The 221,329-nt window shown below is 38.1% G+C and overlaps 3 protein-coding genes and 1 pseudogene across 8 annotated transcripts; 3 read left to right on the plus strand and 1 right to left on the minus strand.

Annotated features, from left to right (window-relative positions):
* Positions 1 to 3,689: 3,689 nt before the first annotated feature.
* On the plus strand, positions 3,690 to 31,202 carry CHMP4C (charged multivesicular body protein 4C). 2 transcript variants are annotated; one of them, XM_055284839.2, is made up of 5 exons: positions 3,690 to 4,233; positions 24,643 to 24,820; positions 27,053 to 27,167; positions 29,829 to 29,982; positions 30,167 to 31,202. In XM_055284839.2, the coding sequence occupies exons 1-5, from the start codon at positions 3,873 to 3,875 to the stop codon at positions 30,229 to 30,231; spliced, it is 873 nt and encodes a 290-aa protein (XP_055140814.1). In that variant the 5' UTR covers positions 3,690 to 3,872; the 3' UTR covers positions 30,232 to 31,202. The 2 variants fall into 2 exon arrangements, with proteins under 2 accessions (XP_055140814.1, XP_055140815.1); XM_055284840.2 differs by having other exon boundaries at positions 3,923 to 4,233; positions 29,829 to 29,949; positions 30,185 to 31,202.
* Positions 31,203 to 71,751: 40,549 nt separating this feature from the next.
* SNX16 (sorting nexin 16) lies at positions 71,752 to 114,908 on the minus strand. 5 transcript variants are annotated; one of them, XM_063643361.1, is made up of 9 exons: positions 114,689 to 114,902; positions 112,405 to 112,648; positions 112,178 to 112,317; positions 101,994 to 102,080; positions 95,921 to 96,069; positions 87,482 to 87,551; positions 75,260 to 75,396; positions 74,546 to 74,665; positions 71,752 to 73,764 (listed from the first exon to the last, which is right to left on the minus strand). In XM_063643361.1, the coding sequence occupies exons 2-9, from the start codon at positions 112,550 to 112,552 to the stop codon at positions 73,668 to 73,670; spliced, it is 948 nt and encodes a 315-aa protein (XP_063499431.1). In that variant the 5' UTR covers positions 112,553 to 112,648; positions 114,689 to 114,902; the 3' UTR covers positions 71,752 to 73,667. The 5 variants fall into 5 exon arrangements, with proteins under 5 accessions (XP_063499431.1, XP_055142603.1, XP_055142600.1 ...); XM_055286628.2 differs by lacking the exon at positions 114,689 to 114,902 and adding an exon at positions 112,764 to 113,898; XM_055286625.2 differs by having other exon boundaries at positions 112,178 to 112,648; positions 114,689 to 114,908.
* LOC129486554 (heterogeneous nuclear ribonucleoprotein A1-like) lies at positions 79,848 to 81,537 on the plus strand (annotated as a pseudogene).
* A 22-nt stretch (positions 114,909 to 114,930) lies between the features above and the next one.
* On the plus strand, positions 114,931 to 195,163 carry LOC129485833 (uncharacterized protein C9orf85-like). The gene is made up of 3 exons (XM_055284841.1): positions 114,931 to 115,205; positions 144,837 to 144,953; positions 194,013 to 195,163. The coding sequence occupies exons 1-3, from the start codon at positions 115,064 to 115,066 to the stop codon at positions 194,048 to 194,050; spliced, it is 297 nt and encodes a 98-aa protein (XP_055140816.1). The 5' UTR covers positions 114,931 to 115,063; the 3' UTR covers positions 194,051 to 195,163.
* The last annotated feature ends 26,166 nt before the right edge of the window (positions 195,164 to 221,329 follow it).

Here is a 221,329-nt window from a genome sequence, read left to right on the forward strand (position 1 = left end):
AGGCTGGTCTCAAATTCCTGAGCTCAGGTGATCCGCCCGCCTCGGCCTCCCAAAGTGCTGGGATTACAGGCGTGAGCCACTATGCCCAGCTGAACCTCAGGATCTTTAACTTCTTTCTGATCGGGGATGAACAAAGGTATGAAACACATGAATAAAGAGCTATGCAGGCAAAACCCAGTCATAGGCACCATCTCTCTTCATTATGAATTAGGGTAATCAAATTTTAATTTTGCAAAATTATAATTTTTTAAATCATAGCTACTTTTGTACTCAAGTGTGATTGAGTATTATATATGATGGATATTTGGTTCTAAGAAACAGAACTGCTGATAAAAAGAATGTGTACATGCTTGTTGAGCTGCTTAATAAATAACTATTTGATGATGAATTCTGCAGTATGTTTAAAGGACAATCCTTCTTCTTCTGTTGCTTTAGAGAGTTCATTTGGCATTGTAAAAGTGGACATAATTTCAAGGGGTGGCCAAAATCTATCAATTAGCCTGACAACTAGGTCTTTTTAACAGATCTATAAATTTTCAATTTCCTTTGCCCTGTTAACCATGGTAAATCATCCTGAAGAAGATCATTCTTTTGAACAACAGCCTCCTTATTAGCCGAGATCAATTGAGATTAGAAAATGAAAAATACACTAGATGCTAAGAACTCTTTATGAAACCACATTTGTAGGATGAGTATTGAATGAAGATTAATGTGTTATTTTCGGCTTCTAAATCAGTGATTTAAAAACTTGTTTTCTACATCCCACTGCTGGATTAAACACTAATATATATTTGGTTGGTTTACTTGTTTGCAAGTATTATCTTTTCCTCTTTGAGCTTATGTATTAATGGAAGGAAATGATTTTTAATTTAAATGTATCTTGCTTTGCACACCACATGTGTTTCTGAAAGAGCTACACATTAAATTGGTTAAATTGATTATTTTTTCCTATTGAATTACAAATTAATGACTAGCTTCTTTGTTTTAATGTCTGACTGATTTTCATTTGCTTTTTGAATAAAATACAGGATCCTTAGCACATCATGTGGACCTTACGTGATCTGGACTCTGTCTACCTTTGTAGGCGACCTCACCATACTCTCCTACTCTCCTCTTCTGTCTCCAAGCGCCAGCGACAGTGACCTTTTCTCAACCCCTAGTACTTCAAACTCAAGATTTTTGCGCATTTTGTTTAAAATTTTAATTCTCCAACATTCTTTGCTTTGTTTTTTAAAATATAGTACACATAGTACATTGCTTTCTTAATTGTCTGTCTTCACTTAGCTAGAAAGTAGGCTCCACAAATGAATGTATTTTTGTCTTTTTAGTCACTGCTGAATCTCTACATTTAAAAGTGATGAATAAATGAATGAATAAATTGGTAAATGAATAAGGAATTCCTTATAATGGAATACAAATTTCCCTTCTCTAAAACCAGGTAACTTCTATTCATCATTCAAATTCTAGCTTAAATATCACTTTTTCAGGCCACTCTTCTTTGACCCCAAGACAAGGTCGAGTTCCTCTATTATTTACTCTTAGAGATCCTGTACTTCTCTATATAATTTATTAGAACCCCAACTTATAAAGTTTATTATTTGTGAGATAATTTGCTTAATTTCTGTGTTCTCCCCTAAGCTGTAAGCTCTGTTGGGACAGACAATGTTTCCTACTCTTACCTGTATCCCCAACACTAGCACAATGCCTGGATCATGGAGACACCCAATAAGCATCAGTTGAATGAAACCATGGATGTGTGGATTAAGCAATTCCTCAGTTATAACTTTGTATCTCTGTTCTACTGTCCAATGTTCTCACAACAAAAAAAGTAATTAATGAACCCCAAAGAATGCCTTAGTATTCTGGATAAGTTCTTATTTAAATGTACTCCTCCATGAATTCAATAATGCTTGGAAGATCCCTTAAAGATAATGCCTAATAATTACCTCTTCACCCCATGCTATTTAATTAAACAAATACTTAATGAGTTTTTCCTCTAGTCCAAGTTGCACAGAGGGAAATACCATCATGTAAATAGTGAAAAGAGCATGCGTTTTCAAACAGAAAGATCTCTTTCACTTTTGCTGCCTGTTAAATTTGGTTAAGTTATCAACTGAGCCTTGGATTCTTCATCTGTCTAACAGAAATAGCAAAACCTATTTTGCAGGGTTTATGTAAGGATTAGTGATAAGCATATATTTATTGATAAGCCTGACATATAGTCAGTGCTCAAAAGATGGCAGCTGTTATTACTGTCACTGGAAGGTAAGCTCTTAGAGGGCAGACTATACTTGCATTCCCTGTACCTTACACTCAATAAAGGCTGGTTAAACTGACTAGCAACAGGAATAATAGCAGAATATGTGCTACTTCTCAACTCTCAAGGGCCTTAAAAATCTAATTAAGAAAATACACTCCAAAACTTATTCATGAAATATTTAGATAATAAAGAAAAACAATACTTATTACAACTTATAATACACGTGAAATTAGAGCAAAATGTGTGTTACAGACCATACATGCTTTACATGGCCAGCCAGGAAATGATAGGAGGTGGCTGGCTGCAGTTACTGTGAAATGATAAGTTCACGTGTTTTTGTGTTAGAAGATGTTTACTGTAAACCTCTTATGAAAATGTTCAATTTCTTTGGCAAAATTTTATGCTATCTATACCAATGTTGGATAAATAGATTAACTTGCTGCTTTGTGTTTGTACGCTTGCAGACAAAACTGGGTTATTGATCTTGGGTATCAAGGTGAATTTGTCAGAGTAATGGGTGTTTTTTTTTTTTCTCTTAAACAGTGGCTGGCTAACAATCAAAAATAGGTTCTGGTAATGTTGGGTAACATTGCTCAAATAGGGCTGCATTATGCAGAGCACATGGCAATCCTTGAAAAGTAAAACATAGATAATTCCACTTCTTTGTAGTGTGATTGGCACAGCTTTGCAGTAGTATTGCATCATCTATAAGCATTACATATGGCTGCCCTTTCATCTTACTAAATTCTTTGCCAGCAGATCTAATAGATGGGCTGATATAGTGAGCATGAACAAAAGAATGTTTCTCTTCTCCAGGATATTCTCTACTTTTTGTTACTTAGGTATCTATGTAATAGCATTTGACATAGAGCCAAACACAAGGGCAGCCCCATTTAAGGTCTTTGATACATTGACGATCATTCAGAAAACTTCAGATTCCTAGTTATAGAATTGAATCCAACCACCGACACACTCCAGAAGTCCTGACATTAGGAAAAGAGATGGCCACCATCTTTCACCCACTTCAAGTCCTGTAAGGATGGTCTAGAATCTACTCTGTGCCAACTAGCATCCAGGCACCCATCGACCTGCCCGGACTACCAAATGCAGAAACAAGCCCAGTAGGAGCAGCTGCTCCTAGCTTGCCCACACACCTGCATACTAGTGGCAGACAAATATCCTGCAAGCCTTTGTATCCACACACTCATATCTACATGACATACACTTAGAGGAAAAGATCTGAATATTCTTATTCACAAGAACAGAGGCCTGAATACAGGAACGCTATGCTCACTCACACACAAAAGACACCCATGGAATAAAGCATTTTGCATATCCAGTCTTGCGCACTTACACTTTCAGGTCCTGCACAAGACCCCTGGTCATCGGTTTGCTTTTCTTTGAGCCATTCACAAACTAGTTCCTCGTTCCTGGGACCGTCCCTAGTGTGGATAAAAGCCAACTTCCCACAGTCTTTGTCGGTCTTTTCAACTTTTCTCTGCTCTCGCTCAACTCCCAGGGGGCCGGGTGGCGCCGGCCAGCCGACGTCCCAGCGGTGCCCTCCCCGCCCAGCCGCTGTGCCGCGGGGCGGGGCCGAACTGGCAGCCAGGAAATGCCCCTGGAGTGTGTGTCACCTGTCCAGGACGACTTGTTGATTCCCAGGAGCGTCGCCTTTCCGGTCTGGGTCCCCGAGAGGGCTGCCTTGCTCACCTGTCCCCTCGGCGCGGCCCCGGGGAGCTCCCGAGAGGCCCCCGGGATCGCTCTCCCTCCCAACTCCACAGCAATGAGCAAGTTGGGCAAGTTCTTTAAAGGGGGCGGCTCTTCTAAGAGCCGAGCCGCTCCCAGTCCCCAGGAGGCCCTGGTCCGACTTCGGGAGACTGAGGAGATGCTGGGCAAGAAACAAGAGTACCTGGAAAATCGAATCCAGAGAGAAATCGCCCTGGCCAAGAAGCACGGCACGCAGAATAAGCGAGGTAGGCTGGGGTCTGGCCCACAGGCGGGAGCCCATCTACCTCTAGCCTTTCCCTTGAGGACAATCGGCCCACACCACTGAGGTCCCCAGGTGGCCAGGTTTGCTCCTGCAGTCTTTTCTAGGAACTGGTACTGACTCTTAGGGCACTGACTAGAGTGAGTTGAGCTAGACGCTGGCACTGATGGCAAAATGTAAGGGGCCGCTAAAAATCTCAGTAATCAAGATGAACAATGCTTTAATACAATACCAAAAGGACTCAGAACCAATGCCAAAAAAGAAATGATGAAGAAAACATCAAAATTTTAAATAAAGATGGGATTGGTATTGATTTTTTTCATTTGCCTCTAGCTCTTATATTGTTATGTACAGCACTTCTTTATTTAAAATTATTTTTTATAATGTGATGATTTGTTCATCGTGGATTTTTTAGTATTAATTTTGAATTTTAAAAATATTGCATTAAAATATTATTTGTCTTGATTACTGAGTGTTTTTGCACCCCTGTAAATTTTGCTCCTGGTTCAGCTTTTTCTAGGCCAGCCTTGCTGACTCCAACACTAACCATGAAGTTTTCTGCTGTATGTTTGCATATTAAATTACACATTTTAACTTGCACGTAAGTCTTCAGAAAAGGATATTCTAGTACGTTGTGGTTTACCTTGCTCCTCAGCTGTGGAAAGCTTTAGCTGGATGTTTGGCAGTTGAAGTCTTAAAAAAAGAAGGTAGAGGAATTAATTATTAAATTTCCTATCACTGACTTTCGGCACACACAAGAGACTTTGAGTCAGTAATGATTCTTTCTTGGTGTTCCTGTTGCACCTTGAACACCTGTTCTTTGCCAGAGGTAATTGATTTCTTCAGTATACAGCTCCTTCTACAGGAATACCTCTAAACAGCACCTGTGGCACAGATGAAAACTCAGTGAGAAGTTGAAGTGATTTGCTCTTGTAACACCAGGTTAATGGCAGACCCAGAAAAGGAAGTGGCAATATAGGACTCTGCTTACCACCAAACCCAAACATTTGCATCCTCAAGTTGGGCTTCTTTAGTCATAATGAAGCCTTGGGAAGATTTGGCTCACTCTACAGGATGCTGCCATTGTTTAATGCAGGAAAGGAATGATGTCTCAAGGAGATGACCTTGAGAACTCTGCCTCTTTCCGTAAAAGTGTGTCAGCTGCATTTATGCCCACTTACTACCAACAATAAAAAGGCTGTTTTATTGCATACAACTTTTGTCCATATTATAGCCTGTTTTAGAGGTAAGTACTGATTTCTACTTTTACTTTGTGTCTGAAAATATTCTGGGAAGTTATTCAATGGCAATTTCTAAAGAAAGACCATGTCATTATGGCTTGCTAAAAATGTTGTTGGTCATTTTGTTACTTGGCCCTTCCTCTTCAGTTTGATACACACTCTGACATTTGCTTAGTGTCTGTCAAGGGTTTTCTTCCCTTTGCCATCTATTTGGATCTGTGTATAGCTTTGTCTACCATGGTTGCTCAGCAAATATTGGTGGTGGTGGTTGTTGTTTTGAGACAGAGTTTCACTCTTGTTGGCCAGGCTGGAGTGCAATGGTTCGATCTTGGCTCACTGCAACCTCTGCCACCCAGGTTCAAGAGATTCTCCTGCCTCAGCCTCCCGAGTCGCTGGGATTACAGGCATGTGCCACCACACCCAGCTAATTTTATATTTTTAATAGAGGCGGGTTTTCTCCATGTTGGTGAGACTGGTCTCGAACTCCTGACCTCAGGTGATCCACCGCCTTGGCCTCCCAAAGGGCTAGGATTACAAGCATGAGCCACTGTGCCCGGCTGACGTTGGTTTTAAAAATCTGAAAAATTGACCATTTCCTTCTAGGAAGTGGTAAAAATGTAAATTTGCTTTCAAAGACAGAGTGCAAAATAATGTGGGTTTTATTGATTTTTTTCAGAAGTACTCTTCAATTGGCAATGCACAAAAAATCGATCTCAATTTGACTTTATGAATAAAGACAAAAAATTTAAAGACAGTGCTAATTAAGACTACCAATCTAACTTCCTTAAATCAAGAAAGTTATAGATGCAAGTATGAATGGCAAATAACTTTTCTTTTTTTTTTTTTTTTTGAGACAGGATCTTACTCTGTCGCCCAGGCTGGAGTACAGTGGCAGGATCTCAGGTCACTGCAGCTTCCACCTCCTGGGTTCAAGTGATTCTCCTGCCTCAGCTTCCCGAGTAGCTGGGATTACAGGCATGCACCATCACACCCAGCTAATTTTTATATTTTTAGTAGAGACGGGGTTTCACCATGTTGGCCGAGCTAGTCTCAAACTCTGGACCTCAAGTGAACCTCCTGCCTCAGTCTCCCAAAGTGCTGGGATTACAGGTGTGAGCCACTGCGCCTAGCCCTAATTTTAAATAGAAAAGTCATTAACTCTGTCCTCGGAAGCTTCACTAATGTCAGTGTCTAGAAACTCCCAGAGCTTCTAGAGTGACTCTGGGAGTAAGAAGAGGCTGGTTAGCATGAGGTCATCTGTAATCTAAGCTATGGAAAGAATTCAATCTTAGGCTCATGCATTGGTAACACGCTCAATATCAGAACCTTCTAAATAAACCAGATAACTTCATATACTTCGTAACTTCGTATACACAGTTAACTGTCTTCTGTTAGCCACCAAGTGATATAAAATAGTAAAATAAAACCTGATATACTTACTACTAAATGGCCCCTGTGTGGCACAATGCCGTTGCTAGAATGGCTGTAATTTATATGATAATCAGGGTGACATAATTTATGTGCAATTGAAGTTTTATTATTAGAGATGGTTGGTCAGCTAATATATTCTCTGAATGGCTAGGTAGCATTATACCAGAAAAGGCCACACTCCTAGCCACTTCACATTCTTCAAACATCAATTTCTCTACAACAACAGAAGCTTTGACAGCATTCTAAATGTCAAAATGAGTTTTACTGGTAAAATGAAAAACTTTTAATTAGCATAATAAATGTTAGAAATGGGGCAGGACATGGTGGCTCATTCCTGTAATCTCAGCACTCTGGGGGGCTGAGGTGGGCAGATTACTTGAGGTCGGGAGTTTGAGACCAGGCTGGCCAACATGGTGAAACCCCATCTCTACTAAAAGTACAAAATTAGCCAGATGTGTTGGTGCGTGTCTGTAATCCCAGCTACTTGGGAGGCTGAGGCAAAATAATTGCTTGAACCTGGGAGGTGGAGGTTGCAGTGAGCAGAGATTGCGCCATTGCACTCCAGCCCGGGCCACAGAGTCAGACTATGTCTCAATAAATAAACAAACAAATAAATAAATAAATGTTAGAAACGGAATCTCACTGGTGAATTTTTTTGAGACAGAGTCTCGCTTTGTCACTTAGGCTGGATTGCAGTGGTGTGATCAGGGCTCACTGCAGCCTTGACCGCCAAGACCCAAGTGATCCTTCCACCTCAGCTTCCTGAGTAGCTAGCACCACAGGCACGCACTACCACACCCAGCTATTTAATTTTTCTTTTGTATAGGTGAGGTCTCTCTATGTTGCCCAGGCTGGTCTCAAACTCCTGCGCTCAAGCAATTCTCCTGCCTCGTCCTCCCAAAGTGCTGACAAGAGCCACTGGGCCTGGCCTCATTGGTGAAATTCTACGTATTCTAAATATGTGGATTGCTACAACAGTTTAGAGACACTTCCAGTACCTTCCCCACCCACCCCCTGTATGAACAGGGTGAATCTACTAGATGTGTAATTAACTTAACACTAGAATGGTGCCTGAAACTAGATCTCAAATCAGTGCAGTGTCCAGTCCTTAGTTTAGGTGGGTTTCTGATGGTGTGCACCTCTAATAGGGCACAGCACCTGCCAGGGAACGTTGCTGTCTTCCTCAGTGAGCCTTTCATGCAGGGTGAATTGGAGCACCTCAAAGTACCTAGAGTTGGGACTTCATTGAGCTCATGGGACAGGTTGGCAAATTATTTTTTATGCTTGCCAGTGTATGTTTGTTTAATAATGTATATGCAGAATTTAGTCTGAAACTTGCTTTCATTACAACATCACAGCAAGGTAGTACAGGGGTAGCTAATTCTTCTCCCTTCAAATTTATTTGGCAGTCACCATCATCATCCAGCAAAAAGAACTTGAGTAAACATGAATAAATTGATTTTGCAACAGTTGCTATCCAAGGCTCTATTGATCCAAAAGAGTAACAGTTGGAGCTTGAGTTATAATTTGGTTAAAAACTTTAGGAGGCCAGAGATTCTTGAATGCAGTTTATTTAGATTACTATGCTGTAACTCTTGCTTTATAGGTGGTAATCTACTTTGTGGAAAAGCAAACTTTTTATATATCATTTAATTTTTTGTTCTACTTCTTCTGAGCACTGTATCTTAAAGTCACCTGGATGCATGGGGCCCACCCCCATTTATTCTGATATAATCGACTAGAGTGGGGATCAGGCATCTGTTTTTTTTAAAGTGCCCTCACCTGATTCTGACCTGTGGGCCAGGATTAAGGATGGGAAGCCTAAACCCATAGGAATGTTAAGGAGGTGGAAAAACAAGATCTGTTCCTATCCCAGTGCTTCCGGCCTTGGGAGCTAAAAGGTATCAATATCTCAGCACACTGCAGAACTCTCCTGCCACACTGATCTGGCAATACACACCTTACAGGTCACTATTCCAGCTTTATTTATTTATTTATTTTTTGCTTAAATATAATATCCCAATCCATTTTTTTGCACATTTAATAGAAAGTATCTTGGTGTTGTAGTTAAGAGCCTGGGCTTCAAAGCGGACAGCCAAATAAAGTCCTACGTTTGATTTCCATCCCTGCCTGGCCACTTAGTAGCTCAATGACCTTAGACCAATAATTTGACTTGCTTCATCCTGTTTCCTTATCTGCATAATGGCAACGATGACATAAATCCTCAGAGTTGTGGGGATGAATGACATTATTGGGTAAAGCATTTAGTGCAGTGCTTTATAAACATTAGCTCTTGGTACAAACTAATTACATTTTTAAAAGCTGTACTTAGCCCAGTTTTTGGCCAAATTTGGTCTTCTGGAATACCGTCAAATAAATCTACTTCATCTGTTCTCTGAAGGCCTTTCACATATTTTATGACAGCAATCAATTCTTCAAGTCTCCTGTTCCTTGCCTACCTTTTTTCACCCTCCTCAGTGACTCCTTACTGTGCTGAGGTTTTCTCACTAGGGGCAGGTCAAGGATGAGGCAGGTGAGATGCCTAGGACACAATTGTGTGACCTTGAGAGTGAGTGCTTCCTTGCAGTTTGCACCCTACATGCCTCTTTTCCCCCTCATCCTACTCCTAGCTCTGTTGCTTGCCTTATCCCAGGCTTAGCAGCAACTCCAAATATGTAAATATGTGAAAATGAGTGGATATAGTGCGGGGTTATTTGTGGGCTGATGAGGATTAAGGGTTGAGATGGAGAGAAAGCAAACTTGGCCAAAACCCCTACTCAGTATCATTATACATGATTCCAGTGAAAATTGGGTTCAGAGGCTGTTCTACCTCTTCATCAGGTGTCCGTTTGGTGAAGTGGGTCTCAGGGACAGAGAGTCCTCTATTGAATAAGCTCTCTCACTTTGAAGCCTGGGCTGTATTGGTAAGGATGAATTTGCTTTCAGAATCATGATGTGGACTTGATGTTCTTCGGAGAGAAGGAGTGTGCACAATCCCACTCTTAGCTCAGTGGGAAGAACCTCCTCGGTCTCTTAATTTTGCTTTTTATCATAGTTGTCATAGAGCTCAATTCTGCAGTCCTCAGACACTGCAGATCAGAAGGACATCTGTGTAAAGAGATTCAGCTAATTGAATGTCAAACTAGTGATAGCAAAACCATGGCTCAGGTAAAACGACACAGCCATAGACTGCAAGAGCTTGATGGAAGTTCCCCTGGGAGATATAACTTACCTAGTAACCTCCATTCTTAAGACAGTCTCTCAAAATGTGGTACTCAGATCACCTGCATCAGAATTCCTTCTGTATATTTCACTCATAAATATTCACTAAAGATTCTAATTTAGTAGGTTAATTATAGGGTCCAGAAATCTGGACTTTGAACAAGTAACTCAATGACTGCTCCCCACTTTGAGAATCTAGGAAGTATTATTCAATGAGCTGTTAAACTGGAAGGGATTACTCTCTATTTATCCTGTTTTCTTCTTCACCCATTCGTATTGTTTCTCCCTTCCTCTATCATCACTCAGATAATTGGATGAAATATCTATCCATCTTTCCCTCTGCTTACTCTTTTTTTCTTTTTCTTTTCTTTTTTTTTGTTTTTTTTTTTTGAGATGGAGTCTTGCTCCATCACCAGGCTGGAGTACAGTGGCGTGATCTTGGCTCACTGCAACCTCTGCCTCCCGGGTTCAAGTGATTCTCCTGCCTCACCCTCCTGAGTAGCTGGGACTACAGGTGCGCGCCACCAAGCCCAGCTTTTTTTTTTTTTAATGTTTAGTAAACATGGTTTTCACCGTGTCTCAGAGTTATCCAGTATTCAAATTAGAATCAGTCATTAAAATGCATTGCTTTGTGTGCCTTTGATTTTCTGATTGTTTTGTACCATACTCGGTATTCTAAGGCCTGGGGGGTGGGGGTGGGGGTGGAAAAAAAAATCTTATCCCTGGGGCATTAACAACGAATACCTAAGCCAGATCTTACTCCCCAGTCAACTACCCCTCTCCTGGAAAAGATAGATCAATGGAAACATGATCCTCCCCTCAACCTTCATCCCTAATTTCCCTCCCTTACCAGAAGCTCCACTTGGGCTTTCACCCCACAGTGGGGAAACCTGAGGCATGGGCACCTAGCCCTGGGAACCCTCTTCACTTAAGTCGTTGTTTTAAACTTTGAGCTTCCCCACTACCTCCCTCTCTTCTCTGAGCCGTTGCAAGGATCCAATATAGACTAACACTGCACTTGCACCCTTAGTTACTGGCCAGCACAGAGTGGCCTGGGCTTGTTATTTATTTTGTTCTATTAATACAGTCTCAATTTGAATATGATTTTTCAGATACCCATTTCACTTGCTTTTTTCCCATTGGATGTGGAAAGAGTTAAAACTCCCAGCCAAATTACTCCCCACACTCCCGTGGAAATCAATATGTTCAGCTGCATTTAGTATTTGACATTTATTTCTAGTAAATATCCTCTTATTTTCAGTTGTTTTAGAATTAAGATTTTAATTCCAATTTTATTGTCTTATATGCAAGCTGTTTCTTTGAGTTAAATTAGCCACAAATTTGATCTGCAGCCTCTATCGTTGTTGTAGAAGTTGTTAAAATATTGAATAAGACAGAATCAAGGACAGAACCTTGGCATGCTACTAGAGACTTCATTTCAGGATGGCCTTTGCATGATAGCAACCGTGTTTCATCTGCTGAGGCAGCAGTCCCCAACCCTTTTGGCACCAGGGACCAGTTTCTTGGAAGACAATTTTTCCATGGCTGTTTGAGGGGGGGTAGGGGGAATGGTTTTGAAATTAAACTGTTCCACCTCAGATCATCAGGTACTGGATTATCATAAGAAGTGCACAACCTAGATCCTCACATGCGCAGTTCACAATAGGGTTCTCGCTCCTATGAGAATGTAATGCTGCTGCTGATATGACAGGAGATGGAGTTCAGGCGGTAAGGCTTAACGGCCTGCCATTCATCTCCTGCTTTGCAGCCCAGTTCCTAACAGGACATGAACCGGGGTTTGGGAACCCCCGGAGCTAAGGCATAATCCCAGTTCGACAGATCAGCACTCAATGAATTCAGATGTTCATCTAGCTATAAATACTCCTGACCCACATTTCTAGTCCTTATCATCTTATTTCTCCAGCTTTTTCTCTTTTATTCAGCAATGCCCTCAATATTTCTTGTGAATAATATTCCTAAAACTGAACTATATTTACACTCCTGGGGTTCACAAATGCTGGCTTCTGAACTGATAGTGTGTTACCTTCATCAGATTCTCTGGAGAGCTTTTTAAAAATGCCACACCAGGAGATTCTGTTTCAAGGGATCTGGAATAAGGTTCAGGATCTTGGTACTCAAAGACTGGGTGATTCTGAAGTGTGTAATGCTTGGAGGCTAGTGGATGAGCTACAGTTTTTCCTTGAGTCAGTATCCAGCAACCAAAAGAAAAGAAGCCTATGAAATTATTCTGGTATTTTTCATAGCTGTGAACTCATATTGGCTTAGAGTAATTATCATCCTCTAACTCCTCAGAAACTGGAGTATTTTTGTTCTAGAATTTTGCTTTTAGTGTGTGTGACACAGTTTGCTGATGGATTGTAGCAACTTCTAGAAGAGCAATTGCTACTGTTTCTTATGTTATATAACATTATGTCTGGTTTTTTTTTTCATGAATTTGGAGCAGTATTGTAAATATTTAAACATTTATTATTATTCATTTAAATTCCACAAGGATGAAAGGCATCACATTGGGGGAAATATTTACATTAAGCAAATAATATAATTCCCTTCATTTATACTATTTTGCAGTTTATTGAGTCAACCAAAATAAGGTAGAATAAGTTAGAAAAGGTATTACTAACATCATGGTTTGACAAAGTCATAGGATTTACACAGTTTCAAGGAATTATGGCAAGAGAGTACTGTGAGCTTACCTACAGATGTGCTTAGTACTACTAGTTTATTTCTCAGTACTTAGGACCACTTATTTCAGGTGATTTTTTAATATAAGAGAAAAGTACCAGATACTCTAACCAGTGATAAATAAGACAAGGGATCTAATACTCAGTTAAAAAAAATTATAAGGTTTGGCTTTGGGGGTCAGCTTTGGAATGGGTAAGAAGGATCTATTTTGACATTCATTTTTTGTACTATGCCTAAGTACATGTGAATCTATTTGTACTTTTAAGGAATAAAATTATCACAGAACTTAAAATATACAGATGATATTGTTGATTTATTTTTAAATGTCACATTCTCAATCTGCTTTAGTAAACTTAACTAGTTTCATACTTTTCATGCATACTGGTAATTTTAGTTTCTCCTACCTTCTCTGCTTATCATGTGATAGAAGTTTTAACAAATACACAGTTTAAAAGTTTGCAGAAGAAAAAATAAAATTAAAACAAACAAAAGTCTGAATTAAGTATGAAACATACAGTATGCCACTCTTTGAATAATTGACTTTTCCTGTACTAGACATTTTGATTCTTTACTTCGAGCAACTGGTGCTGACAGGGAATTGCTCGTTGGAAAGAATTAGGGCCCTGTTCAAAGCTTCTAAGATCACGGTTTAAAGCAGTAAGAGCTATTACACCCAGACCAATGGCTCTTTTAACCACTGCTAAACCCTTTTTTCAGGTATTTCTCATTTATAGGAATTTCCAGGTAGCTAGAAGCCCCCACTACTATCGCTCTGCACAACCTCCATCATCTCTTCCCCAATCTACTAATCTAGTGACTTAAAATACCAACACTGTAATCACTACTTGCAAAACAAAACAAGCCCCCAAAAGCAAGCAAACGAGAAAGGTAATTTTAAAATTACGGGCAAGGAAAAGTAGGTCATTCTCTGTTAACAGTTGGGAAGCCTTGCATTAAAAGTTAAATTCTTGATTTAAAAATTAAAATTCAATGTAAACTATCTAGCTTAAATGCAGTAAAGTTTGCATGTGTATGTTTAGCCTAGATGGAAATTTAGAGAAATAAAATTATGCAACTAAATATTTAACAAGCACTTTAGACATTTTATTCTTTATTTAAATATGAAGTCTTAGTGAATCTTTTTGGCTCTATCACATGGTGTTATATGCTACATAGTCATACTGGGTGCGTCTTATTTGCTGTAGCAGTAACGTTGTTTAACAGGCCTTGCTCGCTTAGCAGTGCTATTTACATTATCATTTCTTTCCATATATTTAATATATATAAAGTGAAAGTAAATATAACCTTGGAGTTTGAACAAAGATTTTTTTTTTTTTTTTTTTTGAGGCGGAGTCTCGCTCTGTCGCCCAGGCTGGAGTGCTGTGGCGCTATCTCGGCTCACTGCAAGCTCCGCCTCTAGGGTTTGCGCCATTCTCCTGCCTCAGCCTCCCGAATAGCTGGGAATACAGGTGCCCGCCACCACGCCCGGCTAATTTTTTGTATTTTTAGTAGAGACGGGGTTTTACCGTGTTAGCCAGGATGGTCTCGATCTCCTGACCTCGTGATCCGCCCACCTCGGCCTCCCAAAGTGCTGGGATTACAAGCGTGAGCCACCGTGCCCGGCCTTGAACAAAGATATTATTGTAACTCAAAACTTCTACTGTGTTAACTGTAGAAAAAAATTATGATCATGGTCAACTAATTTGCAAGTATTTCAAAGACCCGATATGTAAGAGCCTATGCTTTATCATTTTGTGAGCAGTTTGAAAATGTTTATTTATGAAAACTATATTGATTTGTTGGTGTTAACTTGTATTTGAAAACATTAAAGAATAGTATAGTTCATCATGAATTTCAAGGTAAATCTATTCTTAAAGAATTTCAAATAGAGTTAACACGGGGAGCTATATATTTTTTTAAGATTTTTTGACGTTAGGGGCTCAAAGGAATAGTCATAGAACCACAGACAGTGAGAATTGAAAGGGGCTAAAGGAATACAGTTTGCTGGTTCTCGAACTTCACGTGGTAGAGCATCTGCAAGCCACAGGCACAGTACTATGATATATTGCTGCATCATATGACTAAGGAGTACTTTTTTACAAGTAGATAATGGAATCACATTAAATATATACATAATATATTATATGTAATAAATTACATCTGTAGGTACACACATCTACTTTGTAAAATTAAGCATAATTACTTTGTAAAATTAAGCATAATCAGCTATTTCTGAGTTTTTCTGTTAAATATATAAATATGGTTTCGTATTTATACTTAAAAAACATTCTAGATGATAACAGGCCCACAAAGTTTACCAATTTGTGGGGTTATTAATAACACTAGCAGCAAATAAAAAACTCATTTATTCAATTAGTTATATATTCTGACTGGTAACAAACAATTAATTGGATTTTTACGAAGAATATCAAATAGATTTTAATTAATGTATTGGTATGTTGGTCAAATATGTTAATTTCTCTCGCCCAGCAATTGACTTCTGAAGCAATTAACTACAAGAGATAAGAATTTTAGTGAGTATTTAAAATAAGTCTTTTATGCAAGCATTTCTTCCTTTTTTGACAACTCAAGGCACTTTTAGATCATGAACTTCCTTTCTCAGATTTACCTTTTTAAATATTCTCTTGCATGATATCCTGATAGCAAGAATTGCCTCATCTTCAAAAACAACCTCAAGCTCTTTAGAATGAGGAGCATCATTTCTGTTGGAAAATAACCTTAATTTCCTTTGGCCATTTGCTATCTCTCTGGAGAAGAGAGAGGGCACTGATCTGCCAGCCTATTTTTCTCCTCTTTTATACTTTATAATATTAATCAATCACCTTTTTTAAACATAAAATTCAGTCCAAAGTTACTAGCTTGCTTATAGCAATATTGCACTTCCAAATGCCCTTAGAATATCTCTTATTTACTTTCTGCAATCTCATTCCTTTTTACTGCTTTCTCAGGCATCTGCTTTAGCATTATATAATCCTATATATCACTGTTGTGTGTTGGTCTTCTTCTAGATTGCTATTTACCCTCCATGTGACATTTAATATTGATGAGACCTCCAAAAATATGGAGGTTACATATAAGATTCAGCTGCTGTGGCAAGCAGGAGTGCAAATCTTTAAAACGAAGATGTGCTCTATATTTGAGGCTTATAGTTCCTAATTTCTAATATATCTCAGACAGAAGCTTTTCATTGGTATGAGATTTGTAGTAGGAGAAAGGGTTGGGGGATAGAAGGAACCCATTGTGTAATACCTTTTTCATCATTCATGTTCTTTATTTATCAGTGTGTTGAGTATACATATAGACAGTCACTGGGGACTTTATCTACATAGAAGAAATGTAGCCATATTTCTTTCCATATATGAAAAGAAATGGTAATGTAAATAGAACTGCTCACCGAGTAAGGCCTGTTGAACAAGATTATTGCTACAGTGATGTCTGTGAAGCCTTCCCTTACCCTCCAGAGAGAGCCCGTAAATTACTCTGTGTACCCACTGCACCTCGTACATATCTCTTCTTATTCTCCTCTACATCTTCTCTACTACTTGAGGTAAAGAATGTAACTTACACATGTTACTATCCCTAGGAACTGTGCCTATAGCATAGTAGGTGCTTAATAAATGCTTGCTGAATGATGAATAGGTGATTGCCCATTTCATATTTTGTCTCTCTCTGAGACTGTAGCCTTATTTCTTTGTCATTCCAGTGCCTAACACAGTGCCAGGCATGTCATAGATCTTTAATACATACTTGTTAAGTGGCTGAAATGAATGAATAAAGAGTATTTTTTAAAAGTAAAAAAGTTCAGTAAAATTCATAATGGGATGTCTCTGGCCAAATGCGTGTTAAAATTTTCTAATATTTCCCCAGTTATTTTCAATCTAACCTGTGACATTGAGCAGATATATTTTGTTTTTATTCCATTTGGGAAATGTCTATGATGATGCTTATTCAGATTGCACTTTTTGAAAACCAAAACAATGTGCCATAAATAGAAGGTATTGTTTAATTAATGAGGTGATTTGTATATGAGTAAGAACAGGGCTTACACTAAAGTTCCTCAAATAAAACATAATCACGAACCTTCCCAGTTAAAAGCAAAAACTGACATAAGCAATTACGTGTGACATGTCTCTTAAGCATTCTCATATCTGGGCTTACTCTTTAAAGCCTCATCTTTTAGCCCTTCTCTAGAGATCATTCCTGGGACAGAAAAAAGCTATTATAATGCGGTTTCACCTTTCAAAAACAGGTTTGTCTGTGTTCACTGGATATGATGGTTCCTAAAAGGTTCTTCCTGTGTGCTGACTAATAGATTAACAATGTGCACATTTATGCACCCCAAATGAATAAAGAACAGGTTGACTTTTAAAACCAAAATGCCCTATTCATTACATGAGCAATGAAATTCAAACTCTTTTCTGCTAGTTTAAATTATTTGGCATAAATGACTGAAAGCCTTCCTCCCTTGGCAGCATAGTGGAGTTGCATAGGAATAGTTAAATTTTGGTTCAAATGGGTAATTTTTGCATTTTAGTTCCAATCCCCAATGGGCTGCAGTAAGAACTCTTCACGTATCCTGTTAGCAATAGTACATAAAGGACATTGTTCTGCAACTCCACTGCTGAAGGAATATTATCACTGTTACGCAAGGAGACAAAACTCCTGGCTGTTTCTGTAGCACAAAGGAATACAGTAGATTCCTTTGTCTTAGAAAGAATGTTGTCCAGATCTCATCAGCTGCTTAAAAGCACATACAGGAGTTTGGAAGATTGAACTGCACCTTCTACACAGGTTAAATTTCATGGCTCTGAAAATGTCCTTTTTGGCCAAACCAGGAACAATGCTTGATTTGCAGCATTTGTTGCATGCCTTTGAAAAAATACAGCTGCTTCTTTCCCAAGTTGTTTATTAGGGGACAAGGTTAAGGCCTGTCCAGCTCATGATGTATCAGTGGCATCATCATTTCATACAAGAAACAGCTCACTGAGAGACTCACATACACTTCTTGGCTATTTGAAACAAAAGCCTCCTGTCTTAACGTTTGGGAGAAACTTAACGTGCCAGGCAGAAATCATAGTAAATGTCAGGTATCCTAGGACCTGATCCAGCCATGCAGAAGTTACTGGTTTCATTCACACAGGTATTTAGAAAAATGTAAAGTAGCATGTAAAAATTGGGGAATTTTGCATGGAAATCCAGATTTCTTGCCTCTTTTGAACATGTGGTAGGCTGGGACTACAGATCTGCAAGGCAGCCTGGCACTGAATCCCAGCAGTGCTGCTTCCATTAGATCAGGTTTATGCTCCCAGGTCACTGGGGTCTCCAGTTCTTCCTCTTGACTCCCTTATACTGAGGCCAGTGTCTGTTGCTCTGTATTGCCACCATTGCACTAGTTTTTATTTTTATAGAAGAGAAACAGCTCTCTCTTTTTCTTTCTTTCTCACAGGAGAAAAAAACAAAGAAGGCCTTTTCCCTGACCTTCTAGCTGCTTCACTTAATTTCATTATCTGCCTGGCTCATTCTGAGTTTGGGACTCTGGTTGGGCCAATATGTAGTGTGTGGTATGGGAGTTACAGTGTAAGTTGAGATCCCAAGTGTTGGTGAATTTTAAAAAATTTCCCAAATATTTTGAAAAGCAGAAACCATATGCTAACATAGGTGTTTAAAATTATGTTTAAACCAGAGCTTATTATTACTAATGACTAACAATTGTAAGGTTCAGTGTCATACCATGAGAGTCCCACCATGTGGTTCTGACAACCTACAAAGGAAATGATGCTGATAAAGATCCCTAACATTTAGTAATCACTCACTATGTGCCACTGCACGAAACATTTTATGAATGCTATTTCATTTACTTCTCAACAACTAAATGAGTTATATCTCCATTTTTCAGTAAGCAACTTATGTAAAGCCACATAGCCTTACATGTGAATGAGGGAGCCCAGATTTGAAGGTAAACAACCCTAGAGCATGATGTTCTATTGTTGTCTTCTAGGTACTATTGTTCTTGTCATGCAGGTGAGGGAACGTCACTTAAGATGAGTTCAGGTCATGCATCACGATTATTACACACAGGTACTAAGTGGTTTAGGTAGAATTAAAACGTAGGTCTAGAGCTTCACAGCTCTACCCTTTACACCAATTTGCTTTTCTAGATTTTCAGAAAGTTATCTAAAATTAATTTTTACTAAGAAATATGACATATTTTTAAATGGAGGACTTAAAAAAGTTGCTCAAAAAAAAAAAAGAGTGATACCTTAGGGTCAATGGGTACCAATTCGGTTCCAAATATGTACAGACACTGAACCAGCCTGACGAGATAGGGAGGACATGCACTCTGAAGATTCCACTTCCGGGTACGTTGGGTGGGGATGTATATTTGGAGTTTAGCTTCATAGGATACTTTGCTGAATAATACTGTTTGCTGTACCTATTGAAATGTAGAAATGTTTTGTAATATTATGTTTCTGTTATGATGAGGTATGGTAAAACAAATGGGTAATTTGTTATGCAGTAGTCTCAGAAATAAGATATGCAAGCTTAGGGCTGAGTGCAGTGGCTCACACCTGTAATCCTAGCAGTTTGGGAGGCCGAGGCAGGCGGATCACTAGGTCAGGAGATCGGACCAACCTGGCCAACATGGTGAAACCCTATCTCTAATAAAAATACAAAAAATTAGCTGGGCATAGTGGCGCATGCCTGTAGTCCCAGCTACTCGGGAGGCTGAGGCAGGAGAATCGCTTGAACCAGGGAGTCGGAGGTTGCAGTGAGCCAAGATTGCGCCACTGTACTCCAGCCTGGTGACAGAGCGAGACTCTGTAAAAAAAAAACCAAAAAAAATGCAAGCTTAGTAATTATGAATGTTGTATAAATTGCTACTATTTATTTAGTTGCTACATCCTTACCATTCACAGGGACTACATAAGGTGTTTTCCATAAATTATCACTAATTCTTATAATCACCTAGCCTGATATAATCCCCATTTCCAGAACAGCAAACTAAAGCTCAAAAAAGGGATGTGACTTGCCCAAGAACATACATCTGTGAAGTCATGGAAGAGGGATTCACACTCTGGTGTTGAAAGGCTACACTCTTTCCATTATATCATGCTGTCCTTGTTCTATGTGCAAAATTATCAAATTTATTCACTTAATATCTATTCATTTTATTTCTGTAAAATGGCCAATATCTACTCTTGGGATTCTTGTGAGAATTAGATGTCATAAATCACATAATGCACATAAAGCCCTTATCACCAATTTAACATATGGCAAATGCTCCATAAATGTTAGTTTTTGTTATGTATTTTGTTGGCCAGGTGCCAGGAACTGGACAAGGTGCTGGGGAAACAGGTAAATAAGATGCTGTCTCTTTTCTCCAAGGGCTTATAATTAGGCATAGTAGAGGTGAGGTAGAATAGATTTCAGAAATAATTCTACTATAGTGTGATAAATGCACGAGCAGATACGGATCCACAGGTCAGTTGGTCATTCTCCCTGTGTGGTGGAGAAAACCCTCACACAGCTCTGATTTAATGTGGTAAGCCTTTTTTTTTTTCAACTTTTATTTTAGGTTCAGTAGGTACATGTGCCGGCTTGTTACATGGGTAATCCACATTGTTGGTGTTTGGTGTACAAATGATTTTGTCACCCAGGTAGTGATCATAGTACCCAATAGGTAGTTTTTTGACCCTTATCCTCCTCTGACCCTCTCCTCTCAATTAAGCTCTGGTGTTTATCGTTGTGTCCATGGATACCACTCCCACTTGTAAGTGAGAATGTGCAGTATTTGGTTTTCTGTCCCTACATTAATTCACTTAGGATAATGGCCTCCAGCTGTATCCATGTTGCTGCAAAGACTATAATTTCATTTTTAATGGCTGCATAGTATTCCATGGAATACACATACCACATTTTATTTATCCAATTCATGGTTGATGGGCATCTAGGTTGATTCCTTGTCTTTCCTATCGTGAATAGTGCTGTGATGAACATAAGGGTGCATGTGTCCTTTTAGTAGAGTGATTTATACTCCTTTGGGTATATACCCATAATGGGAGTGCTGGGTTGAATGGTAGTTCTGTTTTTTTTTTTTTTTTCTTTTTTTGAGATGGAGTCTCGCTCTGTCGCCCAGGCTGGAGTGCAGTGGCGCAATCTCGGCTCACTGCAAGCTCCGCCTCCCGGGTTCACGCCATTCTCCTGCCTCAGCCTCCAGAGTAGCTGGGACTACAGGCGCCCGCCACCACGCCCGGCTAATTTTTTGTATTTTTAGTAGAGACGGGATTTCACCGTGGTCTCGATCTTCTGACCTCGTGATCCGCCCGCCTCGGCCTCCCAAAGTGCTGGGATTACAAGCGTGAGCCACCGCGCCCAGCCGGTAGTTCTGTTTTAAGTTCTCTGAGAGACTTCCCAACTGCTTTCCACAGGGGCAGAACTGATTTATATTCCTTCAGGTCCGTATAAGCATTACGTTTTCACCACAATCTTGCCAACATCTGTTATTTTTTGACATTTTAATCATAGCCACTCTGACTGGTGTGAGATGGTATCTCTCATGATTTTGATTTACATTTTAATTTGATATACACTTCTCTAATGATTAGTGATGCTGAACTTTTTTTAAATATGCTTGTTCACCACATGTATGCCTTCTTTTGAGAAGAATCTGTTCATGTCCTTTGCCCACTTTAAAATGAGCTTACTTGTTTATTGCCTGTTGAATTGTTTAAATTCCTTATAGATTCTGTATATGAGACCTTTGCCAGATGCATAGTTTGTTAATATTTTCTCCCATTCGGTAGGTTTCTGCTTACTCTACTGATGGTTTCTTTTGCCATACAGAAACTTTAATTAGACCCCACTTGTCTGTTTTTGTTTTTGTAGCAATTGGTTTTGAGACTTTATCATGAAATCTTTTTGCCAAGGCATATGTCCAGAATGGTATTTCCTAGGTTTTCTTCTTGGGTTTTTATAGTTTTAGGTCTTATATTTAACTCTTTATATCATTTTGAGTTGATTTTTGTATGTGATAACAGGAAGGGGTCCAGTTTCAATCTTCCACAAATGACTAGCCAGTTATCACAGTATCATTTATTGATTATGGAGTTCTTTTCCCATTGCTTGTTATTGTTGGTTTTGTTAAATATCAAATGGTTGTAGGTGTGTAGTTTTTAATTCTGGGTTCTCTATTCTGTTCCATTTGTCTATATGTCTGTTTCTGTACCAGTAGCATGCTGTTTGGGTACTATAGCCTTGTAATATAGTTTAAAGTCAGGTAGTGTGGTACCTTTAGCTTTGTTCTTTTTCCTAAGCATTGCTTTGGCTATTTGGGCTCATAATTCATTCCCTATGCATTTTACTATATCTGTTTTCTAATTCTATGAAAAATGATGTTGTTAGTTGAATAGGAATAGTATTGAATCTGTTAACTGTTTTTTAACAATATTGATTCTTCCCATCCATGAACATGGGATTTTTTCCATTTGTTTGTAGCATCTCTGATTTCTTTCAGCAGTGTTTTGTAATTCTGTGATATGGTTTGGCTGTGTCCCTACCCAAATCTCATCTTGAATTGTAGTTCCCATAATCTCCAAGTGTCATGGGAGGGACCAGGTTGAGACAATTGAATCATGGGGGTGATTCCCCCATCCTGTCTCAATAGCAAGTTAGTTCTCACAAGATCTGATGGTTTAATACGGGATTTCTCTCTTTGCTGTGCTCTCATTCTTCTCCTTCCTGCCTTCATGTGAAGAAAGATGTGTTTGCTTCCCCTTCCACCATGATTGTAAGTTTCCCAAGACCTCCCCAGCCCTGCAGAACTGAGTCCATTAAAACTCTTTCCTTTATAAATTAGTCAGTCTCGGATATGTCCTTATAGCAGTGGGAGAACGGGCTAATACAGTAAATTGGTACCACAGGGAGTAGGGCACTGCTGTAAAGATACCTGAAAATGTGGAAGTGACTTTGGAACTGGGTAACAGGGAGAGGTTGGAACAGTTTGGAGGGCTCAGAAGAAGACATGAAAATGTGGGAAAGTTTGGAACTTCCTAGAGACTTGTAGAATGGCTTTGACCAAAATGCTGATAGTGATGTGGACAATGAAGTCCAGGCTGAGTTGGTCTCAGATGGAGATAAGGAACTTGTTGGATATTGGAGTAAAGGTCACTATTGCTATGCAAAGAGACTGGGGGCATCTTGCCCCTGCCCTAGAGATGTGTGGAATTTTGAACTTGAGAGAGATGATTTAGAGTATCCGGTGGAGGAATTTCTAAGTGGCAAAGTGTTCAAGAGGAAGCAGAGCATAAAAGTTTGGACAATTTGCAGCCTGATGATGCAATAGAAAAGAAAACCTCATTTTCTGGGGAGAAATTCAAGCTTGCTGCAGAGATTTGCAGGGAGATTAAAGAGGGAATTACATCTATAAAACAAGAATAGGCTGCCATTTAAAAATGAGCAACTAAAAAACAAGTTTTTAGAAGTGAGAAACATAATTTTTTTAAAAAGCGTAAAAAAGTAGAATGAATATAGCTGAAGACTAAATTAGTGATCTGAAAATAAAGTCAAGGAATTCTCCCAGAATACAGATCAAAAAGACAAGGAGGGCTGGGTGTGGTGGCTCACACCTGCAATCTCAGTACAAACTGTAATAAAAAACTGGCATATTAACAATATAAAACAAAATGGAATTCAAGGCAAAAAAAGAATGAATGGGATAGAGAGTAATACTTGATTACAATAAAATCCACCAAGAAAGTATAATGGCTGAGTCTTTGTGCACCATAGAAAAAGCACTGGAATGAATCAATCAAATTTGTTGCAATTAAAAGAAGAAACGGACGAAAACAGAAGAGAGATTTCTCTCCAAAATCTCTGTTGTGATAACTTACCTGCTTTACTTTGAAACCATAAAACCATTTGAGTTCTTTTGCCAATTCCATTTAATTATCACTTATTTTCATATTAACATTCTGCTGCTGCTCTTTTCCTGCTCTCTCCCTAAATGCATTATTCAAAACAGATATTTTAGGGCCTTTTTTGGTTGCCTTCCAAGAGGGCTCTACTTGTTTGGTGGTTTTAGAGTGAGGCAAGTTAGGTTATCTTGTTAAAATGTTAATGGGAAGATTATTTGGTTATCATTTCTCCGAAGGCCCTGCTTTTTTCTCTCACCGTTGTGCCATCTAATCCTTGAATACAACTCTAGCATCGCTGAATTCATGGAAGCTCACAGTTGGATGTAACCTCAATAGCCATCTCAAAATCATTTCAGACCAAGACATAAAGCTCAGCATTCTAAGTTCTTGTTGCAGCTACCACTAACTGTCTGCCTTTAAGCAAGTCGCTTCACTTCCCTGGTCTCAATGAACTTGCCTTTAAGAAAATGGGGCTAGAATCAACTGCCATTAAGGTCTTTATGTTTTCTAAAGGTTTACTTTTCTATTGTATGATTTTTACTCATATTTTTAATTATGACCTTTTCTAAAATCTGACATTGACAAAACATTTCTATGGCATACGTTTTGGAATAGGAAAACTGACTCCATCTGCTTATACTTGCCAGATCTTTGGAAGAAAAGAATAATAAAATGTTGGAGATGGTACAAGTTGGTATAGGTAATTGAGAGGACAATATGAGTTGTTTATTTCTCAGGTTTATTTTGGTATACTCATTGTCCTTAATTATCAGCAGGTCTAAGTCCATAGTGGTGCTGAGCAAACATCTCTTGATTTAGTGTCTCTTTCTCTTTCTTAATAAATGTGGCTTCTCTCTTATTTAGCTGCATTACAGGCACTAAAGAGAAAGAAGAGGTTCGAGAAACAGCTCACTCAGATTGATGGCACACTTTCTACCATCGAGTTCCAGAGAGAAGCCCTGGAGAACTCACACACCAACACTGAGGTGTTGAGGAACATGGGCTTTGCAGCAAAAGCGATGAAATCCGTTCATGAAAACATGTGAGTGACTCTGGTCTCCCTCTGAATCATAAATTCCCTCAGTGTTGGGAAGAACCTTTGGAACCATATGATGATTTTGGCAGGAATGGGTTTACTCATTTGAGGCTCTTTGACATGTTGAATAAAATACTGTCTCAGAGAAAGATTAAAGGTTACAGTAACAACAACAAAAAAGACCATGAAAAAAGAAAGGGCATTCATTTTTGCCTCTAATGTTTCCCAGTTACTTTATGATTGTTGGAAACTGTACCTGTAAATATTTTAATTCTACAGTTTAAAAAAGGCTTCGATTTCAACCTGTGTGAGGGTGTTGGATTTATAGGATAGTGGCTGTCAAACTTTGGAGGGACTCAGAATCACCTGGAGAATAAATAAAGAGCACACAGATGCCCGGGCTACTTGAACTTGCGAAGTGTTTGGGTCCATGTGATTCTGATGCTAACCAATGTCTGAGAACCACTGACACAGAAGAATAGTCATGAACATGGATTTGGGGGTCAAATTTTCTGGGCTATAATCCCAGGTCAACTGCTGACTATCCCTTGGGCAATTTATTATACTTTATTCCTTATACGTAATAAGGAATTATTATTCCTTATAACGTAATAAGGAATTATTATTCCTTATAACGTAATAAGGAATTATTATTCCTTATACGTTATAAGGAATAATTATTCCTTATATGTAAATTAGAGATTATAATAGTACTTACTTACCTCGTGGTTATTGTAAGATTCGATGAGATACTAGATATAATGCACTTAGTATATATAGTTCCTGGCACAAATTGAGCACTCAATAATTAATATTCACAATTTGCTTTACATTCACACTGGGAAATATGCCTGGGACCTGATCCTTTCCTGATACTGGACGTGATAGTGGAACCTGGGGCAAGGATGCACAAGAGCAATGAGTGCCTAAGAGATGTAGACAAATTTCGGTAGAGTGGGAAAAGGTGAAAATGGTGGTGGCTGGGGGCAGTGAAGACAACCTTGCTAACATTTTCCTTTCTGAATAATTCATGAACAATCAGCCTCCATTTTGACAGCTTCAGGGAGACATTAGATTCATTATCAGAGTCAAAATTCTCTATTGCTTTTGGATACTAAAATGTGTCACAAAATCAGCCTTTCTCTCCAGGCAGCTTGGCAGCATCATACCATTGTATTACATTTGACAAAAATTTGTTCCCAGGCCCAAAGTTGAGCCGTACATTTTTTCATATTCCTTTTAAAATATATATTTGTTTTATATTCAGTATAAATAAACTAATAAGGTTTAAAGATAAGGGATAGTCAGAGGGAGGTAAAAGTATTCTTTTTGATTATTGCATGAAAATATGTCAAAATAGCTCTTACAGAGTCAGAGAAACTCACAAAAAAATTACTTCCACTGGGAATCAAACTTTTGGTATTTAGGCGACTTAATAATGAGGGACATTGTCACTTCTCTTATATCCAATCAGTCTGGCCTAGTTTCAGAGTTGGAGGAATTATTCAGAGACAAGCTACTGTAGAAACATACCAGAACCTGGCATGTAGACACCGACATGCTTAGGCGGTTGTTTAGGAGCCAGTGAAGCTCAGGTGTTGGAAAATGTCTTCAAAGCGGCTGTCCATCCTGAGCAAGTGGCTACCTAGATTTATTTGCTGCAGTTGCTAATTCTTCTGAGGGCTGTATAGGTTTAATCCTGCTCTCTTTAGTAACCTCTCAGGGCATCACCGCTATGCAAAAACCCTCAGGGAGCCAGGATCTCAGAGCTGCTAAGCGTAACAGAAAATAGATCTCTAGACCCAGCATTTAGCTTCAACAAAGGGCTGCTGTCAGATAGGGGCTCCTAAGAGCTGCCAAAGCTCATCTAGTTACAGTGGTCCTGGTGGTCTGTGGCAGTGTTTCCTGCAGAGTTGATACACAGCAGCACGTATTTAAATTTGTCATATGCCCTACCAGACAAAATTGCAAAATGGGTCTATAAATACTGATAGTTATAAAATACTTTTATTTTTAGTGAGTTCCAAATGTAATAGGTATTAATGTTTATAATATATGGATTATTAAGTTTTTTAAATATGTTATCTTTAAAGTTTATAAATATCATTAGGAATATTTATCCTACTCAAATAACTAAGAATTTATATTAAATGAATTGAATTTTTTATATAGGATTATATCTAAATTCATAATTATAAGTTATAATTCTAAAATGTTCAACAAAATATGATTTCCCAGGGATCTGAACAAAATAGATGATTTGATGCAAGAGATCACAGAGCAACAGGATATCGCCCAAGAAATCTCAGAAGCATTTTCTCAACGGGTTGGCTTTGGTGATGACTTTGATGAGGTACGTAACCCAACATGAAGAATGCAGGATTGTGGCTGCTATAAAGAGTAGCTTCTCGTCATATACAGTAGGCAGGTTCCCTTACTACTGAAAGAACAAGTGATATTTTAAGAAAGGTACTTCTCTTAAGAGAAAAATAAAGTGTTAGTAGCTCTGATTTAAAGGAAAGATTAATATAGTTTGGCAAACAGCCACCTAGTTAAGTTTTCAGCTATTAAGGAAAGAACAGCATGTGATTATGTAAAGTTGATGACTTTTAATGGTTGAAGCCTAAACAGCCCCATTACGAGGAACTGAGTGCTCGCACATCTGGGCAAAACAAAGTAGACTTCATCATTCTGCATGAAACAGACGTATCATGCTCTGTAGCTGTTAAATTAGAGGTTAGGCTGCCTCTGTTTATTACTCAGGCTATGAAACCAAATAAATGTGGAGTGGCATTATTAACACACACATTCCATTTAGATTAATCAGTCTAATAATACAGACAGACTATAATTATAATGGTGATGTCTGCACTGTGAATTTCAGTTGTTCTGCTGAAAGCACACACAAGTAGGATTGGTACACATTTAGAAACATTTCCAAAGCTTGGATTAGCATGGCAAAGAATCCAACTTCCTGCATCTATGTGATGTTAAAAATAATGCATTTAGCAGGTAAGACCTGGTTCCATGGAATCCCTAAAAATGAGAATGGGGTATCAATACCTTTTAAAAATGGTGTAGACAAGGGGTCGGCAAAAATACGGCTTGCAGGCCAAATTCTTCCCATGACCTGTTTTTGTATATCCCATAAGCTCAGGATGGGTTTCACAATTTTAAAGTGTTGTAGAAAACAATGACAACAAAGGACAGTATGGGGCAGAAGAAAACATGCAGCCTGCAAAGCCTGCAATATTACTATTTGGGCCTTTACAGAAAAAGTTTTCCAACTCCTGATGTAGACTAGTAAGCATCTAATGAGTACATTATGATATGGTGGAAAGGAATCTGGGCTTATGTGGACTTCTGGGCTCCATCATTTGTTAAAAACTTTGTTTAAGTTCCTTTTACTTTTCTGACTCTTAGTTTTCTTATCTATGATAATAAAGATTATTGGATCACTGGATTATCTCCAAAACATCTTAAGTTCTAAAATTCTTTTCTCAATGGTCAAATTAGTGTTTGGTACCTAAAGGATGAAAATGATGGAGGAGATGATTACTCTGTTGTTATCATATTGCTAAAGAAAATATTAATATGTTTCTGCTGCTGTTGATAATTATGATGCACTATTGGCAATTCTGGGCATACATTTGGCATAGGATAGCTTGTTCTGCCATTACTATATTTATGGTATTTGTCCCTAACTGTTTTGTGAGCAGAAATAGGACACCAGGGTATTCATTGTGATGTGATTTTATTCATATAGCCTGTGGAGATCCATCAAGTACACAGCTATATTGACTGTGCTATTTCATATGGCCCAATGCTCTACACCTTCATATTTTATTTTCTTTTGATGAGGCAAATTTAATAGAGGTCAGACAATCTTTAGCTTGCTGCAATTCTGATACCCACTGACTTACTCAAATGTTGTGGTTGGCTTAAATATCTTCTCTCTTTCCCCACAGTGTTATTACTCTCACTTTAATATTGGATAATTATTTGTTTATGTGCCTTCCCCCGACATTTGAGTGTAAGCTCCTTGAATATAGGGAGTGTTGATTCAACTTTGCATCCCAACACTGAGTTCAAAACCTGTCCAGGAGTGAGTGCTCAATAAATTTGTTGAATAATGAATGAATGAATTCTCTCATTCGTTATTCATCCATGAAAGAAAAATCTACTTTGTTGAATATAAGGTGTCCCAAGTCATTTCTAATAGTGACAACCTCATAATTCCATCAATGACAAGTTCAGTTGTGACTCCCAAACTCTCTCTGAGAGGGGTTGGACTCTACTTGAGGACTTACGGAGCCAGTGAGATCTGAACTATCTGGGTCATCTCAGAATTGGCATAAGTTGACTTACATCTTTAAGGTCTCAAACTAGCCTTATCTCTCAAAAGTTTTTAGGACAGAGAATAGTTTAAGATTAAACCGGACTCTCTCAGACTATTGCTAAAAGAAAGAAATACAGTATACCTATCTTGAATTGAACTTTTCTCAACCCAAATGCACAGCATAATTTATATTGGCTTTGGTGATTTGATAAAAGAACCATAGCACCTTTAATTCTTTTTACTTTCTGTATGTTATGGTTTTGCTATGCCTGTTGTTTTATTTCCAATAGCATTAGCCCAAAGAAAAACATTTATTTCCACCAATTAACATTTTGTGGATTCTAAACAGTAGAAAAGAACACATTGGAAAGATGACAGGCAAGGTGTAAGTTTCCCAGAAACTGTGGGGAGGTTATATATTCAGCTAGCACAAATTACTTGAATGGCTGTTTACTGAAGTATTAGAAGATTAACTACAACAAATTTGCACAACCCAGAATATTCATTTTTTAATCATTGCTCAGTGTTGCAAAAAAGACTTAGTTTTAAAATAAATATTCCATTTCACTGAGTTCTCACATATCAATTGGGTAGCAGATGTTCTTGTTATTGTGTTTGAGGAAACCCATGTCTTGAAACGTTAACTCCATAATTCTTCCTTTCTCCTGTGTTCAGGATGAGTTGATGGCAGAACTTGAAGAATTGGAACAGGAGGAATTAAATAAGAAGATGACAAATATCCACCTTCCAAATGTGCCTTCCTCTTCTCTCCCAGCACAGCCAAATAGAAAACCAGGCATGCCCTCCACTGCACGTCGATCCCGAGCAGGTCCGTTACCCAGCTCAACTACATGTGGTCAGATAGTTGCCTAAAATGATAGCCAGGCCCATTCTTTTCAGCACATGTTTTTGATTTCATATTGAACACATGTTTATATGTAATTCGTACCTGTTTGCTATGCTGAAAGTGTGAATGTCACCAATTACCAATTTTTATCTATTTTATGTTCCAGCATCTTCCCGGAAGGCAGAAGAAGAGGATGATGATATCAAACAATTGGCAGCTTGGGCTACCTAAACTAAAATACGTTTTTGATACCTAAATTAATGAGCTGTAGATAAAATATAAAAAATGTTTTTGCCAAGTTCAGAAGTTAACAAAGACTCTGCTTTATAATAATACTGAATGAATAATTGTGTTTTAAGCCTCCTAAGTAAAAGTAAAAAAGGAGTCATGTATATACATAGAATCAGTGATGGAGGCCAGGCACGGTGTCTCATGCCTATAATCCCAGCACTTTGGGAGGCTGAGGCAGTTGAGGCCAGGAGTTCGAGTCCAGCCTGACCAACATGAAGAAACCCTGTTTGTACTAAAAATACAAAAATTAGCCAGACATGGTGGCAGGCACCTGTAATCCCAGCTACTTGGGAGGCTGAGGCAGGAGAATCGCTTGAGCCCAGGAGATGGAGGTTGCAGTGAGCCAAGATCATGCCACTGCACTCCAGACTGGGCAACAGAGGGAGAGTCCATCTCAAAAACTAAAAAAAGGATACATTTAGTATAGCCGGGGGCGGGGAGGGGGGAAGTAACGTTATTTCCTATGAGAATGATGTGTATCCATGTACCCATGGTAAATGTAAATACACTGTGTTTCTTTTGGGAGCCCCTTCTAGTAGAGGAGTCTTATATGAGTCTCTACATAAGTAGTTTCACTTGAGTTTTGCAGTTTGAAATCTTAAAGGAGCTTTAACTGACATTTATTATACCAATTACGCTTGGAATGGAGCAATGGATGCATTTCCCAAAACATCTGAAAGCACTAACAGCTTACATTGCTGAGTGAGAATCTCCTGGGTGTAATTCAGCCACTTAGGGAACTGCGTGAACACTCCCAGGCCGTTATGATGCTGTTATGGCTTCAGTGTATAAATGCATGAGTGTTCTTTCTGTTCTGTTTTTTGCTCTCTTGTACATTTATTTACACTTTACAGAATATTCTTTGTAAATACATAAAAATATTGGCAATTAAAAGTATATCTTGAATACAATGTTGGCCGTTATTATTTTTAAATGAAAATAAATTACAAAATTATGTATTGCCCATAATAGATCATGGACCATCAAATGACAAATATCATTAATAAGATATTTTAGTATTCTCTACATTTGCTTACCAACATGGTGGAATGGAAAGAGCACTAGACCCAGGTAGGAGTCCTGGGTTTTAGTCCCTGCTCTGACACTAACATGAGCCTTAAACTCCCTGAGCCTTTGTTTCTTCATTGGCAAACCTAAGGATTGGACTGGATGATTTCTAATGATTCCATCATGCCACAGGCCTTTTGCACATTCTGTTCTCCTTGGCAGTCTTCCTACTCTGCACAGTGCAGGTACCAATCTTACTTATTCCTTAAATCTTAGTTAAAAATGTCCTTGTTTTGGGAAACTTTGCTTGATTGCCCAAACTCAGTTTTTCCCATTATATGCTATTGCAGTGCTCTACCTTCTGTCATTTCTTATCATGGTTTATATTACATATTTACTTGAATGAATCTTTAATTATTGTTGCTCTTCCCTGCTGAGCTATGCTAACCATGAGGGCAGGGACTGCATTTCTTTTAGTTCAATAGTTGATTCCCAGCATTCTGCAGTTTCTCATCAGCAGGTAATCAGTCAATATTTATTAAATGAATGACAATTAACAGTTTATATCTTTCGGGCCATGATAGAATAACAGGACCTAGATTTACCTTATGCTCTTAAACAACTGGAAAACTGGACAAAATACAGGAAACAAAATTTTTTCAGACATTGGACAACAGGCAGCACTGGGCAATGTTTCCCGGGAAGGGAAACCAGTAATGTGAGCACTTCCATGGCCCCAGCCCCTGCCTACATAGGGAAAGGGAACCCAAGTAGAGCCTGGTGGTCTTGCTGAGTCGAGAAAATTTGTGGGGAAGAGTGCTAGAAAGGAAGTTTCTGTAGAGATTGAGAGAGAGAGAGAGAGAGAGAGAGCCATAAGCAGGAGGGCATGAGCCATCTATGGTCTGAATGTTTGTGTCCCCATCCTCTAAATTCATGCATTGAAATCCTCACCCCTAAAGTGATAGTATTAGGTGTGGGGCCTTTTGGGAGTTGATATCATGAATGATGAATGAGATTAGAGCTTTTATAAAATAGGCCCAAGGGAGCTCACTCATAGCCTTCCTCTATGTGAGGACACAATAGGACACAATGAAGAAGGTGCCATCAATGAACCAAAGAGTGAGCCCTCACAAGACACCAAATTTGCTGACATCTTTACCTTGGACTTCCCAGACTCCAGAACCATGAGAAATAAGTTACCCAGTTGATGGTGTTTTGTTATGGCAATCCCAGAAGATAGAGAGAGAGAGAGGGAGACAAAGAGAGAGAGGGAGACAAAGAGAGAGAGAGAGAGACAAAGAGGGCAAAGTGGTGGGAGGGGGGTTGGGGGAAGAGAGAGAAGGAGAGGCAAGAACTCTGGAACTCAGCAGGAGAGTACTTTCAAATCTTTCTCTGAGAACCGATCTGCATACATGTGTGAGGAAACTACTGACACCAAGAAGAACTGCTGGAAAGACAGGCAGATCAATCTCCAGAGCACACACAGGTCCAGAAATAGCTTATATGCCCACTAGCCAGAGTGGAAAGACCTCCTAACACAGGGGGCATTAGGTTCAGTTCACAGAAGGGTATTGCTTCAGTAGTGGGGCCATATTACACCTAGACTAAAGGGCACACCCCACAAAGCCTGAAAGCAAACCTCAAAAGTATCAGATGATTCCAATTGACTAAATTTTTTTTTTAGAGAAAAGCCCCTAAATACTTAAAGAAATATAAAAACTATCAATTAACAATAACAAAATGAATAAAACCTTGGCATCCAATAGCATAAAATTCACCAAGTCCAGCACTGAGTCAAAAGTGTTCAAGCATGCCAAGAAGCAGGGAAATAGAATCCATAACCAGGAGACAAACAATAGGAACAGACTGTGAAATATGTCCAAGAAAGGAGAGGAAAAGCATGATCGTGTTGAAGAGAAAAGTGGAAAATATTTTAAAAGACCCAAATTGAAGTTCTGGAGATGAGGAATACATGATCTGAAGTGAAAAATGCAGAATATCATGGATGACATTAACAGCAGATTGGACACTGCAGAAGAAAAGATGAGAATGGCCATCATTAAAAAGTCAGGAAACAACAGGTGCTGGAGAGGATGTGGAGAAATAGGAACACTTTTACACTGTTGGTGGGACTGTAAACTAGTTCAACCATTGTGGAAGTCAGTGTGGCAATTCCTCAGGGATCTAGAACTAGAAATACCATTTGACCCAGCCATCCCATTACTGGGTATATACCCAAAGGACTATAAATCATGCTGCTATAAAGACACATGCACACGTATGTTTATTGAGGCACTATTCACAATAGCAAAGAGTTGGAACCAACCCAAATGTCCAAAAACGATAGACTGGATTAAGAAAATGTGGCACATATACCCCATGGAATACTATGCAGCCATAAAAATGATGAGTTAATGTCCTTTGTAGGGACATGGATGAAACTGGAAACCATCATTCTCAGTAAACTATCACAAAGACAAAAAACCAAACACCGCATGTTCTCACTCATAGGTGGGAATTGAACAATGAGAACTCATGGACACAGGAAGGGGAACATCACACTCAGGGGACTGTTGTGGGGTGGGGGGAGGGGGAGGGACAGCATTAGGAGATATACCTAATGCTAAATGACGAGTTAACGGGTGCAGCAAAACAACATGGCACATGGATACATATGTAACAAACCTGCACATTGTGCCCATGTACCCTAAAACCTAAAGTATAATAATAATAAAAAAAAAAGAACTTGAAAAGAACAACAAAAAAAGAAAAGATGAGTGAACTTGAAGACATAGCAACAGAGACAATTCTAAATAAAACACAAATAAAGAAAAACACTAAAAAAAAAAGGGAAAAAAGAACAGAGCAAGAGTGAGCTCTGGGACCATATCAATCAGCTTAACATGCAGATAATTGGAGTTCTGAAATGGTGATGGTGGGCTGGGTGGATGAGGGGCGATTTGGCAGAGGAAACAGAATAGAAAAAAACCTTTGAAGAAATAATGGCCAAAAAGTTTCCAAATTTGTTAAAAATTATAAACCACAGTCCAATGAAACTCAACATACCTCAAGCAGAAATCCCTGTTCCTTCAATAACAAAAGTTATTGTGGAATGTTAAAATGTCGAAATCTCATGAGTGAAGTCTGGGAGATGTCTGAGTCTCTCCTTACTCCAGTTAAAATACACATACCTAGCTGGTTTAGCTAGACCTGTGAGATCCAAAGAGTGTCCATTAACCACATGAAATGAGCATTCAATAAATGCTAGTACAATTGAGAAACTGAATTTATAATTCCATTTAATTTTCGCTGGTTTATATGTAAAAACTGACACGATTCATTTATTAAAAAACTTTAAGTATGTTCAGAACACCTTGGGTATGTGAATTGACTTTTTATTTTTTCTTTCTATTTATTTATTTATTTATTTATTTATTTATTTATTTATTTATTTATTTGATATGAAGTCTCACTATATTGCCCAGGCTGAACTCAAACTCCTGGGCTCAAGCAATCTTCCAGCCTCAGCCTCCCAAGTAGCTGAGACTATAGGCATGTACCATTGAATCTACTTTTATTTTGAGATGGAGTCTTGCTCTGTCACCAGGCTGGAGTACAGTGGTGTGATCTCGGCTCACTGCAACCTCTGCCTTCTGGGTTCAAGAGAGTCTCCTGCCTCAACCTCCTGAGTAGCTGGGACTACAGGCGCGTGCCACCACACCCAGCTAATTTTTGTATTTTTAGTAGAGATAGGATTTCACCATGTTGGCCAGGATGGTCTCAATCTCTTGATTTCGTGAACTGCCTGCCTCGGCCTCCCAAAGTGCTGAGATTACAGGCGTAAGCCACTGTGCCCGGCTGAATCTACTTTTTTAACTGCAAAATTTATGAAGTCTTTATACAAACCAAGTACTTCAAATGGAAATTTGCATCTCATTTAAAATGCACTCTAAGTGTGAAACACGCATTGGATTTCAAAGACTTAGTATATTAGAAAGAATATAAAAATATCTCATTAATAATTGTATATTGATTACACGTTAAAATACTATTTTAGATGCATTCGGTTAAATAAAATATATTGTTGAAATCTATTTCACCTAGTTTTTAAAACTTTAATGTGGCTCATGGGAAATTTAAAATTACATAAGTGACTTACATTATTTTTCTATTGAGTATTCCTGGGCAAGACCAAATCCTGGCTACCAGCAAGTATACAGGTAATGTATAACTTGAAATACTAAGATGCTAAAGTATTAAAAAGAAATGTTTATAAAACATGGTATTTTACCTTGAAATGGAATAAAAATACTTTGACATAAATCATAATGCTGCTCCTCTGTTGACAATAAGGAAGAATTGAAACATGACAGAACAGTTGTAAAAGTAGATCATCTTTGGACTGAAAGTTATTAAAAAGAATAAAGATATTAATCAGACTTCTAACAGCATTTTTGTTAAAGCATCCTTAGAATGGGTAGACTTGTTTGGAAGTTATAAATTCTGGTATGTTTGCTAACAACTGGTCCTACCTCTTACAGGGACACCTCAGTGGTAGACCTCAGTTTGGGCAGTGCTGGATAACTAGTCTGTTGGCATTCTGTCTTTTTAAATAAAATTTTTTCTAATAAATAAGGTTTTTGTTTTTCTTTTTGGTTGTAGAAGTGCATTCAAGATAACTTAAGAGAAAAAGTTGTATTTATTGGAAGGGATTTGGATATTCCATAAATGAAAGCAATGTTTAAAATGCAAAACTGAGGAGGATCACAAACCAGGGAGTTCTGGAGGTCAGGGTATCTCTGGAGTTACTCCTTCTGAGTATTCAACTCTAGTGAAAGTAAGCTATCGCCATTGTAAGCTGTTCTACTCAAGAGTCAAATTCCAGATGCAGAACATTTGATTGGCCAAGCTTGGTTTATGTAACTGCCTCTGAAGTCAGCCATCTGAACCCTTATAAACTGAGAAGCAGGAAGGAGGGTGGCTAAAGTATAGTGAAGATGATCCCACTTGAAGAAAGGGGAATGCACATTGGCCACCTAAAACCTAAAAACACCACCTACAACAACAAGTGTCTGTGCAATAATGGAGAATAATTAAATCTGTATTGCAGTGTTTCTTCATTTTTGGCAAACATAGAATCTGAGCAAAGACTTCTTTAGCAGAAACTGGGGTAGCAGATAGTTTATACACTGCAATTGTATGTGTCCTACTAAAACAAGATGGACAATGTATTAAAGTTAGCAAGCACAGCAAAAAGAAAGAAGAAAAAAAGGAAAAACCCAAAGAAGCTAGGACTAATAAAGATATCTTAGTACCATTATATTACATCCTTAGGGAATAAGTTGATAAAATGTTAGTCAATTTCTATTTTATCTCTCCACTTCCTTTCCCCCATCTCCTGAATTTAAGATGGACATTAATATTTCCATTGGAGAAAATGTTTGTTAAAGTAGCTAAAATCCTCTTCTAACTTCAAATTCGCTTTGCATCATTTGTTTATTTGTTTACCAGAAGTTTTATTGCACTATATACAGGATACTTGAGCCATTTTTTCAGAAGAAAAATGCTCAGTATACATAAGAGGAGTACAGAGAGGGCAAAGCAATGGAGTTGTTACTTAGAAAAGAGATGTACAAACTCTGAGCAAGTAGGCAATGCTTCTGATTATGAACTGTATTTAATTATGATATCAGAAGAATTAAGTGTTGCCTTTCAAGAGTCAGAAAACACTCCAGTTTAGGCTTCTCTGTGGTGCACTGAAAGAGTGACATGTATGTGATTATTTTGATTATATAAATACACACATATACACACATGCATAAATATGTATGTATGTAATCTATGCTTAGATGCAAATTTTATATACTTTGTGTATATTGATACAATATGTACGTGTCCTGTGCTCTTTTGATAGTCTACTGCTCTTTGTCTTCAATTGTTTTCTTGTATTTTCTTACTCCAACATTTGCTTTCTTTCATTTGCCTCATAAATGCAAATCTTTCCCACATTTTCCATGATTTAGTTATTTGTGGTCTCTCCCTTCTATAGTCTCTGTAGATCTTATTTTAAATTATAACTTTAACTATCCCTTCTATGGGAATGATTTAGAGTTCATATACAATTTCATTCACTCAATCAATATTTATTAAATATCTGTTATACCCTAAGATCCAAGCTAAGTATGAGGATTAAAGTTTAATAAAACATGGTCCCTGTCATCATGTATATTTATAGCCATGACCTCTATTTCAAGCTCCAGTAAATTAGAACTTGGAACTTAGAGATTTCTTCTAGTTTTCCTGCCATCTATTCAATAGCAGTATCTTTGTCTTAAAATCTATTTTGTCTGATATTAGTATAACTTCTCTAGTTCTCTATTGGTTACAGTTTGCATGGAAACTTTTTTCATATTTTTACTCTTAACATATATCTGTGCTTTAATCTTAAGTATCTTGTACACATCTTATAATGTATCACGCTTTTTTATCTATTCATCAATTTCTTTTTCTTTCTTTCTTTCTTTTTTTTTTTTTGTGAGATGGAGTTTCACTCTTTTTGCCCAGGCTGGAGTGCAATGGCACAACCTCGGCTCATTGCAACCTCCGCCTCCTGGGTTCAAGTGATTCTCCTGCCTCAGCCTCCCAAGTAGCTGGGATTACAGGCGCCTGCCACCACACCTGTTTAATTTTGTATTTTTAGTAAAGATGGGGTTTCACCATTTTGGCCAGGCTGATCTCGAACTCCCGACCTCAGGTGAACTACCTGCCTCAGCCTTCCAAAGTGCTGGGATTGCAGGTGTGAGTACCTTGCCTGGACAATTTCTACCTTTTAATTAGAGAGTTTAATCAACTGATATTTAATGAAATTACTATATCTGCTATTTTTCTTTTTGTTTTCTGTATGCTTACTGTGGTTTGAATGTTTGAGTTCCTCCAAAATTCATGTTGAAACTTAATCCCCATTGTGGTACGATTAAGACGTATGGTGTTTTGGAGCGATTAAGTCGTGAGGGCTCTGCCTTTGTGAATGAGATTAATATCCTTATAGAAGAGGCTTCAAAGAGCTGCCTGGCTCCTTCGACTCTTCTGCCACGTGAGGACACAGCATTTGTCCCAGTTTCCTCTTTTGTTCTTCTGCCATGTGAGGACACTGTGAGAAGATGCCCTCCCCATACACTGAATCTGCTGGTGCCATGATCTTGGACTTCCCAGACTTCAGAATTGTGAGAAATAAATTTCCATTGTTTATAAATTATCCAGTCTGTGTTGTTTTGTTATAGCATCATAAATGGACTAGAGTGATATGTCTATTTTGTTCATTAATTCCTCCATTTGTTCCTTATTTTGGGTTAAATATATTCTGAAATTACATATTAATTTTTATTTAATTTAGCTGACCACTAATGGAACAGAGACTTCAAGGGGTACACAGAATGAAGAGTGAAGACTTACAGAATTAGTTTAGAAAAGTAACTAAAAAAATCTACAACAAGAAGCAACAACAAACACTATGGAATGGGTTATAATATTCAAATATATACTATTCCTAATATTACTTTCAGCAAAAAAATATGAGACATGCAAAGAAATCCAAGAAAATATGGCCCAGGCAAAGAAAATATATTCCACAGGAAAAAGTACTATTTAATTTTTTTTACTACATATTTTTGGATTATTTTGTTAGTGGTTCCCTTGAAGATTACAATTAACACCTTAATTTATAACAAACTAGTGTAGACTAATGCAAATAATTTCAATAGTATACAAAAACTTTATTCCTATAAAACTCCATTCTTTCCCTCTTTTATGCTGTATAAGTTACATATTTATACATTATGTGCCCATCAACTAAGTTTTATAATTACTGCATTATGCATTTGTTTTTTAATAAAATTTTAAAAGGAGTTATAAAAAATGCATTAATACTCTCTTTTATAGTTACTTATGTAGTTACCTTTGCCAGTGTTCTTTATTACTTCATATGGATTCAAATTACTATCTAGTGTCCATTTATTTCAGAGTGAAGAACTCCCTTTAACATTTCCTGTAGGGAAAGTCTACTAGCAATAAACTCCCTCAGCTTTTGTTTATCCCGGAATGTCTTAATTTCTCCTTCATTTTTTTGAATAACAGTTTTGTTGTTTTGGTTGATGAGTTTCTGTTGAGTAATCTGTTCATCTTTAAGTATCTCTTGTACATGATGAGTCTTTTTTCTCTTGCTGCTTTCAAGATTCTCTTTGTCATTGGCTTTTGACTGTTTGATTACAATGTGTCTTAGTCTCTTTGAGTTCATTTTATTCACAGTTTGTTGAGCATGTTAGATATTTATTTTCATGTCTTTCATTTGGAAGGAGTGTGATCATTATTTCTTCTTTCTGTTCCTTTCTCCTCTCTTTTGGGGGTTCTCATTATGTATACATTGGTAAGCTTGATGGTGTTACATGGGGCTCTTGGGCTCTGTCCACTTTTTCATTTTTTTCTTTCTGCTTCTTACACTAGAAAATTTTAATTGTCCTATCTTCAAATTCATTGATTCTTTCTCTGCTGGCTCAAATTTTCCATTGAATCACTCTGCAAATTTTTCATTTCACTTATTATATTTTTCAACTTTGGAATTTCTATTTAGTGCTTTTTAAAGAATTTCTTTCTCTTCATTGGTATTTTCTGCTAGGTAAGAAGTTTTCTCATGCTTTCCTTTAGTTCTTTAGAAATTGTTTTAGCTCTGAATATATTTGAAATCAATTACTTAAAATCTTTGCCTAATATGTCCAACATCTGGTCTTCTTCAGGAGCAGTTTCTATTGATTGTTTTTTTTCATATGTGTGGGCCATATTTCTTGGTGTGGCTCATACTTTTTGTTGAAAACAGGGTATTTTGAATGTTACGTATTTGAATTTTATAACCTATCCCTTAGTGCTTCTTTTTGTTGCTTCTTTTGTAGTTGTTCATTCAGCAAAATTTCTGAACTAATTTTATGATATCTGTATTCTTTGTTGTATATTCCCCAGAAGTCTCTCTTCCATTAGTGATCAGCTAATAATTGGACAAAGATTTCCTTAAATACCTGGAACTAAAATATATTGTATAAAACAAACTTTGTATAAAGTGATGAGTAACACTCTCTACACCTTTTATCAGTTCCCAGTGATAATCTAAATGATTCCTTAACATTTCAGAAAGACTCTCGTTGCCTTGAATGTGACATGCAAAGTCTGCACTACATGGGAAATAAAGCTTATATTTGATTTATGCATTCAGCTGTTAATGTACCCGTCACCAAATACTACTTGATGAGAGGTGTTGTGAATTTAAACAAGACATGGATTCTGCTCTTAGACAGATCACAATCCAGTTGTGTGACTCTGGGAAGTTTCCTTAATCTCTCTGAGGCTTCAATCCTTCCATGACACAGTAGGAATATTATTGTCAATCTCATTGGATTGTTATGAGAATTAAATGGGAATATGTATGTAAAGATAGTGCTGTATCTGATACCAAGTTAATGCTTAATAAATGTTTTCTCCCTGCACTTGTCTATTCTCAGTGCAACAGAGGAACTTTAAGTAGCAACTATCATCATCTGCCATGTGCTATTTATATGCCAACTGAGTGCAAAAGGTCTCATTCAATATTTTATTCAGTTTATTTAAAAATGACTATGAAGTAGGTGTTAATATAGTAGTTATTAATTGATTAACATAAGTAGTCATTAAAAGAACAGCTGAAAGTGGCTCAAAGACATTAAACAACTTCCTGATGCCACGCAACTGCTACATTGTTTGAATTCAAGTCTCCTTGAGTCCAATATCTACATTCTTAACTCCTTCCCTACTTTTTTGTTGGTACAAGTGCTTTCCCCACAAAATGACACAAACATAAAATTCTTAAGGAAGTAATACTTCCAGAGTTGTAGTTCCATAGAACCGATGGAAAGACCTTTTCTTGCCTTTCTTTGGTTGCAGAGGGCAACAGAAAGCCAGAAGGGTCAGCATGGCAGAGAGATGGAATATGAAAAGAGTGAGTACCCCATAGTGTCAGCTTAAATTCTAGTCTCTCTACTAACATTTCTCCTAGAAATTTATTTTAATTTGGACAATGAAAAATTACATAGGTTTAACACTGTGCAATAAGCTTCCAGGAAACTGAGCCAGACTGACGGGCTCTTGATGTTTTAATTAACTAATTAATTTTTCTGACAGTTTTTAAAAGAACATTCCTTAATTTTGCAAAGACAGAAAGCAAACCTCAACCAAAAAATTATGACAATAACAGTTCAAACACTGGTAAAGAATGCTCCCTGCAGCACCTATTTGAAAAGTTAGCCCTTCTGTAGCTTAGTTCTTAATCAAAGTTGAGAGTTCAAGATCAGAAATATGTATGTACATACGTATGTCTGTATGTACACATATATAATTTTTATTTACCTTCTGGGGTACATGTGAGGTTTGTTACACAGGTAAACTCGTATCACGGGGGTTTGTTGTACAGATTATTTCATCACCCAGGTATTACACTCAGCATCTGCTAGTTATCTTTTCTGATCCTTTCCCTCCTCCTCCCCTCTATCCTTAAGTAGATCCCAGTGTCTGTTGTTCCCCTCTATGTGCTCATAAGTTCTTATCATTTAGCTCTCACTTATAAGTGAGAGGATGCAGTATTTGGTTTTCTGTTCTTACATTAGTTTGCTAAGGATAATAGCCTCCAGCTCCATCCATGTTTACACAAAAGACATCATCTCATTCTTTTTTATGGCTTCATATACCATGGTGTGTATGTACCATATTTTCTTTATCCAATCTGTCATTGACAGGCATTTAGGTTGATTCCATGTCTTTGCTATTGTGAATAGTGCTGCAGTGAACATTTGCTTGCATGTGTCTATATGGTAGAATGATTTATATTCCTCTGAGTATATATGTAGTAATGGGATTGCTGGGTCAAATGGTAGTTCTGCTTTTAGTTCTTTAAGTTCTTTTAGTTCTTTACTGCTTTCCACAATGGTTGAATTAATTTATGCTTCCACCAACAGTGTATAAGTGTTCCCTTTTCTCCACAACCACACCAGCATGTTTTTTTTTTTTCTGACTTTTTAATAATAGCCATTCTGACTGGTGTGAGATAGTATCTTACTGTGCTTTTGATTTGCATTTCTCTAATTATCTTTGATATTGAGCTTTTTTTATATGCTTGTTGGCCACATGTATGTCTTCTTTTGAAAAGTGTCTGTTGATGTCCTCTGACCAGTTTTTAGTGGGGTTGTTTGCTTTTATCTTGTAAATTTATTTAAGTTCCGTATAGATGCTGGATATTAGACCTTTGTCAGGTTCGTAGTTTGCAAATATTTTCTCCTATTCTACAGGCTGTCTGTTTACTCTGTTGATAGTTTCTTTTGCTGTGCAGAAGCTCTTAAGTTTATTTAGGTCCCATTTGTCAATTTTTGCTTTTGTTGCATTTGCTTTTGTTTTCTTTCCAAGATCATGTTTTAAAACAAAGGTTTAAAGGTATTTGAACTGTCTTTACTCTGGTCTGTTTCCTGAAGAGATCTGTTGGCAGGATCTAGAGGACTCTGCCATAGCCAAAGGCTTCAGGTGGCTATAATGCTTGAAGTCACCAGCACAGATTTTAACATCCAGGAAGGCTAAACTTGTGGCATGGACAAGTTCTGGGAAGATCTACGGTCATTAGGCACTCATGAGAGCCTTTTTTTTTCTTCTCTTCTCTTAAAATGTTTTTCTTTTTAATTGCTTTAAAGGTATTTAGAAAAATAACAAATGAGATGTGGATCAGGCTTGTGTTTAAGAAGAAAAAATATCATTGCTAAAATGTTGGGTTTCTAAAAGTGTTGTTAAATAAAACAAAGCTTAAACTTAGAGAATGTTTGTGTCCCGTTTGAAGTAATTAAACTTACATTTATTGACTTGATCTTAAAACCATGCACTTTAGAATATAATTTTCCTGCCCCTTCATGGCCAATAGACTAGATTGTGAGGTTCTTGAGGGCAAGTACCCTAAACAAATAGCACCAACCAACTAAACAGAAAAGCAGATGAAACAGTGAATTGACAAATATTTGTTGCGTGCGTGTGCTCAGTACCTATGTTTTACTAGCTGTGTGAGTGTCACAGGATTTCCTGGGGAGCAGAGTCTGAGATGCAGAGAAGAGTGCATGAGGCTTGTTAAGGAGTGCTTTTGCAATTGCAACAACAGCAAAAATTGACAAAGTGGATCTAATTAAACTAAAGAGCTTCCATACAGTAAAAGAAACTATCAACACAGTAAACAGACAACCTACAGGATGGGAGAAAATTTTCACAAACTACGCATCTGACAAAGGTCTAATACCCAGCATCTATAAGGAACTTAAATTTACAAGGAAAAAAAACTCCATAAAAAAGTGGGAAAAGGACATGAACAGACACTTTTCAAAAGAATACATACATGTGGCCAACAATCATATGAAAAAGCAGCTCAACATCACTGATCATTACAGAAACGCAAATCAAAACCACAATGAGATACCATCTCACACTAGTCAGAATGACTATTATTAAAAAGTCAAAAAATAGCAGATGCTGGTGAGGTTGTGGAGAAAAAAGAATGCTTATTCACTATTGGTGGGAGTGTAAATTAGGTCAACCTTTGCGGAAGACAGTGTGGCAATTCCTCAAAGACCTAAAGACAGAAATACCATTTGACCCAGAAATCCCATTACTGGGTATATACCCAAAGGAATAAAAATCATTCTGTTATAAATATACACACATGCATGTGTTCATTGCAACACTATTCACAATAGCAAAGACATAGAATCAACCTAAATGCTCATCAATGATAGACATGATAAAGAAAATGTGGTATATATACAATGGAAAACTATGCAGCCATAAAGAAGAGTGAGATGATATCCTTTGCAGGGACATGGATGAAGCTGGAGGCCATTATCCTTAGCAAACTAACACAGGAACAGAAAACTAAATACTGCATGTTCTCATTTATAAGTGTGAGCTAAATGATGAGAACACATGGGCACAGAGAGGAGAACAACATACAGTGGGGCCTATTGAAGGGTGGAGGGTTGGAGGAGGGAGAGGATTAGGAAAAATAACAAATGGATACTAGGCTTAATACCTGGGTGATGATATAACGTGTACGACAAACCCCTATGACACATGTTTACCCATGTAACAAACCTGCACATGCACCCTGAACTTAAAATAAAAGCTATAAAAAAGAGTGCTTTTAGCGTTGATGTCTTTTAAAGAAAGAAAAAGAACTGAGATTGGATAGAGGAAAAGTCACGTCTCAAAGGAGGCCTCTGAGCTGACCTCATGAGATACTCTGAATTGACAGCTCAGATGATGTAATCTCTCATAGGGGTCAGTCATTGAATGTGCCCCAGAGGGCATAGCCTTGGGTAAAGAGTACCATGGACAACAGTCCACACAGAAGAGGCAGTAAGACCTTTTTCTCTTTTTTCTTTCTTTCTTTTTTTTTTTGAGACGATGTCTCGCTCTTGTCGCCTAGGCTGGAATGCTATGGCATGATCTCGTGTCACTGCAACCTCCGCCTCCCAGGGTCAAGCAATTTTCCTGCCTCAGCCTCCCGAGTAGCTAGGATTACAGGTGCCCCTCACACGCCCTGCTAATTTTGGTATTTTTAGTAGAGATGCGGTTTCACCATGTCGGCCAGGCTGGTCTCAAACTCCTGACTTCAGGTGATCCGTCCGCGTCAGCCTCCCAAACTGCCGAGACTACAGGTGTGAGCTAGCGTGCCTGTCCAGTCTTTTCTTGAAGGAGGATTTGGAAGGTACATTACAGCTTCCGCCATGGTGACCTCAGATAATTTAACTTTGTTGACTTTGTTGGCCCTCATTTTCTTCATTTATAAAATAAACGTTAAAAATATCTTCGTAGGGTCAGTGTGAAGATTAAATATAGCCATACATGTAACATCTTTATAGTCCTTAGCAGAGGGTAAGAAGTGTTCCCCATTATCATATTTTCTCAACTTCTCCAACAAATATAACAATTTGTCTGTAGGGCATTAGGTTTTCAGAAATGAACATCAACAGTTTCTGCCCTCAGGAAGTCTAGTAGGGGAAGAGGCAGACACATAAAGACAATGGAATGCAATGTGATCCGTGTTCTAATGTTGCCCACATGCCTTAAGCTGACCTCCTGGGTGACCTGTTGCCTAAGCTGAGGACTGAAGGAACTAGCCTGAGGAAGTGGTGAGCAGTAGCTAAGGCAGGGAGGTGTGGAAAGGAATGTTGATGTCTAGGATGGCTGGAAGATTGGGTGAACAATGGCAAGTGGGCCAAGAGATGAAGCTGGGAGGTTCTAGAAGCCAGATGATGAAGGTCTTGATATCCTCATGTAGGAGTTTGGATTTAGGCTGAAAGCTCTGGGGAGTCAACGAAGGATTTTTAGGTGGTGATCAATTTGCATTGTACGAAGCTCAATCTATCACAAAAATACAGAATTTACTGGAAAGGGACAACAGGGAGAACCACTGAGAAACTGTAGAAATCATCACGGCAAAAGATGATGAAAGGGTGAACTGAGAGTGAAAATGGGATTTGGGGGAGGTCAACGGGGAGGGAGGAATTATAGTTATCCCCCAGTTCTGGTTTGGATGGCTCAGCAGATGGTGGTACCATTTTCTACGAGATAAAGGATTTTAGGAGGAGGAGCAGATGCAGGTGGGAGGAAGAGGATCCGTTTGGTTTTCAACATCAAAGTGGAGATATTTAATGCCAGTTTATTACTGTAGGGCTGGCACTCAGGGGATTATCATCTGTAGAAGAGCCAGGGTTTGGAGTCAGCAAATTACTTCCGTGCAGAGAAGAGGATAGAGTGGAAGGGGGCTGGCTAACATCCAGTTGGTGGAAATTGCAACTGAGGAAGAGAAGTTGGATAAGTAGTAGAAAATCCAGGAAGTTTCTCAGTTTCTATGATGTGTTTGACATTATAGAAAAATGTCCAGTTTTCAGCAAGTCAAGTAGCAGCTTTCTACATTTAAAATTCTTTGAGCAAAGCCACTTCTTTCAATATACTCTTCCTCTAAAGGAAAGTATGGAGTAAATAAGAGAGATTTTACTTTTCCAAAATAAGGTGACAAAAAGTTATTAACCATAACCTTTTCAGAAAACTAGCTGAAGTAAAAAAATTGAGCTAAACAATAAGGAAAGTTTTCAGAAAAAATAAACAGAATGTGAGAAAATATAAAAGGGTAATATAAGGAATGGTTCTGGTACACAGTTATTAAAATCTGTTTGAAACAAACGTATCTCAATGGTGTGTAGCTGGATTCCTAGTGAAAAACAGATAAAACAATAGAAATGAATAAATTGAAAGTTTATTAAAATTCAACATTCTCAATAATAACCTTTAGCATTTCGAATATGAATATTTCTAAGGAAAAGGTCAACTTCCTTTGAAAAGGTCAATGGGAAAATTTACCAAAATATTCTACAGTAAATGAAATACACTTCTATTTAGGATGTTTGAGAGCTAGATAAGATGAATATCCTGATGCAGCTAGGACGCCTTTTCAGATGAGGTAGTCACCTTGGGATATAGCTCATTCAGGTCAAGCAGGCCCATAAAACAGCAGCCCATCACCAGGACCTTGGGACTTTCTATTTATAAAGTTCCCGACGCCTCCCTTGGTAGTTTTTTCCTCTACAAAATGTTGTCATTGCTGCCTCTCGTTGTTACCACTAGGCGGCACTCTAAGCTCATCGCCAATGCGAGGACCGAGCACCAGCTAAAATCGGAGGCAGGCATCTCCGTTGTGCAAAATTGGTAACCGTTTGGGTTTTATTCATCGAAACTTTAGAATGGAAAATGATTGTTTCTAAACGAGGCAACAAGGCAGGCCATATGGTTTGACTGCGTCTGAGAGTATATGGTCTTTGGAATCCTGTTACTGCGTCGTCTCCCTCTAGGCTGCATCATCTCAGACCAGGAAGGCAAAGCTGTCGGGGACAACAACAGGGTTGCGGTGACACCTAGGGGGGCCTCTCCTCCTCAGTGCTGGTGCCTTGGGACTATAGGACCCGGGAGATGCTTTGGTCGCTTGGGAAGTCTGCTATTGCTTATAAAACCCAAGTTTATAAAACCCAAGGATCTTGCCCAGCCCTGCGTATGCGAATAGAGGTGACTTCTCTAACCCGCAGCCTCAGAAGGAACGCTTTTCACTCCAAGAGGACAGAGGGGAGGCCGCGTAAGGGACTGTAAGTGGCTGTGGGGCTCACATCCTAGTTAATTCGGAGAACAGCTCCCCTCACTTCGGAGGTTGCAGGCACTGAATTAAGCTTTCTGCATTCTTCATTGCATTTCATCTTCACAGGAGTCTCTTAGGTAGAGTGTATTATCTCTACTTTTATAAATGAGGAAATGCAAGTTCAGAGAGCTTCCCTGTAGCTTGCAAGTTGCTAGGGTTTGGGCTGTGTATGGTTTTTCTATTGTTGCTATAACCAATTACCACAGACATAGTGGCTTAAAACGACACCAGTATATTATCTTATCTCTGTAGATCCGGGTTCCCTTGGCTAAAATCAATGTGCGGTAGCATGCATTCCCTAGGGGAGGATCTGTTTCCTAGGGCAGGATCTGTTTCCTGGCCTTTTCCAGCTTGTGGAGGACATCCGCATTCCTTGGCTCATGGCTGCTTCCTCCCATCTTCAAAGCCAGCAGCTCTCTGACCCTTCTTCCATGGTCATATCGCCCCACGACCATAGCCAGGAAATGTTCTCTGCTTTTAAAGACCTATAGAGTTTAATGAGGCCCACCCAGTTAATCTAGAATAATCTCTCAATCTCAAAGTCCTTAACTTTATCAAATTGTCCAAGTTCCTTTTGGCATGTAAGGCCACATATTTACAGGTTCTGGGGATAAGGATGTGAACATCTGTGGGGGCGGGGAGGGGGCGTTATTCTGTCTACCATAAGCAGGAAAGTTTTTTTTTTTTTTTTAATTTTAGAACTTACTTCTTAAAGCAAATAGGAAATAGGCATTAAAATCGAGTCATAGAAAGAAAACCGATAGGGTCAAATCTCTTAGGCCAACGATGAAGTGTGAACAAATAAAAAGGAAAATTACAGGATTCCATAAGTAAAATACATGATACGAGTTGAGTACAAATCACAAAAATTTGAAGCAAGAATAGGATAGCCAGGAAAAACTGAATTTATTTGTGATTTAATGCTTAGTGAAATGTGGAGCAATTGACTATGAAGACAAAAACAATTATTCTCAGAATTTTAATGTATTTAAAGACAAGACCCATGCAGAGAACAACACATACTGGTCTTTAATTTCCTTTCTTTCTTTCTCTTTCTTTCTTTCTCTCTCTCTCTTTCTTTCTCTTTCCTTCCTTCTTTCTTTCTTTTTTCTTTTCTTTTCTTTCTTTCTCTTTCTTTCTTCTTTCTTTCTTTCTTTCTTTCTTTCTTTCTTTCTTTCTTTCTTTCATCTTCTTTCTTTCTTTCTTTCCCTCTTGCTCTCCTTCCTTCCTTCCTTCCTTCCTTCCTTCCTTCCTTCCTTCCTTCATTCTTTCCTTCCTCCCTTCCTTCCTTCCTTCTTTCCTTCCTCCCTTCCTTCCTTCTTTCTTTCTGACTTTTATGTTCAGAGGGTACATGTGCAGGCTTATTATACGGGTGAGTTGTGTGTCTCAAGGGTTTGGTGTACAGAGTATTTCATCACCCAGGTAATAAGCATAGTACTGACTGGTAGTATTTTGATCCTCACCCTTCTCCCATCCTCCACCTTCAAGTAGGCCCTGGTGTCTCTTGATCCCCCCCTCCTCCTTTTTTTGGTCTATGTGTTCTCAATGTTTAGCTCCCATTTAGAATTGAGAACATGAGGTACTTAGTTTTCTGTTCCAAGCAGTGAAGCTTAAGTAGATAATTGTAGTTTATTTTCATGAGTTGTAGTCAGTTTATGAGAGTAAGATTATGTTTAGTATTTTGATTTTATATAAATATAAGTTAAGATGTAAGACTTATTTCTTGTTAACATGAAAGCATCTAACCAATCTGTATAGTACCTTCTGAAAATCTAGCTAAATGTAATTATACAAGATTTATTTATTAAACTCCTACTGTCTCTCAGGTATATTAATTATGTGGTGGTCATGCAATGGTAAAAAGATAAGGTCTCAACCTTTAACACAGTTGAGAAAAGGGAATTATATAAACAAATAAGTGTAATGAAGTGATATTTGTGCTACAAGAGAAACCTGCACTAAAGAAAGTTACATTGAAGGAGAGTTTAAAACTAATATTCTACAAGTTCTCACCCAGCCATCTACTCACTGTGCTTAGTCAATGTCTCTCTAGTAGCCCCTGTGACAAGGAGGAATAAACCTTCCCAAGAATGTGTTATATCCACATTAAACTATCATAACCTTTGATTACTGTGTTTCTCTTCTATATATTGAATGTCCTGTCTGAATTTGGAAAGAATCTCTGCAGATTGATAAGAGGGTGGAAGGTTCATGTTCTGGTTTGTCTGAAGGAGGAAAACAACTCTTAGATGAAGATTCATTCACTGAGATAAGTCATGATTCACCCATCGTGTGCCTCCCTGCATTTGTGCCTGTTGGGTCTTTGTTCGTCAGCTGAGGCTATGATGTGCCCATGGGGCAACCAGGGGATTGGCTCATTAACCCTCTCCCAAGACCTCACACAGAGAGGGTGAAGAGCACTGGCTCACTCTCTGCTGCTAAACCTGAAGAGCAGGGGCCTCAATCCTTCTTTAGGAACCTGTCCTGGAAGTGAACATGGAGTCTGGGGACAGAAGAGGGGAGTTGTGAAGAGACAGACCTTTTTAAGAGTGGCTGTGATGTCAAGGGAGGGTGCTGGATATTGTCTTGCCCCACCTTCTTCCTATGTCTGATGGAGTTTCCTCTCTAAGTAGCCATTTTATTCTGCTGACTCACCCTCTAACTCCTGGCCTTATTCTATCCTGTCTCAGGGTCTGTGGTGTAGTCATAGCACCTAACGAGGTAGCACTCGTTTAGTGAGATCGGGGTGACTCTTCATTCAAAAGCTGTTGGGCCAGTGCTTGCATGAATGGCATTGGAATGGGCAGCAGTTTCACTATAGGGAGGTGGGTATGATGCCTGCAGCTACCTCAGGCTGGGTGGAAGTTGTTGACCCTTGGCTGATAGTATTAAAATGTGACTCAGCCATCTCCTTCATCATCCTAGGCCCAAGAGGTAGAACTGGAACCTGGAATCAGGGATGAGGCTTGTTAGGTAATATCGGGTACCTTAAAAAGATGCCGTACCTTAAGATGGGGCTGGTTCCGGGTTCTTCTCCCCTCCTTGACCGGGCACTGTCTGAACCCGCCAAAGGAGGGCCAATCAGAAAGAAGCATCTCCCGCCTTCCCTTGGGCCTGCCCAAGCCCAATCCACCTAGGCCCAAGGGATATAAAACCCAGCACACCAGCAGCTCTCTCTCTCTTCTCTTCCTTCTCTGCTCGATACCTCCAATAAAGATCTCTTGACTGCGACTGGTGTAGTTTGGTCTTCGCCTGGCCCCTTTCATTTGTGCCGTGACTCGTATCGGGACTCCCCACCCCCTCGGTGGGACCCCGATCCCTTTCGGGCTCAGTCCAGACCCCGGCCGGTCTTCTCTCATTCTCCTGTTCGCCAAGCTGTTCTCCCAACACCGGCCTTGTCTCGGTAAGTCTTCCCCTCTGGGGTCTACCTCTCTAGGCAGGTGAGAGACCCTACGAAGCGCCTCGCCTCAAGCCCCTAAGGCCACGGTAGACCCCAAATAGCAAAACTGGCCCACATATCCCCTAGACAACCAAAGCAAATGGCCCACTTATGGGTCTCTCGATCCTAACATTCTCCAGGACCTCTACAATTATTGCGAGCGAACAGGAAAATGGGTAGAGATCCCATATATCCACAGCTTCTTTCGCCTACGGGATAGACCTAACCTTTGTCTCCCTTGCAAACTGCAGCAGCTCCTTGCTGCTCTTAAACCGCCAACCTCTCCCTCTGCCCCTGACTTCGACCCAGCTGACGAACCCCCCACAAAGCACCACCCTCCGCTGCACCCTCTGGCCGCCACCCAACCAGAAGTCACCCAGCCTCCCACTGCTCCCCCCCTCCATGCCCTCAACCACCTATCCTGTCAGCCCCGGCATTCAGCACCCCCACCACTCGCTCAAAGTCACACCCCCCCTCCTTGCCCCCCTTAGAGAGGTGGCAGGAGCTGAAGGTATTGTCCGAGTCCACATCCCCTTTTCCATGGCTGACTTATCACAAATAGAAAAACGCCTAGGCTCCTACACTTCCAATTCTGCTTTATATATCAAAGAATTCCAATACCTCATCCAAGCTTATAGCCTTACCTTCCATGACATCTATATGATTCTCTCTAACACCCTCCTCCCCGAGGAGCGTAGGCAAGTCTAGGAACAAGCTCGAACTTATGCAGATGAGGTTCATCAAACAACCCCAGCCCTACTGCTAAGGAGCGCAGGCAGTACCTGAGCATGATCCCAATTGGGATTATAACACCCAAAATGGAGTATCAGCCCAAGACCATTTCGCTACTTGCATCATACCTGGTCTACGGAGGGCAGCTCAAAAGGCAGTTAACTTTGAAAAACTTCATGAAGTCATATAGGATAAAAATGAAAACCCGTCCGCTTTTCCAGACCGCCTTACACAGGCACTCCAACAATACACCAACATAGATCCCGAAACCCCAGATGGTAGGCAACTCCTCATGTCCCCTTTTTTTGCTCAGAGTTTTCCTGATATCAAAGGTAAACTAAAAAACTGGACAAAGACCCCCTCACCCCTCAAACCGAGATCTTAGCGACGGCATTTAAGGTGTATCACAATCGAGATGAGAAGGCAAAGAGGCAAAAGTACCAGTTACTGGCACAAGCCCTTCAAGCCTCCCCTCGATCACACGGCCATAAGTTGTCATCTGCCCATCCATCCCAACGTCAGCCCCCAGGGCCCTGTTTCAAATGCAGAAAGGAAGGGCACTGGATCTGAGAGTGCCCAAATCCCAGGCCCCCCAACCGGCCGTGTCCTAAATGCCACCAATCTGGCCATTGGGGCGTAGACTGCCCCGACTCCTGAAGGGGGGCTGGGCCGGCCACCACCCCAACTCCTGATCTTCTAGGATTGGCCATTCAAGACTGACAGGGCCTTGGGACTTCCTTCGCGACACAAATCATCACCACACAGGAGCCCAGGGTCTCTTTAACAGTGGATGGACATCCCATCACCTTTCTCTTAGACACCAGAGCTACTCTCTCGGTTTTAAGGGAATTTTGGGGTGCCACTTCCCTCTTTGGATCTCCCATAGTTGGGGTTGGAGGCCAAACCATACGTCCAAGAGCTACTCCTCCTCTCACCTATCTAGGAGTCCTCCTTGCCCATGACTCAAAGGCCATCACCCTAGACCGAAAGTGCTTCATTAGAAGTCTTCCCATCCCAAAAACCAAACAAGAGATACTCTCCTTCTTAGGACTAGCAGGCTACTTTAGAACTTGGATCCCAACTACTCTTTATTAGCAAAGCCCCTATATGAGCTCTTCCGAGGTACCCCATCCGAGCCTGTAGAGGCCACAGTCAAGCAGCCCTTCCTGTCACTCCAACAGGCACTACTCAAAGCTCCCAGCCCTACATCTTCCAGACTTACAACAACCTTTCATTCTATATGTACATGAGCACAATGGCTTGGCTCTTGGAGTCCTAGGTCAGATGCACGGATCCACCTTTGCGGCAGTTGCATACCTAGCCAAACAATTCTGAGAGCGAACTCGGCCCGCAGGGAACTGAGTTTTCTCCTTTCCTTCCTCACTCATCCGGCCTGGGTTTCCTCCCTTCTCTCGCTCAAAAAATCCTGGTACCAGGTAACCCACGGCCCTCGGCCTTACAGAGGCCCATCAGTTCTTTCGTTTCGGTGATGACCGGCTCGAAGGTTCTGACTCGCAACACGGCCATCGGCTAATAGGGGGCGCCCTGTTCAGCCAGCCGCCGTATACATATACCCCTTCCTCTCTCACCATGGGAGGCTCTGCATCCCTGCCGGCCGACTAGACCCCACCATGCAAGGGTGGGCCCCCTGCCTTCGGGCCCTGGCTGCAGCCTACCTACTAATTCAAGAGTCAAAGAAATTAACGTTTAGGGCAACTGTTGTCATTACCTCCCCCCATCAACTCAAGGAACTCCTGAAATACAAAAGTCTACAAACACTTCCCCCTTGCCGCGTACTGTCTCTCCTAGTTTCCTTCCTGCACGATTCCGCTGTAACTTTCCAAACATGTGCACCCCTCAATCCTGCCACCCTCCTGCCTGTCTCTCCTTAAACACGAACCCACAAACCCCTCTAAAGCCAGGCACGCCCGTACCCCACAACCCTCTCACAGTTCGCATTTCTAAAACACCCTCCCTTCCTACTATTCCTAAGACGTAAGCTGCCGCCCTCATGCCTGCTCCGAGCCCACTCTTCTGACTCTCCGCCTCTTACATCTTCTTCTACGGACCCTCGTCTGCCAACAGGCCCCCTTCACAACCCTACTACCTGTTCACCCTCAAAGAAACCTACAACGCTAACCGGAGGTCACACACCAGTGTCATCAGTTACACCCGATGCTCCATCGAAGCATCCTCAGTAAACCTTCCCCTCCCTAAACTCACCATAATAAATAGCGGTTAGGACCCTTATTTCCACATGTTCCACTTTGCCATTTGCTTTCCACACCAACAATCCCGCAGCGCCTGTAAAACTGAATGGCCCCAAAACTATGGGTGTCCCTGGACCAGCTGTGTTATGAGTTAAATCACCAAAAAAACAGACACACAGACCCCATTCATATATTACGTCACCAAAACAATGCCTCATCTCGAGCAATTCACATCACTGACCCAGCCAACGCAATCTGGGGCCAGGCAGCCACAGGGGGAATATACCCAAGCAACGCCTGGTCTTATCCAGCACAAACTATAACCATCACCCGTACCCTAAAAACTGACTTCCAACAGGTTCTAGCCAAAATTAACACACATATTTCTCAAGGAGAGACTGAACTACAATCCCAGCTACACCCACAGGCCGACACAACCTCCATACAGGCTTCCTGGCTTCTGTTCCTCAATCAAGGATTACTACTATTAAATACCTCTCAGGTCCCTATTTCCGATTGTTTGTTATGCGCAAACATCAACAAACCCCCTCTTGCTGCGATTCCACTCTCTAGCTCCATAAACACAAGCAACTCTTCCCCCCCGACCACCGGCTTTGTAATCTCCCATGTCCCCCTCCTTGCCAACCTCAGTGTCCCTATTCCTACCTGTTACAACACCAGCTACCACCCCCCATCGCCCCACAATGTAACATGCAAACTGTCACCCCCCCCCCCCAACTTTCCAGCTCCAGACGGCCTTTTTTTTTTGGTGTAACGGCCATTAATTCCTCTATCCCTGGCTCCTGCATACCCACCACACTAGTCCCTCAACTCACATTGCTCTCCCTCTCTGAAGGCCTTCAAGCCTATCAGTTTGATCACCCTAAACCCAACTCTCCTGAGGACTGTCGGGAAAAAAAAAGCAATCTTCCTATCATGCTTGGAATCTCTCTAACAACCTCTCTCGTAGGTATACAGCGTATCCCAATTTTCAGACGGCCATTGAGGAAACGGCTCAGTCTCTAGCCGCCCTCCAACGACAAGTCACATCTCTAGCTGGTGTCACCCTTCAAAACCGCTGCGCCATTGACCTACTCACAGCCGAAAAAGGCGGCACTTGCATCTTCTTACAGGAGAACTGTTGTTATAAACTAGCATTAAAACCTACATCAGATAAAATGTAAACTAATGAATGCTAGCACTACTCCCTCCCTTTGGGAAACCCTCAAAACCCCCCTCTTAGCTTGGCTCCTTCCCTTTTTAGGCCCCCTAATGGGTATCCTCGCTTTCTGCGCTCTACTCCCCTGCCTCATTAAGTTTCTCTTCCATATCTAACCAAACATTTAACCAGCTTCTCCTCAGAAACTACCAACTTTTAGCCACCAGCGAGGATGGGACAGATTCCACAGACGGGCTCACAACCTGCTAACCCAAGCCAGTCATGACAACTGCCAACCGATTCCACAAATTTCTCAACAATCTCCACGCTGACAGCTGGCTCATTGCCAACCCATCCCTGCCCCTCAACTGGCTCACGGCACTAGAGGATCTATACCTACAAGGAACATTACCCCATGCACAACCCTGACAGTTCTCCCTGTGCCCCCTCCCCACAGAGCCCCCACTCAGCAGGAAGCAGCCAGATGAATCATGACGCCCATTTTCCCCCATTTAAGAAAACAGAAAGGGAGGAATGTTAGGTAACATGGGGTACCTTAAAATGGCACCGAACCTTAAGATGGGGCCGGTTCCGGGTTCTTCTCCCCTCCTTGACCGGGCACTGTCTGAACCCGCCAAAGGAGGGCCAATCAGAAAGAAGCATCTCCCGCCTTCCCTTGGGCCCGCCCCTAGCCCAATCCACGTAGGCCCAAGGGATATAAAACCCAGTGCACCAGCAGCTCTCTCTCTCTTCTCTTCCTTCTCTGCTCGATACCTCCAATAAAGATCTCTTGATCGCGACCGGTGTAGTTTGGTCTCTGCGCAGCCCCTTTCAAGTCTGAGAACTCTCCTTCCACTGGCTATGGTGGAAGTATAATTCACAGATAACTGCCCTGATCCATCATCCATGAAATGTTTACAGATATAACCAAATACAGGAGACATTTGTATGAAATAAAGTATCATTAGCCTGGGAGCCAAAGAGCTTTGCTTTCCACTCACTGTGTTCATGTCACCTTGCTGGTTTGTGATTTCATCTGTAAAATGAGAGGTTTGGAGCAGAACACTTGGCAGGCTCCTCAGGCATGAGCATTCTAGGGTTTGAATCTGGCGAGGTAGATGCTGTCTGCAAACTGTCACCCTATAGCCACTTCAGGAGAACTTTCCAAATCACAGTTGCTTCTGTGGGAATGGCAGGCTTGCTATGAAAGGAATTTTTTCCCTGAGGGTCAGTGTTGACATCTACTTTCTAAAGTACTTCTAGTTATGAGAGTCCCTGGATCCACGTTACTTGAGAGCAGATTATAAAGTATTAACTGACTGGGATCTCAGACTTCCATATACCCTATTTTGAAATGTTAATTCCAAGACTGGTCACAATCTGCTTGTATGTAACAAATATCTATTGAGCCTCTGTGGTGTACACTCCAGCACTGTGATGTGATAAGCAGTGAAGGGTTGCTCAGAGTCAGCCTGCAGTGGTAATGGACTCGAGATAAATGAGTTCAGCCCAAGGTGGTAAGTGGTCCACCACAGGAGGAGGTTACAGGTGCTACAGGGCTAACTTCCTGGTTATTATGGAGTGAATAGAGCATGCAGAGCTGGGATATAGCATGTCCCAATCTGGGGCTCTGGGTGGGGATTGGTTGGCAGAGGAGACTGGAGAAGTAGTGGGTTAACAAAGGGCCTTGTTCATCTAGCAAATGTCAAGCCCGTGCCCTACCATGCAGTAGATGGTCAGTAATGTTTGCTGATTGAATGCCTGGATGTATACAGATTACAAAGTGTTGAGTAATTGAAAGCAATGCCTAAAATGTTTCTGAGGTGTTTCTGTAGACAGAACCCAAGGTCAGCAGATATTGTGTTTTTGTTGCCATCATTTTTCTAGAAACTCCATGCACATAAACAGTAATCTCAACATGGACAGGTATATTGGTTGAATTAAAGGGAATTCTTATTTCAGTATCTTTAAGTTCAATTAACTTTCTTAGAGTGTATCCTTCCACTTCAACAGAAGCTACTGACCAAAAAAAGTGGAATCAAGCTTACTCAAATAATATTTACTTTTAAACATTTTAAAGTTTAAAACTCCTAATGTAATTGGGTGAGGATCCAAATAATGTAGAAAGGCACACCGTATGTTTAGTCACAGTGACCATTTTGTATCTTGAAAATAAATTTAGGCAGTGCCTTTCATATCAGCTTTTTATGCCTTGACAACACACAAAATCAATATTATTTTTCTGATATGTTTGAAAGGTGAGACTGAGCCAAAAGAAAAATGTTTCCAAGAAAAAGCTTAAGGGAATTTATGACCTGACCTTAAATAGATCAACCTCCTTAATTTCTCTATTTCTTTATGTCCTTAAATACCATTCTTATTTGCTTGATGCATTTACATAGGAAGTTGCATTTTAACTTTCAGTGTTTATAAAACAATTATTAAGCATTGCTTAATAAAACAAGATTTACTGGAAAGCCTTCAGATGAGATTTCCCTAGCTAAGTTTTGGCTTTCTTCTTCTATAGAAAGAAAACGTACAGCAAATGTTGTGTTTGAGGGTTTTGAGGTGGGAAAATGTTTAGAACACTCATAGAGCTGAAAAAGACTAGTATGGCCAATGAATCAGAAAAAGCATGACAGGAGATGAGATTGAAAAGATGAGTTCCAATGTATTGTCAACTTGGGTGCAATGAAAATGTGTTTCTGTGAAGCTATCTATTCAAACACAGAGCCCATCATCACCAGGTAGGTCTACAAGCTACTATAAGACTGTGGATAATTCAGCATTGCAGGTAGCTTTTTCTTGTTTCCAGACTATGACTGAATTGTTGTCTTTTCTTAGCAGCTTAGCGGGCACTGGATGAGGCATAAATCTCTGACTGGCAAACATTTTTATGTGGGCATGCAAAACACACACTGCCCCACTTAGCACCTGCACAACATCCACACTGACCTGCGGTGACAGTGAGGTTTCCTGAGCCACAGCAGATGCCAAGTGCTCTGTTGAATACTTTACATTCTCTTTACCTGTTCTTCTTTCAATAAACCAGATTGGGGGGCACTATTATTGCCTCCCTTTAAATGAGGGCTGAGGCTCAGAAATGCGAAGGAATTTGCCCCACTTGTTAGAAAGCAGAGTCCAGACTTTAAGTCTGTGGAATTTTATAGTATACTCTGAACTAGAATTAGATTAAGAGGCAGGTGAGCTTGGAAGGTTGTAGGCTGTAAGAACTGGGGAAAATTAGAAAACATTTTACAGACATAAAATGCTTAAAAAAGTAAACTCAATAGATTTTTTTTTTTTTTTTTTTTTTTTTTCCTGAAATGGAGTCTCACTCTTTCACCCAGGCTGGAGTGCAGTGGCACAATCTCGGCTCACTGCAACCTCTGCCTCCCAGGTTCAAGTGATTCTCCTGCCTCAGCCTCTCGAGTAGCTGAGACTACAGGCCTGCGCCACCACACCCAACTAATATATATATATATATATTTTGTATTTTTAGTAGAGACAGAATTTCACCATGTTGGCCAGGCTGGTCTCAAACTCCTGACCTCAAGTGATCTGCCCACCTTGGCCTCCCAAAGTGCTGGGATTACAGGCATAAGCCACCAAGCCCAGCCTCAACAGATTTTTTAAAAAGATGTTGAGCAAGGTATTATAAATGTATCCATGTAAGCAACATCAATCTTTAATGAGTAATTATCATCTAGCTGAAAAAGGAAAGGCAATTGTCTTTTATTTTATTTATGCTTTTTAGTACATACAATAAAGGTCTTATTTAGAACATAAAGTTGTTCACATACTACAAAAGCAATTTCCCTAAGACTCTACTAAAGGAATAAATCCCTGGTGCACCAAGTTGAAGATTAGAGGGCTGGCACATACAAGATTATAGGCCTTCCAGACTAAGTGACTGCCTTCTTGATTTGTCTGGCTCAGTTTTATCTGCCGTATTCTCCTAGTCATCTTTCTTTCCTCTCAGCTGCTTGAGTCCATATGATATTGTAACTTTTGTCTTCTTTTACCATGCATACTTTTATTAATTCAATTGGAGGTAAACCCTCACTTCTTCTCTGTCTTCTGACTCCTCTTCAGCCACCACAGGAATATTTTTATTCCATTTTAAGTAAAAGCACAGCCTTTATTTTGATTAACAAGCATAAAATTAAAGCTAGTGATTGATAGACTTATGCAAAACAAAAAAATTAAAAACCTGTGCAATGTTTTTATAAGCCCCTGTGCAGCAGGCCATGATATAAAAGAAACCCTTACAAGGCACTAGTTCAACCCTTTAGGGTTGATATGCTTCACCCCAGCCTCATTACACAAAAGGCAGGGAAGGACCCAGTGGTTGCATTCCTCCTGTGCACTGTGGGAACCACCAAACCTGCAGTCAGCTTCCATGAGGAACCAGGAAGGATTTGGGAAGCTATCTCCTTGCTTACTTATATCCCCAAGGCCTAAATCTTTTGCCTTGTTTGTTGACCTATTAAGTTGAGGTGGACAACTCTGCCCAACTGTAAAAGCTCTTTGTGTTTGACGTAGCTTACTCTGAAATCTCCCATTAAATTCTGCACAAAATTTCCACTTACCTTTTATTTCTAATTAAACTGCTTTTTCCAAGCCCCATGCATCTAGATAAATATCTGTAAATGTTATTTCATTATTCTTGTTTAATTACTAGTTCAAAACCATTGTGTCCTATTGAAAACATTACAGACTTCCAGTATTTCATAGATTAAAAAGTTATTTTAAGTTTAGTTTGAGAAAGCACTGTTTACTAATGTGTAACTTGGAAATGAAATTACAAAAAAAGTCATTTGTAACCTGGGTAGACTCTATTTAAGCCTTCAAAATTTAAGATTATGGTGAACAACTGAAATAAAATGGTCAGTTAATGGATGACATTAGGTCTGTTCACCAATATCAGTTTAATGAAATATTTATGCTGTATAGTTTAGGTATACAGATGGACTCTTCTTCTGAATGGCCAAAGATTATTGTAGTCAGCAAAGGCTGAATGTCAGATTCTACCCATTCATGAGTGCCTACTATGAGACAGGCTGCGTTTAGCATATTCACACTTTATTTAGGCCACAGCAATGCCATAGCTTGGATGGCATTATCTTCCTTTTATAGGAAACAGAAATGTTGAGGAATTTGCCATAAGTCATATAGTAGATGGTGGGGCAATATACATATTAGTTTTTATTAGTTTAAAAGTAATATTTAAAAATTACAAAGTAATACATGCTTATTGTAGAAAATTGAGAAAATACAGATTCATGAAAAGAAGAAAATAAAACTTCATAATTTCATCAAGTGGAGATAACCACAGGTATTATATTTATTCTTTCTGTATACAAATGCATAAACGTATATCTTTTTACTTGTAAAACTGAAATTATAGTTTTGTAATTTGCTTCTTTCTTTTAGTGGTTGTCTTAGTCTGTTTTCCATTGCTACAACAGAATACCACAGACTGGGTAATTTATAATGGACAGAAATGTATTTGGCTCACGGTACTGGGTACTAGAGGCTGGGAAGTCCAAGAGTGTGGCACTGGCATCTGGTGAGAACCTTCTTGCTGCATCACAACATAGCAAAAGGCATCACATGGCAAGAGAGAGCAAGGAATTAAATTCAGCTTCAAGCCCTTCTATAATCAGCATTAATCCATTAATGAGGGTGGAGTCCTCTTGACCTAAACACTTCCCATTAGGCCCCACCTGCCAACACCATTGAGTGGGGATTAAATGTCCAGTGCATGCTTCGTGGGGGACACATTCAAATAATAGAAGTAGTGTATCATGAATATCTTTAATCTTCCTTTTTTATTTTTTAAACTATTATTTTAGGTTCAGGGGTACATCTGCAGGTTTCATGCATAAGTAAACTTGTGTCATGGGGGTTTGTTGTACAGATTATTTTGTAATTCAGGTACTAAGCCTAGTACCCATAGTTATTTTTTCTAATCCTCCTTCCTCCCACCTTCCACCTACAAGTAGGATCCAGTGTCTGTTGTTTTTCTCTTTGGGTCCATGTGTTTTCATTGTTTGGCTCCCAGTTAAAACTGAGAACATGCATTATTTGGTTTTGTGTTCCTGTATTAGCTTGCTAAGAATAATGGCCTCCAGCTCCATTTGTGTTCCTGCAAAGGATATGATCTTGTTCTTTTTTATGGCTGCATAGTATTCCATAGTGTATGTGGACCACATTTTCTTTATCCAATCTGCCATTGATGCACATTTAGGTTGATTCTATGTCTTTGCTATTGTAAATAGTGCTACAGTGAACACACACTTGCATATGTCTTTATGGCAGAATGATTTGTATTCCTTTAGGTATACAACCCAGTAATGGGATTGCTGAGTTGAATGGTATTTCTGTTTTTTCTTTGAGGACTCTCCACACTAATTTCCACAGTGGCTGAACTAATTTACACTCCCAACAACAGTGTATAAGCATTCCCTTTGCTCTGCAATTTTGCCAGCATCTGTTGTTTGTTGACTTTTTAATTATAGCCATTCTGACTGGTTGAGATGGTATCTCATTGTGGTTTTGATTTGCATTTCTCTAATGATCAGTGATATTGAGCTTTTTTTCATCTGTTTGTTGGCTATATGTAAGTCTTCATTTTATTGGGTACAAAAGAGTTCGCAATTTTATATGCCATACAGTATTTAACAAATCCTCTAAATACTTAAAACTTTTTAATTGAAGTATTTGTGATAAATGTAATGCACATCCTTTGAATTAAATCTTTACACATCACATATATGTCATTAGTTTAAGTTCATAGAAATGTAATTTCTGTGTTAAGGCTATGAGTGTTTTTAATGGTTTTGCTACATATTCCTAAATCAGCTCCAGAAATATTCTTAAAGAAATTTGCACTCCCATCAGCAATGCACAGAGTTCATTTCCATATACTCTAGGGAGAACTCTCTTTTCACAACACATTCTTGCCAATGTAGTGTCTTCTTGTAGTTGCAATTATATTTCTTTGATTGCTAGTGAGATCAGTTTTTTTCATTCTTTAAATTTCCTCTTAAAGTTTGCTTTATTTCTTTATTGATACATTGCAGTTATACATATTCATGGAGTAAAATTTGATGTTTTGGTACCGATATGTTATATAATAATCAAAACAGGGTATTTAGCATATTCATTATTATCCCATACATTTATCATTTCTTTGTGGTGAAAATATTCAAAAGCCTTTCTTTTAGTTATTTTATAATATGCAATGACTTACTCTTAACTATTGTCACCCCACTTTGCAATAAAACACCACAACATATTCCTTCTAATTGTAACTTTCTTCCAGTTGACCAACAGTTTTCTGTCTTCCCTAGCTTCCTCTCCTCCCGAGTCTCTGCTTCTAGGATATCAACTCCTTTATTTTTCAGATTCCACATATAAGTGAAATAATATTATATAGCATTTGTCTTTCTGTGTCTGGCTTATTTCATTTAATATGCTGTTTTTCAGGTTCATCCATGTTGCCATAAATGGCAGGAATCTTTTCTTTTTTATGGCTGGGGAGCATTCCATTGTGTGTGTATGTGTGCATATAACATTTTCTTTATCCATTCATCTGTTGTTGAACACTTGGGTTGATTCCATATCTTGGCTATTGCAAATAGTGCTGCAATTAACATGAGAGTGCAGATCTCTCTTCAACATACTTATTTTATTTCCTTTGGATATATTACTAGTAGTGGGATTGCTGGATCATATAATAGTTTTATTTTTAATTTACTGAGGAATCTTCATACTGTTTTCTACAGTGGCTGTACTAATTTACAATCCCACCAACAGTGTACAAGTGTTCCCCTTTCTCCACATCCTCACGAACACGTTTTCTTTTGTCTTTTTGGTAAAAGCCATTTTAACTGGAGTAAGATGGTACCTTGTTGTGATTTTGATTTGCACTTCCCTGATGATTACTGATGCTGAGCATTTTTAATGTATCTATTGGCCATTTGTATGTCTTCTCTTGAGAAATGTTTACTAAAGTTTTTTGCCCATTTTTAGTTATTTGTTTTATTGTTGTTGAGTTGTGGAAGTTATATATATATATACTAGATATTAATCTCTTGTCAAATGCATAGTTTGCAAACAGTTTCTCTCATTCTATATAGAATGGTTGCTTTTTCACTGTATTGTTTGCTGTCAAAAGCTTTTCAGGGCCGGGCGCGGTGGCTCACGCTTGTAATCCCAGCACTTTGGGAGGCCGAGGCGGGAGGATCACGAGGTCAGGAGATCGAGACCACAGTGAAACCCCGTCTCTACTAAAAATACAAAAAATTAGCCGGGCGTGGTGGCGGGCGCCTGTAGTCCCAGCTACTCGGAGAGGCTGAGGCAGGAGAATGGCGTGAACCTGGGAGGCGGAGCTTGCAGTGAGCCGAGATCGCGCCACTGCACTCCAGCCTGGGCGACAGAGCGAGACTCCGTCTCAAAAAAAAAAAAAAAAAAGCTTTTCAGGTTGAGGTGATCCTGTGACCTCATTTGTCTATATTTTTGCTTTTGTTGTCTGCGCTTCTGAGATCTTATTTTAAAAATCCTTGCCCAGTCTAATGTTGTAAAGCATTTGCCTTATGTTTTCCTCCAGTAGTTTCATAGTTTTGGTTTTACATGTAAGTCTTTTTTTTTTTTTTTTTTTTTTTTTGAGACGGAGTCTCACTCTGTAGCCCAGGCTGGAGTCCAGTGGTGCAATTTCGGCTCAGTGTAAGCTCTGCCTCCTGGGTTCACGCCATTCTCCTGCCTCAGCCTCCCTGAGTAGCTGGGACTACAGGCATCTGCCACCAAACCTGGCTAATTTTTTTATATTTTTGGTAGAGACGGGGTTTTACCATGTTAGCCAGGATGGTCTCGATCTCCTGAACTCATGATCAGCCCGCCTCGGCCTCCCAAAGTGCTGGGATTACAGGCATGAGCCCCTGCGCCCGGCCCACATGTAAGCCTTTAATTAATGAATTTTGGATTGGTTTTTGTCTGTGGTGAGAGGTATGAACCTAATCTCATTCTCTTGCATGTGACTGTCCAATTTTCCCAGCATCATTTATTAAAGAGACTGTCCTTTCCCAATTGTGCATTCTTACATCTTTGCAGAAAATCAGTTGGCTGTAGATTTGTACATTTAGTTCTGAGCTCTCTATTCTGTTCCATGGTGTATGTGTCTATTTTTATGCCAGTACCATGGTGTTTTGCTTAATATAGCCTTGTAGTATATTTTGAAGTCAGGTAGTGTGATGCCTCTAGCTTTGTTCTTTTTGCTCAAGATTGCTTTTGCTATTTGGGGTCTTTTGTGGTTCCATACAAATTTCAGGATTGTTTTTTCTATTTCTGTGAAAAATGTCAGTGGTATTTTGAGAGGGATTGCATGAATCTGTAGATCATTTTGGGAAGTCTAGCCATTTTAACAATATTAATTCTTCCAACTCATGAACATAGAACATTTTAAAATTTATTTGTATCTTCTTCAATTTTTAAAGTCAATGTTTTGTAGCTTTCAGTGTACAGTTTTTTAACCTTCTTGGTTAAATTTATTCCTAAGTATTTTTTTTTGTAGCTACTGTGAATGGGATTGTTTTCTTGATTTTTTTTTGATATCTTGCTGTTAATACATAGAAACACTGCTGATTTTTGAATGTCGATTCTGTATCCTGCAACTTTACTGAATTCAGTTATTAGTTCTAACAGTTTTTTGGTGGAATCTTTAGGAGGTTTTCTCTATATAAGATGATGCCATCTGCACACAGGGACAATTTGACTTCTTCTTTTCTAGTTTGGATGCCTTTTCTTTCTCTTGCCTAAGTGCCCTGGCCAGGACTTCCAGTATTATGTTGAATAGGAATGGTGAAAGTGGGCATCCTTGCTTCTGGTCTTAGAGGAAAAGCTTTCAGGTTTTCCCCATTTGGTATGATATTAGCTGTGGGTTTGTCATAGATGAACTTTTTAAACTATTACATATTATTAAAACAAGCAAAGAACAAAGATAAAATTTTGTGATATTGTGCTATAATTGTATCTCCCTTGACAGAAGAAAAATACCATCTTCTATGATAACAAATTAATTATGGAATGAAAAACGAATTATCCGGATGAGATACCTGGGTCCATCAGGTATATTTCCATGGCGCTTGTCACCATACTACACATGGAGCCATGTGTTTCTGGTATTCATTTAAGTGCTGCTAACATATGAGTCCCTAATATGTTTTAGACCATTACACTATGGCCAAGGGATGTGAAGAACAAGAGGGGAAATATCTCCTAATTAATCTGACTCAAATTCTGTAAGCCATTCCTCTCGCCTGAATTTTGGACTATTGTATCCAACTGCCTGATGGAAAGCTCCAGATTGCCTGCCATATTTCAAAAGCAGCATGTCCCAAACTGCATCTACCCTCTGCCGCCCTAAGTCTCCTCCTCCCTCGGTAAGTCTCTCCATCAGTTAGTAGCACAACAATCTCCTGAGAATGTCAATCCCCAAGACTTATAGTTTCTGTCCAAATATTTTTTGCCATTGACTTCTATTTTTTAAATTATTATTATACTTTAAGTTCTAAGATACATGTGCAGAACGTGCAGGTTTGTTACATAGGTATACACATGCCATGGTGGTTTGCTGCACCCATCAACCCATCATCTACATTAGGTATTTCTCCTAATGCTATCCCTCCCCTAGCCCCCCACCGCCTGACAGGCCCCAGTGTGTGATAGGCCCTGGTGTGTGATGTTCCCCTCCCTGTGTCCATGTGTTCTCATTGTTCAACTCCCACTTATGAGTGAGAACATGTGGTGTTTGGTTTTGTGTTCCTGTTTAGAACAGAATAGTTTGCTGAGAATTATAGTTTCCAGCTTCATCCATGTCCCTGCAAAGGACGTGAACTCACCCTTTTTTATGGCTGCATAGTATGCCATGGTGTATATGTGCCACATTTTCTTTATCCAGACCATTGGCCTCTTTTATCTACTACTGCCTTAATTCAGGCTTTTAGAATCCTAATTATTCAATAAATATTTTTGAACACTGTGTTCCAGATTCTCTTCTAAGTAGGGAGGGGGACAGGATTTAGAGAAAAATCAACAAAGCCCTGCCTTTGCAGGGAAAACTGGGGAGGAGAAAAGAGAAAACAGATAATAAGAAAGTAAGTAATAATTTTATTTTATTTTTTGAGACGGAGTTTCACTCTTGATGCTCAGCCTGGAGTGCAATGGCACGGTCTTGGCTCACTGCAACCTCTGCCTCCCAGGTTCAAGCGATTCTCTTGCCTCAGCCTCCCGAGTAGCTGGGATTACAGGCGCCCACGACCATGCCCAGCTAATTTTTGTATTTTTAGTAGAGATAGGGTTTCACCATGTTGACCAGGCTGGTCTCAAACTCCAGACCTCAGGTGATCCACCTATCTCAGCCTCCCAAAGTGCTGGGATTACAGGCATGAGCCACTGCATCTGGCCAGTAAATAATAATTTTAAGATTAAATTTGGTAACTGTTTTGAGGGCTCTTTTAAGTTGCCCAAAGAGGAAAAATTTAAGACTTGAAGAGGAAGAGCAAGACAAATAGCATTCCCAGACAAAAAGTTAGGAGTCAAGAGAGCTTGAGACTCAAAAAATGAAAAGGTAGCCATGTGGGCTGGCATTAGAAAACAGTTTGCAGAGGTGAAACCATGTTTGAATGCCAAAAAATAAAGAAGTGTAAATTTTATATTAATGCAAGGGGCAATCTTTGAAAGTTTTTAGGTAGAAAAAAATCGATGTGATTTAGATTTTTCTAAAAGAACACTGTGGCTCCTGTAAGAGGATGGATTATAGTTGGGGCAGAAGTGGAAGTAGAGAGATCAGTTAAGACTATTGTGGCCGGGCGCGGTGGCTTACGCCTGTAATCCCAGCACTTCGGGAGGCTGAGGTGGGCGGATCACAAGGTCAGGAGATGGAGACCATCCTGGCCAACATGGTGAAACCCTGTGTCTTGTAAAAATACAAAAATTAGCTGGGCATGGTGGCGCGTGCCTGTAGTCCCAGCTACTCGAGAGGCTGAGACAGGCCAATAGCCTGAACCAGGGAGTCGGAGGTTGCAGTGAGCTGAGATCACGCTACAGCACTCCAGCCTGGTGACAGAGCAAGACTGTCTCAAAAAAAAAAAAAAAAAGAAAGTAAAAGAAAAAGACTATCGTAATTGTTCATTTGAGATAGTTTTGTGACAGTGGAGATGAAAAGAAGTGGATAGATTTAAGGTATAAGGGAAATAATCCCCACACTCTCCAACCCTGGAATACATACATAATAGGCTTGTCACAGTTCTCTCTTTTCTCTATAAAATGTGCTGCTCACACTCATGGCACCCTGAATGCTTGTGACTAGTAGCTTCCTTTTTAGGACACCTGGGTATTTCTCTTCCACCCCAAGAGAGATGGATGATTACCAAGAATTAGTTTTGTTTCTAAATTTGTGCATATCTGTTGTATTTTAAAAATTTTAAATATTTATTAATAGTATATGAACAATACTACTTGAGTAGACTGGAGCCAAACTTTCTGCTGGGTATGGTCTTCTGTCTTTTAAGAAAGCAACTAAAATGTGCTAGAATTGTTTTTTTGACAATCTTTGTCCTCCTTTTTGACCCTCACATCTCTATAGTTTACCAAGCTTACCTCTATGAATTTACCATGAATATCTGTGCCACATTAACCACATGATGCACAGTCATATATGTGGTTTGCTGGAAATACTCTCAGAAGTTAAGGCATCTTTGATTAGTCTAACAGATGTTTCTCTCTCCTTTGGCTTTCAAAAGAGAAACAACTTTTCTCCTTCGCTAACAAAATGTAAAATATTTTCCCAGATAGATGTTTCTTGTTTCACATAGATTATCCTGTATAAAGAGCCATATCACTCTGAACTCCTTGAAGGGATCATGTGTTTCTTAATAATTTTTATTAAGTTGTGCCAAAACATGTTTGTCAAGTGAACAAATAAAAGAATAAACTAATCTTCTGAACTGAGAAACATCTTCGTAAACATTTAATGATGCTATATGCATATCATACTGTTATGGACTGTTTATGTCTCCTCCCCAGTTTTATGTTAAAGCACTAACCCCCAGTGTGGCTGTTTTGGAGATAGGGCCACTAAGGAGATAAATAATTAAGGTTAAATGAAGTAATAAGGGTGGGTCCCTGATCTGATAGGAACCATCTAATTATAAAAGATGCAAAAATGTTTGTTCAAAGCTCATGCACACAAAGAATAGATTATTTGAATGCATAGTGAGATGGTGGCGGCCTACAAGCTAGAAGATAGTTCAGAATGAAACCTACCTTGCCAACACCTTGATCTTGGATGTCTCAGTCTTTAGAACTATAAGGAAATAGATTTCTCTTGTATAATCCACCCAGAATGTGGCATTTTGTTATAGCCGTCTGAGCAGACTAATACATACACACACACACACACACACACACACACACAGAATATACAATAGACTGCTTTCTGTTTCATACATATTTTGTTTACCAAAAGGAACCTCAGAGGTACGGGACTCTGAATGTCAGATATTCTCTCCCCTTTAGCTTTCAAGAAAACCATTTTTTTCTCCTGTGTCTTTGCTGACAAATGTCATAGACATTTTTCATAGACGAAATAGACTTTTTTTGAAAACCTTTTTTTTTCTGAAGTTTTAATCAAAAATACAATTTTAAGGTAGTCTTTATCTTGGTACAATTAACACAAAACCTACAACTTACAGCTGCTTGGCAAGTGGCCAGAGTCTTTGTGATTCTCTTACCCTTCCCTCAGGTTTGTCACACTCATGTTTGCAGATGGTTGCCATAGGAGCTCTGAACATCATCTGAGGTCAAAATGAGAGGAAGGGCGAAAGGCTGTATTAGCAGCGTTCTTGCCTTATAGGAAAGGACTTCCCAGAAGCTACCAGCAGACTTCCATTTATCTCATTGATCATAACTGTGACAGGCTCAAAGCTAGCTGCAAGTGCAGCTGTAAAAACAAGTATTTAGTTTTTATCATTCCTATCTAAGAGGTGGCAAAACAGAAGAGGAATATAAGTATCTGTAGTGTTAGCCAGTGAACAGTCTGCTATCCAAAGGAACTATTATAGAAGTGGACTAGCAGATCAGCTAATTCTAGAGTCCTCCAGTTATAGGTTTAATAATCCAAATGTGGGGCTTTACATTTCACACCTTAGTCACTATTTGACTACTGGTAATGTCTTTGATTACAATTAGCTAGGCTGCAAACATTATTTAAGATCTATACTTACTCTCACCATATCTATTATAATAAAATATTATTAGGTATACATTGGTTGCATTGCTTATTGTGTGGAGACAACACTGATCTAGTATTCTGTAAATTATGTACATAAGAAAGTGACAAGTGAGGTCTGTTCTAATTTGAGGCTGAAAACCATGATCATGACTTCATACTGTGCTCTAGTCAAAAATCCATCTATAGCTTACCATTAGCTAGTATTTCTAAATGCATTCCATATTCAGTGATCTTCTTTCAAGGCGTTTTTTTTTTTCTTTCTTTTTTTTTTTAAATAGTATCTCGCTCTGATGCCCTGGCTGGAGGGCAATGGTGTGGTCACAGCTCACTGCAGCTTCACCTCCGGTGCTCAGGTGATTCTTCCACCTCAGGAGCTGGGACTACAGGCACAGGCCACCACATCTGGCTAGTTTTTTGTAGGGACGGGGTTTCTCCATGCATGCTACCCAAGCTGGTCTCCTGAGCTCAAGCAATCCACCCAGCTCGGCCTCCCAAAGTGTTGGGATTACAGGCATGAGCCACTGCACCTGGCCCCCAAAATATGTATGTTTTAATAGAACAACTTAAGTAGGAAAAAAAAATGAAGAAGATAAAAAATAAGTCATGATTACAACAGAAAAGCATAACCATACAGGTGAACTACAATTTGGCCTAGAGCTGCCCAAAAGACAAAGAGGAGCAATAAAGAGAGCATTAGACTCTTTAAGATGAAAACAAATCCCAAATGCCCATCAAGGATAGACTGGATAAAGAAAATGTGGCACATATACACCATGGAATACTATGCAGCCATAAAAAAGGATGAGTTCATATTCTTTGCAGGGACATGGATGAAGCTGGAAACCATAATTCTCAGCAAACTAACACAGGAACAGAAAACCAAACACTGCATGTTCTCACTCATAAGTGGGAGTTGAACAATGAGAACACATGGACACAGGGAGGCAAACATCACACACTGGGGCCTGTAAGGGGGTGGGAGCCTAGGGGAGGGATAGCATTAGGAGAAATACCTAATGTAGATGACGGGTTGATGGGTGCAGCAAACCACCATGGCACGTGTCTACCTATGTAACAAGCCTGCATGTTCTGCATGTGTATTCCAGATCTTAAAGTATAGTAAAAATAAAATTAAAAACCACTAAATACAAAAAAGAGGGAAAAACAAATTAGGCTGGTCGCAGTGGCTTACACCTGTAATCCCAGCACTTTGGGAGGCTGAGGCAGGTGGATCACCTGAGGTCAGGAGTTTAAGACTAGCCTGACCAATATGGTGAAACCCTGTCTCTATTAAAAATACAAAAATTAGCCGGGTGTGGTGATGTGCACCTGTAGTCCCAGCGACTCGGGAGGCTGAGACAGGAGAATTGCTTGAACCTGGGAGGCAGAGGCTGCAGTGAGCCGAAATTGCGCCACTGCACTCCAGCCTGGGTGACAGAGCGACTTCGTCTCAAAACAAACAAACAAAACAAAAACCACACAACCCTCCCCTGAAACTCAACTGTTCAGGAGAAGCACATGTTTTGCTGAGATCAAGACCCAAGAGAAGTTTCTCCTATGGGTCTTCATAAAGGGTACACTATGTGATATATTTATAGTAGCCATTAGCCTTAAAAACACATGTATTGAAAATATATGTTTTGATGACTGTTTGCTATTAGGAGCCAACAGCATAGAAACAAAGTGTAATGCAGTACCAGTAATTCTATGAAGAGCCAAAATGTGGATCAAATATGTAGCTCTCTGAAGATTTCCTAGAGGATAAAATTTAGATTCTTCTCTCTGCTAGTTGGGAATACAAACTTGTTTTATCATAATCCCCAAACTCATGTGTTCCTGTAAGTAATAAAATCCATTTCAAAACCAAATTATTTTTATACCTAAAGCCACTGTTCCCTTTTAATATCACAGACTGAACTAGACTACATAGATAATATAAGCATCGTTTTCTAAATAAATGTGCTGTAAATGGCTAATCTCAATGTAGTACATACATTTTAAAATGCGGTTTTATGGTTGTACTAACTATATGTAAACTTATTTTTAAAAGATTAAGTTAAAAGATTATCCACAAAAATGTTGTTTCAGTTACATTCAATTTTTAGAATTAATATAGGTTATGTTAAAGTGCATTGCACCTATTCACAAAGACTTTCAAAAAATGATCAGCAATATAAAGTGTAAACCTAAAAAGAAAATCAGACTCATTCCACATCTGTGAAATTCAGCACTTAAATATAATTCAATTTACAATAATTGTAAAAGATAGGGAGAATATAGAAAATGGAGGGGGAAATGGTATTCAACATATGAACAACACAGCTACTGTTGTAGTGAAAAAATAATTTATTAAATGAACATAATACTGGGAGTAAAATGCATTATAAAAGTAAAAAAAAAAAGTAAATTATAAATATAAATAATAGTGGTTTACCTAATTAACAGATTTTTTTCTTCATCCTTGCAGAACTTTAAATATAATCTTCCAAAAAGCCAGATTGAAAAAGTGGGTGGTTCACTTTAGAACAGACAGGCAACACTATAATATCTAGAATTTGGCAAAGATCTGTTATATAAGATTCAGAATGGTACTGATGAAATGATTGTTCTTTTTAAGCCTTTTGTAAGTCTAGAATAATAATTTTAATAAATAAGCAGATCAATTTGTTATATTCATTTCTGTCTCTAAGGATAGCAAACATATTTCTAATACACATTGTGAAAAATGTTCTGAGAGCATACCTGTGTACTTTGACAAAGACTAAAAATTTTTGGTTATTTGGTAAAAAGTGATCTCCTTTTTACTTCAAAGGTTAACAACAGCCATTGAATGTGTTGATATATGTCAGTAGAATTTTAAACAGCCACACCTTAATATATACATCAAGATACTGATAAACTTTTAGATAGTAAAGAAAAAAATGGAGATTGTTATTCTATTTCCCCAGTAAGTTTCTCTCAGTTTTTAGAAAGCATACCGACTGGGACTACAAAATGCCAGCATGATTACAATGCATATTAACAGCAATATGCAAAACAGTGAAAATAGAAAATAAATAACTTCATCCTATAAAAATGAAACAAGGCACTTTTAATGACTGTACACAAAGCTAAAATAAACAAACATTTTTTCATAAAGCTGACTCAAAGACCCTAGACGACTTTTGTAGAAATTGAAATAGTAAAGGCACTACATAATTCTTTCTCCTAACTCTACTTACTAAAGAAATCCACCAATTAAACTTGGCACAAAAGAGTTTAATTATCATAAAGTGCATCACTTGGCTAAATATATTAAAAAGAAAATCAGCCATAATACAGTATAACAACATCGTCACATATATAGAAATAAAAATGCAATGTCGGGAGTCAAGCCAGTTAGGAACTTTGCAGTATATATGGCTTTTTATTTTCTTTTTTGTATAAGCCCCTATTTATTTAGAATCTATATTTTCAAAAGAATATGCCTTAACAAAAGGAGGTAGTATTCTGAAAGAGGGAAACTCACTAAATCTAGGTAGAGATAAAGATTATGTGGAAACTAAACAAATGTAACATATTAATAACTGTGACACTTATTAAAGTATTTTGATATTAATGAATCAGCTTTTAAAATCAAGGCTATCTCATCACTTTAGCTATATGATTACAGCTCTTTCAAGTAGTTTTCCTTTGGTACTAGAAAGTCATTTTTTTTTCTAAAGAGCATTAACATTTCAAATAAGCAAATTTTATTTAGAGATGGTAAACATGTAAACATTAAAAACTCAACCAAATTTTATCTTTACTATGATGGTCACTGATTTAAACTATTAATGAAAATATGTCATGTCAGAGATATAAAGAAGAATATATCACCCAGATAGTAACATGCAATTAATTTCCATTTGATTAATATAATTGGTGATTTAACACACATATATACACAGTAGTTTGGAGCAATATATAGGCAAAACACCATAATAATTTATGCACAGCGTTTAAGAATGTGGGCCTTGATAACAGAATTCCAACAAGATTTTTTTAGTGTATTAAATATAATTGGATAAAATACAATTAAAAGCAGCAGTGAATATACTTCCTATCTCAATAACTTAAAAAAACTTCTTTATGTAAACTTTATACATGTGCATTCTTGCTCTTTTCTATATGTTTTACAGTTCTTGGTTCTTCTTTTAAAATAGTATTTGCCACTCTTCTAAATTTGTTGAATAGTCTAAATGGAGGGAACTGCTTGTGATATATTAGTCTTCTTCAGCATCATATGCCACTTCTGCTACTTCTATCTCTGATACAGCATTTTCAGGTTCATTAAAACTTAAGCATGGTTTATTATCAGCTCTGCAAAAAAAAAAAAGGAACATGATGGGATTGGATGCATGCTATTATTTCATTTCACTATTACCTTTAAAAATCTTCTACCTTATAGAAAAAGTATTTACATACTTAGTGTAAAAGTATTTAATGTAAAAGAGCATTTAAACATTCAATCAGAAATTTGATATATTTAAGTTGTCATTGCCAGGTAAGACCTTTGGAGATAGGTTTTTAAACTCAGCTCTCCAAACTACCATTTACCAATAAAAATCTACTTGGTAATTACCTTTATCAACATAAAATTATTCTCAGAATTATAGTCAACCATTGCCACTAAACTATTAGCAATTACCTTGGATTTGTATGCAATAAAAACTCTATGTGCTTTTAAATTCATTACCTTTTCATCATTCCTATTAGGTAAGAAGGGTGGTTTGCTATTATATTATAGTATCCTACTTTTTCAATGGAAAAAGGGTGATATTGAGGGAGATTAAGGTAATCTGTTAATATTTTAAAAATTAATTAATTACCTGAGTCAGAGGCCAGTTAATGCAGACACAGCTCTAAAGTAAGTAATGAGAAAACTTACAGCCTGATGTCAAAGACACTTTTTATTTTTAAAGTGTTTTTATTTTAAAATATTTTAGGAAGAGCCTAAAATATCTCCAATTCATTCTCTGTTTGCTTAGCAGATTCATGATACAGTAACACTGAGTTCATAAAAAAATACTCTATAGAGTATTAGAATCACTTTCCTCCAATTATTCAAGAATTAAGCTATCATAAATGAAATATTATATACCTAGATTCTTCATCCAGGACATCTTGATCAACCTCAAGTGCAGAGGACTCCACCTTTAGGATCTGTTCACCTTCTGTTTCTGACACATCCAGTGATTCTTCAGGTTCTGAAGACAATGTTCTAAAAGTATGTTATAGCAACAAGTTATTTTCTATGAACAAAACAGGCATATGTTTAATGTTGTGAATACAGGTAGTAGCTATAGCAGTCTTTAGCTGTTACGTCTTAATGTAGTTACATAGCTAATAAACAGCTCACTTTGGAAGTCAACAGAGAAATTAGTAGCTATGATTAATTTAAAATGACTTTAGCATCAATTCAAGATATGCTGATGAGATGGCAAACCAGAGCTTTCGTATGTGAAAAGCTGGCACAAATGCCTAGAAACTAAGATGTCACTTAAATAAAATAATGGTATTCCATTTAATAATGATTATTTATTTAATAATGATTTAACAATGATTAAAATGAATAATGTTTACCTTGTTGAACAGTTAGTGGCTTATTTTCCTGATGTTTCCCATCCTTCAATGTTCAAAATTTATTTAGCAAAATTATGCTAAATAAAGCATAATTTTCCCAATGAAGTATGCCAAAAGCCTACAACTTTCAGAATCAGAAAATTCCTAAATCATATTAAAATATAAGGGGCATTTAGCCCACAGTATTAAGGGTTGAATTAGTCAGAGTAGAAATACAAGTATCACAACACACCTGATTCTGTTCTCTAAAGTGTCTATATGAAGTTGCTTCTCACTGAGCAGTTTCTTTAGTGATTCCATCTCCTTTTGTTTTTCAAGTAGTTCTTTCTGTAAGCGGTAGTTTGTCTCTTCTAAAGTTTCACAGAATGCCTTAAAAAAAACAACAAACAAAACTAAACACATGCAGAAAAGGAATACAATTAATTACAAATGCAGCATCTTTTTCAAGAGCATTATTGAAGAGTCAAAGAACATAGACAATCAAAATAATAGTATGAAACTCCAAATGATTTGTTCTCTACCCTCATCTTTTTAGGTCACTGGTATCTTAACTTTCTTAGTTCCCATCCACCAGGGGGACATAATTACAAGTTCTTTTTCTTAAGACTTATAGTAGTAAGCTAGTGTGCCTGAAGTGAGTATGTAATATCCCTCTAGTGTAGAACTGGGATAAAAAATAATTGGCAACTACTGCTTTAGTTTTTATTCTCTTTAATCTACTTTTGCCTAGTCATACATGATTACACTTAAAAAAAATCAACTGTGGTTGATGCCATTTGTATTAGCTCAGTAGATATACTACTGTAATAGCATTTTGGTAACCTTGACACTTGGGTTTCAGTACCAGGATGGTACAAGAAATGAGGAGTCAGGTACATTCTGGGAAGTAAGTGATAAAAAATGATAGATTCAGGAATAAAGCAAAGACCCTAAAGAGCCCATTAATAAAAGTCACTCAACAACACAGAAAAACATCAAGAAAGATTGTTTGTCTCAATCTGGTTTCTAGGTGGGTGAGGTAAAGTGTCACCTGAAGAATCTAATCTAAAAAGCCTCATATGGATTTTGGGAAAAATAATGTATCATAAGGAAGACAAATAAAAACAAATATATACATAAATACAAGATACTGAAGTTGCAAATACCAAAATCAAATAGAAGATCTCTAAAACACCAGGAAGACAAACCAGTTTACTATAAAATTGTAAGACAGCAGGGAACTGAGAGTGGATGTCATAAAACAAATCTATGTCAAAGGCAGTGGAAAACACTTTAAAGCACTGAGAAAAGTAATTATCAAGGTAGAATTCTACACTCAGTTAAATCGTACTTCAAGAATGAAACAAAATTAAAAGACATTTGAACATCAAAGATCTAAGCATTACCAATACACACTCACTGAAAGAACTATTAAATTATGTACTTTAAGAAGTAGTTAACTGAATCCCAAAAGAAAGATGAAAGTAGGAATGGTGAGGAATGAAAGTGACAAACACTCAGGTAAATCAAAAGAAACATTGACTGTGTGAAATAATAACGATGGCCAACTTTGAGGAGGGCTGTAAACAATCTGTTTCCAAAATGACCATTAAATAAAAGACAATGACTACAGAAGTTAAAAACCAAGAGCAGAGAACAAAGAGAAAAACTCATTAAATAACATGAGAGGAAAGAAAGGAGTAAAAAAGCATTTTATAAAGCAGAATAAAAAGCACAAAATAATAGAAATAAATACAAATATATTGGTCATTACCATATATAAAATAAACTCAAAACTTAACAGATTTTTCAGACTGTATTAAAAAAAGTATGATGTTTAAAACAGCCATATTTAAAATACAAAAGTAGAAACATACTTGAAGGCAACAGACAAATGTTAGCCTTTTCTCCCCTACCAAAAGTTGTAGTTTTCTTAATATCTGACAGAATGCAGTTCAAGGTGATAAACATTATTAGGCACAAAGAGTCTCTACCTAATAATAAAAGTAATAATTCACCAGGAATATATTTAAATGCATAATTACAAGAAGAAATTGAACAAATCCACACCATAAGGGGTAAATTTGACATAACTCTTGGCAATTAATGGATTAAATAAAAAGAGTTAAGATTAAAAAAATTTTAACAATACAAATTAGTAAGTTTGAGATGATGAACATATATTGAACTGTGAGTCTAACAATTAAGAAATACATATTCTTTTCAAGCACACATGGAAAATTTAGAAAATTTATCACATATGTGCAGATCCCAAAGACTGCGGAACACTGTCAACAATAACCAAGAAATGGTGTCAGAAAGAACATGATATCTGAAAAAAATGCAAATAGACTAAAAAACAGTCAATAATATAAGAAAAAAGTGCTTGAAAAATTAAAGAGAATTCTAAATTTATGGAGCAAACAAGATAATAGAACAATATAAAATATGAAAGAGAATGAAAATATTAAGACTTGTGAGATGCAATTTGACTGTTATATAAAAGAACTGCATAATACCAGAAACAACTGAGAAAGCATCCAATTCAAGAAATCAAAGAACATACTAAAACCAAGTATAAGAAAGGAATTAAGAGACAGGAAAACAATTTAATCAAGAGAATCAAAAAGGCAAAAAGTGGTTCTTTGAGAAGACTATTAAAATACACCAAATCCAAGGAAAAAAGACCAGTGGAAACACCAGTGAGATTCAAAGTGGATATATAACTAAAGATATGTTAAGAGATGTTCAAAAGTCATGTGATACTACTAAGAACAACAGTTTCGCGGTGGCTCACGCCTATAATCCCAGCACTTTGGGAGGCTGAGGCAGGCGGATCACGAGGTCAGGAGATCAAGACCATCCTGGCTAACACGGTGAAACCCCGTCTCTACTAAAAAATACAAAAAAATTAGCCAGGCATGGTGGCGAGGGCCTGTAGTCCCAGCTACTCGGGAGGCTGAGGCAGGAGAATGGCGTGAACCTGGGAGGCGGAGCTTGCAGTGAGCCAATATGGCGCCACTGCACTCCAGCCTGGGCCACAGAGCGAGACTCTTATCTCAAAAAAAAAAAAAAAACAGAAAAAAATGTATTTTAAAATCTATACAAAATGGTCAATTTCTAGAAAAATACAGATTCTCAAAACTGAAACCTCCCCAAATAATCTGAATAAACTACAGACATTAAAGAAACAGAATCAGTTGTTAAAAAATCTATTATAAGACAAACTAAAGAAAATATCAAATTCAGATTGTTTTACAGGTGAATTCTAACAAACGCTTAGGGAACAACCAATACGCGTTTATTCAAATGGTTCTGGGTAACAGAAAAAGAGGGACTATTCCTTATTTTATAAAACTGGTATAATTTTGATGCTAGACCCAACAAAGGGCAGTAACAGAAATAAATATTACATATGCCAAAATTCTAAATAAAATCATTACAATTCAAATCCAGTAATTAAAAAAACACATTGAATTTGAGTTAATCTCATAATCAATGTTTTATCATCTGAAAATCTATGAATGTAATTTACCACACCAATAGATTAAAAAAAAAACGATATGATCATCTATACAGATGCAAGTGAAAGCATTCACACACACACATCCCTACAACCTCTTAGCAAACTAGAAATAGAACTTCTTTAATCTAAAAACAACAACAAAAACAATAAACAAATCAACATAACTCACAACTACCACCAGCCTATAGAAAATTCCATATCCAACAGCAAAATACAGGATCATTTTCATTAAAGTTAGGATGAGAGGAAAAGGATGCCCACCATAATGGCTTCAATTAACCTCCAAAGAACCTATCTAGCAAAATAATACAGAAAAATGAAATGAAAGATATTAAGTATTAGGAAAAAACACATTGTTAATATTGCAGGGGATATGATTACCTATATGGAAAATCCAAACAGATCTATAAACTAACAAGAGAATGTGACATACAAAATAGATATATAAAAATCAATAATAAAACTAGTTACTTAGAATGTAATAAAAATACCAATTATTTCATCAACAAAAATGATGAGAAATCCTATGGCTTTCCCTAGAAGAAAAAAATGTAAACTTTTATTGAAGAACTTAAAAAAAACCCCTCTATATGCAAAGATCTATTGATAGGAAGATTCAATACTATAAAGATACTCTTCAAAATTAATAAATAAATGTATTAAAATTCCAAACAAAATGGCAATAGGATTTTTTCATGGAATTCACAAAGTTCTAAAATTCATATGGAAAAGTGAATAGCCAACTTGAAAGAATAAGGGCACCCTTGTTCTGCCAGTTAATAAGATTATTTAATTATAGTAATTAACACAATATAGTACCAGCAGAGGGATGAGACTACTAAAAATGAACTGAGTGGCCCGGCATGGTGACTCATGCCTGTAATCCCAGCACTTTGGGAGGCTGAGGTGGGCAGATCACCTGAGGTCAGGAGTTCAAGACCAGTCTGGCCAACATGAAGAAACTCCATCTCTACTAAAAATACAAAAATTAGCTGGGTGTGGTGGTGCGTGCCTGTAATCCCAGCTACTCAAGAGGCTGAGGCAGGAGAATTGCTGGAATCCCAGAGGCAGAGGTTGCAGTGAGCCAAGATGGCGCCACTGCACTCCAGCCTGGGTGACAGTGTGAGACTGCTTCAAAAAAAAAAAAGAAAGAACTGAGTGACCATAAACAGACCCATTCACACTCAACTATTTAGAAGAATTACTAATTAGTGCAGTAGGGATGAACTTTTCAACAAATGAGGTTGGGATCACTGGTCATCCATACAGAAAATGTTAAATCAATTAAAAGACCTTTCTGCCCGTGGATGCTGCCGAAGAAGCATCGTTAAAGTCTCTCTTCTCCCTGCCATCATGTCTAAGTCAGAGTCTCCTAAAGAGCCCAAACAGCTGAGGAAGCTTTTCATTGGAGGGTTGAGCTTTGAAACAATGGATGAGAGCCTGAGGAGCCATTTTGAGCAATGGGGAACCCTCACAAACTGTGCAGTAATGAGAAATCCAAACACCAGGCGCTCCAGGGGCTTTGGGTTTGTCACATATGCCACTGTGGGGGAGGTGGATGCAGCCGTGAATGCAAGTCCACAGAAGGTGGATGGAAGGGTTGTGGAATCAAAGAGAGCTGTCTCAAGGGAAGATTCTCAAAGACCAGTTGCCTACTTAACTGTGAAAAAGATATTTATTGGTGGCATTAAAGAAGACACTGAAGAACATCACCTAAGAGATTATTTTGAACAGTGTGGAAAAATGGAAGTGATTGAAATCATGACTGACCAAGGCAGTGGCAAGAAAAGGGGCTTTGCCTTTGTAACCTTTGATGGCCATGACTCCATGGATAAGACGGTCATTCAGGAACACTATACCGTGAATGGCCACAACTGTGAAGTTAGGAAGCCCTGTCAAAGCAAGAGATGGCTAGTGCTTCATCCAGGCAAAGAGGTCGAAGTGGTTCTGGAAACTTTGGTGGTGGTTGTGGAGGTTGTTTCGGTGGGAATGACAACTTTGGTCGTGGAGGTAACTTCAGGGGTCATGGTGGCTTTGGTGGCAGCTGTGGTGGTGGTGGATATGGTGGCAGTGGGGATGGCTATAATGAATTTGGTAATGATGGAAGCAATTTTGGAGGTGGTGGAAGCTACAATGATTTTGGCAGTTATAACAATCAGTCTTCAAATTTTGGACCCATGAAGACAGGAAACTTTGGAGGCAGAAGCTCTGGCCCCTATGGTGGTGTAGGCCAATACTTTGCCAAACCATGAAACCAAGGTGGCTATGGTGGTTCCAGGAGCAGCAGTAGCTATGGCAGTGGCAGAAGATTTTAATTGGGAAACAAAGCTCAGCAGGAGAGGAGAGCCAGAGAAGTAACAGGGAAGCTACAGGTAACAACAGATTTGTGAACTCAGCCAAGCACAGTGGTGGCAGGGCCTAGCTGCTACAAAGAAGACATGTTTTAGACAAATACTCATGTGCATGGGCAAAAAACTCGAGGACTGTATTTCTGACTAATTGTATAACAGGTTATTTTAGTTTCTGTTCTGTGGAAAGTGTAAAGCTTTCCAACAAAGGGTTTTAATATAGATTTTTTTTTTTTTTTTTTGCACCCAGGCTGTTGATTGCTAAATGTAATAGTCTGATTGTGATGCTGAATAAATGTCTTTGTTTTTTAATGTGCTGTGTAAAGTTAGTCTACTCTGAAGCCATCTTGGTAAATTTCCCCAACAGTGTGAAGTTAGAATTCCTTCAGAGTGATGCCAGGTTCTATTTGGAATTTACATACAACCTGCTTGGGTGGAGAAGTCATTGTCTTCAGAAACCTTGGTGTAGTTGAACTGATAGTTACTGTTGTGACCTGAAGTTCACCATTAAAAGGGATTACCCAAGCAAAATCATGGAATTATTGGTTATAAAAATGATTGTTGGCAGATCATATGCAATATATTTAAATTGAGAAATGGCACCAGATAAAAGTATAGATGGGAATGAAGCTTGTGTATCATCCATTATTAGGTGTAATCAATAAACAATTTAATTCTCTCAAAAAAAAAAGACCTGAGTATGAAAAGCAAAAGTTTACACTTATTAGAAGGAAATTTAGGAGAAATATGTTTATGTGCTGGTGTGTAGGGAAGAACAAGAGCCACAAAAAATGTGACAAAGAATGTGGAGCAGGAAATTTACAGAAGTCCCAAACAGCTACTATAGAAGATGCCAGACCTGGCTGGTACTCAAGAAAATTGGGCTAAAATAACAATAAGATATTATTTTATACCCATCAGACTGACAAAAATTAAAAGATTGACAATACTTGTATTAGTGGTGATATAGAGCAAAAGGAAAATACATTGTTGATAAAAGTACAAACTGATATAACAAATTTGGGGTGTAATTTTAGCATATGCAGTGAAGTTGAAGAGAATATCTAACAATGAAACAATTGTATTCCTAGGAAAGTACCTTTAAAACCTCGGGTTTCTTCTAAGATTAACATCCATCCCAGTGAGAGAGGTACCTTAGGAAAGATGTATATAGGAATGGAGACTGTCCTTAGAATAGTCATTGGAAGGCTATATTGATATAAATTTCCTTCTGGGATAGAGATCTAACAGTTCCATCAGGACAGGAAAATCTGCTAGCACGTGATTCTAAGAAAACAGCTTCCTTATGTATTACAATTTAGGTGGAGAATAGATGGCTTAAGAATTTTGCTTTAATTATTTGTACTTATAATTCATATAAAATATTAAAAATTATAATTTATTTTGAATTATAAGCTATTCATTAATGTTAATATAGTAAGACCTCATTTCTTCCAATTATATTATCTCCATACAAGTAATAGATTTGAATTTTCCCATAAAAAGGTAGACTAATTTATATCCCTAACCTTAATTCCCTCTTTTAGTACAAGTATATGAGGGGTAGAAATGACTACCTTAAATAGGAAACAGAGAAAAGTAGGTTAAAGATTTGCTGAACTGAGTATCCTTTGAATAAGTTTAATTTCACACTCCAAGAAATGTGGGTTAATAAGTCATTTTGGGATTTTTCTTAAAATGAGAGGCTGCTTAAGTAAGTCTGCTGACAAAAAGAGATATATATCTCATTAGGTTACTGTAGATTTTACTTTGAAGGAGAGGAGCAAACACAGAATTTCTTCATTCACTGTTCAAATAAACACATATTTTCAAATACACCTGTAGGAAAATGCATTTATTTTAGAGAAAGAGTCTAGGAGATACATTCCATATTACTCTGTTGAGTGTATAAACTTAATATTGCCTTGTGATTTATTTAAATCAGTGGTTCTACACCAGGAGCGATTTTAAACTCAGAAGACACTTGGTAATGTCTGGAGACATTTTTACTTGCCATGAGTGGGAATGCTATTGGTGTCTAATATGTAGAGGCCTAGGATGCTGCTAAATATTTTCAATGCACATGTCAGGCTGTGCTTTAGCCACGGCCACCAAAAAGTTATCCAGCCCTAAATGCCGATAGCGTGGATGAGAAATCCTAATTCAAATCAGCTTCCACTCTTCCCCTGCCAAGTTATGATACTTGACACATACTAACTAATATATATTTTGAACTAAGAACATTAAAAAGATATTCAAATTATTATTTTTATTTGTAAAAGGACTGATTTAAAAATTAAAAATGAACTAAAGGCTGTCTTGCAAGAAGAAAGAATACTATACTTTAAAGGAATAAAAATCCTGGAATCCTTGAGCTGGAAAAGGAGTGATAAACACTTAGCTTCTTTAGCCCAATGTTCACTTAAAATAAAACTCAATTTTCTGAACAGATTCTAAATCAAAGAGACAAAATGGTAGCCAAAAGGCTGAATGAAACCCAGAAGCAATGATCTAGCCAGGATTTAATAGGGAGTTCTGGGAAACGATATATCTATGGGGCCTTGATAAGCTTTCCACATAGCCTGAGACTCAAGCCACACAGGACAACAGAGCTCATATGCATGTATAGAATAGCAGATGGGAAAGGATTCAGCAGAAACTAAAATCTACGTTATACTTGAAAATGACCTTAACTTTAAATGCACTCCTTAGACTATATACAGATCCACTACCAGAGTGTAAAAATCTTACTAGTTTGAGGTATAAGCAAAATTTATGACCAACTGTTGACTGAACATTAAGCTATGCAGAAATAAAGAAAGCCAGGCTTAAAAATAAAATGAGGAAAAAAACACTGAGAAAAGACACCAGTGACCACACATTGCTGAGGAGACAAACTTCACAGATTTAGTCCAGGCAGGTTACTAAACAGACAGACAAAATAATAATAACCACTATAGGAGGCAGAGATTAAGAATCAAGAGTGGCTACAGTATATCACCTAAAACATCTTGTATTCAAAAAAATATATAAAACACTCAAAGAAACAAGGTCAATCTAAGCATACTCAGGAAAAAAGGAAGTCAATTGAAGCTATCTCTAAATGGCCCCAAATGTTAGGCATATCAGGCAGTGATTTTTAATGCAACCATTACATACATGAAATAAACTAGAAAAAATTGAATTAATGATAAGGATAATGATAATGAGTCAACAAATAGAAAAATATCAATAAAGAGAAAGAACAGTTAAAAAATAAGAAATTGAGAATTTTGGACTTGAAAAGCACAGTAACTGAAAAATTAACAAGAGGGGCTCAACAGGAGATTTAATATGACCAAAATATAAATCTGTGAATCTGAAGATTAATAGAAATTTTCCAATCTGAAGATCAGAGAAAAAAGCAATTGAAGAAAAATGAACAGCACTTCAGACACATTTTGCACAACATAGAGTATACAAATATACAAGTAATGAGAGTCCTAGAAGGAGAAGGGAGAGAAAAAGGGAGTGAAAAAGTATTTGAAGAAATAATGGCTAACGAATTCCAAAGTTTGATATAAAACATTAATCTGCCAAGTCCAAAAAGCTCAATGAAGCCAAAGCATGAGAAACAGAAGGAGATCCACATCCCAATACATCATAATAAAACTGCTGAAAGTCAAACAAACAGAGTATCTTGAAAGCAGCAAGGGCAAAATGGCTCATCATGCACATGGAAACAATATAAAGGTTGATTTTTTTTTTTTTATCAGAAATAATAGGGGCCAGAAGGCAGTGGAATGACACATTCAAAGTGCTGGAAGAAAAAAATCTGTCAGTAAAACTATCTTTCAAAAATGACCATTTCCAGCTAAACAAAGACTGTGAGAATTTGTTGCTAGCAGACCTGTCTTACAAGAAAAACTAAAGAAAGATTATGAGACCGAAAGGAAGTGATACTAGATGATCACATCAACCTACAGGAAGAAATGAAGAGGGCCAGAAATAGTAAATATGTGCATTAAATAAAATAATCTATGAAATATATTTTCCCATTTCTTAAGTTCTTTAGAGCACAAAAGACTGTATAAAGAAATAATTATTGCACTGTATTGTTAGGTTTATAAGATATATGTAAAATAGATAACAATAGCAACACAAAGAAAGAGGGAGGAAACAGAGAGATATTGGAGCCAAGTTTATATTTCACTGAAATATAATACCTTAAGCAGTCACTGAAAAATAAGAAAAAGTAAAAAATTCTACAGAAGAATCAAAATGGCATACTAAAAATTATTTTACACAAGATAAAAGGAGGAATGGGATGGGGACAGATGAGAGAAACAGAAAACAAATTGCAAAATGGCAGATGTAAAAGACAGATGTCAGAAAGAATAACAGATCAAGACCCAATTACATGCTATGTAGAAAGGATGGATCTTGGGTTGAAAGATACAAACAGATTGAAAGTAAAAGGATGGGAAAAGATATGCTATGCAAACAGTAATGATAATAGAGCTGCAGTAAACAAGACAGTATCATACTGGCACAAGGACAGGAAAATAGATCAACAGACTAGAATTAAGAGTCCAGAAACAAACCCTTCTTTTCATGGTCATTTGATTTCTGACAGAAGTGTTAACATAATTAAACAAAAGGAACTAAAAAAAATTAAGATAGGTATAGGAACTTAAGACCCTTACCTAACACCTTAAAAATAATTAACCCAAAATAGACCATAAACCTAACTGTAAGAGCTTAAATATAAAATTAAAAAAATATATATGAGAAAATATTTGTAATGCTGGGTTAGGCAAAGAGTTTTTATAATACAATAGCAAAAACATAAGCCATTTAAAAAGGTGACAAAATAAACTTCATTAAAATTAAAAACTTTTTCCACTTCAAAGAATGCCATTAAGAGGATGAAAAGACACCTACAGACTGGAAGAAAATATCTACAAATTGTATCTCTGATAAAGGATTAATACCTAAAGTAAAGATTTTACAACTGAATAAGATAAACAGCCCAGGTTTTTTTAAAAAATGGGCAAGACATGAACAGACATTTCATTGAAGAAAACATGAATGGCTAAAAAGCATGTGACATGATGATCAATATCAAAAAATCATTAGAAACATGAAAATTAAAGCTATAATTAAATATCACTACCTATCCAAGAGAATGGCTATAATCCAAAAGAGAGATAATATCAAATGTTTGTGAGGACATAGAGAAACTAGAACTCTCGTACAGTACAAGTGAGAATAGAATACAGCAACTTTCAAAAACTTTATTGGTTTCTTTAAAAAGTTAAACCTGTTACATGATCGAACACTTCTACTCTTAGGGAAGTAGAATTTCTCAGTCCATGAGAAATAAAACCATATGTTCACACAAAACATTATATGAAATTGTTCATAGCATTACTCATAATATCACAAAACTGGAAACAATCCAAGTATCCCTCAATGGGTGACTGGATAAACAAAATGTCGTATATGCAAACAATGAAAAACCATTTAGTAATGAAATAATTATAGAGGATAACATGGAATACCCTCAAAAGCAAGCTAAGTGAAATAAATCAGGTGTAAAAGATTGTAATACTGTATATTATATATTAGGCAGACTGTATATATAAAAGTTATATATATTGTAAACTAATACACACACACAAACACACATTGTATGATTTTATTTATATGAAATATCCAGAAACGGCAAATGTGTAGAGAATGAAAGCAGATCAGTGGTTGCCTTGGGCTGGAAGTGCAGACTGACTGCAAAATGGCTTATAGGAATTCTTTTTGAGGTGATGAAAATATTGTAAAATTGGGTTACAGTGATGATGGTGTAACTGCTCTATAAATTTCCAAAGTATTAAATTGTACATTTTCAGTAGAATAGCAAACAACAAATTGGTCAATATTATGGATGAAAATATTACTCCAATAAAGCTGTTTTAAAAAGGCCATGGCATTCAATCTAACACAAAGAACTGACTCAGCTTGAATGAAAACATTACAAATCTACCAATTAAATCTGTTCCATTTAAATGCCATTAAACATTTGGGGAAAAAACTTGCATAAAATCCTAGCTAATCTACTATTACCAAATCCGTTTTGTGAATCTAGGCTATTGCTTCAAGAAACAGGACACTTTAACACGTCAATTAATGTAATTTGAGAGGCATCAGGCACGAGCTAAACCGATAACAAAATAATCACTCCTACCCTTGAAGTTTTAAATTTGATTTTAGCTGTACGTTTCTCATTTTGACACTCAAATGGAAGAAAACTCAGTTTACACATAGTATTATTAAATATAAAAAGGTCCCCCAAATCATTTTTTGAAACAGTAAAAATAAATAATGCAGGATTTAATTTTAGAGCTTTATTGACTATAAGACATGAATTTTTACTTTTTCACTGAGCTAAGTCTATGTATTTCACTGAAAGCAACCTTTGACTCAAACATTGAAAGCTTTCTGTGCAAAACTACCATAGCATGAAATTATAATATTTTGCTGCTTGCTATTCCATTCAAGAAACAATGTAGTTATTGTACTGTATTATTTGTTCCTCTTTTCATGTGCTATATAATACAGCACTTACCCTGCTTTCTTCTAGGCTATCAAATGGACCCGGTGGATCATCCAAACAAAGAAATTCTCTCACTGCAAGGCTTTTCAAAGGAAAAAAAAAAATGATCTGAAGTACAAATAAGTTTGCAAAAGATAGCAAAAAGCAAAAGTTACTTTGAAGCTGTACAGTGTTTTAAACAAGTTAGTTATGTGTTTTCATAGAAGTAACTAAATATAAATATAAAACTATAGAAGATGCAAAGATCTTAAGGTGTTTTCTAAGATCTTAGAACATAAATATCACAAATGTATTGTTATATACAAACTATAGGACATAAAACACACTTCACAATAATGGTTCAAGAGACCAACATAGTGAATAGCCTCTTTATGATTTTCAAAGACATATTAGTCTGAACTAGTCCAAGTCATTATCCTTTTATGAATAAATGCAATTTCTAATTTATACCTCACTTGTTTTTGTTTCAGTAGATGCTTCTAAAGTGACCAAAAAGCATTTACTCTCAAACAAGTTAAAGACTGACCTTGCAATCATGTTTATTATATTAATTTACTTAAATATTTTCCCTAGATAGTTCGAGAGAAAAAATTCTAACCATCCTATCTCTAAATGACCACAAATTTTAAAATAATTATTAAAAAATGATATTGTTATGCTTATATTTTGCTATTATCAGAGAAACAGGTTAAGGAGGTAGATAACCAAACTTCCTTATAATAAAAATGCCTCCCTGCCTTTCTAAAAAGCAATTTTGGACTGAGAGACAACTCTTATGTACACCTCAAAATATAAATGTGGATCCTTATTTTAGATTTGCAAAATAAAATCTTTACAAATTTCCTTTTACAAAGGATTTTTTTTTTTTTTTTTAAGACGAGTCTCGCTCTGTTGCCCAGGCTGAAGTCTGGAGTGCAGTGATGTGATCTTGGCTCACTGCAACGTCCGCCTCCTGGGTTCCAGCAATTCTCCTGCGTCAGCCTCCCGAGTAGCTGGGATTAGAGGCTCCCACCACCACGCCCAACTAATTTTTGTATTTTTAGTAGAGATAGGGTTTCTCCATGTTGGCCAGGCTGGTCTCCCACTCCCGACCTCAGGTGATCCGCCCGCCTCAGCCTCCCAAAGTGCTGGGATTACAGGCAGGAACCACCGTGACCACGCCCAGCCAGGATTTCTTGATATACTACAAAAAAGGGGATGTCAACTTACGCTAAAAAGGGAATGGGGCTTTTGGGTTCAGATTAGGCCAGACAGGTTGATGATGTCAGGAGGTGTCCATGAAGAGTTAAATGGAATTTTACATATCTTATTGTATTTAATATGCTCACATATTCTATTGTATTTAATTTTCACAACAATCATGTAAGATTAGGATAAGTATTGGATCTCTATTTCACAAATGATACCAAATTTCAGAGAGGTGAAATTACTTGCCTATTGTCAGAAAGTGCAGGTGGTAGAGCTGTACTTTCAATCTGTTCCCTGAGTGTGAATATGTGTCCTTTTCTACCTTTAAATTCTTTTGTCTTATGCTTTGGTTCATTTGGATTCTCCTTGCTGGACACTTCTCTCTGAAAACATCTGATTTATCTGCATCCCTCTCTAGTCGTGGCCTCTAGTAGAACACTGCAGTTGGTCTGATAGCACAGAGTAAACAAGGTCTTCTGATGTAGATATTATACTTCTATCCACCCATTATTTATACTGGGGCACCTGCTATTACATACAAATGACTCCTAGGAAATCAATTATCTGGGATTGAGAGGTCAAGTTTGTATGAAACCCTGAGGAAATAGCACTTAAGACTGAAAGCAAACTGCTAAGAAATATAAGAAAGGTCCTGTTTAATACTTTCAGTATATGACAAATGTGAGACATTATTTTCTTACAGTTTTATATTCAAATTTCCTCATACTTTAATGCTGCTTTTATGTTTACAAATTACTCTATTGGACTGCTACTGCTAGGAAAGAAAAAGGGGTAAAGGAGTACACATATATCCCTTTTTATATCTTTGGTTTACAGTAGAAATTTAGCCAAGATGGACAGTGAATGTTGACAGTGTATCCAGCTGGAGGAATCATTTTGGAGTGGTTATTCTGTTTCATTCACCTTCCCTAAAAATCTTTACGATCTATGGCTCACTAGTGTTCTACTTAAATGAAATCCAATGGATTCTTTAAGTTTTTATCCATATAGTTCCAAGGTTATATTCTATGCTTTACTTTCTTTAATCAGTAGCAGAATAAAATTTGAAACTGGCTTTGCAACTTTACATAAAACCTTTTCAGTGGCTCATTACACTTCCTCTGCTTCAACAAGACTCAGTCAGTAAAGAAAGCAGTCAATACCCTCAAACCCTATTTTCTTTCTAAGGAGAGGACACACAAGAATCTCTGGAAGATGGTAGTAATTGAGAAAACAATTCCTTTCTTCTTGGAAATTCTGATAGATTTTTCCCCCTAGGAAAGGAAACCCTCACCCTTGCTTGAGAATCACTGACTACATAACTTTATTTAGATCCAGTGAATATTTATTGACTGTCTATGTGTGCCATTATTCCTTTTATTATCTGGAATACATTTTTACTGTGTTTGGGAAAACTATTTTAAAATTGGGATCAGGTGTTGACTAAATTTACTAAATCCCTCAGCATTGTTTTAATTATCAGAGCAAATCTGTACTATAAATTCATCTCTTTCTTTGATTCTCTTGAAGTTTTTTTTTTTAAAAAGAGTTTTACTGTATTTTCAAACTATGCTCTTAAGAACAACATATTTGACTTTACTGCAAATTTTATAACTATCTGTAATTTAATTTCTACCAAAATAACATTTTGTAGCAAAAACCATCCAACCAACCTTAGTAATGTGTTGATTCTCATGACAGCATTATATGAACTACTGTATAGATAATTTTATAAAAATACTAAGATTAACTTCTCTGAATATCTTAAATTTTCTTTTTTTAAATTAAAAAATATAAAAACAATTTAGAGACATTAACGATTACATTTCCTGTGAAAAGATAGTTCAGGTTGCAAATGAACAAAAGCTATCTTTAAGTATTCTTGTTCAAGTAGAGAATTATTGAATTTTTTTTTTAACCAGAAGAGACCTAACTTGTCATCTAATCAAACATATCCCATTTAATAATTCCCTCTTTGATACCACTGATAGTTATCTACTCTCTTCAAATAGTTAAGATAAACAGAAATCTACTTTTTCAAAAGGCAGAACATTTTTATATTGGACAGCTTGAAATGACAGGTAACTTTTTAAAATCTGAGCTGATAGTAACTTCCTCTAACTTCTTGCTGTTATTCCTATTTTATGTTAGCCTTGCTATTCAACAAAATGAGGTTATTAGACCAGCCAGTATCAGCATCACCTAGAAACCTGTGAGAAATGCAAAATCTTCCCCTCACGCTTGCTGAATCAGGGTCAGTATTAACAAATCTCAGGTGATTCACAGGCACACTACAGTTGGAGAAGCACTACTCTTAAATATACATGATCAATCCTTCCTTCCAAAAACAATCTTTCAAATCTTTCAAGTATGTAAAGACGGCTATCATATCTCCCAAGTAGTTTTTTAAAAGAATATTCTCATTTCTTTCAATTGTTCTGTCATATTAATGTTTGGATACTATTTTCTTTTCTTTAAAGCCATGAACTGCTATTAATCCAGATCCATCCTGAACTTTAAAAAAATAGATGTAGAATTAAAAATACTGAATTTTGGTACTGAACCCCTTACAGATAAATGATAATGTGAAGACAAATACATAACTTTAACTTCTGAATTTTGAAAAATTAAAAAGAAAAACATGGCATATAAGATATATGTGAAGTACTTCTAAAAATGGAGAATGGTAAAATATTTGCTGTGCTGATTAATGACATAATAATTTAAAAGTAGTTCAAGACAGTGTAAAACAAACAGTTATATTTTAACTAAGACTGTGCAATGTAAGGCTATATTCACCTTGATAAACTGACTTGCATGTTGTTCCTGGTACAAGACCTGTACCTTCTTGCTTCTGCATTTTGATTATGATATTTCCTATCATTTGCAAAGTCCTTCTTCATCTTTCCTTGCCGGTCCAATGATCACTAATTCTTTAAAGTGCAGTTCAACTATCACCCTCTGCGAAGCCTTTTCTAATTTTCCTAGTCAAAAGTTCTCTTTTCCACCTTTAAAAGAGATCTAACTATCCATTATGATTTCTGGGGGTATGTCTTCTTTCTATTCAGTTTTTTTTAATAGGATGAGTATCTAACTCATTTTTATATAGTCAAAACATCTTTTAAATAGTAAGCTCTAAATAAATATTTATTGAACAGATAAAATCTCTAATAAATCTGTTTATTATGTAAGTATTGTTTTTATCTGCATCCTTACTTTGAACTTTCTAAATAAATCTGAAAACAACATTCTTTTAAAATATTCAAATCAATAGTCCTTAACATCCATTCACTTTGTATTTTCTTCCATTTCTGCTTTGTTAAGAGTTGGAGAATATGTAGCATTAAAGGCTGCCCATTGTGTAATGGTAAGTGCTTAGCCAAGAGGAAGGTTAAGAATTAACTTTGTTGTAAGGTGCTAAGGATACAAAAAGTGAAAGAACAATTAATAAACAATTAATATTAACGTATAAACAATATCAAATAATTATTTGGCCAGCTAAAGATACTAAGCTTTTTCTATGTTGCCATTCCAACTGTACCAGAATGCTAACAGGCATCCCAGCAGGTAATATGCAACTAATTTATGTTTTTATGTAGTGATTTTTACATGCAGTTTTATGTTTTCATAAAGAAATGCTGAGATTTTGTCTTTTTTCCTTTTCTCCCTTAGGAGGGATTTCCCCTCTTCCTTTTTAATTGTAAAAAATGAGAGAATCTTCTTTCACTCTTCTCCTACCTTGTTGGATACAATCAAGCTTTTGTCTGATGAACTACCTTATACTCCAACTACTATTTGAATTTAGATTGCAGAGATAGTTAAAATCTTGGCTGTGCAGTACAACAGTAATACTGATGGCAGAATCAGTGCAATAATTTAGTCTGTGATACATTTAGAATTAGGTATGTATTTTATAGAAGGAACAGTAGTGAGGGATGAGAAGATATAATCTCAAAAAATGTAGGAAAGTACTGTGCTAGTTTTTTAATGGATCAACCATCCATTCATAAATATTTGGCAACCTGAGACTTTCTATATACTTTCTAATTATTTGTTTCTGACTCAATCCATCTTCCTACCCATAATCTTAAGCATTCCAGGCTCCCCAAATCCCACTCTCAGTATTGCTTGATCATTGCAAACAGCGCTGATCTCCCCACTTCTTTTAGTTCTTTTTACTTTTATAAACTGTATCATACCAAGTAGCAATTCACAAATGTCATTATTTTGTTGAAACAGGAGCCTAATTTCTCTAAATGAATTTTAAAACCAGTGAGTATATATCCCCTCTTTTATACCCTTTAATACAGGGCAAATGCTAAGATTTGCTCTGTATGAATAACCCTTCCTCCTCTTCCCCGACTCACATTTTAAGCAATATGTTAAGAAGTCTCTTACACTGTGAAATAAAAAATGCTACTCATCACCTATAAAAAAAATAGTGGGTACCAAGGCACAAGTACCCTGCTTTTGATTGAATTGAGGTTATCTTCCTGCATTCCCTAAATGCCTGATGATATACGACAAAGGCAGGTAGGCTAACAAATGCAAGGCATACTAGATTCTTTCATGCAAGATTTCTTAGAACGTTTAATCCTCTAGGGATATCAAATGAAACCTTTCCCCAACTTATTTGGCCAAGAAACCTTTCTTTCCCTAAAACGCCTATTTATGAATTGAGCAAGACCATTACCACTGTTCTGAGCTATGCAGCTTTAGAAATGACAGGATCTCAAATGGCCCTAGTAATCTCTACTTTAGCAACTAAGATCTATTATTAGTATTTTAAAAATAGAGAATTCATTTATAGAATACGTTTGATTTTAATTCACCACAATATTTTAAATATAGAGACATAAAGGTTTACCGAACAAGGGATAAGAGAAAAGGGGAGAGGATATGTCGAATTCTTGGTGGTAGTAAAAGTCCTCTTTTACGGTATGCTACCAAACATATTTTCTTCCAAGGCTTTCTCTATAATTTTGGTGTTTACTGGTTTTTATTCCTGCTTTGTGTGTCTGAATTAACACTAATCTTTTCTCTTTTTTCTTTTGAGATGTAAAATAAATAAATAAATATATATATATATATATATATATATATATATATATATATAAAGTGGGGAGCACTAATGTTTTCACCACCTAGACCACATAATCGCTAACTCTGTCACATTGGCTTCAATTTTTTTTTTCTAATACACAGTATATCAGTGAATATCAATAGTTCTATCATTCGTTCAAGAAATACTTATTGAGAACCAACTATGTTAACACTGTGCTAAACATTAGAGATTGGATGGTGAATAAAATAGCCACATGACTTGTTGTTATACATCTTACAATCTGGTGGGAGAAAGAAAAATATTGACAGAAATAATTATAAGCTGAAGTGCTATGAAAGTGAAGTACCAATTAGCCTTTCTCAGCTGGGATTCCAAGAGAGAACTGACCCCTACTGATAATGATTTAAGTGATTATTGTCTCAATTCTATTGAGACTGGCACATAGCTAGTATCATCTTAGAATATAGGAAATAAGTTAATTCATTACCTATGGGTGATGAATGGTGTCTCAAAGCATCAGAGCCAGTTGAGAAGGGATGGTGCAGACTCTGTGACAGAGAACTGACCTAGTGTTTGGTGGTGGTGGTAGTGGTGGTGAGTGGTCAGTCAGGAGGCCAGTTACCTAAGGAAGTGCAGTTTGTGTTGAAAACTGAAGGATGGGTAAGGTACAAGGTCAGGGTTGGGTGGGGTAGTAGTGTGAAAGGCTGCCTTTTCAGGAAATATCATATTTGAAGGCTCTGAGAAACAAGGAGCAAGCTGATTTTGGAGAATTAAAAGATGACCAATATGGCAAATGTACAGAGAAGGGGAGGTGGGCAGGAATAACAAAACCCAAGGTTGGAAAGAAGGCAGGTAGGCAGGGACCAGAAAGAATACTGTAAGTCAAACTGCATCACAAAGATCACTGTGGCTCTACTGGGCTATAGTAGTAAGAGGGGAGGAGGAAGACCAGTGAGAAAGCATCTACTGTAATTAAGGTGAGAGATACTTGCTTGGACTAGGGTAGTGATGGCAGGGTTGGAGAAAACTAGACAGACTTGAGTGGTACTTGCAAGGGAAATGTTAAGGGTAGTGAAGGATGTGTTAAAGATGACTCACAGGTTCTGGGTAGATGATGCTGCTGCAAATTGGAGGAAAAAAGTCTGCAGACTGAACTTTCAAATGTGTTTTCGGTTTGACATAATTTTGAGATATCTGAAGATGTCGAGGAGACAATTTCATATATCAATCTGGAGTAGAAAGAATGGGTTTGGCTTGTAGTTCCTTCGTTAAGAGAAAAATAAGGGAGGATGGGCAGAGACCTTGAGAAGCCATCAGGCTTATGTGGCACACATTGAAAAGCAAGATGTATATATGTATGTATATGTATATATATATCTGTATATATATGTGTGTATATATATCTATAGATATATATATATATCACGTGTGTGTTATGCAGGAAAAAACTTGATACACGTAAAGGTTGAGAAAAAGAGGTAGAAAAAATTAGATAGAATGGTTTTCTTAATTTGTTTTCCATCCTCATGTCAAAAACTGCTCAAGACAGTTACAGGCCCAAGTTATCTATAAGCTATTGCTACATTGTAAATGTTTTCTACTTTTTTTTCAAAATAGTTTAAATTTATCTGATAACGTAAGTTCCAAAATTAGATACTAGCTGATATTAAACCACTAAGCAATTTTCTTGTAAATATATTCTGAAGCAAAAAAACCCATATAGATCTGTTCTTTTCCTTTTTTAATGCTGTTTGGTATTTTCACTCTACCTTCTATGTAAATTAAGCCAACTTCACAATTTTAATATTTTTACACTACTTTGGAGAAATATAAAGAATATTACCCTTACATAGTATCATAGTAACCAAAATTTTACTAATATGTAAGTGGTTTTGTTTAAGTCATTGCTAAAATACAAAATACCAAAAGTTTACCTTTGGGCGGTTTAGTACATGGTACACTGGATTTTTCACTTTACTGACTATTTAAAATAAGCTTTGATAAAAATGAAATGTCAAATAAAGTCCTTCTTGAAAGAAAGCAAGAAAATCCCTTGTAGTACTTTGTTAAAGAAGACAAGTAATTATACTCCAACCCTGTATTTTTGTGCTTAAATAACTATGATCACAGATTTATTCTTTAATTTATGCCAGTTATTGGAATGCTTTTATAATCTCTTATTTCAATTCGTTACATACCAGTTAGCAATGTCCTTGTGAGCTACTAAATTTTGAAGAAACGCTTGTAATCCTAATTGTCTATCTTCTAAAAAGTCAGCATTGTAATTATCTTTAAACCAGCGTTTTGGAGGAAGTGCTAGCCGAAAACCTGGAAACATCTCTTTTAACTGAAAAAGAAGAAAAGAGCAAATACAATGTTTAACTCAAGCACTATCAATTCTACAAAATCTATCCTGTTGACTACATGAAATTATTCATAAGTTTAAAATAAAAGAATTAAATTCAGTTAAGCTTTTTATGCCTTGTTTTATTTCTTGTTTTCTATCAGTTGTGTATACAGAAGAGTTCCAGTCTTTCCACATCCTTGCCAGAACTTGGCATTGTCCATTTTTTGAATGTTAACCATTTTAGTGGGGGTGTAGAACCATTTCATTCTGGTTGGAATTTGCATTTCTTTGCTGACAAATGAAGTTGAATATCTTCTCATCTGCTTATTTGCATTTGAGTATCTTCAATGGTGAATTATGTATTAATTTTTTTAGCACCTTCCCTTTAAAAAAATTAGGTTGCCTAAGTTATAAGAGTTCTTTATATATTTCAGATACAAGTCCTTTGTTAGATACATGCATTACAAATATTTTCTCCCAACTTGGCCTGACTTTTCAATTTAACAGTCTTAAGAGAGCAGATTTTTTTTAATTTTAATGTTATTTAATTCATCCATTGTTTCTTTTATGGTTTATGCTTTTTTTTAGATCATAAAAAAATTTTTGCTTACTCCAAGGCTGTAAAGATTTTCTTCTATGTGTCTTTCCTTAAAGTTTAGTTTTAACTTTTATATTTTGGTTATGACCTATTTTATACATTTGGCTTAAATTTTACTTTCTTAGGGAAGACTTTCCCAACCCTGTAAACTAGGTGATGTCTTCCCTTCTACATCCTGTTCAAGTTACCACAACTGTGTAACAAATTACCTGAAATCTCAGTGATATAAGATAACCATTTATTATTATTAATTATTAATATTATTAATATTAAGCTCACAGATTTTTTAGGTCAATAATTCATATGAGGTACAGTGAGGATGATATGTCTCTATTACACAATGAATTCAGGCCTCAGCTGAAAGACTTGAAGGCTGGGTGCTGGAACTGTCTGAAGTTCACTCACTTACATCTATAGTGGATGATGCTGGCTGCTGGCTGAGAACTTTGCCAAGGTTGTCAGCCATAAGCCTAACACTGGCCTCTCCAGGTGTCTTGGACTTTTCTTGCAGCATGGAAGCTGGTTTCAAAAGGGAGCATTTCAAGAAAGCAAGCCAGAATGAAACTGTGCACTTCTTGTAATCTAGGCTTAAAAGTCACACAGCATTATTTCCACTGACCTCTATTGGGTTGAGTAGTCGCAAGACCATCCAGGTTCACGGGGAGGGGAAATGTATTCATCTCTTGATGGGCAGTGGCAAGATTCAGGAAGAGCATATGGGACTGAAGATACGCTGTGGCCACTTTTAGAAAAGACAATCTGACACACATTGCCAAATCATGAATTTATTTCTTTAATGACATCATTCACAATGTAAACAGCACATTTAATTTAGGCTGTCTTAGTAGACCAGTGATTCTAAACTTTGGCTGCCCATTAGAATCACCCAAGGAGTTTTAAAAGATATTAATCATTGTTTCCCATCTCTTGATAGATTAGGATTTAATTAGTTGAAATGAGGCCTGGGCATTGTAATTTTAAAAAGCTTTCCAGGGGAATCCAAAGTGTAATTAAGATTGAGAACCATTTTACTACACTACAATTATTATGCATGCCTTAGTCATAGTTCCATCTTTTTTTTTTTTTTCTTTGAGACGGAGTCTCGCTCTGTCGCCCAGGCTGGAGTGCAGTGGCACGATCTCGGCTCACTGTAAGCTCCGCCTCCCGGGTTCACGCCATTCTCCTGCCTCAGCCTCTCCGAGTAGCTGGGACTACAGGCGCCCGCCACCAAGCCCGGCTAATTTTTTGTATTTTTAGTAGAGACGGGGTTTCACCGTGGTCTCGATCTCCTGATCTCGTGATCCGCCCGCCTCGGCCTCCCAAAGTGCTGGGATTACAAGCGTGAGCCACCGCGCCCGGCCATAGTTGCATCTTTAATGTCTAGCATAGTGCCTGCGACATAACAAGCAGTCAACAATATATGTTCAATAAATGAATGACTGAAATGAATCCACATATGTTTGCATTTCTACACTTAAATATAAAATGAATATCACAACTACAAAGGAAAAATGTACTGCATAAAATAGTGGAAAAATGGTAAATTATAACATTCTGTGTATATTTTATAAACGTGAAGATAAAATAAATAAGGCAAAAACTAGAGAGTAACTTAGATAACTAAAACCTTAATTTGATTTCAAGATATAACTAGATATTTATGGCCTTGGAGCTTTGATATTTAATGTATCTGGAAAGAAAATAAAATAACAAAAGTCATGAGGGAAATGAAAATAGGCTTTTTATTAATTTTAAGCTTTATAATTTAAATTATAAAAACCAATTACAATTTAAATGGTTAGATTTTTTTTTCCCTTAAAAAATTGTCCACAGAAAAGAAGGAGTTGTCCCACAATTGGGTAATTCAAGAAGAGGAAGATAAGGGATAGAGAAAATAAGATCCAACAAAGGAGAGAAACGAAAAAAAAATTGCCAGAAAGACGGTGAAAGGCAATCTCAGGATGTCACTTATGAAGCTCATATGGAGGGCAGATCAGTTTAGGAGAGAGCAGCGTGACTCAAGAGACAGACATGTAGAGGAATATCACTGAACTTGTTTTTAATGTGAGGACTGAATGCCTGGTTGCATCTGCCACCGATTTTTTATATGAACCTGGAATGTCTTGACAATGAGTTGGTAAGGTCCTGCTCTCTCTCTCTCCCTATGCTCTGCTGCCTGGAAGCAACTGAGAACAGTAATTTTACCTCACAGAAATGTTCAGCTTTGTCCTACTGCTGTAACCTGGAAGTAGAAATATTGAGCTTAAATTTTAAATAGAATTTAGGAAAAAAACTCACTTCTCATGGCCATATTTCTATAATCAGTGCATCTTTCAGTCCACCCTAAAACCCTGCCTGGTTGCCCCAACTCTGATAAGCCCTGTGCATTCCAGAATTTGCTCATGACTTTGTCCTCTGACTTCCTCAGCAGAGGCTCTTACCACTCCCAGAGAAGTTGAAGTCAGACCATAACCCAGGAAATAAAAATAAAATAAAAAGAAAATATTAATGTTCTATATACATGTTCTCTTTCTAAGCAGTGTTATTTTAGCATGTTCAATAATTTTTGTATCACCAATTAGCTATTTGTACTTCACAACTATATAACTGGGAAATGTAAATTCCTTAAAGTTAGAATCACATCTATATAGTTTCTACATAAGAGTAACTCCAAATTCCTAGCACAATGCTGAACTCTATCTACTCATTTCATAAATACTTCATGATTGATTTTATAAAATGAAAAATCCTAAGCTTTTTTTTTTACAATTATATCAATAATAACTACAATTTAAACTGTGTGTCTCTTAGTGTTTGACATACTTTTTTAAAATATTGCCAGTAAAAGCAAGTGATGGGTAGAGCTCTTTCTGGTACCTATAACACCAACATAAACACTTATTAATTTTAAATGCCCATCTTGGAGGATCAAGGAGATATTTACTAAATTTAAATTAAACTCCTATCATCTTTTTTCTAAAAGATTTATCTAACTTTCAGCTTGCCTAAGAAAATACTTCAGCAATGAAGATGAAATCTAAAGAGATAATAGGAAGTAAACACTAAATAACAGTGGAGTCTGAAAAGAAAAATAATGTCATAAAGGATTAAATAGGTCTACAATGAAACTGAAATTAGTCTGCATGATCAAAATTGTAATAATTTCATTAAAAGCTAAGTATTCCACTTAACTATCAGGTAACTTCATGAATTGCTTTTGTCTTTCTGCTTGTTTGGTCATTTAAAAAATTAACAGAAGTACAGAATTATAGATTTTAAATTCATCAGTATAATATATGAAGCTCAGGAACAGTAAATAAAATTCATATATAATTGTAGGTATACATTAGAAATAACACTTTATTGTGGCATATTACAAGAAAGCATCTTAACCAAATCTTAAAATGGATAAAATAATTTAGCACTCCATATTTTACCTTTTCATTTAAACTGAGGTTTTTACAGTGGCAGAAAAATTTGGCAGCTAAATAACTACAAAGTTACATGGGTTTCCCATCACCAAACAGGATAAAAATATACTAACTTTAAAGCTTCAAGAATTCCAAAGAAGGAGGAAAGGAAAAGTCACAAATGGGAGAGAACAGGACCAGTACAGCTTTCTTATTAAACACCTGTCAAAATTGGAGAGTAATTTCTGCATGTTCTAAGATCATCTTACTTGGCCTCTCAGAAGCATAATAAACTGCTTGCTTCTTTTAGATAAATGATTTTTCTCTTGGCTTCCAAAATATCACACCCTCTGCCTCCTGCCCCATCTAAATTTCCTCTAGCTCTGGGGACAAGGCAGCTCTTCTTTGGCTACTATATTCTAATAATAATTTACTTAATTCTTCACTTTTAGAAATTTAGGTTGCTTCCAACTTTTAACTACTAAAAGCAAAGTAAAACCCAGATAAACAAAACAATATACAAAACACTGTGGTAAGTGTCCTTAAAGCTAAATATTTCCCATGCTTATGACTACTTATATATGATAAATCCTAGAAATGTGATTATTATGTTACATTATGCAAAGCTTTTGGGTGTCCCCTAGGAAGATTCATACTTCCAACACCGGGTATTATCATTTAAATACGTCAGCTTGACAGGTGAAAAAGAGTGTCTTAATTTCCTTTTCTTGGAGTATCTGTGATATTAAGTGTTTTCCAGGTTTATTGATCATTTATGTTTCTTCTGTGAATTATCCTGCTCATACTGTTTGTTGCATTTTTTACTTTGGGGTTCACTTTCCTAATTTAGTTTTAAGGGTTCTTAATACACTGAGGTTTATTATTCTTCTGTTTTGTATGCACAGTAGACAGAATTCTAGATGGTCCATGACCTTTGCCTCTGGTGTTACTTCTGTGATTTTATTATGTTACATAGAAAAAGGGATTTTGCAGCTGTAATTAAGGTTACTAATCAATTGACCTTAAGATAAGAAGATTATCTGGGTGAGCCTTATCTTACCACATGATCCCTTTAGACTGTTTTCTCTAGCTGGTGGCAGAGGAGAAAAAGAGCTTCAAAGTACAGGAAGAACTTGGCTCACTGTTGCTGGCTTTGAAGATGGAGGGGCTACGTACAAGGACTGAAGAGCAGTCTCTATGAAATATGAATGATTTTTGGCTGACAATCAGCCAGGAAACAGAAAATTTGGCCCTACAACTTCAAGAAACTAAATTCTGCCAACAACCTGAATAAGCTTGGAAGGTAATTCTCCCCCAGAACCTCCAGATAAGTGCCCAGCCCAGCTAACAGCTTGATTTTGACCTTGCTTGATGCTAAGCAATGAACCCAGCTGAACCTACCCAAACCACTAAATAATAAACAGGTGTTATTTTAAGCAACAAAGTTTGTGGTAATTTATTATGCAGTAATAGGAAACTAATATAATATGTTAAATATGTTTTTGTTCATTATCTTATAGACATATATAATTTTATAATAATTCGAAAGATCTTACACATCTTTTTCAAACTCACAAGATAATTATTTATATTTCTGTTGGCAATTTTAAAGTTTCATATTTTTATTTTTAAAATTTTTTACAAAAATTTTTATTTTTAAAATTTTTTACAAAAATTTTTATTTTTAAAATTTTTTACAAAAATTTTTATTTTTAAAATTTTTTACAAAAATTTTTATTTTTAAAATTTTTTACAAAAATTTTTATTTTTAAAATTTTTTATTAAAAAATTTAATTTTCTTATGAACTAGAATGGATTTGACTCAATTAACAAAGAAGAAAAAATATAACAGAAGTATAGGAAATAGAAAAGAATTCAAAACTGAAATGTTAGTTTGGATTTATTATAGTACTTACTTTGTCATTAAGCCTAGAGAAGTCAGTGTATCTTCTGAAAACTACCCAGCTTTCTTCTGGGGTTTTCTTTACTAGTATTTTATACACCTATGCACAGGAAGAAAAAGAGACAGAGAGAAAAATATAAAAGTAAAGATATTTAAAAATTCAAGCCAAATATTTTTAAAAATTTTACTTGATAACCCAGACTATAACAATTATTATGTAAAAAATATCAAAAATCATTTAAATTATCAAAAGTACAAATAATCAATGCAGGCACCAAAAGCCAGATTTTTTGCTTAGGAAATATAACAGATTTGAGACAAAACGCTTTTTCTGAGCACACTAACAATAAACTCATCAGCTTCCAAAACATGATTTATGTCAATATATTCTAAAATTGATTAAAAAATTATACTTGAGGAAGCTATGAAAAATAGCCACTTTTGTTCTACACAATTTTAAACTTAATAACTATCAAGCAAAGTTTTCAAATAAGTTCAATGTTTTTATTGTCAAGAATAAAATATGGAAGTCCTAGCCAGAGCAATCAGGTAAGATATAAAAAAAAGGCATCCAAATAGGAAAAGAAGTCAAACTATGTGATTCTATGCCTAGAAAATCCTAAAGACGCTGCCAAAGGGCTCCTGGAACTGATAAAGGACTTCGGTAAAATTTCAGGATATAAAATCAGTGTTTAAAAATGAATAGTATTTCCATACACCAATAACATTCAAGCTGAGAGCCAAATCAAGAATGCAATCCCATTTACAGTAGTCACACACACAAAAAAACCCACCTAGGAATACATCTAATCATGGAGAGGAAAGATCTCTACAGGGAGAACTACAAAACATTGCTGAAAGAAATCACAGGGCCACGTGTGGTGGCTCACACCCATAATCCCAGCATTTTGGGAGGCTGAGGTGGGCGGATCATGGGGTCAGGAGATCAAGACCATCCTGGCTAACACAGTGAAACCCCGTCTCTACTAAAATACAAAAAAAATTAGCTGGGCGTGCTGGTGGGCGCCTGTAGTCCCAGCTACTTGGGAGGCTGAGGCAGGAGAATGGCATGAACCCGGGAGGCAGAGCTTGCAGTGAGCTGACATTGCACCACTGCACTCCAGCCTGGGTGACGACAGAGCGAGACTCTGTCTAGGTGGTTTAAAAAAAAAAAAAAAAAATCACAGATAACACAAAGAAACAGAAGAACATTCCATGCTCATGGATTGGAACAATCAGTATCGTTAAAATGGCCACACTGCCCAAAGCAGTCTACAGATTCAATGGTATTCCTATCAAACTACCAACATCATTCTCCACAGAATTAGAAAAAAACTACTCTAAAATCCACATGGCACCAAAAAAGAGCCGAAATAGCCAAAGCAATCCTAAGTGAAAAGAACAAAGCCAGAGGCATCACACTACCTGACTTCAAATTATATTATAAGGCTACAATAACCAACAGCATGGTACTGGTACATACACAGACATATAAACTAATGGAAGAGAATAGAGAACCCAGAAACAAAACTGCACACCTACAGCCATCTGATCTCTGACAAAGTTGACAAAAATAAGCAATAGGGAAAGGATCCCCTGTTCAATAAGCAGGGCTTGGATAACTGGCTAGCTATATGCAGAAAAATGAAACTGGAGCTCTATCTTTCACTATATACAAAAATTAACTCAAGATGGATTAAAGATTTAAAGGTAAGGCCAAAACTATAAGAATCCCAGAAGAAAACCTACGAAACACCATTCTGGACATCGACCTTGGGAAAGAATTTATGACTAAGTTCTCAAAAGCAATTGCAACAAAAACAAAACTTGATGTGAGACCTAATTAAAATAAAGTTTCTGCACAGCAAAAGAAACTATCAATGGAGTAAAGAGACAACCTACAGAATGGGAGAAAATATTTGTAAACTATGCGTCTGGCAAAGGTCTGATATCCAGAATCCAAAAGGAACGTAAACATTCAAGGCTGGGTGCAGTGGCTCACACCTGTATCTCAGTTGGGAGGCTGAGGTGGGCGGATTACTTGAGGTCAGGGGTTTGAGACCAACCTGGTCAACATGGTATGGTGAAACCCCGCCTCTACTAAAAATACAAAAATTAGCCAGATGTGGTGGTGGGTGCCTGTAATCCCAGCTACTCAGGAGGCTGAGATGGGAGAATTGCTTGAACCTGGGAGGCAGAGGCTGCAGTGAGCCAAGATCAAGCCACTGCACTCCAGTGAGTGACAGAGTGAGACTCCGTCAAAAAAAAAAAAAAAGGAACTTAAACAATTCAACAAATAACCCCATTAAAAGTAGGCAAAAGACATGAACAGACACTTCTTAAAAGAAGACATACAAGCAGCTAAGAAACATAAAAAAAATGCTCAACAACACCACTCATCAGAAAAATGTAAATCAAAACCACAATGAGATACCATCTCACAGAAGTCAGAATGGCTATTAGTCATTATCATGACAGATGCTGGTGATGTTATGGAGAAAAGAGAACCCTTATACATTGCTGGTGGAATTGTAACTTAATTCAGCCACTGTGGAAAGCAGTTTGGAGATTTCTCAAAGAACTTAAAACAGAACTCCCATTTGACACAGCAATCCCATTCCTGGGTATATATCCAAAAGAAAATAAATTGTTCTACCAAAAAGACACATGTACTTACATGTTCACTGCAGGAACTACTCACAATGGCGAAGACATGGAATCATCCTAGCTGTCCATCAAGGATAGATTTGATAAGGAAAATGTGGTACAGATATACCATGGAATACTATGTAGCCATAAAAAGAATGAAATCATGTCCTTTGCAGCAACATGTACAGAGGTACAGGCCATTATCCTAAGTGAATTAATGCAGGAACAGAAAACCAAATACCTAATGTTCTCACTTATAAGTGGGAGGTAAACATTGGGAACTCATGGACATAAAGATAGCAACAATAGACACTGGGGACTCTTAGTGGAGAAGGATGAAGGGGGGAAGGAGTTGAAAAACTGTTGGGTCCTATGCTCACTACTTGGGTGATGGGTTCATTAGTATCCCACAATATACCTATGTAACAAACCTGCACATGTATCCTTTGAATCTAAAATGAAAGTTGAAATTATTGTAAAAAAGGGCAAAATATAAGCTTGAAATGCCAAAAAACCCCAACTGAATAAAATTTACATTTTTGTAATTATGTACAATTATGTAGGCTACTGAATAGAAAAACTTGGTTGAAGCAAGTCAATGTATTTTTAAAAGCACCTAAGGAAAAAGTGGATTCTATTTTTTACAAGTATGACTTTAGAATGTATTAAGAGAAAGTGTTATTTGTGACAGGATCTCAGAGAAACATCTACTAGTTTTGATATGGTATTTTGCACTAAGCTAGATATAGGCACATACGAGATACTCAATAAATATTTGCTGAATAAGAAACTCTCTTTAAAAAAGTAACTTCTTTTCTGGACATTTGCTGTGCAATAATTTTCACTGCAGCTCTAGAACTGCACTTTTGGTCACACATGGCAATTGAGCACTCAATGTGTGACTAGTCAAAATTGAGATGTGCTGAGTGTGCAACATATACACTGAATTTCAAAGATTTAATGTGAAAAAAGATGTAAACAGCTTTTATTAAAATGGTCTAATACTAACTACATGTTAAAATGATAATATTTTGGACATATTAGGTTGAATAAGATATATTAATAAAATAATTTCACCTATTTCTTTTGTTTTTTTTTTTTAATGTAGCTCCTAAGAAATTTAAAATTACAGATGTGATTCACAATTATGGCTCACATTATACTTCTATTGGACAGTGCTGCCCTAAAGACCATTCATTAGTTAGGGACTATAGATTATCCTTACCCTTTGATTTTTCTCCCATACAAACTTCTCTTTCAGCTTTTAAGGGAGAGAATAAGGAGGAGTTAAGGATAAATCCTTTAGCTTTGAAGTTAAAAAAAAAATAAGCAATTTATCTTTGTAACATATAAGGGTGGGAAACAAGGTTACTTGGATACTCTTTAAAGTCAGCAGAAGGTCCTGATCTAAAAAAGTTGCAATGGGAATACCAAAGAAATTCTTTTTAGGAGTCACTCATTAAAAGAAGAGAGAAGTCGACTTTAAAACTTTTGAGTATGAATGACTGATACAGGATAAAAGTGCACTTCATATAACAATTAGGTTTATCTACAAATAATACATACTGACTTTATTTTCTTGTCTTAGAAAATGAACTCCCCCTACTAAATAAGCTACTCTCCACTGTGGCCACTGAATACTCCTGTTTCTTTAGGCAAGATAAAGTATGACTTTTGTGTTCTATCTCTTCTAGAAAGTGCTCTTTCTACTTGTTTAAGTAGTGCTTTCAATGAAAACTTTATGAACAGTACTGATCATTCCCTTCTCTATATTCCAATAACTGTCGTTGTTTCTACTCTTTACTTGAAGCTTCATATGTATTTCCTTGTACTGTTTTTATTTTACTGTAGTTGTTTTTGAATTATAAAATATATACAAAAAAGTGTGCAATTCATAAGCATACAACTTGACAAATTTCACAAAATGAACACATCTATGTAACTAGTACTATGAGTGTATTAGTCCATTTCATGCTGCTAATAAAGACATACCTGAGACTGGGCAATTTACAAAAGAAAGAGGTTTACTGGACTTACAGTTCCATGTGGCTGGGGAGGCCTTACAATCATGGTGGAAAGTGAAGGCACATCTCACATGGCAGCAGACAAAAGAAGAGAGCTCGTGCAAGGAGATTCTCATTTGTAAAACCATCAGATATCATGAGACTTACCCACTATCACAAGAACAGCATGGGAAAGACCTGCCCCCACTGTTCAATTACCTCCCACTGGGTCCCTCCCACAACATGTGGGAATTCAAGATGAGATTTGGGTGGGGACACATTCAAACCATATCATTCCACCCCTGGCCCCTCCCAAATCTCATGTCCTCACATTTCAAAACTAATAATGCCTTCCAGACAGTCCCCCAAAGTCTTAACTCATTTCAGCATTAACTCAAAAGTCCACAGTCCAAAGTCTCATACAAGACAAGAAGTCCCTTCTGCCTATGAGCCTATAAAATCAAAAGCAAGCTAGTTACTTACTAGATACAATGGGGGTACAGGCATTGGGTAAATACAGGCATCCCAAATGGGAGAAATTGGCTAAAACAAAGGGGCTACAGGCTCAAAGTAAGTCTGAAATCCAGCAGGGCAGTCAGATCTTAAAGCTCCAAAATATTCTCCTTTGACTCCATGTCTCGTTCATGTCTGGGTCATGCTCATGCAAGAGGTGGGCTCCCATGGCCTTGGGCAGCTCCGCCCCTGGGGCTTTGCAGGATATAGCCCTCCTCCTTCCTGGCTACTTTTATGATCCATGGCTTTTCCAGGTGCATGGTGCAAGCTGTTGGTGGACCTACCTTTCTAGGACCTGGAGGATGATGGCCCTCTTCTCACAGCTCCACTAGACAGTGCCCCAGCAGGGACTCTGTATGGGGCTCTGACCCCACATTTCCCTTCCACACAGCCCTAGCAGCAGTTTTCCATGAGGGCCCTGCCCCTACAGCAAACTTCTGCCTGGGCATCCAGGCATTTCCATACATCATCTGAAATCTAGGCAGAGGTTCCCAAACCTCAATTCTTGACTTTTGTGCACTCGCAGGCTCAACACTATGTGGCAGCTGCCAAGGCTTGGGGATTACACCCTCTGAAGCCACGGCCCGAGCTCTATGTTGGCCCCTGTCAACCATGGCTGGAGCGGCTGGGACGCAGGGCACCAAGCCTCCAGGCTGCACACAGCACAGGGACCCTGGGCCCAGTCCACAAAACCACTTTTTCCTCCTAGGCCTTTGGGCTTGTGATGGGAGGGGCTGCCATGAAGACCTCTCATATGCCCTGGAGACATTTTCCCCATTGTCTTGGGGATTAACATTGGGCTCCTTATTACTTATGCAAATTTCTACAGCCAGCTTGAATTTCTCCTCAGAAAATGGGATTTTACTTTCTATTGCATTGTCAGGCTGCAAATTTTCCAAACTTTGCTGTGCTTCCCTTATAAAACTGAATGCCTTTAGTAGCACCCAAGTCACCTCTTGAATGCTTTGCTGCTTAGAAATTTCTTCCCCCAGATAACCTAAATCATCCCTCTCAAGTTCAAAGTTCCAGAAATCTCTAGGGCAGGGGCAAAATGCCACCAATCTCTTTGCTAAACATAACAAGAGTTACCTTTGCTCCATTTCCCAACAAGTTCCTCATCTCCAACTGAGACTACCTCAGCCTGGACTGTAGAAAGAGGTTTATTGACTTACAGTTCCACATGGCTGGGAGGCCTCATAATCATCATGGAAGGTGAAAGGCAAGTCTCACATGCTGGCAGACAAGAGAAGACAGCTTGTGCGGGGAGACTCCCGCTTTTAAAACCATCAGATCTTGTGAGACTTATTCACTATCACGAGAACAGTATGAGAAAGACCTGCCCCAATGATTGCCCCTTGCTCCTCATCTGAGACAAGGCAGGTCCCTTTTGCCTATCAGCTTGTAAAATCAAAAGCAAGTTAGCTATACTTCCTAATTACCTCCCACCAGGTCCCTCCCACCAGGTCCCTCCCACAACACATGGGAATTAAAGATGAGATTTAGGTGGGGACACAGCCAAACCATATCAGTGAGCAAGAAATGAAACATTACCAATCAAAGAGGTCCATGGCATGCTTCCTTCCCAATCCTACTCACTACCCATCCTAGTCAATTTTTGTCTTTAAACATTCTTTTTAAAGACTAGACACTTTATATATCAGATCAACAGTGAGTCCTAATACTTTTTTCAGTTATGAGATCAATTCAAAAGAATATATCTAGAAAAAATTATTTTACAAACCTAAGATTCTCAAGTTTGTATCTCCAGCTTATACCTCTCCCTTAAACTCAGCTTATATGTATACACACACATATTACATATACATGTGTACACATTAACACATGTAACATCTCCATTTCAATGTTGAACAGACATATCAAATCTAGCATGTCTAAAAACAAATCTTGATCTTCCCTCAAAACCTGTCATTTAATTAAATGGCAGCCATATTCTTCCCATTGTTTAGGCCAAAACTTTTGAAGTAACTTTTGACTTCTCTTTCTCCCACACTCCACTTCCAAATCATTAGGAAATATTGCCTGTTCTACTTTTAAAATAGATCCAGAATCTGATCACTTCTCAGGACCTCCTCCACCACCCCAGCCCACACTACCATCATGTTTCCCTCAGATTACTAAAAGAACCTACTAACTACTTTCTGCTTTGACTGTCCCCCATCTCAACCAAACCAGTCTCAATTCAGTTGCCAGAATGAACTTTTTAAAACATTGTCAGATCACGTGACTCTTCTTTTAAAAACCTTTTAAAAGATTCCCATCTCATGCAGCGTAAAATCCAAAGTCTTTACAGTGCCTCCTTCCCTATGTGATCTGTGTGCCACACTTCCCCGCCTGTCATCTCATTCCCTGCACCTCCCACAGCTTACTCTGCTGTCAGCCACAAGGATCTTTGTAGTTGTCCCATCTGTGTTGAAAACACATTCTCATGGCTCATTCCCTGTTAGTACTAACATCTTTTTTGTGAGGCCATGACTGACAGTGCTATTTAAATCCCAACCCCAGATTTGGGGAAACTCCCTGTCTTCCTTCTCTGTTTTATTTCTCTCTATAGTGCTTATCACCATGTGACATATCAGGTGTCTTATTATTTACTTACTTATCACGCTTTCATTCAAATTGCTGTACCACTATTACCCAGAACAGTGCCTGAGGCATAATAGGTAATTAAAAAAATGTTGAGTTAATAAATAAATGAATATGACTAACTTCATATCTGTAATTTACTTCCTCCTCTCCAGTCTCTTGAAATGCTTTATATAACACCACCTTGTATTTGGCCAAATACTTGCATCTTCATACATATCATCTGCCTTAGTCTGTTAGGTCTGTTATAACAAAATACCATAAATTTGGTAGCTTGTAAACAACAGAAATTTATTTCTCAAAGTTCTAAAGTCTGAGAAGTCCAAGATCAAGAAAGTAACATATTTGGTATCTGGAGAGGGCCTGCTTTCTGGTTTATAGATGGTGCCTTATAGCTATGTCCTCAGATGTGTAAAGGACAAAAAAGCTCTCTGGGGCCTCTTTTTAAGGGTCCTAATCCTATTTATGGGGGCTCTGCTCCCATGACCTACTGGCTTCCAAAAGCTCCATCTCTTAATACTATCACCTTGAAGGTAGGTTTCAACATATGAATTTTGAGGGAACGCACATTCAGACCATAGTATCAACTCAATAAATGCCTATTTCTTAATTCAGGAAATTGGCCAACAGTTTATATTTTCTAAAAATTTTCTAAAAAAAGAGAGACAGAGTTCCCTGAAGATTTCCTATATCACAGTCTTATGATAATTTTAAAGACTGCCTCTTCATAAATTATCTCAACAATTTTTCCTTGGAGGTCCTCCCATCCTGTCATAAATTTACAGCATGAAACATTGAAGTAAACATTAAACTTTACTAAAAGAACAAAGTCTTACCAAAAAAGTAAACCTTTTGAGTTAATAAGTGAGTTGAGCAAGGTTGCTGGATATATAAACATAACATGACAAAATATATAAAATAGCAGTAAATAGAAAATAAAAATAGATGTCTCTCACAAGAACATCAAACAACATCCATATCCTGAAATAAATCTAACCGAAAGATGTAAGAACCCTGCACCAAAACCAACAAAACATTACTACAAAAAAATGACTTAAGTCAATGGATTAGGTTCATAGATTTGAAGACTCAGTAAAGATGTCAGTTCTCCCCAGATTAATCTATAGATCTAACAAAATCTCAATGCAAAGGGCGAAGAATAGCCAAGGCCATCTTGAAGAAAAAAGCTAAAGTACCTACACTGCTAGATATCAAGACCTATTATAAGACTTTACTAATTAAGACAGTGTGAAATTAGTAAAGGATGGAAAAATAGAACACAGAAGCAGACCCATGCATTTATGGTCACATGATTTATGACACAGACAACACTGAAAATGAAGAGGAGAGAGAGTGGTCTTTTAAATAAAAGCCCGATTAATTGGTCCCATCTGGAAAAAAAAAAAAAAAAAAAAGATTTGACCCTCACCTCACACCATGGACAAAAATCAATTCCAGTGGTTTACGAATCTAAATGTGAAAGGCCCAACAATAAAGATTTTAGAAGAAAACATAGGACAGTATCTTTGTAACCATGGAGTAGGCAAAGATTTCAAAAAGTGCTAGCCATTAAAAAAAGTAATAAATCAAACCAAATTAAAATTAAGAACTTTTATCAAATGTATTATTAAGGAATTGAAAAGGCAAACCAGAGTGAGAGGATAGTCATAATACACGTATCTGAAAAAAAAAATATATCCAAAATGCACAGAAAACTACAAATCAAAAGGGAGACTTCTCAAAAGAAATATGAACAAAAATCATGCACAGATATTTCACAAGAGAATATCCAAACAGCCAAAAAAATTTTTAAAAATTCAATTTAATTAGTCATTAAGAAAATTCAAATTAAAACCACAACCAATGTGATATTACTCTGTACCCATGAGAACAGCTGAAATGATAAAAATGTTAAAATATCATGTTAGGAAGCTATGGATCAACTGCAACTCTTATATGCTGATTTTAGGAGTATAGATCAGTACAACCATTCTGAAACACCGTTCATCAATATCTTTTAAAGCTGGGCATGTAATTTGGCAAGGCTAAAGAAAAGAGACCAGATGCAAAAAGAGTTTATAATTCCATTTAGATAAAGTACAAAAATAGGCAAAATTAATCTAGGCTATACAAAAGTATTGGGTGAATGGGTCCTCACTGGCAGAGAACCCAGAGCATTTAAGATTCTAGTAACGTTCTTTTCCTTGATTTATGTGCTATTAATAGTTACATAGGTGTGTCTGGTTTGTGAAAATTTATTAAGGTAAAGCAAAAGTTTACTACAACACGATAGAATTCAGTGGTGTAAAAACCATTAGAATTTCATATTCAAGAAATTATAAGTTTACATTAATTTAACACTGGTTTAAACAAACAGATTAGCCAATCTTTCACTTTGTACTGGTATACAGCAGAAGTCAATACTTACAGTAAATTTAGCTCTTTCTTCCATCACTTCATAACCCAGTATAGTAGGTGTAGACGGTCTATCTTCCCAATTCACTGTTTCCGGATTTTGTTCTTCAGTTTCTCTTGGTCTAGTAGAATACTCAATGGAAGAAGCTGCACCTGTAAATTTAGTCCTAATGAGGGGACTGCTACAGACAGATGAAGTATTATCCATTTGATCCGGAACAGTTGTCTGTTTAAAATTACCCATATTTGAGTCTTCTAACTGGCCCTTAGAAGAGTTTGAGCTTGTTGAGACACTGCCAAAAGAAGAACTTCTTTGATTTCTGTTGGTTGTAAAACTGGAAGCAGAGTTTCCTATAGGCATAGGAACTGGGACATAAGGAGTTGCCATCTTCTTTTGGCTTTTGCAACAAGCTTGCACACTGTTGAGTCTACTTAGAGAACAACTAATATGCAATCCATTATTTTCTTCTTAAGAATTCACTATCTAAAAATGAAAAGGACATATTAAAAGGTTAGTCTTTAATGTGCAGCAGGATTCAAAAGAAAAATATTCTTTTCAATTTTATGACACTATTATTTTATTTGGAATGAAAACATACCTCAAACCCCTTCTTTTAATCCCAGTTGTCTTTAAGGACTCCTATTTGCAAGGTAGAGAGAGCAAAACTACTTCACACTCTTTTTCCTTGACCCCATGTTACATGTTATCCCTTTTCCCCCTACTTTATTCCCTTGTGAAGTATTTCTGTTATGTTCATTTTAACCTGATTTCATCTATGTAAAAGTTGGTAGGAGAAAGATTGGTAAAGACCTTCTGAAGCTTTATTCCACGCTTATCATCTTGACAGTACTACCTTCAGTACGACAGAAAAAAGAAAGGGAAGAAAACTATTTACATTACCTCTGGATTTAATCAGAAAGGGAGGAAATCTATTCACATTACCTTGCAATTTAATTAGTGAAACTATAAAGACTTACACAGAGTAGTAACAATGAACCAGATGCTTTGATGCTACATAGTATAATTCTATAGAACCCAGGATTAAAAATACACACTTGGTCAAGTTACTCAGATAAAACCCAGTGAACATTAAACTTACATGCAACAAAATTAAATAGTGAAAAGTGTAACCGTTCTTCACAGCTTACAGGTCATCACTAATTCTGCTCTACGATAAACTGAGGGTATTTAAATCCTTATAACTTACATTCAAGAATCTGTTATCAAAAGGACTAGTATATCTTGTGTCAGAATAGTATAACACAAAGAAGAAATGGTTTACTATTACGTTGTTAAATAATAAACTCATAAGAAACTGTAATAACTACAGACCAACAAAATGACAAGACTACACACAACAATAACTGCCCAACTTTTCATACTAAACTCTACTGGTGGGAAAGGTAAGAAATGAGTCACCTGGACTTGGAAAGACGCTGAAATAAGATTTTTAACTCTGAGCGGGGCGCGGTGGCTCACGCCTGTAATCCCAGCACTTTGGGAGGCCGAGGCAGGTGGATCGCCTGAGGTCAGGAGTTCGAGGCTAGCCTGGCCAACATGGTGAAACTCTGTCTCTACTAAAAATACAAAAATTAGCCGGGCATGGTGGCGCAAGCCTGAATTCCCAGCTACTCGGGAGGCTGAGGCAGGAGAATCGCTTGAACCCGGGAGGCGGAGGTTGCAGTGAGCCGAGATCGTGCCATTGCACTCCAGCCTGGGCTACAAGAGCGAAACTCCGTCTCAAAAAAAAAAAAAAAAAAAAAAAAACGATTTTTAACTCAAGTGGCTCTCGGCAACCTTTCCCCATTATCAAAGATTCATGAAACTTTAGCTGCTGATTCACCGCTCCTCGGTTCCGCCTGACAGCCTCCCCCAAAACAAGTAAGTCTGAAATCTCAACCTTCTCAAGGTCCGAGGGATCTACCTGGCCTTTGCCACTCTACTACCTGAGGCTGCCTGGCTGGGGGGAGGTCGCATACCAATACATATCAATACAACCACTGACGTCCGAAGATGTGAGCGCTACCCAAGCGTTAAAAAAACAAAACAAGCAAACAAAAAAACCCTGCTGTGCTCATTAGAAGCGTCTTCGCCTCTACCCTGGTGCGGAGTTGCTCCCAGGACGCTCAGTTCAGTCTCACTCTGGAAAACCTCAGGTGAGGTGGCCCGACTCTGAGCAACGCCGTGGGCGGGAGGAAAGAGGCAAATACCAGGCACAGTTCGACCCTCGGAAGGTAAGGCCGGGGTCTGCGCCGGTCACGGGTCTTCCGCACTGCAGGCGGCGAGACCCGCAGCTCCCTGGGCTCCCAGACTCTCCCGCCTCCGCTGCCCGGTGCGCGCCCAGCGCCTCCCAGATGCACGGTGGGGTCGGCGGTGGCCTGAAGGTTGCTGGGCTTCCTGCGGCGCCTCTCCACTCTCCCGCGGAACCCCTCGCCGCCCGCCAGACATCAAGGTTGCAGGTGTCACCCGTACGAGAACCCGGGACAGCGACCGCCTGTCCTGAGGTAACGACCCAGTCTTTACCTCAGCCCACTCCGCGATCCCGAACGAGCGCGCTTCCCGGTGACGGTTAAACCGGACTCTCCTTAACCGCAGCTTTTCGCCTCCTCCCTCAGCAGCGAGAAGCCTCACGTGACACCCCCGCCCCAAAAGCAGCTGCTCCACGCCTCAGCCAGTCTCTGCCCGGCTGCCGGGCCCAAGATCCCTGCCGTGTGGAAGGAGGGGCCAAACCTGGGACATCTCTGCCGGAAGTGATGTCACGCCAAGGGCGCCCGCCCACCGGAGGAGCGACTGGAGTTGATCGGCTGGGCGCTCAGGTAGCGAAGATAAACGTAGTCTTGTGGCAGAAAATCGACATTCTCTGCACTATCTTTAGTTTTCCAACTGAACTTCTGAGAAATGGAGGCTACAATACCTAGTTTGCCAAACAGGAGATTAGAAGACTACAATTCCCAGAAGGCACTACGACCAACATTGGTCCGCGCTCATACTTTGCATCATGGGACTTGTAGTCATCACCAGCTTGAGCTGATTCTAACAGGTTATAGATTCTAGAATTAGCAGCGCTTTAAGGGATGACAATCGATTAGAAGAGTAGGAAGATAGAACACTGCTTAGTAGCTGATCCATTCTACATAATTCAGAAGTCCTCATTGGCAGAGAACCCCTGAAATTCTGTAGTGTCTTTTTACTATCCGGTAAGCAATTTGATCCCGATGATGGAATATTAGCCTTGTTAGACATGCCCTTCTGAAGACCTGTGAAGTAGGGAAAGCCGAGCTTTTTGATAGGCAAATTCCAAGATTCAGACAGGTCTACAGGTCTGTTCATCATTAGAATCAGATAATGTGGTTGAAAAATCATTCCACGATTTCTAAGGCTTTGGTATAGTCCCAGTGTTACCCATGGAGGGTCTTGACTACAAGTCGTCCAGGTTCTTGGTATTTTTAACAAAGAATTGGACAAAACCCACAAAGAAAGCAAGGAAAGAACGAAGCAAGGAAAGCAGAGACTGAAATAACTGTACACTCCACAGAGTGGGAGTGGCCTCCAGCCAGTGGCTCAAGAGCCCTGGTTACAGGATTTTCTGGAGTTTAAATATCAGCTAGAGATTTCCCATTGGTTATTTGGTTTACATCCTCTGTAAATTAAGGAGTAGCCTGCAACCAATCAGAGGCTAAAGTTAAGTTACAAAGTTGTACTGCTATGCAAATGAAGACTAGGCCCAGATACTAAGGGCCTAGAAGGTTGGGCAGGGGGTTGCAAAGGGAATAGCCTCTGGTCCTTTTGTTACCTGGGCTTGGAAAGTTGGAGTTTTCCTTTTTTATTTAGTTCTAGGAAGTCAGCATAAATGGGCCTTAGGTTCCCTGCCTCTGGACCGTAGTCTACTGCCCGACTAAGAGTGGGAAAAGGTGATAGTGGTCATTTTGAAATGAAGGTTGGAAAATAGTCTGGTTTGTGACATGATGATGGTTTTGGTTTAAGAGATTCTGCCCTTTCAGTGTGAATGAAATAAAAATAGAATTCTGTAGAAACAATGTTAGGTAGGAGAATAGGGTCTGGAAGCAGGGGACCTAAGGCTGATTCATGCTGACTGGATATCAGAGGTGACTCCATTTTCAACCCCTCTTTTTTTCTGCATGGCAGTTGCTGCGTGGCAGTTGCAACCCTCCTTTCTTTGTGTGGCAGTTGAAAAATGAAAGTACCTCTGATAGGTCCCCTCCCTCAACCAATCAGACTGGTTGAGGGCCTACTTTTCACTCTGATTGGTCTCTTTCTACAACCAATCAGACTGGGCATGGACCAATGGGAACCCTCTAGAGGGTATTTAAGCCCTGGAAAATTTGCTAGCTGATGCTCTTGAACCCCTTGCCTGAGTCTGTTCTCCTTCTGTGGAGTATACTTTCATTTAAAATAAATCTCTGCCTTCCATGCCTTGTTTGTGTGTTCGTCCAATTCTTTATTCAAAACACCAAGAACCTGGACAACTACCCTCAACTGGTAACATATTTTGGTGAGCCAGCCAGAAGGTAAGCCCAAAGTTTGGGATTTGTTTTTTTCTTTTTCCTCTTTCTCTCTCTTCCTTTTCCTTTCCAAGTTGGGAACTTTGATGGACAGTGCCTAAGCATGGAGGCAACTGCAGGTTTCTGGCCAGGGCCACTCTCTCGTGAAACTAAAAGGTCCATGTGGAAGCACTTGACTGCCACCACCTGGTTCAGGTGAGGAACCTGAGTCCTTTTCTTCTTCAGTCTTTCAGTGGCCATTTCCTGGTAGCTCCTTGGTAATTGAAGGCAACTGGGGCCACTCTCTAGTGTTAACTGAAGGCCCAGGAGTGAATGGGGATATCTGCCTTGCCCAGAATGGGGAAGGACTCTTTTCTTTCTTTTCCAGTTATAGTCCCTGATGCCTATGAGTGATGCAATTGGCAGTGGCAGCCTGTCCAGGGAAAATTCACACACGTTTCAGGTGGCTTAAGCCTTCTTTCCTTATGTTAAATTCTTCCCTTCCCCTGCTCGACTGGCTAAGGATAAGTCACAGGGTTTGGGCATATTGTGGTCTGTGTAACTCATGGAGGGGATTCATGAAAGGGAATCTATGTACAATTTAATCTTGTCCAAATTTAGAAAGTTAAAGAATTGCTTTAAGTGGGATAGGAAAAAAAATCCAAAGGTTTGTCTGAAAGTTAATTCTAGAAGTAGAGACCTTCATCCAGGGACAAGAGGGAAAGCTCATAGTGGGTCATCAGTGGTGGTCAGAATCATTCCAAAGTGGTGCTGGCACCCTTCTAAGGTCAGAGACATCTAATGGACTAAGAGGGGTCTCTAGCACTAGAGGATTGACTGCCCCCACTCCCACCAAGGGGCTCAGTTAGGCAAAAGTCTAGCAGTGTGAAAGGAGGAATTAGATGAAGACTGAAGGGGCCTAGAGTCTTCCTCACTGTGCCAGTCCAGGAACATCATAATTACTATTGCAGAGCCCTGGGTAACTAGATGTCACGGGCACCCAAATTCAGGTTTTTTTTTTTCCAACACAGGGGCGAATTACTCTGTCCTTACTGCTTACGCAGTAAAACTTCCCTCCCAGTCCAAGAGTGTTATGGGAATGGAAGGAAAGCCACAAATGAGATTCTTTACTCCTCCCTTGTCAATTTGAGAAACAAATCTTCCAGCAGAAATCTTTAGTAGTTCCAAGCTGCCCTGTCCATCTGTTGGGAAGAGATATTATCATTAAAATAGGGACACTACTACAATTTAAGCATCACCCAGTAAAATTGCTAATAGTCAAAAATACAGACAACATCCCAGACCACATTAATAAACAGGTTAACCTGCTAGCATGGTATGCTGGGAAACCAGGTGTATTAGTCCATTTTCACACTGCTGATAAGGACAAACTCGAGACTGGACAATTTACAAAAGAAAGAAATTTAATGGACTTGCAGTTCCACATAGCTGGGGAGGCCTCCAATCATGGTGGAAGGCAAGGAGGAGCAAGTCACATCCTACGTGGATGGCAGCAGGCAAAGAGAGAGGTTGTGCAGGGAAACTCCCTCTTATAAAACTCTCAGATCTCATGAGACTTGTTCATGATCATGAGAACAGCATGGGAAAGACCTTCCCCTATGATTCAATTACCTCCCACTGGGTGTCTCCTATAACATGTGGGAATTCAAGATGAGATTTGGGTGGAGACACAGCCAAATCGTATCACCAGGGAAAGCTAAAACAGCAGTGCCAGTCAAAATACCAGTTTAAAGACCCCAGCTATTTCCCCAATTGAAAACAATGCCCAATTAAGCTGGAAGCAAGAAAAGGCCTAGCATCCATAGTTGAGATATTGCTTACCCATGGGCACTTAAAAACCTGCAATTCTCCCTGAAACACTCCCATCTTAACCATTCTAAAGCCCTCGAGGGAATACCTGCTAGTACAGGATTTCAGAATAATTTATCACACTGTTATCCCCATTCATCCATTGGTGGTGGATCCATATACCCTCCTGGCTCAGGTGCCAGGGGATGCAAAATGTTTCTCCTAGACCTAAAATATGCTTTCGTCTATTCCTCTGGCCCCAGAATCCCAATACCTTTTTGCCTTTGAATGGGAAAATCCTAATACCAGAAAAAAACAATACACTTGGACAGTTCCCTCAGGGCTTTCAGGATATCCCTGATTTCTTAGCCTGATCTGTAGAGAGGGATCTGAGGGATCTGCAATTGGAGAACAGAAGTATATTCCAGTATGTGGTTGAACTTCTTGTGTGTAGCCCAACCCAGGAGGCTTCTGACCAAAATACTATAAAAACTTTGAATTTCCTGGCTGACAGAGGATGTGAAGTGTCCAAAAAGAAGGCTCAGATTACCCTCCAATGGATCTAATATTTAGGGTATGTCTTAACACCGGGAACCTGGCAAATATCCCCAGAATGAGTGCAAGCCATATGTGGTTCCCCCATTGCCACCAAGGAGCAGCTTTGTTCTTTCTGGGGAATGGCTGGGTTTTGCAGAATATTGGTACCAAATTTGGGACTTGTAGCAAAGCTCATATATGAAGCAACAAGGAGGCCTTAAAATGAGCTAGTGGAATCGAACCCAGAAATGAGAAGCCTTCACCAAGCTAAAATAGGCCCTTACCCAGGCTCCTGCTCTTGGCGTCGCAGACATAACTAAGCCCTTCTCCTTGTATGTTGCTGAGAAGGGAATAGCTGTGGGAGTGCTAGCCTAGAAATTAGGATCAGAACCCAGACCAACTGCCTGCTTTTCAAGGAAGTTGGATGGAGTAGCCTCGAGATGACCAAGTTTCCTGCAGGCAATAGCCACTGCTATGTTTGTGGAGGAAGCCACTAAAATCACCCTGGGCCAACCACTGGAAGTTCTAACCCCCATCAGGTAAAGCCAGTCTTAGAGATAAAAGGATGCATGTGGATGATGGAGGAAAGGTTAAACATATACCAGGCCATGCTGCTAGACAATCCAGATGTAACCCTTAAAACCTGTAACACCTTGAATCCAGCTTCATTGCTACCCACAGGCCCAATAACTGATCATTCCTGTGAGCAGGTCATTGTACACACATATATTAGCAGTCCTGATTTAAAAGATTAGCCTCTCCCAGATTCTGAGGATAACTGGTTCACAGATGGCAGTAGTTTTGTGTCAAATGGGGAGTGCTGAGTTGGATATGCAACAGTAAATCACAACACCATTATTGAAGCCCAGCCACTGCCCCCTGGCACATCAGCACAGAATACTGAAATCATTGTTCTTACCTGAGCACTAATGTTGAGACAAAGGAAAAAGCTTAACATCTATCTATCCAGATTCTAAATATGTGTTCCTTATGTTTCATGCTCATGCTCATGCCATGCTTTCCGTGGTCAAAGTATTAAGATTTAAATAATTGGATACATCTTTCAAGGGTCAAGTCTGTGATACCTGAAGCCTCGGACCTGGAACCTGAAGTTTCCATCAGCCACTACACCTGTGAACCTGTGGAAGACCTGAAGTACCTGTTTAGAAGACAGCCAAAAGATAAGTAAATGCCTACCAACTTTCCTTGGTGTTTTTGTTGCATAGTTACTGTAGGCTGGATAACAGTAGCCATATTTTTATATATTTTTGCAGTTTTTCTTTTTTCAAATGTTTGGAATTACTTCCTTTGTAGCAATTAAGCAGAATGTTTTAATTCCTCCCTATAACAAACATTCCTTATAGTGTAGGTATCCACCCCCTGAAGTTCCCATTAGATCTTTTAACCAAATTCATTTCCTCTCACCTAGAGACCATCGAGCTTTGTATGATCATGCAACAACATTGCCAGCCAGTTCCAAATAAAGATAGCACCCCCAGTGATCAGTAAATTACCCTGCCTCCACTAGATAGAGCAGGGAAAAATTTCAAGGATCAACAATAGGTAGGGATTGTGCCCCAAGTTAGCATGAAGCAGTTACAGAAGAAAGACCATCAGTCCCTCTGCTTCCCATAAAGATTTATGGGAATCACATCTCTCAGGGGGAAAATGAGGCAGGAAAATAGGGTCTGGAGGCGGAAACCTAAGGTTTATTCATGCTGACTGGATATCAGAGGCTACTCCCTTTATGGCCTCTCCTTCTGTGTGGCAGTTGAAAAATGAGACCAATATCCCTGATGAACATCGATGCGAAAATCCTCAATAAAATACTGGCAAATCGAATCCAGCAGCACATCAAAAAGTGTATCCACCACAATCAAGTTAGCTTCATCCCTGGGATGCAAGGCTGGTTCAACATATGCAAATCAATAAATGTAATACATCATATAAACAGAAGCAATGACTAAAACCGCATGATTATCTCAATAGATGCAGAAAAGGCCTTTGACAAAATTCAACAGCCCTTCATGCTAAACACTCTTAATAAACTAGGTATTGATGGAATGTATCTCAAAATAATAAGAGCTATTTATGACAAACCCACAGCCAGTATCATACTGAATGGGCAAAAACTGGAAGCATTCCCTTTGAAAACTGGCACAAGACAAGGATGCTCTCTCTCACCACTCCTATTCAACATAGTGTTGAAAGTTCTGGCCGGGGCAATCAGGTAAGAGAAAGAAAGAAAGGGTATTCAATTAGGAAAAGAGGAAGTCAAATTGTCCCTGTTTGCGGATGACATGATTGTATATTTAGAAAAACCCCATAGTCTCAGCCCAAAATCTCCTTAAGCTGATAAGCAACTTCAGCAAAGTCTCAGGATACAAAATCAATGTACAAAAATCACTAGCATTCCTATATACCAATAATAGACAAACAGAGAACCAAATCATGAGTGAACTCCCATTCACAATTGCTACAAAGAGAATAAAATACCTAGGAATTCAACTTACAAGGGATGTGAAGGACCTCTTCAAGGAGAACTACAAACCACTGCTCAACAAAATAAAAGAGGATACAAAAAAATGGAAGAACATTCCATGCTCACGGATAGGAAGAATCAATGTCATGAAAATGGCCATACTGCCCAAGGTAATTTATAGCTTCAATGCCATTTCCATCAAGCTACCAATGTCTTTCTTCACAGAATTGGAAAAAACTACTCTAAAGTTCATATGGAACCAAAAAAGAGCCTGCATAGCCAAGACAATCCTAAGTCAAAAGAACAAAGCTAAAGGCATCATGCTACCTGACTTCAAATTATACTACAAGGCTACAGTAACCAAAACAGCATGGTACTGGTACCAAAACAGAGATATAGACTAATGGAACAGAACAGAGGCCTTGGAAATCAGACCACACATCTACAACCATCTGATCTTTGACAAACCTGACAAAAACCAGAAATGGGGAAAGGATTCCCTATTTAATAAATGGTGCTGGGAAAACTGGCTAGCCATATGTAGAAAGCTGAAACTGGATCCCTTCCTTACACCATATACAAAAATTAACTCAAGATGGATTAAAGATTTAAATGTAAGACCTAAAACCATAAAAGTCCTGGAAGAAAACCTAGGCAATACCATTCAGGATGTAGGCATGGGCAAAGACTTCATGACTAAAACACCAAAAGCAATGGCAACAAAAGCCAAAATAGACAAATGGGATCTAATTAAACTAAAGAGCTTCTGCACAGCAGAAGAAACTATCATCAGAGTGAACAGGCAACCTACAGAATGGGAGGAAATCTTTGCAATCTACCCATCTGACAAGGGGCTAATATCCAGAATCTACAAATAACTTAAGCAAATTTACAAGAAAAAAAGAAACAACCCCATCAAAAAGTGGGCAAAGGATATGAACAGACACTTCCCAAAAGAAGACATTTATGCAGCCAACAGACACATGAAAAAGTGTTTGTTATCACTGGTCATCAGAGAAATGCAAATCAAAACCACAATGAGATACCATCTCACACCAGTTAGAATGGCCATCATTAAAAAGTCAGGAAACATGCTGGAGAGGATGTGGAGAAATAGGAACACTTTTACACTGTTGGTGGGAGTGTAAATTAGTTCAACCATTGTGAAAGTGAGTGTGGCAATTCCTCAAGGATCTAGAACTAGAAATATCCTCTGACCTAGTGATCCCATTACTGGGTATATACCCAAAGGATTATGAATCATGCTACTATAAAAACACATGCACACATATGTTTATTGTGACTATATTCACAATAGCAAAGACTTGGAACCAACCCAAATGTCCATCAGTGGTAGACTGGAAATGTGGTACATATACACCATGGAATACTATGCAGCCATAAAAAAGGATGAGTTTATGTCCTTTGTAGGGACATGGATGAAGCTGGAAACCATCATTCTCAGCAAACTATCACAATGACAGAAAACCAAACACTGCATGTTCTCACTCATAGGTGGGAATTGAACAGTGAGAACACTTGGACACAGGGCAGGGAATATCACACACCAGGGCTTGTCGGGGGATGAGGGGTTGGGGGAGGGATAGCATTAGGAGAAATACGTATGTAAATGACAAGTTGATGGGTACAGCAAACCAACGTGGCGCATGTATACCTATGTAACAAACCTGCACGTGTGTCCGTGTACCCTAGAACTTAAAGTATAATAAAATAAAATAAAATAAAATAATAGATGAATGGATAAAGGAAAAAAAAAGAAAAATGAAAGTACCTGTGATTGATTGATTGATTCCCTCCCACAAGTAATCAGACTGGTCGTGGGTCTATTCTTTATTCTGGTTGGTCCCCTCCCACAACAAATCAGACTGGTTGTGGGCCAATAGGAAATCTCTAGAAGGTATTTAACCCAAGCAAATTCTGTAACAGATGCACTTGAGCCACTTGCTCATGCACACTCCCACCTTGTGGAGTGTACTTTCATTAAAATTCTCTGCTTTCACTGCCTTGCTTTGATTGTGCGTTTTGTCCAATTCTTTGTTCAAAACATCAAGAACCTGGACAACTACCCTCATCCAGTAACAAGTAGACTAAAACATTGGTAGTTTTCAGGATAGACTTGGCAGTCTTGGCCTTGTGGTGGCAATTATATCCTTGAGTTCTTACACCTGTAATCCCAGCACTTTGGGAGGCCAAGGCTGGCAGATCACGATGTCAGGAGATGGAGACCATCCCGGGTAACGTGGTGAAACCCCGTCTCTACTAAAAATACAAAAAAAAAAATAAAAATTATCCAGGCATGGTGGCACGCACCTGTAGTCCCAGCTACTCGGGACGCTGAGGCAGGAGAATCACTTGAACCTGGGAGGGGGAGGTTGCAGTGAGCCGAGAATGTGGCAGCAAAGAGACCTGTGATGAGGAAACCTGATAGTCCAATATCTAGGAAGCCAAGGAGAATTATACTTTCAAGAAGTAAGGGTGTACAGATAACAATTAAGAGAAAGATAAAGATCCAGGTCTTTGAAATTGCCCAAGAAGAACTTCCTCCACAAACTATTAAAGGAAGTATAACATACATACTACATGTTTTCTTTATCTTTCAGAATATATGGTATTGATAAATGTTTTAGATTTTACTTTCAAGAAATGAAGTAAACACCTTTGGTAATCAAGAAAGATTATTCTGTGATTGGTCAAAGTTATTAGACAAATTTATTATTATTAAAGTTATTAGATATTCATAGACTATATCTGATGATTAGTCCCTATTTCTGTAATATGTTAGTCTAGCTTCTGGATGCCTCTATATGGTACAATCAAACGAATTGTTTATATTTTCACTTATAGAATAACAGAAGATTGTTTATTCTGCCCTTTCATTATTTTAATTTTATAACTACTAGAAGGGCAAGGTATAATTTTATACAGTGATATATAAATATGGATAACTGGGGAAGGGAGGAAGGAGGTAAAAATCACAGCAGAAAAAAGCCTGTGCAATGGGCAGACATCTCTTGAGGTGGCTTGCTGGATACCAACATTTCTCCCTTTCTCAAACATTGGTCTCTTCTACAAGGCAGGGTCTCTGGTGGCCATGTTTGTAATATATCACTCTTTTGACATATGTTTTTGTCATAGTTGGTTCTGCTTGAGCAGGACATTTGATCCAAGTTGTGTTCAACATATGCTTTTTCCTAGAAATTAAAATTTGGGGACAGGAGGAGAGATACAGGTGGGAGGTCGCAGGAACTAAAGTCAAACTAAAGGAAAATCTGTGGCGAGAAGGTCCATGAAGTTCTACTGCTAAGGTCCCTGAAGTTGATCTGGTTCCTCTCCCTTCTGGACTTTTCGTTGGATTCCAGATATAATCTAATGTTCTTTCAATAGATTAGCCTTTTCTTAAATCTAGCTGGAGTTGGTTCTTTTGCTTAAAACCAAAAGTACAACTATTGCAGCCAGTTGGAATGAGGCAAACTGACAATAAATAGTAGATGCTAAGAAAATACCCTCCCAGTTTTTGCAAATAGCTGTCAATAATTTATCATCTAAGATCTTAAAGTATGGTATTTCATAACTTGTTTTCTGTTTGTAACATAAATAATGCTTCCATAATTACTAAAATAACACAAAATAACAACTTCATTAATTATTTTGGTTTAATTCTATAGGTTCTTTAATTCATGTATGTTGTTTTTCATAGGCAGTCTTTCTTTAATCTTAATATTCAGGATCTATAGTCCACCTGCCCTCTATCTTCTTACTGCCATGAAATTGCAGGTCCAGAGAAAGAACCACAATCTACTCTTAATGTGAGATAACCAAAACAGTAACAGGGTAACATGACAGCTGATTTTTTCTCAATGAACCTGTGACCTATGCAACTTTTTAAACCCAGGGTAAGAGTTATATTTACTTCAATAGTGCTACCATTGATGAGTGATTTTATACTGATCATATTATACAGAAAAGTTCTGAAAACATGTGGAAATCCTACTGGAAATGTAAGAGATCACATTGTTCTTAAAAATCAGAGTCATAATCTTAGAATTGAAAGGAAGCATAACGACCATGAGGATAAGCGTCCATTTTTCTAGCTAAGAAAACTGAGGCAAACACAGGCTAGATAATCTTGCTGAGGTCACAGAACCAATTACTCGTTGACTCCCAAACCCATAAATTTCTCATCACATACAAGAAAACGCTCTTTCCTGAGCACTTCTACACTCTGCTGTGTCATATGTGTCTTTCCACTTTCTAGTATGTCCAACCTCTGGTATGTTCTCAATTAGCATTTGGTACCTGGGAAGTCTTCAAGGATTTTATGGTTGAGGAAGGTCTGCACTGGGTCTTTAAGGGTTGGTAAAAATTGAGTAAGTAAAGAAGGCAGAGCACACCAGGCAAAGTGAAAGACTTGAGAGAGGACGTAGGAGTGTGGGGTGTTGCGGGACAGTTAGGAGACCAACCTGATTGGAATGCAAGGAGTATGTTGGAGTGCAGCTAGAAATAGAGAGATAAGCTTCAGCTTATTCCTCAAGTTCACTTCAAATAAAATATTAGTAATATCTTCCTGCTTCCTTCAGATGAATTAAGTAAGCCCTCCTCTATGATCTTATTGCTTTTGGTACATGAATGGAGACAAATCATCATGTTATATTGATATTGTTTGTATTTATTTATGTATGTAGCCTAAGGGCCAGGAGTATGTATTAGACGTCCATGTGTTGACAATAATAAGGTGCAGTCTTCATAATTACTATTTTTTTTACACCTGGCCAACTTATTCACATTTTTACAAGATCCCTGTAGACATTTGCATTTTCAAGTCCTGGATTAGAGAATAAATCCAAATTATTTGGGTACACCTGTAAGCCACTTCATGAACTGACTTTCACAGGCCTATTTCCTCCAGAATAAGAATTTAGTTGGTAAATAAATTAACCAGCTATTTATTGAGGGCTTACCGTATGCAATTAACCTCAAAGTACAGGTACATCAATTATTTCCCATTCGAGCTCTCTATTTTTTTCTGTTGCTAGCTTGTGTTGTTGCTTTTGTGTGTAATTCTTGCACTTCTCTCATCCTATTAATGAGGCTCAGCCCTAGGTCATATCCTCTCTGAAAGCTTTTCCCAATCTCCCTCCACCATGTCCTCATAGTGTTACTGGTGGAAGGTCTTGACTACGAGTCATCCAGATTCTTGACACTTTGAACAAAGAATTGGACAAAATGCACAAACAAAGCAATGAAAGAATGAAGCAACAAAAGCACAGATTTATTGAAATGAAAGTACACACCACAGAGTGGAAGCAGGCTCGAGCAAGTCATTAAGAGCCCTAATTACAGAATTTTCTGGGGCTTAAAGACCCTCTAGAGGCTTCCCATTGATTACTTGGTTATACGCCTTGTAAATGAAGATTTGGCCTATGACTAGTATGATTGGTTGTGGGAGAGGACCAATCAGAGGTACATTCCATTTTTCATCTGTGCACAGTGGAAGTGGGCATGTTGCAAAGGGAGTAGCCTCTGACCCTTTTGTCACTTGGGCGTGGAGAGGTGGGGTTTTCCTTTTGATTCAGTTTTAGGAAGTCAGCATGAATTGGCCTTAGGTTCCCTGCCTCCAGACCCTATTCTCTTGCCTAAATATTTCTTCGGCAAGCCTCTGCTATGGCCTTACTCTCATCAATGCAGTTATCTCTGTATGTCTGCTTTCCTGACCAGAACAGGAAGGCCTTAAGGCTGAGAGAGTGTCTTTTTTGTTTTCTTCTCCACTGGCTGAAAGAAACATTGGCACTTAGTGGTGCTAAACTGAATGATTAAATAAATGAAAATGAGTAAAGTTTTCTTATTAGATCAGTGTGGTCGTTTAATATAAATAAACTTATACACACACATTCTCAGTGAAATTATGTTTTGTAGAAACAATAAATGGAAGCTCACTCCATAAAACAAAAGCGAAACTGCTCTGGTTAAAGAGAAAGAACACCTTTAATTATTTGAGTAATTTGTAAACCAGTGGACTATATAGGTAATTTCTAAGGTCCACTTCAGATCTAACTGTTGAGTTTATGTCTATCAATGGAAATCTGAAGTCAATAACAAAACAAATATTACAGCCTAGTTAGCATTGGTAAGATCCATAAAAGGCACTAGGAAGAGCCAAAATAAAATTTTAATAAAGTTAAACTTCTGAAATTAAATAGACCAATGAATCAAACATTATAGTGTATTTAAGTCTTTGTCTTAAGTAAGTTTGAGATAACTCGTGGCATACGTGTAGATAATGATATATATTCTCTGAGTTCCCGGTGCTAGGGATTTTAACAGCCCAGTTTATAAAAGACTCTTCCAAAAAAGAAAAAAAACACTTCCAAGGAGAAAACAGCCTTGAAAATGCAGCAAGTCTCTAACCCATCAACACCAGGATTCCCGCTTATCTTCTAGAGGAGCTTGAAACCTCTTCAGGGAGGACTTAAAACATCTGGCTTACCCACAAGTCTTTTGTTTGGGTTACTTTTGATGTTTTTCATGTGAAATATGGGGCAATAATAGTTCTTATGAGGTTATTTTGAAAACTAAAAACAATCCTGCTTGTTAAATGCTTAGCAAAGTGACTGCCAAAAAAACCCAATAGCTATTATCATTACCTCCTGAGTCAACTAGGCAGCTCAGCTACTTTAAAAGATGTAAACAATATTAGTAATAATGTATATAGATATTTGTTAAATGAACAAATAGCAGTTCAGAGCAGAGAACTGTGCTGTTGACCTTGTCCATTAATTTTTGACCCATATTTCTGTTTTTTCCTTTGGACTTTTATTTACTTATTTGTTTTTTCCAGTTTTATTTAGATTCAATGTACAAATAAAATTGTATGAATTTAAGGTGTACAACATGATGATTCAATATTTGTATAAGTTGTGAAATGAGTTCCATAATAAATTAACACATTACATTGATTTATTTAATCCTCACAATAATACAATGAGGTGGTACTACTAATATAATTGTATTTCACAGATTTGAGTTGCTGAGAGGTTGATTAGCTTGTCCTTTGGGAAAGTTATTCTGAGAAGTTATCTTGTTTGGCATCGTTAGGACTCAAAACCAGTTCTGTCTGTCTCCAAAACCCATGCTCAGATTCCCACTCCACCTTACATTCTCCTTCACTCTTGGAAGTGGAGCCTGGACCTTTAAAAAGCCACACTTGGCAAGACACTGGTTGAAAAATAAGTCTCTGCTTAGTTCCAGGAAGTCCTGGGTTCTGTACACCATTTGATACACATAGTATCTAGTCCAAATGATTTCAGTTTTTTTCTTTCACTTTGACCATTAGCTAGTTCTAGCATAATTTATGCACCCTAGCTTTGGCCCCTAAAAATATTTCATCTTGGTAAACTGATGTTATCCTGTGCCTATTCTGTCCTCTAGTCTTCTGTTGTTTTTCTGACTTACTCTCTGGTATTAGTTCTGATGTCTCACTTCTTTCATTTTCTATGTTGAAAGACTGGATCAACTGGACAGATTGGAAGGTGTTGATCAGGTGAAGCATGTTTCTGGAGAGGAGACGAGGAATATAGTTTGGTAGAAGAGTGTCCCAGGCAGAAATGTGTAAAGGATATTATATAGAAGTTGCCTAATAATGAGACAGTATTGTTTGAATTGAAATAGACTTGCAGGCATAAAACTGGAATTTTTACATGGTTATAATAATGGCCTTAGTTCTGTGAGGATCCAGATCTTAATACTTATTCAACAAATATTTCTCGAGTGTCTACCATATGTGCCAGTTATTGTTCTAAGACTGCAGGAATTTACTAGTAACAAGATATGAAAGTTCACTGTTCTCATGAGGTCCATATTCTGGTGGACTCTGGTGAAGGCTTATGCAGGAGCAGTTGTAAACATAATAACTAAGTTTTAAGAATTTAGATTCATATTCTTTGCAGAAAATAAAATAGAGTAATATAAGAGTTGCTTAGGTGGGGGAAGTGAAGCAATTATAGATTGGGGTATCAAATCAAGTTTTTCTGAGAATGTGTCATGACTGCTGAAATTTTAGTGTCCACAAGAAAACAACCTCGCAAAAATCTGGTGGCTGAGCTTCCAGGAAAACTGCCTCACAAGAAAAAGGGAAACTTGTTATCAAAAGTGCTCCGTTTTCCATCCTGTAAGAGCTCCGATTCCAGGAAGTAAATGCTAGATGTTTCTCTAATCGCATATGTGATCCATATGTCCCTGAGACATTAGATTTCTAAATTTAATACCCAATTCCTCCTCATTTCAAACCCTGACTTCCTTGTTAAGGAATTCAGGCCCTTGTAGATTTTTCTTTTCCCGAGTATTCTTGGCATCCCTAAAAGGCATATTCAATGCTCTAGGGAATCTGTTCTGGTTATTGTTCCCTGTCACTGTTGCTGGATGAGCTGCTGTCACTGCCTTTGCCTCTGGCTGAGTCACTGCTTGCCTTGACAGCTCTGCACTAGCCTTTGCCCTAACAGAGATTAGTCATGCAGTGTCTCTTGAGTTAAACTCTGACACTATGGATGCAAGCTAGAGAGCTGTCGGTAATGCTACCTACCTCCACTAAGCTGGAGACTCAGTACAAGTCAACTGAAATGGAGAAGCTTCTTTAATTTTTACATGAATCTGAAAGTGTTACAGAGTTTGGTGAGCCAGTTCTTTCAGTTCTGTTCACAATCCTCTTCTCCTCACCATACTACGTGGGTGGCTCAGTTGGCAGAAACTTCTGTAACAACTGTCTAATGGACCTTATTGGCAGCCAACTCTCTGAATCCTTTCCTGTGTCTAGGGAATCCTTGCCCTCTGTATTTTGGTAAGAGGTCAGAGCCCACTTCCCACTATAAAATTGTAAATTGTTAACATACTTGCTTTCTCAGCCTCCTTTGAAACTAATATATAGATATATGCCCTAGGCATTGCTAATCAAATGAACCTGCTTGGTGTCTGAAGTATAGGGTCTAATGTTCAGTGGTAACAGCATCCTCACAAGACTAGTTTTGTGGTTTAGTTTGAAGCTTCGTTTCTGGCTGCATTGTCCCCAAGCTTTCTAGAATTTCTATGAGCTAGTCAATATCTTTAATATCTTCCTTAAATTGGACAGAGCCACTTTTGGCTGCTTGTTACATAAGCATGTGAAGAAAAGGGCCAAGAAAAAGGCTAAGAGAAGGGAAGTACTTATTTCTTGTGCGTGGGGGAAAATATTCTCCTCTTCTCTTCAATTGAATATGAACAAAAAAAGCACAGAGTCCTGATTGCCTTTGGCAGTCATCTTGCAATTGCAAGGGAATCACTTCCGAATGAAGCCAATATGAGGACAGCAGAATGAAGAATGATAAAGCATTTAGATAATATCATTGAGCCTTTGATTGTACTGTACTTAGAGTCTACTCTGCTTTTGAATTTGAAATTACATGAGATAATATGTTTTCTATTGATAAGCAAGCTTAAGTTAGGATTTTCTGCTGTAACTATCTATACTACGATAGATACAATAGATACAAATAATAATGGCTAGCCTTTATTGAGAATTTAAAATTTTGCAGGAACCTTTTATTTATTCGACAAATATCAATTGAGCATCTACATATATTTACTTATTTAACTGTTATAATAATTCTAATATTACAACAATACAGTATAGTCATGTGTCTCATAACAATGTTTTGATCATGATGAACTGCATATCTGATGGTGGTCCCATAACATCATATTGGAGCTGAAAAATTCCTATCACCTAGAGATGTTGTAGCCATTGTAATGTCATAGCACAATACCTTTTCTATATTTAGAGATGTTTATATATACAGACATCATAGTGCTACAATAACCTACAGTATTTAGTACAGTGACCTGCTGTATAGGTTTGTAGCACAGGAGCAATAGGCTGTACCATCTAAACTAGATGTGTAATAAGCCTGGGTGTGGCAGAAGCTCATGTAACAACTCTCTAACGGACCCTATTGGTAGCCAACTCTCTGAATCTTTTGCTGTGCCTAGGTAATTTCTGCCCTATGTATCTTGGTAAGAGGTCAGAGCGCACTTCCCAATATAAAATTGTAAATTGCAAAATATTTGCTTTCTCAGCCTCCTTGCTATTTAGGTTTGTGTAAGTACACTCTGTTTGCACAATGACAAAATCACCTAATGATGCATTTATCAGAATGTATACCTGCTGTTAAGTCATGCATAACTGTATTATGTATGCAGCTGGATGTATATATTTATACATAGACATGTGCATAAATACGGATATATATGTGCATAAATATAGACATAAGCATGTATATGGATATTCATATAGGTATAGGTATGGCTATGGCTGTAAGTATAGATAAAGGTATAAACATAGAGATAAAGATTATGCAACTAGGTGACAAATGAGATTTCTATGTTGTCCTGAAATAGCTAAAATCCGAAGCTGAAGATACAAGTTGCTAAGTGTCCCCATGTCCTAAGAGTATAGTGCACAAGTAGTTAAAGCTACCAATATTTTCCAAAATTCTTATTGAGGAGTGCCAGTTCAGAGAACTGGCCCAATCACCAACATCACCCAGGTACTGTTAGAGGAGGTCTTAAGATTGGATGATGTGCCCTTTTGGAGAATGCAGTGTTTATGAAGTGTGGCTGTTTCTTTCCCATCACAGCAGTTAACAGTTTAAACAACATTTATTTTTTCAACCTCATAATCAGGATAGCCTACTACTCAATAGAAGATATTGCCCTGTACCCTGCCTCTCTCACTCAGCCCATTTCATCTTTTAATACCACATCCTGAATTAGGTAGTATGCTTTGGGAGTATAAATAATAGAAACTATGGCTTAAACTTGCTGAAACATTAGTAAGAAAATTTTTGGTTTAATTCTCTGAAAAATCCAGAAATAGGACAGATTTCAGGTTTGGATGATTGCAAGACTTTCTGTTCTCCTTTCTGTGGTGTTAGGTTAATTAGCCTCATGGATGTAGAGTGGCTGCTAGTAGTAATCAAGCATATGTGTTTCTCTGGTTAGTCCAGTGAGAAAGAACTTTTGTCTAAATATGCCAACCAAGAGTCCTGAGATTCATATTGACTAAACTGTTTAAGTCACATGCCCAACAATATATCAGTGACTTTGGTCAGGGGAAGAGATCATATTTGCTGTCTTAGGTCAACCAAGGTCTACCCCTGAGGTTGGAGAATCTGAGTCAGCTTTACATAAAATATGTAGGTTACATGGGCACGAATATGGATATCTAAATTAAAACCTGAAAGCCGTTAGGAAGGGAGAATAGAACATGAATGTTGCAAAACAATAATGTTTCCGCCAAGGAAAGTTAATGACCTAATGATAGGCAATCAATAGTGAGGATCTATGTAAACCCTAGATAAGAGGCAGAAAAATTCGGTATCCCAAATAATAGGTAACAGATGTGCAGCTTTTAGAGCAAGGTTGGGATAGCTTTGAAGAATTCTTTCTCAATAAAGATCTTCTTACCCTTTCACTGTATTCATTTGTGGAAAGTCAGGTTAGGTGGTATCTAAAACAGGTGGAGGAAGGCTATTCCTTATAGTGATCCATTGATAGAAGCACTGACTTTATTGTAGCTGCTTAGTGATGAGGAGCATCTGCCCACTGACAACAGTTCAGCTGGAGAAATGGTAATGTTGGCCCCTGCCTCCAGTTTTCTCTTCCCTAGAAGAGAAGAGACACACTCTGTGGAACAGAAAAGGAAGGAGCACACCACCTAGGCTTATTTCCAAAAGCTGGTTGAATATTTCTATCTGAATGTTCCATCAGTACTTTAAAGTAATCATTTCTTTAGTGCCCCCTCCTCTCTACCTACCTATTCCTTGTCTTCTCTACTTTGGTGATGATATCACTGCCTACCAGGCCACCCAAGGCCAAAAACTTGGGAATTGTCCTAGATTTCCCTACCTGTATTACTTCCCCTTGTCAGAAGCATCCCTGTTGATTGGTTTCTAAATATCAGCTAAAACTATTTTCTCTTCTAGCATCACCACAAATACATACCTTAGGTATTTACATAAATTGCCTTGGACTCATACAGTTAGCTCCAGATTAGTCTCCTAGATACTGGACACCGTTTCTTGACTTTGCTACTAAAGTGAGCATTCTGGAACACAAACCTACATGCATTATAATTCATCTCTCAAAATTCTTTATTATTTCAGTCACTTAAGTTGGAGCCTCTACCAATGGAGATAAAATGAAAAACCCTTTATTCTGACAGCTGGCACACAAGGACCTTTATAATGTGGCTCCTGCATACCAACTCTAGCCACATCATTTCTTATTTTCTTTTTCTCTCCTCTTAATCCAGGTCCTGGATCAATCACTTTTCATAAATGTGAAATGTCTCCTTTCGTTGGTCTGTGCTGTTTCTTTCCTCTTCTCTGAAGATCTCCATTTATAAAGCTCACATATTAAATCCGCTGTGTGTGTGTGTTTTACAAATTTTCCAAGCTTACTTGACGTTTCTTCTTCTATGTTCTTGTTAGTGTTTTGTAGAGAGTTTGGTCTTTGTCACACTGCATTGAAATTGTTTCCATGTGTTTCCCCATTCAGCCAGCCAACATTTCTTGGACACCTTTTATGTGTGAAGAATAATTCTAGGTGCTGGCCACATAAAAGTAAATACTTCATACATATTGACTTCAATCAGCACTTAGGTAGAGACAGGCATTTAAATCAGTAAAGATAATAAAAGTGTTCTAGATGCTCAGATGTGTCTCTCAACAGAGTATCTGATCATAAATACGCATAAAGAAGAGAGGGGCAATTTTGCTTGGAGTTGGAAATTGTGTGTCAGATCAGAGCTAGTTAACTTTACATGTGCTATCTCATTTATTCTTTTCACCAACAAAAGATATTTAATGGAGACTGGGGAAAAGATGGCCAATGAGATGCAGCCAGCAGGTGTCACTCCCACCAAGAGAGACCAAATTATTGAGTAAACCAACATAATTTGGGCAGATCTTCAGAGAGAAAATGCCAAGAGTGGATGGAGAGATGATGCTGAAGCTGTAGCTGAAGAAAGAGGAAGCTGGGAACCCTGCATGGGGCACCTGAATGCGAGGGCTAATTCCCAGCCTTGAATGGCTCCTGGGAAAGTGGCGAGTGAGGGCACTGACGGGTGGCTCACTCTCACTGCAGACATCTGGGATCCTAGCTACAGGGGAACCCATATCCCCATGGACATGTGAGCTGGCAGGTGGATTGCCCCTGGGAGAAGGCAGAGACAGGATTTTGGACAGCAGAGATCCCAGGAACTTTTGAGTGCTGGGAAGCTCTGATGGAGCATGGTCATAGGTACCCGTCCTCCAAAGCCCCCAGTCCTCTTCTTGAAGGCTCTGGCTCTAGCTGACCACCAAGCCAGGAGAAACTGGGGCTGGCTGCCTCATGGGACTGGGACATGTCTATTCCATAAGCCTTCCTGCCCACCAGCCTCTCCCAAGGCCCATGCCTAGCCACCTCACAGGAGTGGGTACCAAACACAGCCTCTGCAGCCCAATCTGAATCCATTGCCCCACCTGAGTATTTTTCTGGTGACCTGAAAGCACATCAGATTCCCTAATGCATTTGGAACCCAAACCCAAGCCACAGAACATCCTGGTACCCCCCAGAGCTGTGGCATGCAGCTTGGGAGTACCAAGCTGAGATCTGTGACCAGCAATTAAGTCGGGGTGGAGCCCTCACTCTCAGAGCACTGAGATGGGCAAGACTTGTGGGTTTCTGGGCCAGGGCAGGAATGGGGCATGCCTCCCTCCACAGGGCTGGCCCAGTAAGGATGTGGCCTTTCAATTGCAGCCCCTGCACAAGGGAGCCCCATGGCCCACAACACCTAACAACAACAACAACAACAACAAAATGCAAGTGTGGCACAAGTGATTGGAGGGGACTTCCCCAAGGCCAAGAAGCAGACCTCATGAGGGGGCCATCTCTCTCCCATCCATACACTGGAGAGTATGCCTTTGAATGAAAGGAAGTCCAGAAAGGCTATGCAACTGGGTATTAGCCTAGCTACCAACCATTACTTATAAGCACTGTTTACTGGATCAGAGCTCAAACTATACCACCAAAAATTATTGGGCTAATGCATACACTGTTGAAACCAAGTACAGGAACTCACTTACATATAAAAATTCCTTACAGAGCCCTGTCCTGAAAGTATCCAAAAAAGAAGCCAACGGACTATACTCAACGTACACCACAATTAAAGGAGCATCAGCTCTCCCAGATGAGAAAGAATCAGCACAAGAACTTTGACAATTCAGAAAGCCAGAGTGTCACCTTACCTCCAAAAAGTCCACTTGCTCTCTAGCAATGGTTCTTAATGAGATTGAAATGTCTAAAATGACAAACATAGAATTCAGAATCTGGGTGGAAAGGAAGCGCATTGAGATCAGAAGGAAGTTGAAACCCAATCCAAGAAATCCAAAGCATCCAGTAAAATAATCCAAGAGCTGAAATACAAAATAGCTATTTTAAGATAAAACCAAACTGAACTTCTAGAGCTGAAAAATTCACTACAAGAATTTTATAATACAATTGGAAGTATTAACAGCATAATAAATCAATCTGGGGAAAGAATCTGAGTTTAAAGCCTGGTTATTCGGATCAACTCAAACCAAAAAAAAAAAAAAAAAAAATGTTTAAAAATGAACAATGAACAAAACCTCCAAGAAGTATGGGATTATGTAAAGAGACAAAATCTATGACTCATTGGCATTCCTGAGAGAAAAGGAGAGAGAATAAGCAACTTGGAAAATATATCTGAGGGTAGAGTTGATGAAAATTTATCTAATCTTGCTAGAGAGATTGACATGCAATTCCAAGAAACAGAGAACTCTAACTATACACTATACAAGCATCCCCAAGGCACATAGTCATCAGACTCACCAAGGACAATACAAAAGGAAAAATCTTATAGGCAGCTTGAGATAAGGGTCAATTCATGTACAGATGGAAAGCCATCAGGCTGGCAGAAGACCTCTCACCAGAAACTGTACAAGCCAGAAGAGATGGGGCCTATTTTCAGTGTCCTTAAAAGAAATTCTAACCAAGAATTTTTATATCCTACTAAACTAAGATTCATAAGTGAAGGAGAAATAAAATCTTTCTCAGACAAGCAAATGCTCAGGGGATAATTTCAACTAGACCAGCCTTACAATAAGTCCTCAATGGTATACTAAACATGATATCAAAAGAATTACAGTTGCTACCGTGAAAAGACACTTAAGCACATAGCCTACAGGCACTCTAAAGCAATTATCCAATCAAGTCTGCATAACAACGAGCTAACAACACAATGACAGGATCAAAAGCTCACATATCAATACTAACCTTGAATGTAAATGGGCTAATTGCCTCACGTAAAAGGCATAGGGTAACAAGTTGGATAAAGGCATAGGGTAACAAGCTGGATCAAGAGATCCACTTCACATGTAATAACACCCACAGGCTCAAAGTAAAGTAATGGAGAAGGATCTACCATGCAAATGGAAATAAAAGAGCAAAGAGCAGGAGTCACTATTTTTTCTTTTTTTTTTTGAGATCAAATCTCACTCCATCACCAGGCTGGAGTACAGTGGCACAATCTCGGCTCACTGCAACCTCTGCATCCCAGGTTCAAGTGATTCTTCTGCCTCAGCCTCCCTAGTAGCTGGGACTACAGGCGCTCACCACCATGCCTGGCTAATTCTTTTTATTTTTAGTAGAGACGGGGTTTCACTATGTTGTCCAGGATGGTCTTGATCTCTTGACCTCATGATCTACCCACCTCGGCATCCCAAATTGCTGGGATTGCAGGTGTGAGCCACTGCATCTGGCCTGGAGTCACTATTCTTATGTCAGATAAAACAGATTGTAAACCAATAAAAATTAAGGACAAAGAAGTGTATTACATAATGACAAAGGGTACATTCCAACAAGAAGACTTAATTATCCTAAATTTATACACATCTAACATTGGAGCACCCAGGTTCATAAAACAAGTTCTTCTTGGCCTACAAAAAGACTTAGATAACCACACACTAATAGTAGGGGAACTTCAACACCCCACTGGATAGATCCATCAAGGTAGAAAACTAACAAACTCTGGATTTAAACTTGACACTTGACCAATGGGACTTAATAGACATCTACAGAACGTTGTATCCAACAACCACAGAATATACATTCTTCTCACCTGCACACAGAACATATTCTAAGATTTACCACATTCTTTGTCATGAAGGTCTCTAAACTCAAAAAATTGGCCAGGCACAGTGGCTCACACCGGTAATCCCAGCACTTTGGGAAGCTGAGGTAGGTGGATCAACTTGAGGTCAAAAGTTTAAGACCAGCTTGGCCAACATGGTGAAACCCTATCTCTAGTAAAGATACAATTTTTTTTTTTTTTTTTTGCACCTGTAATCTCAGCTACTGGGGAGGCTGAGGCGTGAGAATCACTTGAACTTGGGAGGTGGAGATTGCAGCGAGCCAAGATTGTGCCACTGCGCTCCAGTCTGGGCAGCAGAGCGAGACTCTGTCTAAATAAATAAATTAATTTAAAAAATTGAAATCATACCAAGCACACTCTGAGATCACAGTAAAATAATACAAACCAATATCAAGAAAATCTCTCAGCCAGGTGCAGTGGCTCATGCCTATAATCCCAGCACTTTGGGAGGCTGAGGCGGGCAGATCACGAGGTCGGGAGATTGAGACCATCCTGGCTAACATGGTGAAACCCTGTCTCTACTAAAAATACAAAAAATTAGCTGAGCGTGGTGGCGGGTGCCTGTAGTCCCAGCTACTCGGGAGGCTGAGGCAGGAGAATGGCATGAACCCAGGAGGCAGAGCTTGCAGTGAGCTGAGATGGCGCCACTGCACTCTAGCCTGGGCGACAGAGTGAGACTCCATCTCAAAAAAAAAAAAAAAAAAAGAAAGAAAGAAAAAAGAAAATCTCTCAAAACTACACAAATACATGGAAATTAAATAACTTGCTAATTAATAACTCCTGGGTTAACCTCAAAATTAAGACAAAAATCAAAAAGTTTTTGAAATTAATGAACATAGGAAAGCAGCTTATCAAAATCTCTGTGATGAGCTAAAGCAGTGTTAAGAGAAAAGCTTATGATGCTAAACACTTCATCAAGAAGTTATAAAGATCTCAAATTAACAATCTAACTTTGCATCTAAAGGAACCAGAGAAAAAGGAACAAACCAACTCCAAAGCTAGCAGAGGAAAGGAAATAACTGAAATTAGAGAACTGAATGGAATTGAGACGCAAAAAACTGCATGAAAGATCAATGAAACCAAGAGTTGATTTCTTGAAAAAACAAGATTGATAGAACAATAGCTAGATTAACAAAGAAAAGAAAGAGAAAATCCAAATAAGTACAATCAGAAATGATAAAGACAGCATTACAACCAATCCTGCAGAAATACAAGATTCTCAGAGCATACTATGAATAACTTTATGCATACAAGTAAGAAAACCTAGATGGAAATATGTGATCTACCAAGATGGAATCAGGAAGTGATTGAAGCCCTGAATAGACCAATATTCAGCTCTGAAATTAAATCAGTAATAAAATACCAACTAACCAAAACCACCCCTGGACCAGATGAATTCATAGCTGAATTCTACCAAATGTACAAAGAAGAGCTGGTATCAATACTACTAAAACTATTCCAAAAAAAAAATCAAGCAAAAAGGGCTCTTCCTTATTTTATGAAACCAGCACCAGCCTAATCCTAAAATCTGGTAGAGACACACAGTAAAACAAAACTTCATGCCAATATCCCTGATGAACATACATGCAAAAAGTCCTCAACATGATATTAGCAAACCAAATCCAACAGCACATGATAAAGTTAATACACCATGATCAAGTAGGATTTATTCCTGAGAGGCAAGTCTGATTCAAAATACACAAATCAGTAAGTGTGATTCACCACATAATCAGAATTAAAAGAACAATGTGATCATCTCAATGGATGCAAAAGATGCTTTTGATAAAATTAAATGTAATTTTATAATAGAACCCTCAACAGACTAGGCATCAAAGGAATATACCTCAAAATAATAAGAGCCATTTATGAAATCCCCACAGCCCACATTATATTGAATGAGCCAAAGCTGTATTTCCCTTGAAAACTGGAACATGTCAAGGATGCCCACTCTCACGACTCTTATTCAACATAATATTGAAAATCCTAGCTACTGCAATCAGGCAAGAGAAAGAAGGCAACCAAATAGTAAAAGAAGAAATTAAACTATCTGTCTTCACTGATGATATGATTCTATACCTAGAAAATCCTAAAGACTCTGCCAAAAGGCTACGAGAACTGATTAACAATTTTAGTAAGGTTTCAGGATACAAAAGCAATGTACAAAAATCAGTAGCATTTCTATTCACAAGTAATGTCTAGGCTGAGAGTCCAATCAAGAACGTGATCTCATTACAAAGAAAATGAAATACCTAAGAATGCAGCTAACCAAGGAGGTGAAAGGTCTCTACAAGGAGAACTACAAAACACTGCTGAAAGAAATCAGAGATGATAGAAATGAAAAAACATTCTATGCTCATAGATTTGAAAAATCAATATTATTAAAATGGTCATTCTGCCCAAAGCAATCTACAGATTTAGTGTTTTTCTTATTAAACTACCAATGTCATTCTTCACAGTATTAGAAAAAAAAAATTCCAAACTTCATGTAGAACCAAGAAAGAGCCCAAATGGCCAAAGCAATCCTAAGCAAAAAGAACAAAGCTGGAGGCATCACACTACCCTACTTCAAACTATGCTAGGCTACAGTAACCAAAATAGCATTGTACTGGTACAGACACTTAGACCAATGGAACACAATAGAGAACCCAGAAATAAAGCTGCACAGCTGCAGCCATCTGATCTTTGACAAAGCTGACAAAAGCAAGCAATGGGAAAAGGACTCCTTATTTAATCAGTGGTGCTGAGATAACTGGTGAGCCACATGCAGAAGAATGTAACGAGTCCTATCTTTACCCATATACAAAAATTAACTCAAGATGGAGTAAAGATTTGAATGTAAGACCTCAAACTATAAAAATCCCAGAAGAAAATCTGGGAAATGCCCCTGTTGACATTGGCATTGGCAAAGAATTTTTTATGAAGTCCCCAAAAGCAATTGCAACCAAAATCAAGAATTGACAAGTGGGACCTAATTAAACCAAAAAGCTTCTGCACAGCAAAAGAAACTATGAACAGAGTAAACAGATAACCTACAGAGTAAGAGAAAAATATTTGCAAACTATGCATCCAACAACGATCTAATATCCAGAACCTATAAGGAACTTAAATAAATCAACGAGCAAAAAACAACCCCATTAAAAATAGGCAAAGACATGAATAGATACTTCTGAAAAAGAAGACATACAAGTGACCAAGAAGCATATGAAAAAATGTTCATCATCAATCATCATTAGAAAAGTGCAGATCAAAACCACAATGAGATACCATTTCACACCAGTCAGAATGGTTATAATTAAAAAGTCAAAAAACCACTGTTGGCGAGGTGTCAGAAAAAAATAGTGCATTTATACATTGTTGGTGAGAACATAAATTAGTTCATTCCCTATGGAAAGCAGTTTGGAGATTTCTCAGAGAATTTAAAACAGAACCCCCATTTGACCCATTAATTCCATTCTTGGATATATACTAAAGGAAAATAGGTATATATAAATAAATTATACCAAAAAAACACATTCACTGGTATATTCACTGCCACACTATTTATAATAGCAAAGACATGGAGTCAACCTAGGTGCCCATCAATAGTGGATTGGATAAAGAAAATGTAGTATATATACACCTTGGAATATTACATGGCCATAAAAAGAACAAAATCATGTCCTTTGCAGCAACATGGATGAAACTGGACTCTATAATCCTAAGTGAATTAATGGAGGAACAGAAACTGCCTACCACATGTTCTCACACATAAGTGGGAGCTAGTCCCTTGTTTCCTCATGGCAGCGTCTGGGTTCCAAAGGTGGGCATCCTAAGAGAGGGAAGAGCATATTGAAATTGTATTACTTTTTCTCATTGGCGTTGGAAGTCCCTGCATTCTATTCATTAGGAATGCTTCACTAAGGCCAGCTCAAATCTGAGTAAAAGGGAATTAGACTTTTGATGGATGGAGTGTCAAGGAATTTGCCTATGTGATTTAAATCCACTACAGCACCTAGTAATAATAGCTACCGCTTAAGAAACACTTAAATATAGTGAGCATTATTCTATAGCCTTTACTTCTACTCAGTTATTTAATCCTCATGACAATCATATTATTATAACTATTTAACATATAAGGAAATCTGGATGCAATAAGTATTTTACTAAGACCACACTGATAATAAGAAGTGTAATCACTGTTGAAGGCATGACAGTTTGGCTCCAGGGTCTATGTTCTTAACCACTATGCTGAGCTATCTATCTATTGTACTGTCTGGAATATAGGCTAGACCAATATACATTTGTTTAATGGATAAATGCTTTGTATTTGGGGCTTCCGTCTAATGCTAGTAAAGCCATTCCTTAAGTGAATGATTTCATATGTCATCCTTCATTGGATATTGAATGGGAGATATGCTCCTATGCAAGTGAAGAAAGAGCAATCATGGATTGCCAAGTAAGTGATGAACGTACCTGTTCAGAGTGCCTTTCATTTAGGAGCTGCCTTCCTTAGGAGGCACCACATTCTGCTACAGTAACTCAAGAGCCTGGATATCTTCTAAATAAATACATTATAATGGCAGTCTCTCCCTCTCTCTCTGTGTGTGTGTGAGTGTGTGTGTGTGACACACCAGAAATCACTGAAAGAATCTAACTATTTATCTTAGATTTTTGCTCTATTTCCAAAAACTTGTTTTATATCAATAATATTCACTTTAAAAGAGTGTTTGGGAGATAATACAGTCTTTATGGAAATTTTTAAAAGAGCTGCTTAGATGATACATTAGAGTCTATGAAGAGCCACCTTGTGGCAAAAGTTAGCATTTCACATTTATGTATTTTTAAAGAAAAAATTATAAGCTGCTCTAAAAGAAATCTATTGCATAGCAAAATTAACGTATTGATATTGTATACAAGTCAGATAATATGGTTTCTGAGATATATAGTGTTGATTTTAACAGCAAATATTATTCAAAGTCACTTACTGAGAATTTAAGAAACCTAGAGTAACACATACAGCAGATGTTACATCCACCAATGAATTTATATTTTAAATGATAATAAACTCATCCACTAGTTTATATTTAAAATGTAATTTCATTTGTACTTAAGAGGCCCCAGTTGCCTCATAGTACTCTCAGTTTTAGCACTAACTTGGGCCTTAAAAATGAAAACTTAAAAAGTATATTCAATTAGTTTTTTTGATATTTAATTTTAATAAAGCTTATTTGTATATTTCAATATATTTACATAACTTCAATTGTAATCCTGTATCAATAATCAAGAATATTAAATTTCCATTTTGATTCAGTTGTAACATTGATACCTTTGCAATTTTTCTTCATTTCCTTTCTTATGCTTTGGCAACTAACTAAACTTTTCTTTTTTAAATTAGTTCCCAATTTTTAAGTTTTTCATAAAACTTTCCCATTTAATTGAATGTGGTAGGAAATTTGCAATTTTTAATGAGTATTCATAATGTACACTCAAGAATAAATAGCCACACCACTGTAGAGCTATCTTTCTCTTTTCCTTTCTCCACTGGCGCTTTGAAAACTTGCTGGAAGTGCTAAGGTTAATTCGGCATATTACTATCTGCCCTTCCCTTCTCCTACCCTATCTAGTTTCCTTCATTCCTGGTCTCCAAATTTCATATGATATCAGTGCTTGTCTGGTAATGGTCGGGGGTGGGGTCAGGATAGGTGGTAATGATGTAGGTATTGGCATGGAAATATAGCAGGGAGATTTGGAATTTGTATATCATAGATAGCAAGAAGCATAGCACAAGAAGCAGGAATGAATTAGAATGAAAATGAGAGAAAGAGAAAACAATGGGTCGTGCTGTTACTCCTGACTAACAAAACCTCTCTGTGGTTCCGTGCTTCTTTTCCCATTCCTCAGAACTCTTCTTCCTCTCAAACCGCCTCTCTCATCCAACGTCCAGTCTTATTTTCCTTTCACCAGCTCTCAGTTTATAGATTATTCTTAGAACAATGGTTCTCAAACTGTGGATTTCAGGACCGTTTCATGCTTTTTAAAATTACTGAAAGCATCCCAAAGAGCTTTTGTTTTTGTGAGTTACACAGCAGCTCTTTGTCACCATCACATTGAGATTGTTTGGTCTCAGTATGGCATTCACAAGTTATCATGTCAGGTCAGTCGAGTGATTCTTTTGGTTTTCTTTGGGTTTTTGTTGCTCTAACTGGAGTGGGACCATATGATGCAGTGTGGATAGCTGCATACAAGCATTAAGACTCTTGAGAAAATACAGTGCACCAGGAAAACTACTATGAAAACTATCAGAGAATAATGGCAAAAGACTGAATGAAGTGCACTCCTAATAGGAACTCTCATAAACTAAACAAATTAAAATCAGACGAATTTTTAAAATAAGTCAGAAGATGAATCTACTTGTTTTAACCAAGTAGCTTGTTTGTTAATTTCTTAAAATGGAGCTGCTGTCATATCAGACACATGTATCTAAGTGCAGCAAGAGATCTTAGCCATCACCCCCCACCTTCTGCCAGCCTCCCCACCCACCCCGCCCCAGTTCAGCCAACAGGTAGTCTAAAGCAATGCTGTTACCTAAAACTAACTTAGCAATAGGATTTTTAAAAGTTTGCTGGGCAACTAAAGCCTTTGCAGTTGAGTCAGATATAGTAGCTAATGTTTAAGACAGAATTTTGATCATAACTTTACTTACATTTATGCCAAGCCAGGGAAGGAGTATTCTACCAAAAATGCTCTCTAAATCTCAAAATCTCTCTACATGAGAGATTTATGACTGCTGACAAATTCATCTTTATTTTATAGAACAAATTAAGAGGTGTAGACCAATATTTAGTTTCCAATTGGTTACGGAGTGACAATGGTACTGTTAGAACTTCTAATCCACATTGGCCTCCTATTTTCCACTTATTGAGATATAAAGTTGTCCATGCATGTAGTTGATGATTAAATGCTCCACACATAAAATATCTCCTGGAAGGGCACAATAGGTAGTTCCTTGTGGGATGCCTGTGTGTTAGGGGTCACCAGTAGGGAAGCAATAGTAGTAATATTTATCCAAGGCTTCTTTTTCTTTCTTTCTTTCTTTTTTGACAGTTTCACTCTTGTTGCCCAGGCTGGAGTGCAATGGCGTGATCTCGGCTTACCAAAACCTCCACCTCCTAGGCTCAAGAGATTCTCCTGCCTCAGCTTCCCGGGTAGCTGGAATTACAGGCATGTGCCACCATGCCCTGCTAATTTTGTATTTTTAGTAGAGATGGGGTTTCTCCATGTTGGTCAGGCTGGTCTCGAACTCCCGACCTCATTATTGCATGGTTGGAAGCTACTGACAGTTAAGGAATTGGGGTTATAAATTTGTCTATAAACTTTCAAATTATCTTTCTTTTGGTTTTCTTATTAAGTTTCTGGCATATTTTAACTACAAAACCCTCACTATGGGTTTTGCCTATTGTTAGATCTAAACAGTTAGATTTAAACATGGAACTTGAATATATGACTCTAAAAGCCTCACCTTATAGAAAGCACCAGATGTGAAATTTGAATAAATAGTCACACTGAAAATAATGGTGAAATTTGTTACAGGCTAAACTTAAGGATCTCTAAAATCACGTAAGGATTTAGGTTTAACATGACATATCCAACATTTAGTGCTTTTCTCTGTGGAAGCTGTTAATTATCACAGAAGCCTTAATTATCACATTAGCTTGCCACATATAAGCAGAAAAGAAACACAGGGTAAAGTGGAAAAATAACAAAGGTTTCATGATGACAGAGGAGAGAAATTTTGATCTGTGACCTTGGAAAAGCTGTCCATACCTAGGATGTTGTCTGATTCTGAGGAGAAACCTCTCTGGTAAGTGTTATCTTGAGGTCTCCAACAGGAGTACAGTCCCAAGAGTTTGGAGAGATTCTCTTGAATTGAGAAATGTAGACCTAATACTTAAGGCCCTAAAATTTTGCTGCAGTGTAGCTGGTGAGAAGAACTTGGGATGGTCCCTTCCAGTGGCGTTCAAGAGCAGTCTTTCTCTGGTGTCATTTCCAAAAGATCCAGTCTCCAGGTTCTAGGTCATAAAAGGTTTGTTTGTCCTCAGTTGGTGGATCATGAATGTTTTCTATTACTTGGTGAAAATATACTTTGGCATAACAACAATCATTGTTTCTTGATATATTCGGGTGTTCCAAAATATATGTAATAGTGTTATATCTGGAAAAAAGCCATGGCTTTTCTGTATTTTATTTTCATAGCCAATGTACTGCTTTACAAAAATACTTTAAAATACTGGAGTTTCCACTCCAGGCTGGGCGACAGTGCAAGACTCCATCTCAAAAAAAAAAAAAAAATGCTGGAGTTTCTACCTATTAATATAAATTTTCCCAAGAAAAAGATAAGGGACAATATTAAAACTTCACAATTATACTGTAACCCTTGACTGTGTTTTCAGAAGTTGTTTGGGATGAATAAAATTGTTTAGGTTGTAATGAGTTTTAGAGAAGATGAGGAAAATGGATGAATTGGAAAATAAAGTATGTCTCTTAATTGAAAAGAGACTACGATTGTTTCTTTCCAATCTAAATCAAATTATAATGACAGTGGTTTCAGGCAATTAGAAAGAGGAATTATTCTCTGGAAATAATGACCTCATTATATAACAAAAAATACAAGTAAAAAAAACTTCAGTTGTCTTTCCGCTAAAATAAATGATTTAAAAAGTGAAAATATTCATATTGTTTATCTGCAGAATTCATTTTTTCCTCAAAATAATATACATATAGACATTAGAAGATAGGTGTCTGTTTTTTTTTTTTTGAGTTAGGGTTTCACCCTATTGCCCAGGCTGGCGTGCAGTGGCGTGATCTTGGCTCACACTGCAGCCTTGACTTCTTGGGCTCAAGCAATTCTCCCACCTCAGTCTTCTGATTAGCTGGGACTATAGGCATGTGCCACCACACCCAGCTAATTTTTGTGGGTTTTTTTTTTTTGTACAGACAGGGTTTTGCCATGTTGCCCAGGCTGATCTCAAGTGATCTGCCCGCCTTGGCCTCCCAAAGTATCAGCATTATAGGCATGAACCACCACAACTGGCCAGGTATCTGATTCTTTACCAGAATTTTCATTTGGGCCACCATGATATATAAACTACCTAGGCAAAGGAAGTGAAACTATATAAATACATAAAATATTGCGTAAATATTTAGGGTAAAATGTTTATGATTTTATGGGTTTATTTTCATTCAAGTTTCAGTAAATTAATTATTAAATTTATAACTTGAATGTAATTTTAATTTTTAGAAATATAATCTACATTTTCATATCATACATACTAATAAAAACACAATCCCAGAACATGAATGAAACACTACATTGGACATTGAGTGTCCCAAATATTGATTTTTTATTTTATTTTTTATTTTTTATTAAGACAGAGTCTCGCTCTATCACCCAGGCTGTAGTGCAGTGGCCCGATCTCGGCTCGCTGCAAGCTCTGCCTCCTGGGTTCACGTCATTCTCCTGCCTCAGCCGCCCGAGTAGCTGAGATTACATTGATGATTTTATAAAGATGCCATCATGTGCCATCTGGGAGAAGAAATACCTTCAAGAATTTATTTTTTAACTTTTAGGGAAAATGATCTCCTTAAACTCCAGTAGTCACTAGACTTTTTAATAATGTGAAAAGTACCAATTTATAGCCTCAAGAACAAATACTAATTGTCCAAATCCAGATGTTAGAAATAATTCCTAAAGCCTTCAATCATTTTGCTTTTCCCATTTACCAGTACACGGACCATGCAAATATTATTCAGGCATAGCTTTTCAACTTATGGAGTTATCTTCATCATGACTTCCACATTTTGGAAACTGGGAAATTTGGTAAAATCATGTAATAATACTTATTTGCCTGTCTATTGATCCATATCTATCTAGTTAAAATATCTAGTGATTGATCTGCCAATCTATTAATATGTCTTTTACCAGTCTACCTATGGCACATACACAGTGCATGCTGCTCTTCCTTCTACTGAACACATACCATCTTCTGCATATATACAGTGTTAGCTATCCTTTTCTATTTTTGTATAACGTTCTACAGATTGAATATTTAGAATAGAGGAATTTGGGGATTAAATGCTCATAGAATCGTATCAAGTCAATTCATCCTTAAATTGCGGTTATTGTTTGAAATATTTTCTTTGTTTTGAACCAGAACTTCAAATTCTACCCTTTGAGCCTCATTCTACCAAAAAGCAGACCTAATCTTTCCTGAAATACTGATCTCATTTCTAGCCCTAGTGTTTTTTCTTCTTTCATCGTCAACCCAACCCTCTCCTACGGGCTTTCACACCAAGCTTTGGGGCTTCGTTTTAGGTATGTACCTCTAAACAAAAAATATGTGTGTGTACAAATACACATATGTACCCTCACTTTATGGTTACTTTTCTTTCTGTGTTTTGGCTGTTAATCTTATTCTCCACAAGTCTTAGTTGCAAACAATTCCTAAAGTTGTCACGTGTTTATAACAATGAGTAGTAAAGGGGTAAAACAATAAAATTGAGATGATGAACCAATATGATTAAAAACAACCTTATAATTCTAATTCAGATTCCTTCTGTATGCTGCTTTCAAATGTAAATCTTCCAGAAATAGCCTTGCTCAAATCAATTTCTCAAAACTTTTCATCAGCTCCACACTGTTTAAGGAATAAAGTACAAATAGCATAAAATACCCTTTCATCCATCTTACCAACTTTATCTACCACAGTTTTTTTTTCATCAAAAACTTTAACAAAATATATCTGGTCATTATTCCCTGGTAGTCAGGCTATTGCAGAGGAGCCAGGGTGCCTACGTTTAATTTTTGCTTTGCCATCTCCTCACTGCATACTTTGTATATATTTGTTAAATTGACTCTATTTAACTAAAAAATTATGCTGCACTAAAAAACTAGTAGTAATATTTATGCTGTAGGATTATTTTACAGAGAAAAAGTGGTAATACATGTAAAAACAGAAAATTGTGCATGGCACATGGTAAGAATTCCATGTATATTAGCAAAAAATGACAGGTATGCCTCATTGAGTTTACTTTTAAGTACCATTCATTTTTCCTATAAAATCATTACTTTTTTCTCTTTATTTAAGCCCTCCCTTCCTTCAAGACATATTTCATCCTTCAGTGAAGGATATAATATCTTTTATCCTTCAGCAGTATCTTCTCTTCTGAACTTGTGTGTTTCTTCTCTGTGTCATTGATGCAGTGCTTAGGTAGGGTGACCACATTATTTTTATTGTTCAGGCTGGGACTGTGGATATGGAAAGTGAGTACTATTGATTATTACACTGAGATAACAGGCATAGATTGGATCTGACCAGGGCAAAGGGACAGATGGTTACCCTATGAATAATGGAACCATAAGTGATCAAACCTGTTATTATCAAATCAAAGCAAACTTTATCTTTGTATGCAAATTATTATGGCAAATATCCCATCGACTTAATTATCAGGAAATGAGAGTCATCAAAATGAACCTTAGCTGTTTCTGGCTATTCCCAGAGTACTGGTTCTCATCTGGTCCAGCACAAACCCTTCTGTTTCTCCTGTTCAAGCTTCTTCATTTGATCCTCATGCTTCTGTTTTCTTGACCGCTGATCTTTAGTAGAGGGCCACTCCACCTGATGCGGCTGCATTAGCCAACTCCACCGACTCTAACTCTCTCCTCTCCACCCTCACACTCACATCCTTTTCCAGGGTCTAGAGAGAAGAAACTGCTCTCACTTGTATCATTCCTTCCCAAAATGCAAACAGCAGGCCTTTCTTAATCATCCACAACAAAACTGAGACCATTATACTATTTGCTTAGGCTTTAATGAAGCATCGTGGATAAAAGAAGTGTTTATATCAGAGAATTCCTAACAACCATTGCCCCTAAATATGCCCACATCTGTAGTGACATGGGTTGGCCGTGTACCCATCCAAATCTCATCTTAAATTGTAGTTCCCATAATCCCCACATGTCATGAGAGGGACCAGGTGGAGACAATTGAATCATGGGGGAGATTTCCCCTATCCTGTTTTCGTGATAGTGAGTGAGTTCTCATGAGATCTGTTGGTTTTATAAGGGGATTTTTCCCCCCTTTTGCTCTGCACTTCTTGCTGCCATGATGTGAAGAAGGACGTGTTTGCTTTCTCATCTGCCAGGATTGTAAGTTTTCTTAGGCTTCCCCAGACCTGTGGAACTGTGAGTCAATTAAATATCTTTCCTTTATAAATTACCCAGCTTTGGGTATGTCTTTATTAGCAGCATGAGAATGGACTAATACAATTGTTACTTATAAGCTTATTCTTTGCCTTGTTTTCAGCCTTTCTCCTCTGACCAGGGACAGCTCAAACCCTACCATTTGAACCACTCCATAATTCTCAGATTTTTTTTCATTCATCAAATACTCCTTCTTAGAAAGAGGCAAGTTTCCTCTATAATCCAGCTCTCTGCTCACACTCTCTGGTTTAACCCCTTTTAGGATCATTGACAATAGTAAAAATGCTCCTTTTTGGAGGTACTCTACCCTGTTCCCTAAAGATGTGGTCTGGTTCTAATGTCCTGGATTAGATAATCATAAAAGCCTAACATCATTATAGTTTTGCAAACCTTGATATTTAGCTTTATTCATCATCACCTTGTTACGAGTGTCTGGTACTTCATTATTTGTCTTTTCATAAATAAAGCCAGGCGTGGTGGCTCACACCTGTAATCCCAGCACTTTGGGAAGCTGAGGCCGAGACGGATCACTTGAAGTCAGAAGTTTGGGACCAGTCTGGCCAACATGGTGAAACCCCATCTCTACTAAAAATACAAATTAGCTGGGCATGATGGTGGGCACCTGCAATCCCAGCTACTCGGGAGGCTGAGACACGAGAATTGCTTGAACCTGGGAGGTGGAGGTTGCAGTGAGCCAAGATCGCACCACTGCACCCCAGCCTGGGTGATAGAGCGAGACTCAGTCTCAAATATATATATATATATATATATATATTCTCAAATATATATATATATATTATATATATACATATATAATATATATATATATAATCTGTATCTGTATCCTCTACTACATTGTCCTTCAGGACAGTTATTTCCTTTGGGGAACTTGCTAGGGCAAGTTTCCTGTTACAGAGACTGTGCTAAATAAAATTTTCTGTGGTTGATGAGTGTGAGTTAGTACGGTAATACGTAACACTCTCGGCTTATGAAACATCTATTCCTCCCTCAAGTATTGTTTCATTTTTACACAGTAGTTCACACATAGAACAACTTGCCATGAATCTTCAGGAGAACTCAAGTTCTCTTGGCAGAGCCATGTAGCTTACTGATCCACTCCATACATTCTCCTTCTGGCCTATGCTACTTACGTTGTAACAACTTCCCTCCTGGGACAAGTTGGTCTTATACTCTTGACCTCAAGCACAGGGCAGCACAGACCTTGGTGAAAGGAAGGTTTCATTGGAAAGCGAAATCCACAAGATTTATGTGTCACAAAATCACCAAGACTGGCGCTGGGCTTACCATAGTGATTGGTGTTAGGAAATCCACCCCCCTCCCCACCTCTACCTGAACATTATCTTTCTCTGAACATACCTGTCAGCAAAACTTCAGTGGCGTGTTCTGGCAACTCCTCAATTGTTTAATACAAACTATTTCTCTCAAGTATAAATTTCCTCTTTCAACTCTGATAGTGTTCACATAATAATATATCTTTGCCAACCAATACTTTCTGTATGTGCCCCTTTGGATATCAAACATGACACAAAACCAGGAAGGTCTTGCTCTTTTATGAGTGCAGTGTTTCTTTCTATCATTCATGCTGACCTGGTGTCAGCAGCTCTTTTACCAGACACCATCATCAGCACTTACAGTTAACCACAGAGATGTATTCTCAGATTTTGACCTCCGTTTTATACACTGAGGATAAAGGAGCAGAAACAGAAAATGATGAAAAGACAGAAAAGGTAACCCTAAATGAAATTTTTTACCATTTGTTATAATTTAATAGTTTTTAAAAAGTACATATTTATTTTAGTTAAATATATTGAAATCTTCCAAACAATAGCAGAACTATTTTTTTTTTATTTCACTGACTGCTATAGAATTTTAAGGCTTTGCATTTTTTCTGGGCATGATAGTATTTTTGGTTTTTAAAGCAAGTAATTAAATCACAACTTAGTTTTTGGTGATAGGTTGATATTATTTATTTTATTAAGAATATTATACTGAAAAGTATGGAATTTAATTTGAGGGAATTTTAAATTAGTATTTGTTGGGGATCATTGGGAGGAAAAATAAATATTACCTCTTTTCCCCAAGAAGCAAGGCAGATGGAAGTCTGAATGTTATCTCTATCCCACGTAAAGCTAGTATTTCGGAATGTGCCCTGTATTTGCAGACAAATGTATTTTTGAATACTGAATTTTGCAATTATGCAAATTTTCTCGCCAAGTTATAGCTGTCTGGACTAAGGAAGCCATCTCTCCCGCATACATACATGCCATAAACCAAGAGGCAGGAATCTGGCTGGAGCTGAGCTGACTGTCCACTCATTGTAGGCAGGGCCTTCCTAAGAAAATGGAAAGAGCAGGCTGGGCATGGTGGCTCACGCCTGTATTCCCAGCACTTTGGGAGGTCGAGGTGGGTGGACGACTTGAGGTCAGGAGTTTGAGACCAGTCTGGCCCACATGGTGAAACCCCGTCTCTACTAACAATACAAAAAAATTAGCCAGGCGTGGTGGCGCATGCCTGTAGTCCCAACTACTTGGGAGGCTGATGCATAAGAATCACTTGAACCACGGAGGCGGAGGTTGCAGTGAGCTGAGATTGCGTCATTGCACTCCAGCCTGGGTGAAAGAGTGAGACTTTGTCTCAAAAAAAAAAAAAAAAAAGGAAAGAGCAGACAGGGCTTTGCATACCTAGTTTCCCCTACCAGACTCACCTGTCATATAGGTCATTCAAGGAATTGATGAATGAGGGGGTGGATAGAGGCCAAGAATGTTTTACTAATGGGATTCCCTCTGCATCAAAGAAAACATCAGGAGTGGGCAGTAAGCATCTGTCACCATCAAAATTTCTTTTGTTCTCTTAATCCATTGGACTTAACTATTAAATCTTTCTTCAACCAAAGGTATGAATGTACCCTGGGAAAGGGGAGCAGCAGCCTCTCAGGATGACCCTTCCCTCCTCCACTTCTTTGAGGCTGCACTGAAAATACTAGTCATTGCTCCTTTGAGTACCTGCTGGGACCACTGGTAGGCCCTATGGATTTTACATATAGAGGCTTACAATAGGTCACAGTGATAAGCAATTAAATTAAGTCCTCCAAGGCCACCGTGTACCCAAGGCTGAAGTTTACTTATATGCTACTTGATATCCCAAATATGTCCAGCTGCATATCCAAAATGGCCTATCAGAAGTTCTTCAAAGACAGCAAATGACAAATCATAAAATACAACACCTTTTCTATTGCCAAATTCCTAAGGAGAAGTTTTAAACTCAATTTCTCTTTCAAGTTGTATCCACCAGGTCCTAGTAGGAAGCAGATGGTACACTCAAACTGGGCAGTTGAGTTTAACAAAGGGAATGTTTACACTGATGTGGACACAGAGTAGGGAAGCCAACAAGGATGGCCATCACTCTTGAGTTATCAATAGACAGTGCCTGTTACCACCTTAGGCCTGAAGAAGCATGGGGAGGAAAAGATTTTTGGAATCTAAACAAGGTAGTTATATGGAAAGTGACGCCTTAAATAGAGGGATGCCACCAACTCCTGGTAAACCAGCAGAGAAGGAGCCAAGGGGAAAAAATACCCTGACCTACTTTCCCTCCTAACCTATTGGTGCTTTCCACTGGCTGAATCCAGTGGGAAGTCAGAGGAAGGGAGACTATGTAGCCTCTGGGGCACAGAGCAGGGTATAGAGTAGATCTGTAGGAGCAAGCAGAAAAAAATCTGGCTCATAAATTCGAATTTAAGAAGAGTGAAGGAAATAAAATCCAAAAATCAAATTCTCTTGCCCTTGTGTTGTAAGATGCTAAAGAAATCCATTCTTTTTAGCTTAATATCCTACTCAGTCTCAGCTAGAGGGGTTCTAAGTGCTTGGTAAGGTTGGAGTTCTTTTAAAAGCTGCAACCTGGGCTATTTGTTACTGAAATGGGTGTAGCTCCTTCAGGGCCTCAGAAGTTCTATTAGCTTAATGCCCAGTGATTGGCGAACTACACTTTAAAGAGTCCAAATGATAAATAGGACACACCAGATGGTCACAGCCCTAGGACCATACCCAGCACATTTTGAAATGAGCCAATCTTCAGTCTCAGAATGCAAGGCAAATAATGTTCCCAGAATCTAGGACCCAGGATCTAGTCTAATTAAATAATGCTGCCAAATACCACAGCATAGGCTCAATGGTATTTGGGTGAAGGAGATCAGGCTGAGAAAATATTCTTGGTTTACCTATAATGCTCGCCACTTTATGCTAGTTATCTAGAATTTGTAAACTCAATGGGGAGGAATTAGCAAGAGGTTAATTTTAGCATGTACATGGGGGAAACAATTTGCCTTGTTGAGCTGTCTCCTTCCACGGATTGTAGCATTTGAGACACTGCTGCTGTTTTTCAAAGTTTAGAAATTTTTAATGGTGGAAGCTCCAGAGAGCAAAACTTATTTGAGAACACCTTCTCCCATCCCATATTCAGAGCCTTTTATTTTTGTATGTCTCTTTTGTGCTGTTCATCTACGTCTGACACTGATAATGCAAACCTAGAACCTTACAAGTACAGTGTAGTATATGTAAAACTCAGATTCAGCATTGCTAAATCCTTTCCACAAATAATACCAGCAAATGTTGTTCTGTCTCCTAATGTTTAATAGACCTAGGTATAAAAAAACTGTTTCTTACATTTGAATCTTTGCCTCAGCCACACCTGTTTAGGAAGCTGCACCTGAATGGTCGAAGCTGAAACAGCACTATCTTGTATCCCAAATCAGCCCAAGTCTGCTATAGATCAACCGTTTGATGAAGCTCGCAACCCCACATTTCTTACGGTGATTATCCAGTTTAGTCTTAGTGTATATGGCACTGTCCTTGAAGAAAGAGCTTCCATAGGCTGTGGTTACCACTAAATGAAAAAATACCATGGAACCTAAAACTTAAAGCCTTTCAAGCCAGGGCAGAGGAACAAAACAAAACAAAAAACAACAAAATTGCACAATTGCAAACTTCTAGATTAGCTTGATATAAATTTCTATACATCACCAAACTCAAAACTGAAGCCATATATCACAGCTACTCTGGAAAATCCTCAGTCACTATTGGTGTTAAGTCTGTTCCCCAAATTCAATTCTTATTTCGGTTACAAAGGCCTTGGCCTCATGTACTAGGTATTTCCTCCCTCAAAAACAAATGCTGACCTCTTTACCCGCCTTTATCAGAGTAAATCTTACATATTTATTTGGAGCAATAAAAAGCATAATCTTTTGAAAGGAATTCAGCTGCCAAAAGGAGAGAAGAAGTAGCTAGGTAATAACACATGCCATTTCTCCTGTGGCAGCCAGGAAAATTCACTGCTTTCATCTTTTGCAGCAGGGAACATAATTGACTGACTGCCTCAATTGCTGCCCCTCTGGATCCAACTCTGCAACTGCTCAGAAGCTTTGCTACTTGTGGGCTACTCCCAGTCAGTGACTGAGCACTGCTTAGGGACTGTGCTAGTCCATTCCTGCAGACTCCTCTAATGGGCCCATTATGAGGTCCCACACTGGCCTTGTCAATCCTCTCTTGGAAATAAGAGGCTGCAACCTGAGACTCTTCTTACCCACTTCTACCAAATAAGCACTAGACTTGCAACTCTCCTTCCTTGGCTCCCTTCCCCTCATCCTTCATAGGTGTTTCCCCCAAAGAACCTCTTGCATGTTTAATCCCATCTTAGATTTTCTTAGGGTTTAAACTAACACACCTTCCAGACTCATCATATTGTTGGGTAATCTCTCCTGGGACTTAAAAGCAGGTGAATTTTAAATTCTCTAAATTTAAATGTTAAATTTTAAATTCCATTCTGGGACCTCATAAACATGGGTCCTTAGAGGCGAAAAAAAAATTAAAAAAATTAAATGAGATAAATAATGAAATGTTACTCGTATTTGCTTTTGAATTTATTTATAAACATATTTTACTGAAGTTTATATGATTGAAAATTCTTTTTGGAAGAAAAGTATTAATTGTTAGGTTATGATAAACAAATCGTCACTACTTTGTGTCATACTTAGCTTTTAGCTTTAAACAACAGAAAATTGGTCAATGTATTGACCACGTGTAGACTAGGGTTTAGTTAGACACATGCACTTTAATTCCCAACCAGAGTCCCTTATAGGGATTTCACTTTATACACTGATACTTACTCAATCCTAGGTTAGCATTATTGTCTATGGCCTTGCATATGAGTTGGTAATAGGAACAAGATTTTTTTCTGTTGTTTTAAATAGTGTACAGAGGGGATATTTCATTCAAAAATATGGATCATCTAGCCCACTCGTTTTGGTAGATACAATGTTTTATTACTCTAAATATTATATATGCATTATATAAATTCTGTTGTATATAGGAAATATTTCATAAGTTTTGTTTTTTACAAAATGTACTAATTTATACACTACCAGGTAGCTGTATAAATGTGGTCGTTTCACCATGTGCTCACAAAGATTGATGATTTTTACTCATTAACATTTTTACTTCTTTATTCAAGTTCAGTCACTATCTCTTGATGGGTAGTCAAACAGGCTTTTGAGTACCTCTGAATGATTTTCCATTTCTTGAGGTGTTCAGAAGTTCTTCATCTTAAACACTGGTCTCTAATGTCTTTGAAAATATATGTTTTCTTCAATTGTGAACATACATTTTTCAGATTCAACATCACTTTTATTTGCTTTTGAAGATGTCTTTCTTTACTGGTCTCCAAGTGATTATCCCTAATGTCTTCCGCCCCCAGCGCCAGGTGAATTTTGTGTATGCTATCTTGTCTATTTACTAAATTAGACTTTCTAATTGTCCACTTGTCTGTTGAAAAAATTCTTTCTAGCTATGGTAACAGAAACACACATAAACATAAACATATTTATTTATTTTTTGACACCAAGTCTCACTGTGTCACCCAGGCTGGAGTTCAGTGGTGCAATCTTGGCTCACTGCAACCTCTGCCCTCCAGGTTCAAAGGATTTTCCTGCCTCAGCCTCCTGAGTAGCTGGAATTATGGGAGTGTGCCACCCCACCTGGGTAATTTTTGTATTTTTAGTAGAAATGGAATATCACCATATCAGCCAGGCTGGTCTCGAACTCCAGACCTCAACTAATCCGCCTGCCTCGGCCTCCCAAAGTACTGGGATTACAGGTGTAAGCCACTGTGCCCAGACAACATATTTATTTAAATTGGGAAAATATATGGCTATTAGAGTGACCAAAATGGGTATCATAGAAAGAAATTTGTTCTCATAGGTTTTGGGATGGAATGGGAGAGTCAAGTACCCAAATGAGAATGCATCCATGATGCAGATGCACATTTTCTGAAAGCTGGAAATGACTGCTACATAAAAAAGGTGGTTGCAGTGGCATATGCCTATAGTCCCAGCTACTTGGGAGGCTGAGTCAGGAGGATTACTTGAGCCGAGGAGCTCGAAGCTAGCCTGGGCAACATAGTGATAACTTATCTCTAAAATAAAAGAAAAGAAATGACTCCTATAACCAAAACCCTGGGAAAGTTAAGAGATCCAGGAGTGCCACAGGAAAGAGCTAGTGCCTTGTGCAGCCAGTGGCAAAGGGAAGCCAAGAAGCTGTTTGTCTCTCTCTTCATTTTGTCCCAACTGAAAGACCTTCCACAAATGGGAAAATTTGCATGGCATAAGCAACCTTAGTTCCTATATGCCATTTACTGCCTTAATGCTTGTTATTTTTAATTTGAATGTTAATAACAACTTATTTTTAGAATCTTATAAAAACTTTTAAATTGAATGTGTACTATGTGTTTTAATTATTGTTTTAATTTCTTGGGGAGGAATTCAAGGAAGCCTATTTAGACATGCAGCTACAATTCCTTATTATACATACATACCTATATGTATATACTATTGCTTATAATATTGAGTTCCAAAATGATGTCATTGAAAGGGCTTTAGATAGAAGACTTTGATTTGGTCACAGTATTACTATTAAATAGGCAGTAATTTCTCTTTGTAGGGCCTTTAGCTTCTTTATGCTAAACAATAAACAAGTGTGTTAGGTAAAATAATTTCAAAGTCTCCATTCAGTAATATGAATTTATTAGTTTGTCTTAATTTAAGAAGGTGGTGAAGAATAATAGAGAATCTGTAACTTAATTTTGCACAAAATGATTCTCATGTATATGTACTTTCTACTTGGTCACACACTGACATTTATGAGGAAATTGTATTAGGAGGTTTTGAATATTTCTTATCTATATAACTTGAAATAGATTGTGAAGAATCAATAAAATTATTGAAATAGTTTTCATTATAAAGGTGGAAAAATTTTCTGTATGATAACATAACACTTCAAATAAATTTAGGAATACTGCAAATGAATTAATGTAAAATTAAATTATTGAACTTCAGGCATATTATATAATTTCATTTTTATTCATGTGGAAGAATAGAAACATAAACTAGTGGAGATAGTAGAATATTTTAGAGAGAAATAGTCAATTTAAGTGCAAGTAACTAAGAATGATTGTTGATAGGTGTTAAAAAAAAAAAAGAACCTGCCCCCCATTTTGATAATTATTGTGAAAGGTAATATAATTATTTGAGAAAAAAGTATCTAAATATTTATATTTTTTTCAGATTGAGAGTATATTATCTTAAATTGTGACTCAAATATTTTGTCATTCTTGATTACAGTTGAGATTTTACTTAATATTACATTACATAAACCATTAGCTGAGAATAATTGAAGCATATTGCAAACCACTAAACATAATAATCTTTTGTAAAGAGTGAAGACTGGAAATGAGTTTTCAATTTTTTATGACAAAATTCCATTAGTGGTGGTTTATATATTTTTAGCCAGAAAGTATTTTTTGCCAAATAATATCATATGTAAAACTGCAACTTAGGAATAGATTTAAAAATTGATTAGAGTGATGCTGGTGGACCCAGAGTCCAATTTTCTTGGCCACTTAGTTCTCTCCTTTTTTTCACCCAACAAGGCTCAATACCTTAGAACTCTGGGCATTGGAAGAGCAGTTTGAAAATCAATACCGTATTGCATAAAGTATGTAACTGCAGTATATGCAGTAAATTATTCTATAAATGGAGACATTAACTTATAATATAACCAATATTTGAGAGACTTTTTTTATTTATGTGTATAAAATACAAGTGATTGTTTTCTTACTAATAGAAATTAAATCTTTGCATCCTAAAGAGAGTTTAGACTAGACTATGAAAAAAGGGTAGTCCATTTTAAAATGGTGCTCCTGATTACTTAGAAATAATCAAATGAACTACGGAGCTTCTATGTAGGAAATCAATGTGCATTCTCAAGCCAATGAAATAAAGTATTGTTCCCAAGTTGGTCAAACTGCTGCATTAAAATCCTGGCTAGAATCAGATGGTTGTGAAAAACACAGCACTGTTGATTTATCAAAATAGTAGAAAACGTATTTTATTTTGGGATCTTTTTATTGAGTGTCTCACTTTGGAAAGATTTAAAATGACTGGAGTTTCAGATCTGGATGTTTCTCCGGATGTTAATGAACTGCTCAGATGTACTCAGGCGAGGTTAGCTGGAAATCTCTCCAACATGTTTGATGGCATTTATATAATGTGACTGTCTTCATAGAATGTTTACCACTGAACATCTTCCTGAGAAGCAGGCAATAAATACTTGACTGATAGTTCACAGAGCTACTAAGCTAACAGATGTCTTTGTTGACAGTCTTAATATAGCCAAAGCAGACTTACTCATCATTGTTTACAAGTTTTCCCATCTTCCCCAGTTTTCTGTCAGGCTTAGTCATGAACACTGTACCATCTTCTCTGAGCATGTAATCTCAGATTCACCCTACTTTTTCACTTCTCATGACTCTAGTAGTCAACAAATCAAGAAAAGTTATCATTTCCCTAATTCCACAAAGCCATAACTGCATTTTTCAACCAAAACCTGCCCTTGAGTCAGAATTGGATATTCCACTGGCAAACCAGGCAAAGGTCTGTTGGGCCTCAGATTAGCTTGTATTTTTCTAGAAAGGGAGAGGCAGCATCTCCAGCTAGCTGTAACAATATTCTTGTCCTTGATAATGACATCACACTGGATGACACCAATCCTTGAAAACCTTCAAGGTAGCTTGATGTTATGGAAATTACCCATGCCCTGAGCAGATTTCATTAGACACTTTTATTTGTGAGCCAATGGTATAATCACATTGTGCTAGGAACCACTAGAGAGAAACCAAGCGTGCACAGTCTATCACGTTAAGAACCTTAAATACGGCTCGAGTGGCATTATTGTATTGTGGTGAAGAACACAGACTCTAGAGCCAGATCGCCTGAGTTCAAATCCCTCTCTGTTACTTACTACCTGTGCAACTTTGAGCAAGTTAAATCTTTTATCTCTCGATTTCTATGTCTTAAATGAGGATTATGAAAATAACTATCTCATGCAATTGTGATAATTAAATAAGTTAATATAGGTTACTTATAGGTCCCAAGTGCCTGACACGTAGTAAGCCCTATGTATATTTGCTGCTGTACTTGACAGGGCACTTCTTTGTCTCTTTATTTCTCATTTCCTCATGCCACATATATTTTGAATTCATTGAGCTGAACTCCAAAAGCGGTAATGCAGAAAACACCTCTCTAGTATTTATTTGTACTAATTGATGTGTGTGTGTGCGTTTATGTGTGTGTGTATGTATGTGTGTGTTGCATTTGAAAGAGAAGGAGCTGAGAATAAAGCCAGCAGTTTGATATTTATCTGCAGGTCTATGGACTGGGTTTGAATGGCCATGTTTAAAAGACTGACAGAATGATAACTGTAAGAGAGATCTGGGAAGATGCCAAGCAGGCTATGATGGTTAGAAGCTGAAGAAACTCTCCAGTGAGACTTTGTGAATAGCAAACTGTTACTCTGGAGTGTTGCAGAATAGCTTCTGAAGGCTGACTCTATTGATTAATCATCACTTACTGCACTTCACTTTAGTCTACTTGCCTAGTTCAAATAAATCAATACCCCCTTTAATACTGGGTACTTGAACAAACAAACAAAAACATCCTATTTAGTGGGCACAAGCCCATAATAGGAAAAGCTAAGACTGAATAGTTTTTCAGGCCTCATTCTTCCTCTTTTGGCTTCAGAGCAGAAAACCCTCAGTGACAGAATATTCTATCCCTGGAGCTTGGGCAGCTCCAGTGTGGTTCCTCCTAGGCCATGAGTAGCCAGGATCGATATCTTTCCAGTCCTGGGACAGTTGGAGAAAGGTCCATTCTGATGAATGAGTAATACCAACTGTAGCAGCCCAGTTGGTGAATAGAGCTCAGGCCTTTCGAAGCATTTCCCCTACTGCCTTTCCAAAGACTTCTGCCTGTCAGGATCTTGCGGGTTCCTATCTCTTAAGGCTGTCACAATGAGCTAATGCCCCATTGGCTTATTTCTCCCTAGAATCGAGAAAGAGAAGAGAGGCCTCAACTACTGTGACAAGCCAGAAGACAGTAGCTTCTTGTTATTTGTGGTAATTGTGTTCTTATGTTTGAATTTTAATGAATCCAGTACACGTACGTAAGGAAAAATCAGTTTAAAAACTTATAGCAAACACAGTAGCTTTCTACCCCGCTCCTCTCCACCCCAGATCCTGCTCTTTAGAGGAGAGCTGCATGCGCTTCTTTGTGTCTGTATAATTTCCACTATTTCTAAAGAATCTGCTTCTGCTGCTAGCTTTTGTTTTATTAATTTTAGGTCTCTGTTGGCTTCTGTTATTGTAGTTAAGGATGGATCTTATTTACATGACTTCCCCTTCCTGCTGCCTCTCAATGTAGTTTTATCACTATTTTTGGTTTTCACTATCAATCTTTAGAATATTTTGACCACTGAACTACATGTAGATTGTACCATGATTATGATTCATATCTTTCATAATAATTTTGACAGCTCTTGTTTGTTGTTCTCTACTCTCCTGTTTTCTTCATTCTTATGGAATTATATTTTTTCATTTATTTTCAATCGTGAGTAACTTGTTTTTACTCCGTGAAAACTTGTAAAATTTTCTCTTTACCTTCTGTGTTAGTGTTCTGTGGTTGCTGTAATAAATTATCATAAATAGGGTGGCTTAAACAAAAAAAAAATTATTCTCTTACAGTTCTGGAGAATAGAAGGCTGAAATCTGTATCACCGGGCCGAAATCAAGGTGTTGGCAGAGGTGCACTCCCTCTAGAGGCTCTAGGGGAGATTCCACCCGTTGCCTCTTACAGCTCCTGAATGTGCTACAGACATTTGCTTTAAATGTTTAGGGGATCATTAAAATAGACGAGCAATGAATAGCATTCAGAATAAATCTTGTTTTCCAGGCTCTGATGGCTGCTGGCATTCCTTGAGACTGGACATCACTCCAGTCTTCTGTCTCTGTAGTCCCATGGCCTTTTCTTCTGTCTGTGTGTAGTATCTATCTGATGCTCTCTTATACACACATATGATGGCATTTAGGCCCTATCCAGATAATCCAGGATAATCTCACATCAAGATTCTCAATTTAATCACACCTGCAGACTTTACTATTCAAAGTAACATTCACAGGTTCCAGGGATTAGGAATTTCCATCTTTGTGGGTCATTATTCAGCGTACTACACCTTCAAATTCCATTATTGCCATGTATGCCCTACTGTATGTCTTGTAAAATCTTCCTGAACCTCAGTAAGAACCTTAAATGTACAGTTTCTAAACATTTTTTAAAATCACAAATTTTTTTCATTATAATGTCTTTAATTTTTTCTTTGTTACTTTTTCCCTGAAATTTCATGATTTATTTATTAGATATTTTAGATCTATTTTTTCCTTTTTCCTTATGATTACCTTCTCCATAAATTTTTTTCTTCTTTTGAGATATGTCTTCCTCTGGATCTTTAAAGACACTAACTATGTTATCAATAGTGGCCATTCTTTCAATTAAACTAATTTTTTAAAGAAAAATATCTAGTTATTTTTGACTCACAGAAATCTTACCGTATTTAAATCATAGGTTCTTTATTTTTGGATCCTGTCTGATCTAGTAGTTTTGATGTTCTATTTGTTCTTTCTCTTCTTTTTATGCTTATTGTTACTTTTTTTTTTTTTTTTGCTCTATCTTGGGTGCATTGTGCTTTTATTCTTTTTATTTACCATTGGGGCTTAGGTTTAGCTGCTGGGATATCTTAAAGTAGCCTCTACTGCTATGGTCTTATTTCTTCACATCTAGTAATTTTTGATAGTGTACTAGATATTGTAAAACATATTTATAAAAGTATGATTTTTTTTTTCTTTAAAAGTTTTGGATTTTGAGCTGGCAGGCAGGCAATTTACTGGTGGACCATCATAATTCTTTGAAACCTGTTTTTAAGCTATATCAACTTTATTCAAGGTCTAGGGTAGATCTTCTTCTATAGCTAGAGTAGTTCTGCTTCTAAGCTATGGCCTTTGTAAGAAGTCTCAACTGAGTGCCTGGGGTTTTTAGCAAGATCTTTCCATGGTGGCTGGTCAGAATTTCTATTTCTTCCAGCAATTTGAAACCACAAGAATATACATTTTATTTCACAAATACCTAGCAGTTGTTCTCTACCATCTTCCTGAGTCTCATCATGTGCATGCACAGCTTTAGAATTTAGCCAATGTAGTAAGAGGACCGCTATATAGATTTGTGAGGTCTGTGTCTTCATGGCTTCCTTGTCTGCAGTAGCCAGTTCCACATACTTCAACCTTCTTAGCAACTTTAAACATTGATTTCTGCTTCCTCAGCTCAATGATACTGCTGTGCTCTGCTTAACTTGCCTCCCTGCATTATAGTCTGGAAAGATTTCCCATGTAGAAATTCAGGCCAATTATGGGGCTTACTTGTGTGTTTCCTCTTTCTCAGGAATCAGAGTTTTGTGCTGCCTTTTGACTAATGTCTGACAATATTGCTATGTGTGTTGTCCAGTTTCACAGTCATTTACCATGGGAGGAATAGTCTGGTACCAGTTACTTTATTATGTTTATAATCAGACATTTTCCTGCTGCCAACTTAATATATTCACTTGAATATTTTAAAGGCATTTCAAATGCAACATGACCAAGAAAAAAAATTAATGGTCCTATTTTCCCAAATCTGGTTCAGTTATACAAGTTGGAAACTTAGAAATCATCTTTGATGTCTCCTTCTTTCTCATCTTCCACATCTGGTGAATCATCAAGATACCTAAGTATCTCTTGAATTTGTACTTCTCCATCTCCATCACTCACTTGTTAGATGAAGCATCATGTTGAAATAGCTTCCCAACTGATTTATTTAATAGTTAACTCTTGACTTCTCTATCAGTTTATCTTCTCATTGCAGCCTGGCTGATCTTGTCTAAAAGTAAACTGGGTCATGTTTTTCTCTTCTCCACATCTTGGTTTGAATCCTTCAATGGCTTTCCATTGGTCATAGAATGTGGGCAAAACTCCTTAACATGGCCTTGTAATCTCTGCATGATCTGTTCTCTACCTACTAGACAGCTTTGTTAAAGATCTCATTTACCTTACTCTCTTCACTTTATTCCATGAGATTTTGCTCATGCTGTTCTCCTAGGAATGATTTTCTTTCATCTATTTAGTTAATTTCTGTCACCTTTTAGGACTCAGTCTTATTATTTATCTCTTCTTTACAGAAAATTCCTGACTAGGTCAAATTCCTAAATTAATATGTTCAAATTCATATATATCAATTGAAGTTTCACATTTGTGTGACTTCTTTAATGTCTTATCCTCTGCTACAGTACATACTATAAAAGCAGTTTCATTAATATTTTTTGCCCATACTTAGCAGAATGTCTGAAATAGAAGTGATAAAGTAATATTGCTTGAATAAGAAAATTTGCTCAAAATCAAGAAGATGGTAACTGTGGGTACATCACTGCCCATACCTGTTACCATATGAGAATTGCAGGCATAGTTTCCATTAGAAACATAAAGTTCACATTTATATCAGTGTCAGAAATGTCACAATACCAATTTCTAAATTGGATGGCAGCTCTCTTTTAAGTAAAATCTGCTTATATCAAGTCATAAATAAATATTTAGAAGTTTCTTGCTGTTTTCAGAATTTAAATACTAAAATCCCCAAAGCAGGTATAAAAAGTATTTCTAACATCATACAAGTGTTAAATTTACACATAAAATGAACAACATCTAAAGTTATATTTAGTAGTGGTATACCATGATTCTATCATATTTATGTTAACTTATGCTGGTTTGCTTGTATGCCAGACACTATTTGAAGTGCTTTGAAAGTATTAACTCATTTAACTATTAAAGCAACATTATGAAGAAGGTATTATAATTATTATTTCCACTCTATAGATGAAGAAACAGAGGTATAGATATATTAAATAATTTTCTAATGTTCAACAACAGAATCAAGATAAACACCCAGACTTGTTGGCTTTAGAGAGTTTAATAATTTTTAGATTCTTTTTGTGTGGCTTCTGGATTCTAGCCAGTTTCTTGAAAGTCACAGTAACTGTACAATGAAAGTTTGGCCCATTTATATGACAGAGTTTTATTATACCTAGTCTTTGAAAATTTGTATGTCCTTCTACATCTCAGGAAAGAAGGAGGTGAGACAAGTGAATATGTATGTGGAGATAGAGATAGGTAGATTGTTAACATTCTATGTGGTATATTTTTCTTACCTCATGCTTCCCTTGAAGAAAAATAGTGTTAACTCTGAAATATTTGTGGGGGTTGTAAAATGGGCAGAATTTAAGGATTTCAATGTAACCTATTAGATTGAATGAGAGCAGCCAGAAAATTAGTTAAATATACTCTATTTGGTAAATGGTCTGTCATAGGACTCAATTTAAAAAATCCTTTTAAGCAGAATTTAGGTTTTGTGGATTTGGCAAGGTATCAAATCTTATGAAATATTTGGAGGTCTTAATTCAGCAGTGGACTCAAAATAGATTGTCCTTAGTGAGAGTTAAAAGATAAAAGGCAAAAATCGAAATACAGCTTGCTGTAGTGTTTCATGAAATTGCCAGATTGCCAGATGATACTTAATTGGAAGCTCAGAAAATAATGATGAGCAACCTAATCAGAAAAAATGTTTTTGGTCTAAATTCCTGAAGAAGGAGGTTGCACATACAGTAGACCATAAACTGGAGACATCTAAAAATGAGTTTGTGAAAAACAGAACACTAGTCCCTCTAAACAAAAACAGGCATACAAACAAAAAATAGAAACCAGCTGTTTACATTAACGTATCACTACATTTTTTGGGAAGGGAAGAATTTACTCAGACTGAAAAATGAAAAGTAGCTCTGAATGCTTCTGTGCAATAGTGTGTCTCTGTACTTAGCAGGGACTGCTAAAAGTCTTTCATCAAAGTATATAATACATTTGCTCCATTTAAGAATTACAGCTTGGCATGCAATGTGTCCAATTTTGTCATTACTTGAGGGAGAAGAAAAAGTGTGATCAGGATACTAGAAATCTTGTTCTGGAAATTCAGAGTTGCATTGCTTTTCTTGTAATTACCATCTTAACCTCTGGGTATATTTTATTAGAGGGACAAGAAAAATTCCAGGAATCCTGTAGAGTTGTATCATCTAATACAATTGGCAATTTAAATTCAAATTTAAATAATTAAAGTTAAATAAAAGTAGAAATTTAATTCCTCAGTTGCATTGGCCACATTTTAATTGCTCAATAGCTTCTTGTAGCTAGTTGCTACAGTATTGAACAGAACAAATATATAGAATATTGGACAGCACAGATACTAAATATTCCCCCATCATCTTAGAAAGTTATATTGCACAGTGCTACTTCTGAGTACTTATATTTGGTCATCTCAGTTCTGTTTTCTTATTTTTATTTTTATTTATTTTTTAGAGATAGGGTCTTGCAATATTGCCCAGGCTGGTCTTAAACACCTGGCCTCAAGTGATCCTTCCACTTCGGCCTCCCAAATCTCTGGGATTACATGTGTGAACCATCGTGCCTGACCTCAGTTCTGTTTTCAGTTTCCATGGTTTTATTCTGTCTGTCTGAAGCTCATATTAATTTTCTATGTGGATATATTGTCGTGGAAATATCTTTCCATTATTCATTTCTTAAAACTCAATCTCTCAATCTGTGGATATTAAGACTTAATTTACAGGGTTTTTAACGAGCATTAAAGTGAAATAATATAAGAAAACTGACACATAGTAAATTTTCAATGAATACTTATTTGCATTCTTTATAATGTAATCTTTTTTTCAATGATAATAGATCATACTCCTTGGGGAATCTGGTGAAGGTTATAAGGACTAAGAGCTGATTTTTTTTTGTTTTACCCGAATTCCTATCTAAGGGGTCTGGGGAGTCATGCCCTACAAACCATAAATTCTTATCAGATGGGTTTTATTTAACTCTATATATCACGACTTACTTTCCAACCTGACTCTGGCATAATATTATGAGACAAGAAAGAAAATTAAAAATTTTTACCCCAAAACATATTTCTTTGCCATGTCTTGAAATGGCCCTGCAAAGCTGTCCTTTATGGGGGAAAATTTGCATCTGCAAAGAATCTCTGTTAACATAGCTAGATCTTTTTCTTCCAGGCCCTCCCAATCCTAAAGAGATTAACTAAAAGTCTAGCACCTCTTAAAGATCTGAATAGGAAACATTTGTCATCTATTGTCTCTAAGGGCAGCCATTGTAAGACTTCAACAGAACCTTGATCGCAACAATCTTTCATCTTAACCTGAACATTTCCTTTCTACTGATCCCAGGTCTTTAGACTAACTCAGCTAATTATCAACTAGAAAATGTTTAAATTTACCTATAGCCTGGAAGCCTCCCCCTACCCCCAATCCCGTTTTGAGTTGACCCACCTTTCTGGACCAAAACAATGTATTTCTTAAATGTATTTTGATTGATGTCTCATGCCTCTCTAAAATGTGTAAAATCAAGCTGTGCTGACCACCTTGGGCTTACGTTCTCAGGACCTTGTGAGGGCTGTGTCGTGGGCCATGGTCACTCATATTTGGCTCAGAATAAATCTTTTCAAATATTTTATACAGTTTGACTCTTTTTGTTAACAGTTATAGGAGAAATAGATATACTCTGAGTTTAGAGAAAGCCTGTTTCGACTTCTGCATGACTTTCATCTAAAATTCTTGTCTTCTTATTTTTTATGCTCCTTCTATGTTATCCTGTCATAGTACTTCTTAGGGAGTGTACTGTTCCTGGTCTTTATGCCCTTTTCAGGCCACGACTTCTGTATTTATCCATTTACCATCAAAATTGGGTAAGGGAATAACAAGTGACATTAAGTGGCTCACTTATGTGTCAGATACGTTTCTACCTGCCTCTGTTGTGTATTAGTAGCTTTGTCTCCTCCTGATGATCAAATTCAATTACCTCTACCAACCAGGTGATTTTTCTTGTCTGCTGCTCCCTTGTTATGTGAAGCCCAAAGTGCTAGACTGACAGCCATAGATTAAGGTTCACGGGGACTCTTGCTGTTTCCCCTAGTAGAAGTATTCTTTCTTTGGTAGTCAGGACTTCTCAACCTGCAGAGCCCGGCACTGTGAGGCAGGAAACAAAAATTCCCCATGTGGTGCTTCACAGGGAGTGATATAAGTGTGATGATCTCTTCTTCCATCTCTTGGTTTTCAGACCCATGCATTTATGTCTTGAGGACACAGCCATTATCTATGTATATGTGTGTATGTGTATATGTGTGTGTATATGCATTTGCATTCTGGAGAACAGTGGCCCATTCTTGTAGGGTATTATCTCTGAGCTGGTGCCTTAGCCATACCTTCTTGAGTAGGCTTTTCTTTGCTTTAGCAGGCTGGCAGATTCTGGGTAATGCTGTATGTTAGAGGACCACAGAATCTCAAGCTCATGTGTATACTGCTGTGCTTCCATTGGTCTGATGTGACTTTGTGTGGGATTCCATGTTGACAGAGCAAACACTCTTTAAACATTTGGATAATAATATAGTCTAAGGCCCTATAGAAAGGAATGGCAGCTGGGCACAGTGGCTTATGACTGTAATCCCAGCACTTTGGGAGGCCAAGGCAGGCGGATCACCTGAAGCCAGGAGTTCAAGACCAGTCTGACCAACATGCCAAAACTCTGTCTCTACTAAAAATGCCAAAATTAGCCAGGCATGGTGGCATGTGCCTGTAATCTCAGCTACTCAGGAGGCTGAGGTAGGAGAATCACTTGAACCCGGGAGGTGGAGGTTGCAGTGAGCCAAAATTGTGCCACTGCACTCCAGCCTGGGTGACAGAGTGAGACTCTGTCTCCCCCGCCAAAAAAAAAAAAAAAAAAAAAGAAATGGCAACCTATATCTTAATATGTTTATAGCAGGCAAAATAAATCATTGCTCTTCCATGGTAGAAGGTGTCAACTTGCCACCAAGTATTTCCTTGATGTCCTTGAAATCCTTCTTCTTTTAACCTTAGTCTTTATGCTATTTAATCACCCTCAGCTATTTTTAAATCATATTTTCTAAAGCATGGTCTCCAGCAGCAGCCATCTAATTCCATTGTCATTATAATTTTACTATTTTCCCAACATTTCTCAAACTGTAGATGAATTCTGTCATGCACGTCCTTGTGAAAAGACCACCAAACAGGCTTTGTGTGAGCAACAAGGCTGTTTATTTCATCTGGGCGCAGGTGGGCTGAGTCTGAAAAGAGAGTCAGCAAAGGGAGACGGGGTGGGGCTGTTTTATAGGATTTGGGTAGGTAGTGGAAAATTACAGTCAAAGGGGGTTGTTCTCTGGTGGGCAGGGGCAGGGGTCACAAGGTGCTCAGTGGGGGAGCTTTGGAGCCAGGATAAGCCAGGAGAAGGAATTTCACAAAGTAATGTTATCAGTTAAGGTGGGAACTGGCCATTTTCACTTCTTTTGTGATTCTTCAGTTACTTCAGGCCATCTGGATGTATACATGCAGGCTTGGGCTCAGAGGCCTGACATCCCTGTCTTCTTATATTAATAAGAAAAATAAAATAAAATATTGTTAAAGAGTCGGGGCAGTGAAAATTTTGTGGGGTGGTATAGAGAGATAGTGGGTGATGTTTCTCAAGGCTGCTTCGAGCAGGATTAGGGGCGGCATGGGAACCTAGAGTGGGAGAGATAAAGCTGAAGGAAGATTTTGTGGTAAGGGGTGATATTGTGGGGATGGGTATGTTAGAAGAAACATTTGTCATATAGAATGATTGGTGATGGCTGGGATATGGTTTTGTAGGAATTGAGAAACTAAATGGAAGACACAGGTCCAAATAAGAGGCAGAGAAAAACAGGTATTAAAGGACTAAGAATTGGGAGGACCCAGGACATCCAATTAGAGAGTGCCCAAGGAGGTTCAGCATAATTACTTTGTTGGCAAGTTTTTGGGGCTCTATCCTTGAGTTTTTTTATGTTGTCATATACCAGGCCAGATTGATTTAGGTAAAAACACTCTTCATTTAAAAATATACAGAGTTCTCTTTTTTTAGCAGTAAGTCGAGGCCTCGGCAATTTTGGAGGAAAGAGAAATGCAAAGCCAGCAATTGTTTGTTAAAGAAGGATTAGAAACTGCTAGGAGAGAGTGAGTGAAATTGATGGTGTGGTGGAGATAGCTGGGGAGAGGTAGAGGGTGGCATAAGAACAGGAATGAGAATAACAGTGAATGTAAAAGTAAAGAATAGGACTTCATCAGGGTGAAAGTATTGGAGTGTACCTTGCCACTGAAGATCTTCTATCCACTTTGAGAGACTTAAGGGTGGCAGTTTGAGGTAAAACCAGGAGATACCATTTATGATGGTTTGGAGGAAAAGTGTAAACCAGCAGTGTAAACAAGGGCAGGGAATTTACGAGTAGTTGAGAATAGTGAATAGGAGTATGACTAGACAGAAGATAGTAGGGATGAAGGCCAGTCCATTGTTAGACTGTATAGAGGTGGGAAGGCCAAACTGAGGAATTATGTTTGACAGAAGGGAAGAAATGACCATGGTGGCCTTCTCAGACCCTGTGGGAAAGACCTCTACCCATCCAGTGAAAGTGTCTATCTAGACCAAGAGGTATTTTAGTTTTCTGACTCGGGGCATATGAGTAAAGTCAATTTGCCAGTCCTTGGCAGGGGCAAATCCCCCAGCTTGATGTGTAGGGAAGGGAAGGGGCCTGAAAAATTCCTGAAGAGTAGTAAAATAGCAGATGGAACACTGAGAAGTGATTTTTTGAGGATAGATTTCCACAATAGAAAGGAAATGAGAGGTTCTAAGAGGTGGGCTAGAGGCTTGTAACCTACATGGAAGAGGTTATGAAATGACAGAATAGAATGGGCCTATGAGGCTGGAAGGAGATATTTTCCTTGGTCCAAGAACCATTTGCCTTGTGTGGGAAGAGACTGATAGGTGGAAGTTTCAGTGAGAGAGTAGGTGGGAGCGACTGATGAGAAGAAGAAAAACTGGCCGTGAGGGACAGAGTTGGGAGCTAGCTGCTTCTTTAGCTACCTTATCAGCATAAGTGCTGCCCTGAATGATGGGATCTGATGCCTTTTGATGGCCCTTGCAGTGAATGACTCCAGCTTCCTTTGGAAGTAAAGTGGCCTTGAGAAGAGTTTTTATTAAAGAGGCGTAGTGATGAAACCTTTTTCTGCCCATATAATAGCATGGTGGTGCAGGATATGGAAGGCATATTTACAGTCAGTATGAATATTGATGCATAGTCCCTTTTGCAAGAATGAGGGCCCGAATTAAGGCAATGAGTTTGGCTTACTGAGAGGTAGTGGAGTGGGGTAGAGTGGTAGCCTTAAGGATAGATGTGGAAGATACTATAGCATAGCCTGCCTTTGCTGGTGAATGGCGATTAGGCCTGGTGGAACTGCCATCAATAAACCGAGTGTGATCAGGGTGAGGAACAGGAAAGAAGGAAATATGGGGAAATTGAGTGAATGCCAGGTGGATTAGAGAGATACAGTCATGGGGGTCAGGTGTGGTATCAGGAATAATGTGGGGGCCAGCCTAAAACAGTAAGGTGAAGTTGTTTGGACAGAAAGACTACAGGATGCAGTCCTGGCTCTTGTATAAGAATATTGACTGCACAGCCCTGTACTTTGGCTGTGTGTAATGAAAAAGGTTGGGATGAGTTAGGGAAAGCTAGTGTGGGAGCAGCTTCTAGGGCTGTTTTTAAGGAATGGAAAGAGGAATGGCAAAAGAATTTAGGATCTATGGGGTCAGCTAGGTTTGCTTTTGTGAGTTTATGTAATGGTTTAGTCAGGATGGTAAAACTAGGTATCCAAAGGTGGAATACCTAACCATGACTAGGAAGGAAAGGAGTTGTTTTGTAGAAGGGGTTGGGGTTTGGGAGATTAGCTGGACACGATCAGCAGGGAGAGCACGTGTGTTTTCATGAAGATTTATGCTGAGATAGGTAATGGATGAGGAAGAAATTTGGGCTTGACTGAAGTAATGGGGGCTGTTGGTGAAGCCTTGCGGCAGTACAGCCCAAGTAAGTTGCTGAGGCTGATGGGTGTCAGGGTCAGTCTAAGTGAAAGCGAAGAGAGGCTGTGATGAAGGGTGCAAAGGAATAGTAAAGAAAGCATGTTTGAGATCCACAACAGAATAATGGGTTGTGGAGGGAGGTATTGAGGACAGGAAAGTATATGGGCTTGGTACCATGGGGTGGATAACCAAAATAATTTGGTTAATAAGGCACAGATCCTGAACTAACTTGTAAGACTTGTTCGGTTTTTGAACAGGTAAAATGGGGGAATTTTAAGGAGAGTTTATGGGATTTAAAAGGCCATGCTGTAACAGGCAAGTGATAACAGGCTTTAATCCTTTTAAAGCCTGCTGTGGGATGGGATATTGGTGTTGAGTGGGGTAAGGGTGATTAGGTTTTAATGGGATAGTAATGGGCGTGTGATCGGTTGCCAGGGAGGGAGTAGAGGTGTCACATACCTGTGGATTAAGGTGGGTAGATACAAGGGGAGGATGCAAAGGAGGCTTTGAACTGGGGGAAAGGGCGGCAATGAGGTGTGGCAATAGCCCAGGAATAGTCAGAGAAGCAGATAATTTAGTTAAAATGTCTTGGCCTAATAAGGGAACTAGGCAGGTGGGGATAACTATAAAGAAGTGAATAAAAGAATATTGTCCAAGTTGGCACCAGAGTTGGGGAGTTTTAAGAGGTTTAGAAGCCTGGCTGTCAATACCCACAACAGTTGTGGAGGCAAGGGAAACCAGCTCTTGAAAAGAAGGTAGTATGGAGTGGGTAGCCTCTGTATTGATTAAGAAGATGACGGACTTACTTTCCACTGTAAGAGTTACCCAAGGTGTCTGTGATGGTCCAGGAGGCTTCCGAGGAGATTGGGCAGCATCCGTCTTCAGCTGCTAAGTCAAGAAGATTTGGGAAGGAGCCAGTCAGAGAGCTTTGGGCCACAGTTCCAGGGCTCTGGGAGTGGCTGCTGGATGAGTTGGACAGTCCGATTTCCAGGGGGTCCCTCACAGATGGGACACAGCTTAGGAGGAATCCTGGGCTGTGGGCATTCCTTGGCCCAGTGGCCAGATTTCTGGCACTTGAAGCAAGATCCTGGGGAGGAGGTCCTGAAGGAAGGCCTGACCACAGTGGCTTAGGCGTTTTGAAGTTCTTGTGTGCTGGAGATGTGGCTGGGGTTTCTCTCACAGCAGAGGCAATAATTGCAACTCTTCTCTTATTATTGTACACCTTGAAGGCAAGGTTAATTAAGTCCTGTGATGGGATTTGAGGGCTGGAATCTAATTTTTGGAGCTTTACTTAATGTTGGAAGTGGATTGGGTAATAAAATTCATAATAAGAATAAGATGGCCTTCTGACCCTTCAGGGTCTGGGGCTGTAAAGTGTCTCAGGGTTGCTGCCAAATGAGCCATGAACTGGGCTGGGTTTTCATATTTGATGAAAAAGAGCCTAAACCCTAACTGATTTGGGAGAGGTCGGATAGAGGAAAAGGAGCATTAACCTTGGCTATGCCTTCAGCTCCAGCCACCTCTTTAAGAGGAGATTGTTGGGCAGGTTGGGGAGGCCTAGTCGCTGAACAAAAGTGTAAGCTGGACTTGGTATGAGGAGGGGAGGTGATAAAAGGATTATAGGGTGGGGGAGCAGAGGCTGAGGAAGAATTGGGACCTTGCTCAACCTGACGAGGAGCAGCCTGGGGAGGAGGGGAGAGGTCAGATGGGTTTGTAGAAAAGGAGGATTCAAAGGACTCAGAGCTTGGGGTGGAAACTGAAGGAACAGACATGAGAGAAAGATTTGGGATGAGTCGCATTGGGACCAGTGACTAGGGAGGGATGAATGTGTAAAAGAAAGCCTGGACATCAGGCACCTCAGACCCATTTGCCCATTTTTCAAGAAAAATCACCCAGGTCTTGTAAAATGGAGAAATCAAAAGTGCCATTTTCTGGCTATTTAGAACCATTATAGAGTTTGTATTGGGGCCTAGTGGTGTTGCAGAAGAAAATAAGACACTTAGGTTTTAGGTCAGGCGAGAGTTGAAGAGGTTTTAAGTTTTTGAGAACAAAGGCTAAGGGAGAAGAAGGGGGAATGGAGGGTGGAAGATTGCCCATAGTGAAGGAGGCAAGCCCAGAGAAAAGAGAGGGTAGAGACACAGAGAAGCGGGGTGGTGAGTAGCCAAAGCAGGAGTCCCTGCAATTGACTTGCCACCAAGGGAATGTGGGTGAATGACCAAGACAGGCATCCCCATGGTGATCAGACACCAATGGAGTGTGAGTGAATAATCAGGCAGGCATCCACACAGTGATGAAACACCAAGGGAAGACTGTCTTCCCAAGTCTGTGACCAGTGCCAGAGTTCTGGGTCCATGGATAAAATGGGTCTCCTTTGTCTCTACTAGAGAGGAAAAAGAACTGGAATTGGAAGGACAGGGAGATTGAAGGGTAGTGAGAGAAGGAGATTGAAGGGTAGCAAGAGAGGCTGGAGAAGAGAATGAAAAGACCATTTACCTGATTTGAAATTCATGAGATGTTCCTTGGGCTGTTTGGTCTGAGGACCCGAAGTCATAGGTGGATCTCCTCATGGAGTGAGGGTGAGGACAGGGGACTGGTCTCCCAAAGGAGTCCTCCTGTCCTGGGTCTTCGGCACCAAATATCACGCATGTCCATGTGAAGAGACCACCAAACAGGCTTTGTGTGAGCAAAAGGCTGCTTATTTAATCTGTGTGCAGGTGGGCTGAGTCAGAAAAGAGAGTCAGTGAAGGGAGATGGGGTGGGGCCGTTTTATAGGATTTGGGTAGGTAGTGGAAAATTATAGTCAAAGGGGGTTGTTCTCTGGTGGGCAGGGGCGGGGGTCACAAGATGCTCAGTGGGGGAGCTTTTGAACCAGGATAAGCCAGGAAAAGGAATTTCACAAGGTAATGTCATTAGTTAAGGCAGGAACCATCCATTTTCACTTCTTTTGTGATTCTTCAGTTACTTCAGGCCATCTGGATGTATATGTGCAGGCTTGGGCTCAGAGGCCTGACAAATTCCATATGCTTGTGTAATTCCTTCCATTTGTGTGTTATCCCAATTTACCACCAGTCAGAGGTTAATATTTATGCTGCTATGCCGTTACTTTGTGTTGGGCACTGTTCATATTCCTGACATTCTTAGAAAATCGTTCCTCGTTGCCAGCCAACCAGCAGCTGATTAAGTTTCAGAATTTAGTAATTGTTGTAGCTTGGATTCTCTGGGAGGCCAATTCTGAGACTGAGATTAACATGAAGGAAGTTTACCTAGGGAGCTGATATGGTTTGGATCTATGTCCCCAATGAAATCTCATGTTGAATTATAATCCTCAATGTTGGAGGTGGGGCCTGGTGGGAGGTGATTGAATCATAAGGGTAGATCCTTCATGAATAGTTTAGCACCATCCTTTTGTTGTTGTTCTTTTGATAGATTCTCATGAGATCTGGTTGTTTTAAAGTGTATAGCACCTTCCCCCACTCTCTGTTCCTCCTACTCTGGCCATGTGAAGACATGCCTGCTTCCTTTTGCTTTCCATCATGATTGTAAGTTTCCTGAGGCCCCTTCAGCTCTGCTTCTTGTACAGCCTTGGAACTGAGAGGTGAAGCTGGCTGGGCTTCTGGGTCAGGTGGGGACTTGGAGAACTTTTCTGTCTAGCTAAAGGATTGTAAACGCACCAATCAGTGCTCTTTTGTCTAGCTAAAGGTTTGTAAATGCACCAATCAGCACTCTGTCAAAATGGACCAATCAGCACTCTGTAAAACAGACCAATCAGCTGTCTGTAAAATGGACCAATCAGCAGGGTGTGGATGGGGCCAAATAAGGGAATAAAAGCAGGCCATCCCAGCCAGCAGCAGCAACCTGCTCAGGTTCCCTTCCACACTGTGGAAGCTTTGTTCTTTCGCTCTTTGCAATAAATCTTGCTGCTGTTCAGTCTTTGGGTCTGCACTATGTTTATGAGCTGTAACACTCACCACAAAGGTCTGTAGCTTCACTCCTGAAGCCAGTAAGACCGCAAACCTACCGAGAAGAATAAACAACTCTGGACGGGCCACCTTTAAGAGCTGTAACACTGTGAAGGTCTGCGGCTTCACTCCTAAAGTGAGCAAGACCATGAACCCACCAGAAGGAAGAAACTCCGGACACGTCTGAACATCTGAAGGAACAAATTCTGGACACACCATCTTTAAGAACTGTAACACTCACCGCAAGGGTCTGCGGCTTCATTCTTGAAGTCAGCAAGACCAAGAACCCACCAATTCTGGACACAGAACCATGAGCCCATTAAACCTCTTTTATTTATAAATTACCCAGTCTCAAGTATTTCTGTATAGTAGTGTAAGAACAGACTAATACAAGAGTATGCTCAGAATTAAACCTGTGGATAGGTTTGTCATATTAGCAAATAATAATACAGGACTGCCAGTTAAATTTAAATTTTTAGTAAACTGAGTAATTTTTAATATAAAATACACTATTTGGGACACAATTATCTGAAATTCAAATTTAACTGAGTGTCCTATATTTTATGTGACTACTCTGTGGAGGAAGGGAAGGAAGTTGACAGTATCTTTAGCCTCAGCTGGCCCTTTAGGGAACTCTGAAGTTAGGCTGCATCTTCAATTTTGTCACAATTGGGGCAAGGAGGCTGAATTCTATATCCTAGAATTGACCAGTCATTGGTTGCAGACTGTAGCCAAGAGAGAATCATGACCTCGGGGAAGGCAGCTCTCTTCAGCTCAGATTAATTTGCTGAGAAAGCTGGCAGCTGAGGGCTGTCAGTCAACAGTACTCCCAGAAGCCAGAGGAATACAGTCCTGAAGTGGGTACCTGGCGGGGTACATCAGAGTGTCTATTTTAATCATCATGATTATCATCAACATCCTCATTCTTTATCTCTTCTCATGGAAATGCTCTTAATGTTATGTGAAAAACCACTTTGGTAACAGTTCCCAACCAGCGTCTTTGTCACTGCTAAAGGTTGTGGATGAAGGTCATCTCCCCGAATAAGGCCTTGATGCTAGTTTATAAGACCCTTACTCTCCCTCCCTAAACTCTGTGGCATACCATCCTCAGATCAGTGTCCTGCCATTGCTCTGGAGACCACGCAGGAACTCTTGCTCAGAACAAGCCTTCTTTGTGGCCTTGGATACTTCTTCCTATATGTTCTTTCTTCTGATACTAATGGGGGTCAAGACTTTGGATTAAGGCTGAACAATCCCTCTATATTCTTGATTTTATCTTGGCTTCTTCCTTCTGGGACCTTAATTCATTTACTTTTCCCTCTTTCCTGCACTTTTAAGTTCTCTTCGGCTTACTAGAATTCAAGTCACATATACTAAAAGGCACATACTCTTGACCTGTATCTTTCTTTAGCTTCAATTTAGTCAATCCTCTTGCATCTTTAGTCCTTTAAAAGTAATCTGTGCTTGCTATTTATTCTCTCTCATTTTCTCTACCTGCTGCCATTTGGCTTACAACAATCCTCATGTACTAAAGGGGTAAAAGGCTACTAGTTTCCTCTTAATTGCTAAGCCAGTGACCATTCTTTCAGCCTTTATTTTCCTGGAATTTCCTAGTGTAATTGAAGTCATAGTTTAACCCCCCCTTTTGAGAGTCTTTACTACCTTGATTCTACAACTCTACAATCTCCTGGCTCCCTTCTTTTCTCAGGACTTACTCCTCTCACTTCATCTTATGCTTTTGTGCCTTAAATGTTAGTATTGTTTTATTTTATCTCAGTTCTCTTACGATTCTATATATTCTTCCTGAATAATACTATTTCCTCTATAGTTTCAACTAATATTTATATGCTGCTTACTCTTGATTTTATCTCTCCACCCAAGATCTTTCCCAAAATATACAGACCTGAAACTCAAGTTTGTATATTCAACTCTTCATAAGTTATTTCTATTAGGGTGTTCCAAAGATTCCTTGAAGGCAATATGGACAAAACTGAAATGGCCACAATACTAGATCTTCTTCCGTATATAAGTTTTTAGCACTCGGACACCCAAACTTGAATTCTTAGAGCTATCTCTGACTCCTTTTTTCTCCTCATTTTTTATATTCAGTAAGTCATCTAGAATTCATGTCCTTTGCAGGGACATGGATGAAGCTGGAAACCATCATTCTCAGCAAACTATCACAAGGACAGAAACCCAAACACTGCATGTTCTCACTCATAGGTGGGAATTGAATAATGAGATCACTTGGACACAGGGCGGGGAACATCACATACCGGGGCCTGTTGGGGGGTAGGGGGCTGGGGGAGGGACAGCATAGGAGAAATATCTAATGTAAATGACAAGTTGAAGGGTGCAGCAAACCAACATGGCGCATGTATACCTTATATCAAACATGCATGTTGTGCACACGTACCCTAGAACTTAAAGTAAAATACTAAATATATATATATATATATATATATATATATATATATATATATGAATAAGTCATCTAGTCCTCATAATTTTACCTTCTAAATAATTGTGGAACTTCTCTCTTTCACCAGTCCAATCTTTCTCACATTTTTCTTCCACAGAACTGCTACAGTGATCTGAAATAAAAATACAACAATGGCAGTCTTTTGACTAAAATCCCTTATTGGCTCTCCATCAAGTATAATTTAAAGTCAAAGATGAAACTTTCACTCTGGAACTAGACTTACCGTCCTTCCACAAACAACTAGAAAACTGGACTACATATGCAGCAGCAATTTTTGGATATTGATCAAGCAGTTGGCACAGTTCTAAAAGAAGGAAAACAAATAAGATAAGCTTACAGTCAGATAAGTCCCAGCTTTCTGCTTTCAGGCACTTTCTGAACTACAGTGCAGGGATGGTTATCTCCATCAGAGCACAGTGGTATCATTGAATTAAGCAGACAGAGTCTAGTGTACAGGAAGACTGATGCATCTGGAATTTGTGAACAGAATAACAAAGAGGTTAAAGTTGCATGGAGAAAGAATGTCAAAAATCTGTATAGGAATCCCCTAGAGTCTGTTGCTAAATACTAAGCTGTGCATATGTAAAAGAAACTCCCTGAGGCCAGGCAAAAAAAACTGCTGGAAAGCTGTAAGTTGAAAAGTTTCCAGAATTCGTACAGGGCCGGGAGACATTTGAGTTTTGGTCAGCTGGAATCAAGAGTCTTTTTGAACACCTGGCCTTTAGGGGAGATGTCAAAGGGGTTATACCTTAGTCATGTGCCTAAATTGTCTTTTTCAACTGAGGTTCTATGAAACATAATATGAATAAGTATTTTCTTAATTGCCTCAAACTTGGTATAATACCATTCTAAATACATTAGAGAGAAATTAATTCATTATCTACAGCATTGCCGTAGACATTAGGGTTTAATTATCTTGTGGGACACCAATTGAGAGGGAATATTTTAATACCCTCTCTTCAAAGCTTAAAAACAAGCTTCAAAAGGATCAACTAAATATACTGCCTATCAGACCAAAATCTAGCCCCCAGCAATGTAAAATACACACTATCCATCACCTAATCAAAAATTACTAGACCCTAATATTCAGAATTTACAAAGAACTTAAATATATTTACAAGAAAAAAAACAGCCCCATCAAAAAGTGGGCAGAGGATATGAACAGACACTTCTCAAAAGAAGACATTTATATGGCCAAGAAACATATGAAAAAAAGCCCAACATCACTGATCATCAGAGAAATGCAAATCAAAACCACACCAGTTAGAATGGTGATTATTAAAAAGTCAGGAAACAATAGATGCTGGCAAGGCTGTGGATAAATAGTAACACTTTTAAACTGTTGGTGGGAATGTAAATTAGTTCAACCATTGTAGAAGACAGTATAGCGATTCTTCAAGGATCTAGAACCAGAAATATCATTTGACCCAGCAATCCCATTATTGAGTATATACCCAAACGATTATAAATCATTCTACTATAAAGACACATGCATACGTATGTTTATTGCAGCACTATTTACAATGGCAAAGACATGGATCCAACCCAAATGCCCATCAATGATAGACTGAATAAACAAAATGTGGCACATATATACCATGGAATACTATGCAGCCACAAAAAGGAATGAGATCATGTCCTTTGCAGGGACATGGATGAAATTCAACAAAATTAAGTTTTAGGGTAAAGATGTTGTTGCCCATAAGCCATTCTCTTGGAAGGAATTTATGATGGAAGCCACCTAGAGAGATACATGCCTTCCTCTCTTTGTAGTTATCCGTTTAGAAACAAAAAGGAAGGTAGTTTTTGTGTGACTCTGTTCCCAAGCTGAACTTCCCTTTGATATAGTGAGTTTAGTGTCCCAAAATTTTATTTTCCTTTCACAGTCTCAGTGAACTTTGGGACAATATCAAGCAGTCTATCAAATGTGTATTTTCAGTCCCAGAGAAGGGAAAAGCAGAATAAAAATTATTTAAAGTCCAAGACAATTTACATCTCTCACTATGCATTTAATAATCTAGCTTTTGCCTGTCTTTCAAGATTCAAATCTAAACCATTTCCTGACATTCAGCTTTCTCTTCAGTTCACTACATGACTCAGCTTATCACACATACCATGCTATTTCTTATCTCTATATCTTTGTTCATTCTACAGTCTGTGCCTAGAATGCTTCTAACTCTCATTCTATGCAACCTAATTCCTACATTTAAGTTCCAACCCACGTGTCATCTCCGAGGAATCTTTCTTTATACTTCCCATTCATTTTCCACCCAACAAGAGATAGTTGTACTCTTTGGTGCTTCCAAAAATACTTTTGCATATCTCTAGTGCTGCATTAAACCATTATATTGCTGAGATCTGTTTTTCAGTCTTTTTTTTTAATGCTAGAAGGACTATGTGTAATACATATTTGTATTTCCAGCACTTAGTAGAAGGATTGGCATAAGATTATTTAAAGAATAAATAAGTAATGACTTCATTGATCTGGCTTTGGGTCTAAGGTTGATATACATACCATTAACAATAAAATACCATTAACAAAAGTAAAAATCAAATTTCCCTTAAATGTCATTCAGTATGGCTTATATATTTGAAAATAAAAATATATTATAAACAATGAGTCTACATTTAAAATCTGAATATAATATTTTGGTAACTTATTTGTCATATGTATGTATATAGTAGAAATACATTTATTTTTCACTGCACAGAGCTTCAGTAAATAAGTCCAGGAATCCAGATGAGGAATTATGGAATCTATAATTCAAACACTTGCAAATTTTAATATGTCCAAAGAAACTTTGGGAGACTAATTAAAATGTAGTTTACCTCGCCTAACATCAAGAAATTCTGATTCAGTAAATCTAGACAACAGCTTAGAAATTTGCATTAAAAAGTAACTACTCAGGAGATTCTGTTGTAAATGATATATAATGTCTGGTAGATACAAATATTTATGATCTATTGATAAAAAAATTGATTCTTTAAGTTGTAGTTAGAGAAATGTCATTTAACAATGTATCCTACATTTTCACTTTACTAGATAAGAAAAAATTGAGGTTTAAAAGACCAACATTTACAAAAACTCTCTTCTGAAATAACATACATTAACTACATTAATTTTAAAGTTCTGAATAAACTTCACACTTGAGCAGTTAATGGAGACTGGTATGAACATTTTCATAGACACAGGAAGAAAAAGCAAGCAGAAGAATTCTCTTAATTATATTTTAAAATGTGTTTTCTAAAGAAGAAAACATTGTCTTTAAAATTTTTGTTTGATTTGGAGCACTTGATTCCTGGAGGAACAAATTGTCACTGAAGGTTCATAAATAAAAGGCTGAAGGGAGACTGCTGTAATCTATGTGCTCAGCAGTTGCTACAGTTAAGAGCAAGATTTCCCACCTGATTGCTCCATTCTAAATATTGTATTAACTCAGCTACTTAAGGGTATTTTAGAGAACAAGCTAATGGGCAATCTTGTCATATTATATTACATGCAGCAATCATGCTGTGTTGAATGGCCATATAAAAGAGAAACTTTAGAAAAATTGAGCCAAATTAGAGAATAAGAGAGTTGAAGAGTTGTTTTTACACACAAAGTTACAAGCCATGAAATGTCTTATAGAATATTACATTTGGCCTATGTAATTTTGGCAAACAATTTACTGATGGAATCTCAAAAGTGTATTATTTTGGATACAATTTTGAATTTAATTCATTCTTTTTGATCACACTAAGTTTCTCACATCATAGTTTACATTGCATATTCACAAGTTCTCTGAGAAAGCCACTTATCTACTTTTCCACCTATCCATATATTTATAAATTTAATATTTAAATGTATTCATGTTAGAAATGCAAAATGCTTGTTTCTTGGTGCTGCAAAGAAATAGCACTTGAACATAAATTTAACTCTCTCAGCAAGGCAATTTTTACTTCTATAGATGGGTGCGACTTGTGAATGGAGTAACGGCAAGAGCACACCTGGGCAGGGGAGGGGAAAGAGTTCTTATTCCTGATGCAGGTAGCCCCTACTGCCGTGTTGTTCCCCTATTGGCTACAGTTGGATGGCATAGTCTAAGCTAATTATGATTGGCTATTTTAAAGAGGTCAGGGGTATGAGCCAGAGTGGTGGGGTGAGTAGTTTGGTGGGAAGGACGGTTAGGAACAGGTAACTAGAGTTGACTTAGGTCAGAGCAGGTGACCAGGAGTGACTTAGGTCAAAGCAGCTGACCAGGATGAGTCAGGATGAAGCAGGTGACCAGGGGACAGATGTGAACTACTAATTAGGACTGGTGGGAAAGTTGTTTACTGAAATTAGAAGCAAGGGAGCTAACAGAACCAGGAAATTAAACTTTAAAATGGAGAATCAAAGAAGAACAGAGCTGAACATATGAAGAGAAACTTGGGGTTCATTATATTTAACATTCACAAAACTTGGAAATGAAATTCTCCAAGAAGATGGTGTTTTAATTCTAAAGGGTCCTAAAACCCATATCCTAATATAGACCAGGTGTGGTAGAATCTTGAGTAATTTTCAGTCAGGTCCATTCTACTCTCTATTCCTCAAAAGGCCAGATAATTCCTTTCTTGGATCAGACTACTGAGGGTCTCATTGGATCTCTGATTCACGGGTCAGCAAATATGGAATATGTAATTGCCACCATAACAATTATAGAAAAGAGGAAAACAAATGTCAATTTGAACATAAAAATGAATATTAATGGCACACTGAAACGAATATAATATTGAACCACATGATTCCATCACCCCCATTTTCCATGCAAATCTCTATGTCAATCTTTTTTGATTCATTTAGGTTTTCATATTCGTTTTCTTTTTTTAATACTTTATTCATTATGGGAATTGATTTAAATTTATTTTTATTAAAATATGCTCAATTTAAATCACTTATAAGTAAACTCTTTAAACTCTTAATTTTTAGTTTTAGATTCAAGGAGTACATATTTATGATTGTTACATGGGTACATTGCCTACTAGTGGGGACTGGCCTTCTAGTGTACCCATTACTCAAATAGTGGACATTGTACCTCACAGATAAGTTTTCAATCCTCACCCTTACTCCCACCATCCTTCCTTTTGGAGTCCCCAGTGTCTATTATTTCCACGTTTATGTCCATGACTTACAAGTAAACTCTTAAAATATGTTCACCCTGAAGGAAAGTAGAGTATCTCACCCCAAAATATACTTTTTTGGCATATTTTGAGATGGATATTCAGAGGGGCTACAGACAAAGGAATAGTTCTGAAGAGTTGTCCTTTTGTGGAGGAGATTTACATCTGTAGAGGAAATCTACATTAGTGAAGTAAACAGTGGATGTGAACAGGATTTCTCTGAGACCTTATCTACATTATCTTGATCTAGGAAAGATTAATTTAGGAAAAAGAGACACTTTTGAAGCTCTAACAGAGAAACTTTCACTATAGGCTATTATCTAATCTGAGAGCTGCTACCTGAGAGATTTCATCTGCATAACAAGATACTTTTTGCTTTATATGCAATTCCTCCCCTCTCCCTCCCATAACTGATCTCTATGCTCCAAGCCTCTATTCCTTCCCATATGGTATTAAAACTTCAGTACTCTCAAAGAAGTGTGAGATTTCTTTGAGTCTCATACTTTTGAGTATGGCTCCCATGCCTATGCATGCAATGAGTTTTATTTTTCTCCTGATAATCTATCATGCCAACCTAAAATAATCAAAAGAGTCAGAATCTAATTTAAAGAGAGTTTATTCAAGTGCAGAATTTGAGGATAGCCTTCTTGGAAATACCAACTCCTAAGGGATGGAATCAGCATTCAGAAGTAGGGAAGTTAAGGTTTCATTTAGATAGGCAGAGAGAGATGAGTTTTAGCAGGATTACAACATTTTACATACAAGGCCAGAGCATAATTACAGCAATGTGATTGGTTACAGATAGATTTTCTTTTGGGGAAGGGTACATTTAACATTTTTTACAGAGGGCATTATAGTCATGGGTTTTCTGTCATCTGGTCTAAGCAAAGCAGGACAACAAAGGAGAAGTTAATCTATAACAAGGGTCATTAAAAGGCAGAGGTTTGTGTCCCTGATATCATTTAATTCTATCTAGTCACTGTAAAGAAAAAGATAAATAAGAAAGTGAGTTAATTTATAATCTGAGAAACAGAAGTTGTAACCATATGTGACTCAGATCACAGTCACATCTTTCTTAAGGCTTAAAGTGTTTTGGGGGTTCCAACAGCTTTTAAATTGTGTTTATTTTCAAAATTGTCAAATCATTTCAGCAGACTTAGACTCAAATTTTCAGAGGCAAAGTTTCAGTTTCCCTAAAACCCTCAGCTTTGCCTTTCCCATGCACTGGTTCATTGTGGTTTATGCCTAACTACCTCCTGCATCAATCTTGAGTTTTAGAGAATGATTCCAGAAGGGATTAAGGCACCTTTGAATTCCATTTAGTACTGGTCCAACAGATTAATTCCTCTTTCCTTATTTTTCTTTGTAGGACCAATAATCATTCTTTTCTTTTGATGCCTGGTTTATATCTTTGAGCTCAGCTCTAGTAAAATCTACCTGCCACTCTTACTCTTTTATGCATAAATCTTTGTTTTGAGCTGTGTAGCAGCTTGCTTAAGCAGAATCAGACTGCCTTGATTTAAATCCCTATCCTATCACTTGCTAGGTATGAACAATTTAGATATCCTTTCTAAGTATTCGTTTAAAAATCAATAAAATGAGAATTCTTTGAGGTTTAATTGAGATAGTAGAGGTAAAATACCTGGCACATAATAAATATTCAATACATGTAATTCATAATTGATATCATTGCTATTATTATAGTAGGTAACTAGTCAGAAATGAGCAGGGAAAGAGAGGTTCCCTGTCCCACCAGAAATGTCAGGCAACCATCAGGTGATGGTCAGGTAGTTGTTAAACTGCCTCTCTAAAATAATAATTAGTCACAGCCAGTGCCAGGGGAAGGCAGTGTCCCAATAAACAGAAAAACCTGAAACTGCTGATCAGCAGTGTCAGGCCTCTGAGCCCAAGCCTGCACGTATACATCCAGATGGCCTGAAGCAAGTGAAGAATCGCAAAAGAAGTGAAAATGGCCAGTTCCTGCCTTAACTGATGACATTACCTTGTGAAATTCCTTCTCTCCGTGTTTCTACCCTCTCTTTTCTCTCCACTTTCCTGGGGGGCAAGCACCCCCCACCCCTTCTCTCCATGTTTCTACACTCTCTTTTCTCTGGGCTTGCCTCCTTCACTATGGGCAATCTTCTACCCTCCATTCCTCCCTCTTCTCCCTTTGCCTGTGTTCTCAAGAACTTAAAACCTCTTCAACTCACACCTAACCTAAACCTAAATGCCTTATTTTCTTCTGAAATGCCTCTTGACTCCAATACAAACCTGACAATGGTTCCAAATAGCCAGAAAATGGCACTTTCAATTTTTCCATCCTACGAGATCTAGATAATTCTTGTCGTAAAATGGGCAAATGGTCTGAGGTGCCTGACGTCCAGGCATTCTTTTACACATTGGTCCCTCCCTAGTCTCTGTTCCCAATGTGATTCATCCCAAATCCTCCTTCTTTCCCTCCCACCTGTCCCCTCAGTCCCAACCCCAAGCATCGCTGAGTCTTTTCAATCTTCCTTTTCTACTGATCCATCTGACCTCTCCCTTCATCTCCAGACTGCTCCTCAGGTCGCTCTGCACCAGGCTGAATCAGACTCCATTTCTTCCTCAGCTTCTGCTCCTCCACTCTGTAGTCCTTCTATCACCTCCTCTCCTCACACCCAGTCCGGCTTACAGTTTTGTTCCACAACTAGTCCTCCCCCACCTGCCCAGCAATTTCCTCTTAAAGAGGTGGCTGGAGCTGAAGGCATAGCCAAGGTTAATGCTCCATTTTCTTTTTCTGACCTTTCCCAAATCAGTTAGTGTTTAGACTCTTTTTCATCAAATATGAAAAACCCAGCCCAGTTCATGGCCCGTTTGACAGCAATCCTGAGATGCTTTACAGCCCTAGACTCAGAAGGGCCAGAAGGCCATCTTATTCTCAGTGTAGATTTTATCACCCAGTCAGCTCCTGACATAAAAAAAAAGCTCCAAAAATTAGATTCCAGCCCTCAAACCCCAGCACAGGACTTAATTAACCTTGCCTTCAAGGTGTACAATAATAGAGTAGACACAGCCAAGTAGCAATGTATTTCTGAGGTGCAATTCCTTGCTTCCACTGTGAGAGAAACCCCAGCCACATCTCCAGCACACAAGAACTTCAAAACGCCTAAGCCACAGTGGTCAGGCCTACCTTCAGGACCTCCTCCCCCAGGATCTTAATTCAAGTGCCAGAAATCTGGCCACTGGGCCAAGGAATGCCCCCAGCCCAGGATGCCTCCTAAGCTCTGTCCCATCTGTGCGGGACCCCACTGGAAATCGGACTGTCCAACTCTCCTGGCAGCCACTCCCAGAGCCCCTGGAACTCCGGCCCAAGGCTGTCTGGCTGACTCATTCCCAGCTCTTCTCAGCTTAGTGGCTGAAGACTGATGCTGTCCAATCACCTAGAACACCTCCTGGACCATCACAGATGCTTTAGGTAACTCTTAGAGTGGAGGGTAAGTCCGCCTCCTGTTTAATCAATATGGAGGCTACCCACTCCACATTATCTTCTTTACAAAGGTGTGTTTCCCTTGCCCCCATAACTGTTGTGGATATTGACAGCCAAGCTTCAAAACCCCTTAAAACTCCCCAACTCTGGTGCCAACTTGGACAACATTCTTTTATGCACTCTTTTTTAGTTATCCCCACCTGCCCAGTTCCCTTATTAGGCCAAGATATTTTAACCAAATTATCTGCTTCCATGAGTATTCCTGGGCTATAGCCATATCTCATTGCCGCCCTTTTTCCCAGCCCAAAACCTCCTTCGCATCTTCCTCTCGTATCCCCCAACCTTAACCCACAAGTATAGGACACCTCTACTCCCTCCCTGGCAACCGATCACATGCCCATTACTATCCCATTAAAACCTAATCACCCTTACCCCACTCAATGCCAATATCCCATCCCACAGCACGCTTTAAAAGGATTAAAGCCTGTTATCACTTGCATGGCCTTTTAAAGCCTATAAACTCTCCTTACAATTCCCCCATTTTACCTGTTCAAAAACTGGACAAGCCTTACAAGTTAGTTCAGGATCTGCACCTTATCAAGCAAATTGTCTTGCCTATCCACCCCATGGTGCCAAACCCATATACTCTCCTATCCTCAATACCTCCCTCCACAACCCCTCCAAAACCCATTATTCTGCTCTGGATCTCAAACATGCTTTCTTTACTATTCCTTTGCACCCTTCATCACAGCCTCTTTTCGCTTTCACTTAGACTGACCCTGACACCCATCAGCCTCAGCAACTTACCTGGGCTGTACTGCAGCAAGGCTTCACCGACAGCCCCCATTACTTCAGTCAAGCCCAAATTTCTTCCTCATCCATTACCTATCTAGGCATAATTCTTCATAAAAACACACGTGCTCTCCCTGCCAATCATGTCCAACTGATCTCTCAAACCGCAACCCCTTCTACAAAACAACTCCTTTCCTTCCTGGGCATGGTTGGATACTTTCACCTTCGGATATCTGGTTTTGTCATCCTAACGAAACCATTAAATAAACTCACAAAAGGAAACCTAGCCAGCCCCGTAGATCCTAAATCCTTTCCCCACTCCTCTTTCCATTCCTTGAAGACAGCTTTAGAGACTGCTCCCACACTAGCTCTCCCTGATTCATCCCAACCCTTTTTTCATTACACACAGCTGAAGTGCAGAGTTGCGTGGTCAAAATTCTTACACAAGGACCAGGACTGCGCCCTGTGGCCTTTTTATCTGAACAACTTGACCTTACTGTTTTAGCCTAGCCCTCATGTCTGTGTGTGGTGGCTGCCACCACCCTAATGCTTTTAGAGGCCCTAAAAATCACAAACTATGCTCAATTCACTCTCTACATTTCTCATAACTTCCAAAATCTATTTTCTTCCTCACACCTGACACATATACTTTCTGCTCCCTGACTCCTTCAGCTATACTCACTCTTTGTTGAGTCTCCTACAATTGCCATTGTTCCTGGCCCGGACTTCAATCTGGCCTCCCACATTATTCCTGATACCACACCTGACCCCCATGGCTGTATCTCTCTGATACACCTGGCATTCACTCCATTTCCCCATATTTCCTCCTTTCCTGTTCCTCACCCTGATCACACCTGGTTTACTGATGGCAGTTCCACCAGGCCTAATCGCCACACACCAGCAAAGGCGGGCTATGCAATAATATCTTCCACATCTACCACTGAGGCTACCACTCTGCCCCCCTCCACTACCTCTCAGCAAGCCAAACCCATTGCCTTAACTGGAGCCTTCACTCTTGCAAAAGAATTACGCATCAATATTTATACTGACTCTAAATATTCCTTCCATATCCTGCACCACCATGCCATTGTATGGGCAAAAAGAGGTTTCTTCACTACGCAAGGGTCCTCTGTCATTAATGCCTCTTTAATAAAAACTCTTCTCAAGGCCACTTTACTTCCAAAGGAAGCTGGAGTCATTCACTGCAAGGGCCATCAAAAGGCATCAGATCCCATCCCTCAGGGCAGCGCTTATGCTGATAAGGTAGCTAAAGAAGCAGCTTTGTGTTCCAACTTCTGTCCCTCATGGCCAGTTTTTCTCCTTCTCATCTGGTCACTCCCATCTACTCCCCCACTGAAACTTCCACCTGTCAATCTCTTCCCACACAAGACAAATGGTTCTTGGACCAAGGAAAATATCTCCTTCCAGCCTCACAGGCCCATTCTGTTTTGTCGTCATTTCATAACCTCTTCCTTGTAGGTTACAAGCTGCTAGCCCACCTCTTAGAACCTCTCATTTCCTTTCCATCATGGAAATCTATCCTGAAAAACTCAATTCTCAGTGTTCCATCTGCTATTCTACTACTCCTCAGGAATTTCTCAGGCCCCCTCCCTTCCCTACGCATCAAGCTCAGGGATTTGCCCCTTCCCAGGACTGGCAAATTGACTTTACTCACATGCCCCAAGTCAGGAAACTAAAAAAACCTCTTGGACTGGGTAGATACTTTCACTGGATGGGTAGAGGCCTTTCCCACAGGGTCTGAAAAGGCCACCACAGTCATTTCTTCCCTTCTGTCAGACATAATTCCTCTGTTTGGCCTTCCCACCTCTATACAGTCCAATACCAGTCTGGCCTGTACTAGTCAAATCACCCAAGCAGTTTCTCAGGCTCTTGGTATTCAGTGGAACCTTCATACCCCTTACCATCCTCAATCTTTAGGAAAGGCAGAATGGACTAATGGTCTTTTAAAAACAACCTCACCAATCTCAGCCTCCAACTTAAAAAAGAGGACTCTGTCAAGGATAGAGCCCAAAAACTCACCAACCAAGCTGAAACCCCTTGGGAACTCTATAATTGGATGTCCTGGGCCCTCCCAATTCTTAGTCCTTTAATACCTGTTTTTCTCCTTCTCTTATTTGGACCTTGTGTCTTCCGTTTAGTTTCTCAATTCATCCAAAAGCATATCCAGGCCTTCACCAATCACTCTATATGACAAATGTTTTTTCTAACAACCCCACAATATCACCCCTTACCACAAAATCTTCCTTCAGCTTAATCTCTCCCACTCTAGGTTCCCATGCCACCCCTAATCCCACTCAAAGCAGCCCTTAGAAACATCACCCATTTTCTCTCCATACCACCCCCAAAATTTTCACCACCCTAACACTTCAACACTATTTTGTTTTATTTTTCTTATTAATATAAGAAGACAGGAATGTCAGGCCTCTGAGCCCAAGCCAGCATGTATACATCCAGATGTCCTGAAGCAAGTGAAGAATCACAAAAGAAGTGAAAATGGCCAGTTCCTGCCTTAACTGATGACATTACCTTGTGAAATTCTTTCTCCTGGCTCAGAAGCTCCCCAACTGAGCACCTTGTGACCCTCACCCCTGTCCACGAAAGAACAACCCCCTTTGATTGTAATTTTCCAGTAACCTACCCAAATCCTATAAAACAGCCCCACCCCTATCTCCCTTCACTGACTGTCTTTTCGGACTCAGCCCGCCTGCACCCAGGTGAAATAAACAGCCTTGTTGCTCACACAAAGCCTGTTTGGTGGTGTCTTCACACGGACATGCATGACAAGCAGTTTCCCCATAGGATCTCAGGAGCTGGGCAATTGTGCTTCTGCATGTACACTGAGAGGCAAAAAGGTGGAGTTTAACTGGCATATGACCATCTAGGAACATTTGGACTGGTAAGGGAAGAGCGCCTCTAGTAAGCATGTATGCAACTCCGTTAAACACATTGTGCATGCTGCCCCTTCCAAATGCTGATAAGTCATTGCACATGTAGGCAGCCCACCCCAAAGGAAGAATCAGGGGACAAGGGACAAAAGACCCTGGAAGCATGCTAACATATAAAACCCTAAGTCAAAGGTCAAACAGTACACTCGATCTCTCAAGTAGTCTGTTTGGCCCTCTTCCAAATGTACTTTCCTTCCTCTCATTCTTGCTCCCAAAGTGCTGGGATTATAGGCGTGAGCCACCGTGTCCAGCTCTCTAAAGCTTTTTTTTTTTTTTTGAGACAGAGTTTTGCTTTTGTTGCCCAGGCTGGAGTGCAATGGTGCAATCTCAGCTCACTGCAAACTCCGCTTCCCAGGTTGAAGCGCTTCTCGTGCCTCAGTCTCCCGAGTAGCCGGGATTACAGGCATGCACCACCATGCCCAGCTAATTTTGTATTTTTAGTAGAGACAGGGTTTCACCATGTTCATCAGGCTGGCCTCGAACACCCAACTTCAGGTGATCTGCCTGTCTCAGCCTCCCAAAGTGCTAAGATTACAGTCGTGAGCCACTGCGCCCGACCTAAAGATTTTTAATAAACTTTCACTCTTGCTCTAAAAGTTGCCTTGGTCTCACCTTCTGCCTTATGCCCCTCAGTTGAATTCTTTCTTCTGAGGAGGCAAGAATTGAGGTTGCTGCAGGCCGATACAGATTTGTGGCCACTTCGGTGCTGTGTGACTTGGATATGTTCCCTCCTGCTAACGTTATCTCCTGTGCTTTCCAAGGTTTCTGGGATTTCTGCTTTTTACTTTTTGTTGGATCTCTGCAACTGTGCCATAGTGATAGTGATTTAGAAGAAGTAACAAAACTGTTTGGATCACCATGTACTACCACTCTCTTCTCTTAATATCATGTTTCAACTGACTATATAAGTCTCCTCCCACTGCCAATTTCTAGGAATTTTAAGAATGGCTGGCTCCTGAAGACTGGAAACATGCCTATAGAGACTGCCTGGTCCATTTCTCAGTTATAGTACAAGTTGAATAAAAAATACTGGGTTCTATAATCCTGCAATCACTAACATAACAGAATTTACCTTTACATATAGTAATTGTCAATGCATGCATTTCAGAGCAGAAAGGTTGTTTAGAACACACTACTCTAAGGTATTTCTTAGCTGCTAGGTGGCTATGTGAGAAGAGTAGATTTTACTTGAACTCAAGTTGCAGATATGGAGTATAAGCCAAAAATATGCTTATTTCTTCAAGGCTTTGGTCAGAAATAGAGTATTCATAAGACACAGGTGAAAGTAAATGTGTAATGACAAAGATCTAGTGAGTCAAAGGATTTATTCATAGGTGAATCCAGTCTGCCTGGAGGAAGTTTGAAGCTGAGAAGATTGCAAGACAGTTGGGGTTTTCAGGATCTAAGCTCATCGAATAATGCAAAATTATAAACTTTTCAATTACATATTCCTTATAAAGTTTGAGATCTAAGATTTCTAAAACTGTGTTAAAATAGCGTGGACTTTTGAACCACATGCAATAAGAAAGACTGCCAGTGGAGAGAAGGGCTTATGAACACTAAAATTGTATCTTTGAAGGAGAAATATTCTCTATTATTTTAATTGGTGACAGCTAAATTTTAATGGGAAGATTGTAGGTGGCTCAGAAATTCTGTTGGAGATTGTGGTCAACATTTTACATTATTGATATTTCTCATTACTGGAATATAGTTAAACATTCTTATGCTTTTAAGAATTCTATTGAAGTTCTTGATTTAGTGATAGCTTGTATCTTTTCAGCTGTGACTTAACATCATGACTGCTTAGCAGTATTTTGATTCTTTGCATTTCTTTTAGCTTAAAAGAGCATTGCCTGCAGAATACTTAGAAGTAAAACGATTCCTGTTGAATTAATCTTTATTTTATTGCTAATGAAATTATATATAGAATGAAATTTTATATGACATATAACCATGGTCTGCCTTTTAAAAATTGCTCTATTCTTGGTTTTATATGCTTTCTTTTGCTCACATCAATGGCAATATATTCAAGGCATTAATTTGTTGGTCAAGTTTACATGGCACTGTATATGAAATACTCATATTTTATTTAAAATTAATTTTATCAGAGCAGAATGGGCGTGCTAAAAATTCAACTAGTACAGAAAATGTTATAATAAAAAGTTCTACTCTGCCTACTCACTTGTCAGAAGCAATCATTTTCAACTGTTATTATCATTTGTTGGTTGATTCCATAACTTCATATAATAAGCTATTTCTTGAAATATTGACTCTGTTGCCTCTATTATGAGAGATACATATTTAACTCATACTATTTAATCCCTTTCTGTCCTCCCAATTATTGAGATTAGTATTATTAATTATTCCATTATCTCCCCTTGTAATTTTAAACATTGTATGCAAACTTATATATATTACTTCATCATATTCAGACAGTAACTCTTGATTTTGAACTAATGTTAAAACATGGTTTTTTGCAACTTTATTATTCATTTTCAAATTTTGCCACCTATAATTTTACTTTCACATTATTAATGTTGATAATATTTATATTTGACTCTGCAGGTATAATTGGGTCTTCTGTTGTTAATTTATTACTTGGCTCAACATAAATATTCCATGCTTTATTTATATCCATATCTACAGAAATATTCCATGAATTATCTACATTTAAATAAATATCTCAGTATTTATCTTCAGTTGATTCTAAAAAAATTTTATTATTTTAATGTTTTTAGCTTCAGATCCAAATGGTATGCTAGCATTCTCTTCCTAACAGTCCACTGTCAACACTTCACTGTTAGAACAATCACACCAGAATTAAGGTCAAATGGATTATCTTATTCTTCATTGCTGAAAATCACACCTCATTGAAATTTGCTTCATAACTGAACCATGAATTTTTCATCAAACATACTTTTGTGTTTCTCCTCCTGGCATTCTTTATGAGGAACTTCTTTTTGGAGCTCACTGACTTCCTGTTCTAATTTGGTCCAGTTATTTTCTAGAATTGCTACACGACTGTCATCCTGGGACTTCCTTCTGTTGGAATCTGGGAAAGCTTACAACTTTTCATATCCTCTCTTCTTCTTTTGTGTTTTTCACCCTGAAGTGTACAAAGTCAAATGAATTTCCTAGAAAAACTAGTGAGTTAATATTTTGAGTCCTTGTGATATGGGAGGGGGGCAGGGAAGTGCTGGGTAGAGAAGTGCGGGGTCCCTGATGAGGGCTCCACCCTCAGGCTGTGCTCATGACTAAATGAGGACAGGCATTTCTGTTTTCATGCCCCAAAAGTTGCCTTTTGGCCCACGATGAGCCCCATCCTGTACCCGTAAAAACCCAAGACCTGAGAAGTCACAGACACAAGTGGCTGGACGTCAAGAGAGCAGAAGAACATAGCAACAGACACCAGCAGACAACATCAGGCCATCGACGGCTGCATGATGTGGAATTTGGCTGGAGGCAGTTGGAGGAGAGTCTGGCTATTGGGGCGACCTGACTCCAGGGGAAGACCACCTTCCCACTCCATCCCCCTTCGGGCTCCTCATGCATCTCACAAGAGCTACTTCCACCACTCAATAAAACCTTGCACGCATTCTCCAAGCCCACGTGTGATCCGACTTCTTGGGTACACTAGGGCAAGAACTCGGGATACAGAAAGCCCTCTGTCCATGCGATAAGGCAGAGGGTCTACTGGAGCTGATTAACACAAGCCACCTGCAGAAGGCAAAGCTGAAAGAGCACACGATAACACATGCCCACTGGGGCTTCAGGAGCTGCAAACACTCAACCCTAGACACTGTCATGGGGTCAGAGCCCCAAAACACTCCCCACGATCTGCTCATCTGCATGCTCCCCTCAGGAGTTTGAGCAGCGGGTCACCGAAGAAGCGAGCCACACCCTGTTGCATGCCCTATGAGGGGGATAAGAGAACCTCTCCCATTTCATCTGAATATCTGAAAGTATCTTTAATTGGGACTCACGTTTTATTTATAATTTGTCTCGATATGGAAGTAAAGGTATAATATAATTTCCTATAGAAATTTGGAACATTGTTCCCTTGTCACATCTTGCTGATAAAAAACCTATGTCAGATGATTTTTGGTCTGATAATATAGAAATTTTGATTAACTTACTAATTATATTTCAATATGATTCATTTGGTAATCATTTTATTTTTATCTGTCATGTCCATTTAAGTTATATAACACTTCCAGATATAGAATTTGACAAAGTTCCTATGGCAAATATGAAGCTGCATAAAATCTGCTTCCTGACCCAGAGAACTTGGAGGTTGTTGTGACTATGATTATTTTATATTATGCTCATACTACTTAAAGCTCATTTGTTCTTTCTTAGTTATTATAATTTTTTAGGACTTTTAGATCACAGATTATTGTCCCATTACTTTGTAATATATGTTTTGCTTTTAAGAAAAAAAGTTCAGCTTCTTTATTTTTTGTACCAAAATACACAATTTTGGCATTTGGAACATGAGAGAGGATGAGAAAAGAGAGACTTAGAAGATATAATTCTTACTAATTAGGGTAAAATATATATGTATCACTATTGCAACATGTTATGTCATTTAAAAGCATACACTTTGGAGCTAAGTAGATAATGGATTCAAATAACAACTCTTTTCTTAATTGTCTATGAAGATTTTGAAAGTTACTATTTCTCAGCTCCAGTTTCCTCACCTATAAAGCAGAGCAAATCATTTATACCCAAGAAATTATAAGGATGTATGAAATATGATATACAAAAAGCCTGGCTTATAGTTGGCATCAGTGTAATATAAGCATTTTCGTATGCACTCTCTTTATATGTATTATTATTTTTTTGAGATGGAGTCTCACTCTGTTGCTCAGGCTGGAGTGCAATGGCATGATCTCAGTTCACTGCAACCTCCGCCTCCCAGGTTCAAGCAATCCTCCTGCCTCAGCCTCTTGAGTAGTGGGGATTACAGGCGCCCACCACCATGCCTGGCTAATTTTTGTATTTTTAGTAGAGATGGGGTTTCACCATGTTGGCCAAGCTAGTCATGAACTCCTGACCTCAGGTGATCCGCCCACCTTAGCCTCCCAAAATACTGGGATTACAGGCATGAGCCACAGCACTTGGCCTGTATGTATTATGTTTTTAAACAGCTCTTCACAACAGATGATTAACAAGTAGCCACAATTGTTGGCATATTTTTATTCAAAATGTTTCTTCATCGTCCTTTTACTGTCTTTAAGGATCTGTAGTGACAACTTCTCTTTCAGTGTTGATATTGGTAATACGCATTTTCTCCCTCTCATCGTTTCTGGATTAGCCATGAATTTATCAATTTTGTGGATTTTTTTAAACTGGCTTTTTACTTTTCTCAATTGTCAGTTTTCTGTTTCTTCCATTTCTGCTCTTTATTTCTACCTTCCTTTGATTTACTCTTGGTTTACTTTTCTTTTTCTAGCTCCTCCAGGTGGAAATGTGGGTCATTAGGTTAAACCTTTTTGATTTTCTAATATAAATATTTAAAGCTATACATTTGCCTTATGTGTACTGTTTCAGTTTATCCTACATATTATTTTTTAATTTTACTTTCGTGTGTTTTTTTTTTAATTAGACAAGGTCTCTGTCACCCACGCTGGAGTGCAGTGGGGTGATCTTGGTTCACTATAGCCTCTGCCTCCCAGGCTCAAAGCAGTCCTCCCACCTCAGCCTCCAAAGTAGCTGGGACTACAGGTCCACCAGTCCACCAGCTATTTTTTTTTTATTTTTAATGTTTTTGTAGAGACAGGGCTTTATCATGTTGCCCAGGCTGGTCTCAAACTCCTAGGCTCAAGCAATCTATTCGCCTTCACCTCCCAAAGTGCTGAGATTACAGGCGTGAGCCACCACACCTGGCCCACCCACATATTTTATGTGTTATGTTTTTATTATCACTCAAGACATAAGTTACGCTTAGTCTCGAAGTGTATTTTATCTGACATTAATATAACATTACTCCAGACAATTTATGCTGCTAACATGGTGTTATGTTTTCTCATCTATTTATTTTTGATCTATCGGTTCTTTATTTTTAAAGTATATGTTTACAAAAGCCAGCATATGCACTGTAGTTGGGATTTGCATTGTAAAAAATCCAATTTGATAGTTTCATTCTGTTAATTGGCATACGTTGTCCATGAACATTTAATTTAATTATTGATAATATTGTTGGATTTATTTTATCAATTTATTATTTACTATTTGCCACTTCTGCTTTTGATTCTTCTGTTCCTCCTTTTTTTTTTTTTTGCCATCTTTTGACTAATTAAATTTTTTTAAATTCTATTTTAAATTTAGTTACTGGCATTTTAGCCATATTATCTTGCATTACTTCTTAAGTTCTTGCTTTAGGAATTATAATTTCTTCTTTGCTTTTCATGCTGTGCCTAAAATTAATATTTTACTAGTTTGCATAAAATATAATATTTAAATAGTTCCTCAGAAAGAAAAACATGCCTTTAAGAATGTTGAGAGAATGTCAGGTAAATCTTTACTTTTAAATAGCTGATCTTTTAAGGTTGTGTACTGTGGGCAGCAAGCCACCCAGGCACTGAGGCAAGAGACTGAGGACACGAGCTGTTCCAGTATAATACAATATAAAACTAGAATAGTTATACCAGATATAGATCTTAGATATGATTATATATGAATATTATTAATCATTAGTTGGTAGTAATTACTCTTTATCCCAATATTATAATAATCCTCGCTCTATAATCATAACCTAGGAAAAACCAGGCCATACAGAGATAGGAGCTGAGGGGACATAGTGAGGTGTGACCAGAAGACAAGAGCATGAGCCTTCTGTTATGCCCAAACAGGGCCACCAGAAGGCTCCTTGGTCTAGCGGTGATGCCAGCGTCTGGGAAGACGCCCGTTGCCAGGCGGACCATGGTCTAGAGGTAGCAAAAAGTGTCAAGGAACAACACCAGCTACTTAGAAGACCGGGAAAGGGAGTCTCCTTTTCCCTGAGGGAGTTTAGAGAAGACTCTGCTCCTCCACCTCTTGTGGAGGGCCTGACATCAGTCAGGCTTGCCTGCAGTTATCTGGAGGCCTAACCGTCTCCCTGTGATGCTGTGCTTCAGTGGTCATGCTCCTAGTTCGCCTTCATGTTCCATCCTGTACACCAGGCTCTGCCTTCTAGATAGCAATAGTAAATTAGTGAATGTACTAAAAGTCTCTGATATGCAGAAATAATGGCGTAAGCTGTCTCTCTCTCTGTCTCCTCTCCCTCTCTGCCTCAGCTGCCAGGCAGGGAAGGGCCCCCTGTCCAGTGGACATGTGACCCACGTGACCTTACCTATCACTGGAGATGACTCACACTCTTTACCCTGCCCCTTTTGCTTTGTATCCAATAAATAACAGCACAGCCAGACATTCGGGGCCACTACGGGTCTCCGTGCATTGGTGGTAGTGGTCCCCCGGGCCCAGCTGTCTTTTCTTTTATCTCTTTGTCTTGTGTCTTTATTTCTACACTCTCTCATCACCGCACACGGGGAGAAACTCACCGACCCTGTGGGGCTGGTCCCTACAGTGTACCTATAGTAGTCCTAGAGAAACTCAAGGTAGAGAACGGGTTAATGTGATTAGATTTGTTGATGTGATTTTTGTGTAATACGGTGAACCACACAGCATTTATCAGGGAACTGCACTGTTGAAAACCTCAACAGCTTGGAATAACAGGGATGGAGTTAATTTAAAACAAGATAAAATAAAATGAAAAGAGGGCATTGGACATCTAAATATATTGGGTAAAAAGCAGGCTGAGATACAAGCTCTTTGTTTCATAATTTTGTCTAGGTTAGTTCTGGATAGAGCTATGGTAGGTATAATTAAGATTCATTCTGGGAATGTCTTATATTTCCCTTGATGAACTCTATAATTTAAGGCACATTTTAATCCCTAGTAGTTTTGCAATTTAAAGAGGACCACACAGAATAAGACATTGATTAATTCATTTGAGGAGACAATATTCCAATTTATTTAATAGGTATTTTTACTAGATCTTTACTAACAGCATCTATAAATAAATAATGATGGACATACCAGCTGTAATTATCAACATCAGAGCATGCATTTTAAAAGTTTCAGAACTGACTGTTAACATTTACTAATTTCGGTGTTTAGAATCCTACTTTTCCAGAGCCTACTAATGAGACACTTAATGAACAACAAAGCTGTCATATATCTTCTTGGGAAGATTAGAAATATCCATTAATCCACTAAAATTAAGAAGGGAATAGTTACATATGGAATGCTAATTATAAAATAAATTCTTGATTTTAATGAAAATGTTCACAGCTTTTTTGGGATACATCTGAAACATTTGCTAAAACCATTTTTTTCTCCCAATGGTGACAGCCAGACTGTTTAAGCGTATGACATATAATTTTCCAGAAACTCTTTTTAGAATGCTCAATAATATCATTTGGATGTGGATTAAGGCATGTGCAGATGCTAAGGCCCTACTCAAAGCTGCATAACAAATAAGAAGCCTCATGAAAGTGTCCTTTTGCATTTCATATTTTTGAAAGATGGCCAATTTTCTGTATGAAATGATAATGTGTAAGCAATAGTATAATTTAAAAATTATTTCTGTATGCTATCTCTGTGTATACAGAATAAATAAAAGAACTGAGGCAATTTTTAGGTATAATTTAAGGTAAACAATATTTTTGAATTAAAAAAATATATACCCAAGTAATTTCCATTATGGAGAGTTGCTTCAAGTTTTCCTGTTAGGTAGAATGTATTAGAGTGTGTAGGATGGGTTTGCACATATGTCAGTGTATGTAGCATGTGTACAAAATTCAGAAGGAATGTTCTAAAGGGTGTTACTTACCTGGGATTTAGACTTATTGTCAGAATCTTGACCCTAATTGTCAACATACCCAATCCAAGAATCAATTTCAGGGTGTCTCAACCTCAGCAGTTTTGACATTTTAGGCTTTGTTTTGTTGGGGTGCCCTTTGCATTATTTGATGCTTAGCAGCTTCTCTTACCTATACACACTAGATGCCAATAGAAACATCCCATTTGCAGTGACAACCAAAAATGTCCCCAGATATTGTTAAATGTCTCATTTGGGGGAGTTTCAAAATTGCACCTGGTTGAGAACCATTGGTCTGTATATAACCTGGCTGTTATAATCTTCACTTTCTAAAAGACTTTAGAAGGATGGCTAAGTACCAAAAAGAGCCACTTGCTTTCACTGTATCTTATCAAGAAGTTAATTGGGACCATGGACTGTCCAAACAAGATGGCAAAATAGAAGCCAGTACCATTTATTACCACCCACCTCACTAGAACAACACCAAAGTTTGACAACTATCTGCACACAGAAAACACCATCACAAGAACCAAAAATCAGATGAGCAATCATAGTACCTGGTTTTAATTTCATACTGTGGAAAGAAACATTGAAGAGGGAAAAAGAGGCAATGTTGAATTGCCCCCATCCTCTCACCCCCATCCTCTGGCAGCAGCTGTGCCTCCTGGGGAGAGAATCTGTGTACTCTGGGGAGGGAGAGTGCAGCAATTGGGGAACTTTACATTGAACTCAGTGCTACCCCATCACAGTGGAGAATAAAGCTGTGCTGGGCCCAGCCAGCACCAGCATGGAGGGAGCATTTGGACCAACCCTAGCCAGAGGGAAATTGTCCATCATTGGAACTTGAGTTTCTTGGCAGGCCTCACCAGCAAGAGCTGAAGTGCTCCGGGATACTAAGTTAACTTGAAAGGCAGTCTAGGACACAAGCACTGCAATTCCTAGGCAACTCCTAGTGCTAGGCTAGGCTTACAGCCAGTGAAAGAGTGTGGCATGTGACCTAGGGAGACACCAGCTGGGAAGGACAAGGGAGGGCTTATGCCATTTTTCTCACAACCCCAGGCAGTGCAGTTCATAGCAACGAAAGTGACTCCTCCCTTCTGCTTAAGAAGAAGCGAGTGAAGAGTAACGAGGACTTTATCTTGCACCTTGGATACTAGCTCAGTCACAGTAGAATAGAGCAGCAGGCAGACTTGCGAGGCCCATATTCAAGATGCTAGCTCCCGGACGACATTTCCAGACACACTGTGGGCCAAAAGGGAGCCCACTACTTTAAAGGGAAGAATCCATCCTGACAGGATTTATCACCTGCTGACGAAAAAGCCCTTGGGCTCTGAATAACCACCAGCCTTACCCAGGGAGTATTTCATGGGCCTCGTGCTCTGAGACATGCTGGCTTCAGGGGAGACCCAGCACATGATCAGCTACAGTGGCTATGGTGAAAGACTCCTTCTGTTTGAGAAAAGTACAGGGAAAATTAAAGGGGACTTTGTATTGCACCCTAGGTACCAGCTCATCCACAGTGGGGTAGAGAAACAAGCAGGCTTTTGGAAGTCCTTGTGTGCAAGCCTAGGATTTTGGACAGCATTTCTGGACCTTCCTTGGGACAGAGGAAAGCCCACTGCCCTGAAAGATCAGTCCTAGGCCTGGCAGCACTCACAATAATGTGATGGAAGAGCCCTTGGACTTCAAGCAAACATCAGTGGTGGCCTGGCAGAACCCCCCATGAAATGATGATGGCCAAATGGAAAGGCTGCTCTGCCTGTGGAAAGAGGAGGTAAGAGTATCTTAATAGAATTAATCAAACAGAAGAATCAATGAACTTGAAGACAAGCTATTTGAAAATACAGTCAAAGGAGACAAAAAAGAATAAAAACAAAGAAGCATGCATACAAGATCTAGAAAATAGCCTCTAAAAGGCAAATCCAAGAGTTATTGGCCTTACAGAGGTGGTAGAGAAAGAGCTAGGGGTAGAAATTTTACTCAAAGGAATACTATCAGATTCCCAAACCTAGAGAAAGATGTCAACACTCAAATATGAGAAGGTTCTAGAACACCAAGCCAATTTAACCCAAAGAAGACTACCTCAAGGCATTTAATAGTCAAACTCCAAAAGGTCAAAGCTAAAGAAAAGATCCATAAAAGCAGCAAGAAAGAAGAAACAGACAACATACAATGGAGCTCCAACATGTCTGGCAGCAGACTTTTTAGTGGAAACCTTATAGGCTGGGAGAGAGTGGTATGACACATTTAAATTGCTGAAAGAAAAAACTTTTGGCTGGGTGTGGTGGCTCATGCCTGTAATCCTAGCACTTTGGGAGGCCAAGGCAGGTGGATCACCTGAGGTTAGGAGTTCGCAACCAGCCTGGCCAACATGGTGAAGCTCCGTCTCTACTAAAAATAGAAAAAAGAAAAAGAAAAAGAAAAAACTTTTACCCTAGAATGGTATATATGGCAAAAATATCCTTCAAGCACAAAAAAGATAAAGACCTTCCCATACAAACAAAATGAGGGATTTCATCTACACCAAACCTGTCCTGCCAGAAATGCTAAAGACAGTTCTTCAATCTGAAAGGAAAGGGTATTAATGAGCAGGAAGAAATCATCTGAGGGAACAAAAGTCAGTGGTGATAGTAAGCCTATGGACAAACACAGAATAGTGTAACACTGTAATGATGATGTGTAAACTTTTCTTGGCTTAAGTAGGAAGACTAAATGATGAATTAATTAAAAATAAGAGCTACAACAACTTTTCAAGACATAGACAATACAGTAAGACATAAAGAGAAACAACAAAAAGGAGGAATGAAGTTAAAGGGTAGAGTTTTTATTAATTGTATTTTTGTATGTTTCTTTGTTTATGCAATAACTGTTGTTATTAGTTTAAAATAAAATAGAATTTGCAAGCATCATGGTAACCTCAAATCAAAAAACATACAATGGATGCACTGAAAAGAAAAAGCAATAAATTAAAGCATACCACTAGAGAAAATCACCTTCATTAAAAGAAGACAGGAAAAGAGAAAAAAAGAAAAGACTAGAACCACCAGAAAACACTAACAAAATGTCAGGAGTAAATCCCTACTTGTCAATAATAACATTAAATGGAAATGGATTAAACTCCCCAATCAAAAGACACAGAGTTGCTGAACAGACGAGGAAAACAAGACCCAACAATCTGTTGCCGACAAGAAACACACTTCATTCTATAAAGATACACATGGACTGAAACTAAAGAAATTGAAAAAGATACTCCATGAAAATGGAAACCATGAAAGAGCAGGAGTACCTATACTTATATCAGACAAAACAGATTTCAAGACAAAAACTGTAAGAAGAGAAGAAGAAAGTCATTATATAATAATAAAGGGATCAATTCAGCAAGAAAATATAATGATTGTAAATATATATGCACCTAACACTGGAGCACCCAGATATATACAGCAAATATTATTAGAGCTAAAGAGAGAGATCAACCCCAGTACAATAATAGCTGGATACTTCAACATTGAATTTTCAGCATTGGCAGATCTCTCATACAGAAAATCAACAAAGAAACATAGGACTTACTGTGTACTATAGAACAAATGGACCTATAGTTATTTACAGAATATTTCATCCAACAACTGCAGAATGCACATTTTTCTCCTCAGCACATGGATCAAGGATCGACCATATTTTAGGTCACAAAACAAGCCTTAAAACATTCAGAAAATTGAAATAATTCCAAACATCTTCTCTGACCACAATGGAATAACACCACAAATCAGTAATGAGAAATTTTGGAAACTATACGAACACATGGAAATTAAACAATATGCTCCTGAATGAACAGCGGATCAATGAAGAAATTAAGAAGGAAATTGAAATATTTCTTGAAACAAATGATCATGGAAACACAACATACAGAAACCTATGGGAGACAGCAAAAGCGGTACTAAGAGGGACATTTATAGCTGTAAGTTCCTACATAAAAAACTTCAAATAAATAATCTCATGATGCATTTTAAAGAACTAGAAAAGTAAGAGCAAACCAAACCCAAAATTAGTAGAAGAGATAATAAAGATCAGAGCAGAAATAAATGAATTTTTAATGAAGAAAACAATACAAAAATCAATGAAACGGAAGTTTTTTTTTTTTTTTAATAAAATTGACAAACCTTTGGCCAGACTAAGAAGAAAAGATCGAAATAACATCAGAGATGAAAAAGGAGGCATTACAAGTGATAACACAGAAATTTCAAAGGAACATTATGGGCTATTATGAGCAACTGTATGTCAATATATTGGAAAATCTAGACAACATGGACAAATTCCTAGACACACACAACCTACAAAACTTGAATCATGAAGAAATCCAAAACTTGAACAGACCAATAACAAGTAATAAGATCGGAGTCATAATAAAAAGTCTCCCAGTAAAGAAAAGCCTGGTACCTGATGGGGTACTGCTGAATTCTACCAAACATTTAAAGAAGAACTAATACTAACCCTATGCAAACTGTTACATAAAATAGAGGAAGAGAAACTACAAACTCATTCTATGAGGCTAGCATTACCCTGATACCAAAATCAGACAAAGATACATCACAAAAATAGACTATAAGAATATCTCTGTTGAATATTGATGCAAAAATCCTCAAAATATTAGCAAACAAAATTCAGCAATACATTAAAAAGATCATTCATCATAACCAAGTGGGATTTATTCCAGGGATGCAAGGATGATTCAACATAGTTGTTCAATGTGATATATCATATCAGCAGAATGAAGGACAAACACCATATGATTATTTCAATTGATGCTTAAAAGGCATTTGATTAAGTTCAACATACTTCACTATAAAAACCTTCAAAAAAAGCAGGGTATTGGCCAGGCATGGTGGCTCACGCCTCTAATCTCAGCACTTTGGGAGGCCGAGGCAGGCAGATCACGAGGTCAGGAGATCAAGACCATCCTGGCTAACACGGTGAAACCCCGCCTCTACTAAAAAACACGAAAAAATTAGCTGGGCATGATGGCAGGCGCCTGTAGTCCCAGCTACTCGGGAGGTTGAGGCAGGAGAATGGTGTGAACCCAGGAGGCAGAGCTTGCAGTGAGCTGAGATCTCACCACTGCCCTCCAGCCTGGGTGACAGAGTGAGACTGTCTCAGTTAAAAAAAAAGAAGAAGGATATAGAAGGACTATACCTCAATTCAATAAAGGTCATATATGACAAACCCACAACTAGTGTTTTACTGAATGGGGAAAAACTGAAAGCCTTTACTCTCAGATTTGGAATATGACAAGGATGCCCACTTTCACTACTGTTATTCAACATAGTACTAGAAGTCTTAGCTAGAGCAGTCAGACAAAAGAAAGAAGTAAAAGGCGTCCAAAGTGGAAAGGAAGAAGTCAAATTATCCTTGTTTGTAGACGATATGATCTTATATTTAAAAAAACCTTAAAGACGCCAACCAAAAAACTATTAGAATTGACAAACAAATTCAGTAAAGTTGCAGGATACCAAACCAGCATACAAAAATCAGTATCATTTCTATATGCCACTAGCAAACAATCTGAAAAAAGAAATCAAGAAAGTAATCACATGTTTACAATAACCACAGATAAAATAAAATACCTAGGAATTAGCCAAAGAAATGAAAGATTTCTACAATGGAAACAATAAAACATTGATTTTTAAAATTAATTATGATACCAAAAAAGGAAAGATATTCCATGTTCACGGATGGGAAATGTCCATAGTACCCAAAACAATCTACAGATTTAATGCAATCCCTATCAAAATACCAATGACATTCTTCATGGAAATAGAAAAAATATGCTAAAATTTATATGGAACTACAAAGACCCAGAATAGCCAAAGCTACCGTAAGCAAAAAGAACAAAACTGCACGAATCACATTACCTTATTTTAAATTATGCTACAGAGCAATGGGAACCAAAGCAAAATGATACTAGCAACAAAATAGACACATATACCAAGGAAACAGAAGAGAGAACCCAGAAACAAATCTATACATCTATATTGAACTAATTTTCAACAAAGGTGCCAAGAACATACATTGAGGAAAAAACAGTCTCTTCAATAAATGGTGCAGGGAAAAGTGGATATTCATCTGCAGAAGAATGAAATTTGATCCCTATCTCTTCTCTTATATAAAAATCAAATGAAAATGAACTAAAGACTTAAATCCAAGACCTCCAACTATAAAACTAATACAACAAAACTTTGGAAACTCTACAGGGCATTGTTCTAGGCAAAAATTTCTTGAGTAATACCCTACAAGCAGAGGCAACCAAAGCAAAAATGGACAAATGAGATCACATCAAGTTAAAAAGCTTCAGCACAGCAATGGTAACAATCAACAAAGTGAACAGACAATCTATGGAATGGGTGAAAATATTTGCAAACTACCCAGCCGACAAGGTAATAACAACCAGAATACATAAGGAGCTCAAACAACCCTATAGGAAAAAAATCTAATAAACCAGTTAAAAAAATGGGCAAAAGATTTGAAGAGACATTTCTCAAAAGAAGACATACAAATGGCAAACAGGCATATGAAAATGTGTTCAACATCGTTGATCATCAGAGAAATGCAAACCAAATCTAGAATAACATATTATCTCACCCCAGTTAAAATGGCATTTATCCAAAAGTCAGGCAGTAACAAACGCTGGCGAAGATGTGGGGAAAAGAGAACCCCTGTACACTGTTGGTGGGAATGTAAATTAGTATGACCACTATGGAAAAAAGTTTGGAGCATCCTCAAAATAACTAAAAGTAGAGCTATCATGTGATCCAGCAATTCCACTGCTGGGTATATATCCCAAAGAAAGGAAATCAGCATATGGAGGAAATACCTGGGCTCCCATGTTTGTTGCAACACTGTTTACAATAACTAAGATTTGGAAGCAACTTAAGTGTCCATCAACAGATGAATGGATACATAAATGTGGTACTTACACATAATGGAGTACCATTCAGCCATAAAAGAATGAGATTCTGTCATTTGCAACAACATGTATGGAACTGGAGGTCATTATGTTAAGTGAAATTAGCCAGGTACAGAAACACAAACACTACATGTTGTCACTTTTTTGTGGGATCTGAAAATTCAAACAATTGAACTCATGGAGATAGCGAATAGAAGTATGGTTACCAGAGACTGGGACGGGTATTGGGGAAGAGGGAGGTAGGGATGGTTAATGGGTACAAAACAAAAAATTAGAAAGAATATCTAAAACCTAGTATTTGAAAGCAGGGGGACTACAGTCAATAATAATTTAATTATACATTTAAAAATAACTAAAAGTGTATAATTGGATTGTTTGTAACACAAAGGGTAAATGCTTGAGGGGATGGATGTCCAATTTTCCATGATGTGGTTACACATTGCATGTCTGTACCAAAATAGCTCATGTATCCCATAAATATATACACATACTATGTACCTACAAAATAAAAAATAATAGTAAAAATAAAAGTTAAAAAAATTAATTAAAATCTAGAGGATAACATAAAATCATTCCCTTATATTTCCATTAAGTTCTCTTTCAGTTCAGACAGGGTTAGCCTCTGTGGATGGCTGGAAAATTATTCTATCATTCTGTTATGGTCAAAGCTAAGACCCCTTCCCTAGTTCCAGGATAGAAGGACTATATTGGATTCTTACTTTTTTCAGATTGGAAAATCTGTAACAAAAAAACTTGATCTTTTCAGTATTGATTGCTCCTTCCACTACTTGTATGTAATTTTATGCTGCCTTCAGCATTTCTGCCTTCACAATTTCTGCTTAGGGATGAGGATAAGTAAAGCTGAAGTGAATGAAGTGGCCAGTATATCATTCTACATAAACTAACAATTAATAGAGGGCTTTTAAATTTTAGTTGGCTAAATCAGGAGTCAGCAACATTTTTCTTTAAAGAGTGAGATAACAAATATTTTAGGATTTGCAAGTCATATCTTTTCACAAGTATTCAACTCTGCTGTTGGAGCACAAAATCATCCATTGAAAATATATGCACAAATGCACATGGTTGTGTACCAGTAAAACTTTACCAAAGAAGTTGCAGCTGGATTTGACCTCTGGGCCACAGTTTGAAGGCTTTACCTAGACACCAGCAATAGCTTTTATCTTTGCGTTCTTCCTTTATCCGATATCCTTGCCTTTCTTCCAATGGTGATCGCTCTTCAATTTCTATTTCTAATTTTCATTTAGTTATAAATGTGTATCATTCATTTGCTTTTTATAAACATAGTTTGTGATAATACATATGGTAAATAATATGTTTAATTTTCCTTGGTTTTGAGCTTTATGAAATTGTATTGTACTCTTGTAAGGGTTACTATAAAAACATTATAAATTATGCAAGCATTTTCAAGAGTTGTTGATGATATAAATTAATTAGTAGTACAGATGGTTCCCAACTTATGATGGTTCTACTTACAATTTTTTGACCTTATGATAGGTTTATTGAGACGTAACTCCATTGTAAGTAGAGGAGCATCTGGACTTACAATGGTTTGACTTATGATTTTTCCACTTTATGATAGGTTTGTTGGGAGTATTAAATGCATTTTTGACTTACAATATTTTCAACTTACCATGGGTTTACAGGGACATAATCCCATTGTAAATCGAGGGGCATCTGTAATAGCCTACCTATATCTTTGCATTTGGTTCCATCTATTATTTACTTCAGCTTAGTTTTAATCCATTAAGAAAGATGGAATACATTTTTAATAAGTATATTTAGAAGGAATAATAGTTACAGTATAATGAGATGGTTTTTAAAGCATAGACCAAGCTCATCTCAAAATAGAATCAATTGTACAGAAAAGTTCATCAATAATTAGGTAGACATGCAAAGTTTTGATTATTTTTATGCTCCCATTTTATCCCAGTCATAAGTTAGGTCTTCTTTAACCATTTCATTTCTGTGTAATGATTAGTATGATGAAGCATCAATTTAGAGAGTGATATATTCCTGCAATAACTTGAAAGAATTAAGATCAACTCCAGAGCTGATAAGCTTACTGAAATTCAATTTACTCATAAGATACTCCTATGTCAAATCAGTTTAAAAAAGGTAGAATCTAAAGGATGGAATATCGGCTCACTATTTTTTGTCTCTAGACATTATTCAGCTTTTCCTCCTTCATTCCTCCTCTCCAACTCCCAAGCTGAGAGTGCCTTAGTTTAGTACCTAATCAAGCTCATGGGTAGCAGCTGAGGCCATGGAATTTGCTTTTTTGGGGGGAAATTGAAAATTCAGGGCAATGTAAAACTGAAAACAAGACCATAAACTCAATGCATTTATTGTCAAGTATAAAATATAATTTCTACTTACTTATAACTAACTGCGAAAGGCAATACTACCAAGGACCAAATGTTAGGCGTCACAAAAGTGAAAACTTATAAATCAAATGTAATTGGCATACAAAACACAGAACCACAGTGGAGTGCTAACACTCCCTGAATGACAACTTTAAATAACTTCTCTAAATTGGCGTGTTGCCATAAGGTTAATAACAGGTCCATAACTATGGATGGGTAATTTTACAGCCTTTCCACATTCTGTCTGTAGCATTTAGTGTGATTTCTGTTTTAGGGCTCTGATCTCCTGGCTGTGAATAAGTAATGTGAATGCATAAATAGATTTTAAGAAAAGTATAAAATAGCATGTGGCAAATTGGAAGATTCATCGGGGAAGGGTTGGAGGGTCATGCAGATTGTTAATGGTTCTAAAAACAATTTTAAGTCAGCTAATTCATTTTTGACTTGTTTTCCAAAAGAGCTCAGTGTCTAATCATTTCTCAAAGTTCTCTCTTTTTCTTTTTCTAAAATATTAGACTTAAAAGAAGATAGATAATTCACCTCACTGCATTTAACTCTGAAACACGGTCAGGCTAACTCTGAAGGCAAAGACATTTTGATAGTATTCTTTAGGAAAAATTTACTTTTTCCTTTCTTTTCTTCTTCCTTTTCACCAATAACAGAGTCAAGTATGTCTGTTATGTGACTTTAGGACATGTGAAAAGCACTCTTTGGCAATAAAAATTCCTTCTTCATTGGCTCACCGATCCTTGACATCCTTTACTTAGAAATTTCTTGCTTTAGTTTTAGACTTCTAGTGCCCCGGAATGGAAACATTAAACCATCATTTATACCAATGAGTAATCAGTTTATCTTATTATGCGAGTTGGTTTCTATAGCAACCATCATGGTTAACATATATTGAGTTCTTTTACATGTTCTGGATACTTCGTGTCTTATTTCATTTCATCCTCACTTTAATATTATTAATATGCTAATTATTTTATTCCCATTTATACAGGTAAAAAAACTGAGGCTCAGAGTGGTAAGCAGCGTTGTCTAATGTCACAGAACTAATAAGGGGCAAAACTGAAGCTCCAATTCAGATCTCTAATTCCAGTGTTTGTGTTCCTCAATACTACACTGTGATGTTAGGAAAGGAGACAAAAAGCATTAGGCAGTGATGAAGGCATAAAATGGGGTGAAGGTCAGAAAGGGACAGGTGAGGACACTGGAAGAAGGTCTTGGCTTCATGTTGTTTGCGTTTGTTTTTTCCTTATTTTTGTTAAGGCTGAACTAGGAGTAGGCATAGAATGATTCCTCAGTTATTATAGGTAGAACAGAGTAGTCAGGCCAGAGTGCAGTGGCCCTATCTCGGCTCACTGCAGTCTCTGCCTTCCAGATTCAAGCACTTCTCCTGCCTCAGCCTCCCGAGTAGCTGGGATTACAGGGGTAGCACAGAGTTTTTAAACTGTAAATTATAACTTATTCATGGGACATGCAGTCAATTTAGTGGATTATGAGCAGCATTTCAGAGGAACTGACACAACACTAGGAGATTATATTAAAATATGTCTTAACCCATATTGTGGGAGTTAAACAATATTAAGAACCAATGATCAGAAAATGAGAATTTCCCAAGGTATTTACTCACAGGTATGCAATAACACAGGCACAATAGTGAATATTGGGGTGGTCTTCTCAACATCCCCCCTGCTCCTGTCCCATTACGAAGTGTGCAGTTTGGGGGATTTATCGTAGCTCCAGGGGAAGAAAATGATTAAGCAGTTTTTATAATTCTCCCCCAAATTTCCATGATTATTATTTTAAGCTTCCAGGTCTCAGTCAAGCAGCCTGTAAGATTCTCAAGAGGGAAGATTTATGTGGCCAGCATGTAAATAAAAAATAGTTGAGTGCATCATAGAGATCTGTAGCAAGAACAGATCTGTAGCACATCAGAACTAATGCTGTGGCCACTTGTAATTTGTGTGTGATACAATTAGTGGAAGAGATGTTATAAATGTAATATCTTGGCTGGAAAGAGATTTAATCTTTTGCTCTCAGATAGCTTTCTGAATTTGAGGCATATAATAACAGTAGCTACTTAATGCAAAAAAGGCCCTGATTCTGTGTCAGGGACTGTTCTAAGAACTTTACCTACATTAATTATTTAATAATCACAGCAAGTCTCTGATTTAAGGACTCTTCTTAGTCCCATTTTACAGATGAAGAAATGGGTAGAGTGCAGTCATGTGTCCAGAGTCCACAGCAAGCATGAAGAGGAACAAGGTTCAGCACCAGGCTGTTTGCCTCTATAATCTGTGCTCATGAACACAGTGCTATATTGACCATTTTACATTTGGCCCAATACTGTGTGATTTAATTTTATATTAACACAATTGGCATTTCATTGTGAAACAAGGTGCGAAGAAACTGACTCACAATTGGCAAAGTGTTGAGTCTTTCAACTTGGTTTAAGTGTGTATGTGCATTTTTTAAAAAAGAACCTTGCCGGGGCCAGGCATGGTGGCTCACGCTTGTAATCCCAGCACCTTGGGATGCCGAGGCATGTGGATCACAAGGTCAGGAGATCCAGACCATCCTGATTAACACAATGAAACCCTGCCTCTACTAAAAATACAAAATATTAGCCAGGCGTGGTGGCGGGCATCTGTAGTCCCAGCTGCTTGGGAGGCTGAGGCAGCAGAATGGCGTGAACCCGGGAGGCGGAGCTTGCAGTGAGCCAAGATCTCACCACTGCCCTCCAGCCTGGGCAATAGTGCTAGACTCTGTCTCGAAAAAAAAAAAAAAAAAAGAACCTTGCTGGGTGCAGTGGCTCACGCCTGTAATCCCAGCACTTTGGGAGGCTGAGGTGGGTGGATCACAAGGTCAGGAGCTCTAGACCAGCCTGGCCAACATGGTGAAACCCTGTCTCTATTAAAAATACAAAAATTAGCAGGGCGTGGTGGCACACGCCTATAATCCCAGCTACTTGGAAGGCTGAGGCAGGAAAATTGCTTGAACCTGGCAGGCGAAGGTTGCAGTGAGCCAAGATCACGCCACTGCACTCTAGCCTGGGCCACAGATAGAGACTCTTGTCTCAAAAAACAATCAATCAATAAAAAATAAAATTAGCTGATGAAATATGACTATTTTAGAATTTAAGACAAATGTAACTTTTCAATTGAAGTAGCACAATTGCCTTTAAATAAATAATTTTATTAATAAAAGAATGGGAAGGATGAAGTGAAAAATATAGAGGCAAACCTAATGAATGATACTGTTCTTGAGGGGAATAAAACCCAACCTGTCCTTTCCCTCTTTGAAGAGAGAGTACCTTCAGTCCATGCTGGAGATGTTTGTTCTCTTCCTGATTGCAAACCCCGTCACCAGTTAATCTCTCCTTTCTCCTATTTAGCCATCCTGGTGGTCTTTTGGATGACATCATGAATTTTGATTAAGCTTAAATAATTTTCTTATTATATGGAATGTATTGCTTTAATACTATTCAAAATGATCTGTTTGTGTAAATTAGGATTTTCAAGCAAGACCTGATTGAAAACAAAAGAAATAGGCCCAGACATGATGAATCAGATCAGTGTGTATGTTTATGTGCATTCCACCTTGGAATGAACTAATGAACAAGAAAGTGTACCCATGCTATTGAGTAAAATCACTCCAAACTTTTGTTTATACTGGCAATTATTTACTGCATTATGTTTAAATATTAATAAAGTAAATATTAATAAACTTGGTTTAGATGTTAACTTTATTATGTTCTTTATCACAAATAATTGGGATAAGTTTTTTGTTGTTAACTTTTGTTTCATATGCGTGCTTCTGTGCATATGTTAAAGTAAACTGTGTTTCTTTTACTGAGGTTGACAAATTAGCAAAAGGCAACAACATCGTTGTAAAAAAAAATCTGTGGTTAGAGAAAGAATAAGGGAAAAAAACAGAGGCATAAAAACACATAGTGTGGCTAAATTAAGATTTGTGCAGGAATGGATGCAGTGGTGGAACAATGAAGAATGGGAAATGGCCTTGGGAGCAGCTCATGACTGAGGTTGAGTGGTATAGCAGGAAGATGCCCACAATGAGAGCCTCCTAGTTCTGCAGTGCAGTTCAGCTTCTTGTCCTTAACACAGGTCAGGTCTGCTGTGGAGATGGCCACGCTCCCTCTGCTAGAATTGGCAGTGGGTATATAATGGTTTCTGTGGGAGTAGGAGAGTCTTATCATTCTGCCTACTCTATTTTTAAAATGTTTAGATTAAGGCTGGTAAAATAAAGGGAAGCATATGTTATTACTTTCAAGGTGCTCTGTCTCACAGGGTGTGAGAATGTTAAGAAGATCCAGAAAATCACTATAGCAGTTTTTGGTTTTGCAGCAACACTTGCTTATTTCCCTACTGTATATGGAAAGATTATGGGCTCTGAAGTCAAGGCTCCACCCCTAGCCATGTGATCTCTAAGTCATTAAATAAATTGGCAAGGGAAAACATTAAGATAATGTTAAAAAAAAAAAAGCAAAAGAAAGACCTAAAGTACAGGGTCTCAGATAACATAGGACTGGGATTGATGTTCTCATATAACAGTCAAGATGATGGTTGTGGTCTGTGTAAGGAGGCAGCTCTGCTTCTGGAGGCCCTCAAGAACCAATCTCTTTCTATCTCATTGCTCCATCATCTCTTAGTATAGTGTCCTCACTCAAAGATTTAATCTGGCACCACCACCACCACTTTCACCTTGCAGCCTAGGGTAGGGGAGTAAGTAGGGGGGAAATAGGCTTCAGTGACATGATCCAGAAGTTGCAGAGTTTAATTTTACTTACAAGCCAGTGGCCAGGGCTTATTCAAATGGAAATAGAGTCTCTAGCCTGGGTGCCATGTGCACTGCTAAACCTTGACAGTTTATATTAAAACTAAAGAGAATGAAGAAACATTTGGGGAAGCTCAGTCTCTACCACTAGTAAGAAAATGTGTCAGTTTCAGTTTAACCTAAAATACTATCTCAGAGGGTAACTCTGAGGAATATATGAGAAGACACATACAGACATATCTTATTTTATTGTTCTTTGCTTTATTCCGCCTCACTATCTTTGCATGTTTTACAAATTGAAAGTTTGTGTCAACTCTGCATTGAGCAAGTCTATCAGCATCACATTTTCCACAGCATGTGCTCACTTTGTGACTGTGTGCCATATTTGGTAATTCTCAGAGTATTTAAAAACATTTCATTATTAGTATATCTCTTATGGTTATCTGTGATCAGTGATCTTTGCTGTTACTATTTTAATAGTTTTAGGGCACCATGAACCATGCACAGATAAGATAGCAAACTTAATAAATGTGTGTTTTGACTACTCCACCAATTGGCCATTACCAGTCTCCCCTTTGTTGGGCCTCCCTATTTCCTGAGACACAACTATATTAAAATGAGATCAATTAATAATGCTGCAATGGCTTCTAGCTGTTCAAATGAAAGGAATGGTTGCCCATCTCTGGCTTTAAAGCAAAAGCTAGAAACGATTACGTTTACTGAAGAAAGCATGTTGAAGACCACAGGGTGAAAGCTAGGCCTCTTGTGCCAAGCAGCCACATTGTGAATACAAAGGAAAAGTTCCTGAAGAAAATTAAAAGTGGTACTCCAGTGAAAATATGCACGACAAGAAAGAGAAACAGCCTTACTGCTAATATGCAGAAAGTTCGAGTGGTCTGGATAGAAGATCACACCAGTCACAGCATTCCCAGAAGCCAAAGCCTAATTCAGAGCAAGGCCCTAACTCTCCTCAATTCTGAGGCTGAGAGAGGTGAGGAAGCTTTAGAAGAAAAGTTGGAAGCTTTAGAAGAAAAGTTGGAAGCTAGCAGAAGTTGGGTCATAAGGTTTAAGGAAATAAGCCATTTTCATAACATAAACGTGCAAGGTGAAGCAGCAAGTGCTGATGTAGAAGCTGCAGCAAATTATCCAGAAGATCTAGCTAGATAATTGAGTAAGGTGGCTACACTGAACAACAGATTTTCAATGTAGATGAGAAAACCTGTTGGAAGAAGATGTCATCTAGGACATTTGAAGCTAGAGAGTCAATATCTCGTTTCAAATCTTCAAAGAACAGACTGACTCTCTTCTTAGGGGCCAATGCAGCTGGTGACTTTATGTTGGAGCCAGTACTCATTGACCATTCTGAAAATCCTAGGCCCCTTAAGAATTATGCTAACTCAACTCTGCCTGTGCTCTGGAAATGAAATAATAAAGCCTGACTGACAGCACATGTGTTTACAGCATGATTTACTGAAATTTTTTTTTTTTGAGATGGAGTCTTGCTCTGTTGCCCAGGCTGGAGTGCAGTGGCACGATCTCCGCTCACTGCAAGCTCCACCTCCTGGGTTCACGGCATTCTCCTGCTTCAGCCTCCCGAGTAGCTGGGACTACAGGTGCCCACCACCATGCCTGGCTAATTCTTTGTATTTTTAGTAGAGACGGGGTTTCACCATGTTAGCCAGGATGGTCTCGATCTCCTGACCTCGTGATTCACCCACCTTGGCCTCCCAAAGTGCTGGGATTACAAGTGTGAGCCACCGTGCCTGGCCAGTTTACTGAATATTTTAAGTCTGTTGTTGAGACCTCCTGCTCAGAAGAAAACATTCTTTTGAAAATATTACTACTCATTGACAATGTACCTGGTCACCCAAGAACTCTGATGGAGATGTACAAGGAGATTAACATAGTTTCTATGCCCACAAACACAATATCCTTTCTGCAGCCCATGGATTGAAGAGTAACTTCAAATTTCAAGTATTTTTATTTAGGAAATACATTTCCTCAGGCCATAGTTGCCATAGATGTGCTTTCTCTGTTGGATTTTGGCAAATTACATTGAAAATCTTCTGGAAAGAAGTCACCATTAGATGGTACCATTAGATGCCATTAAGAATATTCATGATTCCTATGAGGAGGTCAAAATATCAACATTAGCAGGAGTTTGGGAGCAGTTGATTCCAACCCTCATGGATGATTCTGAGGGGTGAAAGACTTCAGTGGAGGAAGTAACTGCAGATGTGGTGGAAATAGCAAGAGAAACATAAGTGGAAACTGAAGATATGCCTGAATTGCTGCAATGTTATAATAAAACTTTAATGAATGAGGAGTTACTTCTTATGGTTGAACAAAGAAAGTGGTTTCTTGAGAGGGAATCTTCTCCTGATGAAGATACTGTGAAAATTATTGAAGTCACAGCAAAAGATTTAGAATTTTCCGTAAACTTAGCTGATAAAGCAGTGGCAGAATTTGAGAGGATTGGCTGCAATTTTGAAACAAGTTTTACTGTGAGTAAAATGCTATCAAACAGCATCGCATGCTACAGAGAAACCTTTTGTGAAAGAGTCAACTGATGTGGCAAACTTCATTCTTGTCTGATTTTAAGAAATTGCCACAGCCACCCTAACTTTCAGCAACCCCTGATCAATCAGTAGCCATCAACATGGAGGCAGGACCTTCCACCAGCAAGAAGATTATAATTTGCTGAAGCCTTAGATGATTGCTATCATTTTTATTAGCAATAAATTATTTTTAAATTAAGGTACATAAATAGTTTTTTTGACATAATGTTATTACCTTTTTAATGAAGTACAGTATAGTGTAAACATAACTTTAGTATGCACTGGGAAACCAAAAAATCTGTGCGATCCACTTTATTGCAATATTTGCTTTATTGTGTTGGTTAGAAACTGAACCCACAATATCTCTGAGGTGTGCCTGTACTAGAAAAGTGCTTTTTAAACTTTAAAACACTAGTCAGTTACATTATTTTTATACTTCTACTATTAAGTTACCATGTATGAGACCTAACTCTATGATGTAGATGTGCTAAGATATATGTACTAAGACTATATAGGTCTTCCAGTGCAGTTAAGAAACAGTGTCATTAGGAGATAGGTTTCTCCTTGGCCAAAAAGCTGAAAAAATATTAAGAAAAATGTTGAAGTTACAGGATATGTATGTATGTATATATATGTATATATAGACAGTTAATATGATCAGACGTCCTTGGATAAAAATTATACTAATTTCTTTGCCCATCAGAAAAGTAGAGTGTCTGTTTCCCCACATTCTCACTCACCATCGGCTTTTAAATATTTTTTATTATTTTCCAATATGGTAGATGAAACATACTGGTCTGATGTTCTAAATTTCATTAATTTGGCTAGTGAGATTCCATGCCCTTTTAAATGGCTATAGATATTTAAATTCTTAATATGTGAGTCAAGTACTTATTTTTGTAATACTAGTTTAAACAAAGTAAAATTATTGAGTTTGTTCACCATCCTTTCTAATTGTTGATTTTAAAGTTATCTGTTGCTTTATTATATTTTTATTAAATTATTAACTCCTTAGAAAGGTTATATATCTCATTAAGTTATATAACCTTATATAATAATATGTAATAGCTTTATATAATAATAATATATAATTGCTTTAGTGAAGTCCTTAATAGTGTGTTAATCAGTTCAAAGACTCAACATTTATGTTAAATTTAAAAAATAAGCAAAGATCTGAGGTTAAACCAGTATAAAAGTCATTGGAGATAAACAAATATTTAGTGAATTATGTTGGATATTGTGCTCTTTTAAACTGGATTCCCTGGAAAGGTTTATGGCTTTCATATTTGCTTTACTATTTTTCAGAAATGTGTCTCACGGAAACACTAAAGAAATCCAGACTTTTGTCTTTACAGTTGCAATATGAAACACTTATTTGATTTTATAGCTTTTCTCACTGAGGTGGTATCAATATTTTGTTTTATTGAGGGCACTTTTATTGTTTAGGGCAAAGTATTCATTTTTGACAAAGCCCTTTATTGAAACTTGAAACTTGGTTAAGAACCCAGGTTCCTGCGTCCCCTGCAAACCCACCCACTGTATTTTTCAGTTTAGTGATTTGTGAATAGACTCAGAGAGTCAATTAAAGTTTTCATCAGGCTGGAATCCATGAAGCAGATCGAAAAAATAAATATTGGTGACTACTTTACCTGGCAGCCAGAGGGAAGGTTCATAATTCTAATCTGTGGTCTTCACTCTGAAATGGTTTATGTATCTAATGAAATGGAACCTTGTTTTCTACCCATTTGAATTCACTCTAAAATTACTTTATACCTGATATTTCTTTGCAACACCCTAAGATTTTTCTTGGTAATTTTTCTTTTTTATTTTCCTTAAAAGTCTTTGTTAGAGTATTATCTTTTTGTTCTGCCTTGATACAGCATTTTAGTCCACTTAATATGCTTTTTTGATGTTAAATAAAAGAGATATAGTATGAAAAATAGAAAAAAGTTCTAAAAAGCTATAATAAATTATTCTTTACTGATACATCAACTAGATGATATAGCATAAATTAGATATTCCATGATTTTAGAAACATGTTTATACTTCTTCACATAGCATTCTCTTTTCCTTTTGTACTTACTTCCCAGGAAATGTTTTTAAGAAACAGAAGAATTTGAAGTCGGTTTAGTTTGTCCCAAATTATTTCTCTTAACGTCATGGATTAGGAGTAAAAATTTTAAATACTTACACATAAAATATTTCTAAATATATGCCAGTACCCTTTACCGTCAACTTTTGTCATTCATTCATTCATTCATTTATCAAACACGTTTTGGCATATAGTGTGTGTCAAATAATGTAGATATGCAAATAGGTAGACATCTGCATAGAGTATCCAGCATCTAGTTGAGAAGGGGACAGTATGACATAGTGTGATAGGTATTCTGAGGGAGGTGAGCCTGGAATGCTATGGGAACACCTGGGAAAATCATCCAATTTCTATTAGGGTGATTGGCTTAGGAAGGGAATCCTGAAAGAGACCATATGATTTGAATCTTGTCATTACAGGGAGGAGTTAATCAGGTAATCAGGTAAATGGGATGGATCTGGGGATAGTGAGTGTTGGTAGGGAAAGAAGAGTCCAGAGCTAAGCTCCGGAGGTGGAAGAAAAATCAGATTGGTTTTCTGAAAAGAATTTGGCAAGGTAAGAGCACAGGGTTGAGGGGGAAATTGTGGAAAAATGATTCATAAGAGAGAAGGAGACCTAAATCATGAAAGGTCTTGATTATTATGCTGAGGAATGTGACACTTAAGGTCAAAGAAATAGGGGAGTGACATGAACAATTTATGTTTTCTTAAGATTGCTTTATAATGGAATAATTTGTAGAGACTGAGATCAATAGCTTTAATTATTTAAACATTAAAAGGCTTCAGGTCTAAAATAAAAAAGATTAAGAAGCAAGCTAAACTGGGACAACTATTTATAATAAATGTGACAAAGGTTAATAGTTTTAGTATTTAAAGATTCAATTCAATTCAAATTGAGAACAACAGCACTAAGGAGATCCTCATAGATAACGGAGTGAGATACTAATAGATAATTAGGAAATAAATTAGGTTAAGAAACTTATCAGTATGCAAATTTAAATAATGGGGAGGTTTCATTTTTTGCTTGTCAGATTAGGAGATTTTTGAAAAAGAATTACAGACAGACCTGATGGTGACAAAAGTATAGAATAAAAGAAGATTTATGTGCATTGCTGATGGGAACATAAATTAATAAAATCTTTGTGGACACAACTATGTATTGAGTTTGCAAATTGCTCATATTCGGTGACCTAGAAACCTCTCATCTTGAAGTTTTAACTAAGGAAATAATCTGAAGCGTATAATAAGATACTCCTCCTTGGACTATTTTGGTGTTTAAATGAGATAATTCATTCAATATTTACCATATGTACTATATATATATATACTATATTTCCTGGTACATGTAAACACAAAATGAGTGTTGTTGTTATTATTATTATGAAACAAATCTGAGCCATAAAACATATTCAGAATCACTGCTAGTAGTGATTATGTAGATTATTGTGTTACAGAGAATAATAAGTTTAATTTGGTTAGTTATGTTATTTTAAAACTTCTCTCAGGAAATAATTTGACAATCATGACATAAAAACCCACATCTTGAGGCATTTTGTGTCCAGAAGAATTCTATAATATAAATAATGTTGTACTTGATCATTAACAAGAGTGATAAAAGTTTAAAGAGAAACTTGAAATAATAAGAAATCCAGTACAGTATTTAACCAGAGAAAGGAGAATGGTACAGTAGACACTTGGACAAATATGTGCTGTTATCTGAAATTATCTTAAAATGGCAGAATTAAGGTAAGACTTGAGGCAATTTTTCTTATGGTCAGGAGATTGTAACCTAGCTGGAAGCAGGGGAGTAGTAAGCAAAATTATAACTGAATTATAGATAATGGCTTAAATTGCACTTTTGGAAACTGCATGTAGTCCAAAATTCGGTCAAGTCTTTTTTTTTTTTTTTCTATTTGAAATAACTTTCTTGGGCTTAGAATTACATAACGAATCAGACTAACTCAAATTACCCAGCAAATGGCAATTGACATGTGGTAAAATATACACAGTTGCAAGTTTCAATGTTCAAGGCTAATTTTACTTTTGAAATGCATTTGTCATAAAGAACTGTGATGTGCACAGCATGTTACATCCAATAAAGTGGAAGAGAGAAATTGAAGCATTAGGTTGGCTCCCACCTATGCACTTACCAGAAATGAATACACGTGCCTCATTCGTTAGAATTTAATCGCTGCCACCATGAGGTTATTTTGAACTCAAAATGCACCCAGGACAGAGTGGGAGAAGTGAGATGGGGAGAAATTGATGGTTTTCTGGGTCCCATTCATTCCCTCCCTTTCTCTGGTTCCTTTCTTCTCTTCCTCCTTTTCTGCCTCCTTCCTTCTTTTCCTTCCTTCTTACTTTCTTTCAACATCTCAACATTTCGGTTTTGATTCTTGGCTTG

This window comes from Symphalangus syndactylus, chromosome 7, assembly GCF_028878055.3.
Source record: "Symphalangus syndactylus isolate Jambi chromosome 7, NHGRI_mSymSyn1-v2.1_pri, whole genome shotgun sequence".
In the NCBI taxonomy this organism is placed as follows: Eukaryota; Metazoa; Chordata; class Mammalia; order Primates; family Hylobatidae; genus Symphalangus; species Symphalangus syndactylus.

What these genes read in the sequence shown, in the direction of transcription:
- CHMP4C (XM_055284839.2), top strand. Translation starts at nt 3,873, where the DNA reads ATGCCCCTGGAGTGTGTGTCACCTGTCCAGGACGACTTGTTGATTCCC. An exon ending in CGGCACGCAGAATAAGCGAG is followed by an intron (nt 4,234 to 24,642) that starts GTAGGCTGGGGT and finishes TCTCTTATTTAG; the next exon opens with CTGCATTACAGGCACTAAAG. An exon ending in AAATCCGTTCATGAAAACAT is followed by an intron (nt 24,821 to 27,052) that starts GTGAGTGACTCT and finishes ATGATTTCCCAG; the next exon opens with GGATCTGAACAAAATAGATG.
- SNX16 (XM_055286625.2), bottom strand. Translation starts at nt 112,552, where the DNA reads ATGGCAACTCCTTATGTCCCAGTTCCTATGCCTATAGGAAACTCTGCT. An exon ending in TCTCTAGGCTTAATGACAAA is followed by an intron (nt 96,070 to 101,993) that starts GTAAGTACTATA and finishes CTTCTTTTTCAG; the next exon opens with TTAAAAGAGATGTTTCCAGG. An exon ending in ACTTTAGAGAACAGAATCAG is followed by an intron (nt 74,666 to 75,259) that starts GTGTGTTGTGAT and finishes ACATACTTTTAG; the next exon opens with AACATTGTCTTCAGAACCTG.
- LOC129485833 (XM_055284841.1), top strand. Translation starts at nt 115,064, where the DNA reads ATGGAGGCTACAATACCTAGTTTGCCAAACAGGAGATTAGAAGACTAC. An exon ending in GCTTGAGCTGATTCTAACAG is followed by an intron (nt 115,206 to 144,836) that starts GTTATAGATTCT and finishes CTTTTTTGACAG; the next exon opens with TTTCACTCTTGTTGCCCAGG. An exon ending in CCGGGTAGCTGGAATTACAG is followed by an intron (nt 144,954 to 194,012) that starts GCATGTGCCACC and finishes TAATGTTTTTAG; the next exon opens with CTTCAGATCCAAATGGTATG.